The 288358-nt window shown below is 41.6% G+C and overlaps 1 protein-coding gene across 6 annotated transcripts; it reads right to left on the reverse strand.

Annotated features, from left to right (window-relative positions):
* Positions 1 to 13433: 13433 nt before the first annotated feature.
* Positions 13434 to 227162, reverse strand: robo1 (roundabout, axon guidance receptor, homolog 1 (Drosophila)). Of its 6 annotated transcripts, XM_069707317.1 has the most exons (31): positions 226863 to 227162; positions 206880 to 207004; positions 152168 to 152257; positions 120676 to 121002; positions 55059 to 55216; positions 50234 to 50354; positions 49057 to 49195; positions 48802 to 48929; positions 43244 to 43368; positions 42863 to 43034; positions 41010 to 41215; positions 38996 to 39077; positions 38637 to 38805; positions 38374 to 38540; positions 38148 to 38269; positions 36250 to 36481; positions 35225 to 35346; positions 33484 to 33655; positions 31178 to 31378; positions 28764 to 28790; positions 27146 to 27188; positions 25258 to 25412; positions 22974 to 23366; positions 22093 to 22209; positions 20808 to 20952; positions 20292 to 20522; positions 19099 to 19601; positions 18850 to 19011; positions 15612 to 15887; positions 15329 to 15522; positions 13434 to 14502 (listed from the first exon to the last, which is right to left on the reverse strand). In XM_069707317.1, the coding sequence occupies exons 2-31, from the start codon at positions 206965 to 206967 to the stop codon at positions 14488 to 14490; spliced, it is 5082 nt and encodes a 1693-aa protein (XP_069563418.1). In that variant the 5' UTR covers positions 206968 to 207004; positions 226863 to 227162; the 3' UTR covers positions 13434 to 14487. The 6 variants fall into 6 exon arrangements, with proteins under 6 accessions (XP_069563418.1, XP_069563421.1, XP_069563423.1 ...); XM_069707320.1 differs by lacking the exon at positions 152168 to 152257; XM_069707322.1 differs by lacking the exon at positions 22974 to 23366.
* Positions 227163 to 288358: the final 61196 nt, after the last annotated feature.

The following is a 288358-nucleotide window of genomic DNA, read 5'->3' on the forward strand; positions in this document are numbered from 1 at the left end:
TCGTCCGAAATATGACAAAAAAGTCATACTATAGCATGTCGTCTGAAATATGACAAAAAAGTCATACTATAGCATGTCGTCTAAAATATGACAAAAAAGTCATACTATAGCATGTCGTCCAAAATACGACAAAAAAGTCATACTATAGCATGTCGTTCCAAATATTAAAAAAGCCATACTATAGCATGTTGTCCTCAAAAGCACAAAAAAACATCAAAGTATCACAGGCACGATGGTGTAGTGATTAGGGCTGGTGCCTCTCAGTAAGAAGGTCGTTGGTTTGATTCCTACGTGAACTTTAGGACCATAAAATAACATTTTGTAAAAAATTGTCATTTTGTCGGAAATATGAAAAAAAAGTCATTTTTTTCATCGTTGAAAGTCATTGAAATGTGAAAAAAAAGTCATAATATATATAGCATGTCGTCTGAATTGTGAAAAAAAGTGATACTATAGCAAGTCGTTCAAATTATTAAAGAAAAGTCATACTACAGCAAGTTGTTGAAATGTGGAAAAAAAGTCATACTATAGCAAGTTGTTGAAATATGAAAAAAAAAAAAAAAAGTCATACTACAACATTTCCTCAAAAGCACAAAAAAAGCCCAAGTATCACAGGCACGATGGTGTAGTGGTTAGTGCTGTTGCCTCTCAGTCAGAAGGTTGTTGGTTTGATTCCTACTTAAATGTTAGGAGCATAAAGTAACGTAAAAAATAGTCTTTTTGTCGGAATTATGAAAAAAAAGTCATACTATAGCATGTCGTCCGAAATATGACAAAAAAGTCATACTATAGCATGTCGTCCGAAATATGACAAAAAAGTCATACTATAGCATGTCGTCCGAAATACGACAAAAAAGTCATACTATAGCATGTCGTCCGAAATACGACAAAAAAGTCATACTATAGCATGTCGTCCGAAATATGACAAAAAAGTCATACTATAGCATGTCGTCCGAAATACGACAAAAAAGTCATACTATAGCATGTCGTCCGAAATACGACAAAAAAGTCATACTATAGCATGTCGTCCGAAATATGACAAAAAAGTCATACTATAGCATGTCGTCCGAAATATGACAAAAAAGTCATACTATAGCATGTCGTCCGAAATACGACAAAAAAGTCATACTATAGCATGTCGTCCGAAATATGACAAAAAAGTCATACTATAGCATGTCGTCCGAAATACGACAAAAAAGTCATACTATAGCATGTCGTCCGAAATATGACAAAAAAGTCATACTATAGCATGTCGTCCGAAATACGACAAAAAAGTCATACTATAGCATGTCGTCCGAAATATGACAAAAAAGTCATACTATAGCATGTCGTCCGAAATATGACAAAAAAGTCATACTATAGCATGTCGTCTAAAATATGACAAAAAAGTCATACTATAGCATGTCGTCCGAAATATGACAAAAAAGTCATACTATAGCATGTCGTCCGAAATATGACAAAAAAGTCATACTATAGCATGTCGTCCGAAATATGACAAAAAAGTCATACTATAGCATGTCGTCCGAAATATGACAAAAAAGTCATACTATAGCATGTCGTCCGAAATATGACAAAAAAGTCATACTATAGCATGTCGTCTAAAATATGACAAAAAAGTCATACTATAGCATGTCGTCTAAAATATGACAAAAAAGTCATACTATAGCATGTCGTCCGAATATGATGACAAAAAAGTCATACTATAGCATGTCGTCTAAAATATGACAAAAAAGTCATACTATAGCATGTCGTCCGAAATATGACAAAAAAGTCATACTATAGCATGTCGTCTGAAATATGACAAAAAAGTCATACTATAGCATGTCGTCCGAAATATGACAAAAAAGTCATACTATAGCATGTCGTCCGAAATATGACAAAAAAGTCATACTATAGCATGTCGTCCGAAATATGACAAAAAAGTCATACTATAGCATGTCGTCCGAAATATGACAAAAAAGTCATACTATAGCATGTCGTCCGAAATATGACAAAAAAGTCATACTATAGCATGTCGTCCGAAATATGACAAAAAAGTCATACTATAGCATGTCGTCCGAAATATGACAAAAAAGTCATACTATAGCATGTCGTCTGAAATATGACAAAAAAGTCATACTATAGCATGTCGTCCGAAATATGACAAAAAAGTCATACTATAGCATGTCGTCTGAAATATGATAAAAAAAGTCATACTATAGCATGTCGTCCGAAATATGACAAAAAAAGTCATACTATAGCATGTCGTCTGAAATATGACAAAAAAGTCATACTATAGCATGTCGTCCGAAATATGACAAAAAAGTCATACTATAGCATGTCGTCTAAATTACGACAAAAAAGTCATACTATAGCATGTCGTCTAAAATATGACAAAAAAGTCATACTATAGCATGTCGTCCGAAATATGACAAAAAAAGTCATACTATAGCATGTCGTCTGAAATACGACAAAAAAGTCATGCCAGAGCATGTCGTTCCAAATATTAAAAAAGCCATACTATAGCATGTTGTCCTCAAAAGCACAAAAAAACATCAAAGTATCACAGGCACGATGGTGTAGTGATTAGGGCTGGTGCCTCTCAGTAAGAAGGTGGTTGGTTTGATTCCTACGTGAACTTTAGGACCATAAAATAACATTTTGTAAAAAATTGTCATTTTGTCGGAAATATGAAAAAAAAGTCATTTTTTTCATCGTTGAAAGTCATTGAAATGTGAAAAAAAAGTCATAATATATATAGCATGTCGTCTGAATTGTGAAAAAAAGTGATACTATAGCAAGTCGTTCAAATTATTAAAGAAAAGTCATACTACAGCAAGTTGTTGAAATTTGGAAAAAAAGTCATACTATAGCAAGTTGTTGAAATATGAAAAAAAAAAAAAAAAAGTCATACTACAACATTTCCTCAAAAGCACAAAAAAAGCCCAAGTATCACAGGCACGATGGTGTAGTGGTTAGTGCTGTTGCCTCTCAGTCAGAAGGTTGTTGGTTTGATTCCTACTTAAATGTTAGGAGCATAAAGTAACGTAAAAAATAGTCTTTTTGTCGGAATTATGAAAAAAAAAGTCACACTATAGCATGTCGTCCGAAATACGACAAAAAAGTCAAACTATAGCATGTCGTCCGAAATACGACAAAAAAGTCATACTATAGCATGTCGTCCGAAATACGACAAAAAAGTCATACTATAGCATGTCGTCCGAAATACGACAAAAAAGTCATACTATAGCATGTCGTCCGAAATATGACAAAAAAGTCATACTATAGCATGTCGTCCGAAATATGACAAAAAAGTCATACTATAGCATGTCGTCCGAAATATGACAAAAAAGTCATACTATAGCATGTCGTCCGAAATACGACAAAAAAGTCATACTATAGCATGTCGTCCGAAATACGACAAAAAAGTCATACTATAGCATGTCGTCCGAAATATGATAAAAAAGTCAAACTATAGCATGTCGTCTAAAATATGACAAAAAAGTCATACTATAGCATGTCGTCCGAAATACGACAAAAAAGTCATACTATAGCATGTCGTCCGAAATATGACAAAAAAGTCATACTATAGCATGTCGTCCGAAATACGACAAAAAAGTCATACTATAGCATGTCGTCCGAAATATGAAAAAAAAGTCATACTATAGCATGTCGTCCGAAATACGACAAAAAAGTCATACTATAGCATGTCGTCCGAAATACGACAAAAAAGTCATACTATAGCATGTCGTCCGAAATACGACAAAAAAGTCATACTATAGCATGTCGTCCGAAATATGACAAAAAAGTCATACTATAGCATGTCGTCCGAAATACGACAAAAAAGTCATACTATAGCATGTCGTCTGAAATATGAAAAAAAAGTCATACTATAGCATGTCGTCTGAAATATGAAAAAAAAGTCATACTATAGCATGTCATCCGAAATATGAAAAAAAAGTCATACTATAGCATGTCGTCTAAAATATGATAAAAAAGTCATACTATAGCATGTCGTCCGAAATATGACAAAAAAGTCATACTAAAGCATGTCATCTGAAATATGACAAAAAAGTCATACTATAGCATGTCGTCTGAAATATGAAAAAAAAGTCATACTATAGCATGTCATCCGAAATATGAAAAAAAGTCATACTATAGCATGTCGTCCGAAATATGACAAAAAAGTCATACTATAGCATGTCGTCCGAAATATGACAAAAAAGTCATACTATAGCATGTCGTCCGAAATACGACAAAAAAGTCATACTATAGCATGTCGTCTGAAATATGATAAAAAAGTCAAACTATAGCATGTCATCCGAAATATGAAAAGAAAGTCATACTATAGCATGTCGTCTAAAATATGAAAAAAAAGTCATACTATAGCATGTCGTCCGAAATATGAAAAAAAAGTCATACTATAGCATGTCGTCCGAAATATGAAAAAAAAGTCATACTATAGCATGTCGTCTGAAATATGAAAAAAAAGTCATACTATAGCATGTCGTCTGAAATATGAAAAAAAGTCATACTATAGCATGTCGTCTGAAATATGACAAAAAAGTCATACTATAGCATGTCGTCTGAAATATGACAAAAAAGTCATACTATAGCATGTCGTCTAAAATATGACAAAAAAGTCATACTATAGCATGTCGTCTGAAATATGACAAAAAAGTCATACTATAGCATGTCGTCTGAAATATGACAAAAAAGTCATACTATAGCATGTCGTCTGAAATATGACAAAAAAGTCATACTATAGCATGTCGTCTGAAATATGACCAAAAAGTCATACTATAGCATGTCGTCCGAAATATGAAAAAAAGTCATACTATAGCATGTCGTCCGAAATATGACAAAAAAGTCATACTATAGCATGTCGTCCGAAATATGACAAAAAAGTCATACTATAGCATGTCGTCTGAAATATGACAAAAAAGTCATACTATAGCATGTCGTCTGAAATATGACAAAAAAGTCATACTATAGCATGTCGTCCGAAATATGACAAAAAAGTCATACTATAGCATGTCGTCTGAAATATGACAAAAAAGTCATACTATAGCATGTCGTCCGAAATATGACAAAAAAGTCATACTATAGCATGTCGTCTAAAATATGACAAAAAAGTCATACTATAGCATGTCGTCTGAAATACGAAAAAAAAAGTCATACTATAGCATGTCGTCTAAAATATGAAAAAAAGTCATACTATAGCATGTCCTAAAATATGACAAAAAAGTCATACTATAGCATGTCGTCTGAAATATGACAAAAAAGTCATACTATAGCATGTCGTCGGAAATATGAAAAAAAAGTCATACTATAGCAATGAAATGAAAAAAAGTCATACTATAGCATGTCGTCCGAAATATGAAAAAAAGTCATAATATGAAATATGACAAAAAAGTCATACTATAGCATGTCGTCCGAAATATGAAAAAAAGTCATACTATAGCATGTCGTTGAAATATGACAAAAAAGTCATACTATAGCATGTCGTCTGAAATATGAAAAAAAGTCAAACTATAGCATGTCAATGGTATATTGAGTGCTGCTGCCTCTCAAAAAGTCATACTATAGCATAGTCTTTTCCGAAATATGAAAAAAAAGTCATACTATAGCATGTCGTCCGAAATATGAAAAAAAAGTCATACTATAGCATGTCGTCCGAAATATGAAAAAAAGTCATACTATAGCATGTCGTCTGAAATACGACAAAAAAGTCATACTATAGCATGTCGTCTAAAATATGACAAAAAAGTCAAACTATAGCATGTCGTCTAAAATATGACAAAAAAGTCATACTATAGCATGTCGTCTGAAATACGACAAAAAAGTCATACTATAGCATGTCGTCTAAAATATGAAAAAAAAGTCATACTATAGCATGTCGTCTAAAATATGACAAAAAAGTCATACTATAGCATGTCGTCTGAAATACGACAAAAAAAGTCATACTATAGCATGTCGAGAATGATAGGGAAGAAGAATTTTTGAAGAACAATAAGGCTTTTTCACCATTCAGTCCTCGGGCCCTAATGAGAGAGACGTGGGCCTCGGATCGGACCTACAGCTGGGCTGCCAATGATGGTATCAAAGGAGCAATGCCAGGAATTGTGAACAGAGGAGAGCTGTAGTGGTTCCATTGCCATTTCTGTTCAGATGCCGGAAGTCATATTCAGCCGTTTTGGAGAATCACCTTGTATAGACAGAAGATAAAATAGCAACCCTGTAATTGCCCGAACCTTCATCCTGGAGGGAGGAAGTGATCACATGACCCTGGGAGGTCTAATGTTTGGCCTCGATCATAGAACAGCATCAGCTATTGACATACTGCAGTAATGACCTACCTTTGGGCTGGCAGCTTCACGCAGAGTAATGATGACCCATGCTTGCCTGCAAGCCACTGCTTTTCCTCTCATCGATGCAATTACTGCACTGAGGCATGGCTGGCCAGAAGCCCCTGTAGCAGAGGAAGATCACACTCCCCTCTTACCACCAGCCTTGAAGCCAAAAATACCATCAAGACCAAGAGTGGGCATATAAAACCCGTAACCAATTGGTTAACGTGTAATAACAAAATGGATATAGGAGATGCTCAGCACACAGGTGGTCATGTGCATTAATTATTGTTGATGCTCATGTGCATGTTTAGTCCCCACCAGTGAAAAATGAGATGACAAAGGAGGTAATTTCCTCTTTCTCTCAAGATGGTGTGTAATTGTTTGAGCTACCGCACAGAGGGGGGGGCATGAGGGAAGGGCCTGTGTGAGGCTTCTTGCTCCCCATTCCTTCTGACAAAGACTTTAATTCACCGTAATTATACAGATGGATTGAAATATACAGCAAGACAGGGAATCACTCCAATTATGCAGAGTTGATTAAAACTTGGACCCCATGCCAGGGTATGGCAGGAGCATGGGTGGAGTCAAGATGTGCACCACAGAAACGCTGAGCCGGTGCAGAACGACCAGTTCCACATCCACCGCAAGGAACCTCAACACAGAGGAGGAGGTGTTTCACTTTCTAAAGCTACGCTGAATAGAGACAATACACAGTCTGATGGTCTGGTGCAAAAGCACACGAGTCTCTTTTCCCGACAAAAGGGAAACTCCTTGTGTTGAAATCTCACCGGCGCCTAATGAAGATGGATCAATGCTATTCATCTACTGACAACCGCACACAGTGTACAGCACAGCCCATCTCCTGCACAACGTCACTGCATACAGCAACAGCACTGGCGCACAGTAGTGGAGATAAGTCCTTGGCATCTGGAGACCATGGTCATCGGAGGAGAACGAGGAAGAGACAAAGGGAGGGGAGGGGGGGGGGAAGGGGAGGTGGAAAATGGGGAACGGAAAATAAAAGAGAAGCAGACACGGAGACAAAGACAGTGAGAGGGAAAGAGAGAGAGATCACAAATAGGGAGGAACAGAGTGAAAAGGGCAAGACATTTGTCACCCTTTCCTACCGCTCCAGAGGAAGAAAGAACAATGTCATTAATCTCCTGACATTTCAATATTGTATTAACCTTTCTAGTGGAATTCTGTTGGCTCATTAGTCTTTTTTGAGAGGGAGAACAATAATAATCAATACAACAATGCTCTGGACATGATCTGGAAATACACTGCAGTCAAATAACATATAACCTTAAGCCAGTCACAGGATGCTGCCCTGTCTTTGATAACCATTGCATTCATCTACCTCAAATTAATTGGTTAAAATACAAACATTTCTAATAAAAAGATAGACGGAGGTGAAAGGGCGTGTCTGTCGCCGTCATGAAAGAGAGAAATGGCCGGGCCGTAAAACAACAGCTTAAGATGGCAACACAAGCACGTCAGCCATCTTTCGTGAAAAGAAAAAAAAAAAAGAAGCCCCAAGGCCACACAAAGCGTGATGAACCCATGTCTCATCTCCAGCACAGAGTCAGTCAGCAGCCTGTCAACGATGGAAGGAGACAGAGAGTAAAATATAGGCTGAACCCAGAGGTGCCTAAACCCTTTAAACTCCACCAACATGATCGTCCCCTCTCTGTACCTCCTCCTCAGCCCACTCATCCCTGTCCTCACCTTCCATCTATCAACGCCTGAAGAACCCCCGCCATTCAAATCACCAGCACTCCCCAGGTCGTTTGACTAACAAAACACCCCCAATTTATTCCCATTATGTGCTCTCACTGAACATGAAACACCGCCGGGCCTTTTGTCTATTATCATTTACATTTGGCCCTTATAATTGGTCTTGTCGGCGTTTAGTTTTTCCGTTTTGTTTTATTTAGTTCGGTGACGTTGTTATGAAAACATGTAGCATTTTGAGTGATGTGATTACATGTTCGCATTGGGCATTCCTAACCTTGAGGAGGAGTCGCGCGGGTTCATGGGTTATTTCAACAGTGTCACTATTGGCCTAACAGACACCTCGGCCAAGACGAGAGCGGTTTCATCGGACTCTTGGAATTCGCGGAGAGATGATGGCGTGGAGGACTCACACACCTACTCAATGTCTCTGGTTGTGAGAGGAGAGCTTTTAATCAGTGTTCTCTTTTCTAATTTAGCTCAATCGTGTTTCTAATAGAAGTATTGTATTGGGCAGGAGCCTGATTTAGAATCCATCGCACAATAACATAAACACTTATTAAAAAGGGACTCTGAAGTAAGGTAGGACTTGGATAATATTTTCTGTTGGTGATGGGCGTAGATTTGTACAGTACTGTCTGACGTATCGATCTCTTTTAATATCTCTCGATGTATTCAGTCATTGGAAATCAAGGAGGCGGACTGCCGAACGGCAAAATGGGATTCATAGGATTGTTGCATCAATGTGATGAAGTACTTTGTCAGGTATTTCATTTACTGCATTAGCTCCAAATCAGACATTATAATCTGATGTTTGATCATAATGATAATAAAATATTATGTTTCAAATCAATTTCCACAAATATCGTCCAAAATGTGAAAGTAATTTCCCACTATAGTATGTCATCGGAAATTGCATAAAAATGTCATAGTCTTGTATGTCGTCAAAAATGTCATGTCATACACAATTACATAAAAATGTCTTGGTATAGCAATGTGGTCCGAAATGATCACAGTGTAGTATGTTGTGTTAACGTGCGAACAAAGGCGGACCCAAGAACAGACACAGAAGCGGGAATAAAGAATAAAAAACAGTTGTATTGAATATAATGATGTGGAGTTGTTGGCGTCTGGGGACAATAAGTTGCGTGTGTGCAGGCAAAGTCCAGCTTGTTTCACTGAAACTGTGTCTGGAACATATTTCTTACACGTTGTTAACAGAGCTGTTCCTCCTGGCCCACCGTATAATTATGCATTCTTCTCTGACTGATGCACCTGCAGTTAGTTGGCGTAGCCTCGTCTTCTCTCTGGAGTCTCATGTTGCTTTTTTTTTTTAGGGATATCACACTGCTTATTAAAAGGCATCTCGTACAGCTGACAAACGCTGCCAGTTGGCATTCAATCTAACATAACCCATTTCTGCAGCAGTGTTTGTTGCTTTGATGAAGTTTGAAGCCCCTATTTGTTAAAGAGTTCCCTTATCTGTGGCATGTATGTACAGTAATTAACGTACTGAATTTGGTTAATTAGTTAATCATTCATCAAGAAAAAAATTCTAAACATGAACCTTTTTTTTTGCCTGACACCTCTTCCTGCACAAACACACAGTTTGGTAACATCTGAATTAATTTACTAATCACTAGGCTTATAACAGCATTTATTATGATCATAAGCAGTTTGATATAGACCATGGTTCATTGGTAATATTAAACGTGAGGTGGTGAGATCAGCTTACAGAGCTGAGGGAAAAAGCTGAGGGAGGGAAGATTCCTGGGGACGGCACGAGGAGGCTATATTCCTCTGGGTTAATTGCGCAGACCCCATCCGCACTAAATAAGGATGGATAGAATGACTGGCTAAGTGACAAATGGATGTACAAATCATCCAGATTACTTCTCGGGTATTAAAAAAACTTGGATTTGGCAGGCTTCCACACTCCCTCTCTCATTACGTCTGGCAGTCTCACCACTGACGGCTATCTTTTACAATAACTCTTTCCAGCTCAGTTTTCACAAGTTGAAATGAGCCTAAGTGTTTAACATTGATTAAAAACAACTTTTTTTTTTTTTTTTTTTTTTTATAATGACGTGATATTGTGATGAGCTGTTTGGGGGGGATTGTTGAACCTAAATGAGTTTTGATTGATTGTCTGGAGAGGTGGCGTTTGACCTGCAGCTGTACTGTAAATGGCTGTGGAGAGGTGCTGGTAAACTGTCTAAACACTGTGCACCTGTGATGGCGCCTTCCACGCTGGCGTTCTCGCTGAGGGCTGCGACAGTAAGATGAGTTGTCAGACAGTGCACAGCTGTTCACTTAATTACCTCCTAGTATGGGAAGGAGGTTAATGAAGCAGTTTGGCGATCAGAGATGAGAGACAGCCTGAATGTGCACAAAAGAAATTAGTTTTTGGCTGCTGAGGCACAGTTGAAAGCAACAGCAGTTTAAATTATTGATTGCAAAAAAACAATGAAGGCACAAGGAAAGAGGAAGTTAAAAGAGGTGAAGAGGTTAGTGTGCTTTACAGATTGATACATGTTTAGCATATTTCCATACAGAGTAATTAGGCCTCATCCTGACTTTGGCACATTAGTGAGTCTTCGGTCTTTGAATGTAATTCCTTCTGAGAAATTACTCATTCATTCACTTCAAACTTAATTTCCTCTATTAGTAAGATTAAAAGACGGTGAAGCTGATGGGTGGTATATATATATTTTTTCATTCCTCAGAATTTGGAAAAACTTCTAGGAAAAATATGTATTCAGCCTTTTTCAGTGCAGTCAGTGTGGACTAAGTCGTTTACTAAGTAAAAGAGTAGATCTTTCCTCATAATTACACATGGATTATTATCTCTCTCTCTCTCTATATATATATATATATATATATATATATACATACTATTATATATACTATATAAAACAGAAATGTTCATGCAACTCAATTCAATTATAGAGGCTTAAAACGTAGCAGTTTTATTGGCAAAAATGCAACTTTTTAACAAACGTTACTGAAACAGTTGTGAAATAACCGGCTAGTGCTGCAACAATTTAGCAATTGTATATCATTTTTAATTATTTTTTATCTTTTACTAATCTGCTAGTTACCTTCTCTATTAATTGATCATTGTGCAGTCGATAAAACGTTATAACAGTTACAAAATATATTAAGTTTACTATCACATAAGACAAAAAAGCAGCAGCATTCATAAATATAATATTATATATACGCATATATACTGTTGGTTTTTTTGTTTTATATCCCACCCCCCCCAATTTCATTATAACCACTACACCACAGAGCCTTTTCCTTAAGCCCACAGGTAGAGAAACTGTAAGGACCAGACCAAAGACAGTCCAGCCTCATTGTGCATATTCATTCCATTACGCGGTGAATAACCCTGGCTGCCAGAGTATCCACTAAATATCCTTAATCGTCTGCATCTCATTGTGGGGCCAGAACCCACCTCCACTCATTAAAATGATGGATGCAGGCATAAGGGGATGGTCTCCACTGTTCCAAATTTGTTCTTGTTTAGAAAGGTGCTTATTAGAGAACACCTGGGGGGAAGGAGAGGGAAGGGAGCTCCACAAGTTGAGAGAGAGAGAGCAGAAGAAATTGGTGGTGGGTATTCAGAGACTGCAGCTGTCATCATAAAAACATGACCGAATTATACCGATATGCTCCTGATTTTATTTTGTATAAGGGTAACGCTGGAAAGAAGGTTGTTTAACTTTTGATTAGATTTCTTTGGTAAGTCATTATATTTCCCATTTAAAAATGATGATAAAAACATAAATTACAAATCCTTCAAATGTCCAAAAACATCCACCAATTGTTGCAATATGAGAAGAGTCTCTCATGGCTATCATGGCTTTCAGTGTTGGGTCTCTTGAGGTTGTTGAGGTGGGCAGCACTTCACATTAACAGGACTTCCATTCCAGTTCTTTGGGGCTCAGGAGGGAGCATAAAGGAGGAGGAACTATCTCTCTTTCTTCATCTCTGATGTTTGAATAAGCCAGACAGACAGTGTTTGACATTAAAGACTCCCACAGGCCAGGTTACTGCCTCTGTGAGAACAAGCAGTCGGCAGGTTAGATGTAATAAACTGGAACAAATGTATTTCGGTCTCCAATTAGGATAAGTCGCCGTCTAGAGTCACTGCGGCGACAATGTCATCTGCCGATTTTATGGACATTTTGTTTTGCCATGTCAGCAGCTGCCCTGCCAACAAGTGAGCGATGAGAAATAAGATGAGTAGTGCATTGGCTCTCTTCTGTAACCTCATTGGAGCCTCCTTACGCTTAATTGGCAGCAATCTAAGCCTGTCAAATTGAATATAATCCCTTCACTGTTGGTTTTAGCCTCCCTCTACTCTCTTACTGGATGACATGGCATACTGATATTGTGAGTAATGGAGAACACTAATGGAATTGGCATTAGGTAATATATTTGAATAACTACAGTACAAAACAGAAATGGCTGGATAGCGACGGAGCCAAGGATATTGATAGCACCCTCCTTGACAGTGTTAAAGTACACGGTGTCCCTTTGGGTGAGGCTGGCTCATATTATTTCCCATTAAAATGCAATAGGTACAATGACATTGCGGTTTATTATGATACTTTTCAATTATAGCTATAATAAATATCAATAAAATAAATTTATTCCTTTTTGAATAATGTCATATCTCCACCAATGTTAGTTTTGCGTACATGAAAAATACATCTTTAGGAATCACTAAAATCAATCAAAGCTGTTTTCATGTTTAAGATTCAAAAAATGATGCTATCATTAAAGATAAGGATGTTAAGTTGCCTGTATTTCTAGAATTTCCGACAAATCCCAGTAAAACAAAATACAATACAATCAATGCCAAAAGCTGATATACGGTGTGTCTGTTTTTTTTGGAGGTTAGCCCCAGAACACTGTGGAGAGATGATGTATTTCATCAGGTCTGGGAATGCTTCAGGAACCCCCAGGAGGAGTGTGGACTCCCTGTTTACCTTGCTGCCAGACTCTTGGTAAGTGGCAGGAAATGGATGGAGAGATTTGTGTTTTCAGAAGGAATGAATGAGCTTGGCCATAGACAGGATAGAAAAGTGGTGTTGAGTGACAGAAGTACACACTGTTTTGTTTGTTGAAGAATATAGGCTTGTTCTTTCATAAAACGTTGACACACGATCAAAGAAACATGCATAGTTTGAACTTTTTTATTCATCATTTTTTTGTGTGTTCTTTTTACTTTTTTGCTTTACGAAACAAATGTTTGCAGATGTCCTATGAATAAACAACAGCACCCTTTCTTCTTAAAACAGGGCCCCATCAGCCCTTTCATATCAAGAAAAGAGACTCTTCTTGTCCAATTACGACCTCTCCAGATTCCCAAAGTGACTTATTTCCTGTATTTGACATTCATTTAAGTGCATTCGTAGACAACATTACCATTTCGATTAATGTGCAATAGCCGAGTTCATGGTCAATGTGAAAAGATATTTACATTGCAGCTATGACTCACATTAACTGTCTTTTTTCATCACTTGAGTTAGCGTCAGAACTGGAGAGGAAGACAATTACAACGCAAGGAGTCTCCTTTCAAGCACAGCCTTCGTAAACAGCAACCTTTACCTACATCATCAGGATTAACTAGACTCTTTTGTCATACCTGTTTTCCTCCAGTAAGACAAAAAGGTTAATAGATAGAATGGTTTAAAATAAAGTTTAGTGATTGTGCTTTTAAAACCAAAGTAAAACAAATAACAAACATGATGACAACACGAAACATAACAGTGCATTACAAAAAAAAAAAAAAAAAAAAAAAAAAAATCCCAAAGTGGCACCTTCTTGGGGCAGCTAAATAATATAGCAATTTACAACATGGATGGAAATGATAAAATAATTATATTTACTGGCATAATAAAATTAGAATTCGCAAAATAAAACAAGGGAGACAATTTTGAGGTACCACAATGAGTAAAACAAGGAGACATCATGTATACACGTATATTTACAGACAGTCCACCTCTCTCTGCTTGCAGCTTTTTATAACAGTAACATCTCACTGTACGGGCTCGCCAAAAGTTCTTGTCAAGGCAAGCGGAGTCATGTCAATGTCTGGAGCAGGATTTCACTCCATATTGCATTGGAATTAAACATAAATATACTACTGCGTATTTTGTTTCGAATGCAACATTCTTTTATATTCAGACACTCTTTCCTTTTTTTTTTTTTTTAATGGACATAGAAAATGATAAGTTAGAAAAAAAACATTGGTCTGTCTTCCAGATGTAAAGAAACACTACTGATGTACAGTATGATGGCAGCCAACATGATGGTGAAATACTGAGATATTTAAAATTGTAAGAGAAACAATGGTGCTCCACGCTTGGAAAAAATTGAACAGTTCCTCCTTTTCCTCCTCTGTTCTTCAGCTTTCTACCATCTGGGTAAAAAAACAACAACAACATTTTGTTAGAGTCCTTCCGAGCTTCTATTAGCTTATTGCACGTAGATCGGTGTGTGTATCTATGTTGGCCACTAAGTAATAAGAAACTGAAGTACATAAGTGGGTAGACACTAGATTCCAGTCCAGCAGGAGGCACGACAAAATCAAGTTTTCTTTTTTTTTTTCCTTCATAGTCTTTCGGTTACATTGCTAAACTTTGGATCTGAAAATATAATCACACTTTGCTGTCATTTGACAGTCAGTCATCTAGTTTGTGATCTGAAAAAGATTACATTATGCAACTTTGAGGAATGTTTCCTTCGCCTTATTTCTGTTGTCCTTCTAATCATAATTTTTTACCTTATTATCTTCAATGAGCTGCCTTTATGTGAATCATTGAGTTAAAATAACAGACATTGCAGCAATTAGTCCAGGCACATTTACACTGGGATATTTCTTAGATCAGCTCATCACTTTATTGATTTGATTTTCAGATTCTAAAATGGGATGTTGAGTCTCTGGCTCTGCCAGTAGGCAAGCAAACTGTGGTCATTACATACAGTGCTTATTCCTGAGGACTGGAAACGACTAACGTGTACCAGCAAATGTCAAAATAGATTTGAGGTTGGTTAGGACAAAAGTAACTATTACATTGCCTGTCCACTGACAAGTTTACTTCTACTCAGTAAAATACCTCTGCCAAGTACTGTCTTGTATCTCGCCAACAATTCCTTAAAAACTTGTATTTAGCGATCATTTGGGTAAATCTGCAGCATTAAGGTCTGTTTTGAGGCCAGCCTGTGTAATTAACATCAGTTTGTACCTCTAATTCTTCATCTCCTGGTTGGAAGGCTCCAGAGGCGTTGAGGCCCAAGTCTGCAGGGTTCCTGCGACCTCCTTCTCCTCTCCGCCGGCCCCCTGAGCCCCTGGAGGACATTGAGCTGGAAGAGCTTGGGTCTCGGGGGTTGTTGACTGTGGGGAACTGTGGTCGGCAATAGGGCATAATGTCCTCTGAACCTAGAGACGGAGAACAATTGTAGGAGTTTAGACTCAAAATACTGTCCATGGCACTGAAGGATTCCTTCACGACGTAATTGTTGTAGTACCTGCGTGTTGGCGAGCCTTGTTGGCAGTGCTACTCTCGTGTTTATTCCCTTTCCCTCCATGAGCAGTCCTTTGTCTGTCCTGAGCGTCTTTGCGTTCAGATGAGCTGGTTCTGGGGTCCGAGCCGTCCCGGTGCCGATACCCACTTGTTCCTCCTCTCTTGTCTCGATTCTCTCCTGCTTTGGGGGAAATGACTCCCCGGCCCTCCAGGGTTGTCTTGGAGGGGTGTGTAGGGGATTTAAGCACTGCTGGAGGTGGAATGGGTGGAGGAGGGAGATCTGAAGGATAAACACAGGAAGAATGAGCACATTAACCACAGACATCAGAAAATGAGTGTTTAGGTAATTGCACAAGACTCAGGAACAACCTATTCAACTTTAGTATGTATCAACTGTCACTCAGTTGCTTCACACCTGCAAGGTGATGCACAAACACAGCTGTGGTGTGTGTGTGTGTGTGTGTGTACGTACACCCGGAGCTGTACACAGAGCAGTGCTGAACGCAAACTCCTTCAAACAGAGAGTAAACAGAACGGATGACATTAGCGAGGGCGAATGTGGCCAGAGAGTTATGAGATTTGAGTGAGAAGGGGGAGTGTGACGGTCAGCGGCTGGCTCTCCGGCCTCCTCGACTTCCTCTGTCGATGAATCAACCCTGCTTGTCCTTGAGCCATTATTCATATAAGGCTAGCCTCCAGGCCGCCTGGCCTCTCACACATCATACGGCCATCTAAACAAAACGGCAAGCGAAAAGCCTGGTCAGCTCACGATCGATGGCTTTTCATCTTCTAATCAGCTTCCAACGTCAAAGATGGTTTTGTTGGCAGCCAGACCCATAATCCGCAGGATTAGAAAGTTAATAAACATAGTGGGTGCCAGCTCTTACACATTTTTTGTGTATCCTAATGTTTACCTTACAGACTTTAAAGATTGTACAAAACTGGACTTGTGAAGAATCAAAGCTTGTATTCCTTTTTATTTTTATTTTTTAACACAGAAAAGGCTAATAGGGCAGGTGATATCTTTGCTGTGTCTTGTTGGCAGAATCATGCAGCTTCAATACACTTTTCTGATGATCCTCCACCTCCATCCAATCCCCCTGAATACATAAGGGGGATGGTCAATATCATACAGCAGAGAGGCGTCTGCAGTTTTTTAATATCTGCCTTGCCTCCTGAGTTCTGCTTCAGTCAGAGTCCGATCAATGCCACAGTCTGTGAGCCAGAGCTCACTACAAGGGAGGAGCAGAGAGCCTGTTAGATTTATGAGGACGCACCAGCGAGGACAGAGCTCAGGTCTGAAAAGTGTCTCCGAGCTTGCCAGGGAGGATGAATCAGAGGGCCGGGTGGTTAATTAGACAGACAAGGCTGAGACAGATCAGGAGAGACAGGAAAGGGTTAAGTTCAGAGAGGAGGCAGACAAAGGCATTAAAGTCAAACACAATATGAATCATGGGGGGAATATAACTTGGGTGTTTCCACATCCACTGTGCAAACAGGAGTGAAATGACGAGGTCAAAGAGGGGTAAGCAGTAGGGAAATAAGCCTGCTGGTGCGTCGGGGTCGGGGGGATGCCTCCCTTGCTCATTCACTTGTTTATCTGCCTTTTTTTACTGCCTCCTTGACTGTTGGTATTTATGTGTATTTATAGTGATGCTTCCAGGATGGTAGGCTCTGTCTGAAGTAATTGGTAAGGCACACAAGCATAAAACCAGAGATAAATATATATCGGAATGCACATTATATTTGATTACGTGTCTTTGTTTTCTTTGTTTTCTGTTCTTTGTTCTACATGTCATTAAATCACCTTCCCTCAACTACCACCTCAGAACCAGCGCTCCAGACCACAGACAGGGTAAGGAGGGTGTGTGGGGGAAGGGGAGGCAATAACCTCCAAATGAAAAACAATCCATTCAGATCAAATGCAATCAGCAGGAGGACTGATAGACAGACAGAACTGCAGAGCTGTCAGTCCCCCCCCCTCCCACCCTCCTGCCAAACACACCCACCCCACCCTCCTCATGCTCAAACAAAGACGGAGGGGAGCACGAGAGGAGAGCAGAGTGGAGTGGGATGGAGAGATCACTCCAGAGGGAGGGGCAGCGGATGGGGATGGAAGCCAGGATATAAGGATGATGGCAGGAGGCGAAGGTTTGGGCGGGGGGTGTGGTGTGGTGTGGGGTTGGATTTTCTGCAGTGATATAGCTGGTCCGGCTCCCAGTGAGCTGGATATTAAATCTCCCTGTCAAGTGCTTCCAACACTCAAGGACACCTGACACTAAAAGGGGAGCCAGCTCTGGGACAGCACATACAGTACACACCAGGGTGAGTGTGCACACACACAGATATATTTAAAAAAACAAACAAAAAAAACCCCGATATTTCCACAAGATGAAAGCAGAGAGGAAACAGGGAAAAGGGGCTTTCCATCATTGGGCTTGTGTGTTCTAAAAATGACGCCATAAAAAGTCAATTGCTCTTTTACTTAACGAGGTTACAACTTTTCCTTCTGTGTACAGCTGTTCCAGTATTTAGTTTCTGTTTGGTTTATGTTTGGCCCCTGCTGAGTGAAAGGTGTCTCTTAGGCGTGAGCCAGAGCATCTGGATCAATTTCATTAGTGGCGAGAGTGGGGAGACATCCTAGTGTCAGCATCGCCAAGCTGGGCTGAGCTCCCCTGAGACAACCCACCTCCGCCCTCCTCCATTCCTTCCCACCATGTCCCTGGCCTCCAGCCCATCACTCGCCCGATCTGTTCAGCACTGCCGCAGATCAGGAGTACGCATGTGCATAAACACACGAGAGGAGATGATTAAAACTCTGGCATATGGCGCGCACGTCCTCGGCCATCTACGGACACTATGTCACAGTAAACTGCACTTTCCCCTTCCACATCTTTACAGGGAATAGAGGGAGGGCCGTCGATACAAACTGGCCATCTGTGTGCTTGTTGGATGCAGCTAACCTGCTAATGCTGCTACTTATTGGTGTCTCTGTCAGAGTGTTACCTTTTACAGAGTGCCAACCTAGAGTAACTAAGTATTTCCAGTTTTTGATCGTGTATTATTTTCAGAAAAAAAACATTTTACCGTACATTATCTACATTACATTTCACTATTCGTATAAATACAGTTATTTTGTTGTTGTCGCATCCTCCCTGAACAAATTACACATTTCATTAAAAAAAGAGAGATTACCATCCCGGCAGCAAACACATTAGGATGAGCCATATAATCATGTGTACCTTCATTGAAGGCGTCACGTCGCTGACTCCCTGGATGAACTGCAGGATGCTGTTTTTGCTTTTTAGGAGGCCTCCTGTGTACAGCTGCCATACTCATATTACTGTCGGAAGACACCGGGCTGCCTGGGCGGTGGCCTGACGGGTTTATTTGGTATTTTCGTGCTGAGAAAAGAAACAGAAAGACAGTTTGCTTATTCCATTCCTCAAAATTTGTGCAATAACATTTCTCGTGGATGTGGTCCACTTTACCTGAAGCTCCTCCCACTTCCTGGCCCTGTGAATTGGGGTACTTTGCCACTCTGAGGCCTGAATACTCTGCAGCTGCCGCGACCGCTTGAGCAAAGTCGGCATCTGTGAAGAAGGATCCGTCAGATGAGCTGACCGCGCTGGACCTCCCTGAAGAGACATTATCCTCTTCAGAAGCTGACCCCCATCCATTGATCATGGAGCCGGTCACCGAGCTCTCCAGGTCGCCCATGCTGGACGCGGGCGTCTGTTCAAGCCCTCGTAGCAGCAACCGCCGCGGATGCATCTGGGGATGGTGAGGGTGTGTGTGGGGGTGGGTGTGGTGGTAGTGCATCTTGGCCACCTCTGCGTCCGTCTCATCACCGTCGTCCTCCTCCTCCTCCTCCAAGATATCCTCCTCCTCCTCCATACCGTCAGTATCCAAGGCCAACGGGCTGCTGATGTAGCCGTATGTGTGTGAAGGAGAGAGGGGCATCGGAGGGGGTGGAGGGCTCACAGCATGGCGCCTGCAAGAGGTGAGAAACACATGCAATCAGTATCTCATCAAATAGTTTTGTTTCCAATACATTAGGCATAAAAAGTAAACCTTATTAGCCAGTTCTCATGGGACAATAACGCTGCTTTTTGCATGGTTTTGCTTGTCAACTACAAAGAATATGTACTTGACATTAACGCAGAGCATTTTATGTGGTACTCCTGAACACATCTGAAGGTTAATACGTTTGGTAGTTTATTTAAAAGTAGCCTTTGTTTGGAAGTTGAATTTGATGTTTGTTGTTACTTCAGGCACAATACAAGTTCTGGTTGTTCACAGCTGGATTAACACAGAATTTGTATATCACGTTGACAAAAAAATAAACTGCACTAAATTTCGCCTGATGTATTACTTATTTCAAACAACATTAAAACCATTATTCATGCTGTACTGAACTGAACTGTAAAAAATGACTCCCTGGAAGGTAAGAAATCAGTCTTAACAGTGAAGATATGCTTTTGAAAAATGGGTGACAGCGCAGTACAATATATAGAATTGGGAGTTAATGGGCTCAGTCAAGGAACACAGCTATGAATTTCAAATGCTTGCAAAATCACTTTTGTCTCTGAGGCTTTAAAACATAGTTGAACATCTCTACACAGGCAGACTACTCCTTTTGCTTCTCATTATGCTTGTAGACACTGATGTCATGTGAGTGTACCTGCGTTCGTGGCTGTCTGGTGCATCCTGGAGCATCGGCTGCATCTCCTCCTGAGGTGAGGGGGTGAGAGTGGCTGTGGATTGGTGACTGTAGGATACAGCTGCAGGGGAAGAGGCGGCCCCACGGATGGGAGGAGTGGGCCCTCTCTCCATCTCCTCTTCCTCCTCCAGCTCATGAGGCTGCAGGTACATGTGAGAGGGGGGCATGGGGCACTGCATGTCTGGATCACAGCTGACAGCGGAGAGAAACAAGCCTCGTTACCTTCACATCACTCATGGAAAAACATTCCTGTTTTTTATACACTGAAGCCAGAAAAACATTCACTAAATATTCATGCCATCCTTCTATCAAGGTTTGACATGAACTCAGTACTAATAGACAGAAAACCCTTCCGGGCAAATGCTTGGAATGAATGTGAGAAACAGAAGAAAAGACAAGGGGAATGAACTAGTATTTAAATACAGCGTGTGCATGCCTATTAGATTGTGTGTGTGTGTCTGTGCAGACATGTCCCACCTTTCTACCATCGACAGAGAGTACTCCTCTGTTGTCCGACTTGGGGGTGGGTTTGCAGGAGGAGGGGGCAGAAGGTCAGCCCAGTTCATTGTGCTTTGTTTGGGTAGTTTGGGAGTGCGCATTCCCTTCTTCTGACCCTGACTCCCTGCTCAAAAAAAAAAGTAAAAAGAAAAGACTCAGTCAGAAGACATCTACAGATACGCATAGTTAGATCCTCCCAGTCTCTGAAAAACACGTGAATTATTGATGCTGAAGAAATCAAGGTAGAGACAGAAATTGACAGCAGATAAGATAAACAATAACAGGGGCTGACTGACAAAGAAAAGATGATTTTATATTGTGAGAGTGCAAAGGCTAATGCAACCCTCTGCCTCATGTAAGTGTACACAGGCCTCTAATTTACTGAATGGTTCAAAGTATTATAAAGAACAGTTATTCCCTTCATGAATATAACCCAGTATCAAGAGAAAAGGTGGAAAAAAACAGCAGAAAAGGCTCCAATTAATACCACACTATTAAAATCGTGAACCAATGAGCTGTGATGTGGAGTGAGCACCAAAAGGCTTCTCCTTAATGGCTTGAACTTCAAATGCAATATCAGAATGGATACATGGCATTAAGGTGGCAGTGTTGCATGCCGTCTGGAATGTGTTATCATTTGTCCTTGTCCACAGTCAAACAATGAAGCCCTGATGAAATTAGGCTGCTCCATACTGGAATTAAAGTAAAGCCAATTAACGGAAGTAATGTAAAATTTACAAGGACAAACAGAGAAATATAAAGCAGGAAAACAAAACAAAAAAGAGAAATAAAAAAAACAAAAAAATATATCCTTTTGTCTAATTTGCCTTAAATATCCTTGAACAGCAGTGGTTCCAGAAAACAAAGGACACGAGCGCTCATGTCTTTGTTTTGAAGGTATTGTTGTCACTTCTGTGTTTTACACAATTTTCCCCTTTCTGAAGGTTTCTCCTCGAGATAGGCTGACATGAAAATTAATCAAATTACCATTTAAGAATACTTTATTCATGTTTCAAAGTGATTTATTGCCTTTTAGGTAATGCGGCATTTCAAACTGGAGCTGGAGGGTGTGTGTGATTAAAGGGTTCATAACAATAATAAGCTGGGAATAATACTTTGACAGTTCAGTTAAAAAGGGAAAAATAACAAGAGTCAAACGTCTTATGGTAAATAAGGAAGAGTCCTCTGATAGGATGATCTTTTTTATAACCTCTGATTGCCCATCCTGGAACTACTCCTGTTCTTTACACCCGAACCATCTTACCAGAGGTACTACTGCTGCCTCGGTCGGAGCTGTTATAGGAGCCCCCAGTGTGGGTGTCATGGGTCTGGTTGTAAGGGATGGTGGCCGGCATGGGACTGTCACCTCCTCTGTAGCGGTCTGGTAGTGGGCAGAAAGGAGGGTAAAGTTAGTGCAGCCCCAGGCAGACATCTTGGCCAGTGAGAGAGGCTAAAGCAAAAACATCTACTTTGTAATGAACAAGAAAATGAAGGAAAACTATTTATCACCACCTCAGAGAAAATGTGAAATTATGTATACGTTGTAATGACATTACAATAAGCAGGTTGTACAGAGGTACACATGACAAGAAGCATGCGGTTCATTCTTTATCATTTTCAGGTGAGTTTGTGAATGCATGCAAGATCTGCACGGAAAATCTCCAAACTATCACACCAGATGTGGTTCCTTTCTGCAGGTACAACAAGGTGGTGATAGCTTCTTTCAAAGCATCTAAAGTTCTTTGAGTTATCTTTGTCTTCCCTTTGGAAATGTGACACCAAAGATAAACCCTCACACCTGCCTTCATCACAAAAACGACATCCCAGATCCCATAAGATGACAGCAATTCAAGCCTGGCCACACATTTAGCGGCAGAGATTGTGCGTGATTGCATGGAGGGTGATGAGGGGTTATATGGATGCCATATAGACAGGCAGAAAGACAGAGTGATGAGGCCTATGTTGACTGAAAGAGGATTGAGACAGAGCCGAGGGATATACGAGGCTAGAACTCTTCTACAGGCATCCACAGTGAGGCTGAAAGAGCCGGAAGAGGAGAGAAGAGGGAAAAGCTGAGTGGAGGAGGAAGATGATGGCTCATGTCGGCCTCTCAAATCATGGCTGCTGGGAATTCCACACACTCACCCTTGTTTAGCTTGTTTTGCTCCATGATGTTGTACTGCAGCTGGGAGCCCATGTCCTGTTTCTGCTGCTGGACCGAGGTGGGCTTCCAGCAGTGTTTCTCATTCACCTCCCCTCCACCCCCGAGTCCGCCTCCGCCTCCGCTCCCTGCCGTCCCTCTGTCTGAGTTTATGTTGTTGCCCATGATGGAGGACTGGATGAGCTGGGTGGTGGCGTAAGGCGTCGGCTGGCCCCCCGGACCAACAAAGCGGCCATCTTTTAGGTTGGGGCTGTTGAAGGTCTTCATCTCATTGATCTTGTTGGACAGGTCTACATCTCCATAGACTCCTGACTCTGTCACCATGAGGTTGGTCTGCTTGTTTTCCATCTGGTTGTTATAATTGGCGATACAGTCGGCTAGAGAACATGAGGAGGGTATTTAGTCAGTCTTTTCTACCGCTGAACAGCTTAGCAGCAGTATGCCAGTTTGGTAAAAAGATTTCAAACAATAAGTCTGCAGAGCTGAAAGGATTTCATTTGAGAAAAAAACTACTTCAAGCTTTCGGAGAAAAGCCGCCCACCAGAGAGACGTTTCTGTGTCTGTTTAAAGTCTTGGTCTTGTTTGCCAATGATGTTCTACTTTAGGTGAGTGGCACAGGTGGTGCCTTTCTCACTTCATCTCTTTTTCAGTCTCACCCATGACTCAGTGTGGGTGTCAGTGTTCTCTTCCATCTGACGCTGGGAACGTCTTTGCTCATTGAGAGGGACAGCGAGACATGTCTGTATCAAAGACCTGGAATGAGGCGTGCAGTAAAAGCACAGCTCCACTGACAGATCCAATTTTCCCTGGCTCATAAAATATTCAAATCCTCCAGCAGATCTGAGAGCCAGCCTTGCGGTAAACACCAAGGATGGCCATAGGTGCACGCGGCTCGTGCTTCACATTTCAGCTGCATGAAACAGCTCAACACTTCAAAGGTTGATGTGTGAAAGCGCCCCTATGGCTGAGATAAAGGGACATTAACTGCTATTTCTTTGCTCTGTCACCCAGTCAGTGATCCTCTTAATGCTCAGAGTTTAGGTTTGGCACACACACAAAGCATGCATCTGGCAAGCTCCTTAGTGTCATACAGCGGCGTGTCATGCGAGGAGTGAGGGCTGCCTTTAGCCTGTTATTCCCTGTTAAACATCTCACATCATGTTAAGGTAGAGTTAAACACTTCAACCTCAGAGGGGTGATTAGCACAAAGAAAAACTGAACTTGACTAAAGTCTACAAAATGAATTATTAATCCTCATTGGGAAGGGTTTGAAGTCGGGAGAAACTATTGAGTCGCCGAATGGATATTAGGTTGAACAGCTGCACAGGAATTATGTACTGCCCTTAAAGGCATCGTCCCAAAGTGCAACAATTTACAACATAAAGCATTTCCTTGCAGTCCATGTTTCCAAGGATAGGGTTATTGGTCATGGCTGGCAATTAATAACGTTAATGTCATCCAGACCGACGTTTCAGGCTGAACATTTCAGGTAGGTCACTGTGTGTATACAATAGTGTATATGGTAGCGTGTAAGCTTCTGAGGCCAAGTGTGCCAACTGGACTAGTGCTGAATAAACTAAAAGGCCACCTGGTGGTGTTGCGTGCGTCTCTTTCTGTTTTTTTCCTCTCCACCTACCCTACTTAAATTCATCTCATTCACCGTCTGTACGACGAATGTGTTTTAACATATACTTATTCTTCATCACCCCCCCCCCCTCACACACACACTTCCATCTGCTCTTCCAGGTGCACTCTTCTCCCTCTATCACTCTCTCCTTCTCTGCTCCCAGCCACCGTCTGCAGTCCAGCCTTGACCTCTTCGCCCGCTGCACATTTCTTAAATAACTGAGCACTTAGGGGAAATTACATTACTGGCTATAACAACTGTATGGAAATCAGCAGAGCAATTCGATTAGCAACAGAGTAGACCTATAAGCCCCGCTCAGCGTGCTCCTTTTATTTCCTGCCTAAAACAGCTCTGCTTTAACCTCAGATAAATCACACAAGCACACAGCCTCTCTTAATCCTAATATTTCTACAGGTTTTTTTCTCGTGGAGACCTACAGAAGGGAGAGATACACACTACAGAACAACTCTCCAGGGAGGTAACCTAGATATCAGATTTTACCTCCTTTCGCACTGTAGATTCCCCCAGCTACTGCACTTCTTATCTTTACAGTTGTTTTGTCAACGGCTGCATCATTTCCTTTGAGGGGCGTGTTTATTTGTGTTGTTGCCTGCACATGGCAGGAAACGGCACATACGTACCTGGTCGGCTGTACGTTGCCAGGTTGCTGTCGCTGTTGCCGTTGCCTGCAGTGCAGCAGTTGATGCTGCAGTCATTGTGGTTGGAGCAGGAGTTGGGCCACGTGTCGGCCAGCCAAGGTTGAGTGGCCGAGTCCCCAATGTTTAGCAAACCGGGCCTGTAAAAAAAAGAAAAGAAAATTGTACCAAATGTTTAACAATAGTAAGAGACTCAGCCAAAACCACAATGCTATTTATGTGAATGAACTGAAGCACCCACAGTAAAATAATGTTTGCAAGAGAATATTATGTGGATTTATTTATCCAGCTGAGAAAAGGAAAGCTAGAAATCCGGCTTTAGTAGTTTTTGCCTTTTGGCTACTAACAGGCGCAGGACGTATTTTAGAAGAAAAAAAAAAAGGCAGGCTAAATAGATTGTGTGTGCTTGACTTGCCCACAGCCGATGACACTTTCCCTGAGCCCCCGTGAGCATTAGCGATCCGCCTGGATTAGACAGCCACATAAAATTCACTCCCGATGTTGCAAAATGCACATCCTGAACAGTCAGTGAACCACAAACACTCCCTGAGTAGATTCCAGGATGTCATCCAATATCTCTATCATTTGAAGTTTTTTTTTTTTTATTTTTTATTTTTTACCTTTACAGAAGGAAGGAAGACCAACCCCAGCACCAGAAGGGAAAAACCCACGAGGACCAGTCCTTCACATCATTGTCCAGCCATCCAACTCTATTCATTCCATGTATTGGCTCCTTTTTCTTCAGCTTTAATCCCATACAATACAGGATCGCTTGTTCAACAGGATTCTACTTTACTACCAGACCTCAGGCCAGATACTGGGTGCAGGAAGAGAAGACGATAAACTGTCGCCTAGTGCTCGTGAAATGAATCAATCTAGCACACAAAGAGAAAGCACGCTACTCTATCAGGGCCATACATTGTTTCAGTATTCAAATCTCCAAAGAACGACTCCCAGTTTGCATATCCCAACACTGAATTACCATTGGATTACATTTCCCCATTCCCTCTTAAACAACTCATTTCTTGAATTCATTTTGGGTAATGAACACATTTGTCTTGTACAGCCAAATACAATCTCACAATAGCTCCTCGATCACCCCGGCAGTTGTATGTTACTATTGAACAACCATTGTCTTTGTGCGGAGCTGACACAGCCATGGTGCATACGGGATTCAATCATACAGCTGGATAATATAATGAATATGGATTTACAGTTGATGGCTTCAAGCTAACTATTCATTAACACACACACACACACACACACACACACACACACACACACACACACACACACACACACACACACACACACACACACACACACACACACACACACACACACACACACGGTGCAGTATTAAGTACACTCTGAGTAAAGTGAGGGGAATAAATTAATCCATATTTTCTCTTTTTTCTGCCACAAATGACTTTTGCTGAGCCTAATTCTGCACAGCATCACTCTTTATGCACAATGCACCATTCCACAGCATGAGGAGGTGTGCATGCGTGTATCTCCATTCATGTTTTATGGTGATGCTATGGCACAGCCTTGTGGTTGGATGTGACACTCCAATGGGATGGGGAAGGGCTCCTGGCAGACTACATGGAGCTTTATTCCTGTAGTAGTATTACATACTTAATGCACCTCCTTACCCCTCCTCTGCTCTGTGCAACTTTAGAAAGGCAAAGCACTCCCCCTAGTGTTTGTCAAAGAAAGGTACACATGCCCAACCCCACTCATCTATTCAGGAGGTTTCAACATCCTTTTGGACTGATATTGAATTCTAATCATCATTTGATTTCCAAAAATGTGGTTGATATATGGAATACTATCATGCGAATGCTTCTAAAATAACTAAATGAACTCTTACCTTCCAGCACTGCTGACTCCTTCTCCACCTCTCTGATATGCTACTAAAAGGAGACAAAACAAGGATACATGATTTCACCCGTTGTTACTACTGTCGTCACTAAAATTTGCCATCGTCATTAAAGATAAACACAAAATTATTCCTGTGATTCTGAATTGTCAGTGTTGTGAGCGATGATGTTTTCAAGTGTGTGTGTGTGTGTGTGTGTGTGTGTGTGTGTGTGTGTGTGTGTGTGTGTGTGTGTGTGTGTGTGTGTGTGTGTGTGTGTGTGTGTGTGTGTGTGTGTGTGTGTGTGTGTGTGTGTGTGTGTTATTGTATCACTTTAAGTGAGCATTTGAACAAACGTGTGTGGCATAATTGAAGCTGAGTCACACACACACAAGGCAACAGGAGCAGGAGGAAGAAGTGTAAGAGGCTTAAGAAGAACAAAGATGCAGCGCTCTTTGGTTGTCTGGCTCGGGTTCAGTGTGTTTGAAGCTCCGTGCTCTAAAAGTTGGACTCTTTCAAGGAGCTCTAAGCTGCCGGTGTGCGAGGGAGAGATAAACTTCCAACTTTAATTACAATCTCCTCCCTGAGAGGAGAGGAGGTGGAAGAGGGGTACGCAGGGCCTGAGCCGTGTTGATTCCCTGTCTCTTTTTCAAAACAGGAAGTGCGGTTTGGCCTCTGCATGTAGCCCGAGGGGATCTTGTGCAAAGTATCACAGTGGAGTTCATAATTTACTGTATAGTCCTGCTTTTACACTCTGTACCAGTGCACGGATTATTTTTTTTTCCTGAAGACACATCCCTAACCACACAATCAAGGAGTATGTTTCACCTGATGGGTTCTCCCAACAGATTATCCAACAATCATGCGACTGCAAAATTATCCAAACAGATTGCAGTGCCTCAAGGCAGACAGAAACAGCACTGCTCCTGTTTTGATACGATCTCCGCACATACAGGACCAACCAGTGTATCCACAAACACACACACACTGTACAGTATTGTCTCTCTTTCTCCAGCTCTCACTGTCATTTCTTCTCATCTATTCGGTTTTACATTTGCCATTGCACTAAGCGCTGCCAACACCTTTCAGATGGATTAAAGTCCACAAGTGAGAGAAACGGGGGGGTATTTACACACTGACACAGACAGAAAGATAGTGACACAGACAGAGCTTTTCTTTTATCTAGTTTACGCTCTGTCACTTCAATTCACTGATAACCTCCTTAACTCCACTGCCACTTGCCTATCTAATTGGTGTGTTGGAGTGCTGGTGATGTGTCATTCTTTTAAATCCGGTCTGATGTTGCGAGCATCCCTTTGATCAAGTTACCACTAGTTTTAACAGCTTCTCAGTAGTGTGGCCTCTTCCTCTTTGAGCATGCAGTCCTGACACAACACAAACTTTTGGCAGAACATTTCTTTCTCAAAATGTGCCAAAGATTGGCTCCTTTTGTTTAGATCACATCAAATCCCTCACTTACCTCTGCAGTTAAAGACGCCCACAAATGAATATATTAGGACAGTTAAGACGATGTCGTAGAGATGTAAAGAAAAGGCTGGGGTACAAATAATAGATACAACCAGACATTGCTTCCAGAATCTAGTGTTAAAAAAAAAAAAGAAGTTATTACCTGTTGGTGTGAAAGTAAAGGATGGCACTGTTGGGACGGAAAAAAGGGAAATCATTTTTTAAAACCACAAAATTTAAGTTTACAACGACATGTACAACACTTCCATAATATGTATTTTAGCCTGTATTCACACGCCTCTTGCTGCTCCCCAAAGTCTTTGATCCCCTCAGACATCCCTGGGGGAAAATGAATGTTGAGCCAGCTGCTGGTTCAAATCCCGGCCAGACTGTCAGAATCCTGCTGGTCGGGGGTCACACACCAGGGACATAACTCTGGCTATCTCTAACACTCACATCATTACCCTCCCAGCTTAGTTACTCACACTCAGGGGTGGAAGGGACCCTCTTACAGAACATTGATCTACTGTAGGAAGAGTTACCTTATTTAAAATGTACTTGGATTGTTGTTACAGTAAGCATCGCAGCTGATGCAACACTGCACCATGCTGGTAGTCATTCAGCACACTGCCTTAAATATGTCCATTTTAGAAATGCTGCCGTCTGCCTTCAGCCTAAAATTGCATCAAAGAGGAGATAGATATGGCTGCTGTCACATTTTTATTTCCTCAAACAATTATTGCACACAGTTGCCTACCTGTGCCAAAAAAATGTCCTCTAAATGCCACAATCATCTTATCATGTTTGAATCTCTCCCCTTGATGCTCAAACAAGTCTAAAGACATCAGCAGTTGGACAGCTTTCATCTGTCTGATGGATGCCTTTGATGAGGAGACATAACCAAAACTGTTTGTTGGAACTGTAATCATGACTAGAATTCATAAATCAGGTATACATTGTCTGACTGTCACCGGTCTTCATTCCCAGGCTAGATGAACCTGCATCTAAGCAATGACTCTTTGTTTAGTAGCTTCCAATAAATCAATCCATCAATAAAAATATTCCATGAGGTTTGCATCATTGGCACAAACATATTTGACTGGCAACACTGGCATGCACTGTAGCACACAGCCGCACACTAGTACCATTTCAACCTTTTTTCTCCCCAAGTGCAGATTGTTGATTCATGTGGTTGCAATTATACTCTTTTCAAAACATTCTTTGTAACCAGTTCCAACAAAGACCGTGGCCTCTTGTGGTCTGAGTGCACTGGGAGAAGGAGTGGAGCATGTCTGCCAACTGTGCCCTTTTAGTTTTATTTCAGTAAACATCAACAGATAGACTCACAGAGGGACAAAGTGGTAAACCTATCCTACATGGTATCCTCTGCTCCCGCCTGACCACAGATCATAAAATATTCTTCTTCAGAGTGTTTTCTTTGTAATCTGAGACATAACAAAAAAAAAAAATGCAATCATTCTAACCATTACAGACCACACAGGTGTTTGTAAAGGTGAACCGAGCTTCAGGAAAAGCTCAGCTGAGGACTTTCTGACTTTCACATAACTCACAATTCCCATTAATAACATGGCTGCAGAAGATTCAGAACATGGACAGCCTGTGTTTTCTGAGTGACAGCCACAGATTAACAGCCAAGCCAGTCTCTTGTTGCTGTGTGTATCAAGGTTGACGGGTGGATCTCCTCTAACCCTGGCAGTCAGTAGCGAACCTGAGCCTGGGAGTGGGGATGGAGCAGGTAGCGCTCACATGCAGCAGCTGCACAGCCCACGGCCACACATTAAGCCACCCAACACATTATGAGACTCACAAAGAAAGACTAATGGGTCTCTTTATATTCTAACTATTGTGGTCAGAGGCTGGGCATGTCGTGAACCTTGTCACTTTAATTTAAGTCAGGTAAAAAGCCACTGGGTTACGCTGTGGCTAATCTTTGAAAACATATAGTCGGCAGAGTTGATGAACGGGATTGCTAAATGGTCAACTCGTCCATATCTGAAGGCTTTTTTTCTAAAGGACCAGCAGGAGCCCTTCAAGCATGTGAAAATGTCAACGTGTCCTTGATAAAGAGGGATTATGGCAAGACATTCTCTCTTTCCCAGCACAGTTAGATGGGAGTTGCTAAAAGGGGAGTTGTTGGACCTCAAAATGTACTTTTCTCTAAAAACACTCTTTAAGCCCCCCTTTGCAGAATCAGCGTGACAGAAGTATGAAAAAGAAATAAAAGACGTCTTCATGCAGCACTCTCAGTGGGAGCTCACACGGCATCTTAAAGCACACTTCTGGTATCCTATCAGTTCGACTTCACCTCGAGCGCTTTACAAAGAACATTTCTGAAAGTGACAGCGATGATGTGAGGTCGGCTGGCAGCAATTGAGATGAAGAAGATTGATGGGACTGGATTTAATAAGAAACTAACACAGTACCACACTAATACATATTTCAATGCTTTTCTCATCACATTTTACAAGTGAGAGGATCTCCTCAAACTCCAAACCAGCACTGCAATTAGAGGTTCCAGTTGACATTCCTCTGAGTGTTAAGTTTGCACTGTCGTACCTTTTCGGATGCCTGCATAGCTGCTGGAAAGGCCATTCCTTTTCTTCCTGTGTCTGTACAACCAGATGCTGAAGACCATGAGGATAATCCAACAAGCGGCTCCTATGCCTGCAATAAAGGCCGGCTGTTTGACGACGTCAGAGATCTGCTGGGACAGAGGGTTCTCCTGACTCACGCTCTCCGTCATTCGTCCAGATGAATCTAAGGGTTGGGAATGATTGGATGAGAGGAGAGAAGGGGATTAGAAATGGTGAAACTAGACAAGGTTCAAACCTTGTATATGGCTAGACCACAGGCGTTTTCATTTTTCTTGAAATTCATGTATATATTTTACCGGTTTGAAGATCCAAAGCTTGTTTTATTCAAGAGGGCCAATAAAAACAAATTGAATGGTCAAATTGCTCCTAATTACATTTAAGATGTATTTACTAATTCACAAAATCAACTTGAAGCTTCATTACGATCGGTTATCATTTGCACTGTCAGTTACTGAATCACGTGTTTATACAAACTCATCATTTCCTGTATTATTTCAAATTAAAAGCCATGTAGCGTTTTATTCGAAAGAAACCGCTCAGAGAGATTCTTCATCTCAGCAGGTGAGTATGAGGCTGGGTTATGGAAATGGAACTGCTTCTCTCTATAATTTACAAGGCTTTCCTCAAAAACCCCAGTCAACAATGGCAGGTGAGCAGACAAAAGCAACCAAAGACATGCAAAAAAGAGCCTGCGCACCACACCAGCCTGGTGGAACCGGATGGGACGACAGAGAGAGGCATCAACTCCACCAAACAATGGTGGTTTCATAATCATATCAATAAATCCAGCGAGATCATCATCAAACACAGACACCACAGCAATTAGCAAACTGAGGCACATCTGTGAAAAACGGAGGTGTAAATGCCTCGAAGCTGCTGTGAAATGCACTGTAAAGATGCTGTGAGCATGGCTGCTCACAACAACCTGCTCTCGGTCTGTTTTTCTCATCTGTCTATTCGCTCTGAGCTTCTCCCTCATGCGTGCTACATGAAAGGCTTCTCTGACTCGCCCCACCCCCTGCCATCCTGAAATTTCTTCATGTTTCTTGTTACTTTGTCTTCAACTCTTTTTCTCAAGTCTTTCATGTTGTAGCCACTCATCTCTACGCCAGAAGCAAAAAACACTTCCCCACAGAAAGCAGCTCCCTGCCTCTGCCCCTCCATATATTCCTGTTGTCTTTGTCTCAGTCACTCAGTCTGTGTCTCCATTTGGCTGCCTCTCATCTCACTTCTCTGTCTTCTCAATTTGTGGCTCTGTCTGGCCGAGGGAGCGGAGCATGCCAATGTGACTAAGCAGCCCACAAGGGACTGTACAGGTATCTAGGCTGGGGATGACGCATACAAGCTCGCAGTGTGACAAATGCATTTGGGTGAGGCGCTGGTCCCCGAGGCACATTGTTCCACTCCAGTGTTGGAACATGGCAACAATCACCACAGGAACTCTTCAAGTGAGATAAATTGTATCAGTCACAGCCAATGCTTCTTCATGCCCATCCCAGCCCACTCAATCACACATTTAAAACCAGATGGAGCTCTTTCTCTCTCTGCTTCGTCCCGCTATTAATGTATTTTCCATTTCTCTCCTGACTAGGCCAGCCCAGAGCTTTGGGGAATAAAAACTGACAAAATATCTCAAAATATTTGTTCATCTGGACTCAGAGGACAAACATACAAGAAGTACATGACGACAACCTTCCCCGATCCAGGCAGCATTGTGTTTCTTAGCTTTAATTATGTCCTGTCTGAGCCCAGAGTGCAGGATTCATTATTCACTTTGTTGTTTGAAGCTGAGCAGTGGCAGGAAACGTTGCATCCTCGACTGGAGAATGTAACAGGGTGCGGCAGTCATCTCAACAGCTCTGCCACACAGGAATTCCATGTGCCTGTGCTGATCACATTGCCAGCTACTGCAACTTAAGCTGTTTCAGACCGCACAAAAAACTGCAAAAGCTCCCTGTCATTCAAAACTATCACACTCTTCTGTGGCAAGTTGGATGATGTTTGCATAACAGTAATCACTCCAATTGTAGTTTAAAAACATCACTGTTGATAATAAAGAGGAAAACAGGCAGAGACTTGAACATGTCTGTTACTACTAGGAAAGGACTTACATAATTGTCCATTTACTTGGCAGAAAATAATATTACTGAAAAGCTCTTCATTTGAAATGGCTGGATTAGTGACATAATTATTTGTAAAAAGATCAGGCTTCCTTCAGTGGAATGGTTTGGCAGAGGACAAAGTAATGCATCGGTTGTTTCTACTCACCAATCTGGAAGAAGGTGATATCACTCTTGACCCCAGGACCCGCCCCGGTGCTGGCTGCTACCTCCACACTGTAGCGGATCCCCGGGGCCAGACTGGGAATCAGCACGGATAAGGTTGTGCCGTCGACTGTACGGTTGATGTGGTACCTGCTCTCGTTCCCCAAGCACCAAATCTGCCATAACAAGAGATACAGATAAAGTGGAGGTCAAGGTAATGTTATGAGAGTTTCCTGACAACATTCAGCCTGGTAGTTGCCACCAGGCTATGTCCTTATAATAGGCTGGTACTGTTATTACAGCATTTTAGCACACAGTGGGTATTGTGTTACATCTCTGCGGCAGGAAACGTGACTTTATGTTTTACAGGCTGTGCTCAACACAGGGTCAGTATTACCTGAGGTAGCCATAACACATCTTGGAGTAGCCTTAAACCAATAAAAAAAAAAACAAGCGGGGATCAGTAATCACCCCCCATAACCCAATTTGAGCAGAAGCTAAGAGCTGTCACTCCCAGGAAGGAGAGGCATCTCGCAGGCTGACTCAAACCATGGACACAAAGAAAAGTATACATTCACCTCAGCATGAGGCCAGGAGACCTCCACATCCTGAACCTCTGACAGTCTGCTGACTTTACCCCACACCTCCTCCCACCAGTTAATATCCTCACTTCCTTCAGTGGGTATCATACGTGTGCACGTGTTATTGCCCTTGTGATGGAGCAACAAATTCTTAAAACTGTCTGTGTGTCTTAAAAATTGCGGTGAGTAGCAGCGCCGCTAGGGACCGAGCTCAGTAATGAGAAGGGAGCGCTCTCAAACTGGACTTAAAAACCATGAAATTACTCCAAAGTCTATCACCAGAAAACATGTACCTGGAAAATTAACAGTGGCTTAACTTTTTCACAGGCTGTGCCTCATCTCCCTTTCTGCCGCGCGCCTATACTCCCCGTGACTCAAAAAGGGCTTTCCAATTAAAATATAGGACTTCCACAGCATAATGTATGAGAGGAAAGTAGTGTCAAGGGTGAGGCCATTATATAAAGGCATACATTATCAAGTGGGGAGGGGGAGGGGGAGGGGGACGGGGGCTCACAGAGGTGCTTTAGAAAAAGGTTGCATTGGCACAGCCCAGACCAAAGAAATTACTGGATTTATTACAGATATGTCTCTTTATTCTTATGCCCTCAACTCTGCTACTGTACATCCTCATATTACCTGTCTCTAAATAGATGTTCTTATCTACAGTGTTTAAAAAAGGAAATTCTTTTCATTTTCATTAGTATCAGTACAAATAGTAAAATTACACTATCTGTAATGGACACATTACTAAAGACTAAAGGTTTTATCTGCACTAAACACACAGGGGTCTGTAATCAGCACTTCAGGCCCGACTACAATGGGAAGAAGAAACACTGGTATCACAGGGGGAAAAAAGAAAATACCACAAAAATTCTTAGACTCAACATTATTATTCACAAGATGTGTGAGTCTACCATCTCCACCAGATGGCACTGTTTCACAACTGTTTCCACTAGCTTCCCAGCTTCTGACTTCTTCCCTGTGTTTGAGCCTGTGACTGCAAAGGTACGCCTCAACCAGGAATTCATTATCCTTCCATGTCTGTGCATTGTCTTTCTCTTTTATCTGCTCCGTCTGCGCTGCTGTTTGTGTCTCCCTCATGTCTGCAGTACGAGTCCCACTTGCTCAGACCCGAGGTAGCTAGTGGCTGCTTTTTTGTGTTACCTTGTACTCCTGGACCACCCCATTCTGCTCCTCCTCTGGAGGGGGTTGCCAGGAGACCACGATAGCAGTCCCATTGTCCCCACTCTCCATCACTGTAACCTTACGAGGAGGGGCACTGGGGGCTGGGGACAAAAGAAAAAAACAACATATGTACAGACATGACAGATTTTTAAAAAAAAAAAATTTTCATAACTGTTGTGCAATTTGGTTGATAAATGTGGTGTTTTATCTCTGTGTGAGACTGAAGCAGATGTGAGAACAAATAACTAATCATCAAAATTGCGATGCTTTTATCTGAAGGCTGAGATTCTTAAATATAAATGCTAGTAAATAAAAGCAAATTAATGTTTACTCAAAATAGACAGGGAGTTATGATGGTGCTGTATATGGTGGTGTGTGAACACCAACCTGTGGTCCAATGGTAATAAAATGGAAATAATTAAGAATGCAACATGAAAAAAAACATCCTTAATGTGTAAGTGAGTGTTAACAGACATTTTTCTGGTCATAAGAGAACAAACATTATGTTTAGAGCTGAGAAAACAATTATTCACAAAAATGGGAACAAAGGAGAATCCAGCAGAAAAACATCAACCCTGCCCCCCCCCACCCGCCACACACACACACACACACACACACACACACACACACACACACACACACACACACACAGTACAAACAGTACACACGCTGCACTCACATTTCTCTTAACTGTTTGCTACAAAATAAAATTTGCAGTTGGGTTTGAAGAAAACCTTACGAGACTGCCACAACCACACCCTGAGAGATTAGTAGAACACTTGCACTAGAGTGTAGTATATAGGCCTCTATACCCAAGCATGCTTCAATACACCACACTTGAGCATAACATAATCCTGCCCACACTGCCTGCTGTGAACAGCTGTTGTATGCTCTCACACATGCATGCTGTGCATATAAAATTGTGTAAACATGAAAACATGCGTGCACACATGCAAGCACTAAAGCACACTGGCACACAGCCGTGCGCAGTCACATCCCCCCACCTTCCTCCAGCGTCTTGCCAATTTTGACATCACTGTCGGTTCCCTGGAATTCGTTGAAGAAGGGGCGGACTTTGAACTCATACGTGACGCCCTTCCGAAGCTGCGGCACAACAGCGCTGTCTTCCCCGGGGGTCCGCACCTCGAACACGGTCCATTCGCTCCTCTGCAGCCCCTCTGGCGAGGGCCTGTACATCACCTTGTAGCCCTGGATGTACTGGGACTGCTGCTCCACCTAGTGAGTGGCACGGGAACACGGACAAGTTGCTGTCATCTTGACTTGATTACGTGCTTCGCAGCCCACAGTTGATAAGGATACAGCAAAGTAATAGACGGTGGCATCACTGGACGACCGTGGATTTGTGCAACTGATACACTAGGTGCTAACTCATCACATCACCCCTCTGTCTATCCATCCACATCCTCATCTCTCTTTTCGACAGTCTATCTATGCGCCATTTGGAGCAGCAGTGATTTGTGCAAACCACACTATGAGGTCATTGGCAAAAGGTTCCTCCAAGTCTGGAGCTGGTTAAATAGGGCCCAGACTCCCAGAACAGCCTGTCTCATCCTGCCCTGCTCTCCACTGGCTGCTCAAGTCAGGGGGAAAAGTGGATCTTTACACAGCATACAGGAAGTGAGAGCACAAAGAGTTAAATGGCCTGCGACGTAGTTAAATAAAGAGGATAAATGTAATTAGAAGGAGTTTATCTGTTAGTTTAATCTAGGGGTGAATTATGTTGCTTTGTGATCCAGCGTGGTTCAAGAAAAGAACAACCGCTAACCAGGATGCTAATATCGCTACGAGTCCCTGTGGAAGGCAAACAGCACTGGCTTATAAAGATTTTAGTGATTTCTTTATCCCTCCCCCATAAAATATGCTGCTGGCTCAGGTGGTCTTCATTAGGCTGCAAACTGTGCAACCATTTACCACAACACAAAGGAAAATGTAAAACCATGAAACTCCACATTGGGAATAGATTGAACACCACAAAACAAGGAAAACCGTGGCGCTCGTCTACGATGTCAGTCGCCCTCGCGTCGTGCGCTTCACTGGAACATTCCAGTGAGACGGAGTAACTGGGCAGTGATGTTTTTAAATCAGTCTTGACATGTCAGTATCCTTTTCACGTTTCCTCAGACACATTCATCACTCACTGTGGCACTTCATAATACCTGGGAATGTAGGCAAAACTGGAATTGTTTTTCTCCTTCAGTGACCCATGCAACAGACTAATATCTACTATCCAAGGAGGAGAGCCATAATGTGTAGCTGTGTTTTCTCCCCAAAAAAATACATTAACCAGATCAGTTACAGGAGGATATCAGTCCTTCATACTCCAGTAAAAGAACCATGAGCTCCACGTTCTACTTCTTCCTCACCCAGCTATCCGTTTTAACATCTGTAAGCCATTTCCACTTAAGAGCATGAGTTGGCCGTCTCTTCCTTCTCACTTGTGTTATTTTAACAGCAGTCAAATGTTTTCAATCTGAGAGGGCACAGGCTGGCACGCCACACACTGCTATACAGCGCTACATGGCTTAGTGCAGAAGACTGGGCTGGGTAGTCTTAACTTTTGGATGGATGAGTGATGTGCGGCAGACAAAGCTGCCGTTTTTTGGTCTCTGGCCAGCTGACCAGTTCAGGCTCCTGCCAGATGGACACTAAGAACACTTGGACTGAGTTCCAGGCTGCTCTCTGCAGTGTCCTTCCTCTGGAGGGTGCGAGGACATTAGTGCATTAGCTCAGCTGAGCGCTCTGACAAGTTGACCGTACACGCTTCACTAAACTAACCTTGGAGCCTTTGTGATCAGCTATACCAATGATCCACATGGCAATCAGCAGCTGGCTGCAGATGTTCCCAAGAAAAAGAAACGACAACAGTACAATTTACACTCACCGTCCACTGCACCCTGACAGATGAGGAGGAGAGAATGGTGGGGTTGTGCAGGTGAATGAGCACTTCTCCCAGCTCCCTCTGGATCTGCCGATGGTCCACACCCTGACTGGTGGGGGGGATATCTGTGTGCAGGTGTACAGAGATAGAAAGAAATCTTGTGTTAAACTACAAAGAAAACATAAACCACTGTACTATATATATATATCAGTAAGAGGGCAGCTCTCACCTTGTGTTTTCACAGCATCAGTGATAGGACTGGGATCACTCAGCCCATAGGCATTGGCGGCCCGTACTAAGAAGAGGTAGACTGCACTGGGCTTCAAGCCCTTCAGCACGAATGACTCAGTTTTCACATGCTCTGCCAAGGTCTGCCAGCTGCTCCCTGATGCATGACTGTGGACACAAAACAGAGGGAGTTCAAGTTTAAAAGGTTTAAATAGGGCCATGAAATTAAATTAGTTTATTGATGGTCAAGTTGATTAGTTTTACCTGAATGCTTCTATTATATAGGAGGTGGGTGTGGCTCCAGCATTAAGGTTGGGTTTCCAGGAAAGAGTGATGGAGGTACGGGTGACATCAGTGACGTCAGGCTTGGAAGGGGCACTGGGGATCAGGTTTGGGTCAGTCGGTCTGTTTGGCTGGACTGGGGCTCCGAATTCTAAATGTAGATGACAGAGAAGAACATTGTGATAAAAAATTAGATTATTGATATTTTCCAAAACCCAAAGGCATATGAAACATTTTCAACTCTCATTTTTCTTAAATTAAAACATATCCACAAATGTAAGTAAATGTCCCACTGATGGACAAGAATGTCTCTATTAGACACAGTATTGGGTGAGGCTTACCTTGGACTTCTAAATAGGCTTTCCATGAGGCCTCTCCACTGGGTGTGGAGGCGATGCAGGTGTAGATGCCAGTGTCACCGAGCTGGAGGACGACAGACGAGCATATTTGGTTACATGGAAATTATTCAAACGTGTGCCACACTTTCCCAACCTGGTAGTCATCTATTTCTCTCTCTCTGCCTCTCACCATCACAGCTCTGCTTATTGACATTCTGACGGTGTCTGTAGCAGGCAGCTGTCATTGCCTGATAATCTCAATATCATCTCTTTCATAGCAGAAACTGGAGGGAACCAGCTGGAAAGGCCAAGTGGCACACCATTTCTAGTTAAATGGAAAATATTTTCACAGGATCATACACTCATTGGAGACCTTTTCTCTCTCTGCCATCCCCCTGAGTACCAAACATGGAAGTCACTGCGCTGTGCAACAGATGTGTTGATAAATGTGAGAAATAAAAATGGTTGAACCTTGATTTTTTTTTTTTCAGTACATATAGTTTGTTGAATAAACTGTTTTTTTTTTTTTTTTGGTCACTCTCAGGTGCAACAGTTTAATATTAATTTGTATTTTAGAACTTTAATACACTGTTAAACATCTCTCTCTCTCTCTCTCTCTCTACTGAGGAAGAAGTTAGTTTGTATTATTATTCTAATAGAATATAATCTGCATTAGATCTGGGTCTGCATTAAAATATGCATGTACATGGGAGACAAACGTTTGGTTCTTTTCCTGCCACGTGAAGCAAATCATGAAAAAACACAGAGCTTTAAGAAATACCTTTTCACTCAAAAAAATGATTGGGCAGACACTTAAATGACACGAGACCAAAACCGAATAATCGTATCTTGGCTCATGGCCTAAATCTAATATAAAAGTAATAGAAATTGGTGGAAAAGAAACGTTCAACTCACCAACAGGCAAATAATCCACACACAAAACATGACTTTGTTCTGCACACTGCTTCATTTATAAAATGTCTGCTCTGTCAACTGCAGTCAAACCCGTTGTGTAAGACTAATAATTCAGTTTTTTGGTGATGCATGTACTGATGCAAGGCTGAAAAAGCACACACAAAAAAAACAACAGAAAACTAGAGAAAGATAAATTGTTTGAATAATGGAGTATAAGCATCTCCTGCTAACAAACCTCAAGGTGTAAATGCTTTTTGTCAAGTAGGAAAAAAAATTCATTAAAACCTGATAACAATAACAGTCACAAAATCATATTTTTGAAATAAATTACCCAACGAATCACAAACATCTTCATTAAAATGGAGTCTGGGAGAAATGACAAGTTCATTAATGTAAAGTGCCCGCAGAGTTTACTGAGCTGCAGCAGGAGAAGGGTTCAGACGCATCCCCTCCTGCCTGTCTCGCACCGGCGGCCCAATCACACCGCAATCCTGTCACCACATGACACGCCAGCATTCATCAGAACACCGCAAACTGACGCGAACTCTGACCCTGTGACGCCTCCATCTGGAAGACACGTCAGCACCCCCTACTTGTCTCTTCCTAAGAGTGTGTTCAGCATCACACAGCTTGCCATCTCACACACACACACACACACACACACACACACACACACACACACACACACACACACACACACACACACACACACACACACACACACACACACACACACACACACACACACGACACAAAACCCACTGTGCTTGCTGACTGACAGGAACTACAGACTGTTCGACTTCACAGACTCCATTTGAAACCTGCGACATCTGACTGACAGCCCACCGAGGGCAGGAACACATGCTTTATTTACCAACCAGCGGGGGTTTGCCAAGCACATTAAGGATGTGATATTGACAACTTTGAAGCTTATGTGAATAAGTTTAGACATTAACAGCAGCCTAATAGAAAATCCAATATGTTTTATATAATAGAGATACAAGGAGAGTTAACTCATTAATTACAAACACAGACAAGTTTGCTTTGCTTGATGTTAAAAAGGGATCAGAGCGTGTTTGAACATGTGTCCAGGTGTTTTTACCTTCGCATAGCGTATCTGCAGTGCACCTGTGTCCAACTGTTTGACCCGGGAGTCATGTGTGGACACTAAGACACCATCCTTCCTCCACAGGATGGTCGGGGTGGGGTTACCAGATGTCACACAGTTGAGGACCAGCGTTCCATCCACAGCCACCGTCTGATTGGTCGGGCCTTGTCGGATAACTGGTGGCGGGCGGTCTGAGACAACTGTGGAAGGAGAATCGGCAATTATGTGAAGAAGTGAAAGGGGCATAGCTGTGAAGGTGTTCACGTGGTGCAGCAGGACGAGAAGAAACACAGGATTCCCACAATTGCACCCAGCTTGTGAGAGAAAACACATAAAAGGTGTAGAATGGTGAGAATTGGACAAACAGCGTGTAACAATGTAAGAATGCAAAAACTGCAAGGATAGCAAGATAGGAATTAAAACCCAGTTTTAAGAACTGGAAGCAATTTTCTAATCATTCAGCAGCAGGAGTCAAATGTAGCCAAATAAAAAAAAATGGCGTAATTAGAATGAAACGGCCTCAGATACTCCAGTCCTCTCTGCAGATCTACCAGACGCCTAGCAGTATACATGAGAACGTTTGCAGCCAACAACTCTCTGGCCCATCCCCCAGCCAAAAAACACCAAACAAGGAAAACAAAAAAAAAAAAACAAAAAAAAAGGCTCAAAAAACATCTAACCAGAACAGAATGTTATTAGCGTGAGGACATTTTTAACTCCTCCCTGCCTCACGGTCGGTGGACCCTGGGTTCACAGAAAAACAAAGACACGGAGAGAAAGCATGGATCCGACAGGAAGAGAAAGCTTGTAATGCAGATGAAACAGCAGAAGAAGAAGCAAACAGAAATAATTAAATACGATGTAAGAGAAACCTTTTTATTTCTAATACCTCTCTACTGAGTATGATTCATCATGTTCCTACTAAATATTGTCTGCCTCCTTCTGATTGTTATTATTATTCATAGCACCATTGATGACCATTGCTGTCAGCCCCTGTGACATAGTAGCAATTTACAGTCAGTGAGGACAAGTCAGATTAATATCTAATGCACGGTAAAACCAGCACATAATGTACATATGTGTGCATATATCTTCAGAATCATGCTGCGGTGTAATCTGCGGGCTGTTTTGTCTTTGCTTTTGTGCCGGGGATAGTGCAATTACTAAAACATTGTCAGCATGACCTGTCATTACCAGATCTGCCTGTGGAGAAGTGGTGGCCTCTGAACTGCCTGTTCACTTTAATAACTGTTATTATTATCCAGAGAGCACGAAAGAATGAGAGAGAGAAGAGGGAGAGATGGAGCAAACCATTGTAAGGCCTAAAATGAGGAAGGACATTTGATAAATGAAGGGAAGAATCTAGGTGTAATAGCTGCCCAGATCACTGTGGCAATGGTAGAAATTAAGCCAAGGTTAGTCCACCAGGCTGACAGGGATTGGCTGGCAGGGTAATTAGAGGACCCAATCCAGACCTCACCACACGGCCACAGTCTTCCAACGGTAGACAGCATCAAGCCAGCCATGGAATACCAAAGCAGACATTAGCCAGTGTGAAGCCAGCAAAGCCCAATACTGAGCCACGGTCTGGGTGCACAGGCACCAGAGAGTCTCTACGCCTGACAGGAACACATCGAACCGGCCAGACCAAACCTCGCAAACCTCAGTTCGGATATTAATACGCTCTACAGCACGACCGCAGCATTACAGATGAACAGCATTATCCTTGTGAGCCAAAGATGATCTGAAATACCAATATTTATCCACTCAAGTTTTCTTTCATGGTCCTGAATCTCTTTGAGACTTTGTTTTATGCAGAAACTGTGTTTAAAAAGAAGGTTGCCTACCATCGGTGACCTCTAGCAGAGCCTTGGTGATTACGCTGCCAGCAATGTTGAGGGCCTGGCAGCTGTAGTATCCCACGTCTGAGCGTTCAGCATCAGTGATGGTCAGGTCACCGGTCTGAGACACAGAGAATCGGCTGGAGGGTTGAGGAGGCTGGTAGGAGAACAGCAAGTTCTACGGAGGATGATAGCAGAGCACATGAAGTCACTCTTGTATTACTGGCTTAGAATAAATTAATTACAGTTAGAAGATTTCATGTGAAAATGGCATATACATGCAAGCTATCAAGTAAACTACGCCTACAAAGACTTCTTTCCAATGTTTTCCAAATTCATCAAGAGTATTTTGAAATGAAAACCTTTAATGTAGTTTATTTTATTTACCTGACTGCCTTCCCGCTGCCAGAAAATGGCTGGTTGTGGGTTTCCAGTGGCCTCGCACTGGAAGGTGACGGTTCTGCCAACTCCAACCACCTGGTTCCTTGGTCTCACCACAAAGGCTGGGGGCACTGGAGGACAGCCATGACAAGCGTTAGCCATTGACTGGACAATTATACCATTGTATATTATTATATTCATCATAATATAGCATGACAAGTGTTCAGTGTTGTTTGAATGAATGAAAAAAATGGACTGCGGCTTGTATTCAAATCTATTCACAAGGAATCAGGCTGTCTTTGAAAACTTTTCATGGCGTGGCCATTTAACATTCAACAGTACACTGATCGAATTCAAAACACAGTCGTATTATAGATGTAATGAATAGAAAAAACAAGGGTTACTCCCAAGCTCCCTGATTTGCATGGGCAAGGGCGCGGACCATTAAAATTTACATGGAAATGGGAAATAAATTTGAGCCATCTGTCCATGCTGACACTTTCCAATAGTGCAGGCCTCAACCAGTATGCAGTGTCTATGCATCTTAATGACAAATTTAATCTCAAACAAAGTGTAGCAACACAGCCCAATGTCATCCATGCCGCTCTGTGGTGACACTGGTCAAGTAGTCCTCTCTGTCAGGCCAGTTTACGCCTTCAATTCAAAAGCACTCTAGATACAAATATTATAATTCTGCAAACGTTTTAATCTTTTTTTTTTTTTACACAGGGCCTGTATAATGCATAAAGAAAGGCAATCTGAAAACTGTCACCTGAAACACAGATGCAATTTGTCCATGAATAAGATGGTGGTTTTGGTGATGCATAAAAAAGGGGAAAATAAGAGAATGAAATGATGCAGCTTTACCTTGGAGGCTCAAGCTGAGCTTTTTTGTTTTTTTTACCCATTAATGTCCTTTTGTCACTGTTGCCCTTGACAACAGAAACATGAGTTGCTGATTGGAGGGTGGAGAAGTGATGGGAGGAGGATGGAGGGGGGTTGTGACAGCTTCCTGTTTCTGTCAGGGCGGTGAATAGGTGACGGGTGACATTTCAACTTACCAGACACGACTAAAAAGGAAACAAAAACACAACACCAAAAACCCAAGGATGAATAAATAAATAATAAACAGCATGACACAAATGGGGAGAGATAAGGAAAATAACAGTGTGATGTCCATGGGTACAAATAATGTTATTATCATTCTATGAATAAAAGACGCGTCATATTGTACCTGTGACTCAAACCCTAAGGACAACATGACACATACAGAAAATAATATTTATTATGAGTGATTAGGAAAGCATTAAAAATGCATAGACACAACATCCGATTTAACATTCTCTCTTAGTTTTGGGACATGTTCAAGGACAGGAAAACATAATGACAAAAAGGCACACAGATAATAACATGAAACACGCAGGACAGATGTTTTATGCTGAGGAAACATCATGCATTGTTTATCTCGCTCCTCTCTTTCCAGGTGTTGCGTGAAGGTGAACACCCCCGTACCCTTAATGAGGTTTAGAGCACCCAGAGGAGGAGCAGCTACATCCCACTGCCTTCAGACGCAGCCCTGCAAATGTAAGCCGGCTCCATAAAAACACAAGGTGAATGTTAAATCTCACTCTCTGCTCATAAATCTCCCCCGGCCAATCACTCGCCTTATCTAATCTGTCTGCTTCAACGGCTCCCTCGGAAACATAAACGCTGTCAGTCAGAATAATGACCAGGCCCTTCCTCATCCCCCTGCCTATCACCGGCCTTTAAAATGCAGATAAGAGCTACAACAAACACTCCCGAGGAGAAGACGCTCACCGCTATCCGTAGGTGAGAGGCTCTAGATACACACGATCATGAGAACATACCACAAACACACAACCCCTCCTCCCCCCAACAAACACTTCCACACATCCATTCATGTGTGTCTAAGCCTTTAATTAGGTAACCCTACCTCTCCCACGCTGCTGTGATCACAGTGGTGGACCAGGAGGGAGAGGTGAGCTTTAAATCTGACCTGGCTACTTTGTTGTGGGCTTTCTGGTGGCTTACAGCGCAGAGGGGAGCCTCTATCAATACGGTGATCAGAGCCGCCGAGGAAAAGACAGGGAGCATTGTGGCCTCCAGCCCAATAGGAGGCAGGCTATGTACCACATACTGCGGCTGAGATTTGAACCGTGCTGCTGCTGTTCAGCGGGCCCGTCGTCAACATGAGAGTGGAGCTTCATGCAGTTGATTTGGCATGATTAATAACAGCTCCCATTGGGAGGTCTGTAGAATACTTTAAATCCTCTGCTACTCTCTGAGATTCTTTTTATACTGAATTTCTGACTTTGTGTGACAGTGAGTAATACACAGTGAGAGTCCATTTCACGGTTAAGACAAACGAATTCAGAGATGCAGAGATAGAGCGACACAAAAACATCAGTTCTATATTTGGCACTCAACCAAATTTTGGTATTTATCATCACTGCAGCAGCACACAGACTGCTGACGAGAAAGTTCCTCTCATTCACTCTGTTTTTGGCTCTAGTTCCAAGTCTCCTTCCAGACCCTTTACATGGGCTATTAGCAACGCTGCTTCGGGGACCTCCGTTCCATTCAAGACTTTACTGCACATAAATCACTGCTAATGGCAAACTTAACCAGCTGAGGAAAAATAACATGTTGATTTTCTGAATTCAGTCCAATGTTCCTCTGGCTTCCACTGGTTAAGTTTAATTAACAAAATACTATGTAAACACTATCTAACCACACCAGACCCAGATACAAATGCCTTTGTCTAATTGTTAAAGCTTACAGACATACTCATACTCTATCTAACAGCTGAACAACCCATCTCACTTCAACATTCTCATGTGGCTTAGATTAGCATTTTTACAATGAAACTATAAATAGGACTCATGACTTGGCCAATTATGTGTTTCTTCCATCAATCAATTAAATATTTTACTTGACATATTTATGAGTCCAGAGGAGGTGTAGTAGACTGACAAACACACATGTAAGACAATAATTCACTGATTAAGTTAGTAACGAGAGCAGAGCACACAGAAAGAAAAACAGCCTGGGGCGCCACCTTCACAATGTCGACATTGTTCACTGACAATCTGACTGTGGAAGGAGTGAAAATCCCCCCCGTCCACATAACACACAGTTCTTCTCATTTACTGCCCAGATTTTAGAGGAGGTTTGAAGCTTTGAAGGCTGAGATCTTTAATATTAATATCATTTAAAAACATTTTTTTTATCAAGTTTCCTAATGACACTGTAGGAAAGGACTTCTATATTCAACCCGTTCGATAAAAATCCAGTTTTAATTGATTTGGTTTTATCGTCCATTTACACATCACAGCAGGTTTAGAAGAAAAACTAGAGATGCACGTTTATTTATATTATTTCCATTTTGGGTTCATATGTAAGATTACTCATTCTGTAATGTAGTTCTTTCTGCCAGTAGTTCTTTACCACTGAAATGATTTAATTCAGCTGCTCAGTTATTCGTATGCAGCGGTTCAGGAGTCTTGCCCTACTTTGACTCTTGATTTAAGACAGCAGTGATGCCCACGAAACCCACAGTCTAATCTTCTACCCCCCACATTACCGTTGTCTTCACTACTACAGCGCCGTCTTCCTACCTATACATCGTTTCTTCTACTTTGGCCCGTTTAGACCTACAATTACCCAGCTTTTCTTTCCCTTCCTATGCCAGCATCTGTAATTAGAAGCATGTCATTTCCGGGCGTGGGACTGCGGCCGGCTTGCCTTTAATTAGCTGGACTACTCAGTACCCACAACCTCGCTGGCCTCATGTCCCGGTCTGGATGAAGCTCAGGGATCTGACGAGTGGATGGAAATGCTTCTAGGAACTTTGAAAGCTCTGTGGGTCAAGCATCAGTCATGATCCCATTTAACCATGCCAACAGGACAAGGATATGATTTATGCATTATGCTTTTCACCTGAGTTTTCCTTTAAATTTGAGTTTTTTTTTTTTTTTTTTTTTTTGCTGTGTTGTCATTTAAGTGTTCCTGCTACAATTTTCATGCATTTCTAACCTATATCACATGGAGGGTTGAACAGTATCATGCATGAAAAGAGGGTCAATGCCTTGCTTCTGGATGCAGGCAGCAGAGAATTGGCCTGAGGTTAAGACATTTAATTTCCACTGAGGACAGGGGAGGTTTAAAAAATGATTCTGAGTCAGGAGAAGGGCTCTCTCTCTCTCTCTCTCTCTCTCTCTCTCTCTCTCTCTCTCTCTCTCTCTCTCTCTCTCTCTCTCTCTCTCTCTCTCTCTCTCTCTCTCTCTCTCTCTCTCTCTCTCTCTCTCTCTCTCTCTCTCTCTCTCTCTCTCTCTCTCTCTCTCTCTCTCTCTCTCTCTCTCTCTCTCTCTCTCTCTCTCTCTCTCTCTCTCTCTCTCTCTCTCTCTCTCTCTCTCTCTCTCTCTCTCTCTCTCTCTCTCTCTCTCTCTCTCTCTCTCTCTTATTGAACCAGTGCATCAATGCTGTTACCTTTCATTAACTAAGCTTTCATCAGGGAGAGAAAGAATGCAAAAAGGCTTTAAAAAATTAGATATATTGATGGGTACATTGGCAGGTGTGTCTAATCTTTCTACTCAAACCAATTTAACGATTACTGTCTAGTGGAGAAAAGCAAGACGTAATTGTAAAGGGTAGCCATGTGAAGATGAAGTATCTGTGTTTTCAGGTGGGGGTTGGCAGAGGAATAAAATTGCCTTGTCTCTTTAAATCTCTGCTGTGCAACTGCCGGTAAGTGACATTAATATGACTGACCTCACTGCAGAAATCTCTCTCCCCCTCTGTCACCCTCTCTCCTATACCCCACCATCATCCCAAACCCAATTCCCAACCTGCTATGCATCAGTGGTGAGCCACCTCCACGACCAACACACTCACCATCTCCTCCATCTAATCCCCATCCTCCGTGCACCAACCTTCCTCCTCTTTCCCTCCCCTCTGGTCTCACCCGACTCCCAACATTCCCATTAGTGTGCCGTTAAATGGCCCCTGTGTTCCTCTGATTCTCCGGAGGGTTTCGGGGTAATCCCAGCCCCCAGCTGCTCTGAATAGTTTCTTTCTGAAAGTTCACACTCTGTGACCGGCTGCTTTATATTCCAACTGTGTTAATAAGACCTCCAATGAAGATGGCCGCTGGAGACACACAGATATTTCATAGGTTCACAAATGTGTCTTAAAACATGAACGAGGACGGGCCTCTGGAGAAATGCCACTTGTGTAGGGCGAATGAAATCGATTGCCGTTGAGTTCCCATGTGCACAACTCTGCAGCTGTTATAGATTTCTGCATTTTCTTTTTATTAGGAATCAATCAGCTAATTGAGAGACAATAGTTGAAAGTGATGACCATGTATTACTAAAGCTGAAAGCTATTATTGCACTGTGGCTGGGCTAAATTTAATTTAAAACAAGCTCCACAATAACATGAAATGGAAATGAATTTAGAATAGGTGTCCAAGGAGCCTTAAATAATATATTTGGTCAGAAAAATAGTGTGAAACTCAGACTTGCAGCAGTTGTCTCTCTTACCGTGGACGGTGAGCGTGGCCGACGCCTCTGCCTTGCCCACCATGTTTTCTGCCACACAGGTGTAGGAGCCTACATCGGCTGAGGCCAGGCGACGGATCTTCAGGGTGTGGTCCTCACGAATCTCATATCTGGATCAAAAACAGGTAAACAGCTGAAGGCACTGACAAAAGCAAACGGTGAATCAGACAAACAAAAGGAAGCAGTTGAGTAAAGAAGGTATTGTGTGATGAAAGGAGAACAGTTGATAAGTCATACCTTCCTTTCGGTAGGTCACCGTCATCTTTCCTCCAGCGCACAGTGGGAACTGGGTCGCCACGGGCCTCACATCTGAACTCGACACTTTGGTCCACTAACACCACCTGGCTGCCCGGGCGACGTACGAAGCTGGGACGTTCTTCAGAGATGAAACGACACACAAATTAAAAATCACCGAGCCGAGCACAGCTGTCCTACAGGCATGTTTTGATTCAGTTTTGAGTCAGGGTTAAAACTGGTTAAAAATCTCATTTGAAACTAAAATTAAAACTCAGAAGGAAAAGCCGTCTTGGAACTAAGCCTGAGTTAAACATTTTTGTTTCAGGTCCTGTGAGGGGTCCTAAAATTAAAACAATTAAAATAATGTGAAATAATCATTGTATTTTTAAACATGACATGACCTGGTACAATTTACATACAAGACAAAAACACAGTCTGGAATATAAACAACACAGTTTAGTCACGAGATAAAACACAGGCCAACAAACGCAGACTACTTTGTGGTACATTGTATGGATTTAATTAGTTTAATTATACATGATAAAACATTGGATTAATTGAAGACAGCACAAGACCTGACATGGTCTTCTGTCATCTTGTTAAAAAATATAATCGCTCCAAGCTGCTCTGACCACAGCCCATCAGATGGGATGTCAGTTTTACAAATAAAAAAAGGTGACTCATAATTAACCAGTGTTTCTAGGGTATGACACTCACTCTGAAGTTAGGAGCTGAACTTGTTTAGTTCTTAATCTATTTCAGAGTAATTATTTATTTTAACGAGTTTTGTTGTCATATTGTTTCACATGTTATAAGGTCCCTGAGGAGAGAGATGAAGAAAGATGTCAGAACATGCTTTCTGCTTGTGACATTGGAGAGTATTGGGGTCAGAGGTCACTCATGGTGAAATATGGTGCAGGTGATTACAGAAGTGATGCTGTGGGGGCCAAACTGAGATTCATAGTTAAGTCTGCTATTCAAGGTTGTACCCCACTATCTGATAAAGGTCAGCAACATCATTTAGTAACCAGGGAAATAGTCAATCAAAGCTTAACATCTGGATTTGCTTTTTTTACTGGAGACAAACACAAAACTAACGTGAGATGTGTGTGTGCATGTGAGAGAGTAAAGCAGCCAACAGACTGAAGTACTCTAATATAGAAAAAGTGATAATTACCAAGCACTGTAAGTTCAGCTATTTCACTTTCACGTTCTCCAACCATGTTCGTGCCGACGCACACGTACTTCCCAGCATCGCTCTTCCGGGCGTTTGTGATCATTAGCTTCCCTCCGCGTATCTACGAGAAAAGAGGAGGAGGTGAGAGGCTAAACATGGAGATGAAAAACAGCAATACTACAATCAGAAAGACACGTGAGGCATGTGGTTGACACAGGAAAAACAGCACAACTCAAACATAACAAAACATTTCCTGATTGCTCTCGAGAAAGCCTGTGAGCATGAACATACCAAAAGACCATTACAACACTGATATAATGTCCTCACAAACACACAACGGCTTAATGCTAAAGAGTGTTTTCATTGTGTTTTTGCTCTGAGCTTCCAAAGACAGAGACCAACTGCAAAGCTTGATGCAGCCATTTTGCGCAGTCAGTCGGCCGGTTACTCCTCAGAGCGAGTGGAGCCAAAGAACACTTTCCCAATTCAACAGGACCGCAGGTCCCTGCGGTAACACCTGAGGCACTGCAGGACTACAAGCACTTCTCCAGTCATCTGAAAGAGACTCAGGACAGCACTGTTGTCTATCGCTGTGTGTGTGGAATGTTTTAAAGAATAGGTTTCTGTGTGTGGACAAAACTACAAGTGAGAGCAAGTGAACATACGTTGGAGCACACACACACACACACACACACACACACACACACACACACACACACACACACACACACACACACACACACACACACACACACACACACACACACACACACACACACACACACACACACACACACAGCACTAACGGTGTGTTTGTCCAGGTGAATGTCATGTCTGTTATTTCCCAGGGCTTTGATTACAGGCTAGTAGAGATGCTTTGTTCTCAGGCAGTCAGAAAAGCAGCTCCGGCCCCAGCTCCGGCCCCTCGGCCCTGCTCTCAGCTGACAGCCGTGCCAGTCAGCACAGACACAGACAATAGCGTGGTGCACCAGTGATCTCTGTGCCTCGATAGAGCTCCAGCTTTTAAATGGACACATCAGCCTGCAAAGACCGGGACCACCGCCTGCAAGCATGTAATCGATACCCTCATTAGAGAAGCACCGAGAGAGAACTTGACACACAATATTGCAAAAATGTGCTCTAACCATGACTGCCATGTTAAGCCTCCTTACACGTGCGTTCACTTGCATGCCATGTATGAATGTGACTCAGTTAATCTTCATCACGCCACTTCACATACCCATACAGAATGTGTTCATCGTGAAGTAGCCAGGGTCCGCGTAAGGTTCTTAAAAGACAACTTTGGACAATGAACACATTCTTCTGGTTGTGAGGCATTCCTCGGCCCTTCACCCCTATTTAATATTCATGGTAAAGCAGGAAGCAGAGGGACTTGAAGAGGCTGTGGAAGGCTCACTTATTTCGGACATCCCGTGGTGCTGGAGGGGTTTGAAGTATCATTATGTTACTGTTTGTTTGAGGAAAGGCTTAACAGCTAAAACACTGTGACACTCACAGAGGCCCAAGGTCAGGGCATACCATGCAGCAGAGAAAGAGAGAGGGGTGTGCTGTTGGTTCCACAGGGCTTTGACATGAGGATCCACTTAAGGCCCCGTCCACTCTGTCCATATTCTTGCCCCTGTGTGTCTGTAGCCGTTTCCCATTCTACACGGGCATATTTGGAGTGCCAGAGCAGCAGGGACTCCGAGTGCCGGCTAAAGTAAATGAATGCAGCAGCGCTCCTCTTTTTCTCTGCATGCATATCCTCTCAGCACAACACAGTGTATCACACAGGCTGCTGAAAGCTCCCACAATATGACCATTATCCCTGCATTACAGGGAGATGGCTCTATCCTGTTGCCTTTTGTCTCATGTCATTTGGCACTGCTGATAATGCAAAAGCCCCCATTCAGCAGCAACTCTGCTAGTATTCACACAGCAGTTCATTTTCCCGGCTGATAATTAGCCACAACTATTGCACAAAAGGAGACGGACAATACGCTGCGTTTTAGTCATTTCTGATGCTGCCGACAGACTCCTGCTCTAAACAGACAATGGTCTCAGCTTAAATACTAGAAATTTGGACTTTTCTGTTTATTTATCCTTCCCTCTGTGTTTCTGGAAGACAAGTTGAAAGGACCGTGGCCAGCTGCTGCTTGTGGCACAGCAGCATTACTGGCTAATAATCCGACCTCACTTTTTGTGGCTCAGTGGGAAACCTTTCACAACTACCCCACATGGAGTCACAAATATATGTGACATGGCACACAGCATGTCACCGCTGTTTACACATGGCTGACTAAAGCAGACAGAAAAACAGAGTTCCTTTTGATATTTCTTCCTCTCTGAAGATCACTCCCTCCTTTAAATGCTGAATCTCATCCCAGTGAAGTGCAGTGCCGAGAGAAAATCCCCACTGCAGGTGGTGGGACGTTGCTGTGATCACCGGAGATCACCAAGGAGACCGCACGCTTCAGCATGTTGCATGGTTCGAGGAATGGACTGAACCAAACATAACAATGCAGGCTGGATGCAGACTGGATGGAGGGGTTGGGGTGGGGGTGGGGGGATTGACGAGCTCAGCTGTTCATCATATGAAAAAAATGTTAACCCCTGCTTCCCTCTCTACAGTCGCTCTGACCAAATTTACCATACAATAAATAAACTCTGGACATCACCTCTTTCTTGTCCTACTTCTAATACAACTGGATACATCAGTTTACAGGGGAGTCCACTGGACACTGTCCAGACTCTCATCCGTCACCACAGTTGATTACACATATTTAGATGGTCATACATGATGTCTAGCGCTACTTTTAAAGTGGCCATTTGGGAACACTTAGTCTGCAAGGTTTTGTGCTTGACAGGAAGTTTACAGTGAGCAACACCAGCTGGTTCAGACCCTGTTTTCAGTTCCACAGATGGCCCCAACACTGCTGCAGGCCACAAGGACACAACTCTGAGTCATTTGGCCTGTCTTACTGCAGCAGTGTTCACAAGGTTTCCGGAAAGGATTTCACCCACCACTGCACAAAATCACATATACAGAAGTGAGAACGAGTCCTCACTTCCACTGTGCTGGGGGTTGGATAAGTGTTATTCTGGAAATGCTTTATATACAACAGAGAGTCTGTTGCATTTAGAGGGGGAAAACCTGATTACATTAAAGGACATGCATGTGTGAGACATGCATAACAATTAAATGAAAAAAGGCCTGCTTTGTCTTCAAAGTACTCTGCCTTTAATACTTTACTGTTAAGAGCTTGAGGTCATTTTCCATTTGGTAATGAACAAAACTGAAGAGATAAATGATGAAATAGATTTTTTTTTCTTTTATTTCATAGAGGATCAAATATCTGACGTGAAGAGTTTTGATGTCAGTGTCGGAGAGGATGGGATATTTCATTTTGCTCAGAAAAACCATCTATGATGCAGGAGTGGGCGCAGTCAGGTCGGCTGTGCATTCATGCTATGAATGAGTAAATATCACGAGAGAGAGGGTAAATTCCTCCAATCAACAACAGTTCACTGACTTAAAGTTTCCGTGCTTATCAGTGACTACTGACCAAACTCAGGGACAGATATGACTTAGTTCTTCTATAAATTAGATTATCCGCTTGTTTCTTTCAATTATGCTGCTCGGTGGCCAGACACGGACACTTAATCTTGTGCCTACGCAGCTTCGAAAAAGAGACAGAACAGTGGCACTGTCTCAGAGTTTGCATCGCCATCAGGGCTCAGTGTGGCCCTCGCTGTGCCAGACTGTGTTCAGGCCTTTGCAGTCCTCTGCTAAAGACAGCCAGCAGCGATAAATTACTGCTTTGACTTGCCCAGCAATGAAATTTATTGGGCACAACTCGCTTAGGCTGGTTTACAGCACTATGCTACAGGCGTACAGAGTGGAACATCTTTATTACTCCCTTGTATTTATTATCTAGGCAAGATTGGATTTTCCATGACTGTATTTGGAATCTGTTTTAAGTTGGTACATCATCCCAACTTGGGAGACTAAACTATTTGACTGTTCAACAATCGCACAATATGCAACCGGAGCCTTAAAACCTTGCTAGTCAGACTGTTAAAATGTGATCCAGACCCACTGCTAACTACCTCCTGCTCACTAGCCGAGTGCTGAGTCAGAGGGTTTTTTTCTTCCCTCAAGCCTGTCTCTTCCTCCTCATGGAAAACTACTGTAGACAAAGTTGTGTTCGGTTGAAACTGTTTGAGCTGAGATTATGCTTAACGGAGCTTTAGTAGGCGAGCATGTGGAGCTGATTGATACTGTAGTGCTGGCCTTGCTGTTGTTTTAATTAAAGCTAAATAATTGGTTGATGGGATGTAAATCAAAGGCAGATAGTTGTTTAGATTCTGCTGCCGCTGCTGAGTGCAACTTTCTCGTCTTTCATTCTGGTCAGCTCATTTCTCCCTCTTGATCTGCTTCTCCTGGTTGATTTCATCAGCAGGCCATCCCTAATCAATGCACTGCTGCTGACTAGTGGAGGAATACTGATTATATGCCTCAGTTATTAAAGGTTGTAGCCAGCAAAATTAGGTTATTTGAGTTTTGGAATTGCTACATGTGAATAATGAGCCAAACAAATCAATCTTTTAACAAACCCTGAAGCGGTAGTAATGGACTTCATGACTTCACTGCATCATTGGGTCATTCTATCTCGGGTTTAAAAATATCATGCTTCGATACTAAGCCGTCTTTAGGCATCACATCCTTTTCTCAAATAGTACAAACTCTAACTTTAAACTCTGAACATGTATATATGTAATTTATTATAATCAATAACAAGGCTGGGAAAAAAATAATACTTACAGTGATTCTCTCGTCCCGGTCATCAATATTTATTCCATCTTTTTTCCATGATATGGTGGGCTCAGGATGTCCACGAGGAGGCTGACACTCCAGAACGGCCGGCTCTCCCGCTGCCACAATCACATCTGCAGGGTTTTGTCTGAAGTCATCACGTAGAACTACACGGAAACAGAAGAAGGAATAATTAACGAAATATAAATGTGTCCCCCTTTTACGACAAGTACAGAAACACGTGATTGCTGTTACACAAAAATAAAAAGAAGCATAACACGCAAAGCTGCAGATTAATTTTTAACCCTGAAGGCAGCTAGTAAAACAGCAGTAAAGGTGTTTTAACGCACATACTTAGTTCTGCATAGATGACTAAATGTTCGGCACATATTTCTGGTTGATTTACTGCATGTAGCACTGACTAAATAAAATAAGATGTATGGTGTAGACCACTGTATATTTTACACTTATACAGCTTCTATTTGTAATAGCCTGCTTTCTTCCATATGACCTTATTGTCAATAAGCTCTACAACAGCAATTATGAACACATCATTGACCTTGCTGTTGTTGACTGAACCACACAGACGTACATATAATCACGCACACACACACACACACACACACACACACACACACACACACACACACACACACACACACACACACACACACACACACACACACACACACACACACACCTGTCCATCATCGCTCCTTCATCTCTCTCTGACTCTCCATATTTGCATCCTCTCCACTCAGAGCCATTCTATCTAGAGATGGTTGGAAATCTACATTAGATCCAATCTACCATCCCTGTCTTGGTAACAACTTTGGTAGGATATGATTCTTATTTGCATTGATTTGCTCTGTTGGAAGTGCTTAAAAAAAAAAAAAAAAAAAAAAAAAAAAAAAAAAGACGCAGCAATGGAATTTCATTATTTGGATTAAAGAGGTCTACAGCTTCTCATTCTCGGGTCTAATTTGTTGATGTCAACTCAGCAATTCAGATTTTCATTTGGAGCTAAATGCAAAATTACAAATCTTGCATTTGCAAAGGTCATTAGTTTTTCTTTGCCTGTCAGAATATCACATTAATATCAAACTTGTAGATGCAACAAAGCAGATCAATACACATCCACCTGGGCAGAGGAACAGCGTATCGCTGAGTTCCACATCTGCAGTGTGAAAGATAAACTGGAGGGTTATGGAGAGGGGAGAAAGTAATGAAAGAGCAACAAGCTCCTGGACAGTGTGCCAGTAATCATTCTCCCAGCTCCAATGCATATACATAGAAAACACATGAAAATAGTCCTTGTACTCAGGCCACACACAGAGTGCACAGATCAGCGCAGTGAGTGCATATGGACAGCGATCTCTTTGTATGGATGAAAACGTAATTTGAATATATGCTTGTGAGTGATTTTATCTGTGTTTTGGGGATAAAAAGAAGCTTTTGCCACCTATTGTCTCACGCTCCTCAGCTTGCTCCAAAGTCATCTCAGTCACAGATCAAAGTGAGGCTCACCGAAGGACCCCTCACCTCCTGACAGCCTACAAATTCCTCACTAAACCCCTTAAGCACTTAATTGGTCATTGCCAAAGCCTAGATACTGCTCTCTGCTCCTAGTTACATCACATTTTCAATCCAAAAATAGGAACCTTGTTTCAGAGGAAGATGTGCTGTAATAGCTTGAGTCCTTTGGTGCATAATCACACTAGTGCCACCCGTTAAGCACAGCTTTTTCTTAAGTGTAGGACAGTATCTTTGAGAAACAAAGCACAAGGACTTATCGGATATTTTGTGACTCATCGGCTGTTGCCACCGTTGAGGAGGAGGCATGCATCCACACATATATGTATGTGCTGTATACGGATAAAACGCAATTAGGTGATTGACCCGCAAAATTTTCTGCACTCACTCTGATCCATTTCATTCTCAGCAGTGCAGCTGTGTCATGACTTCATTTCGTATGGTTAAAAGCAAATCGAGTCACCCAGGAATGCAAATGTAAACAGTAAGCATCCGATCCATTAGAGCACCGGCTCCGTATAAAGAAACAGTGTCTCTATTTGTATCAGCAAATCCAGCTTGCTCTGAAGAGGGTTAATGTAGAAGTCAGCCATGAGTATCCGGATGAGTCAGACACTGAAGATGGTGTTGCCAGCCCCGACTCAGAAAATGTCAAAAATGGCTTTTTTTTCATGTTTTATTTCTTTTTTTACACGCCTTTTACAAGTGTTTAAACTCGGCATCAAAGTTGCTTAACCAGATGGAGATTGAAGGACATCATAATAGTAAAGAATGAATGTGTAAGAAGTCTAAAGTAAAGGGTGTGTGAGAAAATTTGTGGTTTTCTTTATTGGCTATAGTGCAGACCTATAATAAATGCTTGCATGAGTGACCTCACTAACTTTAACCAGGACATCATTTGCACATCATCTCAGTGGGTCTCTACCTCCCCTGCTGACCCCACTCTACCTCTTTTAGCTAACATTCAAATGCATTTGTCCCTCTGGAAAATAAAAAAGGGATGTGTGGGGAGGAAATGAAGAAAAAAAAAAAAAGAAAAAAAAAAAAGAGATGCTGTATTGACTTGTTGGAGGCCTGAAGGAGAGCTGGCATCATTCAGTGTTTACACCAACAGCGTAGTGACCTCCACCCCTCCTCAACAGCACTCACTCCCCCACCTCGCTGCCCTCTCTCCTCCTCCAAACCAACACCTCTTTGTTATAAACACAGCTGAGTGCAGCGCAGCAGACAGCCCCGAACATCTGCGGAGTGGAAAACAAAATCCTCTGGGATGAAGGCAGAGTGAGACAGAGGCAGCCAGACAGTCTGTGAGACAAACGGACGGACGGACGGACGGACGGACAGAGATCTGGATGGGGTACAAAGCCCCAACTTCCGCCAGCAGCCCCGTCAGATCCGGATCTGTGGTGGAAGCGGCTGCGTCTGGCCCCACTGGTTTAAATGAGCATCTACCATTGCTCCTTCCTGTGTTCATACTGAAAAAGAGCCTGCTCGCCAGGACTGTTCCTGTTCTGGGACCCGAATTGCATAAAAAAGTGATAGCGAGGCGGCTGTGTCTCGGAGCGTGTGTGTGTGTGTGTGTGTGTGTGTGTGTGTGTGTGTGTGTGTGTGTGTGTGTGTGTGTGTGTGTGTGTGTGTGTGTGTGTGTGGGGTGCTGTCTGTATCTGTGTTTGGGATAATGAGCCTACTCTACCATTCTGTCTCTCTCGTGAGCCTGCAGCTGTCCCCTAGCAGATAATATTTCCTGGGCTATTAACAGGGAGGCCAAACTCAGTGTGCGTGTGTGCGTTTGTGTGTGTACAGAGAGATTTGCAGTTTGTAGCTTAATATGTGGAAATGGGCCAAAGTCACAGGTCCCAGCATGAAGACGCCTCTTTGTCCGTCCTGGATTTGCTCAAATATGCTGCTGATGGAATGGAATAGAGTGCATATCCGGACCTGGACAGATATCAATACGCTTTGTATAGGTAAAGACATCTATTCTGCGTTGCATTTCCTCCTTTCAGTGAGAACGAAACACATTCTATTTCATTTGGCTGACGTACCTCGCTGCAAGACAAACAGCTGACAAAACAACCATATATCTATCAAAGCAGAGGTTTTAGTTTGCAGTGGCAAATGTCTGTTGGGCACTTCCAATTCCAGTCCTACCACACGGTACTGTATAATACATTTCTCCCAAGGTCCACAGTAGCCAATCGGAGCTCTGCAGACGCTAACACCATTAGCTGCGATCATTTCTTACATCTGAACCTCCCTTTAAAGGTCAGCTGAGATGGCTGCAGTCAGGTCTGAAAAAACACAGGTTCAACACCCACACCAACTATCCGCTGTCCACCCTCGCATTCACACCCACACACACACACACACACACACACACACTCTTTTTCTCAGGAAATTGAAAACAGATGCTTAAATGTCAAATTAAAATGAGATTCCCGTGCTGCCCCTCCAACATTAATGAAAATGAAGACTTAATGCCACACACAAGTCTGGGTGGGAAGATCATATGAGCTTTGTTCTGAGGAAATTAAACCAAGTGAAACAAGCTCCCCACAAATCTTTGGAAGGATACAAAAACAGAGCCACCAGGGAATTAAAGGTTTATCAGAAGGCACCCGGAGTCAATCCTGCAGAGAGACAGAGCACAGCATGGGTCTCGCCTTTGGCTTTGGAGTTTTCCTTAAAACCAGAATGGGCATGGCTCGCCCCCAGAAGGCAAGAAAGAATGATAACAGCTGAGAGCATGAACTAAAGACGGGAAGAAAAAAAAAAAGAGAGGGAATCTGCTAAATAACTAACAGAAGGTAATCTGTGGTTTCCTTTGAACAACAAAATAAATACAAAATAAACATATAATAAATTGTACATCATATTTCTTCGGCCCCCTTTGTGAGCATTGCTTATGCCATAAGCAAAAGCCTGCATTGTTTACAGTGCAGCTATGCTGTATACTTCCATACCGATGCTTCTGACACGTGCCTTCCGGCCTGGCCTTTTAGACAAACAACTCTCATTCTCTCCCTCGATGTATATCCCACTTTGTCTTTAGACCTGTCTCTCCCCTCTCAGCATTTGACCCCCTTATCATACCTCTGTCAGCTCACACACATCGAGGAGCCTACATCAAAGACAGGCTCATGGCTATGGCGTGTTAACCCATGGCACTCTATTGCAAAATGCTGTTGCAGGTGGATAATTTGCCAGAGGCATGCGTAAAGTGTGCGTGTCTGTTTGCACTGCATAAATCTGGAACTTTGCTGGTGGGTGTGAAGATATAACAGGACTCCGGCTGTACGCTGGGGAACCACTGCCCCCCCCCTCCTCCCACGCCCCCACAAACACACACCTTCCTCCTCCTCCTTCCTCCCTGACCCCACCACCAGAGAGATGAGATTGGACACAGCAGACTCCTCTCTCGTTCTCGATCTGGCTCTTGTTCCTCCACTCCGAGATTCTGCCCTCCTGCCAACCCTGCAGATACTCCATCCCATCCAGCAACCCAACAGCATCCAAGCTGCCCTGCCTATGATACTGTCTGAGGTAGATACATATAGATATGAACTTCACCGTTATATATACATACACAAAAACAGAGATAAAACTGACGAGCAGAGAAGTTGTACATGATAATTGACAACAGAATAATGACATCATTTTTTCTTAAGAATGTTTTGATCTTTTGGTGCCTAATTTATAGATTTAACATTTATGTTCAAATTCTGCACTTATAAATCATTTAGGAAACAATAGAAGTTCTCCAGACAACCGTGACATTCAATTTGAGGTCACATCTGCGGAGCCCCATCGGTTAAAAACGCTTGACAGCCCGAGTGCCTGGTTGACTGCGAGATATCTTGTGGACACCCGTAAATATGTCAACAAGAACAGGCTGACAATGACCCCGCTGGTCTGTAGGGTCTGCACCTGCAAATGTCATGAGGTCATCTTCCAGACTCAAATGTGATGTCATAGACTAACTCTTAAAAACACAGAGAGCCTGACAAGAGTGGAAGAAGTAGGAAGTAAATATACCAGTGAAGCAATGTAATAACACTCCATGACAAGCAACAGCTCTGCATGATAAATCTTACTGAAGTAAAAGAACAGGAAAATGAACCAAACCACTTCCTTGACTTTAATACTCTAGTTGCTAGAGTATTAAAGTATCAAAGTCTAGTTGCTAGAGTATTAAAGTCAAGGAAGTGGTTTGGTCCTTCTGACTCATAGATTATTACATATGGCATCATTAGATTATAAATATTGAAGCCTCAGTGTGCAAACAGCACTGTGGACAAGGTGTGCTTATCAACATGTCATTTCCAACTTGTTTTACTTGCCATGTTATACAAAAATAAATCATTTAAAGACATCACAGCAGTTGGAACATGACTGTGTTTATATTAACATCAAATAATGAGTGCATGAGCTACTAACTACACAGATACACACATGCAAACCAAATGTAAGCTACACCATGTGAGTCAGGCAGGCCCTGTTATGTGTGTGTGATAAGTGAAGTAGGGGTGAAGGCATTTACACTGCGCTCTGCCAGCTGATTACAAACTCTACCTGGCACTTGCAGCCCGGGCATATAGCTTTGTGGACCTTTTCAGTGGGACAGCAGAGCGCATGTCTGCCCTTGCACTGGCCCAGACAGGCTGCAGAAGGTTCAATCTCAGTGCTTCATCCTCTGCGTTACACACTTCAACACACACATGCAGACCTCATGTGTGTTAGGATCCAACAGCAATTATATCTGCACATAAAGAATCACAAACATGTGCACACACACAGGCACACACGGGCACACACACACCACATAAAGGAAATTCTGCCCCACAGCCGCTCAGACAGAGAGGCCATTGAGCGCCTGTGTTTGTTTAAATGGTCATAAGTCTTCTCGTCAGGCTCGGAGAGAGAGAGATGCCATTTGGCGAACACGGCGAAAGGCACAGAGGGCAGCGGGGAGGCAGGTTTATGTGAGTGACAGAGTGAGTGAGTGACTTGGCACCTCATAGTTCAATAAACAGTGCCTGTTTGATTTGAGTGCAGGGCGAGCAGGAGTTGGACGGAAATAAAGTGTTTCGAGTGCTGGAGCTGCACAGGCAGGAAGGTCGTAGAAAAAGCACAGCTGAAGAACCAGCTACATTGTCCAAAAACGTTATAAAAAGCAGAAAAAAATACAAGTCCCATAAAGTTCTGATAGGAACACCACCACAATGCAAACTGTGTAATAAACATCTGCATGGGATTATCACATTTAAATTTAATGATTGAAAAACATCAACGAGCCATTTGTGGATTTGTGAGCTTCTGACAAATCCACCCGTACACTTTGTCGGCATAAGAAAGCGATTTCAAGGCTGTTTTGGTTCTCTAGAAGAGCCTGTTACCTGTTGTGGAAACACATTATTAAATAGTGTGGTTACTAAATGCACTCAGATAGGTATAGTTTTCTCATTAAATGCAGTCCAAGTTAAATAAATAAATAAAAAATCCACATTACACAACATAAACCTGATGCCAATGGAATTCATTTAGTTTCCATTCTAAGTGCTTTGGGAGTTTCACAATGCAATAAAATAATAATGAGGGAGGAAAAGGTGGGAGAAGCAGGTAAATAAACAGACTTTACGAGTAGAGAATTACCTTCATTTGCAGCAAAAGATGACTTAATGACATAGCAACAAACTATCTGCACCGAAAGAGGCTTGTTCCTATGAAAACACTTGGCAGGTTGGACTGGGCTCTGCTTTTAAATACAAAAGCGTAAGATGTATTAGAAAAACCTCTCTTTAGTTTAAATGTTGTCTGCAGGTGGAGCTCCGCTGCCTGCTCCCTGAGGAAGAGGAGGAACTGAGAACCTCAGTAACTGAGCTCTCACCACTCAGCATATAGCCTCCAGCTTGTAGCTCGCTGCATACACATACAAAAGAGCAGATGTAACACTACCGCACACACAAACCAGAACACCTGTACAGTATGCTCGCTCATTCTCTGACTCTTTCTCTCTCTCAAACGCAACCGAGACAGCGGCGAAGCGGCTCTGTTCGTTTCTGACATCTGTGAACTGTAACCAGCCTATAAAACACAATTCATGTGTAACATACACAGTGAATTGTGATCGTGGAATCCAGTAACACAGTAATAATTATATATTGTGTTATAATTTTGTATAATGTAGTTAAGTACATGATACATCTCCACATTCCATGCAACATGATAATCTATGGGAAATTAAAAAGGGCTCATAATGTCTCAGAATTTGCCTTCTATAGCATGTCTATATTACAACTGTCTCTCGGCATGGTTTATACATGTTATAATGTTTAAGTCTGAAATGCCTCAGAGAAAGATTTGAGTGTTTCTACTAAAGAAAGTTCCAATGAAAACTGCTGCTTGCAGATCATGTGGATTGTCCAGAGTAATGGTGGATAATGCTGTTGAATTTTTTTCAAATGTAATTTGTCAGCACTATGCGCACCGTAAACCAAATTCGCTTCTTTTGTATAGGGGTAGAGGACCCTAAAATCTGCAGGGATATATATGATGTAAGGTACTTGAGAAAATATAAAAACCTGACCTTTAATGAACTGTTACCTCTTATATTTGTCCCTCTTTATTCACTGCTGTACTCTCTCTCTCCTCTCTGCCTGTGTTAAGTCTAGACTGTGCTAGTCTGTCTGCATCTTCACAGAGTAATAGGATTTTACACAGAAGCGGTGAGGCTATGCATATTGCACATTTGTCACCATAGAATGCTCATTACAGTAAATCCCTTTACCTCCAGAAAAGCAGGCGTAAACACGCCAAGAGCCACAGAATATCTTTATCCACTTGTGCCTAAATCCCGTGATGTGTTTTACACAGCTCAGTTCACATTGCGTCAGTTATGTTCGTTGACAACATCTCACTGTGAGCTGCCCTCCCGTCTGTGTGGCCCCACCAGCTATAGCCCTCTCCCAGCATCTGCAAAGATGAGGACCTTATTAAAACAATCTTCCCAATTAACATTCCTGGCCTGTGGAGCCCCAATCGGCCCTCCCCCTGCACCTCCTCCAGATCTCAGCCCTCCTCATCTCCGTGATGACAAAGAAGCTGTGTAGGACCCAGAACAGTCACGGCACCCTTGAATTTGAGGGCTGAGAAAGGGGGATGTGAGGTAACTTGTTTTCCTTCCTGCGGAACTGAGATCCGTCTGGTTGTCTGTTTTTACATGTTAGTTTGTGTGTTCATCTGTGTACCGTGTGTGTGCGCGCGAGGTAAAGACAGGAAAGATACAGTAATGGTTAAATGAATTAGTCGCAGTCGAGGCAACACAGTCATTTCAAATGCTCCTTATTTACTGTGACGTGCGATGATGTGGACTCAGGGTGCACAACTCATGACACCGTAACAAGATCCTGTCTGCTAGCTAACTCACACCATCAGAAAAATGACATCCATAATCAAAGCACGCTTTCCTGCCGAGTGCCATTTGACCCACTACTCGGCCTCATCAGAGCAGATTGGAACACAAACATCTGCTGCAAATCTTTTCACTTCTCTATTATCCTGAGATCTCACAACCAGATAACAGTACACTCCCCAATCTCTCGCTTGTCTTCCCAAAACAAAAGTATATTATCAACAAACAGTGGAGACTGATACTGCGGTTTTCTATAGCGGCGCTGTGCAAACAGGGCCGTGCATGGCAGGGGGGTTTGTGTGTGTGTGTGTGTGTGTGTGTGTGTGTGTGTGTGTGTGTGTGTGTGTGTGTGTGTGTGTGTGTGTGTGTGTGTGTGTGTGTGGTGGGGAGGGAGGGGGGTGTGAAGCGAGAGATGAGAGGTTTATAATAACTGAGCGCCTGGCTATGCTTCATGTCTGAGTTAATGGAAATCAGTAACATTACACAGCTCCGGCTCACCACCGGTCAGAGGGACTCTTCATGGGTTAATAACAACTTGCACGTCAACAGCGCAGTATGGCAGAATCTAGTCTGTTTGTGTAGGAACTTATGTGCAGGTAGGGGTGTTTGCTTGTGTTTTAGTTCTCCAACTGACTATGCTGCCTGTCTGTTCGGACGAGGCCAAACAGACTTATTAATGAAAGCTTAATGAGATCCAGTGGACATGCGGTGCGCGGATGTCTCTGTAGAACATGTCAAACAAACTAATTCAAAACAGAGAATGGAGAGCGCTCCCTTTCATCTTAAATCGGTGTAATGGAAATCTTAGCCTAATACACTTAGTTTCCAATGAAAATCTAATTTGATAGTGGTTTCGGAAACAGTAGGAGTGAGCGATTGTTGCAGAAAAACAGCGTGCCTCGGTCGGGACCGGACCATAAACTAGGATTACATCAGCGGCTGTTGCGGAGATGCCTGTGAGAGAGTAATATGATAGCGGCTGTGTGGAGGGAAGCAGGCAGGCGCAGAGGAAAATGGGGAAGGAAAAAACGCAAGGGGATCCAATGTAATGTTACAGCAGATCCCTCAGCCTTTCGTCATGGCCACTTTCATTTCCACCATCCTGATCCCTCTCCAATCACTTTACCAGGCACAGGGGAGAGAGCGGAGGAAGGAGGAAGAGGGACAAAGAGAGGAAGAGGTTGTAGAGGTTAAGTAAAAGTAGGGAGGTGGGGGGTCCTCCAGAGATATAGGGCATAGGAATGTTAAAGAGGGTGAGACAAAAGCAAATAAGGGTACTGGTAACCACACATGTGCTGCAGCTCCAGAGGGGCACATCTTTCTCTGATCAGTTGCCGTCCCCATTTCAATGGCTTCCACATGGACCCTAAACTCTCCCATATGGACCCTGAGAAGATGAAAAGATGTCCATAGCCCTATCTAAGAGGGGATCTGTTACAATGGAAAGTGGTACTGAAAGAAAATGGAACGAGGGAATGCTGTCAGATATAGTGTGTCAGAAAAAAATATAGAGTTGAAACATTATCTTCAGCACTTGCCTACCAAGTGAGAGTTTACTCCTGTGTAATCATTGCCAAACACTTTGGTGCTATAGCTTTTCACTGCACTTGTCAACTTGTCCAACATGCAATGTCCAGCATTGCTGATGCCACAGAGACGGTTTTGTAAATGTGCCAGAAATTACCCTGATCCCTGTGAAATTGACACTGTGTAAGGTTTCAGGACTCATGTTAAGTCCTGGATTTTCCATCTTAAAAGTTTCATTAGATAGGGCAAAGACAAAGAAATTTTGTGTCATGTTTTTTTTTGCTCATTTTGTTTTATGGGATACTTTGCTACTGTTAACATGCCTGAAACATCCTGGTGAGCTGATTTATGATACCTCTCCCCAGGGTACAAAGCCAACCCTGGAGGACGGGAAATTTAAGGCTACAGCATCAACCCTGCTCACAGAGGACTCGGAAATATCTGCGAGATTTATAGAGGTGGGAGAGAAATCCTTTCCTTTTCCGAGGAGCTGCGTGCCTCTTTCGTAGACTCCCTGAATTCAAGCTTGGCAGCCTGATGAAGAGAGAGGAGAGTCGAGGTGGATTCCGACGAAACATGATTTGTGTGCTGATTTTGGTTTCTTAACTGTATTTCTGCTTTAGAAATCTGCTTCATCAACTCCCATTCCTGCTTATAGAAAGTCTTCTCCATCTTTTTATCCCGAGGCAGATAAAGCATCAAAGATCAAGAAAACCAAGAAAATATATATATTTTTTTATTCCTATCCCCAAATTAAGAAATGTTTGCCTGTTGGAAAAACAACTAACTCATATAGCTGTCCATTAATTTGTTAATTAATCATATTTACATTAGTCATGTAAAGCTGTCTGTATATCTGATGGCATGTAGCAAGACAATTTCAAAATACAAAATGGAAAATTGCATAAGACTTGATGGACACTAACTGGGCTTTACTGGGTGACATTAAAAGAGAATATGAAATACTGGTGTCGTGTCTTTTCATTCCCACGCCTTGCGGGCTCTCTCCACAATAAAGTTGGTCTTCAAAACTTCAACATCTGAAATATTAATATCTGAACATCTAATCACAATGAAGAACTTTGCTTTGGCAGCTAATCCTTTGGGGAAGAAGAAAAGCCCTGGCAGGGATGATAATAAAGCCAACAAATGTACAGTGTTATAAATTTAGTAAAGATCAGCCATTGGCCTGTCTCAATTATATTGTAATACGGGCGACGTATCCTCCTGGTTCTACTTCCTGTTCTATTCTTCTCATTTTCATTTTCCTGTTGCCCAGCATGTGTGTAAAATTGTAGGAATGTTTTTTTTAATTTTTTTTATAGGAATGTTTTATTGTTAATTCATCTTTAAATCCTAAGTGTTGGGCTTCTTTTCTGAATTATTTTATTGAGCAGGTGTCTACAAAGACAACCACCGGAAACGGCAACCTCTAGTTTACCCTTGAAAAAAGAAAAAAAGAAAACTCGGATACCATTTGCAACATCCAAAGGCATGTGGTCAGCTGGAAGCCCCTGTGCATCATAGAGGAATTATTCTGAAAGGAGAAAGAGGAGCCCATCTGGTCCAGGGGAGAAGGGGCAAGGATCGAGGGAAAAGGAAATTTAAGAAATGGAGGAGAAAGAACTGGCTGAATGATTAGAAGGTTAAAAGAAAGCAGGGCAGAAAGGCAAAGAAGTATTGGGGTGCTGGTAGATGTTTGATGTTTTTCTGTCAAAGGCTGGACTGCTTGAGGACCAGCTTGGGTGTGCTGTTCAACATAGGTTATGAAAGAGGCAAGGCGAGGTAAAAGCTCTTTTGAAGGCCTGCTTAAACCTCAGTCTGGCAGTCTGGATAATTTAAGGAAAAATAATCGCTCAACCACAATTTAACTATAATCCAATAAGAGTTTCAGGAAGATGACACAATCTTGTTTAGAACTTAGTTGCTGGATGGAAAGTTGAGTGTGTGTGTGTGTTTGGTTTTAGCAGCCATGCGTGCACAGACAGCATTGTGTTAAGAGCTGCCAGGTTGTGTGGTCAGTGGTACATCTCATTAGCACCTGCTGGTTCAGTGTAGTCACAGAGCAACAGAGCTGGATTGTAGAACAATCAAGTGTGCAAGCAAACATGAAATACTCTCTGAAACTGTCCCCTGGCAGGAAGAGTGAATGAGATCAATGATTATGGGAAGAAGCCCTCACAACCATAATCCTCTCCCTCAGTATCTCTTCAAGAAACTGAGCATCCTCAGTTTCAGGTCAGGACTCAACAAACAGATACTCTCTCCCTCTGCTCCCTGGAGATAAGACATGTCCAACGTGCTTCACGTGTGGAGAGAATTCATCACAAAATGTTGCCACCGCCTCCCCTCACAGCAAATCATCAAATAAATCCATGTTTAGTTTCTGCCAGGCCCAAATATGCCGACAGACTCATGATAAGAGAACAGGCAGCTAAAAAGCTACATTGTGCTCAACAAAGGATCAAAAAATAATCAGGGCCAGGATGCGACAGGGCTTGTTGCCCTCTGGAGCAACAGATGAGGGCGTTCAGTTTGTTGTGGAGATGGGCCAAATAATTCAGAGCAGCATGTGGGTGAGACCTGCCTGAAAGCACAGACCATATGGGTGACATCAATAAAAATGTTCCTCCATTTTTTTCCGTTGAGCATAGTGTTTGTTCGGTAAGTTTGATTGCAGGGACTGGATGTAACCCAGGATTCACTCAACAGGTGTGCTGTCCGTCAAAAGTGTAACGCTGAAGTCACACTACACAATGTCAGCCTGACGAAGGTGGACAGTTGCTCATTGGTAGCGTGTTCTATTGGAGCAGCATTTGAGAAACAGAAGCACATGATAGTCTCCAACCCAGTATCACGGTAAAACATTTTTTTCCTTTCTTACGTTTTGCTGTAGTGGACCGGCGTGTCTATTTCACATTTTGCCGTGGTACAGGGTTGCAGTCTCTCAAACATGCCGATACAAGAGAAACATGATATGTATATGGTTGAAGTTGGTCCCAGGGCACCTTCTCATTGATCACCAAGTTGTATAAGATGACAAACTGTTAGCCAGTCAAAAATACTTTGTAGTTTGATACAGCAACAATGTTAAAAAAAAAAAAAAAAAAAAATCACGAGTCTTCCTTCAACCTGATTTGCATCTTTTTGGAATGCGGGCTGCAGCTGGCACACCCGGGTCACGTTATGCGAGGAGGAAAACTCTGCTAAACACTGAACATATTTCAACTAAAATGAAAACATGACATTCCCCTGAAAACAATTCGATCCGCCCGCAAGGTTTAACGCTGATTGCTAACACACACGCGCACACACACACACACACACACACACACACACACACACACACACACACACACACACACACACACACACACACACACACACACACACACACACACACACACACACACACACACACACACGCTGCAGTACCAGAGTCCACATGCCTTCTATTGTCTGAGTCCCCACCATGTTGTCTGTATGTGGGAGAGATAGCATCTCAGCAAGCCTTCTGTGGAGAGCTCTGTGGCTTTCTGAGACCTCCACAGCCTTTGGGAGGCAGCACACCTGCACAGCAGACAATGGAGAACGCTCCTATAGATTGTGCTGGTCTTTGAAGTGGCGATGGATGTGAGCCCAATACCCGAGGCTCTCTTTTATCGCAAGCATCACTCTGCGGTTTCAGTGCAGAGCCTTTGTGACAAGAGACGGCTTTGAGATGAGTCGACCAGAGTTTTTAAGGACATTCAAGTGTTTGGTTGACCAGCCGTCCCACATCAGACATGGTGTTCACGTGGGACATACACAAAGCCAAAATCACGAGGACGTCTGAAAGGGGGTACATGCCGCAGGGCGCATCCCCTGCAGTCGGATCTGCCAAAGTTCGTAGCACAGTTAATTGGCATGGGGTCAGGTATCAAAACAGAGACAGTGAAAATACACATGCGAGGTAGAAACAAATGGTGGAATATGACCCGAGAGCTACAGTATGTTTAGGTTTGGGAGGGAAAACACCACACAGACATTCCACACAGCCACATCTAATATGTCTTCATTCAGTCTGTGGTGTTAGTCCACTGTCGAACAGCATAAACTAGCTGTGAAATATGACATCATAAAAAGCAGTGGGTTTCTCGATTATGAAGAATCTATAAATTATTCAGAAGGCAACTGATGGCAATATTTTTTTTCTCCTTCTATGTAGCCGCTTCAATTTCAGTCTCTTAGCTCTTTCTGTCTGCTTTTTATCTCTCACTGCTGCTCTCTTTTACTTGTCAATTTTGGTCTGATTTGTTCACCCCTCTCCCTCTTTCTCTCGTTTCCGTCTGGTGGCAGGACTGGCATAAGCGCGGAGTAAAGATGACAGAAGAAAAATGGAGCAGCGTCTGGAAAGTGTGCAGCACTGTGAATGACTGGTGTTAAAGTGGACACCTCGTCCCCTGACAGGACTACAACAAAGTCAAGTGAGTGGAAACCCCGACTAGTAAACAGAGACATCTCGAGCGTGCCAGACGATGTTCCAGTGTCAGCTCTGTCATCATATGGCTAAAAACCCAGCCAGTGTTGTCCTTACAATTCCAGGATCTGACCCTCTATCTGTCACCGTCTATTTTACCACCCCTCACACACTATCAGCACACGGCCTTTAAGGTAACTCTCCAACTGTACATCACAGTGCTTTACTGTGCTTGCCTGAGCGTGATACTGTAGACTTCACCGGGGAATAAAGCAGTCACAGAACATCTTGTCTCGGCGGGGACAGACAGGGGCCGTACAGTTCGTCTCTGCACAGTCATGAGTAATGATCTCTCTGAGGCTCTCGTACTCTGTAGGTTCTGCTTTCTATCCATACGACTCCACATAAAGAGATCAAAATAAAGACACTTCCTGTTGAACATTCAGCGTTGTGGTTTACTGGTGATATGACTAATTAAAACCATTAGTACCTCCAAACGTTTCAAATTAAGGGTGCTTGGGGTCAAGGGTCAGATATTTAGACTGACTGTTGCCCACTTGTAGACAATACAGGCACATTATTTGTTCTCACTGGCTGGCACTGGGTATTAGGTATATTTACATTGTAAGCAAAATGACTAATGAAAGAAAAAAGTCTGATTAAAATGCAAAAGTAATCCAAATCCAAATTGGGATTCTTACTCAATTCTCAAATCATGTATTAGATGCATGAACAGAATGTAGACAAGGATAATGTTTTGGTCCAAACCTTCATAAGGACGTTTACTGCGCAAACAAAAGGTTTTATTTTGGGCAACCGTATGCAAATAACAAGTTCATTTGAGGTCAGTGTAGATTATGACACAGCCTCCACACCAGCTTGAACTCTGGACTGAAATTAATATTTATCATATTTACTTGGCCAACCTCCAGTTACACATTTTTGGTTGCAGTTGAGGTCAACCAGGAAATGTGTATTTTTCAAACATTTATGTTTCCGAGTTTTCATTAATTACTACAACAATGTTTTATGAAAGTAATTATTGGGGCAGATTTTGAGTATTTATGTGACTATAAAGATATGATTTTGTGTAAGGCATTTAACCAGGCAGCTCTTCTCTCCTTTAGCCTCACTATGTTTTTTTATAATTCCTGAAAATAGGACTGGAGCGTGCCATTCCCATACACACAGGCACAAAGCCAGACACACTGGAAAACACAACTTTCTGATGCAAAAAACGTTTGTTTTCTGTAAGAAAATGAAATGACTTTTAGGAATAGATGAAGCACAACATGCGTTGACCAATTAATGCTCTAACTTTTGATCCGTTTCATTGAAGCCTTGACATGCATAAGCCAAACACATCTCACTAATGTCCTCCAAATTATGTGCTTGAAAGAGTCACTAGCTCTAACAAAAAACATTATTTAGAATGGCTGAAGTAAGGAGCGGCAGTGATCAACTTGAATGGTGTTGTGAGAGCAATCCATGGCCACTCCACCTGATATAGAAGAGCAATGCCCAGACTGAAGAGGCCCTCCACCTTCTCATCTGTCCACTAAAAGCCCTCCATCACTGCTTCATGCATGAATCCTCATCCACCCACGGCCTGTAGAAGCCCATAATGAGCCCTGGGCTAATGCATAGAACAACACAATTAAAGTCAAAATGGACGATTCCCCACTCCAGTCCGTGCATGAACATGCAAGAGAGCACTCACTGTGCTCACGTGTTTGTGTGCCCCTTGATGTGAGCTTGACCACTCGTGCCTGTATATTGTGCACGTTTCTATGTGTTTGCTGTAAGAAGCAGAGCAGAGCTGACAGCTCCAGCCAGTAGCCCTTTGACCCGTGGCCTTAAGGCCCAGCACAAGACAGCATTGCTGCCTTGCAGTCAGTTGCTCCCTCTGGCACTTGGCAGGTCACCATAAAACACAAAGGCCACAAGCACATGGACCTGATCCAGTATGCCACGCTTGGTTTGAACTCTTTCTTCACAAAGACAAAAAAAAAATGTCCATCTAGAAAACCCTTGAAGGGAACTGAGGAAGAAACCGGCAGTCTGTAGCAGTACAGTTAAAAGAAATCTAACATTTCCACTCTACAAGCCAACCTCAGCTCGCAGTAATAGTTTCACAGAAGCACTATTTGCTTCCAAGTACACTGGACGTGAGGTAAATTGTCTACGCAATGGTGCATTTAATATAGCCCTGATATATTTGTCTTCATCTGCCTCTTTTTGTTTGAGCCAAGAAGAAAATGATTCTTGGTTTCTGCACTGCGTTGCCTTTCCCCCATTTCTGACACAGCTATTATTTCATGAAATCTGACTCCTGGTATTCTGTTTCTTTTCAATTTCCTTTTCACCAAAGCCCAAACGTTCCCTCCTCCCATGTCAACCGCATCTTAGTGTACAGCACAATGTGCCAAAAATATCTCTGTACCAATAAACAACTTAAAAAACCTACATTGAATATAATTTGCCATTCCATTCAAAAAATAAAACAGGAATGAGCTTTTCATTTTCACAAAAATACAAAAAGCCCTCATCTGAGGATTTTAGCGTGCCTTTTGTTCCACAGCTGTTTATTTACTCCTCGGAGAATATTTGTGTTTGAGCACTTGTTTTGGATGGACGACATGAGCGCAACAGACTTCCGACGAGTCCCTGACAGCCATCCCATGATTTCCTTTTCCCAGAGAAAATATGCACTCCGATGTAGAAGAAGAAAGCAACTAATTGACCAGAAATCAAAGCTAATTGCTTTCTGTTTAGCCTCTTCCTGTCCTACAGTATGGACACTGGGGAAATACTCCCAGCCCCGAATCACAGGATACCACCAACACTTAGGGAGTAATCACCAGTGGGTAGCAAGATAATGGACTGTATTAATATCTATTGGGTGTGTTGGCCCACGGCTGAGCTACTGGGTGCTTCTGACCTGACTTATATGTTAGATTGATATAGTTTCAGTTTAAAAAAAATAAAAAAATGTTTATCGTTCTTTTTGCTATTTATTTTTGGTTAAAGAACCTGAGTGTATTTGCCAGTATGCACTCTATTGTTTTAGGGATAAGCATGCGTGGTTTGCCCAGATACAGATGTGATGTGATTTTATCTGAGCTCTGTGGGTGAAGCGAAATAGAATAAACAAGGTGGAGAAAGATCCTCAATTTAATCTATGAAGTGCAAGGGCAGACAATTCACAGTACATAGTGATGGTTAATAAAGCAAATGAAGCAAGTCTCAAATGCTGCTTGCACCACTGTGGCTACATGACCTACATCTGTAAAGTGGAGGAATGCTGATCCTTATCTAATGTAGGATATGGCCTCAAGACAAGAAAAGTCATCTTGGCACACAAACCTCACTGATATTCACAGTGAACATCTAATTCACCGTGTTTTCAACTACAGGAGCAGGCTTTGCAGTTGGTGAGTGTACTTTGATTGATGTGATAGAGTTTGATTCACGTTACGTTCTACATGGAGAGCCATGAAGTATTCGATGAGAGCTCAGGCAGGGTTACATTAAAGGCATTCCAGTGAACTCTCAGCACTCCACAGCACAAGATCCCAGTTTCTGTTTCTCCCTTCCAGACAGATGCCAAAGTCATTGTTTTTCCGGGCCTGCTTTTCAGAAGGATAACTCGATCCTACTGACTGCCAGTGTCACCAGTGGCCCCCTGTCCTCCCCTGTCATTCAATCCCATCTCTCCTCCTTTCAGGAATGCACTCCAGTCATTCTTTTGTACTCTCCCTCCCTCTTTTCCTCCGGACCGCGGTGCCCTGGGCAGTCTGGGGGGTCAGTGCGTGTTTGGTTGTCCCAGATCTATTCATGCTCCGTGGTGAAATGGGATACAGTGACCTCCTCTGTGTCCGGCGGTCTCCATCCCAGGCTCCTGTCCGCTAAGTGTCAGAGATCAGGAACATGCGAGAGGAGCGGGAGGTAACTCAGTGGTTGGTCGGGAGACGAGCCAAGAACACAAGCCTGTTGGGCATCACAGGGAGATGAAACTGGATCAGAGAGAACGGGCGAACAGTAATATTCTCCAGTTAGTTTATGTTAACTGTGCTGGAATGTTCTGGACCAAATTTCTCCGAGCCATCTGTTGTGCTGTCATCGTTTGACTCCTTCAAACAAAGCGGCATGGCTAGGTTTGAAAACCATGACTAATAAATGATGCAGAATGGTGAAGCATGCCATACTGTACCTCAGCAGGGGACGTACGCACATAAATGTGTCCATGTCTATGCTTTTTCAACACACTGTGACATACTTCAACACTACAAGCAAACCCCTCGCTTCCCATTTGGGACTAAAGTGGGGGCAATTACAGGAAGGGTTCCTCCATTATACAAGGGAAAATATGACACCCCTTACCGCATGAGACATGACAACCTCTCTGCACCTTGCATTAGCATAATATATGTTTACCACGTGAGCTGCAATTTGTCTGGAAAATCTTTCCCCCCACAGGTTCATTATTGAGAGCGTGTCCATTAAAAACAACTGAATTACCATCACAATTGGTTCACCATACAGTGTTGGCAGTCTTTGAAAGAGTAATTGGATCCATTAAGGACAGAAAAAACTGCGAGAGACTGTAAGATGCATGTTCATTTGTGTGCAGCCTGTGTAAATGTGTGCGTCAGTGGATATCTGTGTGAATGCCAGTACATGTCGGCTCTTCTCGACTTTATTCTTCTTTGACTGGAATGTTCAATTAGGACCAATTAAAATAAAGTTTTATAATCTAATTTAGTATTCTTTAGCGCACATAATGTCATACGCAAGAAATGTATTTGACAAGAGCAGCACTGCGCAGACAACTGAATGTCTCTCCGCCAGTCCCGCAAATGCTCCTGGCAGTATAAACTGTCAGGTAGTAGAATCTCTCCGATTTTTATTCAAAATCACTTTAAATATTCGTAGTTTTTGTTTGTACTTGTACGATGCCAATCTTCTATAATGACATTGTTATATACGATCAGCAGCAGCTTCATTTTTTTATAAAGACAGTTGTACAGTTGCTCCCACACTAACGCACTTGTGTTATTTGCTAAATTGCGGAAGTAAAAGTGGAAAAACCAGAGCAGGCAACACGGATGATCCATGAGTCGACTGGTCACCTGTGTATAGCAGCTCGGTGATGTGAATCCATTTGCAGTTTAGCCTTAATAAAAGGCCTTTTAACTTTGCAGCACCTGGAGCTCCGGACAGCTCATCCAGCGAATGTTAACAAGCCGAACAGGAGTTGTGCTCTGTGATAAATCTGACCGCATGCTAGAGAAAAAGCTCCTCTAAACAGCCTTTCCCCTAGTGATGAATGGAAAAGCCAGCAATAGTCCTTGAAACATGGGGGTAACTAGGAAATGCCACAAACCAATCTGTCTCAATTGTGTTCAGTGGTCTGTGATTTCTATGGGTCCATGCAGGAATGTGTGTGTCTCTGTGTGTGTATGTCCTAAAAAATAATGCTGTAAAGTCATTACCTTTCTGAAATGGTGGCCCAATTATGACAGTCCCCTTCAGCATGCAGCCTTGCAAAACCAAAGTCCATGAAATTGATTACCTGCACACCTGGATCTCATTTGAGACTCCTATTTTTCTCACTCTCCCCCTGTCAGTGACTCTCTGCTGGGCCCTGTTTCCCACACCAGGAACAAATAATTGCTCCAAGGATGCATGCATACAAAGTACATGGACATTACATCCTAGACACAGAGGCAACTATTATTTTGGGAGACTAAAATGCAAAGGGAATACATTTTTGCTAAGATGTGAGAAAATCCCACTCAATATTTCTCAAGCTCATTTGAGACAAAGCGAGAGCAAATGAGAGAGCAGGAGAAAGAGAAGGCAGGGGAAGAATTTCCAGATATTGAATAATCACCTGGCTCCCAGCGTTGCCCTCCTCGCTGTTATCATTAGCAACACTGAGTCTTTTATTCCCTCATTCTATTCTGTACCCCTCCTTTTAAAAGACTGCCCTTCCGCTTCGGATTGACCTCCTCCATTAGACTCAAGGTCATGGGGGGAGGGGAGGGGCACAAGGACGCTCCTTTGAGAGAAGCAGCAATGCTCAGCTGCCACTAAATAAACCAAGACGTTTTATGGGTAGTGGTGGCAGTAAAGTGATTGAGATGAGAAATCTGCCAGTTGTGTTATTCTGAAAATGTGATTTATTGTTGAAGTAAAGATGCATACTGAGAGGTTTTACAACAGTTAATCATCTCTCAAAAATTCCCCGTGTATCATGTTATTCATTGAGAGATGAATAGCAATGGCTCAAATGAATATCTGCCTAACAAGAAATAAATTCAGTGGCAGCCAGCAGGAAGGCAGTGATGGCATTTGGTTGGCACAGCTTTTCTTTCCCGTCTGGCCCCTTTCTTTGGTGCTTGCACCTCTACTGTGCTTCTCTGTGGTCTCTTATAATGAGTTCTCAGTGACTGATCAGGCAGGGAGGTGGAGGTGAAAAGGGTGTGTGTGGGGGGGGGGGGGGGGGGGGAGTATAGGGACTCACTCCCTCACAGCTCCTGAAAAAAAGAAGCCTATTCGTGTTCTGCTGTTGACCTCAGTCTCAGTAGGAAAACCTCGAGGGACTCCCTCCCGTCTCCATCCCGCCACCTCTCGCCCGATCCATTCCTCCCTTCATCACTGACTGCCCAGTAGCTATGCATATCTGCTGATAATGTTACAAGGCTTTTCCCCTCACAGGGATGCCTTCTGGGGAAGTGGGCTGACAACGCAGTCAAATTGCACACAGATGGCTTCTATCACCGGCTGTTTCCAGGGAACCGCCGATGTTGAGTCACTTTCCTCTGGGTCCAAGTTTCTGACTTGATCTCCGTGTTTCCGTCGATGAATTGCAGGGACTGTGTGAACTCTCTCTCAGCCAGCTCCAATGTGGGTGGATTTTGCTCTTGCCTGCTGGCTGCGCTCAGAACAACGCTTGGCTGTGCAGCGCTATAACTGCAATACAGGGCTGTCACATTTGTGCAGCGGTTATGTTGATACTTTACACCTCGGAAAACAAAGCAGAGCTAAAAACTCACAAGAATGACAGCCGGTGGCCAGCATAGATATAATGGGGGTAAAAACTGCTGCACTACACCGCTCAGGCAGGGGATGTGTCAGATCTGTATGATTATGTGTGTATAAGGTCAGCCAAGCAGTCACGCCGTGGTGGGTCCCACATAACAGTAGTTGGTGAGTAAGCCTGGCGTACTGCTGACTGCGAGGCGACCTCTCCTGTCTCTCCTGACTGTTGTTTTGCATTCTTCATAATTAGAAGCGCCCAAGCATGCCAGGCATTCCTAATTGAGGTGTTTTACACTAGCGGCTGACACCATCACTCAATCTGAAGCCAGTGGTCCTTTCCCAAAGGGCAACAGCTCAGCCTTCTCCTTCTTGGAGCCACCTCCTTCCCAGAGATGGGGGGGCCCACTCGTCAGAGTGACAAAGCCACACGCCTTCCTTCTTTTGTTCCCTCCCTCCTGCTCTACCTCTGTGAACCCTGAAAACCAACACCAGGGCTGGGTACTAGTTAAACCCAGGCTCCCTATAGTGACGGATGACTCCTCCGCGCTCTATACCAATGAAGACGAATGCTAACCATGAATTATTAAGGGGCAGAGCAGAGCAGAATATTTTGATATTGAACCCCTCATGAATAATTCCAGCAGGGCTACCCCAAAATGAATTACCTTGTTCTCTACGTGCTGCAGAAGGACAGGCTACACTTTGTCTCCGGGGGTTCAGGTAGTGAGAAGGAGATGTTGGATGCAATATATTGGACATAAAAATGTATTTCATACAGATATTTGGTATTGTGAGCCTGAGCTGTGATGTGTTAGGACAGTGCAGTATTGCATATTCCCTTTGATCCAGTGGTCAAAGATGGGTCCACAGAGAGACTCACACTGGGATGAGAGGTATACGGATATAGGAGGGGGCTGGAGAGAAGCAATGATTGGGAGGCGAGGGCTGGGGTTGCATGTCCAATTATCTAGCAGGCTAGGAGTGAGGGAAGATGGCCAATTAGAGGAGAAGGGGAGAGACCTCTGCCAAAGATCTAGCGTATACCCCCACAGAGGAGAGAGAGACAAGCAGACAGAAATGCAGTCTATTGAGACATAAGCAGAAACTGAAGAGTGTGAAACTAAAATAAAAAATAAAAACTCAAGTCAAGAAAAAGAGTGAAGGATAGATAGAATATACAATATTCCTCTAACATCTTATTGGGAGGTGAAGGAAAAGAAAGGTGCAGATGTTTTCTTTTCTTTTCTTGTAAGAAAGTATTGTTGCGTGGTTAAAATATGTCCTGGATTTGTAAAGCAGCATATTACTGAATACTTTATTATGATACAGTTGACTAGTTTTGATAAAACAGCTTTTTTTGTATGACTTTAGTGAATCTGGGTTGAGTCATACATTTTTATCTGGTTCTTATTGTCTGGAAACATTTGAGGGCTTTGCTGTGTATGTTGCCACTGTTAAGGAAATGCATGGTTAAGGCTGGAAAATAATTATCATTTAGTACGCTGCACTGTCAACGGTCAGCTCAAGAGACAATATGATTATAAACCTCAGAGAAACTCCAGTCAGGCAAATCCCTGAATAATAGGGTTATTACTTGATAAATAATGCCATGTATCCACTCTCACAAAAGCTCTCTGTGGCACTGCACGTGTTCAGGAGGTTTTCTGTAATTTACAGTCAGGTTGACTATAATTATCCTCTCTCTTTCTCAAAGTAACTTGTCAAAGTGACTGGGGATGAAATCCAGGGGTAAACAAAGGAGAAGACAAAGCGTGCTTTCCACTAAGACAGTGGCATCCTGTCTTTCTAGAGATTCCATTTCCCTGTCAAGTGGAGAAATTCTGTTTGAACACAAAACCAATATGTGGAGCATAGATGAATGAACCTATTAAGAATCATACATTATCACTTTGTAATAAAGGAGGTCATTGAGTTATTGACTTTCAGAGCATAACTAATTGTTCAGGTTAACGACACTTAAACTGAAGGTCTTCCAGTTTGAGATGATTTGATGTGTTTCCTGTGAGGAGATTTAGTTGTTAGACTTGTAGTAGGAATTGAATTTCAAAGCACATGCTGAATTCTCAAGATAATCACTTTTAAAGTCTGCAGGCAAAGGCATAAAAAGAGGTATCAAATATGGCTTAAACAGCCACTCACCCACAACAAGTAGGTTGGAAACCCACAAACCTTCGCACTCTCAGAACTTGCACAAACTCTTTCAATTTTATGATTACTTTCGTCTCTCATCTCTACGCCCTGACAATAGAAAGTGATTGCTCACTCTCTCCAGGAATGTCTGGTGCCTACTCCATGTCTCATTTAAGTCAAAGCAAATTGAGGGGTTTTGAGTTAAACAGCGCCGCACTCTGTGGCCAAGTCAAGTCCAAACAGCGGATCCTGTCGTTTCAGACCAACTGTATAATTTCTGAACACCACAGGAATGGAGCCACAACTCTAAACTGAGACAATGCTTTGAAAGAAGTGCAATGATGCCCAGAAATCTGACTGCTGTTCTACTATCACACTCTATGATAACAGGAAATGGTCTTCACCGCAATCAAGAGCGCAGCATTCTCTCTCCAGGCACCTGCATGGCAGATTATCATCTGCTTCCAAGGCTAAAGGACATGCCCAATCATCATCAAAGCAGCAGCCTCCATTGCTGTCCTGCAGGAATGCTCGTCTCTGATACGGAGAAACATTTAAGGGCAGCAAACAGGATATTAAAGACGTTAGTCTTCTAGTCTTACAGCTGGCTCTCAGTACAAAGGTTTTCGTAAGCCAATAATTAGCCACAGGTCCACTTCACACGCTCGCCTCAACCCTTGACCTTTTTTACTCACCACTACTTCCTGTGAGCATATTTGAGGTCCTGTTGTAAATGGCCCTTTGATCAAGGAGCAGGACAGATGGTTAATACATGCAAAGCCATTAGTAGTGTTTTGTGTTTTAATACATCATAATTTGGAGCTAAGCAGACAAAGGTCAAAAGAGCACTGTGGCCTGACCTGGGAAAGCCCTTGGTGCTTGATCAGTGGTCAGTCTTTAACAAGCCTCCTCAAGGAGAGCGTGTGCCAGCTGAGAGGGGAGGCCAGGGGGCTGTGTGGCGACGTGCGAAGCAACACAATTTACATCAAATCAGAACAGACATTAGAAGTAAATGGGAAAAGGAGCGGGTCATCAGTCTTTCAGCCCTCAAGCCCACTCCCCCTTCTTGCATAGCCACTTCTATGTGGCTTGCAGGTAATTGTGCTAAATAGAAAGAATGCAGGAAATAAAATATCCTGTCAGTTTGTCCTTGTAATGTATGAAGAAGAAAACAATCATGAAGGTGAATTTGAGTTAAGAAAATGTGCATTTGTTAAAAGTTTTGTGAAAAAGTTTTGGGGAAAACTGCAGCCGTTATATATGAGTACACCTCACAGAGCAGACACAAAAAGACACAAACAGACCAAACTAGGGAATCGTAGCTGCTCCACCAAAGCCACAGCCATTTTCTTTGAAAATGTTAAGTTCTCTCCACATTCTGTCAGTCTTTTTCTCACACTCATCTATTTCTCACGTCTATGTTGTGGCTCTCAAAACCACATACATTGTATTTTACAAACCAAAATCTATAGTACGGGAAATATTTCCTAATAATATAGGGAATACTGTAGTAAAAAAACAACACATAATGGTCGCTTTCTATTTTAGGTCACCTGCGTAAAGAGTTGAATTACTGGAGACAGACAGATGGGCTCAGTGTGAATTATTATAGGAGCAGCAGTTTATTCGATGTGCTGATGTAGATATCAAACGCAGGCATCAATAACATTTGGTACAAAGTCTGAAAGCGCATCATGAACTATGCTTTTAATAAATCAATCTAATTCTATACACTTTGGCAAAATAGCTCTCTCTCTCTGTCAGCAATTACAAAACTGCATGTAGCATTCACTCAGAATCATGTATCATCAAATACTGTTTGATTTATAGAGAACCAACTAGCTCTAATAATTCCAGCCCCCTTCCCCAGCACTCAAAGCACTATAAAAACTTGTGACAGATAAATAAGATGTATTAGCAGAGGACGTGGGGTGAAAGAAGACTGCAGGGTGGCATCTGGACAGATTAAGAGGCAGAGCATTTGCAGCCCAGTGTCTGTTTTTTGTGTCCTCGAGCTAAAAGAAGACCTCGGCCTGTGTATCCTTCTGATTGTAATCTGTGGGTGACCACAATCAATGAAGTCCTCTGTTTGCCAGATCAATGGAGGACAACAGTAGGTGATAGGAATTCATCATGCTGGAGTGGTTTTATATATATATATGTGCGTGTGTGTGTGTTACATAATCACTATACCCCCCCCCCCCCATACACACACACACATACACACACACATTGCCACTGATCCCACTCAATAGGAGAAATTATGGATGATTGGCAATTGGCAAAATTGGCAAACCCCAGGAGCTGCACACACTCACACAAGCTTAAGTATAACATACAGATCAAATGCTTTTGTCACACCATATGTCCATGCAAACATTGAATCCAAACCTCAAATACCCAGAACTACAAGCATCTTAGATTTTAGGCAAATGTATGAATAACCAGAGCAACTATCTGGAACAAAATTAAAATGCAGGAAGTGATGAAGGGAGCGGTGTCCGTCCATAAAAGGCTGGCTTTGAAGAGATGAGGGGAGAGAATGTAGGTTACTAATCCTCACAAATTAAAGGCATAAAAGAGATTATGTGTATGAAAGCGCTCACTTCTAGGCCAGTGCACTGCTATCCCCTCAAGTCTCTTCACTTCCTTCCTGTGTTCTCAAACAATTTTTCTGTCCCAGTTAAGTTTAAGCAAGCGATGCAAAAAAACAGCTCAATCAGATGAGTGTCACAGTAATAAAAAAATGTAGCTCATTTTAATTTATATAACCCAAGTACTAAATCTTACATTTCCAAACGCAAAGCTGTAGACAAATACATTTTTACCCAGTGCACAACGTGTGCACAGACATTATACACACCTACCCAACACCACCATGAACGCACTGTAATAAGAACAATAAACTGTGTGGAAAAGGCCATGAGAAAGACATGGTTGATGATTTACCACAGTAATACAGCCCCGGGAAATACGGTGGGTTCATTTGAATATATGCATAAACACTACTTAGACACACTCACGTCCCTTTTAAACACCTGTCTAAATAAAGAACACCATTCAAACGTGCATTTACGCTCAAGTGCAATGCCTTGCTTTTATCTTTGGGAGAATTTTAAAATAGAAACCTTCAACCAGTTTGTGCATATGTTTAACATGCATGCTTTATTGACCGAGCGTCAAAGGCAAGCACATTTTGGAAGCAGCTATTTAAGAGGAGCTTCAGCGGCAAAGTGTGAAAAAAGAACACCCCGCGCTGACCTGGCTATTTTAAGTCGTGAACTTTCACCTTTTGACAGCGATGTCAGACTTAGAACAAAAACAAACACAGACTGCCCGAGCTCATTTTCACAACAAACTGCAAAAGTACAACATTTGATCCACTCTGTGATTAATAAAACAGTCATTAATCACATAGTAATTACCTCCGACTGGTCCATATGGAGACTAACCATGGCTGCATCGTATGTGGACCATATTTAAGTGAGCCAGAGAATCCCCTTCCAGTCTAAAGAGCGTTGGCTGCTTCTTTTCATGTAATGAGGCTATGCTATGCAACTGGTCATGGAGAACAGCACACAGATGGGTGTAAATCCCATTCACTCCCAGCTGCGTCTGTTTGCCTCACTGAAGAAGCAGCAGAGAGAAAAAGAGAACGCTAACAGAAGACCAGAGAGCAGATAATGTGAAGCGCTGCCCGTCGAGGCCGATGGTTATTTGCATGCGAGGCAAACAGGAGAGGAAGGAGAGAAAACTACACACTGCAAAACACACAATGAACCCACCTCGGTCCCAGGTAATGACAGATCAGAGCTTCAAAATGAGAAGGCGCACCGAAGTGTGTGGAAAGAGAAATGAGTTAAATGGGGAGAGAAGGAAGGAGGAAGGAATAACTTGCAGACAGACATCTTGTCATTAATTGCTTTACTGACTTTTTATCTCAAGAGGAAAAGTTACCCAAAGTTTTCTCTTGAAAATAAATGTTTAAAAGGAGGAGGATATCCTAAAATGTCTGCTGCTCTTTTAATGTCAGCCTCATTATCACTAACATATCTGACAAAGAGTGAGGCATCAAAGAGGTGTTTTGTCAGAGAAAATATATAAAAAATGAAAAGAATGGGGACTAGAGGAAATATTCACTTTGATGAGAACACATATGTGGTGGTTATGGACGTCTCGGCCCACGTTGTATTTTCATTACCCTCCATCGTGTTTGGTGAGATTTTTAAGTTCTTCTGGAATCTCCCGAATCTCTGTTGGCAGGAGGGCTGCTTTCAGAGCAGCCGTATCCCGAGGGAGATGTACGATGTGAATACTTTCATCCTTCAGAAAACTCTCTTTGTACGACATATATCATAACAACTGCTACCTACCGAGATCCTGCCACTGCAGAGCTATAACAGGGTTCGATGCAGAGAGTTCAGAACTAAATGGATGAATTGGAATCCAAGAGGTGCCCGTTTACAGCAGTAGACATAAATAAAAGCTTTGACTTTCTGTGGGAGTCATTACTGCTGATAGGACCATGGGACTCATTAACAGCTGGAGGATCATAAGATATCTATTGTGATCATCTCTGCTCGTCTCATCACCCCCCCTCCCTCCCTCCTGCTGTTCTGAAAGGTTAAGAGAGAAGTGGTTTGTTAAGAGGATTAATACTGGTGTCCAACTACCACTTGGCTGCTGGACAGCCAAGTGACAGCAGGTGCTTTTGTGCACAAAGTTGATATAGACAAATAACAGAGGTAGATTCAGGAAGGAGAGAAGCATTGCTACACACATTCCTCTTGAGGCCGAAAATGTTCATACAATACCCAAAAACAGGCAAATACCCTACTACTGCCTCAGTGCTGCTGCATAGCTCTACTCACAGCTCAAAAACGATGACAGAGAATGTGTTGACTATCTCCCTTTATATGATAATTCGACATGGTTGACATGCTGGACCAGAGATAAGCCACATCAGGCTGAGAAGATGAATGCGACAGGGCTTGCAGGGGACCACTGCAAACATATAGACAGTTTATTTGGGGATCGTCTGGCGTGAAAGTGGGGATATGGCCCAGTGAGCTTCCTTGTTCCAGGTGAGGGCTTTGGCTATTACATTTAGTTTCATTACAGCAGCAGCTGACAGGCTCCCCTCAGGGAGTGAGAGTAAAGATCAGAACCCAACACCCCTCCCACCCACCCACCCACCCACCCACCCACACACACACACACACACACACAGGTGATGGAGAGAGAACAGCTCTTAAACCCTTGGTTTACCGCTTGAGAATAATCTCACAACCCGAGGACCTTTGTTTATCTAAGAACAGTAGCACACATGCTCATGTTGAGCAATGATTCATATCTACACCCCGGACCCAGCAACAGTCTGCGACAATTGGCCGCTGACCAGCTCTACGAATGTAGCTGGCAGTGAAGCACACCTCAACAGCAGCTGTTGAGAAAGCATAGAGCATGAAGGTGGCGGAAATAGTACTGAAATTAGCATTGCATTGGTTAGCCCGGCAAAAAAGCTTGTTTCTCCTTGGAAAAGGGAAAAGATTGCAGAGATCAACCCGGGTTAAAGCGAGCCACAGACACATAGCCTGATGGTGATGGGTCAGCAATTCCCCCTGCCTCTCTGGCAGCCAACCTTGTTAATGGAACTTGCGTGACTGAAACTGTGCAGCAGGTCACCTACTGTAGTAAGCGTGAATTATAACCCATTATGGATAACGGATTCTCTTACGCTGCTCGAGTAAGATAGGTCAGGTCACGAGGCCAACCTTGCCAACCGATTTCACTGCTATATACCATATCAGTAAATACAACTTAGTGATGGAATAGAGGAGAGGCGGGGATAAAGGGTTAGGCTATTCCCCGGCATTCGGGAGCCTGTATTTACTCCCATCAGTGTGGGTTTTTTTCTTTTCTTGTCCCAGGGAGCGTGATTTCACTGAAGATAAGACATTAGAGTCAAGAATAATCACGTGACAGCAGGCAGGCAGGGAAGCTCAAATATCTTCTGCTGATAGATGAAGAGGCAGACAAGTGGCGGAGAACACCGCAGATCTGCAGCAAACTGCAACCAACGGGGACCAATTCGTTATTAGGAGCTACAATCATTCACACTTACCTGAAGATAGCGATTAAGTATCTTTCAACACACCCTGGTTAATCTCAGACTGTGTGTGTGTGTGTGTGTGTGTGTGTGTGTGTGTGTGTGTGTGTGTGTGTGTGTGTGTGTGTGTGTGTGTGTGTGTGTGTGTGTGTGTGTGTGTGTGTGAGAGGAGAGACAGATGTGGGAAAGGGGAGAGGTGCCACACACATCCCATCAGACTTTGAGGTATGGTGATGAAGTGTGGCAAACATCTCCATCTAAACACAACACAACAAACAGGGTGACCCTGCTTTAACCCCAGCTCTGTCCATCCATCACCCGGGCAGCACACACCACTGCAGCCCATATCTCTGTGTCGTCGACATTAAGCCGACCCCGTGGAGAGATTCATGCTGCTTCACTCCATTAAGAGTTCAAGCTCACACACACAGTTCACACCACGAATCAGTCTAACAGACGTATTGCACAGCAAACTGTTTAATTTAAAGATAATTATTGCAGGTTTAATGGCCTTCCATCTGCTCATTAATAGAGCTGGAACAGAAAATGTGTGCTGTGCCTAAAAATACAATTCTCAAAGACATCTTCCTTATTTCCTGGAACATATTTTTACAGTGAAATAGTCCTTTTTAAAATTAACCAGACAAAATTTGTGAAAACCGTTTGACCACCAGTATTACAGCCAATGTTTTTACTGATCTGTTTATCAGTTTTTGTTTACTACATTTATAAACTATGGGTATGAGGCAGGGTAGTTAGATAGCACTACTATTCCTCCAGACCCCAGACAGACAGATAGAAGATAAGAGCTTAGACAGTCAGAGGTGGTTCGAAAGGCAGAGGAAATCCCTATCATTTGTCTAAGGCCCTGCAGAGGTATGTTCAAGCTCAAGTCTCAACCCCCGTATCTCTCTCTCTCTTTTCTCTCAATAGTTTAAGGTTCATGTGGAGGTGAGGGTTCCTACCTCCCCCTCCCTCCCTAGTGACCCCTTGCTCCTTACGTGTCCCAGTGCAACAGACCCCCTCGGGGATCGACCTCTTCCCTACAAAACACACACACACACACACACACACACACACACACACACACACACACACACACACACACACACACACACACACACACACACACACACACACACACACACACACACACACACACACACACACGTTGCTTTTACGTGCTCTGCAGGTGTTGTAACACACAGCGAAGCTTACAAATTCCCAGTGCATGCACACGAACACATGCACTAAGAAAACCAACAAAGGGCCAGAGGGAAAGCACTGTGATGGTGCAGGCATTGTTCTTTTTCCACCAACAGAAACAGACAGATATTGTTCTCACTCTGCATGTTGTTTGTAAGCTGGTGAGACCCCACTTGACAATACCTATAGTGTGCCTGAGTGAAGAAATGATGGCAAAGAGCTTTGGATTTTAATGGAAGGTACGGTCTGTGCCTTATTGTTCACAACTGGAGTGAGAGGATGTAGACAGCGCTGTGTGTGCCAAAACATTTCAGAGCAGGTAATTATTGATATTTGATCTTGAACAACAGAAGAGAAACTAGTATTACTGCTCGGTGGGAGGGCATTTCAGGGTAAGAGGGCAGAGACCTAGCATGACCCTGCGATTGACTGAGACAACTATCGGTCAAAATATGAGTAACTTTAAATAGGCAAACATTTCACTGTCAAACACATGTGATGGAGGGTGTTTCACAGTTGCCAGGCCACACAGGTATCCCCACACAAATTTCTTATGGTCTTTGTTTATCCCCTCACAGGGAACAGGCTGCCGCTGATGAACTGATAAATGTGTGTATCCATAGTTGATCACAGCCAACAAGTCTTGAAACAGGAGTGCACACATTGTAGCTGCACATGATTGCAGTTACATTGCATAACCACAGATAATGTTATGCAGGTCAGAGAACTTCAATCAATTCCCATCATCCATAATCAATAGCAGACAGCGTTACGTTTGCTCGTCCACGGAAGTGTGATGTGCGATTTCCAGCCGTATGCCTGGGTGTTATGCAGGCAGAGACAGCATCGCGCCCTGACCCAGATGTCTCACCTCTCAGATCCTTGGCAGCACCCCTGGGCCTGCAGCGGTAATGAGAGGGCAAGGGGACAGGCGGCCGGGGTTCACCCATGGAGCAGGGGGCAAGGGGCAGGCAACAGAGGCCAAAGGATCAAAGGAGATACAGGACTGAGATGCATGCTAAAAAGGCATCAATTACAAATTCCATTGCCAGCAATCTTTGTCAGTCCCATCAAGGCTAATAAAAGTGCCCTGTGATCCAAAAACCTGCATAGCACAGAAAATCTAGAGAGAGTTGCGAATCCCTCCGTCAAAGGCAAAACATCTCAACATTAACTGCTCTTGTCACCTTTGGTGGGGGAAGGTTGATAGGAGGAGGGATTTTTTTTTTCCATCATAGCAGCGAAGACGAGATGAGAAGACCCTCCTTGGAATATTTTAACATAACACAATTAATTGAAATCTAGATTGACATTTAACCCTAACGTTCGGAGGTTTGAGATTGAGAGAAAGACGGTGTGTGCTGTACCCTTTATTTCCACAAGAGCAATTCATTCCCTCGCAGGACCGTGGGGTGACAGCTTGGACCCATCACTAAGAAGATGAATGGTTCTGTCCTACAGAAGGCCTTTTAATTAGCTCCACAAGCTGCCTCTTATAAAGAGCACAGGAAAGCACCCCACACCCACGTCATGTTATGCACATGTTCACAAACATAAACCCAAAACACATGCAAAAAAACATCCATCAAAATTACAATTTTAGAATTGGGGATGTTAAAGTTGATCAATATTTTTGTATATGTTTTATACACACATGCACAAGAACAGACAACACATATCTTTGATTTGATGAACCCCAGACCTCATCTACATCTATGTATAAGCAAAAAATATGGGCAGTAAAAAGTAATTTCTGCTGGGTGAGATCAGTCCATCATCACTTTAGTGGCTAAAAAGAGGGAGGGGGGGGGGTAGCAGTCATGGATTGGGTATGGCACTGAAGGGGTGAGAAGCCTGGAAACCAGACGGGTACCATAAAGACCCGGACCGGAAGCAGAAGCTCACACTCCTCCTCCTCCTCCTCCTCCTCCTCCTCCGGCTCCCCTTTCATTCCCTCCTTTTTTCCCCCTTTCTACTCAGAGAACCTTCCTCCACACATGGTTGAGAATGTAGAGCCCCATCCGCTATTAGAGCATGGGTGGGGTTAGATCAGGGCCTGGGAAGGCTGCACTGAACCACCAGCACTGTTCCAATTACAGAGCGACTGATACCAGATGATGAAGCTTGCGGCATCTCACATTAACATCCACAATAGCTACAGCATCTGCTCAGATAAAGGGCTACGGCGGGACACCGAGCTCCAAGCACACACAGTACCATCCAATTAGTGGAATTGCCAGCTATCCAGCATGTTGGTGGGAGGAATAAAAAGAAGAGTGCATGAGTGGGACTCAAACCAGGGCGGGTGAGCAAAGACGCTGTAATTGTGCTACACACTCTCATTAGCTAAGGGTCCTCTGTTTGGCTGCAGGACACCGGCTGCCTTTGAGTGTGTGTTCAAGTGTAAGAAAAAGAAACACGTTTTTTTATTTTTTATTTGACAGAACCAAAGATGGTCAGTGAGGTGCACAAAACGACTTGATCTGCAAAGCTCTTCCTACGATGTTCCGCTTTTACTCCTCATCACCGGACTCGAAGTGCTCGGACACACAAACGTAGACACAAAACATGTGGACAACAAAAGCTGCAAAAGGAGGTTTACAGTACATCCGTCACACTGCTGGAGTAAAAAAACACACTGTAAGGACTCACTGCCCCCCCACAGCTGTTCTGGAGCCCTGACTCAAGCTTTGTTTACCACTCGTTGTTTTTCCCCTCTGCTCTGTCTTTCACTCCTCAATTTCAATTTACTCAGATACATGCCAACACAAAGGAGGGCAGTGTGTCAACGCCCACGGGCCTTTGAAGTGCAGACTGAGTGTTAGTTTAGACAAGGGAGCAGCTTTAGGGTGAACAAGCTCTCCGGACTGCTCGCAATGCACCCATTCATTGCACCCATGTTGCAATATATGGGACACTCAGAGTATGAGGAAAGGAATGGAAAACAATTCACTGCTTGCTGCTTTGCTTGCTGACCCTCAGTTAACCTGGGCTGTATCATTCCTACAGATATGGAGCTGGTGAGGAGAACAAGGACTGAAAATATGATCTATTTCAACCAATTTGGAGCTGCAAAAGCTGCAAAAGAGACTATATAGATAGATATATCTTCTATATTGAACACCTTGGAGTTGTCTTGCGATTCTACCATTCATTTTTAATCCTGCTTCAGTGGAAATAAAATAATTTGTCATCAAACTTACTTTAAATGCTGGCAGTCTTATGAATCTGTCAAGTGCCCCGTGAGTTACTGCATTCCATTCATTCAATCCTGATATTCTCTGTCTGCGTGGAAAATGGTCGTAGCTGCCAGGCAAGTCAAACAGATTTGATTTCACTCATATCTAGTAACAGTGCGTTTTTCTTTCTCCCGCACTGCCTGTAACAGGATATGCCTTGTTCCCCCTTGGCCTCAAGAGAAATCTTCTGCCTAGCAGGGCTAGAGATGGACGGAGAGAACCCTGACTGACTGTGGCTGGCGGCGGGTCTGTGGGGAGGCAGGCTCATCAGCAGTCTATTGGAGAGGGAAAGAGGGATGGATGGATGGATGGATGGATGGATGGATGGATGGAGGGATGGACGGAGGAAAGGAAAGGAAAGGCGAGAGAAGTAGGGGAAGGGGGGAAATCAATAAGCCGGCCAAAGGTATCTTTTTTCTGGTATGAGCTGGTCCAAATTTCCCTTTTCTCCTTCTTGTATAAAGGAATGGTCCACAGCACTCCAATCACAGAACCACTCAGAAAAAAAAAGATATAGAAACAGATATTACCGTCAATCTTGGGAGGACAAAGAATCCAATCATACATCCAGCGTGTAGAAAACTTTTTCAGACATCTACCCCAAACTTATTATTGTGAAAAGGTTATAGAGCTAGATATATCTACAGGCACAAACATACACCGAAACCAATATCCCTGAAAGAGCCACGGGGTCCATCTACGAACACATGCAGTATTCTCCTAAAGGGGATTTTTGGATTTCATTAAACACACAGACCTTTTCTCTTTTCTTTTGTTTCCTCACTTGTAATCCCGCAGTCTCTGAGTTGCCAGTATGTGAGAAATATAAAGTCCTGTTTATGATGAAATATAAAGATGTCGGACCCCCGGGAGGATGACGGTAAAAGACAGCGTCCCCTGACGAGTGCCTTGACACCTCATTGGAACCAACTCAGAAAGAAGAGTTCTTTCTGCAACTAGAAAAAAGTTTTTCTGTATTTGACGCTGGAGGCTAAAATATGTCACGCAGCCATGTCAGAAGAATCCTACATTGTAAATCCAACTTGTTAGTCACGTGTTCAAAGGGCATCTCTGTTCTTCATTAAGGGAATTCATTAGTCAAGCAAACATTAGGACGTTTAACCTCTCCCCCACTGAGTCAGCGTGGGCAAATCGGTTCCTCCAGATCAGTAAAGAATGACAAACAATGGCCAAGAATCACCATGAGCTCAGCGTTGAGGGCAAGACCGCAGGCCTCTCCCGCAAGGTCAATAGTAGAGTCACTCGACCCTGATAAGGAGCCAATGGGTGATACAAAAAAAAAAGAAAAAAAAAAAGAAGGGCAGACGCAGTCAAAAGTTGACAGTGCGGTACTCTTCAGTTCATAAAGAAGATGACCTCATATCCTGTTTATGGTTGTCCATCTAGCAAAGTCCAAAGCCCTAAATCCTTGCGGACAGGTAGATGGTTCAACTCAAGCAGAAAGAGACTCCACTTCTATTCGATTAAAGTAGAGGAGATCACAAGAGACCCCGAAGCTGACTGGTATAACCCAGAGCTCTAACGTGGCAGCTAAAATCATTCATCCTAAATATTGTCAACAAAGCTATGTCACTGTTATTCAGGCTTCATCTATCTGAAAGGGCCATGTTTGATGAAAGGACAGCTGTCATAGTGGGGGACCAGCATAAGTACTGTGATGACAGAGGGATACTGAGAGAAAAGAGGTCATGTAGCTGAAAGGCACTTATAGGAGCCATAGACCAGGGGGGCCAGGATATTGTTCGTCAACACGACTAACCCCAAGGGGCTCACAGAAAACAGTCTGGCACTCATTCAGTGTCCCCCGGTCTCTCCAAGTGGAGCCGTAGTACAACAAACATACCAGCACTTAAATATTGATATTCAAAATAGAGATGTGTTGATACGGTGCGTGTTTTTCACTCAAAACATATATCGTCATTAGAGCAAGAGCATGTTGATTAATCCTGGATTATTCAAGCGTGTAGAAATGAAACCCAAATAGTCTCTGAGGAGAAATTTCTTAATACATGGAAGTTTACTCAGCAGACCTAAATTATTATATAATTATTATATTGGAGTATAAAGTAGGTTAAAGGCAACATCTGTCTGACATGACAACCTACTATGTGAGTTATTCTGTAAAATAAGAGGACTTCCCATTCCAGCTAATTACTGGAAGTCTAATCTGTTTATTAAAATAAAAATGAATGTGTGAAATATCTGTTTTAAAGAGGTGGCTAATAAAAAAAAAACGGTTTTTAAAAAAAAACAAGCATTGAGCACGCTGTCCAAAAGCAGCCACACTCCCCAGATCCTGATAGCACCAGAGTGGCCGAGCTGTTCAGCATAAGCATGCAATCTACATTTCACTGACATTTTCTTGGCAATATGTTTTAATTTTCCACTTTTTCCACTCGCTGCTATTTGAAGCCACCAATGTGTGAGTTGGCCCTCATATCCCAAAGTCTATAAATAAAGGAAATGTTCAACAAGCCAAGACATTTAAATTAAACCTCGACAGTAGCAGAAGAAAACTGAGAAAACATTGGCATGTGTCTGCTTGGTTTAAAGTAACATGCAATCGACTTGCTTTTCTTCCTTTTAACTTTTTTTTTTCCCCGACAAGGGGCTTGCAAACAAAACCGCCTTGTTTGAACAATAGAGGCATGATTCTTATGGGCATAAAGTGAAATTTATCTGTTATGTGGCCCCGTTCGAACATGCGGCACTGAGGCTTCAAGAAGGAAAAGAAAAGCCCAAAATGTTTCCTCAAGTACAATGGTGGCCTTTGTGAAATTGCAGTCTGATACAAATAAAATGGTAAATGTTTGAGCGATGAAACTAAATCCCCGCTCACTGTTCAAAGCAGGGCCTATCCTGCTCAACTGTTTGACAGGCTATTGCTGTGTCTGGAGAGAGAAAGGTGGTATAAAACACAAAAAGCACTTTCAATTCTCTTACAGTTTAAACTCTTTCTCCATCTTTCAACACTCTCCCTCGTATTTAGTCTGAGGCTTTGTTTGCTGACCAGAATAACCTACAGTATTTCCACATTTGTTCCTCCGGTGACAATCTTATGTTTGACTTTTTGGTTCGGGTCATGTACTCTGTTTGAATTTGAGCCCCTGATCTTAGACTGCCAACACATGCAGTGAAAATCCAGAAGTCACTCATCTGGCTCATTAAAGGAGCCAAGCCAAAGGTATTGAGTGTTTCTTTAGCCTACAAGAAGAAAAAGCTGAGATGATGGAGACAGTTGATGATTACTTTTTTTGCTTGTTGAATTTAAAGGTCATCTAGATGTGGATCAGTGCTCTCAAACCAAAATGGACTTTGATATTCACATGAGAGATGCCAGGCCATTCCTCTTGTCTCAAGGGGAAATGATTTGGTACCAGTCTTTGACATACGTGTCATTCATTCAGAGCTGTGACCGTGTTCACTCACGCACTGAGAATTTCCAGATTTATTTTCTTTCACAAAATCACAGGCCAGGATACAAATTGCATGTGACATCACATTGTACAGACACTGAGCAGAGCTGCAACATGGAAGGAGGCGGGCACAGGAGGAAGGAGAAGATGAAAGGAGTCACCAGGATGTCACTGAGTCCTTTGTGAATGTTTTCAAGACTCGACGTGTCCTTTTGTAGAGGGGAATCAAGCATGCCTTCCTGTGCATGACTGGTAATGAGGGTGTCCAACCAAGCCAACAATTATCAACAGCTAAAAAAAACATGCAAGAAATATTGTACAGAAAGAAGCGTTGCTTAGTCTACCTATTTACATTGTGCCGTCTAGGTCCATAAATAGATGCAGCCAAATGGTAAAACATAAACTTCAGACTGACTTGTGTCCCTTAGCAGCATCTGCCATGAAGTAAATCTGCCCACAGCCTGCAGCTGTCAACAGGAAGCCCAGAATGACCTCCACAGACACACACACAGACAGACAGACAGACACACACATGCTCAAAGAGTCAAACACACACACTCAGAATTACACACACACACACACACACACACACACACACACACACACACACACACACACACACACACACACACACACACACACACACACACACACACACACACACACGCGCACCAGTCTTGCATCTGTCAATGATTGGCTCAAGTCCAGTAGTGTATATCTGTTCCCCTCTCTTTCAATAAAACGTAATATTCAGCCTTGTTCAAGCAGACTGTGTTTATATTATAGAAACGTGGAATTAGTGGAGCAAATTCTTTCAATGCACTGTTAGAAATAAGCATGTAAAAACAGCGCTTATGGGACGTTTTGTAAACACATGCTATATTTAACTGCAGTGCCAACCCCGGAGCAGAGTGCCAACAAAACCATGTTCTCGAAGGAGGGAAGGGTTTCTGTTTTTTGTCAGTGCAATAGCTCCCAGCACCTCAAGTGGTGTGCCTCCATTGACAGTTTGCTCATATTTTCCTCAGCCTCTTGGCAGAAAATTTACAAGAACGTTTTTAACAGTTTGTTATTTCATTGGCTGGCAGAGTCAGTTTTGCTGAGAGCCTTGTAAATGTCTTTTAGGACCTCCGGTAATCAGGGGGACTACAGAGAGGGAAGAGCCCAGGAAAGTAGCAAAGTAGAATGCTTTCTGCGTGCAGAAAGCATCATGTCATTATTTATTTTTTTTCATTTCTCATAGCATGTCATGAAGATTAGATGGGTTGCTGCTGCTTTACTGTACAGATGGGTTTTAGAAAAATTGTCAGGAGTGACAGCTGAAGCGACTGTCCTGTGCACGTCCCGTCTGTCATTAGTCTTCATTAAACAGATAACTGAAATGAACAACACCCTAGATTAAAAAACAGGGGAGGAAACATGCACACATACACACATGCAGAGCCTCATGTGCACTCCCAGCACCCATGTGTACGGTGAGACAGACCAACAGCAATCCATTAACAGTAATGAGCATATACTAGTCAGGGGGATCTCGTGGTGTGCCAGTGGTAGCGAGACAGAGGGGGGGGTCTGCACCCTGTTTCAATGCCAACCTGCCATCTGTGCCCAGTACCGGCTGAGTTAATGAGAGGATTAAGCCCACATGCACAGCACAGGGACAGGGCCCCTACCCTGCCAGCAGCAGGACCCCACCGCACCGGCACTTTAATATGGAAAACATGACAGAGGCAAGGTGGGCTACCGTAGACATGCTGAGCAGAAACCCCACTGACTGCCGACGTGCAAGGGCATGCGGGTTGTCTGTTTGGCCATTCCTTTATTGGATGAGAGTGTGTGTGTGTGTGTGTGTGTGTGTGTGTGTACGTGTGTGCAAAGATGCCAGTGTGTATTTGTGTGAGAACGTCTCACTGATATAATAAAGGACTGAAAATCTGCACAAGCAGGCTACAGTAAAGCCCTGTGCACCGGGTCACAGCAGGAATCACAGGGACTCCTCTCCTCATCTGGCACATACAAAAGAGCTGCTTGATTCAATAAAACCAGGGAGCAAAATAAATATGTTCACCTAGAAAAAATTAGTATGAGGAGAAAGGAACAATCGGATGAACAAAGCATGAGTAATGTTAGCAGCTCAGTGAGGCAGTGACCCCAGCCAGCACCAGGAGCACACCACTGTTTACACCAAACATGCCATCAGCACCCCCTAAACCACCACGAGAGACAGCATGTCCCGAGGCGGCCGGGCCTCTTTACACGGGCCCATAAGGAGCACAAGGTCCCTCAGGCCTTCCCAGCTCGTAGCGACACCTTTATGAGTCACTGGCTTCCTCCTCACGGCCATCGCCACCTCCACTCAACATGCAAGCCCGAGGTAGAGACGAGTGGAGTTCCAAAGACTTAAATGGCAGAAATAGAGATATAACTACCTTTAAAAAGGCTGATTACCAAATAAATGAACAGCTAAATGCAAAAATCCACTGACCTTGGGTGCAATTAGTCCTTAATTACTGCACACTTTGTGCCCGGGGAGATACATTAATTAAAAGAGGATAATGGAAGGCAACAAGGGAGGCTTTGTGTGAAAATAGCTGCCAGCGAGGAAGATCCACCACCAGCATCCAAAATGAAAAATGCTGTGTGAAGAATGCAGTTCATCTGTACTACATGATATAGTATTCCGAAGTTTTCTGTTATGGTAAAAATCACAAACAAATGAGCACATACACCGCGAGAAAAAAACAAACAAAGTGGTTGGCATTGTAAACCAACCCTCAGACCTCACGAAGCTCACAAACTGATGTTATGGTTTTGGGAAGTAATGAAATGTGAAATCACAAAAAATACTCATGCCACAAAAAATAACTGCCATAGAGAATGTCTGCCATTATATGCACAAACATCTACCAGCATTCATGTCGTACGTTTGAATTCAAACCTTTCACATCCAATAATGCCTCCTGACCACAGCGCGAGGAAACTTTAACGACTAGTCAAATTCGGCCTTGGCAAAAACACAAATTTGCCCTGTCCCCCCTTTTACTCCGTTTGTGTCTGAGCTTGTTTCAGTTAATAGACGTGCTGCTGGTTATGTTTCCACAACTAAGATGGACGTTCTTTTTCTTTATGGCTGTGGAAACCATCATGATCCTGCCCACCACCCACGCTACTGTGAGTACTCCTGTGAGGGCCGCCGAGAACTGAGACCAAATCCAGTTCGTAGACACATCCAAGGGTCAAACAAAACCGTAACCTTCATCAAGTGCACCGCAATCTTTCTCAGACTCTGTGCAATGTAAAGCAACAGCTGTAAGGATTAAGTACCGAACAACAATTATGTTTGTCTCTTCCCCTCACACGCCCCCCCTCCGGTTTGCCCGGCTGATCAAGTCCCTGGGAGTCCTGTAATAACAGTGTGTTTAGACACTCATCACTGATTGTCAATTAGGGCTTCTGTCTCTTGTGACCCCCAAACACAGACAGGCCCTTTAAAGACTTGTTGACAGGCTCAGTCATCTCTACCGGGTTAGTCACCCTTGCTATTGAAGGACTACGTCACCTCCAAACATCCACAAACTGCTGAGTGTCTCCAGCATGTCTGAGACAAACGGCCACGTTTCAAACAGTGTTAGCTGTATAAAGCCAGAGCCTAATGACTGAGTGTAGTACGAGTTAAAAAAAAAAAAAAAAAAAAACTGGCACTCTCAGCAATGGAATGAGTCATCACTGTTTCACTAAAGCCTAATAAAGAGAAACAGAACCTAGAATCGACTCCAATGGAATGAATGGCATGGCTCTTCTGGGCCTCGCACACAGCCCATCACAGCACTGGCAGCTCCGGCAGAACATTGTCCAGTGGTGGAGTTTTATTGGAGGCTTGTATTTGTTAATGTGTCTGGGCTCCTGCACTGTTGAGAAGGAGAGACAGCCTGACAGAGAGGCTGTTGTGCATGGGCCTGGCTGAGCTCCACTGTCCCCTCCAGCCAAACGACCATATTCACACTTTTTTAGAAAGCCATATGAACTGGGGGCACTCTGTGTGGGTGAATAGTCACTCCGCCTCTTCACACACAGAGCACTTTTTTTTTTTTTTTTTAAGAGTTCACAGTGTCAGCTGGGCTGAGAGCAATCATTCCAATGAGAGTGTTTTTTGCTTTATTTCCATCACTTCTACTTGTCCGGCCTTCCTCTGTGCCTTTCCGGGCTGCTGAATGGTGGCCTACACCCTCTCTTTCATGGTGCCCTCTCTGCTGCTGGAACAGTGACGCCGAGGCAGGGCCTGGGTCTTAAATAAGGGCTTGATGCCTGACACATGTGGCCTGTGAACTGACAGCAGCTTTGTGGCAGAGGCAAGAGGGGTGGGAAGTTGAGGAGGGTGGAGGATGGGGGGGGGGGGTTGCAGCGGCCAGGGACACTCAGGGAGGAGAGACAAGCTGAAGGAGCCCCTTGAGAAACAGCTCGGGCCAACAACCACAACAACACCTCAACAAGGGCTCCAGTCATCCAGCGGGGTCGAGCTGGAAGGAAAGTAAGAAACCGTACCACTGCTGGATGCCAGCAAGAATCAAGAAATCCAGTGTCGGAGGGAGAAGAGGAAAACCTAAAAGACAGTGTACAGATGATAGACAGAGGGTTGGACAAGTGGAGAACGAAAGTGAGGAGAGACTGAAAGGAAAGCAGACTATATTGGTGCGCAAAGAAACCTTTCTGTTTGCCACAGTGGAAGCTGGAACGAATTTTGAGGAAAACAACTTGGATAAAGGCTGAGTAAAAGCCATGTTGTTAAGAAATAGGAACAGACAGGTGAGAGAGGAGGAGACAGCAGCTTGAAAGTGTGTTGTGTGTCACACTGTGGGACCTGTGAAAAGGCCACCAGGGAGATAAACAACTCCAGAAGATAATAAAAGAGCAACCAGGGACAGTTAAATGTGACAGCAGGGCTACACCACAACAACAAAGAAAAAAAAAAAAAAAAAAAGTACTGTCAGAGTTTTTTTTCCTTTTTTGAGTTATACAGGGAAGAGCAGAATGAGCACAAAAAAAGTAATACTTAGTATTAATAGTTATCACCACAAAGCTGTAAGATCTTCAACGGGAGGGAAAAAGAGAAACGAAAAACAACAAAGAGCAGGTGGTTTTCCAGGACAGCAGACAAAGACAAAGAAAAATACAATTGCAGAGGCTCTACAAAAAATCTATTCAGTGCATTTTGCTGGGAACAATTACTCCCGCCAGTCACTGTGCACTCCTCTGGCCTGTTCCCAGCCTAATCCTGCACTTTATCTCCATCTCAGATGATTTCACAGTTGAATTTTTTTTTTTTTTTTCCTTTTCACAAATGTTAGCTGGGGTACATGCCAAGATGGCGCAGAGATAGTGAACTGGCTAGAGGGGAGGGGAGGTGGGATACGTGTCTCTCAAACTGGCAAACATCGCCCTCGTGGTTGTTAACATTCTCCACAACAGCGAGTTAAAACACTTGACTGTCGTTTAGCAGGTGAAAACATCCAGACTGGAGCCGCTGTCTTTAGACTTGAGAGCCTGAAGAGTGTCACACCAGTGAGTGTCCTTCACTTAACATCAGAGCCATCAACATTTCACTAACGAGACAGGAGACCCTCTGTGAAGTTAGAGATCCAAGGCAAAGGACTCCCAGGCACAGATAGGCGCGCGCGCGCACACACACACACACACACACACACACACACACACACACACACACACACACACACACACACACACACACACACACACACACACACACACACACACACACGCTCTCTCTCTCTCTGAAGGCCAAGATGTTATCCTCACCTGTCCCTAAACAATCAACTGATGTCCACACATCATAATGGAAGTCGTGTCTGTGGCCGGTCTTCGAGGCTGTGAGCTGGAGCGGGCTCCCTGTCCCCTGTCTAATTACAGTTACAGAGGTCACTGTCCTTCCTGCAGCAAATTTGGATTTACTGACACTAAATCCTGCCTTAACAAGCCGTGGAATCTGTCTGACACAAAGAAAAAAAAACCATACAGCTGTGCAACACGGAGTTTGGATAGCAACACAAGAGACAATAGCTAATGGTTTAAAATGCCATTGAAAATTAAATCCCCTCTGTCCACAATTGTTCCAATTGATGCCCCCCTACAGCTGCAACCCTCTTGTTTTCTACACTTTAGATCTGTTGAGCCTCATGCCATGAAGCTATGTCTCTGGTATGCGAATGCTCCTGGGAGTGGAGTGAATTAGGTTTGAAACGGGGTCAGAATAACGACACTGGGGCAATGTTCTTGGCATTGACAGCAGCATGTGTTACCCTGGCTGGTTACCAGTACACAGAGAGAAGTGAGGTGTGGTAACAGTAAACAGCCCAGACATAGGAATGCACGGGGCAGTAAAGAGCTATACAGCACCATTCATCACAGTACCCAGAGCTCAGCAGGGGCACAAATAATATCCTCCTCCCCATCCCCCCGGCCCCACACACACACACACACACACACACACACACACACACACACACACACACACACACACACACACACACACACACACACACACACACACACACACACACACACACACACACACACTCTTCTCCACAAACAGATTTGAGCATACTTTCAGTCTCCCTCTGTCTATAACTCTCCCCCATGTGCCTGACTGTCTAAAACCGACTGACTGGCATGCTTGCTGTCTGTTACTGATGTGCTTGTCATTGAAGTTTTTATTAATAGCTCTGCGAGTAAACCATTTGAGGTTTAGCGTAATGCCACATAGGCGGTGGTGGTGGATGCCAGAGGGGTCACCTCTGGAACAGAACGTTAGAAAATGGCTGCGGAGCGGAGGGGCACAGCAGCTGAGGATTGAGAGTGTAAGGTTGGGAAACAAATAATTTTTTTAGTAAGAGCTGGAAGACAAGAGTTGGCACATGAAATGACACTGCAGTAAATTGCATTGCAATGATAGGCTTTGGTGATAATATACGAGTCAACATTTGCGCGGACTAACGGGGTAGATTCAATAAAGACCAAGTGTCTGTGACCAATGAGAGGAAGTGCAGTCCATATACACAGCTATGGATCATTTAGTCCACCATCAACAGAGTGGGGCGGCAGAAGTGAAAGTGTGTGTGACATTCAGGAGTTGGAGGTGTCTTTCTGTGAGAGAGAGAGAGAGTGTGTGTGTGTGTGTGTGTGTGTGTGTGTGTGTGTGTGTGTGTGTGTGTGTGTGTGTGTGTGTGTGTGTATGCGCAAATGTTGAGTGTATAAGCTCCTCCGAAGCCTCTGGTGATAAATCCAAACATTTCTGGCCAACTTAAACACAACATAAATCTGTCCTCGGAGCCAGTCAGCAACAAACAGCCTCAGGGACAGATGTATAAAGACGAAAATCTAAGAATGACAGCCAGCAATCTGTTCTCCGCTCAACGTTTCCTTCCCCACGCTGAACACAATCAGGGTTTATCTCACTGAAGCTTTTAAAGTCTCCACCTTCTCTAGTTTCCATTTGTACTGTTAAAAGTGAGAGATCCAGATATTAATAATATGTATCCACACTTATTCTGCTCTTCCTATTATTTTATAGGTTCCCAGGGGTATTGGACGGGCAAAATGATTTAACAAAGAGCGTGGATTAGAACAGCGCCGAACAAGGTGCTCGGAGCAAAAACAAAAATAAAGGAAACAATGAGCGATAAGGACGACTGTGCAGGGAAGATAATTAATGAATGGCTGCGTCAAATAATACAAGCTGTAACAGTGGGACCTCTTGTCCTACTTCTGCTGTGTGTAACGCACACACAAAGGACTCCCAGACACACACACGAGGAAATGACTTGAGGGAGGAGGAGGAGAAGGAGGAGGTATTAAGAAGTGGCTCCGGAAGGAATTTAAGTGATTTACCAACAGACTTTCCCATAAAAATGTCTTATGGAAATAAAATATGAAACAGCATGGGTCATTGAGAAACACGATGAAAATAGACAAAAAGCTGGCAGACAGGGATGTCCACGCAATAAAGACACTGAGACCCCAGTGCATTTAAAAAAAAAAAATAATACTGGTCAAATAATTGTAAAATCCGCTATGTTGGTAGAAGCAGGGTCAGTGGGGGTTGCGGGATTTTGTCCTGCAGAGGGGGTTTTGGAGTTCACTTTTCTTTGTTAGGCTGTGTCAGCTAGTCAGGGCCACAGGAGAAACAGACATGCCCCCCAAAAAACTGGACCGAGCCAAACGATCTGGAGAATGGAGAACTATTTTATATGGAAATCCTGACACTGCATTAAACATGCGAGTCAGACCAGGAGAAAAATATATGTATACACTGGGCAGATAATGAAATTGGTTTCCAGAGGTGGATATTTACTATAACATGTGACTTGTAAATCAATATTCAAAGGGATTCAGTTCATGGGCTCTGCTTTGAATTAGGTGAGGTAATTTTGCCAGTGTCGAGAAAGTGTCTTATTTCCGTGGCAGGTAATTGAGAGCAGTGATGTGAATAGAGAGTTGGATACGGTGAAGTCCTGACTCTCCCTTCAGCGTCAATGTCTCTCTGAGGCCCAGGAAAGAACCATTGTTCCATCAAGGGACACAAAAAAGGGATTAATTTGAATTTGGTTTACAATGCCATGCCTTTCAAGTTAATCCATCTGGCCTGTGCCCTGGAGTTGCCAGCTATACTCCCTTCACTTCCCCATTCACTCTGCCAGTGGTCTTTGTCTACAGGAGGGGGAAATGTCAACTCTACCGCTGTTTGGAGACACAGAGGCCTGAGAGATGCTGAGACGGACACACAGAATGAAGACGGAGAGAAAACAGCTTGCATTCACGGAAAAATTGTGTTTTCTACTTCTTAAAGATGACAATATAGAAACGGTCTTCCCTTTTAACATTCAGCCCTGATATACTCATTTAAAATCTCTCTAAACACAGAGGAATTATGCACAGCATTGAGGTTAACAAATGTGAGATGTGGCATGCAGATTCAGTATGTTAAAAAAAAAAAAATAAATAATAAAATTGTCATGTCCTGTGTAGATACTAAGTGGCCCGCATTATCTGGCACCCCTGCTGAGAGTGTTAAAATGAGTCTCCTCACACATCCATCATGTCCGTTTCCTCCCTCCCCCACAAATCCAGATCCCACTAAAGCACTAACGGATTGCTCAGTGTTTGTTTGTTTGTTTAATTTTTTTCATTAAAAATATATTTTTGTTTTTCCTCCCTCTACATCTTCAACATTTCTCAAATTCTATGGCACTATTTAAATTATTATTATATTAAATTATACCTCCTTAAATGGAACAAACATTTTTCAAAAAAATCATGCTGCCATTTCTAAACTTGGTTTTGAAACACTTTGATGGTCTCAATAGAAGTATCCAAAATGTTGTATATAACCCTGCTATAGAGAAGCTGCAATGACCTCAAATCATAAAATCTAATTTCACTGCACAGTGGTTTGGAGAACAGAGTGAGAGGGTGACTGAGGCTGCAATGGGAGAAGCATCTATACAGGGAAAATGTACGGAGCCCCGGGGCGCAAAATGAACGATGATTTAAAAACATTCTGCTCCCATCACAGGCTGAGATTTTACGCTGGCTCTCCTTCACTGTCTCACTCGGCCGGTGCCAGAGGGACGGTCAGATTACTGACCTGTGCTTTTGCTGCACAACTCCCAAAGCACCACTGAAGGACACACACACCAGCAGATCAACGTAGGACAAAAGTAAGCACTTGCAGCAGACATCTGCAGGGCGAATACGATGTGGCGGATCAACTAAGGGAAATATACAGATGGTGTTTTTGAAGTCTCTTGGCTTTTACCTCGTTAACAAGCCTTTCAATTAGGAGGCAGAGCAGTGTACTGCACAGCATCCCTAAACATAGAAAAAGGATTCATTTGGAGCTGAACTTAATTAATGCAATTTATCTTTTTTTCCCCAAGAGAGCCAAGTAAAATACAGATAACACAGACAGAAAACATCGAAGAGGAAACAGTGATTTTAATTAGAGATATTTTGTCAAGCAACTTTTCTCAGCTGATGTACTTGTGGCACCACTTCAATTTTCATCTGCATTTATCAGGCAGCTCACTGGAGAGTAGATTATGCACAGAAAATGTTAGTACAACTCTATAACATGCTTTTTCTTCACTTAAAATTGACTCCAAAACTGGCATTTCCAACTTTCCTTTCCTTATTACAGTGAAGGGATCTCCAAAAAGTAGCACAGAATGCAGGCCAGAAAAACAAATGAACAAAAGCGCCTCTGATATTTTATTTATACATGTTTATATGTCGTGCTCAGAGCTTTTCAAACAGTAAGAGCTAATGATGGCACATAATCTCCACACTGCAATCAGATTCATCCCACTTAAAAAGGGGTTGTGACTTTAAAAAAGAAAAAGGCCAATCTAAACAACCAATTACAAAAATACATTTAAAATCATTGCTCAGCTGTATGTTTGTTCCCAGAGCGAGACTCCAGGTGATAACGGACTGAAATACTTTAAAAAAAAAAGTTTGACAATCTAATTAAATTAAGATAAATACAATAGTAGAAGGCCGACTGTGACGCCTAAGGGGGGCACTGTACTTCAATTACAGATTTGGTTTTTTTAGGTCAACTCTCAGTAGTATGGCTAGGATTTAACTAATATTCAATTACACAGTGGCTTAGTTCTAATATAAGCCAGCAGATTTAGCTGTCACTCAGTGTATGGCAGCACGCAGCATGTAGAAGTGGAAACAAATGGACACAGCGTTGTGGCCGTGTCAGATGTGTTTAACCTACAAAGATCCTGCATCCCGCTGGCACTTCCTGGAGCACAAGCATCATGTCAACGTTGTTTACAAGAGCTCTTTTTCAACGTCTGTTTTTCTGCCATGTGTCAAAAGTCAGATTCATAATGCACACTGCATAAACTGCCCTGCGATCTCTACAATGCTGCCATTCTTCAGTGATAAATTTGAAACTCTATACTCAAGTTTAGAAGTGCAAAATATTGTGCAGTTGATGATTGGAGAAATACAGAATGTACAGCCCACCCCCCCCCCCTACCCCATACAGAAAAGAGGTGTATTGAGGTAGACATCTCATCCCACCCCCCTCTCACACACCATTAGTCCGCACCGCGTGTTGCACATTCCACCCACCCCGAGTGTGGCGGGGAAGTTGGGGCCCCTCGACTGTGGATCCATCTAAAGAGTGCTAATCCACCACTGGGCCATGCAAAGCAGGGGACGACCAAACATAAATAAATAAGAATGAGTTGAATCTCTGTCTACTTTTCCCATTTCAAATCAAGTGTGCGGATGGAAACCAGACGGCTCAGTCACATTCAGGGGTCAGTCCAGGCTCAATTAGAAAGCCCTTCACTGAAAACAGCAGTGATTATTTTTAAGCCCTTAAAGTGTCTCTCCCTGTGGGCAGAGAAGTGGAAGAGCGGGGCTCAAGAAGAATACTTTTTTTTTTTTTTTAAAGTACCTTTGCCCCCAAACTCACCTTTTTCTACCCACACCAGCCGTCAAAATGCATGAAGTTTATAAACAGAGACAGACGGGATTAAAGGTGCAAGGAGGGAGGTCCAAGAGAAAGGAACGGGAGATTGAGGACCTCCAAGTCTCTCACTGACAGATACCAGTTGACCACCAAGACCATACAGCTGTGGAAAAACACACTGCATTGACTAGTGATGTCTGGAAAATGGAAGCCACCCTGTTTATTCTCATCACCCATTGAGCATTGAGTTATAATGATAGGCACCATAGTGAGGGGGAGAAAGAAGTGGAACAGTGGAATATGGTTGTGTTAGTGGTTTATACCCGGGGAGCATTATCATGTAAATGGTAGTTACTGTACAGTGAAAACCCTGCTTTTACAAATGATAGAAGCTGGGCCTCAGAGAGCGGGGAGTGTATCCTGAGCATAAGTGCTCTTTAGGGATGCTATTCCTGCATTTTGTCTCCTACATCAAAGAGATGCAGCTAAAGAGCTTCCATTTCCATTCCTCAACATTATGTACTTTGTCTGTGAAACTTCCATATCAGTTTTCGCCCTGCCAGTGGCCGTGTGTGTGTGTGTGTGTGTGTGTTATGTGTTTGACAGGTGCTCCTGTTTGTGAAAATGAATAATCCCATAACTGGCTGTTTCATATTTCCTATGATTTCTGACACTAAGTCCTTCCCAGCATGCATTTGGCTTCCATAAATAAGTGAAGAGTCTCGTAAAGTGCAACTCCATTTGTGAACTCTGAATCATTTGGAGTATTTCATTAAAAGTAGTTGATAGCGTAGTTCGTTTGATTACCTTGATGACATCCAGCTAGTTTTATGCTCTACAGCTGATCACTATTAACGCACTAACTCCATCACCTTTCACTCAGCACCCAAAGTGTAATTCCACCCTGAGCAGCGCACACAGCACACCATTTTTTATTTTTTTTATTCCAATGCCAATCCCTATAATTTTTATAAATATGTGATGACATTTCTTTGGATCCGGATGAAAGGACAGCTGGGGGCAACTGTTGCCATTCGGCTCTGCAGCATGCAGGGTGGGTGAAATGGCCTTTTTTTTTTTTTTTGCTAAGTTAACAACTGTGTGAGGAGCACTGTGTTTCTGACCGAGAGGTAACATCGTACAACTTTCCGTTTTGGACGGAGCGCCTCTTCTATTTGTCTCATCCAGAAACATTTAACTCTGTCAGCCAATTACAGGCCGGCGCTGTCAGTGGGACAGAGTGATGCTGAAGCTCCCTGATGAATACAGGCATGTCGGGGGAGAAATAAATCGGTTTCATCTGGAGTCTGCCCATACATCCAAAGTGCACATACGAATACACACATGTGCACACTTCCACGCCCATACACACACATCGCCGCTGAAAGATTTTCCCTTGGGTCTCATACATCTCACTTTGTTCCACAAACTCACTCGTGATTGCTCGCAGAAAAACCTCAGTGAGCATCTGTTTAACATAGTTCTGCAGGAGTGCAGACCAACAGTCTTTTAACTTGACATCAAAGTTGACCGATGAATATAGTCCCCGTAGTACGTAGCAACTACGAGGACTCACTAAAAGATCAACTGGAGATTTAGAACTAACAGTTGTACCGGAAAAAAAAAAAAAAAAAACAGGCAATAAGGCACTTGTGTTGTGTATAACAAAACTAGGTTCCCACCACAGATTGGAAGTAATATTCCATGAGATTTATAGCTGGGATGAAGAATGTGTATAACCTAAAAACAGTTTTCTATCCTGCTTTGTAGAAGCTGTAGCTCCGAAACAGGATAATTAGTCTCATTATAAATTCATGCTTGCTCAGAAATAATGCAAACTACTATCTCATAGGAAGAAGTTGGAAATTAAAAAAAAAAAACATATGTTCTATTAAAGAAATTGATCAAATCCCTTGGCCTTCACTATCTCCTTATTAAAGACCTGTTAAGATACGATATTTTCCTTTAGCCCAAGTAGATAGTGAAGATGATACAGGTGTGTATTTGATGTCAGGTCTACAATTTCCATCCAGCAAACCTTTTGTCTACAAGCCAGATTGATGCCCATTCTCCATCTGTGGCTGAGAGGATTACCAGACGGACTGAGGGGGAGTCTTATCTCACCTTGCAGAGATAAATCAGACAGGGAAACAGCTCTGCTCGTGTACTGCTCTGGGAGAGCAGCAGAGGGGGAGACGGAACAGAAAAGCCACACACACAGCCTCCTCACCAGACTGTTTGTTTAAAACCTGCTTTAAGGGTTTACGGTCGGCTCTGCCTACCCTCAGGAGTGAGTGGCCAATGGCTCTGGGCTCCAAGGTTGTTTTGGAATGGACAGGATGGTCACCTTGATCTCTTCTCCTGTGATAGTTTCCAGACGGCATGAGACAAAAAAGCTGTCTGCCTGCAACTTGGCCTAGTTTTTCTGTAGCTGACCAGCTTCATATATTCTGTCTCTCTCGGGAACAACGGGACAGCCACTCACACTCACTTTTAATCGCCATAAACAAAATCAGAATCATGCCGTTTTAACCAAACAACAATCTGACCTGTGAATCTTACCGGTCAGAGTCACACTAAACATCAGACAACTCTGGCTTTACATGCTCTGCAGCGTTACATTAATGTGTGCCAGGCAATCAGTATTTCTAAAACTATGACACTGCCATATGACTGTACACTCGCCAAAACTTAAATGTATGCTTCGGCATCACAGAAAAGGGACTGGTGACATTCCTCATGCGTACTACATACCAAAGTGAATGTTATAGGAGTCCTTACAACTTTAATGGTCAAAAGAAATAACAGTTGATGTTCAGAATGAATATATTTATAGTTATATGAGGATAGCTACAATAACATCTGTGTGTCTGGAGGACAAAGATGGCTCTATGTGGCTTTGCCTGCAGGGAAAATAGCTGGAATATTGTGCCGGATGAAAGGAAACCGTATTTTTTTTTGTTACAGTTCGAGTTTAAGCAGTGCAGCAGAAATTATTTTCGTGGTAAAGTGAATGTAAAAAAGTGACCAAGTCTGAATGTAAGTAGTTTCTGATCTAGTCATTGAAAAGGGTGTGTGTGTGTGTGTGTGTGTGTGTGTGTGTGTGTGTGTGTGTGTGTGTGTGTGTGTGTGTGTGTGTGTGTGTGTGTGTGTGTGTGTGAGATGTAACACGCATTTACAAATGATTGATCTGCAGAATTGTCTCAATTGTTAATTCCAAAGAGTTTCAGTCTAAATGATTACCTGATGAGTTGCACATTTCAGATACAAAAAGCTAACAGGAATTTTGATAGAGTCCATGTGTGTAAATGATTAAGTGCGTGTGCCCAATAGGTTGAAGGTAAGTGTAATTATGGTCTTGGCAGGATATTCAATGTCATTATGGTAGTAGTTTAACAGCTGATTAGATCAGGAATACACTCCCATCACCATGATTCATGTGAGGTGGAGTCTATAGCTTATAATCAAGACTGATAGGGAATAATATATTTAGAGAAAAATGGAGGGTGGATACAGATGGTGCTGGGGAAGAGAGTTCTTTCATCTTGAAATACTATCATTAATTTTTGCATATGAAAAAGTTCCCTGCCATAAAGAAGGTGAACAAGGTGACCTCTGGGGCGTGAAACATCAATGAATCAGGTGCAGGCCAACTGCTCTATTGAAGGTGGTAAGTTGAAAGGCATCGTAGAAACTTCAAAGAAACACTGGCAAAACAGAGAAAAAAGAGAACGCTTATAACAGTTGACATCAATCAATAGTAGTCTTGGAAATGGATTCCAATTCTGTTGACCAAAAGCAGCGCTGCAGGGGGATCTTTACTCTTAGCCTCCACTGGGGTGCGATGGCCAGGCAGAGCATTATTACATTTAAGAGCAACTTGCAAAGTGAGCAAACTCCGCTGTGTTTAGGGATGAAAGCCAGCTGTCAGGCCGCAGCGGCAACTGACTGCTTCACCGCTGAGGACAGTGTCTGTTTGCCAACAGCAAATAACCGCCTCTGGACCATTTAGTATCACCTCTTTTTCTTTTCTGCAAACAAAAGCAGTCTGCCACTGAGATGACACAAGCTCTTCTCAGTGGCCACTACACGGCCAGATCAAACACAGTGCTGTATGTGGAGCGAGCCCAAAGCCAACATAGTAAAGAACTCCGAACTAACCAGAGTACACGAACACTATATAATGCCAGGCCGACACAGAGGAATTTTAAATCCCTTCTGTTTTGGCTCATTTGTTATCCCGGCATCTACTTTGCATGGAAAAGTGTTCATTGGTCATGAAATCAAGTTTATGAGGCTTTAGTGCAACGCAAGATAGTTGGTACTATATTGATGCTGAATCCTGCTCACTGTCATCCCCATCAAGCCTTTAGTATACAGTATAGTTCAGCTTTATATTCACCAATAATTACTTCATGAATTTAGCGGTTATTTACTTCCTTCATAGCCAAAGTCAACATAATATAAAACCTCTTGTCAAGTTGGATTTAGAGCATCCTCAGTAAATTCCACTCTTTTTTAGAAACCTGACAAGATCTAAATTGTTCCTGGAGTTTCCAAAAGTAAAATGGGAGGCAGAACCTTCAGCTTCCAGGCCCCTCTCCTGTGGAACCAGCTCCCAGTTTGGGTTTGGTGGGCAAACACCTTCTCTAGCTTTAAGATTAAACTAAAAATAAAAAAGTTCCTTTTTAATAAAGCTTATAGTACTTGGAAAAAAAACCAAATGATTTTATTGTGGTTTTCGTGATTGTATTTCATTGCTGTGTATTGTTTTGTTATTGTAAAGTGTTTTGAGACCATGTTGCATGGTGATTTTAAATCTGAGAATGTTTAAGTTGCAGATACAGAAGTTTTTGTTTATCCACTTTTGCAATCTTCAGAATAGTGAGCCAGTGGACCGAGTTAGATGGAGGATGGTGGAGGGATAAGTGCAGGATTTGTAAACATCATTTTTTTTTTTTTTTAAATGTGTACCTTCCATTGCATTTCCACTTTTACAAACAAAAATAATCACCTTATTGTGACACATAATTCTAGTTAAACAGTGTGGCATTAAATGGTCCAATGTCATGGAGCGGTCAGTGAGCAGACAAACAACACAAGACAACTATGAAAAAAAGAAAGAGTTCAGAGTCTTCATAGAGATATCTTAGTTGGCCAGTGCTCAAACAAACACCAAATGCAGACGCATGTATCTATAAACACACACGTGCAAACAAAAAAATGTCACACAAACATGCATGCACACACTTTGAGGGACACGCACACACATTCTATGGCAGCGTGCTTATAGCGAGAGAGTTGCCAGCTGTCGGAGATCTTTGAGAGAACAGAACACCACCTGTCCCCTTTATCTTCCCCTCGCGAGCCATGTGAGACTCTCTGTCCAAATGAAGCCGCCTCCTTCCACTCTTCATCCCATGCTTCGTGGCAGCTTGTCTGCTATTTTCTCCTGGACAATTTATCCCCGTCTTTGTTGTTCCGTCCTATCTCTCCTTCTGCATGTTTGATCTCAAAGCACCAGATTCTGTGCAATTATTTTAAATCACATCAAGGCTTTTTGGTTTTACTTGAAAGTAATTAAAATGTTGTACCTGGAGTCCTGCTGGAGATGGAACCTGGTGAAGTTTAGATTTGGGTTGAGTTGGGACAGTTATGCCAGATGTTTCTGTTGATGCCAGATAGGAATTTGGCCATCAGGTCAGTGACTGTGTGTATGTGTGTGTGTGTGTGTGTGTGTGTGTGTGTGTGTGTGTGTGTGTGTGTGTGTGTGTGTGTGTGTGTGTGTGTGTGTGTGTGTGTGTGTGTGTGTGTGTGTGTGTGTGTGTGTGTGTGTGTGTGTGTGCGTGTGTGTTTGATGGGGTGTGAGGTCAACATGTGTCTGTCTCTGTGTTTACATGATCTCACTCCTTCACCTCTCTCCTCTCTGTGCCATTGTTTTGCTTTTGCTTAGCTGAGTATTTGGGTGCGGACAGATTGATAGAAGCCAGGCTGAAGCATGGGCAAAGTCCAACCACAGCTAAACCCGGTTTTCTGTGTAAACACCGGCCAGCATGATACCCTCACAGATCCCTGAGGGTAAGAAGTTGTTGGTCCTAAAAGAAAGCATAATCAGTCTTGATTGGTGAAGAGGGGGTTAAAAAAAAAAAAAAAAAAAGGAGCCGTGGTACTCTGCTGCAGTCTGTGCACTGATGTAGAGGAACATGTTAATAACAGGTTTAAATAAAGGAATTAATCTGTGCAGGCAGCTAGAGGGCTGCCACTTCAATAAAAGCAACATGTGCTGTTTCCAGATAACCAGCCGCGGGGAGAATGTATATATGATGGCAGTGCTAATGGGCCAAAGTTCCTCTGAGACTGACGCACACACAGATAGAGAGAACTTCCTGCTCATACTGTACACACATATACTGCACATTACTTCAGCCTGGGAAACACCGGTGAAAGAAATGAGTGATGGTCCAACCAGCTGTCTGGAAGTATAAATGGTCTGAATCGTTGAGGCAAGACTGATGCTTTTCAGACAACCTGAGCAGCACTTTAGCAGATGGAGGTCACCACTGGGTAGCATAGCTAAAATTAACCCAACAGCTTAGCATGAATTAAACTGGGCCCCTGGGCAGGGAGCCTACATCCCACAGGATTGCCGTGGGTGCTGGGCAGAGAGTAGCAGACCGACAGGAACCAGACCGCAGCTGAGGGAAGGTTTCACAAAAATCAGCAAGGTCCCGTCTGTCTCAGAGCAGCTACTCCGACTCCTTTGAGGCTGGAAGTGAATTTACATGGCAATGGTGAACCTTGGGTAATGTGATTAAATCCTGGCAACACACTGAGCGATGATTAACTTATTCTCTCCCCTTTCTGTGCCCTTCTATGTTGCTTCTTGCATCTCTGTCAGGCAATCAATAAGCTATTATAGCTCCAAACAGTCGGCTAAATTAACTTAAGCCTCCACCTGCAAAGTCGGCATTCTCCACTAATCCCATTGACAGGGTAAAACGCGACTGGACGCGAAAGCCAAGTCCCGATATCATCTGCTACCACGCAATCGTTATTGGTACGATGCTCACAGAGAAACCAAAAGAGGTTCTAAAGCCCAAACAGCCAAGGAGTTGTACAGTGCCTTTTAAAAGTGAGTAACACTACACTGCAACTACAAGACAGTAATACTAGTTAAACAAGTGTTGAAAACAGGCATTAGTGAGTGTCAAACCCGCAGCTATTTTTAGGCAAGTGAAGAACTCTGGGAAATAGACTAGCCATATCCTGCCTGGTCACTGCAGGGCTTTCTATCGCATCCATCAGATGTGAGGCAATCTGCTAAATAGAGCTGAGGCACCACTGACAGATTCGAATCTGATACTGGTGTAAAATTGAGAGAGAGAGGTCTGGAAGGGAGAAAAGAAATGTCACCCCCGAGCCTAACAACAGCACGATGGTCATACAATACCGGGCCTCACTGAGTCAGATGTCAGCTATTTCAAACGTACCCACAGTGACACTGACTACTGTTTGAATTTTCAATGGATCCTCTTTACTTTTCTCCTTTTACACATGACGTCCCCCCGTCTGTCTTTTATCCGGCTCTCTGCCAGTATATGGTTACATGGGGATCCTTTTGTGTCCGTGCCACACCCTGTTCAGAGAGGTCAAGGAGGGATAATGAAGAGGTGAGGGTGTTTCTGTTCTATTCTCTCCTCAGCCAACCTGCCCTTCTCCTTATGGTCCTAATTATACTATTGTATATGTGTACATACCCTCCATTGAGGATGATTATGTTCACCACACATGCAGTTAAGCCTGAGGTGCATAAACAACATTCTGTAAGTTAATAAGGTGCGACAGATGTTTAAACATGTCAAACAAAAGCTTTCAGAATTGGCATGCGTACTCTGACTTCTGCCCTGTGTTGACTTGTTGCTTTTCCTGTCCATCCATTTCTTTATCATTAGTCCACAATCACTGCATTAATGGGAGTCAATCCCTTCATTTGTAACGTGACCTAGCATGGTAAATATCTGGGGCTTAGAAATGAACTGTTTGCATTAAATAAAGGTCAGGATGACGGAAAGCTTGCACAAGAACTACACTGTGATAATGAGCATCGACCTTCAGTCATCACGGCCTTTTTTTGGGACACATTCTTATATCTCTGACACGACAAGGAGAGAGTAATTTCCTCCAAATTGGTGCTTTGATGATCAGATTAGCTACCACAGCAACCAAGGACAATTAGATGGCAATTGAATGCCATCATGTATCCCCTGTTTGCGTTTGTCATTGACTGATGGCACGGCTGCAGCTATCCACTGTCAGCGGCGAGCAGCCTGCATATCACTTGTTGTCAGATAGCACTATGCAGATCATTATCAGTGTTTGGGTCTGCTTACCTCACCACCTCTTCCTGCCTGTCACGCTCCAGGCTCAGCAATATGCTACAACTCTGATAAAATATCAGATGTTTTTCTTCTTCTTTTTTTTCCCTCTCCCCTTTTAACCTCCCTTCTCCTTCACACAGGTCTTGGAAATACAACCTCCATGCTTCAATCTTTCTCTCTTTATCAAGCAACAGAAGACAGAGTGAGAGAAAGCAAAACAGTGAGAAAAAGGTGGAGGGAGAGTGGACAGGAAGAGGGGGGACAGCATGACAGAAGGGTACAAGTGTGGCACTGACATGGTTTTCTGTGTTATTAATAGAATGAATCTGAGCAGAATCAGACTGCCTGTGGCTACTGTTGGGCAACCACAACACCCCCCAACAAACCCTACAACAACCCTATATTACACCTCATTAACTTCATGCATTCGCTCTCCCATAGTTTTTTGGCTTATTGTTCGTTCCTTCGTTTCCTCTCCATCCCTCACGCTCGTAGTTTTTGTGCTTTCTTTTGCCGATATCTCTGATATCTCGGTTCTGCACAGAGTACGCCCCATGACGACACTTTTTTTTTTTTTTTAACTTTACCAAAACGCTGGCAGAAAATCCCTGAAGTTCTCTTCTCCAAACCCCTTAATCCTCCCTAACTCCATCGTCTCGGATCGAGGAGCATGATAGGAGGTTTCAAGGGAGGGCTTAACCCAGGTTTAATAAATAGAGCATGTCCGCGGAGCAGAACGCCTCGTCATATGACCAGACACCAGAATGCTAGCACACTATGCGCGCACAGGCCTCACAGACACATAAACACACATACGCGCTAGCTTCTCTGGCCACAGGAGGGGCTCAGACCAAGAGGAGATTACACCTCACAACAAGAGTAATACCCAGGTCTCTGCAAAAGAAGTGGAGATTAGAGTTAGCAGCATACATCCATCTGGTTCTCACAAGCACTGACACACAGCTTACCACCAAAAGCATTTGTCACATATGGAGCAGAGCCAAAGACACAACTGGAGTAAATATGGACACATTTTGATAAAAAGACACTGAAACTACACACTTAAACACCCACAACCAGCAGAGATCATTTTGAAGAGGAGGGGAAGTGACGGTACTCTGCTATCAGCGGTCCTCCTGAGTGGTGGTGCAGGATCACTGGACTCAAGAGCTCACATACTCTATCTTATCTGCTCTAGACTAGTGCTTCGTAATGTTAATATCATTCTTCACTATCCTGGGACCGAGTACCCGTCCCACACATGCTCCTGTTCTGCTCTATAGCCAGAGGCAGGGATTACATCGAGATGAATAAGCAGTCACTGTGGCGACTAGAAAGGGGAAGGAAAAAAAAAAAAAAAAATCTCTACACCAAAGTTTAGAGAAGAGCTCTGACACAGAGCTGTACAGTAGCTCTACTTTTTCAAAGACATTCTGAGATATCTGGCCAATGTCATCGTTTACAAATGGCTGCACTTCAAAAAACCTCCACAGAAACAGAAGAAAAGTGCTTAAAGTGGACTCTGTAAGTCAGCATTCCCTTCCATGTTAACGGAGGCGAGCTGTTTCGTATTAAGGCGCCCAGAGGAGATCTGGACGGTAAAAAGAAGATATTAGTGTGAAACAGCTGTGTTTAGCACATATAATGTATGAGTTACATTCTCTATTTTTATGGCGAGTGATCAAACGGGCACATACTGTATCCTCTGTACTAAAGAGACTGACTCAAGCTGGGCCTTTGTTAAAAAAGTACCTTATTCTCTGATCACTGTTTCATGGTGGAATTCCTCCCAAAATTCACTTCAAAATCTGACTATGCAGATGATAAGATACAGAGTTTGAATTACATTAAATTCCTTATTTCTTCTTCTCAAACAGTGCCCAGCTTCATCTCCCGTTTTCTCTCGTAAGAAATCAGACAGAAGGGGAGACGAAGGGGGCTCTGGTGTACTTTTGGACGACGTGTCTCCCCTGTCTCCCCGGCCCGGTGGGCTGTCGGGGACAAGTGGAGCATGGAGAGATTGACGTGACTTTGAGTGGGCTCCTTTTACCCACGTCCGCACACCGGCCTCCTTTAGCTCATGTACAGTTTCTTTCACACAACACTCCACCAGACATTGTTCAATAGACCAATGTACACACGCTGACAGATTGATGGAATCAAACACGAACACAGACACACACTCGTGAACTCCCCAAACACAGAAAGTCTTGCCTCACCGAATCTTAGTCCTATCGCAAGTTTCATTCTTATGCAAACCGATCCATTCATACTTTAGTCTCTCTCACTCTGCAGTTTGTGCGTAATCTTTGGGTTTGGTGCCTGTGTTAGCTGTAAAACAACACAAAGCGGCTAAAACTGTGTTGAAAAGCTGCCCTGCTTCTCAGCTCTGGCTCGTATCTGGTGCTACTCCACTCTTTTCCCTTGGTGAGCATTTTCAGCGCTTGGCCTCCCATCTTGCCAGCAGTATTAGTGTGTGTGTGTGTGTGTGTGTGTGTGTGTGTGTGTGTGTGTGTGTGTGTGTGTGTGTGTGTGTGTGTGTGCGTGCGTGTGTGTGTGCGTGCGTGCATGTGTGTGTGAGTGCGCGTGGGCGAGGTAATGCTTGCATGTTTGTGAAAACCATGTTAGAAAAATCCCCAAATCAGTGTGACATTTGACACTTTTACATGACTGACAGACGTGAATTTCTTTGTGTTTGTTTTCTTCACTCCAGGCGGCTGTCCATTTCAGCTACAGTTTGGGTCGATTATGTCAGCCAATATCTGCCAGGATTCGTCTTACGCATATTTAGTCAACATGGTCAAAGTTGTAAGGTGCATATTCAGGTCAGGAACAAGAGCAGCACGCTATAAGAAGCAGAAGTGTTTGCCTTGTTTCTTTATCACAGAATTTCTCCTCTCAAAATGGCATTTAGGTATCGATCACACGCAGCAAATGGATACTCCAGCTTTAATTACATGGACTTCATTGATTTATGCAAACAGCCCGGAGTGCTTAAGATGCAGGGTTCAACAGACCACACATAGCATGCATGATAAAATGTGCTCCCTGCACATAAAAATAAACATCAGACTAATTGAAATGCATGTGTTGGACACATCTTCCCTGTAGAGGTTTCACAAAGACTGAGATGACAATTATGTGCTGTGGGGAGTGTGATTAGACAGCAGCCAGTTGTTCCCCATGTAGTGTAATTTTAAGATCAGCAGCAGTGGAGAAAAAGAGCCTTGAACAGCAACACACACTACACACACAGCCAGGCAACTATTCAAAACAAGATATTAAAAATAAAACATGATTTATGAAGTTACTATGAAGGAATTAGTTTCATATACAATATGCATGCCAAACTTGTTTGAAACGCAGACCTTTTTTAAGCTTTGACAACCACACATGCACACACCATGGGCTCTGAGATTGTGGAAGGGGTCTGCATTCCAACATGAAACAGACTGAAGCTTAGGCCAAGCAGTGTCTGTGGTTTGGAGCCCACGCCTCAGCTGCATGTTGACTCATGAAGCAGACCCTGGCTGTGCCGTTTGCACCAATTTGCTCTGAACCTCCCTGAGACAAATAACTGCCACAGAGCAGTATCACACTCTGCCTCCAGCCCCCCTGGCAGCTTGCCAGCACACTCACTGCAGCTTCTGCCGGGGTTTAGCGGTCCTGAATTTTTGTTGTTGTTGTTGTTGTTGTTGTTGTTGTTGTTGTTGTTGTTGTTTTTTATCAGTCTGCTCTTGCTCTCTTATTCTCTGCTGCTTCTCTTTTCTTTTTTTTTTTTTTTAACTTTCTCTTCACTTCATAATCTCATTTTACATTTGGAATTTCTACATTTTTGCTAAGATTAAAAAAGGGAGGTTAAAAGGAGCTGGATACTCTCCAAGAAAAAAAAACAGAGATAAATGTAAGCAGGATGTTGAGGAAACAGACAGCATCTGCATTATATTGCTGCTTATATAATAAGTTAAATGAAAGATGAACAGCACAACAAATATTAGACCATCAGGACAGCAGGGAAGACAGAAATGTGAGATAAAGTAAACTCAAATGTTAAGAGGTGGGGTTTAGTTTGCTAGGGACTGTGCTGAAGGGTGCAACAATAAGACTGTGACTCTTTGAAAGTCGACAGATGTACAAAGGATGTCCTCACATCAGTGGGTGGTGGCTGCGTTGCCTTCAGCCTGGCGCATGCCAACCAACTGTCGTCCACTCTGCAGATGACCCTTAGGCATGGCCCAAAGTCTGTCAGGATCAACCCTGCCGCCTTCAACACATCTGACACACCGACCTTCCCCCACTGATCAGAAGCCAGCTGGCTGCACATGGTGACAGAGATTTCACAGCAGTATGGAGATCAATGAGATTCAGAGATAAACATGGCTGAAGAGAGTTCTATGCAATTGACCGAATTCAAGTAAACATCTCATTGCTTCTCTTGTTAGTGGCTGTAAAAAGTAAACCCTGCCTATGGAGAGAGCATTCTGTGTGTGGATGTGAGGCCCACAGCCAACCCTGTGCGGTCAGCACTGTGCAGTCAGCCAGGCCACTAGACAGCAGGCCCTGAGGTTATCGCCTGCACAAGTGGAGCAGTGTGCCGTCCATTACCTCACTTTACTATCTCCACGGCCAGAGAAAGGAAAGCAGGCTATTCATAGAGCCTCTCAGGGCCTCATGCAGAGCTGTGGGTAAAGGAATCCACTGTGCTACATCACAGAGAGTACACAATACTGCACACATATTTTTCTGTGTCTGACAGTAATTTCTAAATAAAAGTAAGCGTATTTCTTTTTTTCTAAGAATGTATCATGTTTGTATTCACAGAACAGATAAATATCAGTTAATTAAGTGCTGTATTTATCTCCATCTTCATGAAAAATTGGTCACAGGTCTCCATCATTAATTAATCATCAAGAGCAACAAATTAATTTTCAGGTAAAAAAACAAAACATCTAAAACATTTACTTAGCTAATATGTCCTGCTTTCAAGCTTGAGAAAGTTTAAACCATGTCATATAGTATTAAAAAAAAAAAAAAAAATCTGCATGCCCAATAAACCATTTTCTGTTCCAAAGACATTTTCTTCTTTTTTCTATTACTTATAAATTGACGTCTTGACTTTCCTGTCATCTTATCCATTGCTTGGCAACAACATGAATAGCATTTGAAGATCTTCATTCTTTGTCAACTGGCTGTCCTCAAGCACGAAGGAAGTTCATTGTTTGAAGTCAACATCTCTAATGCAGAGAAAACAATAACATCATAGGAAAAGAACCCAGTCCAAAACTTGTTTGAATACACAAGCCAAACAGAATTCATGGTAAATGCATGAGCCCTGGCTTTGGGTTAAGAGGTTGAGCTAGATAGAGAGTGTCAGCTGCACTGTACATGTGGTTAATGATAAACCAAACAATCTGGGTTAGCTCTCCATGCCTGGCAAAACAGGACTTGTTGAAACTTGGATTATGTTAAAAATCGCTGGTGAGTAAAGGAAACTGTAAAAGCCAGGCTCATAAAATAACATCTCCAAAAAGTTGTGTTTTTAGCTTTAAAAATGTAATTGTTTGAGGTGGAGAGCGAGGCAAAGCAAACAATTCAAACCGCCACTTCCTTCTTTGGAGTTTCATTGGAAATTAAAATCCTCGCTGTTCCGTCTGCTCACTTTGAGTCTCAGTAAAACACTGTCTACAGAATCGGTACGACAAGCACCTTTAAAGAAAACGAGCAATCCAAAATGCTTTAAAACTCTCCTTGTACTCTCATGAGTCAGATTTACGGCTTGTAGTTCCTTCACGTTGGAATTGAAATGTAGCCTTGTAAAGAAATCTCAGGGTTTCTGGGCTTTTTTCTTTCTCTTCTGCCTTTTTTCGTCAGCAGAGTTCCATCCCGGTTGCTCCAACAACATAATTATATGTAGTTAAGCGTGAGCTACAGAGTTGGGTGAGTGAGAGACACCAGCTAAGCGAGAAGGAGAGAGAGGGCTGGAGTGCTTTGGCTTGTCATTATGGGTCTGTTTGAACCATATACAGAATAAGCAGCCCGAACTTGAGATGGAGCCAACGCTAGTCCTCTGTTTTCCTGCCAAGTGTCTTGCTTTTATACTTGACGAACCCACCTCTGAAATAAACACTGTATATCGTCTACAACAGAGGAAAATATTTTCAGCATTTTCACCTATGGAAGCTTGTAAACGCGCAAAACCTGGATGCTCTTGTGTTTTTATTCAATTCTGCAGAATTGCCATTTTTCTGTTGAAGAGCCCGGCTGGGGGAATATATTGCAGGATACACAAAGACAAGACACCATGTTGACCACCACTCTGTACTGAGTTTCTGCAGCTCATCCTCTCTCAGCATCTGAAGCAAGACTATTCAAAAGAAGTGCTAATGGAATACTCCATAAAAACCCAATGTCTGATCAGGAGGCCTCAAAAGGTCTCTGATCTTCTTACTTCAAAGTAAATTTCACTTAACTGGCCGTGAAACTGAAGAATAGTTAAAAATGTAATCACAGTTAAGTCTTGCCTCATCTGTGTACACCATAAATCCCAATAATACAGCTGAAATACCAAAACTAGAAAGCAAGCATCTGGCTGATACCTCGTATACCCAAGACCGTCACCCTTCGTAAGCCAGCATCCTATACCCTGCCCGGTAGCCCCTCACATACTACATTCATCCACACATCTACCCATTCTCTCTCACACACACACACACACACACACACACACACACACACACACACACACACACACACACACACACACACACACACACACACACACACACACACACACACACACACTATTGTTTCTTTCTCTCCCCATCTTGATTAGATTACAGTGAGCGGGTTGGTGACAGCCTCCGGGCATGCTAGAGGAGCGGCTGATATCCGAGCTCTCCTTCTCAACCTTCAATCTCAGCAAGAGCAAAGAGATAATATATCTGAAGAGCTGACCTCACCAACCAAAGCAGCCTTTACAGAATCATGGGAACAAATTTGTCAACACAGGTCACAACTCACAAAAAAGACTGAAGGGCTTAGAAATATTATTTACCTCTCCTACGTTGCATACCTGCTGGCTGCCAAATATTATCATAGCTAATATGTCTGGAAGCCTGCTTGTTGACCCCGGAGATGCTTAAATCCACTTTACATCAAAGCTAGCCTAACATTGCATGAGTGTAGCAGACATTCCCGGTGCTTCAATTAAATGACAGGGAGAGCTCTTCATTGAGAGATGACTAAACACAGACGCAATGATTGCATTCCTTTCGATATAAAACCTCATATCTATCTCTCCGACAAAAAGCAGAAGCAGAGCCAAAACAGAAAGGACTTTGTTCCCATTGTGGCTCCTGACCACCTACCAGGGGCTCTTTAGAGAAGCACTCACCCTGGAATGATCAGGCCACTTCTCCCCCAAGGCTCCACAGGCCTACAGAGACTGCTGGGCCAAACACATCCTGCCCATCTCCTGAGAGATTATCCAACTCAATGAACACATTGAGCACAGAAACACTGGAAGAAACTGGAGCCTGCTATTCAGCTGCATCTAAACCCAAACTCTTCCAAACACACTCACAGGAAAGACGAAGAAGAAATAGGAAGACATGCCGCACTTACTGGCTACTTCCAGCGAAGCGTTGTGGCTAACTGCCTCTCCCAGGTAGTTGCGAGCGACGCACACGTAAGAACCTTCATCCGGTTTGCTCCGTCGACCGTGTACGATGCGAAGAAAGAAGAGGGAGCCGCTGGGCAGCAGCATGCGTTGAGAACGGGGATTGTCCCTGTCCGTTTCCACCCGCTCTCCATCCTTGTACCACTCCACTGTCGGGGTCGGCCGCCCCTCTGCTTTACAGTTGAGAGTGGCAGGCTCCCCTTTGGAAACAATCAGGTCCGATGGGTGCTCCACAATCCGGGGCGGGGTGTCCTCTTGGCGCAGACGGGATCCTGAGAAGAAATGGCAAAAGTGAAAATGTACATCTGCAAGGATTTAAAGCCCTTGATTTAACTCTTAGTAAAATATAGCACATCAGGCCTGCAGCCAAGTGGTTGTGAACTTTGTCTTGCTCAGTAGCCCAAATTTAAACACAACTGTACCTCCTCTGGAGATGTGTCATTAGGAACTGTTAGCAGGCATCTTTAAAACCCCTCAGAATAATTTTACCATATAGTGTTGGTAATCAATTATACCTTTAATACCTGTACACCTTTTTGTGCTTTTTGCTTTCAGCTCAAGGGATAACACTCAACACGTTCATGTGTACTATACATGCATAATGCATGTTGACTTTAACCAAATATGTACATTTCATTTACAGTACAAACAGGAATCATGTTTACGTACTAAAATGCATTTCTTTGAAGTAAAATAAGAAGTACTGCTGATGCAAGTAGTGAAGACCAAATAAACTAACAATCTGTGAACAAAGTCACCTTTAATTACAGTAATGGCTGCTTCAGTAAACGTTAGCACGGCTGCAGCTTTGGGACTCTGTCATTTCTCAGATCAAAGTGCAGAGAAGAAGAAACAGAAACCAACAGTAAACAAGAACATGGCACACCTTAAAGGAAAAAGGAAATTAGGAGATAAAAGATAAGATAAAGGTACACTGCTAGTTAACAACAAAGAAGGAGCAAGAGGAGCGATGACACTGTTGAAGAAAGACAACAGCCAAAGCAGTGCCGAGAGCAGTGCCATGGGCTGAAGCCGGCCGTGCTATCTCTGGTCATTACTGCTGCTCTCCGACCAGTCAGCTGTGGCTATCAAACCTGCTTTACATGCAAATTAGCTTCCTGTTGTTAATTCCTGAAGGCTAGGACTGTAAGGCTGTGAAAGCATTGTCTGCCTACGCACGCCAACACACACCTACACACACACACACACACACACACACACACACACACACGCTACAGAGAGATAGGAAGAGCGAGAGAGAGAGAGAGAGAGCTCTTCCCTCCTCGCCGTTTCTCCCAGCATAGGCCTTTGGAGCCCATTCAGCGCCAATTAAAGAGAGTCCGGCCTAATTGGAGGCACAGGCCTGCAATTAATTTACCCAGCATCCCGTGGACTTGCCACACGGCCTCATTTGTGTGCCATCCACCCATCCCCCCGTTACCCTCCAAGACTAGTGCTGAGGAGGCATCTTCTCATGATCCCCACACATTTTCAGTAAAGTCAGCATAATTAGTGGACAGCTCTGTGGAAAGATTAATCACTTCGACTCAGATATGTGGTGTGGTCAATGAAATATAATTAATCCAGTACCTCAATGAAGGGCATCCTGATCCCGAGTATTTTCACATCGTTCCTAAACTAACGATCACGACAGGCCGTGCTGACTTTTTGAAAATGATTTGATTGATGCTAATCTTCAGAAAGAAACTGTTATCGGAGGTGGAGTTTTTACTGTCAGAGGGTTATCACGGGGCATGCATCCTATACACCTGTTGTTGTCACACAAATCTTACACAAACACTTTGTTTTCCCTTGAGATTGTATTTTCTAAAGCTACTGGTCACAAATTATAATGCTGGTGTATGGCTGCAATGATTGTGGGGAAAAATACTCTGAATAGGCTGCAATAGAAAAGGCTATTGGCTTTCAACTCAATTTCAATTCTATATGCAACCAAATCATGTCATCTCAAGGCACGTTCCCGCATGAACAAGCACTTGGTGACACTTTACAGGCATTTATTTTCAGATTATAGTTGAATATAATAAATGAAACCCTGTGCTTCCGATAGTGGAATATTATTCATTCAGAGCAATCCTTTTATGCCACAGAACATTGCATTCTCAATTTGCTAGTCACAACTTCTCTATTTGGAGCAATTACACTTCAAATTAATCAGCTGATGATTCATCATTTTGTGGGAATGTGGCCAATGAGATAAAGTCAGGCATAGAAATACAAGTAACTCTGAAACTGTTTTGGTCCTGCAGATACTCAGACACTGTGTGGGTATAAAAATGTATCTGTAGATTAAAGCATTAATGAGAGACAGACAGAAACAGATGGAGAATTTTGGGGGCGACATATTAATAAGTCTTTAGCAATAATTAATTAGTCTACTATCTGGCATTAAATAAAGTTTATAAAAAAAATACATTTATGTGCTTACTGGCTATTGAAGCTGTCTGAACAACTACTAGGCTAATTAACCTCCATTTGTAACCCGTGCTCATCACAGACTTTTGAACCTACAGATCATATGCTACCAAGGCCCAGCCCTTCAGTTGGGCAGCATTGAGCTGAGTTAACACTCCTCCCTCTGCCAGCACACACGGGCCCATTACCACCGCAGCAACTGCACCCCTTCCACCTCCGCCCTTCACCAGACACAGCATGCTAATATGTTTTATTTAAGAGGACTTTGAAGCCCTCCGCCGCTATCTTCTCTGCCCATTCCCTTCCTGATTTAGATAGCTCCTCTCTAATTTGAAACGGTCTGAAGTTTGGGGTTTTTTGGGGGGGGGACCATTAACTATTTAGATGTGGCCCACTGTGAGAGGAGCAGTGCAGCGGGTGGCGCTGTGTTTGATCAGAGACTGTTTACTGTAGATGATTACACCGGATCTGCATGATTAAGATGCAGACTGAGAATACAATATGCAGTGGGGAACAGTATCTTCTTGCAGAGAGGCTGGTAAGAATAAGCTGGTGAATAAATATTCAGCAGTTCATAGAACACGAAAAAGTGTTTTGTGTGTGATTCCCGAGAGGGTGTGTGTGTTTTGAACGATGAGTAGGTGCATGCATGTATCAGTTACACAATACTATTATCCTTTCCTTGTCCCCGATTTAATTATTTGTGTGCACACTGTATGTGTGAGTGCAGGCTTTGCAGTGCTGATCCCCACAGACACTTTGAGTGACCTCTGTTACTTGAGCTCCATTACTCCTCACCAGGGGGAAAAACAAAAAAGACACAGGCGGGGTAAAGGATTATTCTGTCATTGTACAAACACTCCCACGCCCCTCTCTACAGGTGCATACTTTCAGAAGATGGCCAGGGAACTCATTCTCCTCCTTCCCTGCAGCCCGCTCAGAAGACCAAATCTGAGACAGAAACAAGAGATGAGCAGAGTGCACACTTCACGAAACTGAACCAAGCAGTTCACTGCTTCACTTTGAGCCGTCTAACCCTCCCTTTATTTCAAAGCGCTGCCCTTCCTTCTTCTCTGCTGCTTTCAACCACCCTCTCTCCTATCCTCCCCCCACCCCCCACCCTCCACCACCACCACCTTTACGCACGGACGCGCACGCACACACACACACACACACGCGCACACGCACACACACACACACACACACACACACCACCCCCTGTGCTTACAGAGAGAGAATGTGAGATGAGCTAATGCAATACACAGCCTCACCAAAGGGAAGCTGGGACTTCTACTGCAAGGATCTGATCGATTGGTGCCCGAGGCGAGATTCTCCTTCTCCCTTAACCCTCTCACTTGCTAGAGCACTCTGTGTTTCTTTTTCTTCTTTTTTTTTGCCTCTCATTTACTCAATTCTCTGTGACTTCTCTCACTTCTAAAAGCAATCTCAGTAATGAACAGCACAGCCCAACAGCAACAACGAGAGCAGTGAAAAGCCTCAGACACAAAGTATGCAGCCACAACAAGGGTCCAGACCTCAAAACTGACCCGTAGACTGTAAGCATGCAAGGATTCATGAGGACCACCAGGCATTTGCTCATTCTGAAATCCAGACTCTTTCCTCAAATTCAATCGTTGACATGCATGCGGTGGTGATGAGATTTGTGATGGCTATCAAGAAGCCAAAGTCATTCTGCTGGCCATTAAATCACCAGGCATACATTTTGTATCAAGATTATGGCTACCAGCTTCATATCGATTCATCTGTGTCTTGGGGGTGAACTTGATTACCACCCTGCAACATAAGTTGTATTCCCACTGTTCATCTATATTCCACAAGATAGGCATACTTCCTGAATCTGATAACAAATAATATGCATAAAAGACATTGCTACTTATCATGCGAACAACATGATTTGACCTACTGCACAGAGGAACGATTTTGCATCAGTAAGCAATCAAATCTATTCGAATGACAAGAGATGCACCATTAATAGTGTACAATTACCAGCAGCAGAATATAATTGACAATATTTACTGTTAGTGTAAATAGCCGAGATGTTAACCACGAGAAAAAAAAACAGCTTTGTGGTGCTACAAAACTACATGTCTGGGAGGTAGCAATCAGGATTACTATTCTGACTAATGCAGAGAAGAAGGCCGTGTTACAACTTTAACTCTGAGCAGCCTCAGGACAAGAAAGATGCAACTTGGCTCAAACAGAGACAGGGTCCTTCCTTAAACACATCACTTATGCCCTTTGCAATTAAAAGCTTATGAACCCCTACAGGCAACATCATGTGCACAGCATTTCTTCTTACTAATCACTCTCTGCTGAACACCTCTATATGAAGGACATGCATACAGATGGGGAGAAGCAGAAGGCCAAAAAAAACAATCACCTTGCTGCAGTAATCAGTTCAGGTCCAGTGATTTCCTTAACTTGAAAAATAAATGTGCCTCTTGTCTCTCACAGCTCTTTTCCATGGTTACTATCTTGGCAGAGTGTGAGGAAGAGGAAGGCAGCCAGGGACGTGCCCTTTAGCCCAGAGAACTGGCAGGGGAGAAGGACAGTGAAGCAATTTAGACCTGTTGTCCCCGTGGTCCCCTGAGGCAGAGAGATGGGATACTGTGTCTAGTTCCTCGAATGATAAACAACTTCACAATGCACTCCAATTATTGCCATTTCATTTGATTATACGAGTGAAATTGTGGTAAAGTTGAATTTCCCCAATAAAAAATGCTCAAGGTCAATGAATCTCGAAGACAGAAACTAAAATGAAAAGGTGTTGCAGGAGGGTGAGCCATGTCATCACACCCCATATCAGAAGTCCGGCTGAGCAATGGCAGAGATATGGAATATGGATACGATAAGGAAGGCCAAGCACAGTGGGGCACTCCCTATCTACAGTCCCATTAATCTGTGATTAGGGGATTTAAGAGGGATTTATGGCAGAGATAAGAGCACAGGGTGGGTCCCTCGGGGTAGTCAGGCGGAGACTGGAGCCACGCCTGCTCGGGAATGGGCCCGGCCAATAAATGACTGGAGAAAAGGCACCCTTTTCTGTTGAATTAGAGAAGATAACAGAGACAGAGAGGGCAGAGATAAGAGGGAGAGACGGAAACAGAGAGAAAAGGCGAGGTAGTGTACTGCTGCTGATCAGATGACATTAACAGAAAAGTGAAACTGAATCTTTTACCGTTTCAACCTCTGAATCCCACCCTGGAATGAGGTGCATGAATGACTTTGCCAGTTGCATCAGATCAGACCTGTTTTTAAATGTTACACAAGGCTATCGCTTACACTCCTAAGAGGCAGGATTAGAGCCCTGTGCGCGAGTGTGTATGGAGATCCAGAGGTGGGGTGGTGTAGGGGGATGATGGATATCTTTATGGCCTCTTTCTCTCCTCATCTCTTTGTCTCCATTTACCAAACAGAGCGGGGTACGGTTACCTCGCTAATACTACAGCAGCACTTGAGAATATATATCGGTTTCCCAAAAATAGTACCTATGTCCAAATTTGTGCTTTAAAAAAAAAAAAAATCCCAGCACACCTGAAGCGCATAACGTTAATAATGTTTATACACAACACTACAACCCAAAACTACACCATGGGATTGTTCATCTGCATGTGTTGTCATAGAAACGAAACAACACTCTCACAGACTATCACAATGCTCCCATTGATATTATAATAAAATATGGCTTGTAAAAACTGTAAAGCACACATAACACAAGGGTCCTTTGTTATTATAAATGCTAAGACAAGGCAAGGTTGAGGACATAATGAAAACAATTATTAGCAGTCTGCCTACTGTGGTGTCTTTACAGGATCCCACCATTATTTATACAATTAATATAATTGTATTTAAAATAATAGAAAGGTTAAATAAATAGGAAAGATAGAATACCATTTAATAAAAGTAAGACGTCACTTAAACTTGCTCAGGTTTTCAAGTTTTGTAAAAGGCACCTATTAAAGTCAGAATCCCTTTATTACTGTTGTTACCTTTGATCATTGTGTTGATCATTCATCATCTGCAATAAAGAGGTAACGAATCTGCTGATGATGCCATAAACAAGCTGCTCTCCTTCCTTCGCTTAGGGCCAAGGGTTACAAACATAACCTCTGAGTCTCTGGAATATTCACAGTGATCGCTGTACAGGACGTGAACCAGCGGAGGACTCGAGGCCCGAAGCACCAGCCCCCAGTTCCTGGCTGTGTCAGCTGGGAAACACATCCCTGGTTCTCTCCCGGCAAGGCGGGCCAGGTTGGGAGTCAGACAGCGCAGCAGAGTACTCCTTTGGGAGACTGGGGCCCATCCTGCTCTGCGGTCCCCATGCGAGTCGAAGACAATAGGAGCAGTATTTCCACTTCTGCTCCAGGCTTTTCCCAAACGGACACCAGGGCCTGATAGTAAGTCTGATAAAGGACCATTGATGCTCATTAAACACCTCGCAAGTCAATTGAGGACAACAAGGAAAGCTTTGTTTTTTTACTTGTCTTGAACGGAAACAGAAAATAATAGATGAATGGGTTAATTTCATTCATTGATATTACAAACTCAGCTTTGCTCCCATAACTTAAATATTAATAGAAATTTCACATTTACTGCCAGCAACTAAACAGTGTGGAGAAAATGTGACAAAAAAAGACATGACAAGGGGAAAATATAGTATACAATAATGGTAACAGAGACCCAGGAGACACAATTGTGGATGAGTTGTAGTTCCTCTTGTTGCCAATCTGCTCCAGTGAGTGTCATTCGACACAAACAAAAAGCTGTCAAACTCTGCAGAAAGCCACGAAGTCAGAATTCCTTCCTATACAAAATCAAAGCGATTCTTATTCTTTATTGAGTGAATTCACTGGGACAAGGAGGGAATCTGGAGTAGAAAAGGCTGGAATGCTCGTTAGTATGCTCCCTGTCAACTTGGCTCTGGAGACCAGGCAGATGGGCTGAACAGAGCAGCGTGGATGCAAGTAAAGAGTCGGTCTGTCTGTCTGTCTGTGTGTGTGTGTGTGTGTGTGTGTGTGTGTGTGTGTGTGTGTGTGTGTGTGTGTGTGTGTGTGTGTGTGTGTGTGTGTGTGTGTGTGTGTGTGTGTGTGTGTGTGTGTGTGTGTGTGTGTGTGTGTGTGTGTGTGTCAATCTGTTGGGTATTTGTCCATCAATCTATTTACAATGTGTGTGGCTATGAGCAGACTCACAGTCTCTTCAAGTTGACCCTGTGCATTGACAGTGATGACCTGAGAAGAAAACCCAGCTCATACTTCTCATGAACACTGGTGTTAAGTATGTCAGTCCTTCAGCAGAGCAGGAACCCCAGGAAAAAGGGCTGTTATTAATTTGGAAACCCAGACGCCAGGCTCAGACCTTCTATTAGGGAAGCTTCTGTATGTAGCACGGTCAAGGTTTGGAGAATGCAGGGGGATTACAGAAAAGAAGCACAAGGAAGTGAGAATGGGCAATTACTTCTTGTTTATGTTTTCCATTGTTGCCAGTTTTTAATGAGGTTTGACCAGTGTGATCTGAGTGACACATCAAAGCACCAAACAATATAGCAGAATTGGAGAAGCCGAGGTAATTGAATACACTAATACATTTAGTTCCCAACAGGGGACGGTAAGCGTCGCACTGCTGACTTCTTCTTCCATTAGCCTCGAGACCTTTCTCTCTCTTCTACAGATTAAGAAAACTATATTTCACCGTAACAATTTGTTTAGTATTTTGAAAAACAAACAGTTAAATGAATGCATGATAAATAGTTGGATGGGAATAGCAGCACAGGTCAAGGTAAATAAAACATTAGTTGAATTTAGCAAACTGCTGTTTCTTCAGTTTTGTGTCCATAACAATGTTATGAGGTGGTCTTGTCTTTCCAAGGTCTCTGGACTGGCTACAGTGTTTCTGTTCCTGTGATAGGTGGCAGGGAGCTAAGGGAAGGCAGGGGGGAGCAGTGAGGAGGAAACAGGACCACCACACTCAGCTGGCACAGCTTGGCCACGGAGAGTATGGCATGTGGGCTGGGTGCCAAGAACAAGAAACAGCTCTGAGGGGATGCCAAAGTGAACCAGGGCAGGCATGGCCAAAAAGCACCTAATGCTTTTTAAATGTTGTTTAAGTGATTGCAGCAGCGATACAGGACCACTGTTGGACCAGTGTTATATTACAGTCCTTGAGAGCAGAGCTGATGACCTTAACTGCTTATGTGGGCTATTCTAAATGCTCGGCCAAACACATTCTAAAGCAAACCTCAGACAGCTGGGTGCTGAAAGGGAATTTCATTTACAGCATTTAGTCCAGGGTACAATGGTAATATCTGAGGGCAGAAACTTGGCACATTTCCTTCTGGTGCCCTTTAGGTTAAAAGGGTAAGCACAGAGCACACAGCATTAGAGTGTCAATGTGTGCCCGCTTGCGTATGTGCATATTTGCAACATTGGTTCACATACTGTAGCTGTGGAGGTATTATTAAAGTGAAACATGGCTCCCATAGCATAGGTTAAGACTCTGTGGAGCCATGTGGCCAAATCCCAGGGACACCAGCATGAGCCCTGCTGAGCGGGACATGGCCCGAGTCCAGCCAAATGGAACACAAATTGCCCCAAACAGTTCAAAACCTGGCCTGGAAAACTGAAAGTGGGATGTGAGGCCTGCCATGTGATGCACAGTAAATATTTGGTCAAAATTAATGAAGGGGCAAAGTCTGCCAAGAAGCCTTTTTCTAGACATCCACAGAGGGGAGATTGTGCCCAGTCTGGCATTAAAAAAAAATGTTTCCTTCTGCAGACAACTGCTCAGAAGCCCGTCTGCGTTCCAGCACCCACTTACCACGTCCTCCCCTCAAAACACACACAAACTGTCCAGGTACACAGTGTATCTAACAAAATACTACATCCCAGTTCCTTCATTCCCATCTGACAGTTTTCGACGTCTCACAGCAGAAACACTGTTAAACATCTGAGTAAATGTCTTAGTAAACCGGTGTTCTTCCAGAGTTCGAGACAGTGATGGAGGGGAACTCAGATCTGTGCGAAGCAGCTGTGATGACAAATTAAAGAGAGGAAACACCTCCATCACAAACAGCCTAACACACCGTTTCAGAAGTGGGAAAAAAACACCCTGAGGACATCTCGTCTTCTTTCCACTGATACTGAATTCCACAGATTTTCCCAAACGTCTCCCTTGGAAAGTGAGGCGGCTGATAAAGAGAGCTTTTTCAGACTCAACTTTACAGTATCATCATTAAAAAAAAAAAAAAAAATTTTTTTAAAAAAGACAAACTCAACGTAAGAACAAAAATCTAACAATTTTGTCAATACAATTTTTTAAATCAAACGCAAAGAAAGGAGTCATGAACTCAGCTTAATCCAAGTCAAAGGGTAAAGAAAAAGCTTTGACTGACTTTGGCTACGGCAACCTGGAAAGTCAAATGCACCTCAAGATGTAGAGAGGATGCCAATCCTTTTCAGTAAAGCACTGAGCAGAGGTGGAGTCGGAAGTGAATACTATGCTCTCATCAGAGGACATAATGACGTGGGATAAACACCGGCTGCCAAGATTGAATGTTACATGGAAGGACAGAATTTATTAAAGAGCACCTTTAGGTATTTTGCAACAATGTCTTCTGAGCAAAGAAAGGTGTGATTACTGAAGTGCATGTAGGGAAATAGGGGCGAGGCTCTAAAGCTAAAGTGAGCTGTTAATAGTTTGAAGTATGAAGCTTACGATTAAGACTTGCTGACAGACACAGCCAAATGCAAAAGCAATCTGGTGCTAAAAGCCTGCGGAACCTGTCTTTCACCACAATTGTTATTCAATTAGAGCTTTCATTGTGAAATCAAGAAGAAGGGATGTCGGAGGAAGAGAGTGACTGCAGAGGAGGGAAGGTTGTTGAAGCAGACTGAAATGTTGAAAGGCTGATAAACAGCTCCGGAAGTACTCCGACACTGAAAAGTGTATGCTAAAAGCTGTTTGAAAAGGTGAAAATCCAAAAGGCTTTCCATAATAATAATTCAAAAGTGTTGCACTTGTTTAAAAGGTTCAATAGCCTTTGCACTTTTTGTGGCACCATAAACACCACTAAAGTAGTGGCTTTTTGTGTTCATTTTAACAGTGACGTCAGATTTAAGGAAAATGGCACCAGCTTGCAGAAAGTAGGTAAACCTGATAATGGTCTGGGATTAAAGTTAATCTCCAGAACCCAGAGCTACTGCGTATTTACATGTTGGAAAATCAGATGGTTATTTGAAGCCTCCTCACCATGGTTACAGCTGAACGATGGGGCCCGGCTCCAAATACCGTCCTATAATAGTGAATTTCAAGGTCACCTTCTCATTAATTATGTTTTTCAGCGCTTCCCCTCAAATAGAGTGCACCCCTCCTACTTTTATGCGACAGAATTAGCCCCAAGGATGTGATAGATAAAGGTGCTGATGCAACTCTGGTTGAGCGTAGCTTTTGAACATAAATCTCCTCACACATCTGCATGTAATAAAAACACATTTTCAAAATGGAAAATAAACAGGAAATAATGCCTGATAGGGAAGGAGAGTCTTGTCACCAGAGGGAATCTACGACAGTATGGCTGAGAGGGGGAAGACCCAAAAACATGAATCAACTAATTAGCAGTCTCTCTTTTAACTGCTAATTTAATCTATTCCTCTCAGCCTCTTTAATGGTATTTCCCCCCTGTCAGTTATGACCAAAGAGAGGTTTAGCATTTCAAAAGTGTATCCAGGCCTTGAAATGAGAGGGTAATAGAATGGTCACAGAGGCTGGGAGGAGGCCTGAGCTCAGGGAGGGAGAAAGAAAAGAAGGATACAGGGTAAGGCTGTCCTCAATGCCATCTCTCAGTCTCCCCAGTGGAGGAAATGAAAGGGAGGGAGGTCTGAGCCTTTTTAAAATGCACAAGGCAGGCAGAGCACCCCACGGTAGCATAGCTTCACCGCCAAAGCCCAGGGGCAAGTCTACTGGGAGTTCCTGAGCATGCAAAATTTAGATACATGAGGCATGTTGGCCATATGATTCCAAACCAAACCCTCAATGCCACACTTGAAGCTTTGTACCAGCACTTCTAAAAAATCAACCTCACCTCTCCCCAGATGTCCACCTTTAAAAATAAAATAAAAACACCAGCGCTCTTGCCTCTGAGTTTTTCCACCACTATCACCCTAATCAGCACATTCAGTGCCATGAGGGACCAGCAGGAATATGCAATGTGAGCAGGGGGAGCCAGATCAAGAGTATTCCCAGAGCTGGTGTATCATGGTATATTTGACTGCTCCGTCCTCCCCTCCGTCCTCCGTCCTCTATTCTCCCCCCTCCACCATCCCCCATCCCACACGCTGGGGTAGCCTTTGTGTAGCTGCACTCCTCCCCTCTACACTCCTCACACACCCACAGTCTCTCGCAAACCTTTCTCCTCCCCTCCTCCATTGCCTTACAATCGCCCCGTTAAGGCAACACAATGCTGCCTCCCCGTCCCCATCCCCACAGGCTTTTTACTGCGTGTCGGCCCTCTTTATTTAAGAAAGACTCTGCAATGACCAGTCACAAAAAAGGCAAGTCTTAAAAAAATTGGGGCACAACAAAACAAAACAAAACAAAAAAAGAGTGGGGGATGGGTAAGAGGATGAAGAGATTCCTTAAGCCCCCTTTCGCCACCGCACACAAACACAAGCCCCATGTTGCAGTCTTTTCTTCTCACTCACATCTATATTACTGGACTCATGGGGAAACTAAATATTACTCTGAGGCTAGATCTTCTAAGTAGGAAGAGTGTAGAATCAAATCATTTTCTTGTGCATTAATGTGTCACAAAAAACACAAGCTCTTTGGGTTTTTCACGACAGGATGTAAAGCTGTGGGAATTCTAAGCGTGCCGTTTGTGAACCGGGACAGAAACCAGACAACACCTTTCATCCTATAAGGACACGCCATTCATCATTTCTAGACCAAGTGGCAATAGGGAATGTTTGTCCTCCACGTCCACTGTCAGAGAAAGATGCATTAACTATGGAGTCTAAACTCCTGGACACGCCTACTGTCTTCTAAAATCAGCCAGCTCCGGACTGAGACGCTCCTATGAAGTTATGTTCCGGAGTATTCTTAGGGGAGACGGATTAACTTCCGTCTGGCTATACGTTTTTGGAGCTTAGACTGACAGACAACCTGTCAGACAAAGTAATGACAACATTATCAGCAAGCAGTGAGCAATACTCTCCTAAACAGACACTGTATAATCTGAATCCTCACAGTTAATTCCTGAGGTATCTGAAATACCAAGCAGCTGACAAAAAGGACATTGAGACATCATCCGCTGATTCTCCTTGCAGACATGCGTATCATTTGCACTGGAGCCATGGCAAATTACAAACTATTGACGTCAAATGGATTTGTTAATTAATCCAATTAAGCAGTGCTTTTGGGTCATTGGTGGAAGAGCAGTTGGGGGAGAAAGCAGATCATTAGCAGACACCGCCTAATTATCTGCCCTCAAACAAACTGTTTTGAAATGTTTAACTTGCCTGTCATTACTGACTTAGCCACATTTCTCAGCAGGAAAAGAAGGACACAGACTGAAACTCTCGCATTCCTCCATTTGGTTTCACTAAACCAAAATCTGCCTAATCCCGGATTTTAGGGTGTAAAACCCAGTTTGATTCGGATTAGGATCAGATTAATGTGTATTAGTGAAGTTATGGAGATGCAGCTGTATGGACACTGTCACCTAAAACAGGTGTGAGAGTTTTCAACTCAGGGAGAAAATGTGACTTCTCATCAGATTTTTCAAAACACCCTCTGAGCTTACTGAACATCAGTTCAAAAGGGTAAACACTCAGAAACAAAATGGTTCCGGGGGCTGTTTGGAAAACCATACCACTATTTCACAAGGCTGATAAATTTTTTTTACAAAAAGTGGGTAGCTGAGAGAGATGGTGAAGGAAAGAGGCTGGCTTTAATGAGGGTGTTTTCAGGCTAAGCCCGGCGACAGAGATGGGTCTCACCCCTGCTCTCCGGTCATTAATTGGCCGTGCAGCCTGCTGTGCCGTGTCATATCGTTATAATGTAGGCGGTAGAAGGGCTCAGCAATTTATCAGCACTTATGAGTCAATTTGTCAAGATCTCAGCAGCTTGGTGCTGCTCCAGCCGGTGGCTGATTACCGGGGAACCACTCCCACTGCTCGTATTTTTATCAGCACGAGGATGCGCTCACCCTTACACACTCTGTTGTGCTGGATATAATCACCCAGAGTCTAGAGCAACATGGATGTACATTTTAAGCGACGACTTCGACACATTTGCATGGAAGTTATATCCTCCCTGTTAATAGGCTATATATCATTCCGACAACTCTTATCTACTCAAAGTAATTTCGAGAATCCTACTGAGTGTGAGAGGTAAAGCCACCTCTGGCCCACATGTGACTGGTACCTCTGAGGTGAGCGTAAGGTCTGACGAGCACTTTGAGGAGAGATAACGACCATTTAGTGTGGAGCAGGAGGACAGATCACCTGATAACAGGGTGCAACATGACAGATGGAGGTATCAATTTACAACCTTCAGACGGAGTAAAGTGGCAATAAGCAAGTCATCACAAGTTGCACAGGGCAAAGGCCATCTTATCCGTCTCTCTCTATTTTCCAGACACAAATAGTATGAGAATATGTTCTTACAACAGGGCCAGCAATGTGAAAATATCTTGGTATAATCCACAGAGATGTAACTAAGCACTATTAAGACTTGACTGAGGAGATTTGATACCTTCCCTACACCAGAATGAAGTTGTTAACCCTCCAATTAGCAGCAAATATGAAATATTTTCCTGGCAAGTGGCGTGAAATCCAATTTTCCTGACACTAGTGTCTAATCCAAGACCAATCCTTTGAGTATCTGCTGTCCTGTCCATCCCTTTTAGCAGGCCCTTATTCTCACGCCTCTCCCTGGAAAACATCCCCAGACATCTCCACAGCCAGGCGTAATTGGAAACCCTAGTGTCTGTCGGTGTTTCTCACAGGACGGGACCATTGCTGGCTCAGGAACCCACTCAGGGTGTAGAGAACATGGAGCCATCACCTAGTTCCCATTGCTAACTTCTGACCTCACTTCCTGTTTAGGTGCTACACCGTTTCCTCAAAGTAGTGTGGTGTCACAGACTTTCTGCCTTTTTACAGAAAACAAAGATCCAATTCACAAAACCAATCAGAAAGCACAATTTACATCTGAATGTAGATCATGAAAGTCTGACTCCGACTCCAAACATGGAGGAACATGGCTCATCAAACACAGAATTAAAACCTTAAATAGTAGAAACCTCATATTTTATTGGAAATGGGGTATTGTGAAATGTTCTCCATGCAGAAATTAAAGCCATTACAGCTTGAGCAGGATTGAAACGATTTACATTCAAATACACTTTTAGGGAAATATGGATACAGACTAAGTATTTGGACTGGTAAGCCAGAATGGCTTTTCATGTTTAAACTTGAAATCAATTACGCTGACTATTACTGAGGTAATTATATAGGTTTGCTGAAGCTACAATAAACAGTAGCAGAGGGCCTGGACATCACTACTGTTTCTCTGGTAGAGTACATTGTGAGTATATAAACCACCTTACATTATAGATAATATGATGACTAAATTGTTTTATCCAATACTTTTTTTTATTTTTTAAACTAGTTGGGTACAACCTTTCCTTTGTTAAATATCCACCATTTTCCCACATTCATGATGCACTTCTCCTAATGTCTTACAATGGGGTGGGAAGCATTCACCGCTTAACTCTGAAGCAACTGACCTGGAAAACCTCAGCTAGCACGGTCCAGAAACTCTATAAAGACATCCATGTGATGGGTGAGGAGCAAAAATGTGTACGATAATACCGGGAAAAAAATACAAGCACCATCAGACGACAAAGAAAGCTAAAAGCATGCAAGCAAGCAAGTTGTAGTTCCACATAATAAATAGCACAAGGCTCAATTAAGAGTTTCTGGGAAAGGACAAATGAAAATTAAGAATCATTATGAAATGTCATATGCTGCAGGTTTTTATTCTAACAAAATATAAACAAAAACGTTGCAGTCAGCAATAAAAGTCATCCAAGGGAAGAATGGTGACATACACGGAAACATGTTTCCCATAAGGGAACATGCTGTCTGTATGACCGATGATAGCTGCTCTCTCCACTGCTCCCATATGGCCTCAGCACTTTATGTGGGACTTTATGTGTGCTCAGCTTTTAAAAGTTAGACAACTCCTTCACCCTCAATGTTGACTTTCTCTGGTCAACAGAGAACATTTCTGTCACATTTCGCAAGGCCTGAAACAGTCATTGTTTGACAAAAGTCCAATGTTCAAAATGAGTTTTTACGGTTGGAAAAGTTTGTGTCCACATTTACCCTGCAGCAACCATTTTTCACTGAGGAGGCATATATTTGATTACATTTTGAAACTTAATTGAATTATATTAAATATGTGGTGTGTACTGTCTCGGTAAATAATTCTATAAAGCCTGCAGCATCACAAGAAATAACAAAAGAAGAAGTGATTTTTGTGCACTTTTTGACTCTTTTTTTTTTTATTCAACTGGTATAACCCCAATAAAAGGCTTCTAGGTTACTTTGCATAGTGTTCACTGACTTACCTGAGCACACATGGAGAATTCCTAACAGAAATACAAATCCAATTGAAGTTGGAGACATCATTCAACGTTTCTCTTATGAGAAATGTTCTTGTGTAATCCAAATTATTCAAAAAACAGCTTGGGCATCCGCTCCTTCATGTCAAACGGCAAAACAAAACCTCAGAATCCAGAGATTGAAGGCGCAACACGGAGATTTTGGTTTGTGAGCAAAAGATGCAAAATATAACACACGAGTGCTTTTTGGCTTCTTGAAACGGGTAAAAAAAAAGATGGAAAAATGAGACAGGAACAGTTCCAAACAGCCCGAAATTTCAACACATATTCTGCTCCAGTAGTTCAGACCAACTGAATGAAAGCATGTGAAAACTATGCTGGAATATCTGAGCAGAGTAGCACAGCTTTATCCTTTCTTTGACTTCATCCCGTTGCTGCGCTCACTGATCAGCCAGGCGATCTCACTCAAATCATTTAATTCCTCCGTGTCAAAAAAAAAAAAAAAAAAAAAAAAAAAAAAAAGAGTCACAATAATAAATCCGTTGCAAAGTTAAAGATAAGTCCAAAGTGAGTGAAATAACGCGAGCGGTCGCTGTAGTCCACGTTGAAGACGCTTGCAGTTACATTATTTCAGTCCGGCTTTGAATCTGTCACTGGCGATCGGAAAGTTTGCGAGTTAGTCCTGTCTTCCCTCATCCACCGGATCCGGACACAAGATCAGTGCAACTTTTCCATCACTTTTCCTCCGTTTCTCCTCTGCTGCAACTCCGACGGATCCGCGTGCGCGTCGCAGACACGGAACTTCAGGCGAGAGGGGGGGGATACGGATTCATATTCACAGCATTTCATTCAAGGAAAGCAGAAAGCCTCGCCAATTGGTATGTGCCTTTCTACCCCCTCCATAGACCCGACAATGTTTCCCAGAGAATAAATTTAACCTCTTCCCGCCTGGATCCCACTGAGCAGCGCAGTTCCTCGGTGCACACTGGCAGACTACTGTATTTTCCTTAAGTGTGTCCAATAATAAGAGAAACCTTATGAAACTATGTTTTTTATTCTTTCTGCGGTTCCTGCTGCAAAAAATATCAGTCAATAATTCTGCTGATATTCCAGAAGGGACATATCCCTATGTTTTTAGAACTCAATAGTTAGTGGTTCTAACATACTTTAGGGTTTTATTTTGTCTCCTGTGGTTTCATACCCCATTAATATTTCAACATTGCAAACTACTTTTCCTATAAAATGCTATCTTTAGTAGCTATTCTCAAATTAAGCCAATAAAAGTCATTAAACTAACCAAAAATGACAAGTTCTTGTTGCATAAATGTACCATTTTGTATTAAAAACACGTTTTGTTTTACATAGAAAGTCATGTGCCTTTAGCAGCATGTAGGCCTATATTGTCTATGTTAGACTGGGAGCTTAAATCATAACCCTTTTTTAGATAGCTATTGGCAGTTTGAGATCCACAGTATGAATCCATTTGAATATAAATGCAAAGAAAACAACCCAGAGTTATTGCCCATTGGTGCTCAGTATGGTTAATTCAAAATTGGTCTGACCAGTTATGTGGGGATTTTGTTAATATTGTTATTATTGTGAAATTAACTTTGGATTTGCCCATATAAAGTCTGTTTCTCTGGGGGGCCGGGGGTGGGTGTGGGGGGGGGGGGTCACCTCAAAATGGGGTTTCTCTGCAGTGGTGCAATCAGTTTATCCTGAGGGTCAAACATAACTACTTGAAACAAAGTAGTTATTTTTGGATCTGCCGAGTATAAATTATAATTCTGCAGGTATAAATTTATATATTTATAGATGATATTAAAAGATCCTTATTGTGGAAAAAAAAAATCACGAGGGACTGAAAAAAAGAGCAGTTGAAATACTTCCACATTTCCTCAGCTCAGCTCAAAGCTCTGTCCGCTCCACCGGGCATTTGTTACCGAACAGCGCCCTCCAGTGAAAGCTGCCTGAACTAATCCAACAAGAACTGTTCTTTTAACCAGAAAATACAATTGTGCACGTCTGCTATAGTGCTTATAGTGTCACGTTACTCACCAGGTACGGGGGATCTTAAACTATGTCATATATCAAACATAGATACAATTTATGAATGGTATGAACATAACTGAATGGTAAAACAACATGAAAAATAAGTATGTTCATTTACAATATTTACTGATTCACATTGTTCACATGAATAAAAAAGTTGAATTAAACGAATCCGCATTGAAAGAAAGTGCAGTATCCTTGACTCTAAGTCATGTAAAACGACAAATTCAATGTACAACTCAGTCCATATTTGGAAACCTACATGTTTTTTTTTGTTTTTTTACTTCATAGCTACACCACAATGTGCATCATCATCAGAATAAAAGAAAAAAAAAAGCAAGACTATAAATAGCCCTTATGAGCATATCTGCTTGAACATGAACATTAAAAAAAAATCACTTTGAACAGTAAAAATGCAAATACAAGTACTTTAAATAGAATTAAAGAAGTAGATATTATCATAAAAAAAACCTAAATGAAAATCAATTCGCAGTTCAATAATATGCTGTTCATCAAATTAATAGTCAGCACAGCACCTTGTTGTATGCTCTGGTTAAAACAAATTACCTAGATCTACTTTAAGCCCTCACTACTTTAACTTTATCCACATCAGTGGCGTTTGTCTGTGCACCAGTTTCCCCTCCTTCTGATGACTGGCATACTCACAGAGATGTCTGTCTTTCAACTCTGAGCATGTTTATATTTCTCATTCATCCATGTATGCATTATATTACAGTTTAACACACCATTCACACTGGACCATGAGTACCATCATGGTTTTCCTGAAAGCTTTTACAGCCCTGGATCTGTAAAGTGGCTGTTCAGTCGAATACCACCAATTCAATAATAAAGTGTCCCCTAGCCAGCAGCAGAGAAATGCAACATAGAAGCAATTATCAGCAACTGTCTAGACCCATCAGCAGAGGAGGGTGGATGGAAATTGACTGAGTGCTACATAAGGACTTGAGCATTTTAAATGTATGATCTCGCAGCAAAGGATAAAATACAGAAATAAAACTGCATGACACAAAGCAGACATAGTTGTCATATGAATAAGGCTTAAATATCTATACTCACATTAGTTGCAAGACTAGATAAAGGAAAACAAATGTTTAAAATGGTGAGAAAAGAGATTAGCAAATTCTTATTTTACCAGTCTTGTTCTTTTGATAAATGTCAGACAGTAAAAACAGTATTCCCTGCACGGCCACACCTCTATCACCACAATTTCACATTTTCCTGTCACATCAAACTCTTTTGGTTTGACCCTTCTTCTATAGTTGTCAAACAAAGAAAAGAAAATGAAAAACCCCAGTATGTACACAAGTTATGACAACTGAGCTCTGCAAACAGAGAGTGTCTCTGTCCTCCAGCTTCCCCTGCAACCTCCATCAGACCAGAAGAGGCAAGAAAATGGAGAGCTTTTAACACCACAGCCGAGTTGTTTTCACACAAAGCAACTTGCAAGAATATACAAGGTACCAAAGGATGAAGAAAAAAAAAAAAAAAGTTCCCTTCCCTGACTGTAAAATGCTCCAAGTACTGCTTCAACAGCAACAAAGCAAAGCACATTTGTTTTCTTGGATGACATCTATGTAATATAGCACTTCTGTACTTACTGTGCGAGACCTGGCTACATTTATGGGAGTGCCTCAGAGTCTGGTGGTTTTGGTGAAGTCCGAGATAATTAGGCCGCCGTTTGCACCAGTGAGACTTCCCAGCGAGGCGATGGGCCCCGTGTGGACCCTGATGGTCTTTCGGCACTCCCAGCATGACCAGCACCGCAAACAACACCACCAGCAAACACACGAACTGCATGGCGATGTGTGTGAACAGCACAGACGCAGAGCAGTGGAGGGGTGCATATAAAAAACACACCTTACTCAAAGAAATGTCAAGCAAATTCCACAATTCGCCGGTGCCCTAAACACACCACCAATATTCCTTGAAAAGTGGCAAATTGTAAAAATCCAGTTCAAAAATCTTCTTGAAAAATGAATAAAGCAGCAATCTGCAAACATTGCTGCACTTCCCACCAGTCCTTCATGCTGCTACTCTTGAGATGTGCCAAATACATAAACCCCTGCAGTCTTGGCTGGCCTCCTAAATCCAGTGACAATGTTTCCCCCCCAGAGTACGATGGGATCCTAATGAGGGCAACTCTGTACACAATATGCATGGTGAAGTTCACTCCCCTCTCCATCTCACCATCCCATTGCTCAATGGGGAGACTGTTTCTCATCTTCCCGGCCTTTTTAGATCTGATAATTCTCTTTTTAATATTCAAAACAAGTTTGTGGACGTTCTGTCTTCTCTTATGATGTTTCTATGCGCGGAGCAGGACGGGGGTTCCTGTAGACTCCATGCTGGGTCTCTTTTCAGATGGTTTGGCCCCTCACAAAACCGAGGCCCCCTCAGCATAGAGGTGATAGGGTGACACAGAGGCGGGGTGAGGCTAAGGAGCCCACAGTCCCTTTTTTTCTGACTAAGAATATTTAATGGCTTTCATTCCCATCTCGCCAGCACACCAAACAAGATGGCATAAAACAAAAACCTCCCCCCTCAAATAGACACTCCCTGTAGAGAGGCAAAGATAGCAGTCTTTCCCAGTAGACAGAAAAGTAAGAACAAGTTTCCATCGTCAGAAAAGGGTTGCACTTTAGGACTTCACACTCCACAGGCCAATAAATTGGAGCATATACAGACACTTGTCAAAGTTGAAGTCAGAGTCACCTTGGACAGAATGAGGCAGCTACTAATACAGCATTTTTGAGTTCTATTCACAGGCACTTCATGGTTACCATACTTCACTACAGCCTTTTATCATTCTTGTCCTGTCCTTGAGGAGCCCATCCTTCTATATATTAATTGTGCTACTTTTCTTCCTATAAGACAGCATTTAAAATGTATAGTCTTTGTGGGTTGGCAACAGGCAGCAACAACTCCAAGGTGTTTCAAAAAGATAAACACAAATACAATGAGGTCATATGACTTGTTTGAATGAGCTCTTTTTGGCTTCTTCCAAGACAATCACTTAATAGCTATAGGGTAACTTTGTCCTGCTTCTGTTTTTTTGGGCTGTGATCCATTTTACAAATGCACAAGCAGCGCATCACAAATCAGAAGCAATGTCAAAGCGGACTGAATGAACCGGTCAGGGGTGCAGAATCCTCTGACAAACAAGGTGAAGGCTGTCACGGCTGTTCTATGCTCATAAACAAACTTAAACCTGCAGGGAATAGAGCTTAGAAGAAGATTAAACTCCTTCATCATTTCAAAGTACTGTCTTCCTCTTCTCACCAACCAAGAGAGAGCCAGAGGCTTATAATAGATGAGTGTAAACATGTGGAATAGCACTTACTCAACCAACAATTATCCATCTCTTCCAACATATGGAAGTCTGTTCTTTCTAGAACTTCCTGTAGGAAGTAACTGTTGCCTGATATATGTGTGCTAGGTTGAATCTGCAGCATATCTCATGGTAAATAAAACGACTTTGTCATGCGATGGGTTTACAATGTGAACTCTTCGTCGTCATGACACTCTTCAGAATGAGATGGTTTTCAGGTGGCATGACGGATTGTTAATGTGGGACAGACGAACATAAGGAAGAGGTGGGAGACCACAAATTATGTGAGGGTGGAGAGGAGTGATGACCCAGAGTCCTGAGGGAGTAAGATCATATTGGTATTAGTATGTCAGCGCTGAGAGAGGCAACAAATCTTCTGTGATTAGTTACTGAAGGAGGAGTGAAGCTCCAAGAGCACAACCCATGCCACAACCAATGCCATCACGTGAAATGAACAAGGTTTGACTTGAAGTGACTTTCTGTCGTGTTTCTAACAACAGAACTGTCAAACATGTCAATGTATCAATGACGTGGTTAAGGTTGATCAGTATAAGCCAATGTGTTATCAATAGTCGGCCATTAGCCTCACACAAAGCCATGGACCAAAAGACTGACTTGAATTCAAAAGATCGCTGTAGCTGCCGTAAGACTAAAACCAACCATATTTAGATCTTGACACATTTCAGCAAGCACTAAGTGCAGTCTTGTCATATTTCTGGAACATCTATGACAGAAATCTCAGCAACTGTTAGGCCATTTCACGCTGTCTGTCCACTGTGGATGATTACTCTGGCCCTTCAGCTCTGCACGAGAGCCCAAGAATGCATCGCTCTGGGCTCTATACCAGAATAAATACAGTTAACCCACTCAGATGAACCCGAGAAACAAGCCAAAAAGTATTTTAAATGCCTGATAAGATGAAGAATGTTTTTGTCACTGTTGTAAAGAGAGTATGCCAAAGAGGAGAGAAAGAAAGAGGTGATAAAAAAGCAAGTGAGATGCAAAGCAGTGAGTGACAAAACATAAATAGAAGAGTGAGAGCATTCTTCTTCTGCTCACTATAGCCACTCTGTTCAGCTTTCAGGCGTGATACAAAAAAAAAAAAAAATAGACAGGGATTCAGTGAAAGAAAATGACAGTGAACCAAACAAATCTGTTCCTGTTCAGGGAATGCCCCCATGCATGACGCTGCTGCAAGAAATGTGTGTGTGTGTGTGTGTGTGTGTGTGTGTGTGTGTGTGTGTGTGTGTGTGTGTGTGTGTGTGTGTGTGTGTGTGTGTGTGTGTGTGTGTGTGTGTGTGTGTGTGTGTGTGTGTTTGGGGTAGGGGGGCACTGAGGAAAAAGAAAGAGGGGGAGCTTAGCAGGATGCCGCAACGAGGTTTGCAGCACAAAGCAGGATGAGGCGATAAACAGGCTGTTGCTTTTCCGCTTGCCTGCGCACACTGAATCCCTCTTTCCCTGTGTCTTTTAATGGGCCCCACATTAGCATCTGTTTAGCGTCAGCCTCGACATGGCCTGTGGAGGCTGATTAAAATAACCCAGCTATCACGTAACATCCTGGCAGCAACATCAAAATACAGTCAGACGTTGGAATATGTGCAGCAACAGACGTTTAGGAAGTTAGCATGAGTGTTCTCCACTTCTGTTGTCAGAAAAATATTCATTAGTTGCTTCTGTTGAAATTCTCACTCAAAATCTCCTAAGAAATAACATCACTTATGGAAAATGGAAAGTTTATTATGAACAAGAATTCAACATTCAGTGCTAAAGTATTCCAATTGGTTTTATACATGACTGCACTCGTCAAACATGGAGACAAAATCTGAAATAATGATATGACATTCTTTTAATTGAATGCATCTTGTTAAGTGACCCAAGCCTCACTCTTTCCCTCATAGAAACGCACAATGGAAGAATCAAGCAGCATTGTGTTTCATGCTTAATTGGCTTAATTAGTTTAGAGACAGGGGAGCTTTAATGACTGACAGCGGGGCTCAGGGTATCTGAGCCAAGAGATTCTTTTGTTCTTATCGCTGCTGGACCTCAGCCAATCACATGGCAGCGAGATTCAAGACGAGATCCTGACCAAGAGCAGAGCCCAATCAGACCAACACATGGACTTCTACTGAGGTGGAACCACAGGCCGTCATTTCCTGGTTAAATATTGTCATTATAAACAAGTTCAACATTGCAAATGCATTATACAGTATATGTGAGCTTTACTTGTTAATGTTTAAAAAAAGTTCCAGTCATTTGTTTACTATACACCAGTGACAGTACTGAGAGTGAAACAACTCAAAATTATTAATTCAGGATATTGTCATAAGTGTTCTATATGATTGACCTACTGATGTGGCAACAAGGGACAAAAGAGGAAAACGTGTCATTAAAGACAATCAGATATTCACAATTTGATGTTTGTGTTCAGACCAATTGCTCAATTTCTCCACTTCCAGGCAGTTCTCTTTTCATCAAAAACCCATTTTGTATTTTGAGACTACAGCAGATTGGAGAAAAATATGAAGACAATCCCCCCCCCCCCCCACACACACACACACACTAGCAGCTCTCTGAGGCTGTACTTACAGGCACGGTGTGGCTTCAAGCTAAATCTGACAGCATATCAATCCTAACCTGTTGATGTTTGGCAGATAGCAGTTTGTAGTTTAGGATGTCAGCATACTAATGTGTGCTAATTAACACTAAACACAAGACAACTAAAGCTGATGGGAAATTCTTTAGTTTTGCAGTCAGTGAATCAACAATCATGACAGTTCATCCTGATGAATGTATGGACCAAAATCATGACAATCAATCTAATAGTCGTTTACACACTCAAAACGACAAAGTCAGGGTGGTGCTGAATATAAAGTCAGTGGAAGCTAAAGTCGTTAGCATTCATCCTCGTTAACCAAGAATGTCTATAAATAATTAAATGGCATCCATCCAGCAGTTCACTTAGTCGCAATGAGAAATACTTCCAGACTGACCAACCTACAGAACAACACTGACTTCTCCGCTACTGGGGCAAAAAAGCAAGTTAGTGTCCAAATAAAACTACTTTCTGTAGTTTTTTTGTAAGATACACATTGCTAACTCAACTAATTATTTTGTTGTTTTTTTACATTTTCCTTTTACATTACTAAAAATAAATCAAAGTAGTAAAAGCTCAAATAGTTTTTTTTTTTTTAGTATTCTAGACAAACCTCAACTGCAAACCCGACGTTCATTTTTTTTTTTCTGCAAGATATTTCTCTCAGAAACTTTCCAAAGCGGTACTTAGAATATCATTCTTCAGTAGTTGTGGTTTCAATCAAGGCTTTAGAGTCAACATCAGTGACTGATCTCCCTCCGAAGACCTCGAGGAGAGAAAAATTCAAAGACACAGCTCATGCTAAAAGTATTCCCCGTCTCTCAAATAAAAAGCCTATTCTTTATTTTTCTTACCATGGTGCGATCAGCTGCCAAAACAAACGGCCGCTGTGATGAATGTAATAAATATGATCGATGGGATATCTGGTGCTGCTGACCTCACACCACGCGCTAGTGTCGAGGGAGCAGGTGCTGCTCAGATTTGCCCCCCCCCCCATGATATTCTCCTCTCTCACACAGGCGCTGAGTCCTGCTGAGACACTGTCACACTGTTGAGTCTCCACAGCCCCCTACAGCTCACACCGACTCTCAGAGAAACAGCCTTAATACTGGCTCCAGCTGAACTGCTTGTGCAACATAACTATGCATGAATCATATCACTACTAATAAAACCAGCAATGACTTTACAGGTCATCGCGTTGTCAGTCAGGGCTGACAGTTATTACAGTGATTTCTACAAGGGAGAGTACGCTGGGTTGTCAATGAGGCAGCCCTGGAAATGAACATAAAGTGTTTTGCCAGAAATAATAGCAAATACTATGTTTTGAAAATGTCCTTTAAAACTAAATTGGGATTTACAAGGGACATACAGTGGCTCCAAAAGTGTTACCAGCAACTATAATAAATGACTTGTATAAGTTCTTATATGTATAGGTTCAAATATCAGTCAATACAGAGCAGTCAGAAGACTAGGAAGCAGAAGTTAGAGAACTTTAACACTTGAAGAGATTAGAAAACATGATCTTTGGCTGATAAAGTTTGAGCTAAAGTTTGACAATAGTTTGGTTTGAATGAAAAACTCTCCATGATATCCAAACTGCAGTACAGCTTAATATATAATATCAGGCTCGTCGCTAACAATTTTACTGTTACACTGTGCTGTATGTGATGGAGCATGATGTAGTTGCTTTTAACATAGTTCTACTCAGTTAATACAACATTTTCCAAGGTAGTTTGCCATATCGATCTGACAAGAAATCCTGCAACATTTCAATACAGCAACCACAATCATTCATCATATCATGTGGTTGAGCCTGTTGACTTCATGAGTCCCTGCTCACGAGAGTATTTTACTAACATAGGTCTTCTAGACTTACAGAACTCTTTTGAGCTATATGGATCAAATTCTGACTTTGGAAAGAGTCATTCTGTTTGTTCTGTTTGAGTTTGTTTTCCACGTGTCTCTGTTGTAAAGACTGTGTATGGCCACTATGCCACGCAATATCATGCCAAAGCATGTAATACAACCATGAGTCCACTACAGGATACCTCTGTTTCCCATTTTGCCTTGCTCAAGTGTAAAAAGTACAGTGCCTTAGGTTTGGACACAAACCACTTGGTGAGGTTTCAGAAAAGATCGTGTTTTAGGTTGAAAAAAGTCATTTTAACGTTACGTAGTTTACTTTGTGTACACAATTTAAGTTAAATATGTTACGTTATAACTTAAAGAAATCCACTTTTTTCTCTCACAAACTCAAACACACTGGCCATGTGCGTAAAAGTCCTGCTTGTTCCATTCAACCACCCCGACTTCTTCTCTATACAGACTTTATCATACTTTGTATTTTGTCACATGACCTCGCTGTTGGACCTTTGTAATACATACGCAAACTTTTCAAGCCTAGATGAGGCAAAACGCGACACTGCCACGGTATCCTCTTGTGGACTGACAGTTGTATTACACGCTTTGCCCTGATACCAGGCTGGAAACATACAATACCTAGTGTGACCACTACGCTGAAAAACTACATAATTGCAGAGATTTATTCTTGATATAATTTACCAGTAATATATTGAAGCATCCTGAATCTGATGTTCTATCTGAAAGGAATATATTTATCATCTTTTCAGTGCAGACTTGCCTGTACTGTTTGGGAGTAACAGAAAATAAGGGTTATATAGCCATATATGTAAAACTGTGAATACAAAATCATTGTTATAGAAGCTGTGTGAACCACCATCTACTGTAAAATTTGATGAGCCAAACCATTTCCTTCACTCCCCATTGAGATGGCCAAGAATTTGACCCATTTACATCCTAAGAAAACACATATTATCCTTTCACTGGGAAATCAAGTGTGTTTGATGGGACAAGAGCAGATGATTGTTAGCACTTACCAAAACCCTATCCAATCTTCTTCCCAATTATCATGAGGACACTAGAAACACGAATCTGAATATTCTAATTTAATTCTCACCTCACAGTCTTTGTGCTTTCGACCCCGGTACACTCGTGCTAACTCCCATCTCAAATCTAACCCCCCGCTCCAGTGCCTCTTGACCACATTACCCCACTTGCTATCCTGACAAGAATTGCTAATAGACCCATTTCCTTGGCCAGAGCTAAACTAAGCCAAGCAGATCAGGGAGATGAAAAGAGATTGGATGGGGAACAAAAAACCTTTACCGGCCTCAGCAGCTCAGAGGCTGTGGGGAAGCTGCATGTAGGGCATTAGTGCACGGTTATAACTAATTATATCTCAAGTGAATCACTCCTCCAGGCGTGGCCAGGGATCTGTCTCTATTGTTGCAGTGGTAGGCAATGAGTGATGTTGCTGTACTGGGTATAATGTGTAAGAGTGCAGCTTGCTGAGTATGTACCACTCTCTTTGCTTCCAGGATCACGATTTTCAGGTTACTAAGACTGATGAACATAAACGGGTGTCACGGCGATGTGACACGACGATGCTGTGGTGACTCCTCGGTAATATATGAGGATGAAGGTAACACTGTCAAGGAAATTGGTTTTCAGGGTGGGGACTCAAGGCCAGTGCAAGAGCTCGGTAATAAGACCAGAGGATGAATAGAGAGCAGAGCACTCCATCTCTGTCACGGTAAAGCTGTCAGTGTCATGTATCCAGACAGAGAGCCCCCTCCACCTCCACATCAAGAAGAAGAAAACAGACACACTATCTCCACCTACTGAGGCCATGAAGACAATCAGTGAGCAGCAACCCCATTCTGAAGCTACACTCATGGCCTGTTCAGACTACAGTTAGGTAATGGTGTAATTTCTTATTGCAGAATTAAATCAAGCTCCTGTATAGTTTGGAATGTGAGCAGCAACTTGTTCTGCTAACAAAGAGGAAGCCTTTTCTGTTCTGTTTTTTTGTTTTGTATTAACCGTATGAGCTCATATACAACTAGTTGTCAAAGTGTGCAAAGCTCACAAAGTTGTATTCCTCTTAAATACAATGGCAGTGTCACAGTTTTCATTTGAAGTGTTAAGACAAAACTTCATGTAAATTTGATGTAAATAGTAAAAGGTGTATTCATCGAACAAGCAACACGCAGTTCCATGTGAAATGTCCATGTCGAATGATTTATTTTGCTGCCCACTGAAGACTTGTAGACAGTTATTTTACAGCGTGTTTTGGCCTCTATTGTCATAATACACTTGTGCAATAAGTTCAGTAAGTTTCAATGAGTTAAAATGAGTCATGACAAAATGTTAGCTGACAGAATTGTGTCACACTTCACTTTAAATTCATAGTTCAGTGATGGTAAGTGTTGTAACTATAGTAGAGGTCAAGCTCAACTGGGTCTGTATTTTTAAAGAGAAACGGTACCATGCTTGGATGTTTGACATTTTGAAACAAAGGGGGTTTTATATTTAATGTTTGCAGGAAGGAGGAAGATCACCTTTAGTAGGACTAAGGAGAAATACCTTACAGTGTATACTCATTATTTTTCTGGTCTGGCAGTTCCTCCAATCAATCTGTGCATCAAATTACCATGGTACTGTATATGCACTAGTCTTGCAGGTGTTTTTAAGGTATTTGCAGTTACCCTCTGTCAGGTAAGATAAATACCCCTACATCAAACGGCAGCTGTAACGTGTAGAATACAGTATTTGTGTGATGAATTCAAAACTGAATGCAGTGTCTAATAATTTATATCCTGTCTTCACCTTTGTCACACAGAAAATGTGGAATATGAGCCTGTATTGCACTGTGTGTGTGCTGATGGACATTTTATATTCTATCTATCAAATCTTTGTGATTGTTCAGCAATATAAACCTGAGTGCCGACACAGCTCTCAATTAGATTTTGTTCTCACATCACCTGTCTGCCCATCCATCAGCGGGCTGAATGGTTTGATGTTGATGTTCAGGGACGACTGCTTTGAGAGAAGATAAAATGTGGTAATACGGCTACATGGACACCTTTATTCTGTAGCCAATAAGTGGTGACAGCATGGAAACCTTCAGTTCTGTCTCTTTCTCCCTATTTTTGTATTCCTTAACCTGACAAAACAGAGCAGCTCTCTGAAGTTGCCGTCCTTTGTGATCTGTGACAAACACAATAGTAGCTGTCAGTGGAGGGGCAGGATATGAGTGCCGATGTGCTCTCTGAAGTAACGCTCAGCCTTTCATGTCGAGGCAGAAGAACCAAAGACCCGTCTCCTCTGTGTGTCTGCCTGCCGAGCAGTAGCTTGCGAAGTGTGAATGCGAGAGTTTTAGTGTGCCTCTCTAGTCCACTGGCTTCACACAGGTCAGTCTCATTTATTATGAATGTGTAGCTCTGTGCAAAGCTCTTTGATATCAGGAAACAATTTAAAGCTGGCTGAGAGTCAATGTCTTGGGGGACCAATAAAAAACAATTTTAATGTATTGCAAACTTCAAGTCAGCATGTGGTCCCTTATAAAATTCACAGTAGGCTGTATTAGTCCCAGGTGACTGCCATGCAAGACATTAGCATGCCATTGCCAGAACTGCGCCAGCTGTTTGTAGTTTTATAATAACTAAAGGTCAGGATAAAGCAGTAATGGCATTGGCATTTATTTCAGATATGCTACAACAGGTCATGAATGACAAGGACATACCACTCCCTTTACCATTTCCCTAAATGTCAAGTATAGAGTGTGATCGGATAATCAGTGAAACTTATTGATAAATCAATGAACCTCCTTCCCCATGAAGGTCACTGAGATCACACTACAAAAACAAGCAGGCACCTCAACGATTCTTTATTGTCTTCTTTTCACTTTGGCTCTAATTGGCAGCTGTCAAGATTATCCTCACGTTCCGTCCGGCGAGTCACGCTCCTTGAAAATGGATTCTTTGGCAGCCGCCCACTTTGTTCTATCAGGGGCAGGCGGAGGTATTAGAGCACATTAGTCTAATTTCCAATTCACTGACTGAGCCAGATCGATTTCCTTCATTTTCATGCACAGATGGGATTAAATGGCCAGATTAAACATGAACTCCTGGCACTGTCCACCAGGCAGATTTATCTCTCTAAAGTTGAACACAAATGCAGTGAGGCAGATATGACATGATTTTACGCTTTAAACCAAAGCCTGCAAAGTTGTTTAAAAACCAACAACTAATATGATAACTCAGATTAAATTGAAACATGCCTGTACTAATGGACGTTTGGGTTTAAATGTATGAATTGTCTTGGCATTACTGATGAAGGTCGCAGCATGATGCTCATGATAATTGTACAGTTATTTTCTGAATCTCAAACAAAATAAAATTTTGAGCTGCCAACCTACCGCACAGAGTGATGCAGCTACCTCATAAAGGTTTTGGCAGTTCATTTGGATTTCCTTTTTCGTTTCTAGTGTTCCTGAAGCTGTGTGAGGTCCAGTAAATCACCTAGTGAGGTAGGTCTCCTCGCTGCGACTGCACACTGTGAACACTTTTCCATTCACTCTGGGGAAAGAGCCCCAAAAAAACAGCAACCAGAACACATGCGTCATCAGTAATTTTCTCCAGACCTGACTCCTTTGTGAGTGAGTTAGTCCCTCAGGTGAGGACCCCATTTCCGGCTCTTCATTTCCCCACAGAGCTCTGTTGTCTGTGGAGATACCGGCTACAACAAATGAGTGTTATTTTTGTGCCTCATTTTCCCACAATTCTCCTCTTTCAAAACACAAAACTGAGAAACTTTGGCAACAGCCACAACATGGAGATCATGAAGCAAATACTCCACATTTGCCATTAATACACACGTAAAAGGTGGTGTCACACACTAATATTTATTATTTCAAAAGACTTCACAGCTTCTGATTGAAAAATCTAAACAACTAGTCTCCTTGAATGTATTTTGTAATCCCGTCGACTGCTATTCTTAATAAGGGTTTATATAAATTAGATTTGCTGTGGCAGACAACACAAGCTTTCTGATTTCATATAAAAAAAATTATCCTGAAGATTTAAAGAAATGTATATTTATATCCTGTGATAGGGAACGAGTTTGATCTACTGTTCATCTCTTCATTGTGGATCAATTTAACAGTGGCACGCGTATGAAATGTATAAAAATACTCTGTTTGCAACTAAAATGTCCATAACGATGAATATGCAAACATATTTGTTATTTCAAACATTTATGCCTGGGCACAGGATGTTTCCTACTTTACTAAAAAGCCCTCATCTACTTAAGCTGTACATGAGACCATAATTGACCTCAACACGTGATGTCAAAAAAATCAGATTGAAGGTGAGCACAGTGAGACACTTTCTCCCCTCAGCACACGAATGTGAACACAGCCTTCTAGTGTCAAACACTTAAATGAAGTCACAAAGAAATGTAAGGAGTGTGTAAGCATCATGGGAAATGAAGCAGCAGTACCTGTGTAGCCCAAAGAGTTGTCATCCTCACGCTCGGAGGTAGGAGCTGGTGTTGCCCCTTCGCTGGCAGCATCCTGAGCGACTCCCGTCTCTGTCAACAATAACACCACAGGGACTGAGAAACTAGAAGCATTCAGCCTGCTTTCCACACCTACGGTCCAAACCTCCTGCCCTCTGCATCCTTGACACAGGAAGACAGCAAACACGCTGAGAAGCGCCGGGGTCCATCCTCGTGAACTCCGGCGGAGGAGTCCAAACACCCACATCACAGTAAACAACCAAACAATCCGATGTATGTGCCTTGGACGAGTCAAAGGATAGTTTTGGAAGTGTCAAGCAGTCAATGGGTATAGATCCATCAAATTGGTGTGTTGATGCAATCTTCAGTTTTTCTCTGGGCTCAGCAGGAGGTCGCTCTGCTGTCCTGTGTTGGGCTTGAATACGATTGTGTGGGAGTAAAGCAGAGTCATCTCGACCATATCAATAGCGATAAGTAGCTGCACCCCTAAAAGAGCACATGGGCAGGACAGAGGAGGGAGGGCCGGGTCACCCACTCTGCATGATTGACAGCGCCACTCTGTATGCACACACACACACTGGACACACAGTCCTGATGCAAATACAATGATGCCCCATTAATTGCTAATCAGTTCCTTTTGATTCGGGCTCGTCTTTGTGCTTGTGTCTTCTTTGGAGTGACAGGTTGAGTGTGTGCGACAGGCGGCGTGAGGGCGGGGCAGTTGGCGGGGGAGGAGAGAAAAAGAAAGGCCAAGAGGGCCGGGGTGTATATCGCTTATAGGGGAGACAGGAGGCCAACTGTGTCCTTATGATGACTCTTGGTGAAATAAATCAGACTCAGCCATGCCCATTCTCTTTGTATGTCACTGACAGGGGGTTAATTTGGGCCGGGCGGCTGGGGTGGGGAGAAGAGGAATCTTAATTATCCAGCCCCTTTAGCTGAGTGAGTTGCAGTCTGTCGGAAGTATCTGTTTCCTCAATGAGATCTGGCATCACTTCAGATAAATAGCGGACGGGTAGACAGAATCGTTCATTGGAGAGTACTTTAGATCAGCAGAGTGTGAAGCAGAAGGTGACCCATCATTTAATCTGTCCCTCCCACCAATAGAAAATTGACAGTAAGATTTATCCAGACATTTAGTGTCGACCTGAAATCACAATTTACAACAGCACTGAACACATGAATAAATGTATACACAAAGAAGACATTGGAAATGCAGCGATCATGCCGTCTGACTGTGCCTGTAGTGTTGCAATTAATGTGACAGTAAAAGGGCTTCACGCTGAGCCAAACTTATTATCTGACACAGCAGCATTTGACTGACCACACTACAGGACAGCAGAGGCTCTGAGTCGCATAGAAACCCCCCATGTTGGTTACTCAAAATCATGCACATGAATGACGTGTGGTGATACACAGGACACATGAGATGATCATGTGCCTGACATGAAGCAACAAAGACATCAACAGCAGACCGGATGTTCTGTCTGACACTCATAGCATGACACCAGCCCGACACACATGTTCAGTATGTAGTGATTTCACTTGTTTCCAACCAACCAGCTGTAACCGACAGTGACGTCACTCATTTGTTTTTTCATGGCCGTTATGAAGCCTGAAGTTCAGATATTGGCCGGCGGCAGTTTGCTAGTTCGGAGGAGTTTGGAGTCAGAAGTGACCATATTTGGGCGAGCTGGGGAGGAGCGAGTTGTGGATCTGACTCGATCTGATTTCACCCCCCGACGCTACTATGTCCCTCCCACAGATAGCCGCAAACTGACTTCACCACGGGCCTGTCAATCAAACAGACACTCCCCCAAAAACATGTTGGTTTTTTTTAGGCTTATTTTCTAATTAATTATGGAATTATTTTCAGATGGACCGACAGAAAACTAACAGGACTTCAGCTAACAACATCAAAATAACTAGTGAAAAAAATGTATTGACTTTGAATTTTATGAGACTAGTTGAATGGGAGTCTATGGAGGCGGAGGCTTTTTGGAGCCAACCTCTAGCAGCCCTCGGTGGTATTGCAGTTTAAGGCACTTCTGCTCCTGCATCATTTTTCAGACCTGGAAGCTATGTCCACTTCTATATACAGTCTATGGTTTATTCAGACAAAAAAAAGCATTTTGGCACTGACGGCAATCATAGACTGGAACAAGTACCTAAATACAAATATTTTTTTTATTCCTGCAAACAGTGTACATACTACCACTAACAACCACGTACAACAAATACTCCTGTGTTAAGATAATAGTCTAATACACTGACTGACTGAACATAGCCCACTTAAAAAAAAACTACAACAGCAATATGATGCAGAAATATTTAAGGCTATAAATTGAGCATGAAAGTTTCTTGACACTGGAAATGAATAATAATAACCTGAACTTGCCACTATTCTGATAATATATTCTGACATATTTGTGTTGCTTCCACCTTTTGTGAGACTTTTTTTTTTTTTGTATCTACTCCAATGAGTGTTTAAATGATTTTTGTTTTTATCTTGAGTGGAAGCAGAATTTTCGCAAACCTTGAAGAAACCGTTAATCATATGAAACATTAGACATTTCCAGAATCTTTAGACAATGACAACTTATTATCTATTATCTATTCCAGAGCTTTCAACCACATCCCTTTTTTCATCTGTGGATGACGTTTGGTCAGTTTTCATGGAGGCAGCCTTCACCTACTGTGATGTGACTGACAACTCATAAAAAATATAGTAAATGGCCTTTGAGTTATGATCATTTTGTCAACGCATTAATAAATTGTTGAGTCCTCATCAAAACTAACATTTTATTAAAACAAATATTACTATGAAGTTAAAATTCCTGACAAAAAGGATTTGATCTGTTGTGCCCTCAAGCTTTGTCTGCTGTGTGACCTTTATGTCTTCATGTGGAGTCTTCCTCTGTCTGATTCTCTGGGTGGTCCACAGTCAGAGGTCCAATTTAGAGACCACTTCAGAGTTCATTAACAGGTGGCGTACCCAGCTGCCCGTGGGACATCAGGATAGAACCAGGACTTCAATGTTCCCTTACTATTCTCTTTTAGCCTTCACACTGCAGCCAACACCAGATCCCCTGCTGGCTAATTAATGTGGCACATGTGCAGATAACTGACTACTTTCCGAAAAATACAAAGGCAGGCCTGCCCCGCCTTGCCCCCCTTCCTTAATATTCCTACGGTCCCCAGACTCCAGGTCGTGGCCCCCCGAGTCCTCCCAAAACATTAGAGCGTGCCCTTTTTTCTCTGTCATGGACTGATTCACAGGGCGCCATGCAGGCTTTTGGCTCTGTTTTCATTCTGTTTTCATAAATCACGAGGTCGACTCTAACCCATATTAGACTTGAATGTTTGTTTGCAAAACTGCGGTTATGTGGACCCAAACAGCACCTTAGCCCCCCTACGACCTGACATGACAAAAACCTAATGTTCAACTCATTTCCCTTGTCTTTAAAGTTGTTGAGTTTGACAAATGCTGGGAGCTCTCAATAGATGAGAATAAAGAAGCTGGGGAGGGTAGCTGTTGTCTCATTGTTATGTTGTCAAGTATTGGCAGCAGCTCTCCGGCCCTAGCAGCCTGTGGAAGTGATGGATGGGCTAAAATGATGAGTTTGGGGAGTTTGGACTCTGGGGCTTGTTAACAGGACTGACTGATTATTTGCTGTAGGACAAGTTCCTTCACAAAGGCGCATCAGAGAGGCAGCATCTTTCCGAAAAAGATCCCAAGCAGTTTCAATTATTAAATTGGTTTCTTGGAAAATTTTCCCCGCTAACATGTTTACTTTTTGTCTGATGACAGAAAGAAAATATGAACAAGAATGGTAATTATGAGGCACAGCCAACATGATGTAATTCCTCTTATTTGTCGCTTTTATCCTCAAAGCTGAACATTCAAATGAGGTCTTTGTTCCTGAGAATCAAACGCACATCACCATTTTAGGAGTATCTTCATGTTTTTAGCTGGATTCAATAGTCTTCACCATTTTTAAAGACAGACAAAGGAAGAAAAAGTGCTAAAAGGCTCTTTCAAAAAGCCTCTTTCAGCAGAAGCTAGTCTGTCTGCTACACCTGTCTCCTCAGCGACATTACACTCATTTCCATTTTGATTACACTTTTCTTGTTTTCTGCATGACTAATTGAGTTTTAATCAGGCCTTGAGACAGTACACCGTGAACACAAACTGCTAGAGACCAAAAAAAGTACAAAGTCAAAGTGGAGAAGATGTTTATGTCTGAAACTCTTAAAATAACTAAATCTTGAGCCTTTAGAGCTGCACTCGCCTTTCAGATTGAAATAATCTGTATGTGAGTATGTAAAATGTGTTTCTGTCTGTAAAAAACAACAACAACTCAATTATCAATAAGTAATGCTAGCATATGGAGGCATCTTCTGACTAGTTGTTGTTGTGATAAGAAGAAAGACCAGTGGCGGAAAGTTATTACACACCATAACTGTATTGATGTCGCTCTCATGTCAATCGCATGTATTTTAAGTAAGTAGCCCGGGTTAGCAGACAGTTAGCTTCACACAAAGACAGCAATATCTGCCCACTATTGCTCTCTAATTTAACAGTGATTTTCAGAACTCCACCGATAGCCGAGAGGTAGTGCATAATTTACAGTCAAGTGACAAATTGTCATTTTTACACAATGGTTTTCGTAGAGATGAAACAAATGAGATATAAGGAGGGCGCCACACTAGAGGATAATTGGGCCGATTTTGGGTCCGATTCACCCCTCCTGACAATTGCTGACGCGATTCAGATCCAAATGGTCCTGAGGTGGAGAGGTTTATGGTCATAATCCTAATATTACCGACCGACAAGACTTCTCTATTTCGAATCATAAAAATGTTTTTGATATTTAGGACCTGGAAATCTCGAGTGTGAAAGGAACAACGAGGGAATACTGAGCAGAGACCTGAAAAAGCCAATGAGAGCAAGCTGACGGGGAAGCACAGAGCATGGTGTTATTAATATGGAACAACATCTCTGTGTCAGTGGAAGGTCAGAGAATGTATAAAAAATGACTACATTTCCAATGAGCACAGGTTTCACTCTCCTCTCCACCCATGTACAAGTATATTCATTTGTAAATTTAAGAGGTGCTGGTAGGCAGATTATATTACCTTTGTAAAGAGCCAGACTATTTCCCCATCATTTTGTTGAGCTAAAACAACACGCCTGCAAACCTTAAAGACATCGAAATTTGATCAGTTTTCTCATCTAACAAAAGTAAGTGTATTTCACAAAAATGGCAAACTACTGTTTAAAGGCAAGAAAAAGCTAGATTCACAGTTTAAAAAGCCAAGTCACAAATCACAAGCTTGTACAACAGCTGTCGTGAGAAATGAAAGCAAATGACTTCCACTCATACACACTTGGCATGAGCTCTGCAGACCGAATGGCTCTCAGCATTCATCATGTATGAAACTACCGCCATAAACATTGTAAAGTACATTAATAGCTAATTAATAATACCTTAAACTCCAAACATGAAATCACTGCTTGGCCAGAGTTGTGTACTTTTTTATGAATCCCACAAGAAGAAAAAAAATTACATAATGATTTATATCTTTACTGTATATATAATTCTGGTCACACTGCCAAGCTCTGCGCACACACAGGCTATAAAAAAAAAAGTCATTTTTATGTTTGCATGATAGTTTCCTATACCCTCATCTATTACTGTACAATTTATGAACCAGTTAAAACATAAAGACTGGCCTATTAGTACGTCATAAGTACGTTGTATAAGTATGACGTCCATACTGGACAATTCCAGACTCATTTTATGTGTTTTTCCGTAATTCATGTGTGTTTTACTGAACAGAATCATGAAAAGATGATAAAGAAAGGGAGGATTTGATTATGTCCAAGACTCACTTTTAAATTATCACACTGCTATTACATTTTCAACAGCTAGTCAAAATGCTGGCCATGATGACAGCAACAAACTGCTATAACTAGGATTATATTAGGCCCCGTGGGTGAACGTCGATGAAAAGCAAATGTTCAGCGAATGTTAACATCAACTTAGTTTGCAGATATTTTCCACAAAGCCCTCTGATGTTTTTAACAGTCACAGCTTCGTTGCTCCAGCTGGAGGAAACATCAGAGCAATGACAAACAGATAACTATTTGGATTTGACATGCCAGATTGTGAGTGAATGGATGCACACAGGCTAATGCTGTTGACAGCTACACTGCAGTTGTGTGTATTGTATCTTGTCACACGCTCGGTCTCGTTGGTTACAAAACCAACAGTAAATACATGTACGTCAATCCTCAGAGCTGGAATGTGACTCATCTCTGAATGCCTGATTCGGTTGATTGTTGTTAGTGCAAAATGTCAAAGAAGAAATATGTGCTAATTCCTTTACTGACTGACTTGCTTGGAGGGCATCAGCAGCCAACCACAAAAAGAAAAACAGAGACAGCTCCAGGACAAATAGTAGTGATTGGCTTGAAGGGTGTTAAATATTACATGGTCATTTGACTGAACTGTGCATTCTCCGAGTGCCAAGCAGAGTCACAGCGAGTTAGTTGTTCTGCCACAGCTGCTTTCAGGGCAGGTTTATCCCTGGTAAGCATGTTAAATTGAAGGAAGGAGCTTTGTGAAACACTTTCTCTGGATATCTTATTTCCACACCTTCACATTACGTAACTCCTCTCTTGAAACTTTGCATCTAAGGTTTGTTCAACAACACGAAAGTCAAATCAGTTCAAAGCCGATGAGGAGTCTGAACTTGCTCTGAAATCCCGGCGGAGCTGAGGCAAGCATACACTCCAAGCTGCCAAAAGCCCAGACGTCCATCTCTGTGACAGCGGAAGAGTTTTTCTAGCCAGAAAGAGACAAGACTGGAGGACAGAGAGAGATGGAGTAAGAGGCTTCTTTTAGGTGAGAGAAATAAGATCTTTCAAGATTTGAAAGTGCTGTAAACCAAGGTGAACAGCGTCTGAATGCTTGTTATGTATTCGTCTGTTCTGCCGTCTGTAGTTGGAGGTCATGACTCCGAAGAGGCTCATCAACATCCACTGCACCACAGACGACAGACGAGTGCCCTTCTTCTCACAGTAATATCTGCTTCTTGCAACTGCACTCTACTCGAACACCAGGAGATTTCTCTGCATGTGGGGGTGATTTGCATGAGTAATGACAGTTACAGCTTGTCATATATCTTTTAAACAATTCATCATCCTTTTTTCACCACCCTAAAGTAGTCTACAAAAACGACAGGAGATAAAAAGCAATCTATAAGAGAAACTTGAGGCTTATGTCTCCAGCAAATGAGTTCAGACGGTAGTGGAGCAGATAATTTAGACCTCATTTCAAGGCTGCGGCAAATTAATGGCAAGCTACACAATGATGCTACCTTTCCCTGCACTTTGATTCGCTTAATCAGGCACACGTGCTCGAAAAACAAACACACACACACACACACACACACACACACACACACACACACACACACACACACACACACACACACACACACACACACACACACACACACACACACACACACACACACACACACACACACACACACACACACACACACAAATTCAAGGAGAGAAAGAGCCCTCAAACTCAATTCACATATGTTTTTGGTATAATCTCTGAAAAATTCCATCAATATGTTAATGTGAACAATTCTTTCCCCAAACCTAGAGACCAAAAAAGCAAGCCCTCTAATCTGTCATCCCTCCCAGCTACATTTTCTGGAGCTGCTCCGTTGACGAAGTCGAGGCTTTGAAAGGCACAAGGAAAATTTCTGCAGTTTTCACATTTCAATGAGATCTGGTTTCAATTAGAAGATGTGACCATAATGCTTGACATGTGACTCCAAGACTTTGTTGTGTATCTAACATGTAACCATCTTGATTAGCATGTCAAATTGGTGACTAAAATTCAAAGACTTAAAGGTTGTTTATCATTCCCATTTCACCTGTGCCCTCCGTGCCTGGTAAATGCCCTCAGGCTGCTTGTGCCGTTAACGTGAGTCAAGGGGAATTCTGTAACTTTTTAATTAAAGATCCAAAGAGAAGAAAAGATCCACCGGTGATGTATAACCTTGTCAGCCTTTGATGTTATGACACCCGGCTTTCAGTTTACACTTAACACACCAATAATATCTCTTTCTTCTCTCAAGCTGTGTTATGGACAAAACAAATGAGCAAATGCATTTTGGTTTGACGATCTTTTGCTGAATTGCTCCACTGACATGCAATTATTTCTTCACATTACGCCTTTTCCTGACCTATACTTTAAAAAAAACAAAAAAAACAATAGACAATAGAGCAGCTGGTGGGAAAAAATTATACTTGCAGTGTATATATTGGAATTTTTTTTTCCTCCAGGCTCTTTGTATGTATTTTTTGGAGAGGGCTCAAGTATCTCTATGTATATTTAACACATGTCCAACTTGTATGCGTGCAATATACAGCATAAAGAATTTGATGATTGAATAAAAGCAGGGGCAACCAAACTACTGGAAAAAATACACCAATGAAAACATTGATAGTTAAAAAAAGAAGCAAGACAATATGAGGTAGGAATTTTGTACATTGAAGCTATGTTTACATCACACAGGCTCTGCTCTAAATTTAATCCACATAGATGTGACTATTGTTATGACAGGCACTTTTATGCACCTAAATGAACTATACAGCCACACCAGCACCTTTGTGACACTACACTTTCTTACATGTACTTTGAGGTGCAAATCCTTTTGCACGTAGCAGTTTCGTAATAACTTCAAGGTAATGATTCTGTTCATTTTTCTGTGGCTGCACGTGTCACAGTTCAGTCAACATCTGATCTGAAGTCAAGCAAACTGAACAAACAGCAGGCACTATCTCGCTCTCCCAGCCACTCGCTGCCTCTGTCTACACAAACACTCTCATTCCACCACGGACTGGTGCTTGTCAGGGAGAAACATGTGTATGCTAATTTACTGGAGCACGCACTAACCATTCACAGTCCAATGACAGAGTGCCGATAAACCAATTTATGCTCTCAATATGTCTACTTGTGATTAGAAAAGATCAAAATGAGGCCCTGAGAAGATGTGTGGTGAGGATGCTGCAGGCATGCAGACAGTTTCTCAACACTCCTGAAACTAACAATCTCCGTGGACAGCCGGATCGATACTGCCGGCTTCAGTAGCAGAGGCTGTGTCAGGATCTCTCTGTTTTTGTTCACAGATTTGTAAAATAGTTGGTGATACCACAAGGGAACTGTAAAGATGATCCAAATGTGCAGGTTAACATGAAAAATCTCATTTTTGTTTGTTGTTGAAGTTCCATGAGTTTAGAGCTGGGAACACAAGCCTGTGGTATGGCTTTGATTTTGGTCTACGTTACACTGGATCAAGAAACCCAGGCACTTGTCAAGTGTGTTAAACAGTCTTGGACATTTGTGATGTCATTTTTAGTCCAGAAAACCCAGAGATTAGTGTTTCAAACAACCACTAAGTCACTAGAAAAGAAAGTAGGAGACATCACTGGGAAGCCAGCTCAGATTAAACCCATTCGTGGTCCTGACTGTAGTTACAAAAAGGCCTTGGGCATTGTCACAATAATCGTGTTGTGCCATAAGAAAGACAAATTATGTGTTAAAACGTATAGAGATGAAATTCATTAGGTTGTCAAATGAAACGGAGGCCAAGGATGAAGGAAATGTAGTGTCTCTCACCTAAGGCAAGTTTTGAGTAAGAATTCTTATGGATGAAGGCTGGATCAAGATTTATAACGTGTGAACTCACTGTCTGCCTTCTCTGACCCGTTAAGTCGTACATTTCCCAATGGAATCCAAAGAAACACTCGTAAAGCCATCAAGTAAAATTCTTTAAAAATGTCCAGAGGATTTCAGACAAAGATATCAACAACTCACGCCCCACAAGTAAGAAAATAACTAATATTGAGCAACATATGGCTGCTGACAATTTGACCTCAAATACACCTTTAAAAAATATCCTTCCATGAAATTCTTCAAACTGGCACCTCATTAAATCAAAGCTAGTCCCCACCTGATATCCTGCCACGGGGGTGTTCAGATGACGACATAATTATAGGCTGTAAAACAATTCATGATATTTTATTACACATTCGGCATTAATCATTTCAGTACAAAATCCCGTCAGACGGATTTACGCAGTTAGATCTCAATGATATATTTATCTAAACATATCTATTAACCTCTTCCTTTATATGTCTTTTAATATCATCATCATCATCAATATCGGGTAATATAACATCTGGCTTGTAAATGAAGTGTCTAATGCAAGTGAATATATGGAAATGGTTGGATATCAGCTACAATTTATATGGAAATTACATCAAGACTGGCCTCATATGGAGTTTTGTTTGTTGTCTTGCTTCACCCTAAATATCACGGTCCCCAGAAAGACAGGGAAATTCAACATTGTCTTTGATGAACTTTAAGAAAAGCTAATAGTCATTGTTAAATATTCCCTGCAAGAGGCTTCTCAGACATTGTTTCTGATGGTTTTTCTCTGGCTATAAAGCTGCGGTGTCACATGACACATGGGAGTGCCGAGGCACCCTGGGGCCAGAGGCTGTGAGAAAGCACATCGTAAATCCAGAAAAGGCAAGAAATGCAACAAAGGACAAAGTGCAACTCTCCACACCTCCTGTCAAGGCACACAGCCCTCCCTTCTGTCACCCCTTCACCACACAAAATCAGCCAAATTTATTAGTGGCAGGTGACTTTCTGCATTGCAGATAGATTACAGTGATGTGCTACAGGCAGTGTATTACATTACCATCTGCTAGTGTTAAGCTACACATAAAAAAAACCACGTTTTTATTCCAAAGAAAGAAACTAGGCTTTCTGTCCTTGAATGTTGAGAATGTAAAAGGTGGTTTCACACAATAATCTAACTGTCTGGGATTTTTTTTTTTTTTTTCATGATTGCATGTAAATCATGAAAGACACCAACAACACTTTTGTTACATTCAAGAGGGCTACAGAGGGAGAAAGGACTCGCATGGTGTCAGACATCTGGTGGTAATATGTCCAATAGTGCCTTCATGTGGTTTGGGACTATTTCTGTTCTCTTTCACTTCCATCCAACTATATCCTAAGTCTGTAAAACATACAGCAAAGTTTTAATGTTACTCACTGTGAGAGGAACAGAAATTCGATGGCCGAATTATATAATGTATGCTAGTCATCATTAAACCCCCCGAGGTCTTTTTGAAATAAAGAAACAAAAATACTATCCAGTATAAGAATACCGATCTTGTCTTGTTCCAGATTTCCAATTAGCAAAGTAATAAGAGAGGTTCATTTTCGTTTTTATGGTGTGGGGATCCTCTGCCAGTTTCATTAGTGCCAATTAGTGTCACTGCCACAGCGGGACTCTCACTAACAGGTTGGGGGTGATTCTCTATTGTTACATTCTTCACACTGCACAAAAAGTCGGTAATATATTGCTATCTTGGCCTCACAGAGTCCAGAGATGATATTACACCAAGACATCAATATTTGATTTATCCAGTAATGTAGAATCATTAAAAATGCTGGAAGCATAAAAGCTAAATGCTTGATGGAAATGAAATAACTGCAGGTATATGAGATATTACTACATACGGTGATAATGAAGTTCAATACAACAACAGGGATTTAACCTACACTCAGCCTTGGATTCGGTTTTCCGTCTGTGATGCCGCTTGAGAAAAATCTCCTTTTTGTCTGTGTTGTGAAAACACATGGCTTGAATGTCTCCATATAGATGCAAAACACGAGCCCACAGTTACCCAGCGTCTGAGGAATGGTTTTCCATCATGACAGTGCTGATGCTGTGAGACAGAGCTGGGGATTGTTGCGAGGAAATGATGTGTGTGAATGCTGCGTCAGCGACGAAGGGATGCTGATGCACAGACCCTCTCCCGCCGCGGACGACCAACCACTTTCACAGCTGGATTGGGCTCACACTGGTGCGTGTCTGCCTCTCTGGCAGCCACACAGACAGCAGAAATGGAATAGTTATTTGGTGGGAGGAAATAAATTGTTGTCCATTCAGTGTTGTTTGAAGAGGTTCTACAAAAAAACAAAATCAGTCAAATGAAATGAAAATTTTTCTTTACGGCTAGATGCTAAGTTCTGATGCTAATGGGTTTTTAAAAGAAACGTGTGTATAATTGCTGTATGTTGACATCTTAAACCCTATGTGAACACCAGCACCAAAGCCCATTACTGCCAGTGTAGCTCATAAACCTCCAAGTTGGTCAAAAAGGCAACCTAAATGTATTCGAGACAGGCATAACCAGAGAGTGGCTTGAGAGTACATTTGTGCTGCTCACCGGAGGTGTGAGGCCTCTCCTATAATTACCACTTCATCAGTGAAGGGAAAACAGAGGCCACAGCACATTTTAGTCTGGGACGGAAAACAGTTTGTCCTGTCTTTGCTGTGGTTGCACAGTAGACTTTGCTGCTGTATTGGACAGACAGACTGCCTGTCTACTATATGTGTATTTATGTCTCAGTATGTATTGTAAAAAACCAAAGGTAAGGGTGTCTCATCAGCAAAAATGATAATGAAAGAGTCGACACGTGATACTTTTAAAATTGAACTCATTCTGTCAAACGTGAATATTTGATGTGTTTGCAGAAATCTGCAGTCTCCGGTATTTCTCTTAAACAATAGCAGGAAGTGACCCCTTAATTAACTTTAAGATTACTTTTTGCACCACCAGGAGGGCAAACACATAGCGTCTGCCCTCATTTTAAAATCCGTTCCCCTTGATTCACCCCCATTTGAACTTTTTCCCTGTTTTCTTCATCGTTTTTCTCTTTTGTTTTCTATTTCTATGCACTGCAGACCTTAACGCTGTTGTTCTGGTGAGGGAGTAGTTATAACTATGTTCGTCCTCACCGTATATGGTATTAGCAGCCTTCCTATCAATTTCGAATGAAAAGCTTTACCAAGTAGGTATAACATCACTAAAGATTCACATTCTCCTGCACACATTTGGTTCCTTAAGAGTGGACAACCACCCAGAATTACCAGCATCACCAAACAGGAGGGTGTGGTGAAGAAAGCCCAGCAGAGGCGGTTCTTCTCAGAAAAAAGCCAGACCCAATCCACACACACACACACACACACACACACACACACACACACACACACACACACACACACACACACACACACACACACACACACACACACACACACACACACACACACACACACACACACACACCTGACAAGAGTGCAATATTGATTTTACACTGTGAAGTTCTGAATTACCATGAATTACTGATTTTGCAGAAGCAGCTACTGCCGCCTTTTATCTATTTATTGTACAGCTGCACTTTATTGCTGGCTGTCCCTGTCACATCTTGTTATTTTTTTATCTGTTTTTTATACAGTATTGGTCTTGTTTTATATTATCTTTGCCACTGCTGCAGGTCTCTGGGAGTACCAGCCTGAATAACAAATAAAGTGTCAGGCCTGTGTGTGCATGCCACAGTATACAGTAAATTCAACATATTATTTGTATCTTCTGTTCTTTACTTATTTAAACTTAGCTACATCTGCTCTGATGTGGTACCACATGAAGCAGCATATAAGACATTTAGAAGATAATGTATAAATAAAACGTTATATTTCAATGTAAAAAATGTTGTGCAAAAGTTTTGTTTTAATAAAACATGACTTATCAGCTACCAAAACTTTTTAACTTCAAATTTTTAGGATGTACAATATCAGTGACACTCAATATTCAAACAGCTTTCTCACCTCAAGAACACCTCATTATGACCCTAACCAATTTGTAAGTCCTAACTTCTGTTAGGTCCATTATTCTTTTGATTAGCAGCCAATCTGGACAAATAAATAAATGAAACAGCTGCCGCCTACAAAACATCATATACACGATCCATAGTTTCAATTGTTTATGAATGTGCTCTAATTCTATTATGCAAATATGATCGCAATGTGATACAGTTTCTCAGTGTGGAAGCTGACATAGATGCCCAGAATGTCTACTCTGGGAATGGCATCAAAGTAATAGGTGTCAAGACAAAAGCTGAATACAAATGAGTGGAACCATGTTTTGTTTTTTTCTCCCCATTTTATTTGACATTTCATATGTCTCATATCCAGATGTGGAAACCAGCGCTTTTGTGTGTGCAAACAATTGACTATAAAAGGCTGAAATGAAAGTGGCGTGGAAGAGGAGGAATAAAACATCAAGGAGTGGTACCATTTGATTTTTAACCTCTAAAGACCGGCCTCAGCACTTAATGACCTTTGACCCTGCATATCCTCAAAATCCCGGATCCCTGTGCTTTCAGTCTGGCCCACGCTTGTCGGAGCCTCATATTTATGGCCCACGTCTGATCACAGTGTCCACCTGTTTTTTCACTTCTCTCCTAAAAAAGTTTCAATTTTTGTCATAATTCAAAGCATACAAGGTTGTTTTACTCTTTTCAGTGAGAACAAAAAGACTGTGACTCTTGAATAAATAATGATGTATAAATAAATTAAACTTAATACTGTGACTGGTTGTGTAAGATTGTACAAAGGACAAAACAGTACCACAAACCGTGCGTGAAAGTGACACAAAATATCCCACCATCTAATCTGTTTTTCACATACTGAGCAAGTCAGCTACCTCGCATCGAAGGCCCTGCAACATGTTAAATATATTCAGATATTACTGAGGTCCCTCCTGACCACATTCTCACCTCCTCCCTTTTCCTATCCCACCACACCACTAACTGATCTTCCACAGCCTTGCTCTTAACCTTCTGTGTGACATACGGTAATTGAGTCTGAGCTCATGGTTACTTAATTGAAAAATGTCTGTGCCTCCAAGAAGTGTGGACAGAGAAAGAAATAGGAAAGATGTTGTGAAGCTTCGACTGTATAGAATGACATTAAAAATAAAAGAAAAAGGAAGGAGGAAATTGGCTTAAATTACAGTAGTCAGAAAGATCTGGACCTGATGCATCGGGATCCATCTTTAATATTATGCATTCCTTATAAACAGTGAGGCATCCACAATAATTGTTCTGCATGCTTGCAAGCATCTACTGGTTTGGCCCATGTTTCTGATGACTGTGAGTCTGTGGTTCAGACTGTCTAAACACCGTCTGGCCTCTGACCCAAACCACATGATTCAGTCCAGTTCTCATTAGCACTTATTTCTTCCCTCAAATTGTACCGGGTTCGCATGTCACTGTTGCCATCTATTGGATCCACAAGTTCATATCCGTGCATGTGTAAATAATTTACGCTAGACACAACTAAAACAGATATTCACAATGTATTTACAAAGCACACATTTTCTCATGTAGGCCAAAACCCACAGTTTGTATGCAAAAAAAAAAACCCCTTTAAACTACACACTGCCAGATAGTTTGTCATGACAAGCACTGCTGTTTTCCTAAGACCTTCTACCAAAGTCCTTAGAAAATATGGCAATATATCAGTCAGTTCATTTACTTTTCCTGCAGAATAAACAAGAACTATTCCAAACTCATTACGTGGAAAACTTGTGGTAGATAAATACTACTTCTGAGAGGCAGCCAGTCATATTTCTGTAGATTCTGTTAGTATCCAGAGCAGACTAAATCAGCCATAAATCCTCTAATCTGCTTCATCCATCACAAGGATGAGACGATGTCAGAGGGGGAACCAGAACCTCAGCAAACAGCACCGGGCTGGTGGTCCGTTCTGTGGGCCTGTGAGTACGGGCTGACCAAAGCTCATCTTCATGCATGAATACTGTAAATATACTGCACCAATTATGGATTGCCATGTCATAAAAAAAAAAAAAAGAAGATCAGTGCATCTGCTGGAAGCAACACAGTCAACCCACTCCTCTTGTGGAGTTGTCCTCTTGACAAAACAAATTATTGTAAAAACTGTGGTGGAGGAGGAGTAGGAAGAGGAAGAGGAGGAGCAGTAGGAGGAGAAAGAGGAAGAGGAGGAGGGGGAAGAAGGGACGTAAAAAGTTACAAAGTTACAGACGTTGAGGAAAACACTTCACAAGAGGAAATATCTAAGCCATGTGGACACGAGGAGACAACTGGTCGCTAAAAATAGAAAAAGTGATGTTTTATTTATCGTGTTCGCACACGCACACAGATACACATACACACATCCAGTTTTATGGCTTTAGTCCTGCGTGGGGTTCATGTACTGGCCAGTGTGTGTGTGTGTGTGTGTGTGTGTGTGTGTGTGTGTGTGTGTGTGTGTGTGTGTGTGTGTGTGTGTGTGTGTGTGTGTGTGTGTGTGTGTGTGTGTGTGTGTGTGTGTCATATGTAGACACAGAAAAATAGAGATTGTGTGCCAACATGAACTATGAAAGTGCACATCTTGTGCCAGAGAGACAGGAACTCTGCATTGCACACTCTTGGAAGAGATTTAGTGTCAGGTAGCGTATAATAGCTGGTGACATTATCACTTATATCAGCAGGCTGCCCTCATGCATATCACTGTACTCTTTGTGTGCTGGCAAATTGAATTTTTGTGTGCAGTTTGCAGGATGACAGAGTCAGTATCTCAGAGATGAGTCAGATAAACCCATACACATTTTATGGGGAACATTTTCCCATTTTAGTGCTTATCACAGATAAAGGATTTTTTTTTTTCAATAGACTCGATAAGGTGACACGATTAGGCAACACTAACATGACACTGCCTTAAGAGAAAGGCTACGACAATTTTAAACCTACATATACCAGGATGCAAGGCAAAGGAATATTGCGCAATATGTTAAACTGTCTTTGACTCCACTTTGATAAGAACTGGAGCAGCAGCTTCCAAAATAAATATGCTCCTATTAGAAGTTATACACCCAGCAGTGTTGATGTTCCTAGTGACATCATGAAAAGAGTTACCAAGGCACCAAATACTGTGGGAACGTTAAAGCTGATAGATTTATAGGTTATTTTGGGGCAGCAGAAACAAGCTGTGGATGCATTATTAACAGCAAACTTGTGAGCTGTGTGTATTACCGAGCAGATTTTGAGCATCAGAACTCATTTGAATTGTTAAGTCAAATATTCACAGTCCTTTTAGTGACACAGAAACACAAGGAATATGTCAATGCAGTAACTAATGAGAAGTATATTCAGTGCTCAGAGCAATGGACATGAAAATAGATCCACCAAGAATACAATTACTCAAATACATATACTGAAACACTTATATCACAGTGATGAGGTTACATTGACAGTAGGAGTAGTCCTAGAAACTTGGTCACTGTGGTGTCTTCTTGTCATACTTTAAAGTGACATTACTGCTGGAATCACCACTCATCCTATTAAATAGAGGATGCTTCACTCAAGAACAAATTAACTACTTCAACTTGCATTATTGATAAGTAGGCCAGGCCTTTTCAGAAAACTGAAATAACAGAGTAACTGCACATTGATGCTCATGAGTGTGAATCTCTCTCTCCAGGTTCACAGAGTGGTGCCAGTTGCAGTAATAAAGGATGGCATATGTTTAAAGCTCCTATAACCTCCCACTGAATTTATTATTCCTGCTGTACAAATACACATGGTATCAATAAAGCTGATTGACAGGGATACCGTAGAGCAGATTTTATGTGAAGAACTGTAGAATCAGTTTCTCTGATACAAGTGAGGTGGAGATAAAACAACTCTGAAATACGAAGAACAAAGCATCAGCCTGTAAGTTGTAAATTTAGTAAAAAAAAACAACCTTTCCTATCAGTAGGTAAAAGATTTGTTTAAGTTTTACTCTAAGGAGTGTGCAGTGAGCTTTTGTAGATGTGCCTTTGGATGTGGTGCCGGTTTTTTATAATGATAATAATAAAGTAATAAACTTTATACAGCATTTTTCAAAAACAAACTTACAAAGTGCTTCGCATGTTATTTCCAGGATTAAAACATTACAAGGCTGAGGCAAATAAAACCAGACAGAAATATAACAACTGTAACAATTAACAATAAAATAGGTAAGAAGTGTTAGAGGCAAGAGAAAAGTAAAAAATATGTGTGGAATTAATTAAAAGCTTTCTTAAAGACATAAGTTTTGAAGTGATGTAAAAGATGTCACTGTCTTGCAAGCCCCAGATTCTCATATTGTTTTATAGTCACATATTACTTCCAATGTATAGTCTCATGAAGATATTCTGCTGGTGGACTGGTTAAGCAGCCTGGAATTATTTTCTCACTGGGTAAAAGTCTTATTATTTACAGACACTTTATTTTGCTTTAACAGCAAATCGTGCACCACCAACCAAAATGTTCTGTTACAGCAAGTGCCAATACATTACATGTTGAGCCATGATTGGTAGATTGCATACAAGCCCCAGAATAAAGAAAATTAAAAACCTGGTCGAAGTAGACAAAACTTGAATCCAAAGTAAAGTCTGATTCATAACATCCACAAATACACAATCAAGGACATCCTCCCAACATGTCCTCCCAGGTCATTAGGACTTCCCTTATACTGTGATCTCATAAGAAACTGTGATTGAGATCACCATTGCACTTTACAGAATTTGCAATCGTACCTTTCAGCAACTAAATATAAGACCAAACGCAGGACTTCCAGTGTATTTGTCATTTGGGACTGTAAACGGTATCACTTTCCATGCCACCCTGAGACCAGCTTGTGTCTCCTTGGGGAGGCAAGTGACCTGCTCTAAGTTGACTTAGTGCCTTTTCCATCCCATTCCAGTCATTTAATCTTGGAACAGTATCAAGATAGCGATCTCCCTTTAACCTCTACTGAGGGGACAGACACAAAGGAACATTCCCCCCACTTCATCACTCAGCGTCAAGTGGTGGTGGCATGCCAAACAATCCCATTAGCCAGCAGCCAAAAGAGAGAGGACAAGCAGCAATGTCCTGAAACAACCGCAGCTCTCTGCTCATCTGAACATCCTCTCTCCTCCAAACATCCATGCACTCATGTGTCAGCATATATAATGAAGTCAGCTTTTATTCTGAGGAAATAAGCAGCACCATCACTCTGAGTAGCTTTTTACAACTCAACACTGATCAATTAATGACTGCGAATGAGACCGTGAGAGATATTCATACAGCGGTATTAGAGCGTTGCTGAGAGAAAGAAGAGCACTGGGAGCAGAATAATAAACTATGAATTGCAACTCACAGCAAATACAAAAGCAGAGAGGCACTTCTGCAGTCATATTGATACCTCTTAAAGCTGGCAACACATGCCAAGGTCGCTGGCCTCATATAGAAGATGTATTTCACTCTCATATCCAGGTGCCTGTCACAGAGAAATGAACTGATTCAAACAGCAACTGGAGTAATCAAATTGGCACACAGTGGATCATATTTCTTGAGTCTAGGGCATGGAAAGCAACAGCAAAACGCAAAAGAGTAAGAAAAAGATGTCTGATCCTGCTGGTCTTTTTTACAAGCTGGAATACTGCAAGAGAAGAGAAGGAAATAAGTAAGAGAGCAAATCAAGTGCAGCACAGGGAGGAGGAGTTACTCACGGCTCCTGTCACCTTTCCACCTCCAGCTCCCCTTGAACTTCCCCGAGCCATCCCCTGAGACACACACTCCGCTCAGCACAACCACCAGCACCACCAGCAACAGCAGGGGCATCCTCCCATCGGCCATGCCCGTCTCTGAAGCTTGCATAGGGGTTACAGCAAAGAGTCAAAGACCATGTGGACGGCTGTCCCACGCTCAGTCATGTCTCACACAGCTGTATGGTGTGATCCAAAACAGAACAACACGTCCTCCTCGGCTTCCCCTGGAGTGTTAACCCTGGGTCACGACACCGAAGCCCCAGAGTGTGTCACACATTCACTGCAGACACTCCTCCTCCTCCTCCTCCTCCTCCGCCTGGGGGATTGGAATGATCCGTCTGAAGGCTTCACACACTGACTGTAATTCCAGCATTGGTGGAAAGGAAAAGTAAGCCTGGGTTTTTGGAAGTCTGAGGTATTGATCTTTTTCCTCTCCTTGCACTCTTCATCTCAGTGCCTCTTGGAGTCAGGGATGTATTTATTGCCGTCTTGATCAAGCCCTCAAACTGAGCTCAGTAGTAACAGTTCCCATAAAGAGGCATAGCGCAGGAAGAAGAAAATAGTTTTCCCTCTTGAACAGCCGAAGTTGTTTGGGTCACGATGTGGAACAGTCACACTGATGCTGACATGTCACTTATCCAGCAGCAACCAGCTCGCACCAGGCAATGACTGAAGGAGTGAGTTTGTCCAGGAGTGGCTGTAAATGCATGTGTGTAGTCCTGTCTCTCTCTCTCTCTCTTTCTCTCTCTCGCTCTCTCTCTCTCTCTCTCTCTCTCTCTCTCTCTCTCTCTCTCCCTCTCCCTCTCCCTTCATCCACCTTCAGATCACGAGGCAGTGTTGATATGAAAAATAAGGTAGAAATATCAGAGATAGCTCACATCAGAGCAGCCTTGACTTTGTCAACAGAGCGTCTGAGAGTGGGAGAGAGAGGAAGAGGGACAGAGAGAGAGTGTGTCTAGAAAGCGGGCGATGAGGGAGGGAGGGAGGGAGATACTGAGGAGAGAGACTGAGTGAGACAAGTGTGTGGGGGGTGTGAAGAGCAATTTCTCAAACGCAAAGGCTCTTGCACGTTTGAACATCCATGATGCTAGTCAATGAGTATGATGTCAGTGTGGATACTTCCATAGCCTGACTGAGCTCACTGGCTGCAACGTGTGATCACAGTAATCTAATGCCCTCACAGATTTAAGACAAAACAAACTGTTGCACCTGCATGGGAAAAAAAAATAACCGACCTGCCGTGTATAGACACGTATGCAAACCAGTTTGACTAGGAGTTTATGTGTGTGACAACAAATTGCTGCCAGTTCATACCTGCAACAGTTTACAAAGGATGTCAGAACAATATCCGCTTTGCAAAAACAGCTGCGTTTCCCAGCGAAAGATGACTTCTGAGTCTCAAAGTCAAGAGTCATACAGCCAAGTTGTGATAAAAATCTGTCAATAAAAAAACAACAGCTTCAGTGAACTTGATGTTTTACCAAATCAGGTGCAATACAATATCACAGTTAACAAAAGGATAAAACTCATTGAGAAGATCTATTGTTATCATTATTCAATATGCATAAGCTACAATTGTTTCTTCAGTAAAATGGATAATTTCCCATCACTACGTCAAACTTTGATGAAGAATTTAACAACTTTAGGCTGATCTACGTCCACTTAAATTGAAGGGAATGTTTAAGCACTACCTCAAAATCAGCTACAGTGTATGAATATTCTCTGTTACATAAGGGAATCACGTAGTAAACGCTTAACCTGTAAAACAAGATTGCAAGTGTGGCCACACACATGAGCGTGTTTATTCACATAAAGTGTCTGACTATAGATTATATGTTCTGTTTAAAATATATATATATATATGTAATGCACAGATATATAGTATGCCCACAAAGACTCTGAGGTGTGTCACACACACACACACACACACACACACACACACACACACACACACACACACACACACACACACACACACACACACACACACACACACACTACAAAGACTATTTTTGTAAAAAACAAGCTCAGCAAGTCCGGGTTTCGAGTTACACCGCTCGTTTCCTCCAGCTGCCCGGCTGTCAGGAGGCAGGTGAGTGCAGGTTAACGTGGGAAAGCAGAGGTGTCAGCAGCCCCTCCCCCTCTGCCCGTCCCCAACGTTTCTTTCATATGCCCTTCATTACTGCTGTGTAAAACGCCATTACCAAGTCTAAAATGTTCCCGAACAAACACAGTGTTGTCCAAACACATGAATATTTATGGTGTGTAAGGTCACGGTGAGGATTAAGGAAATATAAATGTGTATGCTGACTTGTTTACTGAATGCTTTATAGCAGCTATTATAAAATACAGTATGTGAGTTTTCCTCTATACAAGTAGTGTTTTCAAATTAAATGTGGTCACCTGCTATTCTAATTTGATTGAATAGCCTTGACAACACTTTACAGACGTGTCCCTCTCGGTCAGCCATGTAATCCTGATGCAGTGGTCCTGAAGGAGCATGCTCCTGGAGGTGTAATTAATCGTGTTACATTAGCCACTGATGGAAGTCTGATTAAAACTGCACTCTAATGATTAGGCCTCTGGAATAATTACCATTGCAGTGAGGACAGGCCAGTTCAACCCCTCGGGACGCCAATCTAACACTCCTACTACCTTACGAAATGTCACTGCTAATGCCAGCTGCATGGAGACTTGGACAATGCAGTGTGAATTCTGTGCAGGGGGAATTAATGGCGAGGCAAGTTAGAACAGAGGGAGCATTTACACAATGCCAATACGTAGCCTAATATGTGTGTTTTTAGGGTGAGGTGTATCTTTGTTAATATGCAGCCTGAGAAATAGATTAGCCTCATGTTTACTGAGAGCCAAAAGGTTTATCAGGTGGATAACTTACCCTGCAAAACCATATAAATAACTTTCTCTGACAGGTTACAGAGATATATATATATTGATAAGATTATCACCCAAATTATCAACACAGTTTTTATGGAGTCAAGAAGATTTTTTTGTTGTTGTGAGCTTCCAAAGTGAGACAAGGATCGACATGACATGCTGCTGTCACTAAGAAACTGGTGCATTATTTCACTGGATCACAGCTGAGCTGCAAATATAGCTACAGTATGAAATTAATGTGACAAAGTATTTCCCATCTCTTACTGCTTTCTAACTGAAATGGGAGCAATTCATGTTGTTCCCATTTAGTAATTTCTCTGCAAAGGTTTCTGACACCATGCCTTGTATTATTTATACATCAATCTATGTAGGTCACTATTAATGATAGTGTTATACGTACTGTGCCTACAAAATATCATATTAATTTACATGGCAGCTGTGTGTTTAACATACACCACATAGATGTTTCACTGAAAAAATGAAAAAGATGCACAAATAAATCACACCTCATGAACAGCTTTTAAATGTTTGGTAGTTAACAATACAATTGATCTTAATCTCACAGTTAAACCACCAATCTAAAAGGAAATGTGAAACTATGAAGTTAAAGATTTATTGTCTTTGGTAGCCACATCGGCAGATATCGCTCCTCCAGATCTCTAACTAAATGGCGTATCATACAGAACAGCTTCCCTCATGTCCCTCTGTTGAGCTCTATTTGCATCTAGCAGAATTTCCTTTCACTGCCTTTTTTGGGGATCAGAGGTTCAAACGTATCACATATATCTTGTCAGCTATGGTGTCGCACAGGGTCAACCCTCCGCCTTATCTTGACATTCTCTACATACTCCTAGCTGCCTCACACGAACCGTATGTTGTCTCAGAAACGGCCCCGAAGGGATGGAAGCCCAACATCCGGTCCGACACTGACATGTAACATCTCATTTTCTGGTTAGATATTCCTTTTTCCACCTGAGTCTTAAGTTTTGACGTAAGATTTGATGCATAATTACCCTTTCAGAAATACTGTACATGAAAAACCTGAGATTCTCAGAAATATTTCCAGATTCAACCTAAACTTGACCTCAGATGCAGAAAAGAAGAGAAGGGCCCTCGAGTCATTTAGCCTGAAGGCTAGAACTCTATAACAAACTCTTCACCGGGATCCTTGACAGGAGCCTCCAGAGACTTCATTCACTGTAGCTCTACTAACCAGAGAGTGAAAGCACGATCAAACCACTCCCTTTGTGTACCAGCTATACAGAATTGACCTGCCCACTCAATACAGCCATAGACTTGCATCACCCTGCCTGAAAGAAGTGCTCACCCCAGCAATCCTCAAACCTCAGATCAAATGGCGCCCCCCGGGACGAGGCATAATAAAATGCTTATGCAAGAAAAAAAAGTACTGAAATGCTTAGTTTTATTATTAAATCCCTGCACTTGTGTTTAAGTGTTGAGTTAAGATAAGGAACAGTGAGCTACATGTTCTTTCTCGCTGACAATTGTTGCCCAGCGCTGTTGAATATTAAAGCACATGTTTCTTCAACATGCCGAGCATATATTATCTTAGTGACCTTGTGCATGAAAATTGTCGAACAACTGTTGATCTGCTGCATGTAATGAACCATGATTGAGGTGATGACAAAGTGACCCATGTATTTTCTGCGTGAACTTTAAATTTAACAATAGGAACTCTTGAGTTTTACTGCAGAAAGCTCGCACCGAGAAAATTGAAGATTATTGCGTGTTTGGAGTCTGCATCTTGCACAGCTCAGCCACTGCAGAGGATAGTACTGAAAATTAGATGTCCTTCTGTTCCTCATGTCAGTATGGTGTTTTCGATGCCCCCATTCCGGCCCCTATTGGTTCTTCCGGTGTGATGCGACAGCAGGGTTGATGGGTGGTACAGAGACATCCAGCAGAGATGAGCAGGCGAAGGGCTGGACATTAGCACACAGCTTGAGGCACAGCAGGAGATCTTAGGAGGCAATCTGGCACCCACGTTCTGCCACTCACAAACAGACGGCACAAATGCAGGAGAAAGGGAAGAAGAAGGTGTGCCATGGGAACATGAACTACAGTAGAGTCAGAAATGTAATTTTGAAAACGTTCTGTTGTTTCACTTCACAATACTTCACACAACTAACAAAAACAGCAGTGATAATGATGTGGTCAGTACCACAAATAGCAGGCCACATCTCACCCAACAACCAAAACAAAGTCCAGTATAACTGCTCAAGGTTTAATTGAAAGTGGTATTCAGCTTGTCAGAATAGCTGTAGTAGCTTTTTTTTTTTTCTATGCTGAACTTCACAGCATTAGTACACTGCAAAGTAAGTCGAACTGCATTCAGGTGTACTTAAAAGATATTTTGAAAACTGTGCTTATTTTCAGTCCTGCTGAGATTTAGATGAGCAGATTGACACCACTGTCATTTCTGTATGAGGTACAGTCAGCTTATTTGAGCACAGAGACTTAAAACAGTGAAAAACTCACTTCCTCCAAACCAGACACAGTACCATGTGTTTGTATCATAGACTGTACGTAAAAGTGGACGTAGCTTCTCGGTCTGAAAAATAAGGCCAATGCAGAAATACCAAAAATACGTCCAAAAAGCCTCTGGCTCCGTAGACTCCCATTCAACTTCAAATTCAAAGTCAATACATTTATTCCACAAGTTATTTCGGCGTTGCTCCTTCTTATTAGTTTTCTGACGGTCCATCTGAAAATTAGTCTTGTCAGGTTTCCAATCAGATCAGTCACATCCACCGCTCACTCCCTCCGAGTTCGTCTAAATATGGTCACTTCCTGCTCCAAACCGTTGGGAACTGGCCAAAATTTGAACTGGAGGCTTCATAACAGCCGTTCACTAACTAATGAGTGTCGTCACTGCTGGTTGCCGCTTGGTTTGAATGGATTATTTTTCCTTTAAACAGAGCCAGACTATCTGCTTTACCTGCCTTAAGATTTTGAGCAAAGCTAAATTAATCGGTGTTGGCAGAAGTTTCATATTAACACGTTGTGTGTGAGAGTGATATGAATCTTCTCACCTAACGCCGGGCAACAAAGCAAACAAGTGAATTTCCCAAAATGTCAAACAATTACTCCACTTTAGACCAGATTTTCCACCGACCCCAGCGTCCAGTGTGAAATCAGTGCTTCATCTGGAGCGGTATAAACTCAACTGCTAATCTGTTACAGTAATAACAGATAACAACAATAATGTATTGAATCAAGAAGGATAACTCTTAAGGTGAATATTTTTAAGGAATATGTGTTTTGTAAGATTATAATACAATAACTTACAGTATGCCACCTTTCAGTGATAAGAATTTTAATTATAGTGCTTTGGAGGAAGACAGATGCAGCATAAATTAGCCATCAGCACCCTGGCTGAGTCAAACTGGGTGATGACAGATTTGTTTTCAACTAACATACCAGAGTTCCAAGAGATTCCCATTTCATTACCGCCTCAACCCCAAGAATGCAAAGACAAATCCGTGTCCATCCACATTAATAGAGACGGGGGGTGTCGACTCGAAGCAACAGTTACAGCACAGCAGTGACATCTAATCTACAGGTTGTAAATACAGCTCAGGACTGGATGTGATCTGGTGGCCCGCTGTGTGCACGCTCTTTGAAGGAGGCCAGTAACACTGTGCCGCACTTGGAAACACATATTAGTGCGTCTTCTAACTGTTTCTGAGTGAGTTATGTTCAGTATGTACAGAGGATGATAAACAGGACCACACCCAGCATTCCCTGCATGGCCAGGTTACGATGGCCCACTCAATCAACACCACCGTCTCACCCATCACCTCCAGCCTTTCTATCTGTCTTCCCCAATACTCTCACACACACACACACACACACACACACACACACACACACACACACACACACACACACACACACACACACACACACACACACACACACACACACACACACACACACACACACACAGTCTCCCCCTCCGAGGCGACTCTCCAATCAATGAGGAGTCACAGGAGGAGCACGGCTGAAGGTTAATGTGTGCAGGGAAAAAAACACGTGATCACTTACAGAGATATGGAGGGAAAGAAACAACCTGCACACGTACGCTGTCGTTAAAAACGTTCAGTCTTGATTCAAAATATTAACCTGAAATGAGTTTGTTTATGTCCACTCACATGCTCGTCTTGACCACAGAGAAATAATATAGTTAGTACATTGGAAGGGGTTGCTCTGTGTGAGTTACTATTAATAATGTCTCTATATGTTTCTTAGAGGTTGTCATGAGAAAGTGGGATTTTGCATTTAAGGAAACGTGTACATGTTCTCAAATTGTAATTTAACATACAAACTAAAGCTTGTTGGCCAGAACAAGTGAATGCTATCACTACTCTGATAAAATACTGATCTTTCATGAAATCTACAGTTTTTTAACTGTCACACTAAAATTGACATTGAAGAGAAAATCAGAATGACTGAATACAACAGACTGATGTCAGATGACTTTATGACAAACTGTTACAGTAATATGAACATCTGCTCTTTTATAGAGAAAAAACAGAGTGGATGTCATTTGCCCCCCCCACACCCTCCACGCCGAAGCCCTGGTTTCATTCTCTTTAGTGGCTGCCGTCAGCGGTCTCACCTTGCAGAGAGATTCCAGCCTGCAGCACTATCGTCCAGATAGCACAACGTGCTGTGATTTACAGCTGCTGTGGTTGCATGGCCATCTGGACCGTAACCACTCGTGAACACTCAGCATTCGGCTCTACATCTCTCTCATTTACTCTCTCTCAGGACGAGCCTTATGTTTTCAGGGTAAATCTTCTGCATGAATACATATTCCCACATCCGCGTGTAAACTCTCCTTCTGGATCTTCTTTTCTCTCTCGTCTCTCATCTTCGCATTCATACATGTAAATGTGCTCTATCAAAAACAATCAGTCTAGCTTTTTTTTTTATGTTATCAAAGCGTAATTGTACTCGGATGGATTAATAGTGAGGTAATGTTGAAACTTATACAAATTGGAGAATCTGCTGCAGAAAAGATACATATACAAATACATTTAAACAGTTTTCACAAACTGTGGCACAAAAGTAGACTTGTAAAAGTAGAAATATAAAAGTGTTTTTTTTTTCGCTATATTTTTTCACATTTTCCCGACTGTTCTGTAACTACTGATTTCCATAAATAGAGAATAGAAAGTAGCTGAAGTGACTGACGGTATTGTGCATAATGCCAGTACAGTACAATGCAATCTATTTCCGTCTCTCTCTCCTGCAAACATGCTCACAGGAACAGGTTCACACTCACAGCAAGGGTGACTTTTCACATCCTCCTTAAAGGCTGAGGTCGTGCTTACATAAAATCAGCTGCCAGAAGTGCCTGAGTTGTAAATTATGTTTGATACTGCCTAGAAAAAAAGCCCCCACTGTTATCAGTGCAGAGGTTTCTTTGAGTGTTGTTGCACTTAAGACACCTGCACCCTGTACTGTGTGGAGTCTTTTGCAGAGTCCACATAAAACCCATGGGAACACGCCACCGGAACACAGACACACTGCCGCTGGATTTCCCCCAAGTATAGGTGATAATCACATAATCCTCAGTGTAAATGTGCCTCATTCATGATTATGGCAGTGTCATAAATGAGGATCTGCATCCTTTAATTCCATGTGCTGCTGACTCAGTGTGTCTCTAAAGAGCCTTCTGCTGCAGTATGTGTTCACTGGACTGTGTGATGGAAACCAGGTGAAACATCTGGTGTCACATAAAAAAGTGTGAGAGCACGAGCACAAGCTTCAAAATAGCTGCAGATGTTAGAGGGTGCTGCTGAGGTCAGCTTCTGCAATATGACTGCCATCCAGCAGGAGGCAGTGTTGGGTTCGGTCAATATCAAGTTGAGCTACCTCTGCCACTAATTCCACCCCAGGGAGGTCAGGGACACCGGAGGGAAATTAGTGTTTAGGTGTTGTAGTGACACTTGGCAGCCTGGTCCTGAATTAGACCCTTTAGATTAGATTTGTAAATCAGCCACTCATGATCCTCAAGATCACTTACACCCCAGATTGATTGGAATGAATTATTTACAGTTCATATAGATGTCCACCACCCTATATCCTTAGTTTCAAGGACGAGCACTTTCTTGGGTCGATCAACCCCAGAAGCAGTGCAAGTGAGATGCACATTCTCAGTGAAAAGCAGCGTCACTAACAGAGCAGTGATCTGATTAATTGTAACTAACACAAGCTATAACAGTCAGCATCCAATACAGAGCACAAAAAAGTGATGTTAATGTTATATTTAATCTATTTGGTCTGCACAAACCATCTGAAAATACTATGTTTGAAACGGATGTCTACTTAAGAAATCAAATAAAAGTCAAAAGTTTTTTTGTATACAGTGTGTATTATTCTTCTGTTTTTGGAGAGCTGTAGGCAGGCAGGGCGATTACATTTATCTCTTTGTTGCCTGAAGTTTACTTCTCAACTCTCAATCTCAGCAGAAGATATCTGAAAGTACACAATACTAAACATCCAGTATACACATACATATACAACATCTTACATGTGTGTGTGTGCACATATTTCCTATTAATTTTTGTCTTGCACAAAGGGACACTTAAAAAAAATGCATCTCACCAGCTTTTGTACTGCAACTACTACAGTACATTCCTTAAAGAACATCTCTCAAGGGCTGCAGGATGTGTCCTCCTAAAACATTGACATCATACAAATGTAAGGAATCATGTTACATGTCACATAAAACAAAAAGATTGAATCTACATGTATTTGTATATCACCTTTTAGTACCTGATGCTGTGTGAAACAAAAGATTACCTTGGCAAAGAAATGAGAAATACACTCTCTGGCCAGAAGGTGGCAGTCTACATCAAGCTATCGAAGGCTGGCTGGCTGGCTACTCATCCTTAGGAGGTGTTTCTTAGATCACAGCATCATTTGTGGACAGAAGTATAATTTTAATATTTTACTTTATTACAAAGTGCTGAGGAAAACAGTCTGCTCTCTATAAAAGGACAGTATATGGAAAGAACAAGTATCGGGGGGAGGAAATTAAAGTTACCATTGTCTTTTTACTTATTTAAAATGGTTGCAGAGAGCATATGCATTATTTAACACACCTTTAATTCATACCACTGCTACATAATTTCATGTTTTTGCTAGTTTTTTTTTTCTTAGCAAAACTTTCTGTTTATCATTGCTTCCATTAAAACTCTGCAGCCCTCCAGTTTACATTTTAATTGTCGTGATCTGATGTTCTCTCCTCGTTCAAAAGAGGGCAGTAGAGTCTCATGTCGTGAGACTGACGGGTTCGCTGCTTCCTCTCAGCTCGAACTCTTCATGCTTTTATTTCCTTGAGCTTATGCTCCTCTTGCTGTTTCATTGGGACTAATTATGGTGTCCTTCGTCAAAAGCAAAATGTTAATGATTGATCTGCTTTGTTCCCAAATTGATTCCAAAGTGTTCACTAATTGGTTAAAGTAAACACACAAAAACTAAAGTATACGCTGACATAATGCTCACGTTAAATACCCAAGCCTCTCTCCTGTTTCTTGTCTCCCTTCAGACCCCACTATCTACTTTATTTTTCAACTCACACTGCTTCCTTTTTCTCTCTCGGTGAATTGACAGACCAATAAGCCTTTAATCCCTCTAATACAAACTTTCATCTGAATCATTTTTTTAATTGCATAAAATAAACAGTGAATGCGTAACCAGATCTCCTCTCAGGATATATTTAGTTCGGCTGCAGACAGCGGATTAAGTTGAAAAGTAAGCCTGCAAGTTGTTTTGGAAAAAAAGAAAAAAAAATCAAAAAGATGAAAGAGTGGAGAACAGGCCAGGATGTCACAATAATTCCTGTGCAGCAAGGAGTTAGCCAACACATGAGGGGAATAATCATATGGAGATGATGGTGGTGGCTCTGTGATTAATGGGCCCATTTTCTTTGCACAGCTTGGTTGGTGGGTCTACTTGGCCCCATTAGGAAGAAGCCTAAAGCCACCCGGTTCTGCTGGATGCCATTCATCAGGCAAATATGAGCAACAGAAACAGTGTGAACAGCCAGGAGACACACAGAAATACATTCCTGTATTTCTTTAATGCTATGTCTATATATATGAGCCTAAATACCTGTGTCAAAAAAGGCATCAGTCTTTTGTAGTCAGAGTGAGAAACGTGGTCTCATAACTCCCTCAACCATACTGTGCATAATTAGAGGTAGAAACTTGTGCTTGTGTGTTTCCTTTCTTATTTGATGGACTACAGGGAGCAAGAGCGACTAACGCTGGCCAGACAGCCACAGAGACACACCAGTCCCCCTTTTAGAGCAATATGCAAATCCACTGTTAAATTTCATTTTTCTAATCCCTTTAATCAGAAACGGGGGAATAAAGCCAGCTGGTAGGAACCCATGTTAAGATGTAATTAAGCATCTGATTGAATTTCAGTGCATACCAAAGTGTGTGTGTGCCAAGCCGAGAGCAGGAGTAGGAGGAGGGGGTAGAAGATAGAGGAGGGGGAGGGATGGGCAGTTGTACACCAGATTGAGCATTGGGTTTGGGGGGGGGGGGGGGCACTGCCCGGCGACGGGGGAGCTGGAGCTCGCGGCGGGCTTGGTATTTTCCAGCATGCTCCACTGCATGAGTGAACAGCGATCAGAGGCACATTTTTATACATTACTACGAAGGCTCCCATGTCAATCACCTCCCTGCTGGCACTGGAATAGTTTTCTCCCACTTGAATCTTAACATAAGGTCCCAAAAAACAGACACAAACCACATCTATCAGCAAATGTGTGAAGATCAGCAGTGCACAGGTTGTTGTGGTGCGTTGTTTGCCTGTTAAGGGAATTCTGACGCAGCCTTTTACTCTTCCATCTCATTCGATGTAGGTTTGCTATCACCACACGCCACACCTTGGGGCTCAGTGCTGACAGTAATACCGCATGCACACCTGGGCCACATATGTAACCTAATCCGTGTGCAGTTGACAAAGGCGCATGAGGGAGAAACACACACACACACACACACACACACACACACACACACACACACACACACACACACACACACACACACACACACACACACACACACACACACACACACACACACACACACACACACACACACACACAAAGGAATCTGTAATGAAATTCATTCACTCCAAATGTATTCACTCTCAGACAGAGACAATATAAAGCCTGGTCGGGGGAGAGAGAAGAGCTGTCACACCAGTTTAGGTGAGTACAGATATAGAAAAGATCCATTACTGAGGCTTTTCATCACCAAACGATGCATGATACCTGTGGGGCTCCGAAGCCGACTGTGAGGGGGTTAGGTGGTGGGGGTGGTGGGGGTGGACCAGAGGCGGACAAAGACAGGTGACAGAAGTTGACGGGTCATCATGCGTGTGCCCTCCCAGCGTCCTTTCCCCGTCATCCTTCACCCTTGCTCCGCGTTATGGCTGTCAGCGTCCACAGCCCATCTGCTGAACAAGCTGCCTGGAGACAAAGTTAAAGGAGACCCAGACTGCACCGTCCTGACCTCAACTGCCCTAAATGCACACTTTTACTCACAACTAGTCAAAATATTATGCATCATTAACCCTATACCTAATCTTAACAAGCCCAAAACATCTAGTCTAAAGTGGCTACATGGTTAAAAGCATCTAAAACTGCATTTGCAGTGTTTGTCCAGATCCTCCACATCACAATATCTGCCCCCATCTTTTATGGACTCCATCAAATAAACAAGTTTCATTGTGCAATCTCTTATACTGTCTTACAGTTGCATTTTCCACAGCAGTTCAACCACTTTTCAAAGCAATTTGCTTGGTGGTAATAATGTGCAAGAAGACTGAGTGTAACACCGACAGCAGACAGGAAAGACGTTTTTTTTTTTCTTCTTCCTTTGTCTCCATGCTGACAGGTTTAATAACACCTTTTCACAACCATTTAGTGGAGCGCATGTGTACACAACTCCAGATAACACTTTGTCCACAGTGCACAGAGAGAAGTGGAACTGTTATGTGCCTGTTTACGATTCATTGTAAGAGAGCCACAGCCTCTCTCAGGGAGACAAAAGGACAAAGGTAAGCAGTAGTTCAGTGAAAGGTGATGTATGATCAAACGTGAAAGCAGTATTGATTTCTCTCAATCGTGTTTGCTCCGTTTGGCACTATTAAATATGGATTCTGTGTGACTGCCATCTTGACTTTGTCTTGAAATTGACACTCTCTCTATAAAGGGCTATAGCTTTTTCAATAAAGCCCTGTGTCAAGAGAGAGATCGGCCCGAAACAGCCGGAGACTCCACGTTTGATTTGCTTCAGAGGCAGCACATCAATGCCACACAGCGGCAGTCAGGTTGAACCGTGTCTCGACGACTGGCACAAAGAGAGCAGGAATGTCAAAAACCCAGTGATAGAAAGTGTCCTTTACAAGGACAATGGCTGAGATTAATAATGCACGGTGCCCAGGTGTTCATGTGCATGCACAGGTTCATGGTATTTAATGTCGAAGAGGTTGTTAAAGTAATGACTATGCTAAGTACTCCTCCTCCAAAATTGTGCTCCAAAAATAAACATACAAGGTTCAGTGAGTGAAGGAGATTAATCTTTGTTAAGAATTGCTATGACTTTGCTCCAGTGGTCCTTAAGCTGTGTCTCTGTTTCCCACCAAATTCTTAGTTTATGTAGCTCAACATTAGCATTCAAGAAGGTTAACTGTTGCAGATGGAGAGCAACAAAATTTTAATTTTGCAACCATATTCTTCACTTCATACAAGTGAAAATAACTTTTTATGGACATAAATGAAACAATACCTTTAGCAAAATAATAGTTTGTCATAAAACTCTGTTAGAACAAAAGCCAATAACACATAAACCAGTGACGTGACTATTAAGTCAGACACATTTGTTTAAAAACTGTACCCTGAAGTTAAATTATCTCTGACTGATTCCTCTAAAGGAGGAGGATCTCTGTGAATTGTGGCAGTGACCACACGACACACATTCTGTGCAGCATCGATAACAGTCAAACGTCCCATTCAGTGCCGTCCCTGCTTTTGTCTGGAGGTGAATAAATCCAGCCTGATGCCCATCCAATGCACTCTTTAAAGCCGTTTCCTGTGACAAATTGTACATTACCTTGGATGCCATGTCCTTGTGAAGCTGTCCCTGCATTGTAGCCCCTATTAGACACGTTTGTTTGATGAGAGCTTTCCCTAACCATTAAAATCCATTTCAAAAACTGATGAAGCACAGCGAAGGACTAAATAGAGGGAGAAGGAGGTTTGTATCATTTTAGGTTTGATAATTCATAAAAGTCACAAGCCGATGAAGCTACGAATAATTGTATCAGTGAAAAGGTAGTCCTGCCACTAGATAGATAAACACATGCAGACACAGAGGTCCATTTTGAGTACTTCAGGTCTGGGGCTATGTTTTTAATGGTTTGTGCTGGGTCATTTAGTTTTACTAAGTTGAAGGAAAACGTATTGCTACAGCAGACAATGGAGCAGAGTTGGAAGTGTGGGGTGAAACGTGTTTTGCAATTACATATGGTTAGAATTTGAATGTCATTTTATTTATGTCAAATCTCTTAACATAATTGTTGATGCTCTTTGTGCAAAGCAAATTTCTCGAGGCGCAAGGTTTCATCCATTCCTTCATCTAAAACACAAGCGATGCTAATATAATTACACAGTTTAAAGTAAAACCCGACAAAAGAAGATGAATATCAATGAATGACAAAGGATATACAAGGAATAGAAACAAAAGGCATTTAAAAAGGATGTGTTTGTACCTTCAAATTCTTGATCTGTCTACATGCTTTTGGCCTTTTAGTGTGTTGACAAGCCTACACTAATTTATTGTTATTAGCAGTTATAGTTATAAACCAAGAGTAAAATAGAACTTTGTAGTTGTTTTTATTATAATTATAAATTGTATTGAGTTATATGAGTGAATAAAGAAGTTGTGTATGATGTAAGCTCATTTAAAAACCATCAGGCGGTGTGTTAGGAGGCAACATGCTAGATGCACATTAAAGACCACAAGTTATGACCTTCAGACTAGTATACATAGACTCACAGATGTGTCCATGCTGAGATATGCCGACACACAATGGCAAGTACATACAGGTATGTTTTCCCCACAAAGCCGGCCTCATTATTCCGTGTCCCCTGACATTTCAGCACCGCGGAGAGCTCCCATATTAATCTTGAACTGTGCGTCTTCTGTTCCCTGCACATTCTGGCCCCTAATGACAGTTTTATCATAACTTATTATTGCTGCTCCACCCTGAACTGAAATTATGTAAATGCTGCGTTTTTGGTGTGGAAAACATCTTTATGTTTTGCTCAGTGGTCGCTGAAGCGGGAATCTAATTCTGCTCACCGACAACCTAAATGAATCGGCTTGTTACGGTTTGAATAATGGTCTGAGCAGTGGGAGACGGGGTCGGCTACCTGAAGGTTGAGAAGCAGAGACCCACTTAGTTAGATGCCGCCTTATCGGATTGTACACCCGCCTCATTCATTACCTTCCATCACTTCCCTCATTTGCAATAAGCAATATCATTACAGGATGATTTGCCTCAAACGTGGGGTTTAAGTAACATCTCGAGGTTGGAATAACTGCTCCAAGATTTGTAATTTGGCTCACAAAATAGGCTGGTAATAAAGCTTCAAATTCTCACCCACACGCCCACCCTGCTCTCTTTGTTTGGCCTCCGTCTCTTTTTCCACACACACATTGGGGCAGGCAATAACACAGAGAACAACACAACACATTGGCTTTAATAGGATTTCCTTGGATGCAAAACCTCCTAAAAAGCTTTACAGGTGTCCAAAATCACTGTTTCTATCTGTATCGCTTACTCTGAAGGTGTCTTTGTCGTTCTGTCGCTGAGTCTCTCGTCTCTTAGTGTCTCTCTTAAATTATCCCACCTCCTCAAAGGCGTAGTTGTAGTTAGTGACACCAGACTCTGTAGCCATCCTATTCATTTAGGTAGTTAAGTGAGCAGTGACAAAAGCAGCCGGCCTGATTTCCAATTACACTCCATTGTTCTGCCTCTGGGACCGTCTTTGGCTTTAAGAAGTCAGTGTCGCTGTTGCAACCCAATCTCAACGTGTGAGAGTCCACAATTTTAAAAGGCTGTACTGTGATTTTGTGTGCAACATGATTGATCTTCATGGATCCATACATTAAAAGATTTATTCTCTGCCACTTATCCTTCCATCCAATGTACACTTGACGGTCAAGAAAGTCTCAAAATAGACTGGGATTACACTAAGTACGCCGGGTTCCTGAGAGCAGTTAATTCAGCCTTATTTTGACAACTTAGACTGGATTAGTCAGAGCATTTGAATCTTCCAACTACTCCTGCCACCATGTGGTAAACCACTGGTGGGCACGTCTAGCGTCTTATCGGTATCCCACGTGATGGAATCCCACCCTCTGTAATTAGATAAATGTCCCCTAACCACCATTTCAGTGCACACTAAGTATATGAATCCTAATAAATTAGCAGCTTGTGATGAAATTAAAAGGATCATGAACCTATTTTGGAAACTAAGCCTACACCCTTATCATCCATCACTCACAGAGCATGAATTAAATACACTCAGGGAGTGACATAAACTCAGAGAAAAATTCAAAGTATGACTTATATTATGCCTTCATGGTTGACATTTTGAACCTAACACTTAATTTTCTGTTTGAAAATGTCACTCTCAGAAAATAAAAGTTCCTTTATCTCTGCAAAGCAGATTCTAAAAACACAAGTGTGATGGGGAGGAAGTTAGTCCAGTGAAACTGAGAAGAAAACCGCCTGATCATAATCAGTGGGTAACAATTATACCATAGATCACTGAACTTGTACCAGTGATCATAAACAGATCTGCAAAGAAAATGCAGATCGTTTGGTTGCTTCCTTGTCTGCCAGAGGTGTGTGTTTGGAGATGCTGAGTGGATGGTGTTGGATATGGGCTACAAACAACTAACAGAGGGTTGTGAAGAGCAAGACAGGTTGCTAGACAGTAAAACGCCCCACACCTGCAGAATTGTCAGAGCTGGAGGTGGATAGACATTAATTTCTCCCCTCCGTCTGCATGGTCATTGATTGGGAGACAGCTGAGGATCGACACAACAGCCTACAGGCAGGGACAGATGGTCCGGTGCCGCTGGAGCACACCGGCAGCATCAACTCTTCCTCCACTGTTGGGGCCAGCCAATCCCAGATGGTTGGGATGACAGTGGACAATGAATTATGAGTGATGTAAAACCACTGGGTAAGCATGCCGTAGCATTTATCATGGTTTAGGTTAGATACATAGCTAAGGGAATGACTTTTCAATGCAAGGCAGAACACTGACAAAGTAATAGAAAATAAACAAGTAAATATGTATCCAGTGTGACTTTGAGGTTAATTTTTATACGTGCTCACTGAGATGCTCACAACAAGACTGGAAGACAAAGCAAGTCCATTGAGAGAAATTTTCAAGTTCTGTTTGAGCTTTTTCAGTTTGAAGGGTTGCTTGTTACATTTTAGTCGTCTCCCTGTTTTCAAGGTCTGTCTCAAACTCACTGTTCTATAAAAATAAACAAGGAATGGCCTCTCACCTTTCTTGGCGCACACACACACACACACACACACACACACACACACACACACACACACCCTCTTCTTTCCACCTCTTCTTCTTTAGTCACGTCTGTATATTTAGGTGAGCGGAGCTGGAGTGATTCTCCTTGGCTCTAGGTCAGGGCTTTTGTCCGCCAGGGACTTTGACTTCTACAGGCTTCTCAGTGCTCTAATGGGGCACTGAGGGAGAGGAGGTTTCAGCTGGGACCATCTACCTCCTGTGGCAAGCTTAATTGGGTATAAAGAGATGTAGCCCTCCCTGCGCCCTCCACCTCAGGGTACCGTATGATAAGTTTAAGTACAGGCTCTAGACGTGGTGTGCAGGTTAAAGCTTGCTCTGCCTAGAAGGGAAGGACAGCGTCTGCCTGTGCTTTTGTATTCTTAGAAGTGTGCAGGACAGACATCGCCCTCAGATGAACAGTTTTCAGATTTTTCCTGATGACCATTGTGGTGCACTTAGAGCTCTGTTGGAATTACGTCTGTTTCAAGGGGAAACCGGCCTTTATAATGATGAATTTGACTGGAATGTCACTTCTCTCCTTCTCTCTTCAATTCCTTACTTAAACTGATAAATCAAGTCAGAAGCCATTGGACCTGGTGGTACTATGAAACCTCCACACTCAAAGTAAAAACAATCCCAATAAAAAGGTGAATAAATCATGTTGAATCTGCAGGTCAACAGTATTGAACAATAAACGTCTTTTTCGGCATTCCTTCAACAGAAAGGCTGGCAGGAAAGGTTTGGTGGGGGTTGGTTCAGCATGGAGGGAAGTGTTAATATGTGTTAATACACTAAAAGCCATAGGACCTTCTATAGGTGATGGATTGTCACTACTAAATTAGTGTGACAGCGCTAGTGCTGCTCTATAGGTCAGGGAAGAGCTATCATACATAGAAGGTAAAGAAGGCGAGGTGGAGGTCTACGAGAAAAACTGAGCAGGCAAAAAGAATCGAGTTGTATTATTCATAGATAAACAGAAATGATAGGCTATCCAGAACATAAGGCTGCAGTGTCTTTATATGAACAAGTTGCCTGGCATACTCCAATAAAAGCATTATACTGTGACGTGTAAACACGTCATCCATGTTTCTAATCATTGTGTCATACAGATGCTTCCTCATTTCTACTTGTTACCTTAGTAAGAGGTTATAAAAACAAAAGACATGAGGATTAAAGAAAAAAAATATAACAGCAAATTGTGTAATAAATAAAAGTGAAGTTTGGAATTAGCATGGAGAAAGAAAATTGTTGTTGCTCTTGCATTACTGCTGAAGTAATTTACTGCACTGAATGCACTACATATTTGATTCATTACATAATCTAGAGAATTAGCAATGTTATTAATTTGACAGATATTTGGACATAGACTATTGTATTAGACAAATTAAAAGTTTTGAATGCTGACAGCATTAGACAAAAAGTTAAGGGAATTACAATTTACCCTGATGGGGACATTGAGTGTCTATCCAAAACTTTGTGGCAATACATCCTATAAGAGAGAGATTTCAGTCTGGGCCAAAATGGTGGATTGACTATCCCAAGAGCCTCACTGCTACAGTGGGTAAAAATACAAACAAGAGAGTAGCTGCAGAAATATAAAGCAAAGACAGCAGCTCAGGAAAAATGCATAGTTGCATTGTTTGAATGCTACTTTTACACATACTGTACATGTCTTAGAAAGACACTTTCCATTTGCCCTTTATCTATCAATCTGAGTTCTACACATGCAGTGTATTGGTCAGAGATGGACCCAGCATAACCACGTGACTGATGGCAAATCAATACTAAGCGGCCCTGCAGTTATCGTTGGAAATATAGCAAGAGAACAAGAAACATCTGGAAATGTCAAGCTTTCCCAAAGCTTCTATAGTGGAAGACACCAGCACATACACCAGCAAATCGAATACATGTGTGCAGTAAACGTGTATATGATTGTAAAAACCTGACCTGTCATGATCGCGACAAAGAAAGCAATGGGATGGAATTAAACCAATATAAATCTTTACTGTGGATGTATGTGCAGGAGTGCTGCTGTGGTGAGGGGTCGGTGTTTGACAGCACGTTTCAGATGTGCTGAGGACATGTCAGGCAGGAGTGATGTGAGCCCTGTCAGCTCCTCACTCACACTCCATCCCAGAGCGCTGCGTCAGCTCCCTCGCTATTGATTGTTCGGCTTCTTTAGGGAATTTGGCTTGATCCGTTGTCACAAGAGGAGCAAAACCAATTGAATAGAGAAATCACATGTATAAATAAGCAATGTTCTGCATGAGGGCGCCCAGGAATGACACACTGAACTAGTCACCTTGACATAACCCTGTGGTTCAATCCCAGAGCAATCAGTGCTGACCAATGCTGTAAAGCCCTTATACAATAACACAGTCACATCCCTAATGACTGTCTATGTGCTTTTAAATAGATAGAGTGTCAATGTCTCTCACTGGGCTCAGTTAAAGGCTTTTTTTTTTCTTTCAAAATGGCAGGAGATTTCTTCATCGATTTATATTGCTACTATAAAATTATAAGACAAGTGTTAAATCTGCTGTTAAAGGGCTCATTAAATTCTGTAACTGTCACACTGGATACTGTCCTGTCATTCATTATTATTACTGTCACAGGGTATCTAAGAGTAGCACTGGGCCACAAGGCCGGATACTGACCTGCTTCTTCTAAAAAAAAAGGTCAGAGGAAATCTTCTTAAAGAGAAGCCCGATTTGATCTGTGAGAACGAGAATGATTTGAGAAGGAAATCTGAGCTCATGCTTTATCTGCATACTTTCAGGTTTCTTTAGAAATTTAAGATGACAATACATCTTTAATTAATTAATTTTATAGGTGGGAATATGCACTTCGAGGAGATTTAAACAGATTGAGCATCAAGTGTAGGAAAACATCTACATTTTTTGAGTCATTTCACTCCATTACTAAATCATACTTTATCAACTTTCATATATAGCTCTCCTTTTCATTTCTATAAATCCTTTCTCTGCTATGATAAGCACAGGACTCTTTCCTCAGAGCAGCCACACTGACAAAAGCACACAAATGAAAGATAAAGGCCATTGTCTAAAATTGGCCTTTTCCTCAGTTCAAACTGCTACTTTAGCTGAGTTGAGTGGGAGTTGAGTGGTTCTGTTCTCATCACGATGCTCTGCTCACTGCCATAGCTGCTTGCTGGGTCAGGAAACATGAGCTCAGCACCTTGGCCTCTCCCCCAGACATGCACAGAACGGCCGTGTCAGCACACACAGAGGGCAGATTCTACCTTGGTCCACATGTTCAGCATGCTAAAATGTTTACCATACTTTGCTGTAGCTGTACAGAAATTTAACACCATCTTTAACACCATCGGCATACTTTGAATGCCAAAAGAAAAGACAAGAAGGTCCGTGTGCAACATGTAACAGCTGTGTTGTTCGAATGTCTCATAGTTGTACTTTCAAACAGCAGTAGGTAAAGATGAACACACACACACACACACACACACACACACACACACACACACACACACACACACACACACACACACACACACACACACACACACACACACACACACACACACACACACACACACACACACACACACACACACACACACGCACAACCCCCCGCGACTCCCAGCCAACCTCCACTCTGCACTCATCATCAAATACAGTTCTGATCAAGTGATTACACGAGTGGTGTATGGGTGGAAGTCTTTGCACTAACAACCCCGGGCAGTCAGGACTAACAAAAGAGGAGAGTGAAGACAAAGCAGAAGATACTTCGTGACAATTCACTGACAGCAAGATTAACGATCCAACACACAAAGGTCCGGGGCAGTGAAGCCATTTGATAAGACCCTGACCCCCTCCACCACTTGGCCACAATAATCCATATATATCGAAGTCTTGTGGATTTTAGCAAACCTTAATGAGCAGATCTGGCAAATGATACTGCCCCCCCCCACCAATATCTAATCTAGATAATCTGATACTGCATCACAGACAGAAAGAGAAAAGACTTATTGGAGATCGTGAAGAGCAGTTATCTGTTGTAATATGTTAGTTTCAGTCTGCGGGGAGTGGAATGGAAAGTGCACGTAACTCTCTCTGCATGTGCTGTCATTGTGCAATTTATGAGCAGAGTAGAATAAGTGGGCAGGTTGAAGGCCTCTTCAACGCTGTTGTTGATATGGAAATGAGCGATAAAGAAGTCCGCACTGTCAACTTCACATCTCCCTGCATTGTCGTAGTGATGAAGGGCACTAAAAGTAATTAATTACAGCCAAAATAGTGAATACAGAAGGCCAGAGACATGGTGTCAAAGACACTGAAGAGGCTGTACTGTGCTGTTCTCAAGTTACTTCTCTCAACTCTCTCACAATGCTCACATAATTTTACAACAGAAGTCTTTAAACATTAATAACTGTCCATGTTGTGCATTAATTTAAGCAAATGGAAATTTCCAAATCTCTCAGGCTAGATGTAAAAATGTACTTAAGATGCCAGCTAACGTGTTTATTCTTTGATTATGCTGTCTTTGCAAAACAAAAAACAAAAAAGTGAAATCCCCCTGAATTGTTGCTCCTCTCATTATAGTATACATCTCACTCATCATGTAACTCACTCTGTCCTTCATCTGGCACAGCAACGTCCTTTAAAAGCAACAAAGCAGCCATGTGTTGTTACAGCTCTGACACATCAGCATGTTGTGAGCCACAACAGTCCATCGATTGATGACACATGAGTAGGTTACATTTATGACCTAATGTGCATCATTATCTGATAAATAACTGTGACCACCTGCCTGACACCATCTAAACCTATTAAACTGTGCTTAAATGAAATAATGATCGATATAAAAAGGACTTTATAATGATTTTAAAACACCTAAAAGATTCCCAATAAATGACAGAATACATTATCCTCCTCTTTACCATATTGGTACATTTCTATCACTTCAGTTCATATAAGTCTGCATTCATGGTGTACTTTTATGGTGTTTGATTTTCAGTCTTGATATCAATAATACATATCTTTTTGTGGTTTGAAATACCAAAAAACAATATTTCTTCTCTTGAGCATTTGTTTGGAGCTCTCCCAAAAACAGACTGTTTTTAAGGCAAATAGCCTTAAGGTGTCTTTAGGACATTTGATAGCAATGCTCCTCTCTTCTGATTGGATGATTTTTGTCTAAATGAAGAACGCCCTGGTTAACTAAAGGTTTTTTCAGCTCTTGTAATGTTCTACCTCCACGATTGAATAACTGACTGTGTTTTCTTTCACATAAAAGGTTGGACAGTGGACAGTGCTGAGGTCAGACGTACGACATCATCGGTAGTTTGTGACATCACAAACTTAGAGATGTTCAAATGGACTGAGCATCTTGACACTTTCACTGTATTTATGTAGCATATACACCTGCTCAATAACCTACAACGAAATGGAAATCTAAATTTATAGAATATGGGACCTTTAAAACAGTACAGAAGGCACATACAGTATGGACATTAGCACTGTTTGAGTTCATCAAAACAAGTGGTTATTTAAGCTATTTGTTTCAGTACAAAATTCCTTCTTTGTGTTACTGCAACTCAGCAAGTACACTAAGTTCAGAGAAACACAAAAGGGAACTTGTGATGAAAACACCAACATTGCAAGATACTTTGGCAAGAATATGTATCTATAGCCAAACTTAACAATGTATTTTTTTTCACAGCAGTGGCTGTAGATTTTATCACCCACCTCTTACATTGGAATCAATCTTTTCACAGCCAGTAAAGACAGGAGGAACAACTACACTGAGCATTATCTCTTTCAATGTACATGTAGGTATGTGAGTATTGTACTAATATAGAATTGAAAAAAAGATTGTACGAGTAATTTCAGAACTTGCAAAAACCTTGTAAACACTTTACATGTGAGATGTATTTAATATTTATCATCTTCTTCAACATTTAAACACGTTAGGCTGAAATTGCTTGTACGTGTATTTTTACAGGACTTATGACAGGCTGCGTCTTAACCAACCCCAGGTAGATGTATTAAACTGGGCAAAAATTCGCAAACATTGGGCATCAATTTACCATCAAAGCATTTCAGGCATAAAAAACTGTGACCAACACTAATGTTATAGCAATAAAATGGGTTGTGAAGGATATATCAATATATCGTTTTGAATGGCTGCTGGTCACCGGGCGCTGTAACCTTCAAGCTACGCCTCGTGCAATCAAATCTACAGTGCTGATAAAAGTGAATGCAGAGTACACAGCTGCACTTGTGCAGCAAAGCCTGAAGGTGTGACAGACACAGGTAATAAAACTAGGCAAAGAACAGCAAGTCGGGGGAGGCAGCCTTTTTCCCTCTCACCTTTCTTTCAGAAACATGACATGAATATGAGAAAAGGGAGATGGAGTGAGTGGGATAGGGAGGGGGGTGGGGAGGGGAATGCACCATATGGATTCAAAGGGAAGGGAGGGAAAGACAAGGGACAGAGCAGAAAAGCTGACACTTGACATAAGTCACCTGGATGCAGTCAGTTTTCTACAAGCATCAACGCCATCATCATCATCACCATCAACCTGTCCATACAAAATAAGGTGTGCTGAATGTGTGCGTGCAGGCGTGTGAGCGTAGATACTGTACATATATCCTGACCCTTGTGTCTGACTGAGTGCATCAGGGGTTCCCTTTTCTTCAATGTTGTGGCCCAGCTGTGTACGTTTAACCCCCCACACTTGGCCATGCCATAGGTCTTCTCATCCAACCATATGACAGAGGCCAACGTCCTCTCAGCACCCTTGAGCGTCTGAGATGGGCACGCAGCCAGTGACTGATCACCCGCTCGTTCCCTCCTGTCAGCACTTTCGCTCATCCAGCTCGTCATCAATGTTCCACGGTAATAAAACCAATGTCAACCTGCTCCTTGTGAAGTTCACATGGAGAGATAAGGGACGTAAACCTTCCTCTGGCTTTTTGTTCCAAATTAATTTTCCACTCTCTTTGTGTCTGGGTGCCATTTAGTGCTGACAGCAAGCTAATCCTATGTTTCCTTGCCTGATCTTCAGCCTTCATTAGGACATTTTGCTGCTTAACAGTCATTTTCCATTTGACTTTTATCATCATTTGTTTTTCTAAATGGAAATAATTGATCAGATGAGGTTGTTCTGGACCAACAGGAGCACCTTTTTCGTTAATTAAAACTGCATGTGGCTGCTGTAAACATTAGGAAAATGGGGTTGTATATCAGGCTTATTACCTGGACGTGATCATTAGTGCAAGGACTTTGTCCAGGAAATCTCTTATAACCTACCAAAAATAGGCTCTTCTGTTTCCCTAATGTTATACAGGAGAGGGAAGTATGAGGTTGTGATGCCCATATGATGGTTTGGGGAGAGATTGTAGTTAAACAGAAGAGCAAACACTGAGGGAAATGGAAAGCAAGTTTTGTTAGGATCAGGTCATAACTCAAATGTGGGCTGAGACAGGCCTATTTCCTATTTTTCTTTTTTTATCTTTCTGCTTGCTTACTTACCATTATATCAAAACAGGAAAATTCTTCAAGTCTAGGGAGTAATTCTATCTCCCCATGTCCTCTAACATTTCTTATCCAAATCATTACGTGTGCAATAGACAGCAGTATGTCGGCACTAAGAGGCCCCGTAGAGATTGTGAAGGTGCAGGTGGGACAACATTAAAACGAGATAAGGGAAACTCATAAACCAGCAGTATTTCATTTCCTAAAACCACAATAGCTCCCTGACGGACCGCTATCGGTTCTTCTGGAGAATTGTAGGTTGGTTATCGTTTCTGTGAATAGGTAGTCCAGGACCACAGAGGCAGCTTTGACTGGAATGTTAAAGCTTGGCATATAGGCAAACTTCTATAATATGTTATATTGTAAAATGATGTAAAATGCTGCTGATTAGTGAGTAATTCCTTCCAAAAAAGACCTAACGACCTAAAAATGCAACCACACCAATACGTGTAATACACCCGTCAGTCCATTGGACGATACCGTGTTAGTGTCGCGTTTTGCCTTCGGTGAGAAATGTAAGGTTCCTTTTCTTGGTTGGGTTTAGGAAAAGATCATGGGTTCAGGAAAATGTGACACGGTTACAATGATGCGTGTATTACACGCTTTGACGTGATACCCGGCAGACACTCTTGTATATGGAATGAAATTACACTCTTTGCACCTGACCTCCTGCTTTAGAGGCCCAATGGACAGTAAAATGTGAAAAATTCAATTATAAACGTTGTACTTTCATAGACAATTTAAAAAGAGCCAGCCAGTCTATTGTATCTCTGTAACCATGAACACATAATTTACAAACTGAGCTCTTGCTGCGAGGTAAATTTCTCACATTGTCACTGTACAATGCAACAAACATCGTACAGTGGGACCAATGTGCTCCCAACCATTGATTTTCTTACTCGCATCCTGGTAGCTCATTAAAGTTATAAAGAAGTGGTAGTTGACTGTGATAAAGCACTTTTACGTAGCTAAGTGGGAAATAACTGAGCTTCAGTTGTCGGAGGAGTTTGAAACAAAAATATTGGTCATTGCCAGATGTTTGCTGCTGTAATAGTACAAAGGGAAAATATCCAGTTGTGTCCCCAGTGTTTAAGTCTGTAAAAAATAAAATATATTTGTTTTCATCTTTATAGTTGGGCATTCTACAGGTTGATCAAATTCCCCAGATATTGCAGTTTTCACTTAGAAAGGACCCTTCTTCCTCCTCTCCTCTTCCTCAACGATTGTCTGTCTCAAAGCAGCAGAAGCCAAAGTGACGGAGACAAAAGGCGGTTTGAGTATTAATTCAGCACTCACGTCTTCTTTCAGAATCCTTTCACATGCAAAACACCAGGCTGCGCAATGGGCAGAGTGGGACGCTGACAATTACAGCCTCACATTGAGCCACCGTTGGAGACTCACTCTTCAGCCTGATTGACAAATGAAAGAGATGAAATAGCTTCCATTTAAAATGGCCACTTGCCAGAATAGGGGGATCATCTCCGATATCTTGTCTCAAATGGGAAAGGGAAAAGATGAGCGTGCATGGGAAATTGAGCCCACAATTCAGTACTTGACAAAAGCCATTTGGACTACATGCGCAGAATACCCAGTGGTACTGTGGATGCTTTAGAGCCCAAATTCAATAGAACATCAAGATAAAGCAACGACTTTCAGGGGATCTTTGCAACCAACTGTTCTTTCATATCAATCGAAAAACTTCCCATACTGCACTAACAAATCAACAACTCCCCTCCACATACACAGATGAACATAAAAAGGGGGGCATGAAGGCACACAAACATACACTGATTAGCCAAAATTGCTTTCTCCATGAAAACAAAATAAATCAACAAATATGTCTGTAAATCTCTGTGTTTGATTTCCAGAGACAAAGGAGATGTTAATTTCCCTGCTAAGCACGTAGACACGTAGATATCCCACCATTAATGTTACCCGATTTGTTTGCCAGTCCTTCAGTATATTCCAATCTACGCGACTGAGTGCAGAATCCAAATCAACAGTTTGTGGAGGCGGATACCTGTTGAGCGCCTCATCACACACGAATCCAAAATGACAAGTATCCTGTGTGTGTGGACAATGTGCCAAGACGAAGGGTGTGGTATTTTAGCTCCTTTAAAAACTTTAATTTCCAGTTCCGATGTGACTGAATAAAAGTAGGCAAGACCAATAGGAATTAAACAACAAAGCAGAGCGGTGTTTTAGTTGCATAAAATTTCCCGTAGGCAAGGATGCAGAGCTACACTTCAATTTACAGAGTCAAAGAACCGGCAAAAGAACAAACTACACATCAAAAAGTATTTAAAAAAAAGACTATGGCTATGGTTTTATTAAGGGATAAAGATCAGTTATTACTGCAGTTCGGATTTGTGTGAAGATTACTGTGGCCCTCAGGATCTGTAGCCTGAAGAGCACCCCCTGAAAACAAGAGGAATGAAATCACCTCACACTGACTTAACAAAGTCAATTATCTTGAGGGCAACAACTAGTAAAACAATTGGAATTACACATTAACATGCATGAACAAAAGTGCATCAAATAAAGGAACGTTGCAAGAAATGTTCATGTTGTGTGCATGATGTGCAGGTAGCCAGAGTAGACCGGTGTATAAATAACAAGTACTTGTATCTGAGAGCACAAACAGCTGCAGGGGAGTGCTGCGTGCTGCTGGAGGAGCACAAACAGGTTATTTAATGGAGAGAGGGATGTGAGGGGAAATTCATTTGTGAGATGACACTCTCCCATAGCCCCACAGCACAAACCCCATGAGAGGGATGTTGTGGCTGGTGGTGGTGGTAAGGTGTGTGTGTGTGTGTGTGTGTGTGTGTGTGTGTGTGTGTGTGTGTGTGTGTGTGTGTGTGTGTGTGTGTGTGTGTGTGTGTGTGTGTGTGTGTGTGTGTGTGTGTGTGTGAGCAGGACAGATTGAGGAATGAGGTGTAAAGATGCAGAGGTGCCCGTGTCATGTCTCAATGGAAATCAATAAACTCTGCAGCATGCACTGCACATCATATCACACTTGCAGACATGTGTACACACACTGACACTCACAACAACAAAAAAAAAAAAAAAAAAAGAGGTATAAAGGAGCTGCATATAGAAAAAATGTGAAGCTAAACTGTTGTTATCCTGTCGGCTCCTGTGCTATTTGATTAAAAAAGTAACATAAGAGCCTGAGGACGGACGACTACATCATTGTGCTGTTCTTCTTTCAAATGTCACATTTGAAAGCACCAAAGGAATGTTCATGAATAGAATCCTTATTAAAACCACCAGCTGAAATATGCTGTATGAATATTCAAAATGGAAATCATATTACATATTACTCCTTGAAGGATGTTCAGATTGACAAATTCCTTAAAGGATGTTTCCAAACTTGAAGTTAGTATACCCACAAAGTTGTACAGTAATGTTGAGGTCATCATTACTAAGTTAGTCAGCATATTTGTGATGACATTACAGCTTCCGTCATTTCATTTTATTTTGCTTGAACTATCAGTAATGACTTGCACACGCTTCACAAAGCATCTGGTGTTATCAACAAATATTTTTGTCGTCTCATTTCATTATACTGCTTTTCTTTTCTTTTTAGGTGTGGTGTATTATCTGTTGGTTAGAGGAGGTGCAACCTAACCTAAATCTAACCTTCACCTTGAACTAACTTTGTTACAGCGTCAACCTTAACCGCAGTGAGCTGAGGTACAAGGTTAAGTCACGCTGCAACCGAAGGTGTGAAATAAAGAAACAGCACACAGAAGCTGGGGACATCAAATTTTAAGCCTGAGAGCAAAATATGTAAAAAAAAAATTTTTTTTAAAAAGTAAAAGCTGTGCTGGCTCTGTATAAATACCCCCTCCTTACACACACCAACTCACATCCTCAGTGACAAAAAGAGAAAATACCAGAACAAAAAAAGGAGGAGAATAATAATAAAACAAATGCCCAGACCTCCTGGAGCAGATTTTTCATCATTAAATGATGGCCTGAGGGTGGAGGGAGCATGATGAGGAAACACTGGCTGGTGCCCTGCTCTGTAATTAAATGGTGCCCGGACGGAGTGAGAGGCAGGGAGATTATAAGCACCAGGCTCGGTGCCCCAGGAAACAGGAACAGCATCAGACGCTTCCAACAATATGGTTATCTTTGACCAAACTTGCTTTTCCTTTTTGCAAAAACAAAGATGGCAGACAGATTGACATTGTCTCCGAATGGAATCACTGCAGGCTCTCATACAGAAATGCAAAATACATGAAAACACACAGCACAATATAGGAAAAAGGTCATTAAAAACAAAAAAATATGGTAGACTATACAATCTGAAATAAGACAAGTAATAATGGAGATCAAATGGAATATGGACTGAACATGATCAATATTCACAAGAGGGGGGAGGGGGAGGGGACTATCCCAGCTCACTTTGGGCAAAGGCAGGGTGCGCCCTGGACAGGTCGCCAGTCTATCACAGGGGATGATGGGAGGGAGCCAGAGTACCCAGAGAGAAACCACGCAGGCACAGAGAGAACATGCAAACTCCGCACAGATAGGCCCAGGCCCAGATTCGAACCCAGAACCTTTTCGCTGTGAGGCGACAATGCTAACCACTGCACCGCCTCATTGTGAGAAAAGCAAAGTTTGTTTCCTGAACACAAATACTGCAGTATGTATCATAGTTTGTGGTGTTAAAGCAGAATAAACCTCACACAACAAACATATTGTTGAAGAAAGAAAACAGTGTAGAGAAGGAAAACAGAAATTAAATAATGTACAGAGTGAAAACTGCTATGATCGCGAATCCACAATTTCAGTCTAATAAAGATTGGTTCGCTTTGAGAAATCAGTACGGACAGCGCTGAGAGAAAAGGCTTAGTGCTGGTCTCTTTGACAAAGCTCTTTAATATGTCTTAATTAAATGAATGGTGTTGCTAAAAAATATTCTGTCACAGAAATGTCATTAAATAAAATGCCAAGCCTTCAATCCCTTCCATTCTTCAATAACGCCACACTAGTAAGTAAAACACACAGTGGTGAAATGAGGATTTTTCACCAAAATACAATTACTAGGCCTTTAGCAAAGTGCTGTATAAAGCAATCAGGAATCACTCCTGCAAGTTGGCAAAGAGAGAAATAGACACAGTATATAATGGCTGGGTATTTTATTTAGAATTTGTCATTGGTAAAAAGCTTTTTCTGCCCTTTGCCAAGTAAAGATTGTTGTATTGCTGCCAGTCAGGTTTTGAAATCTCTCAATGGGGATTGAGGGCGAGTAAAGTCCTCCCTGAAAAATGCCCGTGACTCCACAGAGTCATGCGACTGATGCTGAAGCGGTGCTTCATTTTTCTGGCTTTAGCATCAAATTAAATCAGACATCAGAAACGACCTTCAGATATCAGCACAGCCAATATGCTGACGAGGATGCATCTGAGAAAAAGGCCAGTGATCAAGATTTATGGGGTGAGGCTACACTGTGTGTCAAGAGTGATACGTGTCTCATCAACGGTGAAATGAAATGTCAAATTAGTTTGTGTGTGTGAGAGGGGTGTTTCAGCTCATCTATGCAAAGGCTCTAATGGCTGTTTGTACACAAAGGTCCAGAGACAAAGAGACACAAAACTGCAGTCAAATGAGACCCGGAGTGAGAGAATGAAAGGGAGGCGTGAGTGTCAAACAGGGTGCTTATAGTGCAGAACACTAATAAGAAGAGCGTCAGCAGGACAGCGGCAGCAGATCCATTCTCCTCTGGGCTCCATCTTGGCAGTACCTGTTATAAACTTCCCCTGCCGTCTTGCACAATTGGTTCTGTAATTTAAAAAGGTCAGCACAGCTCCTGTGTAATTCAATACTCTCATGGTGCTGTATTAACCACATATTTAATCACCCTCAGGGTGGTGTGCAAGCTGAATACTGAATCTAAAGGGAAGAAGTAGGACCCACAGTACAAGGCAGCACCTGGCTTTCCCACATGACAGACGTATGACTAACAGTTTATCCGTGAAAACAGCTTTAAATTTCCACTTAAGTGGAAAAACATATGTGAAACTGAATGTTTTAAATGGGGCATTCAAAATAAAAATCATAAAGTAAAACCGGACTGTGGGAAAGAGTTTGTTTTAAGATGTTTTTACCATTGAATATGTCTGAGATGCACTGTGGGTATGACAGATTCTAACAAACCAGTGCACTCTCCTCTTGAAGACCAACAGGTCACTTTAAACTGACTGTCCAGAAAACACCAGACACACCGACAAAATGGTTCCACAACTGCAGTGGAGAGCAAAAAAGTCAAAGTAGTTTATTCCCTCGTTCAGCCCAATTCAACAGAAGGACACTACAGGGAACGTTACAGTTGAAGTCCCATAGGCTGAAAGCTGGCTGTTACTGCTGATCCGACTGTCTTTCTTCCAACACTGGTTGCTGTGAGTAATATTTTCCCCATTTTGTTTCCCAAAACAATAAATAAGACTGTTCTGATTGTTGGAGTCATATAGTTAAATGTTTTCCCTCTAAGGTGACTTAATGTTTTAATGTTCTTAATATTTTCCTCAAATCTGCAAATGACTCTCTGGGATTGACATATTTGAATTGAGGTTTTTTTTCCTTCCTTCTTTTTCTGTTTTTTAAAGAGTCCTCCATTTTTCTTCAAGGACTGTGTTTTTGCAGTTTGTTTGTTTAAAAAACGTTTATAGCTTTTTCATTTTTTTATAACCAACACTATTTTTGAACTGAACTCTTCATACTTCTGTCTTTGTGTTGATATATTTTCTAATAAAGGAAAAACAAGTTGTGGCAATGACTTTTTCTTTGTTCTTGTTTATACCCAATCTCTCCCTTACATTGAGGTTTTATGGGCATTTAATTCACATTTAAAGCGAACATCCTTTGTGTTGGCTGACTTCTTTTGGGTTTCTGTGTGTGACCAAAACTGTATTTGTCAGGATATTACCTGGCCGTCCTACCAGAAAATAGAAATACAAAATAAGTTAACAACAGAAGCCGTCACAAGAAGCAACATCTTGTGTGATGGAGTTTGATTTACTGGGCAATCCAATTGAAGGGCAGATTAACCAATGAAAGACCATCAGTAATATGAAGAAAACTCAACTCTCTTTAATGGAGACATAATTATTGAATGTTTCCTGCAGTATAACTCTCAACACACAATCAAAGTCTGCAAAAACTGTTGAGTTAAATAATAACAATTACCCCAACAAAGATTTGAAATTCTAACTTGAAAATATGAAGCACCTATTGCAACGAGGCTGGCGGAGCATTGAGGAAAATGAATGGAGCTTCAATCAACAAAACCAAGAAAATCAAAGTGAAACTGCTGAAATATTTGAGATTGGGGAATATCCGACACGCTACACACTTATCCACCACCTCGACGTCCTCATCATTAAACATCCACAGTGCTACAAATGAGTACTTTCTGCACTGGCACTGAACAAAAAGTATTATCTGCAGAATCATCCAGTATGGACATAAATGCCAGCGCACTCGTCTGGTATCCCATATTTACCAGAGTGAGACAGTGTACAGGGATACTGGCTCATTACTCATGAATCTAAGAGAGTTAACAAAGTGGTTCAGAAAACCCTGAGGATGAAAGTGCCTTTTAAAAAAGGAAGCAGGGCGTCATTGCTTTTGGGAACTGACGGTATTTACTTTATGGCAAAGAAATTAAAAGAGCTGTCAGTCATGGAGTATGCAAAGAAATACAAATCAAAGGGATACCTTGACATTTCTCTATCATTGAGAGACAATACGAGGAAGCCACAAGGTCCAGGTGGAATTCAGCTTTGTCACATCTACACTAGATATTTACGACAGTTTCCTTGCTATGCTGACACATGTGAAGGAGGTACAATCCAGGATTTAGATCTGACATCCCTCTCTGATTTGGGTGAATTGTCACTGACGCTGAACACCTTGCTTGAGGCACCAAGTGCCTTACATAAGAAAGCATGTCTATTTTTAAATATTTGTTCCTAACACCGATACACTCACAGACACGTCATTCTGCACTTTAAACTATTTTGTGTGTCACCTTGTATCTCTCCAGTCATTAGCTGTAGAGATAAGAAAAGCACTTAATTAGGGCACTGCGATGCAATCCGTGTGAAGCAGAGGTGTTAACTCACCTCATGCAGAATTTAATGCTAATAACTCTGACTGCTGTCAGCAATAGATCGTGCACCAAGGATGTGATTGAAAGGAGTTTTGCCAAGGTAGTGATTCCTCACCTATGCACACACACGCACACACCTACATACACCCACATACACACAAACGCACACCCTCAAATCAGAGTAGAGGGAGTCACACATTGCCCTCTGCGTGACAAGTAAATTGCTTCCTAGATAGTGTTGGCAAAGGAAAATACAGAGAAAGAAGGTGGTGGTATGAACATGGTTAAGAAAGTGAATGGAAGGTGAAAGGCAATAGAAAGAAGCAGAGGAGCCAAAATCAATCCGTAACAGAAAGCGGCGAATGTGAAATGCTCCACTAAGCAGCACTTCATGGACCTGTCTAAAGAGAAGTGGGTGGGAAAAGGGAGACATCAAGATGGTGTAATTGAGATGACTGTCAACTGTAGAGACAATCTAAGCATATGGAGTGTGTGCTTCTCTAACCTCAGACATTTAAATGATATGACTCTGGTCAGGACCTGAGCCATGTAAAAATAAGTATATTTAAATATGTAAAAACAATCTTACAAGACATGGAAAAGTTTAAATTAGAATATATTGAAAAAATAAAATCAATATCTGGCAAAAGTCAACAGAAAAACAGTGATAAGTTCAGATTTCATGTACAGAGTTCCACCTTGATGACAGAAAACAATGATGTGTTGCTCATACAGCTTGAGTCAGGAACTTCCACCATGAACACTTAAAAAAAAGTGTTTCTTAACTTGTTGGGAAGACTCTGAAATTATTCGGTGACCTTGAGAACTTTTTGACAGAAACCAAAGAGCATTCAATAATACATTTCAAACTCAATGCCTCAACCAAACCAGGCTCAGAACTGCTGACTAGTAGATCACATATCCACTGCATTCAGAAGACCTGCTGTCAGGGAGCTACTTTAAAAACAGTGGAATACAACATATATGTGGCTACAACCACAGTCGGTAAAAATAACAAACATGAAGTGCGAAGTTGTAGTTCAAATTGTATAATATTTTGGACACTTCTGATTAACATTATTAGGTAGAGATAGAATTGTATGGTTCTCTTTTACCTCTGTTCTTCACATTCAAAATTAAGATAAAGGAAAAGTGTTCAGAAGAGGAACAGCGGTAAACATTAGGATATCAGAGTTATACTGCCCATGTAAGCTTCTGGTAGAGCTGACACTGTAAACCCACAAAGCGCTTGAGTTCCCAAATCAGTGTCATACATGCAATTCAGGATGTATCAGAGCTGTTGGTGGGGATTGGGTAAAAAGGGAGATCTGTATGTATTTGTGAATATTCTTATTAAGAACATGGCTGAGGTTGTAAACTAGTTTCCTAAATACAAGTAAAACTGGTTTGAATGTTGTTAGCTTGTTAAAGCCACACAGGGCTCACAGAAGTTTTTCACAATAACAAATATTGAATGTACTCCGTTCATTCTATTCTTTATTTTCTTATCTGGATAGTCAGGAGTTTATCTCCGCACGCCACCGGGATAGGTTTCTTCTAGTGAATCAGGTGTAGTAGAGAAACTAGGTTGAGCTTCACAGCTGCAAGTCTTTTCACTTGTCTAAAATCTCACCTGAAGAAATGTTCATACGTTTCCTAAGAAAGGTGAGCTGTCTCCAAAAATCCAAAAGAAAAGTTTCAGCTCCGCCCCGAAGAAAACTGCTGTAATCTTTGTGCCGAGTGAGTGAGTCCTCAGACTTTTAAGAGTTACAGTTACATGTTGACAGTGAATCACTGGAGCGAGAACAATAGTGTCAAGCCAACAAGAGTCAGACAAACACACAGACTGACAGACACTGACGATGACAATGACAAATTGTGATGATGGAGCCAGACCGTGATGTTTTCATCACTGATGAGAGGACATGCCAGGGCAGAGAAACATCAAATGTCTTACCTGGGACTAAAGGAACCTCTTGGGCCTGAGCCAGTCTGAGCAGAACAATGATGAAGAGGGGCGTGGCCCCGGACCATGTGCCACGCATTATGGTGCTTACTGTCCTGGCATCACTTGATGTCAAACTGGGGAAAGAGAGAAAAATATAACAGTTTAGGACTGGTTTTGTGGCTGGGATATCTCTCTTTTTACTGGGTTACAAAGGAAAAGTTGACATTGAATTTAACGTGCAGATTACAATCAATTAAACACCAGTTTTAAGGCGAAAATAAGAAGTTGCGCAATAGCATGACAGCAATACAAAAACCTCCCATTTCTGACTTGTGTTTCTCTGGCGACTTACGTTACGTTGCAACTGTATGACATTGGAATCCATAATATGGCATTTTAAGAGAGTTAAGAGAGTCTTAAGAAGATGAGAAGATTGGAAATCGACCGTCTGTGTTGCTAAACACTGACCTAGTCTAATTTTGTTCACACTAACACGCACAACCAATGTTTGTGTCAAATGGATTTCAGACAGGGGAGACAAAAGCGTCAGAGTTTAGTGGTGTGTGCGAGACAATGCCACTGAGCTGACATCACCTGCGCATAGAGACAGCGACCGTCTGCAGCATGGAAATAAATCAGAGTATTCTCCGGATCAGCCATCTGTGGAACAACCAGTTCACCCTTGTTTCATTACATGCAGCAGGCCAGGCAGTCTCCTGGTCTTCCTCCGTATCTCTCGCTCTTTCAGACTTCCCTCCATGCACCGCTATGCACTATGATTTTCTCCTCGCAGCCCTTCTTCCCAGGCATGGCATACTCCTTCAATTGGACATGCTTCGACTGAAATATGATGGACTGGCTTTATCATGAATTCCAAAGCACCGAAGGAGCATCTGAGTCTCTACAAACCTTGCATCTTTTGAGATGATGAAGAGCATTTAACATCGCCTATCCACAGTGAAAAGGTAAAAGCGCACAATAATGAAAAAGGGTAAAAATGCTCATTTTGCAAAGCTTAAAATGTTCAGAAAGATTTTGCACACCAGACCACATATTTCCTACTATTGTATTGTATTCTCCTTCCTTCTTGCGTGTTAAATGTGACTTAATTCTTCAAAACGTTCATGTCTTATTAATTCTTGCAGCGCCAAATAGACCAACTATTTGCCATTTATTACTGGAAGCACCCTCTTTTTATGTCATCCTTTCTTACTGCCTCTCTCTCTCTCTCTCTCTCTCCATTCTGTAATAGGGTTGCAGGAGAAAGAAGGCCCAAGCATACCAATTTGCTCTATTGGCTTTTTTCTTTCACTAATCTTATCTTTGAATACTCAATGGACACTCTTGCGCCCCTTTATATGCATTTCCTGGTTTCAGAATTAGAAGAGCCTCTGAAAAGGCCATCTATCAGATCTCAACTGGGGAGCTCGCTGCTGCAACGCGTGTTATCATCACCTCATTCCTCCAGTGTCACAGCACAGCCAAAGAATTATGTGTTGGATTTTCACAATTGCTCCATTTGCATGTGATGATGACAAGCGTACACCCTGCTAAATGTCTGATAAAGCAATCCCAGTTGTCAGACTGAGAGTAAATTCAGTCCGCCTGGCCACCTGAACCCACAGCAACCCGCTATCCTGGAAGGGAAGCGGACCGAGTTCCCCAATTTACCTTGATAATTGCATCAGATAAACACAGCATCATTCTCTTACAGGCAATCTGATAAATTCCCAATTACCAGTCGGGAGATGGCTGTGATGAGTGGGCGCCAGCGGTCCTCGGGTTTGGTATTGTGAGGTACAAGGCAGTGAAACGGCCTCTTCAACCCCCAGAAGGAAGTGGGGAGTCGGACTTCAACTCATCACGTCCATCATGTTCCATTTGATTAATGAATGGACACATTAGAGATAAAGAAAGATTTATACGAGCCCTCCCTCCAGGAAACCACAAACACGTATGCGAAGATACATCTCAGTCCAATCAATGACTATTCTTCTGCACTCATGATCAAACCTGCTGCCACGAAAGGAAATGAGCATGTTTTACAAGGCTTGTTTTAGTGGCTTCCTCCGCGTTGCCCACCAATTGAGTTGGAGAGGAACGAGACGCCTTTCTTTATCTGACTCAATGACTACTGAATGGATTCAAGCCAATTAATCAGGCAGTGACAAGAAGCATTGCTGCTGCCTCGGTGACCAACTCCCACAAAAGACAGGAACCATCAGCAGAACAGTCACTGGCCACAAATTGATTTCCGAACGCCCACTAAACCAAAGCAACGTAATTCAAAACCTGCGGTTCCTCAGTGGGACACGTCCACATGACCCAAGAGATTGGACAACTGTGGATAACGTACCATGGATGAACAAATATATACTTCTCAGCATATTTTCTCAACCTGCATTTCCTGGTGAAGTTATGAGATGCAGTGCACATGTGCTACATCCTCAAACCTGGACAACACACTAAATGGAGGGTTTAAACGGAGGCTATGAGGAGAACTTTGAGAATAAGAATAAACTTCATATTACCTCTGACAGAGGCCTCTATCTGTTACTGCTAGCTACTTCTCTTTCATCCTCTGCTTCTGAAGCACACATTCTTACTTTGACAAGCAAAAAAGTAAGTCAGAGTAGGAGGCAAAATCACAGCGAAAACTGCAAATAGGATGAGAAAACAAATTCTGCAAGTACAAACGTTAGTATTTGTGAATTACTATGACATGCAAATACATCACATCCTATTGCAATAATAACCAGTTGGAAAACAAACTAGCAAACTCTTCGTGTACAAAATCAAAACAGGTGCAGCTCTTGTCGATCTAAGATTATTTTACATTCACATATTCTCAGACACTTGCTGATAATGTGGTGGAGTTTGGTGAGTCTAACCAGCCTCATATTAGCCAAAGCAAAGTATCAGCAGTGTGCGTTAGCCAGATCAATGTAGTATTGTCTAATGTTAAGGAATTTTCAGTGTGAAACTCCTCTGTGTTTCTTTCAACAGGGTTTTCTTGATTAGCTGCAGCAGATAGCAGACTTGAAATAATCCAAATCTATATTTAAATTTGCATTTGTGTATTAATTATTATTCTGCTTGTTTTCTCAACATATTCAGAAACACCAAGAATTCTGTTGTGCATGTAGGACGATTATAAAAATGAGTTTTAATTTCTATGTCAGCCCTTTATACTGCACTTTACTTCGCAGAATAATAACTAAGTAACTTCTTTAGAGGTTTAATGCCAATACATAAATATACTTTTTTTTTTTTTTTTTTTTTTTACTTTTCTGCACTGTTAGCATTTACCCACCCACAGGACAGTCAACAATATTGTGTGATTAAAGTTTAATACAAGTTTAGGAGTTCAGAAATAATGCCTCCACATATCTCCATAAGACTTGTAAAACACTCATGGAGTAGCAGATACAGCAATGAAACACAAACAAAAGGCCAAAAGAATAACACATTAAATTTGCTGAAGCATCAGCTGCAAGTTCACAGTCCATTTTGATTCAGTGAGATATAAATATCCAACTTAACACTTATGTAATTAATAACTAGGTCAACTGTGGTGCCACAGGCTTCCACGAGCTTGTCAACAACAACACATTAACAAGTGCACAATACATCAACACAATCAAGGGGAGTTTGTCTTGGTGCGCAGGCAGACCTGCAAATCTCATTAGGCGTGGTTCGTTGTGTTGTGCAATGTCAGCGTCATGTTTTGATGGATAGTTCCTCGAGCACTCTGTTCTCTCCATCACCATGGCTACTCCTTCCTCATAAAAATGCCAACACTGGATTAAGCATCTCACATTCACATCATGCACCTTCACTTCATTACAATAAAAGGATTAACCTTCCAGGGATCAGTAAAGTGATCTGTGGGGAGGGTGGACGACATGTGGCTGAACTGTCCTTCCCCCCTTTGCGTAAATCACGTCTCTTCCAGTGCTTCAAGTCCTGTTGCTAATAATCTACACTCCTGCAGGGACCACAGGACAGACTGTAACAAGGCTGAGGGACGACAAACAAATCTGAAGCTATTAGGACACCCTGCAGTTGACTTACATAATAGCACATGCCCCATGCAATCCACAGGGAAAGACCCTGCTTCCCTGTCCCACTTTCTGACCATTGCTAAAGTATGTCGTGCAGCGACTGGTCACTAGAAATGTAGAAAACTATTTCTACTATTTCAGGTAGGCACAGTTTGAAGCTTTATTTTCTGGGATAGATTGGCTAGAAAATTGCTATAATCTAACAAAAGTTAAGGGTCTCTTCATTCAAAACTGGCAAAATGATGGAGACGTAAGAAAAATCCAAATTAGAATAAATTAGATTAGGTGAAAGCGCTCCAGTGTGACGGGGGAGATGAGCCTGGTCACTGTCACCTCCCTGCAGTCATCTGTCTTCTCATGAATGTGATCTGTACATGAATGTGATAAATTAAAAGCTGATTATTTCCTGGAGGGAGAAGCCAAGCGCGTGGCCCTCAGCCCCTGTGCTATAGCAGTGATGGATTAGCCTGTAGTCTGCACTATGGACCTGTCCCCACTAACTGCACAGCCACGGACACCACAGGCCTAAGTGCCACCAATCGAGATGCCATCTCTGACAACTCTTAATTTATTTGAATAAATGCTTCAGGGTCTCTTTAAAGGACAACTCCATTCTTTCAGGGGACAGTTGAATTGTTCTTAGATTTTTTTTTTTTTATAATTAGTACCATAAAAACATCCATCCCTATTTAGCACTGATAAATTCTACGGGCATATTTTTAAAAGCTTCGCAATGTGTTATTTTAAATTATTTTATCTATTAAACAGACCCTTCAATATAAACTTCCCTTTATTCCTTTGGAGTGACTTGAGCTGATGAATGTAGGGTCTCATGAGAAAAAAAGACAGAAAAACCTGTATGTTTTGAGGTTGCGTTCATAATTTTCACGAAGAGGAGCATGAATAGCAGAACTGTTACCCAGTGAGAAATGCCTCTCTAAGAATCAGTATTATTGCAGTCAGAGAGCAGTGTTAAGATAAAAGTTGTGTGTCTACAAGCTCAAGTGCTCTGTCCATGAGCTTCCACACTGAGGAGGTTTTTACATTATGGGCCCATTCTCATGTGTCTGAATCATTTTCCCTGGGTCGGCATCATTTGGAAGGCCTACAGCGCAATTTGTCTGCAGTGATTGGGTCTGCCTGGGTGGGAACAAAGGCGGTCAGCCTGGCCATTGTGTCCTTTTGTGTCCCATATGTCAGAAGTCCGCGATACAAACAATGCAGCAACTGCCAAGAGCACAACAGTCATTATCTCCTGTAGAATCACTGTCATTATCCCTGCAGCAATCATAACTCTAATTACAAAAGTTGCATTGTAAGCAGGTAGATTATGCAATGTTAATTACGTGTGCACAATGTGGCAAACGCATGTTCAAATGCTACTCGCTATTGTGTACCGCACAAAAGCAGCACAAGGTGTACCTTCTGCCATATGCAGAACAACGCATAGTCCCTTGGTGGCTGGTTTAATCCCTCATGGTGCAATCGCACAACTCCTGTCATTAATAACATCTGGTTTTGATGCTTGTAATGAATCACCCTTAAACAGATTATCTGACAGAAACCAATATGTCAGTGTGTTGATTTTTAATTGATGAACCTCATCCTATAAACTGCTCCATTACATTATTTGATCACACCATCAGCTGGAGGAAGCTGAGCTGCAGGTATTTTCCAAGATTTTAGACTCAATCGTTTGAGTTCTTTTTCATTTTCAAGGCACCACTTCCCACGTTCCTGCAGAAAGATACTTCATTGATCTCTCTCCTAATACACTCAGCTTTAAAATCGGTATGAGCCACCGTGTAACAGGAACAGGAACAGAAACATTGTGTGGTAATGTAGGTTTGAAAATGTACAGGTGCCAGGCTAATGATCTCTGGTAATCCAGTTGCTAAAATTTGCTTTGTGTTCCCACATACTTGCACTGAAAGATGTGTGTTCATAAAATCCCAAAGATTTTAAAAACAAAAGCGAGCCGAGTGCAGTACAGCAGGTTTTTTTGTATTAATCATCATTAGGGTTCACTTTACCAATCCACTCTGGTAAATTAAAACCTCAGAATAATATCTCCATCATTGCTGTATTTCTGTGCTCTGACAAAGGCATATATCTGGCCGGAAAGCAGCGCAGCAGAGCCTGCCAACTCGGAAAAGACCTGAAACCACCGGGCAATAAAAAGTGACATCAGCAATGGGAAAGTTAATAGTGTGTTTCAGATGCACTTTCTGGAGGACAGGAGAAGCAGAGGTTTCATTCACTGTAAGTGACAGTGTCTGGCATTCTCCCTCTGCCTCCCATATGCCCTCATGAATTTCAACCCGCTCTGTGTGATAACTTATAAATAGTTGAGGCTTCCAGCGGGGCTGACGTGACAGAGTGCAACGTCTGGGCTTCCGCTGCGTTTACAGTCTGCGCATACAGACAGCTTGTTCTCCTTATTCATCTGTTCAACGTGATGTCTGATTGCAGGCACACTGCAGTTCGCCGCTGTTGTGTGTGGTAAGAAGTGTCACGCTGGTGGTTGTGTAAGTCTGTTTTCGACTTCACAAGCCTATTTCTAACTTAGCAGAGCTCATTTCAGCACAGCTGTCAGAAAGCGCCTCAAGCTGAATAAACAGAATACAGAACCACGTAGACTGAAGACAACATGACTGCAGGCATCTGTTTCAAATTGGGCTACGGGCACATTTTCCTCTGTTTCTTGCACACTACAGGTTCTCTTGCTCGTTTATAATCTGACATGCTTCTTATTGCCTCTGTGGTGAATTATATTGTATCATTTATCTTTACAGGTAAAGTTAACACGGTTGTCATCAGAGCAGTGCGATGTGAGACAGCTAATTCTGCAAAGCGGGAAATAAAAGACCCTTTACACAACGTTCTACTCTACAACACAACACTTTCACCTCTAATACAACACTGTAAAGCTACTTTTTTCAATACTAATCATGGGCCTGGGTTCTTTGAAGAATTACATTTAAAAAATGCTGGTCTGAGAAACGTTATCTCTCCGTGACTAACACCAAAGTGTAGGAGAAGCAGTTCTCCTGTAATCACATGATCATTCACATGTGTTTTGTGCCTGGGAGTAAAATGTATTTGTTTTATACTTGTATCTGCCACTTAAGTAAAAATTGAACTTTCAGCAATTTGATAAATACGGCCCATGGTCTCAAAGAGGCTCGACTGTACGTCCGTCTCTTAGGAAATGGACCAGTTGAGATCAGAGCTGTGAAATTGACACAGTTCTTCCTTCCACTTGCAGCATTCAAACCACTGGCCCATAGTGGTAGACTTTCACGCTTCAGCAAACAACAGACCAAGATCAAATGTGTGATATGAGACCTGAAAACTACGCAGGGATAAACCGCAGCAGCTGCAACAGTCTCCACCGAGCGGGAAAGAGAGTGAGAGAGAGTGTGTGTGTGTGTGTGTGTGTGTGTGTGTGTGTGTGTGTGTGTGTGTGTGTGTGTGTGTGTGTGTGTGTGTGTGTGTGTGTGTGTGTGTGTGTGTGGGGGGGGGGGGTAGATAATGAGAACACAGAGGGGTTAGCACTGTCTTATTGCTGACAGACAGGAGCGGTGGACCTGAACATGTACGTGGTTCAACAACCCTCTGACATGGTGAGCTCTTCTCTTTGGGACTGTCAGCCTTCAGCAGAACACATCATCTCTCCATGAGGATTTCATCACATTAGCCTAAGCCGGGTGCACAGATAGCAGCAGCAGCAACAGTGTATCCTCCACATGCAGACGCACAATCACCAATTAGAGTGATCACACACACTGTAATTAGCAAGACTGACTGATTTGAGCTTGTGTAAAATGTATTCATATTATCCAGATTACAAATAAGCACATTCATCTAATTAGCATGCACAGCTCACAAGCTTAATTAAAGTTAATACATTATGATACCCCAAAATCCAGAGATTACAATGCTCCAAGGTTCTAGTTAATTAGAGTATTCACGCATTGACAGGCAGGGAACCAGCCTCATTCTCCCTGAGCCAATTAAAACTCGGGGTCAAAGTGGACAAAAACTTAGTTTCTTCTCTTTTTTACATTTTTCTACAAGCACCTGTGAATGTGAACGTGCTTGGGGAAACGTTATTCCTTCGACACTGTTGTTCTTTTTTTTGCCAAAATGTCTTTTTTTTCCTCTTCCAATTCTTCCTGTCTTGCATGAAATGATACTACCAGCCAAATCAAATTGGCAATTACAGAGCCTGTCATCCAAAAAGCTCCACCTTACTAGTTTGTTTACAAAAAAAGCTTACAAAGACTCCGTTTTTCAGATTTCTCTTTCTGCACTTATCTTTTCTTTGGCAGGCAAACACAGAGAACATTGAGCTGAATATTCAACATTTTTTACACTACGTAGAGTTAACTTAGCTCTCACATGCTTCGCAAACCTGCCTTAAGATAAGGTGCCTTGTAACAGTACTGAACAGTTACCAGGCCAACTTTATCATTAATAGTAGGTTGTATCTGACAGAAAAGCAGCGGCATTCATTTGTTGTTAGGGTGTCTATCAGAAAGAGCAGAATACAGCCCCCCAGGATTTTGCCCTGGTTACTGTTTGTCTTCTCTTCTCAACTGAAGGTAACGATCACTCTCTGCTGATACAGAGACACACACACACACACACACACACACACACACACACACACACACACACACACACACACACACACACACACACACACACACACACACACACACACACACACACACACACACACACACACACACACACACACACACACACACACACACACTGTGTTTGATAATTGGAGAGCATACGAGGACAGAGACATCAAAAGGATGAAAATATACTGTATCTCCACCTCAGTTAATGGGATGTCAAGAGACAATTATTACATAGACGTGATTTTAAAGTTACAAAACGTTTCCTTTGTCAGCTTCTACACCTAAGAGGACAGTTCATCATTCTTTATTGGCTTTCTGGCTAAGTGAGATGATGAGCATAACCTCACATCTTGGCTGGTTTGACGAACACAACTGACAGTGACTTAAATCTAACTGACTTAAGCTGTAAAGTCTGATGTTTAAATGTATCTGTCACACACGCTGTTTGGCTCTTGAGTGTCTTCAGTGGGATTCTTTTGCAATTAAAAAAAATGAAATAAGGCTTTTCTCCAACTGAAAACTGCAGCAAACTTTTCAGCTGCCTTCCGTCCAGCAGAAAACACGCGCCTCCTTAAGGGTTAAAAATGTTTTGAGGTTATTTTACCAAAACATTTCAGCAAAAAAAATTGTCCTGATTTAAAAAATAATTGTGAAAAAAAAGTTAGGTTGTAACAGGTTACAGCAATGACAAAAACTATTCCCCTCCTCATGGTGCCATATTACCAGCAAACCACAATTTATGAGCCATGTTAACCTCTTTCTTGTCATCAGGTGTCACTGACTGTTGACCATGGAAACATAAATCTTAGTTTTAAGTTGGAGGTTCAGCAAACTTTTTAGGCTTAAAATAATGAAGTCTCTTCTTTGAGCGACTGTCTGACTTGCATTAGACGAATTTCAGAACAAATTGTCATCATAAAACTGGCCTTTATAATATGTAGCTGCTACTGGCAGCTGGTAAACTTAGCATAAAGACTAAAAACTGGGGTAAACTGCGAGCCTTTCTCTGTCTGATGGTGTCAAACTCCACCTACTAGCACCTTAACAGCTCACTAGTCAATGTGTTAGATCTTATTTGTTTCATCTGTTAAAGGATTTGAAGAGCAAAAATTTGTATTTGTCATTTTGGGAGATCTTTAAGCAGCGGGTTCGGTACCTTTGGGCAGAACAAGACCAGCTGCTTCCCTCCTAGCATGAAGGGTGTTTGAAAAAACATCAAACCATTAATTTAAGATTAATGATCTTATCTTTGTAAGATCAAGCAAGAAACAGTTTTGAGTGTTGAACTGGAGATTTAAAGACAGCGGGCCTGGGGTTGAGAGGTCTGATTCAGTGCTTTATCTTTTTTATTCTTATCTTCTGTACGAACAATGCACATATATCAACATCGCTGTAAATCTGCCAGTGTTAGCCAGGTGGAAAATGTGTACATGTTGCCCCTCTGTCAGATGCCCAGGATAGACAAATGATACACACACATATATATATATATCCAACAGAAAACTGTAAACAGTGCAAGCAAGTCAAACTATAGTTTTCATCCAGATGAACTGCCTGGGATGAATTTGGGAAAACATAAGGTGATTAACTTGTACTATGCCACAATACTACTTTACAATTATGGCTATTTAATAAAGAAAAAAAAAAAACTTAAAATATATCTAACAAAGAACCTTCACTGATTTTTGTAACATGTGTCTATTTAAATGTCAGGCAATACAGTTATAGATGAGGAGCTCAATGCTGCACTATCATTATAGCATTATAATCTTAAAAGCTTCTCTGACTGTCTTTTAATACCTGGGGGTCATGAAGTGATAATTTCAGTCTGTTAAAGTGATGAGAAAGAGCCATCCATAGCACCCACAGAAGACAGAGTGATCAGGGGACTGCAGCTGTTTCTATTTATGGATTATATACAAGAAGTAGGATTTTTGCCACATAGAAAAAAACAACTTCATCTGTGGAGGTCGAACATGCTCCAGTGAGGGTAAACAGGAGAAATACAATAAGTAGAGTGGAAACACGTTTTAACGGGTCAATAATGTAGATTAACATCGATTTTCTGATATCTAGTGCAGTTTTTTCTTAGAAATTTTGGTTAGAAATCAGTTTTGCCTCTGCGAGAGACACCAAAAACCATCATCATCATTCGCACAGAACACGACCGAACTACAGTAAGTTCTCCTCAGTCTCTCTCTGAATGGCGGACATTTGAGAAATCATTCTGCTAACCTGTTGAATAGTTAGCAGTGGAAGTAAAACAGCAGCTAATTGATTGTGTTGAAATCGACCTCTACGAAACAAGCCTATTGAATTCAGGCATTTAGGTTTACTTAACAGCTGACCATTAGCTGCACAGTACAATCAATATCTACATTGCATGTAAGAATGGATAAAAAAAAAAAAAAAAAGTTTGTCATTAAAAAACACCTGATATTGGCTCAGTGTTGAATTCAGCTGCAGAAAATTTGAGCAAAGAAAAATATGAGAATTTGACTTGAATATTAAAGAATTAGCTCAGAATTGTTTTGTGTAAATGCATGCTAATTAGAGTGGAATTATGTAAATATGTATGCTAATCAAAAGGTGCTAACAGCCCGAGGCTTGTCTGAAAAGTGACACGCTCCACATTGAAACTTTAATTACATTTAAGAGCTGTTTATAGATTATTATAATAGTACTGTATACTGAGGTCTCATCAAGTCCCTAAACTGAGGGGCTTTTGAAGAGGTTGTGGTAAAGGTCATTTAGAATAATTGAATAAAAAGTGTTCGTTTACTCACAGTTGAAGCATTTCTAGTGTTTTTAATAGACATGTAAATATCTTGTTTTGATCGACCGTTGAAGCATAAAGGAAGCTTTGTGAAAAAACGGTTAAATGCACAGACTGTACATATAAGTGGGCGTGGCTCCTGGGTTCGAAAAATGAAGCTGATGCGGAAGTGCCTTTAAGCTGCGATACCACCGAGTGCCACTAGAGGTTGGCTCCAAAAAGCCTCCGGCTCCATAGACTCCCATTCAACTAGTCTTGTGAAATTTGAAGTCAACAAATTGTTTCCACAAGTTATTTTGTTGTTGTTAGCCAAAATCCTCCTTATTAGTTTTCTGGCAGTCCAACTGAAAACATTCTCGTCATTAAAAAGAAAATAATCCTGAAAAATATGTGTTTTTTGGGGGCGTGTCTTTTTGATTAACAGGCCTGTGGTGCAGTCAGGTAACAGCTACAGGTGGGCGGGATGCAGTATCATCGCTTTTTCAACCAAATCAATAACATCCACCGCTCGCTCCTTCCCAGCTCGTCCAAATATGGTCACTTCCTCCTCCAAACTGCTCTGAACTAGCGAGATGGCAATGGCCAATATCCGAACTCGAGGCTTCATAATGGCGGTTCACAAACCAGAGGGTGATGTCATTGTTGGTTGCCGCTTAGTTCAATGATAAAAATATGAAATGACTGTAAAAAAATCAGCATTGCACCATTTTTATGGTTACTGCATAAAACAATTTGCTCATTTTTAGTTCTTTATACATGTAGTCTTTAGTGACTTTTCTCGGCTTGTACAAGTGTTCCTGCACACCCACTCCTATAAACAGACACAAACGAACACATATGAACACACAGACACCCAAACTAGTCGACAGACTCAGAGGGTATTCCTGTCTCCTCCACCCTGATGTAGATGGATGACCCCGGCTGCTAGTCCTGAATCTACATTAGGTCATTACAATAAGCAGCGAGGCCCCAACGAAAACCCGCAAAGTGGAGGGAGCAGAGCAGCTTGGGAGCAAACCTACTCTCCCAGCCCTGTGGGGAAACAACCTTGACACAGTCATCTGTCTTAGTTACACAGGAGTTAGACCTACTGACACACACACAGAGGAGCCGTGCTGGCCCATGCAATCTCTGCAAGGTTGTTATGATGTTGCATTAAAGGAACTAATAGAGTGCATCTAGAAATATTGAAAACATCACAGGGGGGAAAAACAGGTTTACCCGAATGTTACAGATGGCAGAAGTATTAGGCTATTGGCTGTGGTTGTTTCTTGGTCAGCTGGTGGCAAGGGTGCAGCAGGGTTAGAAATAACCCCACCTCCACTTCTGACCCTGGGCGTCAGGTGAAAGTAATCTTGCCGAGGTTGGACCGGGTCACGATGGAGAGGCACAGAGATGAGAAGTCTGGAGAGAGAAAGGGGAGGAGGGGGAGGAAGGGGGAGGAGGAGAAGGGTGTGGAGGATAGAGGAAAGGTGGGACAAGGGCGTCACTGCGGTGAGCTCTCACTCAGTCACCCCGGGGCTGGCTGTGTTTACGGAGCTGTCAGTCACGTGGTGACGCCTCTCCCGAGGGACACGGGCCACCGGGGCGATGAGAAAATAATAGCTCCTTCTGTCAGAGCTTCGAGGGACAGGGGTCTGATGGACACCAGTGGGAATTAGAGACAGCCTTTGGGACACATCCCACCCGACACTTAAATACAGGCGGGATGGACGACTCTCACACGGGACGAGGAGGAAGAAAAACATATAAGCCTTGTGAATCAATATTCATCTTAAGAGCCCATCAATATTTGTGATGTGTTGGTGATATTATTGAGATTATGAGGTAAGGTGATTGTGTGAAGTTTTAGGAAGTCTTTGCATTTTTAGAAATGCCTGGCCATCCTTGAACGCGTGAACAATGAGAGTTCTCGAAGTACAATTGAGTCTAACAATGGGAAATGGTGTACGGGGGAAAAATGTGATTGATTACCTATCTTAAGTCTATTTTCAAGTCTATGCAAGTTCATTTTTATTTCGCAGTGAAATGAATAGCGATCAGTGGCTGCCTGGCAGGAAGGAGATCAATTTAAGAACATTGTTCTGTGTTGTTGGGTTTACACAGTTTACAGTTAACAGGACAAAACTACTGGTTTGCTTCGGAAGCAAGCAGTGCCAAATTTGACATAAAGCTGTCTTCCCTTCGACTCCACAAGGACCAGGTAGTGTAAAGAAATATAGTCTCACTGTATAAAGGAGATCCAGTATGGCCCTTGGTGAGGAGCAGGATTGGAAACAACTGCTCCATCCATAAAATCAGACTTTAAATCAGTCCGAACCTCCATTAAAGGGCTGAAAGATAGCCTAGTGGAGCTCATCATTAGTACAAACACTCAGAAATCATGGGGTAGCATCTGTTTTCTGCACATCCTCCCACATCAATGCTCAGAGCAGTAGGCCTCAGGGAAAGGGGGGTAGGGGCAGGGGGTGCGGCGGGGGGTTGGGGGGGGGGGCGTACAGACGACTATTCCCCTGTCCCTTACCATGAATAACAATCTCTACCTCCAGGTAATTACAGGGGACAAACGATGTCCACGGGGCCACGCCAGCCCATCATTAAGCAAAGCAACTATTGCACAGAGGATGTGTACACACATGAGGAGATAGAGACTCTTCACACAACCGTCTGGGAAACACAGTGGTCATTGATTTTGAGAGAGCCCATTTCAATATATCTACTGCAAAGATTAATCCATGTATCTTTTTGTGTTTATCGATCAACATTAATGCAACGCTGCACATTTCATGCTTTGTTCTCAGCTGCCTCCGAGGGAGCGTCTCCTCGCCTTTGTCTCTGCCGGGAGTCGAGACAAGATGATGTGCTTATTCCTGATGACCTGGACTATGTAGTGTGTCGCCACTGATACACTTCACGAAACACACAACAAAGAATACCACGTGTGTGTATTTTCACTGCCAACACATTATCCACATCCATGTATAGAAGTAGATTTCTACAAACACCTCGTGCAAATGAATGTGAAACCAAACACATACACAGTGTGAGTTTGACTTTGTTGCTGAATTAGAGCAGCGCAGACATCTGAGACACAGACAGACAATAAACACCAGCCCACTGTGTACTCTTCTTCATCCCATTTGGAGTTGGGTATTGACATCAAACACTGAACCACTGCTGAGCATGCACAAACTTTGCCACTGATGTTTAAAGATACTGCACGAGACAAACATGCAAACACAAGCCCACAATCTGAATCCAAGCTAACACGGACACACTGCAGAAGTGACCTTGCCTTGGTTTTTGTGTTTTGGACAGATTACTTCTCCGGCCTCGTCGATGTGGCACAATAAAAGGCACAATATGCATGATATTGTGTGTCACAGGTAACATGGAGAGCATGTCACTGGAGATCTCTGATCCCAACAAGTAGTGGAGGAGTTACCGCAGCAAGTCATCAGTGATACCAGAGGGAGCTGAAAGGAAAAAGGTAGAGCTGCAGGAGGAGGCAGAGGGACAAACAGAATGATAAGAAAAATGTGGCCTTCAGTAGCCCTTTGCTGCCTCAGCCTCATATTTCAAACTGTGTCCAAGTACGGGACAATCCAAAATCAAAAGACACTTAAAAAAATCTCAGCAGTGGAAAAAAAAAAAAAACACCCCAAGTACAGCTCAGTGCCTCCCACTGGGATCCAAGCTGTTTTGTGACTTTATAACTTCTAAATAATACAGTGCCTTACAGCAAGAAGAAACACAAAATAAAAGACCACAGACATCCTGCCAAATGCCGGGGAGTGTGGGTGCCACTGATATAAGGAATGTCCAGACTCTAATATGGAGTTTTATCACAGTGTGGAAGTTGCAGCAAGCTGTGGATAAAGAAAACAATATTATAGGCATGGTAGAGAATAGTGCAAGAAGCTGTATTTTTATTCTTGCCTAATCAAAATATACTTAGTAACTGCAACTTAGTAATAAGGAATTTTTTTTTTTTTTTTTTTTTTTTTTTTAGTAGTCCCTATAATCTCAATAGGGCTTCAAAAGGACATTATGACTAAGAATGTCAAAGAACATTCAAGTCTTTTCTCATATATTTGTGATTTTTATTTATTAAAAAAGTTTTATTTGTACTTTTTTAAGAACATTTGAGTATTTAATTAATCCTAGAAATTACACCCTTCCCATTGCTATGTAATTCATATATTATTTCCCCTACAATGGCCCTAACACGCCATCATAAAGGATATACATAAATTAAAAAAAATTCCTGTCAGCATGAGTGAATTTTGATTTAAATATGACTTTAACCTTTGGCCTATTTTAAAACAAAAAGTTGTCTGTGTTGCCCAGAATCTTGAGGTCGACAGTGAACAGTAAAGGCTTTTTGCATCCACAGAAAGGTTTTCTGAGCATTTACATTCATCTATAAGCTTCTTGATGTAAGAAAGCGTTGTTCCTGTTGAGGAGGCTGACAGACCAGGCGCTTATCGCCTGATGCAGAGGTGTGAAGCTGCTTACGGCAGGTGTACAACACAAACAGCAGTCCATCACACAGGCTTACTGACAATGCATTTGCTTTAATACTGAGTGGCCTGCAACCAAGGAATGACTCCCCTTTTTAAATTTGTTTTATTACAGTCAGGCATGGAAGTGAGCGTTTTAAGGCCAACTGCTGCTGATGGACACCATGCGCTGTGTGGGTTACACTACTGTGAGTTTTAGAGCCGTTAATGTACAGTTATCCTGAGAGAAATCATAGAAAATACTCTCAGACACAGTTTCTATCTCTTCCATTTCACACTTTATGGAGCTGCACATCGGTATGAGATTACAGATTTGGGGACAGAACAAATTCCTCTTCCATGACAGTATGTTCACAAAGTATATACAAACCAAACTGGTGCTAGCAAAACAGGAAAATATGAAAGCAGAAAATCAGTAATAGCCATCATTAATAAAACTAAAAACACAGTCCGATTAGTATCCTCACAGTTTGAGATACATGGATTTGTGACATGAGCAAAACTGCACACGTACACACACAGGCGCACGCGCATGCACGGGCACAGAAGGGGGGAGTTTATTATGACGGATTTTTGTAAAGTAATCTTCCAGGTACTTAACAGCATTAATCTCCATGTGGTGCTGCAGATTGTCTGTTTGATTTACACAACAGTGAATCTCCTTGAGAGGCAACCAGAGATATCTTAATCCACGCCTTTGATCATGATCTCCTCTATCCCATTTCTCAATCCTCTCCACGGCATGGAGCAGCGTTCTCCTTTCCCAAGTGTTGTTCAAGTCACTTATTCCTAACTCGCACAATATAGTACATAAAGGAAACCTACTAATTCAAAGACTCCTCAAAATCATATTCAAGACATGTTTTACATATCATTTGAGGACTAATTGCTGAATTCAGATGAACAAATAAAGCCTGCTATCTGGGCCCTTAATTGGCATTCAGCAAGTTTATAAAAAGTGATTAGAAATTGTAATGTGCTTCCAGAGTGTCCCCACCTGCAGATGAAAGACAAACCTCGACCAGCAGACATACCCTATCTCCTTCCAGACATGACTAATTGACTTGCCACCATGGGTGACTGACATGCCATCCAGAGGGCACCATAATGGCCGTGTCACGAGGGAATGATGAGACCTGCTGACAGCTAGCAGCACTCGACCTTTTGCATGTGAGGTCGGGTGTCAGAGGGAACAGGAACCCCCCGTTGTTGGGCCCACAGCCTCGGGGCTCTGCAGGGGATGAGCCACAGACAACGGGGAACTGGAGTTTTTCAATCGGGCAGTCTTGCAGGGCGGTGATGTCATTCGGTGTGGCAGTGGAATGAAAAATAAAAACAATAAAATAGGAATCAATCGTCAGCAGCCTCAGGGCATTCAAACATCTTGAGGGTGGAGGGAAGATGAAAGAGGAGTGATGGTAACTTCCTTTATCATTTTCACCTAACAAAGGGTTAGTATTATGTTGTTGTTGTTTTAGTTTCTATAGCAGAAAGATTTTCTGTACTGGAAATTTCTCCGCTTTTGTGTGCAGATTTGTTGTTTTCTTGAGTTACCTGTTAATCCTCTTTACCACTGAATAGGAATACGAGAGAATGAGTCTTTTTACAAACAGGAAAAGTGACAGCAGACACAATTATTATTCTGCAGTGAAGTTCTGGGGAGTTTGTGAAAGGAAATCCTGTGTGCCTTCCAAGGAATCTCTATTCACACATTCGTTAGTGTTGTTGGTTTTGCTCACTGGGTATTAATGTCTTATTATTTTTCTGCCTCCTGTCTTATTTCCAAATATCACTAATCCTGTTAGATGAAATCAATTAATGTTCTGCTTTGGCTGCCACACACCAAATTCCAACTCTGCCGATAAGCCCCAAATTTGCCATGAAGGCATATCTAGTCCACCTCTCTGGATTAGAGAGATTTATTGAGGCAGCCACAGACGCATGACCAGCAGTTAACATCAGGCAAAGTCATCCATTCCACAAACAAAAGCAAGAATAAGCTGCAAATAAAGTGATTTTTATCTCTGCTTTTATTCTCTATGAATATGTCCCTAATTTCTCTTTCACTCCTGCATTATATCTAATCTGTTTTTTTTTTTTTACTTAATTAGCACAATTTTAAATCCAGTCTAATGTGTGATATTCAGCATGTGGCCATGACAAAGAAAATGATAACAAAGTGACATGTGGGCCAGATGTGCAGTGAAAAGAAGGCAGATAAGATTACAGCCAAAGGACCAAACGATTCCTCCGAAGGATTTTTACAAAATGCATTAAATGCAAAACAAACACAAAAGAAGAATTGATGACCAAACTGAATTTTTACACGACACCAAGACCGTTGTTTAAGGATATTTATAAAACAAATTATTTAAAAAAACATGCGGGTCTTGCATTAATGGTACCTAATCGTATCACATAAAAAAAGTCTTAAGTAAAGCTCCAAAAATAATTCGACACAATGATTACTTGTAGAAACGTTTTCCTTACAAAATGGGCAGAAATGGATGCTCGTTACATTAAGTAAAAGCAATGCATTGATTTCCAAATCCAACCGCCTCCGTCATCTCCTCCGTCACCACAACTGAAGAAGAGAGCTAAAAGACAAAAAGGAAAATGCTCTACAGATCTCCGGAAAAGTGAATCAGCCTGTAAGCACTGTGCCAAACGCTGCCAAGACTGCTAAGACTCACACAATATCACAAAGGGCTGACTGCATCACAGTCTGGAGCATTAGCAGGGAGAGAGAGGAGGAAGCAACGCCACAGCAGCAATAACTGCAGCAGCGTGGACGGCACTCCACCTGTCTATAGGAATCCTCACATCCATGGTGTAAATCTCAGAGAAGTGAAGAGCGTAAGACAAAATTACAGATGGGAAGTGACTCACTGGGTGACAGGGACAAATACACAACACTGTGTAGTTATTTTAGACAACACAAAAAGACCCCATTCTAGCCAAGTTCTAGGTGACATAAAACACACAGACAGGCAGATTCGTTCACTTAAGTTCATATAACTGTCACCACGTAGCAAAGTCCCTGCAAATATTTTAAAAAGGGTTTCACTATGACAGTGAATTTAATGCATTATTAACACAACAGCACCCAGTGCTGTATACTGTTTATTAAACAGATTGAGACCTTTGTTGTTCAATGAAAGGACCCCGTTTCTTTTTATTACTTCTGTGCTCATTCAGATTTGATTCACTCCTCTCCCCTCACTGTCCGGTGCAATCCCTGCTGAGATTCTGCCTTCAGTGCGACAACTCACTGCTGGCTGAGTAGTAAGCATCCCTCCTCCACAAAATGCAGATCATGCATTGATTTAAAAAAAAAAAAAAAAAAACACTGGTAAACTTAGCCTTAAAAACATGCATGTCTCTGTTCAGACAAAGCAAATGTGCATGCAGCCTAATTCCTGTGTTTCCTCGTATGTCATGCACAAGCCATGTGGCCAGCTGGGAAAACTTTCAGCACCACACAGAAGGGACAGCTCCACCAGAGCAGCACGAGCGTCCTGTCAGTCTGTCAGTCAACAGGCTGCCTTGACAGGTAACAGACACTCCTGTCAAATCACAACACAACACTACAGCAGCTGCAGAAATGCCTTGACAATAAACTGCTGATTTTACAGCACCTTGTTATAGAAGCAGTGACATACAAGATGTGCTGGAGAAGTACACTGTCTTGTCTTGTGCTCTATGAGGACAGAGGTCTGCCTTTACTTTGCGTAAAGGCACCATGCATTACGCAAAGGCTAACGCGAGCTTGTGTGTCAATGCAGTATCTAGTCAGAGCAACTGCAGCCAGGCTTGTATGAATCATACAGACAACACTGCACAGCTTGCCGGCAGAAAGAGCAACACACACACACACACACACACACACACACACACACACACACACACACACTAGACTGCGCTTATCACAGCACTGGCAACACTCTTTACACACACAAGTGAATTAAACTCACCTCTCCAAAATGATGCGGAGGATCCTGCACGCGTTCGTCACTTATAAGCAGAAGTGATCCATACCGGCTTGGCCGTAAAACTTTTATTTGCTGCGCACGTTGTTGAAAACGGAAGCCGGGGACATGTACGGGCTACAACTACCAAGCGACTGGTTATCCTTCTTTCTAGAAACAAACCATGGTAAACTCGAACCAAAGCACACTCCTTTGTTAACGCTTATCCTTCAGGGTGAAAAAAGAATATCCTGTGCCGTTATGTACAGCGCGGTTAGTGCAGCGGTGGAGAGCCAGCGCATACAAATGTGTCCATGCTTCTCCTGCAGGGAGCAGCCGCGTCAGCCTCCCCGGGTCCTAAAGCTGCGCTAACATAATGACACCGGTAACAACCTCCGTCCCTGTCAGGAGACTGCAACCAGGAAGCCTCCTCAAATCACGTTTTCAAGTGACAAGATTGAAAATGTTTTCAATGCTTCAGGCCACATCTTGTAAACGTTCATGGAAACAACATTCATTCAAGACAGTTTGGAATGATGTGTTGAATGATCTTTCTGTTTCAAAAGATCAGTTATTTGTTTAGGATTTCCAGCACAAACCACTGGAAACAAGTCCACCTTACTGCCCTTCTACCTTGTCTAAAAATTAAATTGAGTGTTTGACTGTGACTTGTTCAGATGAATCTTTTGCAGTTGATGCGTTTAAATCTGACATTCCACAAGCACTTTTTGGGGTCAATAATTGGCTCATCATAAATTGCAAGAAACAGCAAGGAAAGTTCTGGATAAGCACTTCCACTTGAATAATCAGGCGGGTCATCAATCAACTTCTAAAGAACCGGCATGGGTTTAGTTTGGAGGCCTGCAGTCAAACACCCTCACCTTGATGTTTGATGTGGATCTGGATCACTCCCTCATCCACCTCATCCATCAGCATCCCTAAAACACAACGGCCACTGCACTGGGGTAGGATTGGGATGACTGATCAATGGTGGTGCTTATTTCACGTGCTAAAGTATTAATCTGTTGTGCTTTGCTGGTTCCACGTATGTGCAACTGGACAATACGAACACGCCTCATTCATACACGCACAGTGTCATATGGGCAAAGGCGTTGGGTAAACGAGGATATAAATAGGAGGGAGGGACGATTAATTCCTCATTACTCACCTCATACATTTTAAACAGCTTGAAAAACACAGTGGCGCATGACGAAAATAGATCACCAAATTAAAAATGAGTTCACACCAGATTCTTCTCTATCTAGAACTGGTATTTTGGCAGATTCATAAATTTTGAATAGTTTAAATATACAATAAAATGTTGTTAAATATGAATCAATGGATGCAGTAACCCCTTACTTATCTTGTATTTAGCTAATAAGTGGTGGGTAACCAGTAGATGTCTTTGTTCATGATCCAAAAGTTTTATTTCAAAGTGTGCCAGAGCCGCAAAGTAAAAATGCAACACATTGGAAGTTTAGTACACAAAACCGCATCCAACAATCTTCAGACTTAATGCATATATCTGTTTGTAATTGCTCATGCTTAAAGAAGAAGTTTATTCTCCCCCCCGCCCCCCCCCCCTCCCTTCAGGAAAAGAAGAATCTTTCAAGGACAAAAGATTATATTTGGCTTCAAAATTGAATTTCTATAGTGATGCATTTATGTATTCCATCATCCTCTGGAATCAGTCCATCAATTTATGCACTTCCCATTTCTTTTTTTTTCCTGTTTGGCTATTCACTAGCCAAACCACTTTGCACTTTGCTGTATTAATATTTATTTTATTTTATTTTTACAATCTCATGTATTTCTATAAGGGTAAATATGGACATAACCTCTCCTCCTGTCAATCACTGCAGCAGCTGGATTTTTTAAATGGATTGAAAAAAACATTCAGGCTGCTGCTCTTCTCACGCTGCATCCTAACAGGTCTACCTGTGTATCCAGAGAGGGAGAGGGGTCCAGAGGGCATGAAGAACACCAGTCGGATTTCTACGCACAAACTCATAATCCAACAAACGTGACCTTGCAGAGAACCTCATCTTCTGATAACTGTTAGGCAGGAATGGCAAATGGGTTGGAGTTCCATGGTTAAATTGATCTAAAGGCATCCAAAACTGAAGATGTGCTGTCTGTTCAGTAGTTTAATAACAATTATGCTTCATTATATTTCAGACTAATTAATTTCAAGGTCCTTGTATGGAGGTTAACATGACAAATGGCTGTCAGTATTAAATTGGACAACTGCATACTGCTGCAGTAAAGTGGTTTAATATCAGCCTCTCATCAATGAACTCTATTGAGGTCTACTGAGACAAAATCCAGAGTTGTATAATAATAATAATAATAATAATAACGATGATAATAACAACAGGGCTTTTGCACCATTTGGTGCTTGGGCCCTAATGATAACCAAGTGTTGTTACTCTGCGAAGTGATTTAGTTCACTTATTTCCTCTGGTTTTACTGCCGCTTGGTTGTGATGCGTTACTCCCGTCAGAAGGTGGCGGTAATGCACCTAAAAGCTGTCCGCCAACTGCTATAAGGAGAAGAAGATGAAGACATTGCTACCCCCAGGGGCTCGGGAGCTTTGTCAGGAGAACTTGTGTGACGCTGTAAGATTAGACGCAATCAGGAGGTGGTGAATAATTGATTATTAGTCGATTAGTTTAGAGCGATTGTGGATTAGTAGTTTTGCTTGAAACACGCATCCCAACTTGGCAGTGTAACAAGCTGAAGAAACGACTTGTTTTCACCTTATAAATGCACTATGCTGCTAATATTTGAAACTACTTTCTAGCCACTTGATGAATCATAGTCTAATATTCACGCTCCTTTTAGCTCTGTTTTTGGTCTCCACCAACTTCTCAGGGAAACATCGGGATCTTTATGTTCACCAACTAGCTGCTAACCTTGTCTGCAGTTTAGGGTTGAGAATAACTTACAGAAGAAAAAACATTCAATGGCATCAAGGTGCGTTTGTCACTACAAATGTTTTTGTCACTACAAATTCCTCCTTTCACAGTAATTTGATCCATTATATGAATTGACTAATGAAGTTAAATACTAAAGGTATAAAGTCGGTGGGAGAAAATATACTTTACAAAACACCATCCACATGAAGGCTTAGAGTCATGTATCTTAAGACTACAAATAACTTCACTGCAGTGAAAATTATTTCTTGAGCCAGTGACATGACATTGAAGGTCGTGCAATATGTCAGAATGTGAAGCTGAAAGGCAGCTAAAGTTCAAATCCATTTACATTCACTTGGTGCATCTGAATGGAGAAGAAAACTGAGGAGTCAGCTGCTAAAGCGTTCTTGATATGCAGGATAAGCGCCTGCATCTGCAACTTGTTAATCATATAAAAACAAGAAAGCAATGACACTCAATGAGGTCAGCACCAATCTTGAATAAGAGAATGATACTCCATAATCTTTTATTCATTATTTGCACAAGCACACAGGTGCTGCTGCAGAGAAAAGCCGTGTATGATTCAGGTATTTACACTGCATATATATGAACAGATTGCAGATCAAATACATTAATGTGCTCATATATCTGTTCATGAGATCGAGAAAAGAGCCGCAGTAGTTAGTTATGCAAACCACTGTCTCTCACACTGCCCTGAGCTGGGGCGGGGGGGGGGGGGGGCAGCTGATAAGTGGGAGAGAGTGTGAGATTGGACTTTTCACTGATTCTAAAAGGACTTTCACCCGAAATCTGATCGAGCATCTATTCTTTTATGTTGTTTGAAGACGATGCTCCATCAACCACAACCGCCACCAGCACATTCAGGTCTAATTTTCACAGCTACTTGATGGAGTGATGAATACAGAATTGTATGCTTCTCTGGTTGGTTACCTTGCTGCAATACTTCTTAAGATTTGTGTGTGTGTGTGTGTGTGTGTGTGTGTGTGTGTGTGTGTGTGTGTGTGTGTGTGTGTGTGTGTGTGTGTGTGTGTGTGTGTGTGTGTGTGTGTGTGTGTGTGTGTGTGTGTGTGTGTGTGTGTGTGTGTGTGTGTGTGTGTATGGCAGTGAGAAGAACAGATGGAGAGAAAACAGAAGCAGTTTGCAGATGGGCATTGCTAAACATTAACTTGTAGACAGACAGACAGACAGGTCAGCTTCCCAGGAAGACGACCACATGTTCAGCATAACCAGCCAAAAGTATCACGCTGCTTCTCAGACACAAAACTACTTCAATCTGCACGCACACACTGAACAATGAGAGCATATCACACGTACACCATGTTGCTATACTAGTACAACACTGTTACTTTGATACTTGGCACAGTGATTAATATATATCTCTCCAAAAAAGTACAAATGCAGTTACAGTTGCAATACATGTTGGGCGAAGGGCGCTAAAATAGAAGAGTCAGACAAGGCAGACTTTGGAAATAAAAACTAACTCTAAATACTTCAAATGTGATCTCTCTGAAGAGGAAGGAGCCAAAGCTGATGGATTTGAAAAGTACCGCATAGGTAGTTGAAACCCTTTTTTTTTTTAAGGGGAGTGAATAAGACTGACATGTCACCGTAATTAACACAACAGGAAATAGAAATGTTGAGGAAGGACCCGAAGTGAGCAGTTCATGTGAGGGAGCCCACCACTGTCTCAAAGTTGAAGCTGTGTACGGAGGAATGGGCTAAAAATGCAAGCAGACGTGCAGGACTGATCAACAATTACCTGAAATGTACTGAGAGTAAAGGTTCACATACTTTCACCCCTCACTGACATATAATATTGGATTATTTCCCTCAATAAATAAATGATCAAATGTAATATTTTGTCTCTTCTGTTAAACTGGATTCTCTTTCAAACAATTCTAAAGGGTTCACAAACTGCCAGCAATCACTGTATTCATGATACTGTTAGAAATAGTTAGGATTAGTGAATGACAGCAAAGATTCATAAAGATTCCTTCATGTTCATGACAGGTGTCATGTCCGCACACCCCTTCAACATCAGTGTTACTGTTTTTTGATCGGCTCACATCAAGCAGCGGTCTCTCTCTCTCTGGTTATTGAGGGATGTTTTGGACAAATTTGGCACCACTGAAGGTGTTTCTAGCTGTGGTGAAACTGGCACAATTGCAGATGATGATGTGGAAGTCACTATTGAACCATCAGCTCAACCGGCCTCCTCAAAAAGGGACGAAGACACATTATAAAGACGTCATCTTAACTTCTCTGCTTCTCCTGGATACTGTGTGGTCGTTATTCATAAGATCGCTCGAGGTTGCCTTATTTAAGAATCCAGCTGTGGGTTGTTATGAACTGGTAGCACAAAAGATCTATGGGATCATTTTTGGGTGGACAGTCTCGACTTTAATTACCGTCACTAGAGAATTTAAAAGAAGCAAAAAAAGTCAACGAAAAATCCAACAAGAAGTGACAAAACGCACACGAACACCTCTTGTGTACTTAATAATGTTGGAATTTGCTTCTGTTCTCTGACCTTGGAATCATGTAAAGAGCCTCCGCAAGCATGCACTCTGCAAAACAGACAAAGACAGCTACAATTACTGCAGAAGAAAAGCAGGAATTCCTGGCACGTGGTCAAATACTTTCATGGAGGACGGAAAGTCTGGTGGAGTCCAAACTTCAGGAACATGTGTCGTATACACAGGAAAATTAATAAAGAACTGCTTGCCTCAATAATTTCTGACATTTTTCAAATGTTTTCCAAAGACATTTCACTTGGCAGATATTTTGTCTCTCCAAACACAGGTGTAGCGAATAACACTAATAATGACTGGAGGGCCACACTGTGGTGCATGCTGACTCAGTGGCATGGCTTCCAGTGAATCATCGTTAATGTTTTCCTGTTAAGAAAAATAAAAAATGTCTGCCGCTGAAAAGGTTTGTTTAGTTCAGAAACTGTTTTGTTTTGTTTAGAACTAGCTACAATGAAGTCACACTCTGAAGTACTTTGCTGTCCTCACCATTGGCAGCAAAGGCAGAAAAGCCCAAGATATGACAGGAGAGGGAATTGTACTCCATCTTGTTTTGATAGATTCTCTCCAAAAGTCTAGATTGCCTTTTTATTATGGTTTCCACAGTGCACAAAATACACAGGCTTTGGGTATTTTATAGCAGAGCATCAAAGTTTTACTATTCACTCGGGACACTGTACCGATCACCATCTCCCCCACTAACAGCATCTTGTATTGGAAGTTAATTCTGCCGTGGAATTAAATTATAAACCATGTCCAAACAAATTAACGTCAAGCCACAAGCAGGTGCATTTTTTTTTTTTTTTGACAGGTTGAGGGCATTAGTAATCTAACGCATGAGCCCTCTCTCCACTTAGCTCCGGGGCCCCAGCTTCCAAGTAATACACCTGCTGCCCTTCCACTCTCCCCTCCAATTCCCATTTCAGAGGCCAACGGTATACATGGGAAGGAGGGAGGTGTGTGGGTGTGTGTGTGTGGGGGGGCGGGGGGTGGAGGGGAGTGTGGGGGTGTGTACTACACAGAAAAAGGATAGATTAATGTGCCAGTTGAATGTGGATCTATAAGAGAGTGGGTTTCATCCCTGTCCCAAAAGTCAAAGCGAAAAATGTTATCAAGCACATCTCGCTGCAGGATTCACCTGTTAAAACATTTATTCTTACTTTCAATTACAATTTGGTTTCTCATCGCAGAGAAGAAAATTACCATGTATGATACTGCCATGGGATATAGAGATAAATTGAGCCTGATATCCAGTTTGATATTGCCAAGCAAATAATCCTGAAATGAGTATAAATGTTCAGAGCGCTTTCCCCCCCAGTTTTACAGTATTGAGTTTAAGCTTAATGCGGTGAAGGCTACCAGGCAAATGCAGATTGATGGCGAGGCTTTTTTCTACAGTTCAGAGGGAGACAGACAGACCGCCGGTCCCCGTGTCTGCTCCTCTGGGACAACGAGCTCCCTGGATGCCAACTATCGATCGAGCAGGTTGAAATCAAGAGGAATAAGTGTTTAACTGATAGTCAATGGAACAAGATGCCAGGGGACTCATACTGTATGTAAAGTTGTAATCACACACAGGTCGAATTTGATGATAATTACATTTACAGTAAACATGATTTTGAAAAGTCTGCTTCCGTTATGGACTTTTAGAACATTTTGTTCATCAGGACCAAACTGACCCTAAACACAAATAACTTCTAGGACTCTATTGTTGGCTGTAATTCAATTTTGGGCAAAACAAAAGGGATACATATTTGTTGAAATATTGATATGATAACAGTCCTTTGTGGACATTACCAGATTGTTACTTCTATCAAATGTACAAACCCAGTTTGTGACAAAAGACAGGATTATTGTTTCACAACAAATTGGGTTTTAATAAGGTCAGAAGAAAGAAAAAAACAATGATTACCTAAACAACTGTTATTATATTTTACTCCGGTAAAGAGTATCATACGGTAGCCAGGTTACTACAGGATATTGTCAGTGTTACAGGAAAAAACTACGTGGTTGTACACAACAGTTGGTTAATTTGGGTTTGAAAAATATTTATTAAAAAAAAATCCACTTGTCAGGATATCATTTCAGTGTCACATTTTTCCTAGCCTAGGCATGAAAAGAATATCCATACATATGATTACAGTCAAAGATGGAGGTCCTGTTACAAAGAAGAAAAGCAGTGAAGTCCAAGGTAGGTGAGGGTAATTGGGTGATCAAACACAAAACTTAAACCCAGGAGACAAGGGTTGGAGTTCGTGAAAAAGCGACATCGCTTAAAAATAAGGCACCGACTTCTCATGCTCAGGCAAGGCGAAACGTGACAATGAGAGTATTACACTATTTGGCTTGATACCGGGTTGTATATTTAAAAATACAGCATTACAGTTTGTGGGATCACAAACAAATAACCAGCCAAAGCCAATGTCAACAAAACATGGGTTAAATACCTCCTTATATGTGGTGCCTGTCATCTGCGCTATAACAGAAGATCTGGAGTCTCACATTACTTCACTAATGAGTCATCTCCTTGCAGAGGAATATTCTAAAAATACTCAGGTCATGGGGGATTTCATGGGAAAAAGCAACCATGGCTTCACTTTTCATGTTGCAAAGTGGAGTGACAGTTACTGAATTTTTTCCAATTCTATCCAGACTTTTCATTAAAAAGCAAAAGGACAAGTGTGAAGAGCCCCATGAATGTTGAAAGTAGCTATTGTTCAAACAGTACTTCAAGGGAGGGAAAAGGTCAGATAAGGCTTTTTAATTATGATGAGCAAAGCTCAGCTTGTTAGGTAAATAAAACATAATGAACATGGAAACAGCCTTGAATTATCTCTTGCTCTGCTCTTAACGACTGTCAGACTTATTAGTCTTTTTGTTTTTTTGTAAAAGTTGTCAGGCAAAATGCGTCAGCAGGGAACAGCCATGAGTGAAGGAGGTGAAATTTAACATCGCTCTTGTCATTCCAAACATGTTTTATTTGGGTTTTTTTCCCCTGCTCAGTCCCACCTTCTTCAAACAAAAGCGACATGTTTGCTCTGCCTCACTGTGATCTTCCATGTAAATATCTTTGTCAGCTAAGCTCAAGTACATTTGCATTCTCACATCCCTCTTGCACACACCGAGCACAAGAACCCTGCGTAGACTTTGAACTTCACACAGATGCAGACATACAGTTGCAGGAGACAGAAAGAGAAGAGAGGAGCAGAGAGTGCATAATAAACATGAACCCTGTGCACTCCACCAGTTGAGTAGCTGGCAGATATAATGTACAGTCAGAGGCTTTTAGCAGCAATACTTGCACCCAGCGAGGAGAGGGGAAGATTAAACCAGTTGGGGCTTGAACAGGTGGTTATCAGAGGCAGAATCACTCGTGAAAGCAGCTTTTGCCCTTTGATAGAGAGAAGATGAAGGGTGAGGATAAGAAACGGTTATTGATCGATAGTCGCTTTATCTGCCTCAACCCTGATGACCAGACAATGCAATCTAACTTTGTCCAGAAAGGTGCAAAGGTGCTGATGGGTTTTCAGACCACGTTATTCTCATTTGCAGAGTTTATACCGTTTCAATTTTGCTGTCTTGCATTGGAGGAATTACATCTAATTTGATTTCTATCTTTGTAGCTGGACTTGAAAATCAAACACTGTTTATATAAAATGGATTTACTTTTTCAATTTCCTTGTGATCATAAAAGCTTTGATTAATGTTTTAAGATTGCAATAGAAAAAAATCATCATGTTTGAGTCTGTGCTCTTAGTTACAGAGGCACAGAGTTATTACTTGACATTAATTAATCTCACCTCCATGGAGCACCACGTCTTTTGTCTCGTTCTTTTTCGCGTAATAACCAGCACTTGTTTTGATTCACTCGCATCAATGTCATTTCTACACAGCAGGCAGCCTGTTTTTGTAAAAAAAAAACTAAAAACTAAAAAAAAAAACTTGATAAACCCACCTTACACTACCTGTGGAGCACCCAAACTCAGACAGAAAGCTATGACTGGCTAATTAAGCATTTAGCAGATAAATGAAATACATTTCAGTTGGTAGAGACCAGACAACGGCAAAGAGGAAAGTAAATACTGGACTTACATTCACCTGCTGGAAAGAAGTATGCCTCCAAATGAGCAGTAAATGGTCACCAGTTTGATAATCATCCTCAAGGTAATAACTTTATACGGCCACATTATGTTAATTTTTTACAGCTCATTGTGTTGCTTGAAAGTGACCAAAAATAACCCAATAAAGATATTTTTCTAGCCACTTATTGCAACAGAAACAAGCTGTAAACACAAGCAAATATTGGAGTCAAGTCCAATATTCCCTCTCGTTTTAGTTCTGGTCTGGTGCACATTAACTCCTGAAGAAAATATCTAATAGAATCTCCACTATGTTCACCGGCTAGTTGCTAATTGTGCCTGTCTATTGTATGGTGCTGTGCAGGTAGTGTGAAATTTGAATTTATATTGTTTTTCACTGAAAACAGCTTCCTGCTGCAGCAAAAGATGATGCTGTCAGTGATGAGAATGAACCAAAACATTAAAACTATACAGCCCATAAAAATGAAACAATGAGCTACAAGACGCTAAAATGTTCTGCAGAGCTGAGGCGAACCACGGAGTCGTGATAATTCCACTTCGAACAACTTTCACATACAAGTAGTAACACTGTATGATGTATTATTACCGTAAAAAATAGTAATGAGAGCTGCTTTAAAATCCTATAATTTGTGCAATTTGTTCCTTTTTAGCAGCACTCTGAACATTGATATATTCAGTGCACTCACATTTTCTGTTTCAGGAATGTACTTTTGCTTCACTGATCAAATCTGCATCAAAAAAATTCATATTTCCTGGCTGCACTCAGCTATAGCTTATTAAGTGTGATTGCTTGAACAAAATGCATGGGGCAGATTGCATTTGCATCCCCTAACACATTAGCATTCAATAAACAGAAAGCACTGGTATCATGGGAAATGTGTGGCTTATAATGAGGAGCCACACTGCTATTCTCAAATGTCCCACAGCTCACAAAATGCACAAATCCAGATATATACAATCAAAGAGAACAAACACACACACACACACACACACACACACACACACACACACACACACACACACACACACACACACACACACACACACACACACACACACACACACACACACACACACACACACACACACACACCATAAAGTCAATGAGTGCACACCAATAAAAAGGCTTCACTTCTCTCTACAAGCAAAGATCAGTTTGGGAACACTGATGGAATATGGTGAGCCCATGTGGCTCGAGGTGGATATCAATTAAAATGATATATGGCCCCAGTGTTTTCTAATTGGGACATGGTGATGTATTTAATAACACACATTAGAACCCTAATTAGAAGTAAATTGAGCTGCAGCACCATTGTCTACTAATCAACATAGTGAATTGGGTGGATAAATAACCTCGGTTGCATGGTCTCTTTGCTTTAGGACATCTACATTTCAAAAAAAGTATATTTGTTTACTATGGCTCAGTTTGTGCAGCTTGTGTTTCAGCAGCGCATGAATGAAGCTGTGTTTTGAGCAACTTGTTAGTCTCTGAATAATAATGTTCAATTCTGTGCTTCCAGAAAAAAACTTTAGATATAAATAATATTTTCTTAAACAGATGCTGAAAATTATTAATTAAAATGAATCACTACACTCTGCCACTAATGAAGCTGAAATACAGTTCTGTAATCATTCAACACACTGAAAGTATTTTGAAAAAAAAGAAAAGAAACAGAAACTCCATCTCGTCCCTGAAAAGCATCTGCCCTTATGTAAGTGGTAATTGCCAATTGTCACGTTATCTCAGAGTAAGAAACAAAGAAGTTAAATCAGTCATATTATTAGTCCCAAGAAAGCCATAACACCTTTTCTTCACTTGGCAGTAGATGCCTTCCATCAAAGATAATTGTGATATGCATACAAAAAGGATGTGAAGTGAAAAGGACCGCATAACCTTTTCCAGGGAATTATTAAGAACAATTCAACAAAGGCAGCGTTGTAGAATTAGGCAATACTGAAATTTGGACACAACCTTCACTATTTTGTTCACCCAATGTGCCCATAAATGATCATTTTGAGGAGGAAAATGTCCAACAAAAGTAACTATCTATATAGCAGGTATTGGTTTAAAAAATGTCTTTGTGCTGCTACAGTATGACTGTTTCACTGGGAGGTCAGCATACTGTAAATAGTATTCATACATCCATGCTGACTCCAGCGTAAAACCCCTCTGAGCACATTTTATGGATTGGAGAAACGTTTGACAAGCTCTCTGCAATCCGATGTGTCAGTATAAAGGATTATGTGTTTTATGGGGCCTGGTCTGAGCAGCAGATCTGCTCCTATAAACATGCACTACAATTTAGCCCAAGGTGTGCACCGGAAAGGTTATCCAATCACCCCTTTGAAAGTGCCTCTCAAAATGACTGAATGCCTCGGCCGATCCAACGCAGTCGCACTGTAGCGGTGTGAAACACACCGCGTTCTTCTATCAGCTGGCTGAAAGAGAGCAGCACTAAAAACGAATGCTGCTTCTGCTTTATATCAGTAAATCTGATCCTTCCTTAAATCCCTTTTCTTCTCCCACTTTTCTGTTTTTTTCCGTCCAAAATAAAACAACTCTCTCTGCACTTATTCACAAACGGGAGTAAACACATTTTTGTATTGATTGCAAACTCACTTGTACTGTATTGGTTATTTATATGGTAATGCAGGACTGCATGTCTCATTTTATTATTTCATCTGTTTCTGTTTCCTTATTACAACAGTTCAGAGCTGTGAACACCTCCTGTGTATCTAGATAAGGCTATTTAAATGGATAGCACATTCTCCTTTACATACAAAGGGTTATCTCTCAAAGAGCAAGCCCACCTGCTCCAACAAAGCCATTCATCATGGTAGCTCTGTATTCCTTGTCTTGGATAGTGTAATTAGCATAACTCTTCCAAAGATTTGCCTATTTAGGGTCAAAAGAATATACAGAATGATACTATCAGAAGGTCGAGTTATAATGTCAGAAACGGTACCATTGTTGGGTATGTTTAGAGAGCCACTGAAACACAGCACCACATAATGGGAGCCTTTTTGATTTTGGCACAGCATTCGATCCCATTTATACTGAATCGGAGGGTTTGCCATATATTGTGCTGACATATTGCAGCAGCAATTTTCACTACATGCTTTCTCCCACTTCTGATCACCTTCCAACTCCTCCCCATTGTTTTGTGCAAATGAATAAATCTCCAGGACATCGCAAACAAACAAAAAAAAAGCCTGAAGGGAGTTATAAGAGCCTCACAATGAACACATTTGCGAGTTGGAAAGATGGCTGTAAAAGTTTGGAGTTGCCTCTTTATGGAAGGCACAGACTGTGGTCAGCTAAGTGATTGCACAGTGAACTAAGCTATCGAAATGTTCTTAGAAACTTCACAAACAACTTCTGCAACATAGTCCACTTCCTCACTGCCATCTGTGTGCTCAGTATCTTCCAAACTGTCAAACTTTCTGATTAATTTCTTGGCTGAGTACAATGCTTCTGTCTCACTTCTCATTAAAGTAATGATCCAAACATTTTTTTTTTAAGGAATTACATTAATATGCATTGTGAAAAACATTATTATCATCACACATCTGTTTTAAATATATGGGCAAGTAGTTTAAAGTGTGATAAAGTCCACGTTAGGAGGAGGTCAGGGTGTGTTGAATGGTTCAAATACAGTGACAGCCCACCATGACTTCCCTCATTGATTTGTGAACTGATATTCTGAAGCTTTGAGTCTGGCATTTTCACTGTCGGCATCTTGATTTCTTTGGAGCCAGAAGTGGCCATATTTGCACGAGCTGGGTAGGACTGGAGGGGTAGGTCTGACGGAGAATCTAAGGACCTTACGCCCACCCATGATATAGCTCTCTCTGAGGCCTAATATCGAATTAACGAGGGAATTATATTCAGATGGTTCACCAGGAAACTGATCAGAAGGAGGGAGTTTAGCCAGTGATATGATGATTTTTTTTTTTTTTTTTTTTCGGAAAAAATTTTGTGACTTTGTATCTCATGAGAGAAGTTGACGCTTTTTGAATGGGAGTCTAATTGGAGCCCCTAGTGGCCCTCACTGGTATTGCACGTTAAGCCACTTCCACATTGGATTCAGTTTTCAGAACCAGCGATAGCTCGATATTTATAGACAGTCTTTGGTTCAAACACAGGACCCAAGAGACTGCTGTTAGCCGTTTGTTTCACATGTGAAAACAAACACCAATGTTGAACTTATTTTCAGTTACGAACGTTAACCAAAGTAACGTTAACTTCAGCAACGTACGACAGTATGGAAAGTAACTGTATGACAGTGTGTCACAGCGTTAACCATATGTTTATTATTGTTACCATGATGATGATGGTCTGGTGTGCCTCTCAGTGGTACTATCCTAAACCTACTAGTAGTTTAGTTGGCCCCGACTGGCTCACGTATTTAGGACAGATGTGTGATGGTAACTTCCTATTCAACAGTCTGCTAACAGTCAAACTGGGTGAATCCTCAGTGGTATTGACAACAGCAGCAGGGGATTTCAGTAGCAGTGCTACAGAGGGAAATATTCCAGTGGATAAAGAGAGAGCAGTGAACATCTGTTTATTTATGTATTTTGTGTTCAATCATGGTCACAGGATTGTAATGACGCGGCAGGTGTAATTATCGCGCAGTGACATAAGCAGTCCTTCTGTGCTCCAGGCCCTGTACTGGCGGCTGTAAATATAGCTAATTACATCTTCTGCTCGACAGCCTCTTTATCTAAACTCAGCAAGACAGAGACCTGCCCACCCAGCACTTCATTACTGTGCACCAACCCTAATAGGAACCTGATGTTTGAAACCACCCTCACAAATTACGTTTTAACAGTCAGCAGCAGGTTACAAAATGCACAAAGGACTGATTCACCCAAGTTCAGTCAGACTTATTCATGTCTCAGAAAGCTGAGGTACAAAGTAGAGAAACTGATCCAAGTCACATTACCTACCTCTCAAAGCGATCAGTGTGATTGCTACGAACATCTTCGTATGAGTATTATCGGAACCTCCACATTTATAAATTACGGTTTTGGTTATATTTGGCTTCTTTCATTTTTGCTTCTCAGGAAGGTTGAGGTTGCTACATGTCAGTGTAAAGGGCTGAATCACCCGCATGTTAAAAGAGAGGACGCCGGCGTTTTTCTGGTGAGGACAGTCCAAGCAAAAAGTAATCTGCACAAACACTCATGTACAATTGAAACGATCACTTGAAATATTTGAAAAAGTGAAAAAAAAATGCCAAATTGCTTCACTTAATCTAAATAACTGGATGTAAAACTGAGACGCAAACATTTAGTTTTGAACTGTGCTTCACAAAATTAACTCACCAATTCATTTTTTCAGTGCAACCATCCAAATTAAGCCTCACATATTCAAATGTATGCAGTTCAAACATTAAAACGAATGCTGTAAGTGGTTAAACTGTGATTACCTTCCTTCAAATTCAGTCCGACAATATACTCCACTAACATTTCTTTGCTTAATGAATGTTTCAGCTGACCTCGCTGGACTGAAGAAACAAGGGTAAAACAAAAAAAACTTGTTTGACAGGAAATAAGTGAAAAAGAAAAAAGTCAAGTCTGCCGTCAGCTCTTTTCCAGCCAGATTCAAGAAGGTCTCCAGCTCTTCACACGAGGGAGAGCGAGAGTGGGAGGCAGCTGAATTTCAAACAGGCCAACTTTTCCATTCTCGCTCACATTACACTGAATGGAAGAAGGATCATCAGGATGACATGGAATTCATTCCACATAATTCCTCTTGTCGTATCTGTGATAGAGTACATCTCATTTACAGTAGCTGTGAGCATTAATTTTCATCTCTATTCAAACCTAGCCAGTGCCTATTTCACACACTTGACATTTCACCTGAGCCTGAATCTACACACTCCACCATCTAATTAAATGGCCATCCAGAGCATATGAACCTGTAATGTATATTCAAATTAATCATAAAATTCCCACTTTACTTTCCTCATGTTGAGCCATAAACCATTAATCACATTATTACAGTAACATAATTACATGTGACGGAGGCGAGCAATGTGCAAATTCAGCAGCTGTGGGGTGTGGGTGTTTAAAGGTCAGGTGAAATCCAGCTCAGGCCCAAAATAAGAAGCATTACGAACTCAACGTGTGCAGAAGAGTACAATCCTTCTCCAACATGCACTCGTGTCATGTTAATGTCATCATGTTTGACAGATCTTAAGGAGATTATTGACCGTATTGTAGACACATCAGTGGTGAGAGGTCCACAGATGTGAAGATGTGAGGAGGCCTTTGGGAAGAAAACAGGTCCGATATACAAACGGTAGTTGGTGAGAAAATGGAAGGTGAACAATAATGAACGAACACATTTGCAGTCGTCGTGTGAAACATCTCAGCCAGTGTCATGCTCATTCACATTCCAGCACACACACACACACACACACACACATATATATATATATATATACCTGTGTCTCACACACCGCTGTATCCCTGCTCTTCTCTTTCTCATTTTCCCCCTCAGCCCTGCCTGATTCTCCGTGGAAACTGGAGGTCATTGGTGTTAGGAAGGGGAGCTGCAGGTTTCAGTACAGAAGGGAGGAGGAGGAGGAGAGAGAAAGAATAGAGGAGATACAGGTTCTAACCTCTCAGAATCGTATTTAGCCTCTGACTTCATAGCCATCACATCAGCATACGGCCTAGAAAGCAGCATTAGACATGTCGGCCTAAAATATAGTGGAAATGTCATTCATCATCAGGGAATGAACATGACTTAATTTCTGCCTCAAATATGTTCACAGAGCTTGTACTTTTGGTTACATATTGGTACACATCACTGCGTCCTGAGCCAAGCTTACATCTTTAACTGAAAACCATGAAAGGTTGGATCATGGTCCAAATCAAGATTCATTTCTTTGGTACATTGTATACATCTGATCCAGTTTTAGTATGAAAGTGCAATTTCGTGAATGCACAACAGAATTTAGCATGATGTCCTGTCATCATTCCACATGTGGGCTGTGTCTCCCTATACTTGACATTGGTTGGTTTTTAGATATGCATGGCTGTAAATTAATACAAATAATTAATGAAAAGAATCATTTAATTCACTGTATTATTATTATTATTATTAAGGCATGACTACCATAACTTATTCTCCTCTCAGAAAATACATTCTGAGAGGAGAAATAAGTTTTGGCATTTTTGTGTATTTTTATTCAAGTTGAGTTTTGATTTTGTTCAGCGGACCAAATTACAATGAAATACTTTCCTCTCATTTTCATGTGTTACCACGTCTCATTTGAACTTTTCTTGCTGTTTCTAGCTTCTGCTGTTTAATGGGTGATTATAACCTGCCTTAACTTCCTGTAATTGATCCAGAAAGTGTTTCCACACAACAAACAAATCGAACCATGGTTCAGTTTGATCTAGACTGCAACTCTTTTGAATCGGACCAAGTGTTGGTCTTAGGTTTGGGACCATGGTCCAAAGCAGCTTCCACACACTCTATTTTGGCTTTGTACCAAACTGATAAGTCCAGAGGTCCGCACCAAACAATTTAGGTGTGAGCTGTCCAAACAAAATAACAGCAAGATAGTTGCCAGGATATACTGTAGAGAAAACAAGTTTAATGCAGTAAATAGTCTCCACTTTGCAGTTAAGTTCATTATTAAGATTTTTAATAGAAGTCTGAAGCTAGATTTAAGCATTGAGTTGGTAAGCAATACACATCAATCAATCAAAATGTTCTCTAATGGATATTAGTGGAATATAAATATAGATTTTTGGAGACCACATTGACACATGGCTTATAAGATGTATGCCAAAAAAGTATACTTCCTGCAAAAACTGTGAACCTTCAGGAACTGCAGTACAGCACAAAGCAAAGAATTAAGTCTGTCAAGCCAATATCTAAAGTCGCTTCTAGTTCCACAGAAAAGTGGGAAAAAATGTTTAATATTGTGGTACTGACGAAATCAAAATCGTGTCTGATTTTACATACATAGATCTGCATCCTTTTATGCTGTGAAACTGCAACCAAGCAACACAATGAGTCTACTTTCCACTCAAGCAAACAGTTACCATTTATTAGGTTTTCACTCTGTATGCCCCACCCCTCCTCTCTATCTCTCCAGACAGTCGCAGTGGTCCTGCCTCATCTCCATTGGGATCTCTCTGTTTGGAAATAAATCACATTCATGCAACACCTGAGCTGCCGATGGGAGCCGGATGGGATCAGGGTCCCAGGTGGACCAATTCAAATAGCGTTCAGTTCTTGCAGTGGGAACACACACACACACACACACACACACACACACACACACACACACACACACACACACACACACACACACACACACACACACACACACACACACACACACACACACACACACACACACACACACACACACACACACACATAACACAAAGGTTATGGTCAATCAAACCTCCTGTGCCCATGGGTCACACATACATAGCATAGGGTCACTCAAGTATAGGCCACTGCACACACACACACATTTTCACTGTCTTTGTTTTGTTTTCTCTTTCGCTGTTTCTGATAGACACACACACACACACACACACACACACACACACACACACACACACACACACACACACACACACACACACACACACACACACACACACACACACACACACACACACACACACACACACACACACACTCTGCCATTCATTAACTGACAGCTCAAGACTCTCCCAGGTGGAATTGTTGGGAGGCAGAGGATTTGCATTTGTATTTTTCCAATATCTCCTCTGGACAGAGGATCATGGGATTACCATGGGAGAGAAAGGACTGCAGCAGCCTGACATTTGTTAAAGACATTCATCTCCTCTCATCTTGTTTTTTTTATAATGCAAGAGAGGACTCGTCAACCTGTTGTCAGTAGCTGCGAGGAAGGGCATTGTTATAGAGGGGATGATAGGTTTTTGCTCAAACTCAATGCATACTGGGAGGAGAAACACACAGTTCAAACCTGAGGTCACACAAAAGTGAATATCGCTGTCCTTGTTAACTGGTCCCCAGCAGAGACAAGGGGCTGCTGCTGTCAGTGTGTTACTGCCCATGACTAAACTAAGGTCGCATGGATGCTGGTATTTCTGGTTTGGGAATAAGACACTGAAATGAGCATGAACCTCTGTCTGCTGAGTCATATTCTGGAGAGAAAGTCAACCCCGAGCGAAACCAAAGTGAAAAGATAGATGTTTTTAACTGGAAGTGAATTTCTGGTTTTGATCTTCTCTTACCAACTTTCTGTAATAATTCTCCCCTCTGTAAAAGTCTCCTGGACGTTGATCAGAGTGGAACAGCATCCATTGCAAGTTATATATCAGTTATATACCCCCTGACTTTTGATAGTAGTCCATTTCTTGTACACTGGGTCTAATCCTTAGACAAGAACTGAGGCAGCAGCTGCAGACACTCAGGTTACAATGTGAAGAATACTATGTCAATTAATAAAGGGCACACTATGTACAGTATTTTTAGTTTGATTTTTTTTTTTTTTTTTTTTTTTAGATTCCCATTAGCCGCTGAATCACACCAGCTTTTCTTCCTGGAGTCTATATGAAAATATATAATACAACATACAACAGCCACACTCAAACCATTTTTTTTTTTTTTTATCTATTGCCACTGTTGATAGGATGACATCAGTGCCTCCAATAGCTATTATAAATCACTGCTCCCAAAAAAACAAAAAAATGGTATGCTCTGACAATGATATGACTTGGTTAACTTTTGGCCCAAAAAACATAGTTAAATTTGGGTAAAACTTGTGGTTTGGCCTGAAATTACTACTGCTATAAAGTTAGCGGATCTTCTCTATAATGGTTAGCCTGATAACCACTTGGTTATGGCTAGAGCACAATTGTGATCATGTTTTAGCCTGGCTCGACCCGCCTATTGCTCATAGCTTCGGTTTCCACTGCAAAACATAAAAACCGTGGAAACTCTGTACACATGAAGGTTCAATAGCTACTCTAAAGAGTGGACCAATCAGCGACCAGTAGGGTGGCTCAGTGCGATAACGTAGAAGTGTTTTTTTTAAATGTAGTTCCAAAAATGGCAGCAGCAATAAAGCAAGATGAAGTCATACAAGCAGTTGTAACACTACACACTGAAGAATTGAAGATGTAGAGTCTGCAAAGTCTGTAATGGTCATGTATCGACATGGCGTTACACTCTGCTCACATTGGGGGAGGCTTTCTGTTGTTTAAAGCTTGGTGAGTTTTAGTGCACAATAGTCCTCATATGATGGTCACTGTCAATTGATTAAAGGCTGCTCAAATTGTTTCAAAATTAACCCGAGATCTACACACATTAGGATGCAACGACTGGAAACAATCTCCAACGGAGTGTTGCCAGACCCATTTATTCATATAGTGAATTTGGGTCTTTTTTTTTTGTCATGGTTAGAAAACCTCCCTCAACCAATGCTGATTATCAGTAGGAAACGGAAAACAAACAGCAGTCTTCTATTTTGTGGACCCATCCATCCACCCTCACCTCCTCTCTCTCTCTGCTGACTTGTATGTGCATAAATGTTGTTTTTGGTCTGATATTAAGAGATTAGAACGACAACATATCCATCTCATGGCTTATAGATAGAATATGAAAAGATGTACATACAGATGAAAAAAATAAACAGTTCTGTTATATTCTGCTCTATAATAACAAAAACTAAGGACAAAAAGTGATTTCATTTGATGGAAGGAGAATTTATAACAAGACATTTTTATAGTACTCTATGGAGGGAGTTAATTGAATTGATTAAATCCCTCCTGCTGCTATTAAATCAGTTATGTGCATCAATGCTAAAGGTTTCAATTTTGAGTCTTTTTTATTTTGACTTTCCAAAGCAAAATGCAATAGAATATAAGGATGTACTATACTGCTCCATGTGAAAGAGGTTCTCAAGCTGCATCATTTATGTCTACACCTGCCAGGCTCTAAGGAATAAAATTATATTTTACAAGGCTTGGCGGGTAAATTTGTATTTGTTATGAGCGCATATTAAATAAAAATAATCAATGCTACAAATGGTATCTGTCTAACACAGTCCAGCTATGTGAAATAACTCATAACACGCCTCACTATTGCTCAGTCTTCCTCCACCGTGTGGCTAACAAATACCCTATGCATATGGATTCCTGACAGTCTAAATTAAAATACCCAAATATAAACAGAGTGATGTCAAGAACAAAGAACAAAAATGAGTTTGGATGTTAAGCATTCATAAAGTGCACATATATGTATATATTTTTAAAAGACATCGAAAATACACAAATCATAGCTTATGATATAACTTTTCATACTATATTACTTGAACTTTGGCAATACCCAAATTCACTGCATGAATATATGGGTCTATACAATCCACTGGATATATTTACAGTCGTTGCATCCTACTGAGTTTGGACCTCTGGTTAAAGGCTGCTCCAACACTTTAAAAATGAATTTATAAGCACTGACCATCATATGCGCCAAAACTCAACCACTGCTCCAACTACAATTAAAAGCATAAGAGAAAAAAATCACAGCAGAGAAAACTGAAGCTGTGGCCATTAAATACCAGTATTCACAATCGTAGTTGTTTTTTGTGCACAGAACAGAATGATGACGAGGGAAACAGCCTCTGGTCAAAAATTGTGCAAAGAGTAGCCAGGAGTTAAATAGGAATTTAGCAGTTTCGGGATCAACTTTGATTTTTACCTTGAGCTCAACTGAACAGCTATAATTTATCTGGCAGAAGTACAGAGGCTCAAACCTTCAGTGCCAGACAGTTCGGTTACAGCTGTACTTAAAGCTGACGTCCACTCCATTAAGTGCACTGTCAGTATAGTAAGATGGTTTATAATCCAGTTAGACCTCTCAGGGGTTGCATTGGGGGGTATAGATTAGTTAGTCAAATTGGGAGACATTCATTGTTCCACAGTCTGATTTCAGATTAATAGGAGCCATGTCCCATAGAGGGCTCTTGTCATTCAGATTAGCAACAATAAACAAACACAGAAATGATCAGAATAGACAAGCTGAACGAGCAGTGCGCTGAAAGATCAACTAACCTATTAAAGGGCGTACGTGTTTTAATAATGCAGTTTTATAATTTGTGTATTTTAAGACAAGTTTTCAAATATAGCTCAACTTTAAACCAAACTTCCAGACAAACGGTAAAGGAAAAGGCAAGATAAACAGCCGGTGCACTGCATTATTTTTTTTTTTAATCAAGTTAAGTAATTGTATGTAGATTTAAAATTTAGTTGGTCTTGATTTTAGTATAATTGAATCATTTAGTGCTTTCTCCGGCAAATCATTTGACTTAATTCACATAAATTCCATTTGTCTTTTCTGGATAACCATCTTTGTATTTGAGTTACTTTTAACTAGCTACAAGGGAACATGTCCGTAAAACATCTCGTTAAAGGCTGTAGAAGCCTTATTTTAAGCATTGTGTCAGTATCCATATTCGTTTCTATCTTTGAATTCATGACAACACAGTGACAGCACTTTCTGTGTTATCTGAGGCTCAGATGGTAGAGCAGGTTGCCCAGTAATTGAAAGGGTGAAGTTCAATCCCCTGATTCCCCTACTCCACAAGCTGAATATGCTGAATTCTAAGTTGGTCCTGATGGCAGGCAAAACTAAATCTTAAAGATAAAAGATCTAGTTTAAAATTAAATATAGGTTATCCCTATAATTTCCACTTAAATTAGTTATTTGTCCACCATTTTTCCATGTGTCAAAATCAAGAACTAGAAATGTACTCATATTTAGAGTTTTTCACTTATTGTTGTGCTATCTTAAGTCTGTGTTCAATGTTTTGTTCTTTTACTTTGGCCAAGTTTTTTATTGAGGTGTAGTACCGTATAAAAAGCAGTGGAGATATGACATTTTTCTTTTTTCTTTATCATTAATAGCTCCAAACAAATGTAATGTTTTCATGTGCTGCAGCTGAACCTTGAGTGGATGTTTAATGAATCATTTTGATTTCATTGACACACCGACACTTCCATTGTCCAATGTTCCAAAACTTTGTCCATCTTTAGTCAAATTGTTTTATGTGAAAATGTTCAGTTCACATGAAAACTAATGGATGAAAACACAATTAATGGTTTCCATAAATATTTCTAATCAAATGAGAATATTTCTAGCAACAGTTACAATAACATTCAAATTTGACCGACTACAGAACACACCCAAAAAGCATCTGCCATCTTGGTGCAAGATATGAGAGATGATATGAGACTAGATATTGTCTGGGATTTGGGTTATTACTGTAAATCCTCCCATACATCATGTTTATGTTGTTTTTCCCTACCTTTACGTTAGATTACAGCTTTGTGATACCCTTTTCTGAACTTAAAGTGAAATGAACAGTGAGTGTCTGCCTGCTTCTCTTTCATCCACATTTTTTCCACAGATACCATAACAACCATCCTGAATACTGAGTGAAAGCATCAAATAGCACCACCAAGAAACAGCATCACACTATTAACCTCAAGGTATTGAATCAAAGATATTTGATTCTGTCTTTATCACACTGCTCTCCGTGCTCAAATTAAAAACACTTTTGACATTCTCTTTCTTCACAGATTCCGACGTGATCTGGATTTTTAATAAGACATGAATGTCGTGAGTGTTTTCAGTTCAACTCATTAAGAGGATGCAGTTTCATCATTCATGCAATGCAATTATTTTCAGGATAAGAATATAAGAGAATAGGTGTTGCACGATGTATTTCAACACACAATCTTCAAAAGAAAATCAGTGCTGATGGCAAGCTTATTGGCAGTGGGAGGATAGTTTCCATCTGTATCAGTCGTACTGCCTTGTAGAAAGTTAAAGCCTATTGGAAGCATTACAGCCAATGCAAAGTTAGCCGTGAACAGTTGGGGAATCAAACAGAAATATGTTCTTAACAATATCTATTCTCATAGGCACTTTACAGGTCCACATTAAACTGTACAAACTTCTAAATATTGTCTGACAGTTTTAGAATATAGGTTTAGTTTCACTAGATTCAGGGTGCTTTCACACCTACCTGGGTGGACTCTTCAGTTTTGAGTAAAAGCTGCTTTAGACAATGATCCGGACCAAAGAGACAAGATTTGGTCTGACCAAAAGCTGGGGAGTCTTAGTTAGGATCAAACTGAACCATGACTCTGTTCCTTTGCAGTGTGATGGTTCAGACTTCCAGACCAATTACAAAAAGTTGAGGCAGGCTATTATCACCCATTAAACACTTGAAGAAGAAAAATAACCAAAAGAGAAGTGGCTCCAGATGGGGAGAGGAGAAGACAAAGTATTTCATCGTTCATTCGATTCATTACTATAATAATTGTAAAGTAGCCAAAATAAAATCTGTTTTTGGATTTATTTAGTTTTTCCATTTAAACGTAAAAGCTACAGACTGAATTTTCAACATGTTGACATCACATACACGGCGTCTACAAACCAATCAATGTCAAGTATCGGAAAACGAAAGTGAGGACGACACTCTTCCATTTAAATCTGTCTTTGAAAATGTCAATCAACACCTGCATTCCATTAGTACATACAGTAACAACCTGGGTACAACCTGTCCCGAAAAGGCTGACATGTTGATTCCCACATTGCTTTGAGCTCACATCAATAAAACAGCATCCTGCAGAAATAAAGTGCAGGATATCTGAGCCATGAATATATTTCAGTATTACCATACAAAAAGGATAATGTGAGTCCTCTTCGGTTTATTGGAATATTTTCTAATTTTGGGGAAGCTGTGAAGTGAACTCTCAGAGATGGATTTCTGGAGACAGAGAAAACAATCCACTTCAATCCATGTCCTTTTCTCCTCTATTTTTAGTTGTTGAGTTGAGTTGTAAAGGGGTGGAGGAACAGCCGTCCACATCGACATTGCCATCATGAAGAAGCCGGGAGGGGAGAAGCTATTGATTGTGTCACCTTTCCACAGGCCCGAGGCTGTGAGGGCTCTTTGTGGGTCCGCCTCTCAGTGGAGGACTCAGGCACTTGTACATAAAAAGATTCAGTGTATAAAGCAGCTGGGGCTGAAGGGGAAAGCTGCACGGTGCTACCAACTCCTCTTTTATATCCTGCTGTCTCCATCTCTTCATGTCTCACTCTCTCTGTCACTCTGTCTCTTCTGTCTCTTCTGGCTACTCTGGCTCCTCTGCTCACTCTCAGTTCTCTGTAGTTTGTATTAGGTTGGGCCAACAATATCTATGTTTCTACTCATGCATAGCTGATCAAGAAACAGGAGCGATTACATTTTGTTTTTGGCAGTAGTGCCTGTGGTTACTGTCTATATTCTTTCTGTGTTCAGATATGAAGGCAGTGGTTGGCGCTGGTTTCTGTGGCAACAACGGGGCAGCCGTTATTGGCCAGATGGCTTCAATGGAGCTATTTTACTGTGAACAGCGGTGCTTAAGTGGTGCACTCTCACTTTAATTTGCTTTAGCATTGGACATGTATTGGAAAAATAATTCCTTTTGTCTGTTTTCCTATTATGCTGTTGTCAGAGAGGCTAATTAGCTCTTGAAAATGTTTTACAGGAGGTAGGCAGGTGCTTTTCGAAAGAATGAGATGAAACCCGTGAGGGCCGTGTTTATCTCGCCGCGGCTCGGAGCATCTGCATTAAAGGCCAACAATCAGCCGGCAATTACAGAGTAACCTCAGCTAATGGTTCTGAAGAGTCCACTCAAATTCTTTTCACAGTGTGAACACACACTCAGTCAGGTGCTGGGACATTCAGGTCAAGCTCAGTTTTGATAGAGAAAAATATCTAAAAATACAACCAGACACTGCTCGGTAAACACTGCACAAGTGCTTTCACAAATCGCTATGCTGGCATGAAGTTAAAACAGCTTGAGATCAAACCCAGAATAAACCGTATAATCATTCCAATTTTCCAGACTAAATTGAACATTTTGATCAAAAATTATGACTTCTCGGACTGATCTGTGGGCGAGTCAATATCAAACATTAATATTTTTTTAAGTTATTATTATTATTTGTGTGGTGATCTTAAAGTTTCTCAAGTTATCAGATATGTCAGACTGAAATTTGGTGTAATATGTCTAAGATGATGCAAATGACATACAAATATTTTGTTATGACAGATGAAATTCTGTAGTAAGAGAAAACTGACATGAGTCTTGGGTGTTTTAACATGTTCACTCTATATAGTATAAGATCATATAACTTAAATTAAAGGCTGGAATACGTTGCTACAGAACATACCTGATACTGTAAGTTAAAGTGGAATAAGATGATTATTTTTTCATCCTGTTATCTGTTTGAATGGGAGATGACGGTAGAAGTAGAAATTCTTATTGTTTATGTGAAGGTCTCAAAGAGAAAAAGAAAACTGTATATACAACCAAAAAAGGAACAAAGCTAGAAAACAGTGGATCAGTGAGAAAAGCTGCCGAGCAAAAGATTAGGTCTGCTTGTTAAGGAAGGAGATACATGTTAATCCTGGTCTGCCTTTGTTTGAATTCTGATGAACTAATTAGAAATAACATCAGACACACATGATCAAGGCCATCCGCAGTGTTTATTCTGAGCATTACTGGAACCGCAGTTCAATTTCTAATCATCGTACAGTATTTACACCTTCTTTTCTTGTATCGCAGCTAAATCAGTCTCTTAATTGAACCATGTCTAAGCAGAGGATTCTCACTCCTACTCTGCTGATAAGGATTATATTTATCACTGCGATGGATTGCTCATTAATTTCTCTGGGAATACCATCTGGAGACAACATCAGATCGCAGCGCTAGTTGAACAAAGCCAACACGCCACAAACTTCGAGATCAGCCAAGAGTATATACTCCAGCAAAAAAATACAAAAACGGTGGTCTCGCTTCTCTCCCCGTTCGACTGACGCTGTAAACTCACAAAGCCACTTAAAGTCACAAAGGAAAAGGTCAAGCTGATTGAAGGGAAAACGACCTGGCTCAATGGTACGTGGCTGCAGTAACAAGAGCATTCGGTTGCCTCTTGAGCATGCTGAATTGTATTAGCCACCTTGTCAGGTTGGAGACACAGTCAGTCCACCCACTGACCTGTTGTGTGAGATGTAATTATCCGCTGCAGTTCTTCTCCTGCGTTACAGGTAATTGATGCTTATTTCCTCAGGAAAGGTTGAAATCTGTATTGATTGTCAACTTAAGTAGGCCAAGTTTATCACCTGGCTCTCTTCCTCCTCATTGAGGGATCAATACAAATTTCACCCAACAACCTCCTTCACCAATCTTCACCATCCTAAGAACTGAAGGTCCCTCTCATGCTTATCTCCTCTCTAATTCACACTGCCTTCATCGCATAGTGCTGCTCCACAGGGCTCTGCTTTAGCCTCTTAACTCCCAGCTCATGAAATCTAATTACAGCTGCACGCACTAATCTGGAATTAATTCACTTTAGATGAAGGTGATTGATAACGGCCCATGGAAAAGTCACCTAGGTCGCCGTCAACAGTCTGACTTCAGAGTGATTAAAAGAGTTGAAGTTGACAGATCAGGGCTTTTCAAGAGGACGGATTGATGCACTGGGGAATTAATGCTGTAAACATTACACTTTAGCAATGTAAGAGGCAGAGTTAGACATTTTTGGGAATACACTCATCTGCTTCTTTTTTTTTATGAGGGTTTTTGATGAAAATTGATAACACTCGTGGTATGCAGTGAAGATGAAACGAACACTCAAGGGCGGCCAACTTAGCTTGGTACACAGACTGGAAACGAGGTAACAGCTTGCTGAGTTGCTAGTTTACTGGAGATTCCAAGTTCCTGTTCGCAGCTAAGAAACAGTTTGGTACATAACGCCACGAAAAATCTTGAGCTTTTGTGTGGATTGGTTTTGATTGGTGAGGTATATAGGTTTTGATGCTTTTAGACAGAGCAATGCAAGCTGTTTTCATCTGTTTCAAGTCGTCATGCTAAGCTAAGTTAGCCAGCTACCAGCTGCAGCTTCATATTTATTCTACAACTCAATCTTCACATCTTACCCTTGATGAGAAGGCATATAAACATGTCTCCCAAATGTCAGACATTCCTCTTAAATCAGTGTAAAATACTGTTGATCTATTTTCAAAGTTCTTAGTGAGTCCAGCCTTCAGCTGGTTTTAGCCACTAAGCATTTCTTTCCAATCAGTGACTAATAGTGACAGAGATACGGTGGCACACACAATACGATGATATGGGCCATATCCTTCCACAGAGCTGACGACGATCTAAAATAGAGTCCCTGTCTGATGAACCACTCCTCCCCTCTAGAGTAATAACGTGCACTGAGCCAGAACCTCAGAGGGTTGAGCATCCCTGACTGTCTCCAGAGTGGAGCCCAACGGTTGGTGCTCCAGGGGACAGACGGAGAGATAAATTATGAGGTGAGGATAACCGAACTCTCCATTGCACTGTTCCCCAACATGTAATGCACCATTTCAAAATGGTGAGGTCATTTATATCTCAGACCTTTGCAAAAGATTGCTGCCTGTATCACACAAGCCACTGCTAAAGTCTGCATTTGTAAAACAATTCAACACCAGACACCTCTGTCCCCATTCTTCTGGGTCATAACAAAGCACACTGTGAACTGTATTTTTCACGTATTGGCAGGGCAACAGTACTTCGGAAATTTGCTCTCTGGTCTGACACATTATTTTTAAGGTTCGGTTAGATTTAGCCACAGAAGTAAATTGATTGCAGGGAGGCCTTTAAGGACTTTGTCATTCTGTAAGATCTCTGTAGAAACCTGACTTAGTATTCCAGTTATCTTCATCAGGCTTAAGGCAGAAATATCGATGATGAAACACAACACCTAAACAAAGAAAAACCAAAACCATCTGCATGGCAGTGTTGGAAGTTTTCATATCTACTTCTTAAATAAAAGTATTGATACCACACTGTGAAACCCATCCACTGCAAGTAGGACTGCCACATCTAAAACCTTATTTAAGTAAAAGTATGTAAGTACTATCAGCAAAATGTACTTAATGTATCAAAAGTAAAAATACACACTATGCAGTGTATGCTTTCTGTCAGTGGTTTACTGTTATAATAAGTGATTTTATGTATTAATATTAAGTTGTATTAATGTGTATTTTACTGCTATACTGCTACTTCATACTGTCTGTTAGTTTAATTTATAGTACTGCATTATTTTCAATGACATCATCCTATTTTTTAGCATCACTGTCCTGTAAGAACCACGAATCTCTAAAAAGTGAATGATCTCAGAAAAAACTGTCCTGTTAGCAGCTTAGTGATTATGTATTTTCCATTTAATTGAAGAGAGTTTTTTAAATCAAGGAGGACAATTTCCTCAGCACATAATAAAAGGGACATTTTATCCTTTGGATTATCACTAACATTCAAATCTAAAATCTCCAATTTTGTAGATAAAAGTTTTTCACTCCACAGGAAGGGTATGAAAAATTGTAATCTCAAAAGCAAGCAATTACTAAAGACAAATGTTGTGGAGCAGAAAGTAGTTACAATATTTCCCTCTGATATGTTTGGAATGGAAGTGTGAAGTAGCATTGAATAGAAATACTCAAGTCAAATACAAGCACTTTGAATTTGCACTTAAATGAAGTACTTGAGTAAATGTACATTCCATCACTGCAGCAAAGCCAGAGGCAATCAAGTAAATAAGTTGTGGGCTCTTTTTGAATTTGATTATTTCCCCTTAAAGTTCCTACATGCAGTAATTTGGTGATTTTGTAATGGCTTGAACTTTACTTCACCTCTGTCATTCAACAGGGACCTTGACGGCTGGAATGCAGGCTAGATTTCCACCTGGAGGCCAAAATCTCCCAAATTTGAACTCTGATACTCTCGTTTCATCCTTTACCTGTTTTAACCTTACGGACACACGCAACTTTTACACCATTCAGCTGCAAAAGAATGTCATATCCAGATGACCGACATGCTCTTCACTCAAGATCAGTTCAGGCATAAGAACAGAAAAAAGAAATTACGACGATAAGATAAAAAGATAATGGGCGGAAGGCAACGCGTCACACTCCAGATTTAATGGATTCTAATGACTCCATTTAGACACTTCATTTTGCCTCATTGAATGAATCCAACACAAACTATTTTGGTGAGGGCTTCCAATAAAGGAGACAAAGACCAATTATGGACCATAACAGAGCAGTAACTTCATGACAGTTGAATTACTTTAAATAGCGTAATGACAATAAAGCAGATGCTGGTGAGGCTAATATTACTGATGTCACTGAACAGAAGCTGTACAAGCATTTATTCCAATTTCCTGGATGAGTGTATTATTGTGTTTCAGTCAGGCTATTTAGTATAGTCTTTTGTTGTTATCAAGATGGTATGGATAATGGATTTAATAGTTTTAAGTATGTAATTCAACAAGACGAAACCTGTAATGTTGGCACACTTGTGTTACTTTCAGCTGTTCATTCTGGCCTGACATATATGTACTCTTCATGTCTGAAACAAAGCTTTACGTTTCATCGAAGGTGCCCTGGGTGAGAATGAGTCAGTATCACTTTCTGTCTACTATGGCAGTGGAAGAAAAGGCTCAAGGGAGGGAGAACAAAGGCAAGGGGCCAAGTTTTTCTTCCAAAGGAGTCATACATCTGTGAGATAACAGGGATGTTGAGGCATTTCGTGATTGACTCCGGGGGGTTTAAATTACCGTTATGTAACTTTGCCGAAAATGTATGAATTTAGAAGCATGCACACAAAGAAAAGCTCTTTGGCACTTCATGCTAAGCAGCACCGTCATGCCTTACATATCTCTCTATTCATGTGACTATGATGAATATGCCTCTTTTTTCCTTTATTCTCCTCAATAGTGTCGGAGTGATCTTTTTGTCATAAATAAATTGTGTCTATGTGATTATTCATCCATGAAACGTTTTGTTCTCAATCAGCAGACAGTCCATTGTCTGTTAACCCCCATTTGGCATGTATATATGTTGCTCTTTCTCAAGAAAATAACCAAATTTCAAACAAAGATTGGACATCAGAGTGGTTCTTACTGTCAGAGAGGAATTTCTGTTATCATCTTACAACCCCGCACAGTGTTTAAATAATGATGAAAAAAAGAGGACCACAGAAGTGCAAAGTGTCGTACTGCCTTGATATATTCTGCGCATCTAAATACATTGAACATTTTTGTTTTGGGGGGGTTTCTGTGCGAAAGGAAACTGACAGCACAGTACAAGGCAATGAGAAAAGAGTACATGGTATGCAGATATATAGTCATGGAAAGTTTTACATCATGTATTGTAACAACGGTGTTGATTCTGAAAGATATAAATGGAGATGATCAAGCTAATATAATCAAAATGCAAAACAACTACTGACTAACTATTGCTGACAATCAACCAAACTGCAGAAGTGAATCTTACTAAACTCCACAGGCAGCAGGAATAATTCCTCAAGTTAACTACAGTGACAGAGTGTACTGTCTGCAGATGAACAGCACACGAACAAGTCAACACTAGCTCTGTGGTGCAGTTAACATGTAAGAGAATGTGGAAAAAGAATCAACTTTATTGGTCTAAAAAAGAGAAAAAGAGTCTGGTTTTCCTTCGTCCTTGTAAACAACTCCAAGAAAACATTTCAGAAGACAGAAAGAAGTAAACATACAATTAAAAAAATAAAATAAGGACAAGGCTGACAAAAGATAAGTTAACATAAAAACAAAAAGTTCAGACTGCAGCAATTTTTTTTTTGTTTTCCAAGTTTTGTCACTTGATCAATATCGGCACTTTTTTTTTTTTTTGACAAGTGGTTCATGTACATTAGCAATGTCACCCTTGACTTGAGCAGAGCTCACATCAACATCAGGGAATTGGTAACAGAGACTCTTGAAATTCTTCAAAATGCCTACAGTAATGAAACAATGAGCCAGAGGAGGTGTTTTGATTGACAGGTGGGGCAGAACGTCACTGTTTGAAACCAAAGAAGTGTACGTCAAGTCCGGTGTGCAACCAGATGGACTTTCTTTCACATTCACAGCGTTTTGCACTGTGAATTCATCCTCCACAGTCAGACTGTCAACACTGAGTCTGGGGAAAACCTTCTGCACAAACCACCTGAACTGTGACACGATGGCACTTTAGTTCTCCAACATGACAACGTACCCGTTCACAGCACGTTGAAAAGGCACGATTTTGTCGCTTACAACACAACTGTCACTCCTCACCACTCCAAAGCAGACTTACTGAAGCTTCTTTTTGTTCTCCGAACATTGATCTTTCGGCTGAGGTTTCAATTCCATGGTGAAATTGCAAATGTGCCCAGACAACTGCTCACAAAAATGCATGTTACACAGGTGCTGATTGTTGATTAAGCAACGTGACTTGGAATACCTACAAAAGAAAATGAGAAACCATTTAAAAATGATGTCCCCTGCTAAAAGTGAATCACTGTGTGTGATATGTGTGGGTCAATATTGCAGTGACAGGTTAACTTTATCTTGTGCCTTTAGGTACCATTGGGTCATTAATCTAACCCGAGATAACGTGCAGGCTGATTTAACCCCGTGTTTGTTACTGCTGCTATGATACAGTATTGTGGCAAACTGTTATAATTTACTGTACATCTGTGACTGCTTTAATGTTTTAAGGTAAGGGAGATGCTAACTGGAGCCGGACACAAGTTCTGCTGCTCCGGATTTAAAGTTTTTCTGTTTAACTAGCTCTGCAAAGAATAAATCAACAAGCTTATGTTGAATTTACATGGTATTGTCTGTGTGAAAGGTAGAAACCTTGGGTGTTTGAGTGATTAAGGAGTTCTTCGATTTTGCCTCTCTTTTTTTGTCAGTAATGAGGCGAGGGACTCATTGAGCTGGCAGCCCACTTAGGGTGTGCTGGTGGGCAGGAACCCTTTGATGGCTGCTGATGAGTGGGGAGCATCACGAGCCACTGGGGTGAGAGTTGGCAGGATGTGGGGTCTGTCCAGATGGGGTCTCATCTGGCCCTTGTCTGTCACCCCCCCTCCCCTCTTTACAGATCGGCTACCCTCACACAATGGGACACCAGCAACAGATTTAGAATCTCAAGTGGCACCAAATGAGGATGAGAGGTAGGTGGAACATCAAAACTATCCCTGATTGCCAGGCATCTCAGAGAGAGATCCATCACTGACATTTAGAGTTCGTCTGATGGTCAGAGATGGAAAGGTTAGAGTTTAGATGTTTGAAGCCACACAGCAGGGCTGCGGCAGACATGGGAGGGAAGCAGAATATAAATTGGCGAATATCAATGGGCAAATAAGGGGAGCAAACAAAAATTGAATTAAAAAAGAGCAATGAAAAAGTTACATTGTAGGAGGACATTGAAATGCTAATAGATATTTCCTTTCCCTCGTGAGCACTGAATATGTCTGTATTCTTGTCACTACCACCTAAATCCTGGAGCTGAGGGTGGAGCTTAGATGTTGGATAGAGAAGTAGATGGAATTCCACAATTATAGCCAGCAGCGAGCAATTTTCCTCATCTGGCTGGAGAATAATAAATTGGAGAAAATAAATCTTCAAACCTCATTTGTAAAACTCTCATCTCTCTGAGCTCCTATTTTGCACTGGATAGCATCACCAAACAATGGCTGCAGCTAACTGTTCATCAAATTGAGTTTTCTTCACTCACAATGAAGGGAAAATGTCCTCTTCCTGTGGACACTAACACTTCAGAGTACATGGTTGGAGAAAAAAAAAAAAGAAGCAATTATTGATATGGAAATGCTTTGACCAGTTGCAGTAACTGAAATCACAGCTGTTGCTTTTCCCTGCATTATTTACAGTTTTAGACATACATTTAAGAATGTGAATCTTTGTTTTAACAGCTGAGCTTTAACAGAGACAAAAAACAAAGAACTTAGATTCTTTGGCTGTGATCAGTGTGTTCTCAACAGTTTCAACTACACTGCTTGGGGATTATATGTTTCAGGACGCAGTATGAAATGTAGAATTTATGTTTAATTGATGACCATCATGTCCCCAGTGAGCGAAGATAACACACAAAAGGTAACACAATAAATGCTAAAAGGACATTTTCAATGGAAATAAATCACAAAACAAATCTTTATGACCTCCTCCATCCATGTCCTTCCACATCCACTATGTTTACAAATCAGCACTGCTCCTGTCTACTGGGAACTGCTAGCAGCAATGATTTCCGATACATGGCAGATCCCTCTACCATCCTTCCTTTGAAAGCCCACACTAATTCCCCTTCCCCGTGCACACTGAACTAAGCAGGTCTCCCGGTGGACCAGGTCCGTGCACAGCGGGGTTACAGCTGAGCTGACTGGCTATGCACGGGAGTCAATTGATGCAATGAATAGTAGGGGAAATCCAATCAAGACAGCGGTATGCTTTTATGTTTTCCATTTAGTTTAAACAGTTCAGGACTCCAGAAACACACCACAAACCTCCAGTTTTACCACCGAGGTCACAGCATCAAAGATCATGAAATCAGCCGATGAATCCTTTAAAATCCTGAAATAATGAATGACATGTTTATAATGCACCATACTTGATGATGGTATGATTGTTAGCAAAGTGAACGGGACACTCTTGGATAACAGAACCTCATTACATTACTCACACAAGTAATGACACAAGTCCACAGTGTTGCGGAACTGAGCTCACACAATTAACCTGCTGCCAGAGAATGAAAGTAATCAACCCCAGTGCATCAAAATGTATAATTAAAATGCAAATCCTCAGGGCTCTCTACAAATCTAAATGGATTATTTCCAATTACCTGTCATAAAAAAAAAGTGGCATTAATATGTCCTTCACTTTTACAAGTTTTTAAACTCGGATAAAAGAATCTGGAGGAGAACTTTGGTTTTATGGGAGCCGTGTTTCTGTAACCATGTACTTATGGATTTCTGTCAATGTGGGCTGAATCGGCTATATTTAGAGTGACTTATAAATACTCCCTTATTGAGATGTCTACCAGTAGAAGTCAGAGTATTCAGCACTGAATAATATCAAATAACATGACACATATTTAGTAGGTGAGAGAAACTACAGGAAAATGTTTTACACACTTTATTAGATAATGAACCCGTGGACACAGTCGTTTTGCGTCTCATCGTTGCTTTGCTTTGCTTTGCTTTGTCATTGTGTTGCGTCTCTATGTAGTTCAGTCATGTCTCTTTTTTTGGTGCTTTGTTTTTCTTTGTGGCCGTTCTGTGTCTCTTTGTGGTCATTTTGCTTCACTTTGACGTTGTTTTGGATTTCGTTTAAGTCATTTTGTGTCTTTCAGTAGTCTCTTTGCATCTCCTTGGCATTGTTTTGCATCTCACTCCTCTCTGTAGTTGTTTTACGACTCTGTAGTTATCTTTTCTGTTGTTTTGCTTTTCTTTGTTGCTGCTTTGTGCCTCTTTACGAGTCTCTTTGGGGTCACTTTGCTTCTCTTTGTTGTCTTTTTGTGTCTCTTCTCAGTTTGTTTTGCTTCATAGATTATTTTTTTTTGTGCCTTTTTGTAATTATGTTATACTTGTAGTTGATTACTGCTCTTGCAGTTGTTTTGCATCTCTGTAGTTGAGTCACGTCTGTTTTTTTGATGTTCTGCTCCTCTTTGTGGTCATTTTTGTGTCTTTCATGATTTGTTTTGTGGTCATTTTGGATTTCTTTATAGCCATTGTTGGTCAATTTGAAGTCTTTCTGTGTTTCTTTTGAGTCTTTTCATGTTGCTTCACAGATGTTATGTGCCTTTTTGTAATACATTTTGCACTTTTTTTTCATGTTTCGTTATTTTGTGTCTCGTTCTGTCATTTCACGGACAAACCAAATAGAAATCTTAACTGCTACTTCAAACAGAGGCTCTAGGCTACGGGCCAGAGCTGGATAGGTCCTACAGTAATCCATTCATGTATTTACACTATGACATTTGAACAAAAATTGTTTTGCCCAGAAATGGTACCTTACCAAAAAAAAAAAAAAAAAGAAGATTAACCATCTAAAACATTGATCGTACCACGCTTTATGTCACTATAAAAGGAATAGCACATTAAGTCAGCGGTGGACTTCTCAGCCATCTGCTGGTGCTGAGAATAAATCAGTAGTTTAAACAGAGCAGCGTGGCAGAGCCCATGTGTCAGTTGTTTCTGTCTCATGGTGAGGATGGGGGAGGGCTGTCTCGTGTCTCATCACTGTCACCGCCGAATTGAAATGAAGCGTGTCTCGGCTTTTGGGGAGGTGGCAGAGAGATCGGGGCATTGCTCATTTTTCTTAGCAGATTACAGAGGAGGGGGGTGGGGGTATTGGATGGTATTATGAAGAGTGATGAGCAGGAGTAGGAGGATCACTAAGATGTAAAGTGCTTCATCTTGTGCCTCACTGAGCAGTGAAGAGATGAGGGCCAAACAGGTGGCAGGACTCTCCATCAGAGACTTCACACAGTTTAAGCATCTTGACTAGGGGCACTCAATTCAAACTGTGTGGGCAAGCGTGTATCTGCTGATTAGTTCCACTTGTTACGTCTGTACCAAACACGAGATCTCAGATAAATATTATTGATATTGCTCAAATAAATGTTTATATTACTTTGGCCAGAAAATATATTCTTTAGAGATAAAGATTTCACTGAAATGGGAGAATATTTTATTGAAATGTGTGATGAATACATTTTGTCAATGTTTATTCATTTAGTCTCAATTCATAAAACTTCTTCATCAGAAATGTTAAATGGTGTTTTATCAACAGAACTTGAACATTGTAAAAGAATGGCTTCAATTGGAAAGGTTAAGAGAAAAAAAATTAATTGGGCAAATGTCTAAAATTCATTGGAGGCTGAATGATACACTGTATGTAAATAATATATACATAACTTACCTCCAGATAGAAACTATTTTATATATACAATAATTTTTTTCCCTTTGTAACTCGCTTGTTGCTACTTCCCAAATACAACAGGAATGTAATACAGCACAGGTATTTTTCTGCTCTGATTAAGTTTGGGGCACAAAACAACTTGGTTAGTTTTTGGGAAACATCAGGGTCTGGTTAAAATAGACCATTGTTGTCATGGTTACAACAAAAACATGCAATTAAGGTTATGGATTGGTCATGATTTAAAGGAAAAGTGACTTTCTTGTTTGAACTGGGGAGTATCTTAATCGGACTCAAGTAATCTCAGTGTGCTAGTTGTCATATCTGAATTGTGTTAACAGACAACAGGAGTTCATTTAAAAAAAAGATTTTATCCAGATTTTAGAACCCTGAATAAATCTATAATTAACCGGTAGCTTGGCACTGCCAGCTCTTAAACCTTTAAAATTAAAAGAACCTGGCTTGTTGGTGTTGCAACTACAGAACTTTTGGTCTCCAACATGGGTGAAGCTCAATAAACAGTGGATTCTGAGATTCCCATAATGCAGCCTGATAGCATCTTTCATTAGACACTACCTGTCAATACCAATGTGTTTCTATCTCTTTGCCCTTTATAATAAAGGCTTGCTGTTCAGAAGTTGTATCCTCCCAGCCAAGATAACCCTAGTGCCATCATTGTTTTTATTTATTTCAATTTTAGAAAACTCCTCCGGAGACTCTTAAGACAATACATATATTAATAGAGCTGTTTCAGAGCAGTGCAACGATTTTAATTTGATGTGTAAAATTGGAAGACGATTCCTGTGTAATTCAAACAGATTTGTACAGTTATGACTTTGGAGACTCCTCGTGGTAGTACTAAGAAAAAGAAAGCCGCATATTCATGTACGCACGCAACACCACCATGGATTCAACTCGGGGACGATGAGATGATCTAAAGCAACACAAACACTGACACTGCATCAATTTGTTATTTTTCTACGAACACAAACTTATGCCATCATTATAATTTTCCAGATGCTATAATCCCAAAGACAATCAAAGAGCAGTTTGTTTCTAAGAAGTTGTGAGTGTTATCAGGATACATTTGTGGACTCTCACAGTCTCTGTGCAGAGTTGTCTCCTGATGTCTTCTTTCTGAGTCCCGTATAATAAGCTCCTGCCCTCTTTAATGAAGCACCTGTCAAGTACAGCAGCAGCCTAAAGAATTTCTCTCACCAATCATTGTTTCAACCTTAACCCACTGTTATTTTAGAAATGCCAGCAGCAATTGAAAGGAAATTAATAAATATAACTATTGTATAAGTCAACCTGTGAAAGGCTGACAGTGTGTGAAACTGTAACCAGTGGCAATCACTGATTGTTGAGTTCCACTAACACTTCAACATCCTCAAGCAAATTGGAATGACTGAGAGAGTGACTTATCGTTGTATGCGCTTGGCTCTCATACCTTAGGGAAGTGATTCTGCTCGTTGTGATTGAAAATAATGCAGTAGCTACAGGACACGAAACTGTGGACAGATCGGTTTTTCCTCACTAGTGGTTACAAACCACTGCCAAGAAAAGAAAAGGGACATTGAGCACCATTTGTCTTGCAATGTGTTGAATGCTGTGTGCTGAAACTCGTAAGGGGGAGGCAGACATGTGTACAAATAAACAGTCGGGCACAGGTACTAAAATTTGACTCCTCCAGGCTGTCTAGTATGGATTAAAAGTGTGGCTGTTATCTTCCTGATGTCTAGACAGGTGGCAAGCAAAGCCCAGGGTTACACAGCCGGCCATGTCTCAGCCTCTTGCCTGCTTTCTGTACTTCTACAGCCTGAGGCAGACTGGAGGACAACGGGCACTTAAGAACCTGACAGTAACCTGCAGCTCCATGTGAGGACAGCAACGGAGATTAACACACGCACAAAAGTAAGCAACAACATCAATGACAGTGGCCTTATCTGAGAGCAGAGCTGTCCATCGAAGTCCGGCTGGGACATTGTTTGTCAAGCTTTTACTCCTGCTCATGTTATACTGATGTCTGCATGTGTGTGTGTCATCAACTCCCCTCCCCCCCACACCTTCTTCTATCTGCCCACACTCCCCTCTGGGGCAAAGATACATAAAAGATGTGCATTGCTTATGTTGAAAGGTCTTCACATTGCTTTCACGGTTATGTTCTCTGCCTCACCGTTTTAGCTGCAACATTGAATTTGCTGCCTGAACAGACTGCCTGAACATCATTATTGAAACAGTCAACAGTTGGAGATTGCTTCAGCTTTTTTTTCGGGATTTTTAGCACCAAAATTAGTCTCCATGCTGTTACCTATTTCTGGTTCAAAATGGGCTTTAAACAGCAATAATGAAGGGTCCTGTGGGACAGTTGGAGGTTGACCGTCTGTGGGGGTAATGTATGCAGAGGATCAGCCAGCCAGACTAAAGCGAGGTAGGGGGGCAGCCAGTGTCTGCAGCGCATGTCTCCGTGTCCCACTGTTAAACTGGCCTCCAGCTGAAGCACTTCCATGGCACTGCTGACATGAAAGTGCTTGCTGCAGAGCTTGCGGTGAAGATTATGTTGTTACACCGTGTTGATCATTAGTAATGGTGAAGGAGGTGTAAGATAAATTGACTAAAGGCTGTAAAATAGATTTAGCATGCTGTTGCGTTGTGATATATGTGCAAGCTATTAATTAAATGGATTATTATAATGCATATGTTTTGTAATTTATGTTTTATTGAAGTTTGAACCAGAGTCACACAAACACAACAGCCCCAACAAATTAAGATGATTAAGAATGAGGGGAAAAACAGCTTCTCAAAATACAAATACGACAGTGCAACTGCCCTATTGGTATCATGTTTCAATAAAAAGTATGAGATCTTCTCAAACTGCTCCACTATAGCACAATAGAATCTCTCACAAAGTATTTATTTAAATGCCTTTCTAAATAAAAACTGTTCCTGCAGTTTACGATATTCTACTATTCCTCTAGCTTTCAAGGTAAATAAGTATTTACAGAAGAATTTGGTAGCAGATTTGGAAAACGTAATTATTTTAACAACATTAAACAAAGATTATTTTTGGAATAAAAAAAAAAAAAAACATAAAAAAATACTTGCATGAGAATTGACCGGTGTGTCAGCAAAACCACTTTAAAAAAAAAAAAAATATTTTTTCATTAGACATCCGTCACATCTAATGATGTTGTCTGCTGGGTATCGTTCACAAATTATTGACATCAGTACCAATACCTCGACTTCGATACTGATCCGTCAATAATACTTTATTCAATATTATTTTTATACAATCCATTTTAGGCAAAATAAACTTACATTACGGTATAAGTCTTTAGTTTTTAATGCAGTTTAGGGGGGAGAGTGTAACCCAGGTCGTATTCTGTACCGACAATGAACAGATGTCATTTTATCAGTGTAAGAGGACTAAAATGAACTCCCTCTTCTAAATGCCAGAGGTTTAAAACTCTGCAGTTCTTCTTAACCACAGAAAAAATAAGCTGCTGGATATACTATACTTGCACCAGTCAGGTAATTCTGGAAATGACCAGAGGTTACATCATATGGATTTTGATGCCTGTAAACCACTTCAGGCAACTTGAGCTGTGCTGCTATGGTAACACGACACACTCTACCCACAACGGCTGTGCATCTACCTGTGGGCTCTGCTCCCCACGTGGAGGAGTTTATTATTGTCACTTTGATGTCAAATAGTATCTCTGCGCATGAAGTGTATTCACTTCATATTAAATCAACTCACACTGAAGCAGTCCTCGGTATACAAAATGCGCATCTTTAATTTGTCTTAAGCCAAAACGTATATAAGTGATGTATGTCAAATAATTTACTTACAGTTAGAGGTTTTACTGAAACATTGCCTTTACAACTACATCTACATGAACATATAATGTGAAGCAAGAAAATTAAAAAAAAGACATCTGTATTTCATGCACCATTATAGCAACCTGCAGGGTGACTTTTTAATACCAGCACTCCTCTGCAGTGGATCAGAAGAGATCAAAGGGAAATCTATGAGAATGGGAGGCAAAGAGCTTCAGAAAGAGTCCCCGATCAGGACCTGGATCAGAATAATCTTTACCTGAAAAATATATTTGCACTGAAAAGTGTCCCCTTATCGCAGGGAATCAGCTTTATTCGTGGAGAATGTTAATTTGCTGCGTGCAGAGAGAAAGTGGGCCAGCACTCCCACTCTGGGAAACAAATGGTTACCAAACAATAAAAAGAAATGCTTAAATAATCACATCAAGGTTGCAGTGAGGATAATCGAGTAGAATCTTGGAACACAATGTGACCGCAGTGAATAGTTTGATTGCCGTCATTAATGTAACCACAGTGATGGCATCCGAGGTTGCTATTGCCAGAGGTGACAATATTTGGACGAGCAGAAACTTGACTGCACCACAGGCCTGTCAATCAAACAGACACCCCCCCAAACATACGGCTTTTTCAGGCCTAATATATAATTCAAACTTCTAGAAAACTAATAAGAAGGAGAAAATGTATTTACTATTTATTTCATGAGAGAAGTTGGGCGTCTGGAGCCAGACCCTTTTGTGAGCCAACCTCTGGCAGCCCTCGGTGGTGTAACTGAGAGAAGTCAGAGAGAAAAGGGTGAAAAAGTATTCAGTAAATAAATTGAGAGTTTTGTTGTTCACATTCTCTGATAGGATCTGATGCAGGTAGGATTGTGCGATATGGAGAAAATCAAATTAAATATTATTGACAGAATGACATTGTGACAATATTGTAGGGAAGCACTTGGTGCTTTCACTAAATATTTACACAGTGCGATTTTTGATCAATTTTCATCAGCAATGTGAATATATTGACAAAGTTGGTTAAGACAAATGATAGAACAGTTTTAACGTTCAGAAAATTACATCACTTTACTATTATACAGACTTTAAAACCAGGAAATGACAACAATTTTGCCATATCACGATATTACGACATTCAAAATCTGAGACGAGATCTAGTCTCATATCATGATAATAATGTGATGATGCTTTACATCAACAATATGGAGGATCAATGATGAAGTGTTAGTGCTGTAGAGACAAATATTTATAAAGTACTAATCAAACTGAAATAGATGCAGACTAAGTGTCTTGCTTACTAATGTTCATCACATAATTTGATTGATAAGTCGATAGTACATTTGATGTACAGTATTCCATATTTGTTGATAAAGAAAAAGACTGTGGGCCTTGTATACTTGTGGGAAACAGATTTAAAAAATGGTCAAAACTGAAGCAGCAGAGTTAAGAGTCAAGTATCCTAAAATCCCTGGATCTTTTGCTTCATTCCTTAATACAGCTGGATAACGACTTGCATTAAACCCTCTCTTCCTGAGAAACACTCACGATAGCAAGCCCTTTTAACATTCAGCAAGGTTCACTTGAGAATTTCTGATTACGCTGTCGACATCTACTGTATAAATTAATTTGGACTTGTCAGAATTATAATGTAACATTTGAAGTTATAGTTCAGGACATCTGCAAATGCATTTTTGCAAGTAAAAGTAAGAATTCAAGATCTCCTGATGAATTTTAACTGGTCCGAAAATATTTGAAAACAGATGTAATGTGATCTTTGCCACAAATCGAACAATCATTGGAGAAATCTCAGATTCTGTTTTGACTCATCAAAATTGTTCTTGTTATCTAAAAGAACTTTACAGAAGTCACAATATCATCACAGTAGTTTTGACTTCTCTCTCTGCAATTGAAATGATGACTCTCAGAACACAATATGCCTTTCTGTCGAGCAATTAACAGGTATTATAAAGGATCATGTGCTGACTGACGGTTGAGATGAAGCATCACTGTGAAGCATTCCAATGTGAAACAGTGCTTTAATTTTAAAACTTGACCTTTTTAATCACAGTCACTACTATATACAAACATATCAATCTGATGGATTTGTCAGAATCCCCGAGGTTATCTGTCATCTGCAAACTGCACTTAAAGATAGAATGATGAGACATATATAGGCCAATGCTCTACAGACTGTTCACTGAATCTTTTCTGTTCCGCTAGTTAGAGGAACATTTATTCTGTCTCTGTCCCCAAAGTTTATAGTATGTCTAAGAACAGATAGAATAACAGCAGAGCAGCAAAGCTTTAAACAGAATTTAGTTATTTTACAAACTGATAAAAGTGTTAATAAATCATAAGTTCTGTTTTGTACATATTGTATTATATAAGTGGCAATCAATCATAAACAAAAAAGGAACCAGAATATAGCTCCAGTCTGAACCACTGAATTCATCTACCAAAACATGATATCAAGCCCTACTTTTCCACATAAAAGGCGCAGAGAAACCTCAGAAGGCTGAAATGTGCAAAGAAAAACTAACAAAACTGCACAACAGATGGTTTATTCTTAAACTAATCACAGCTGTGTGTCCTCAGAGTGACATCCTAACGTTGTAAGAATAAACTGACACAACAGCGTTATTACTAACAATGTCGGGTATCAAACATGATTCAGCTCTGACAAAAATCACTGACTTTCTTTGTATTGTATTTAGTTGCTTTACTGTCAAACTGTTAGATTATTCCAGCCAAAATCTAAAAAAAATTAAAAATGTTCACATTTACAACACTTAAAGATCCCCTCTATGTATGTTTGAAGATGTATAAAAAATATCGTGTTTTTAAAATATTTTATGTTTGACATGATTTTTTTTTTCATTAAAAAAAATGGATAAATTACTTGGTTAAAGATGATATGTCATCCCCTCCCTTGTTGAAAAATCAAAAATCTGTGAATCTGTGAGTGTCCCATTTCACTCAGTCTATTCTGCATGTTTTATTCAGGCTTCAAATTTCCAAATGACACCTGTGTAATTGTTCCAGGATTTGCTTTTAAACTAGTTGTAATGTTATAAATCACGTTGGCAGAAGCTTTAGCTGAGCTCTTTCAGCAGAAAGACTGAAACACAACCTTCAGCTGTCTGAAAATGCGCTATCCTGTGCAGAGAAAGTCAAACATCCAAGAGAGGGAACAGTGACAAAAACACATTTCAGTGTGGAGGGAGAGTTTAGGTTCTTCACAATAGCACAAAACAACAATTGCGTACGTGCATAGCAAGCATGAGTAAAACACAGTGACCTTAAACTGAAAAAACACACAACCAAAGAAAATCCGACTTTGAGCAGCAGAGAGGTCTCATTAAGAGATTTATATACAAGTCGCAAAATGACTTAAAGTCCTTTCTGTCTTCATGTTCGGAGTAAGGATGGGTCATAGTTTTAGAATTGTTAAATGGTCATAATTATATTTAAAAATAAAAAAAGGTTATGTGACTAAGCTCTTGTCTTATTTCGGTTGTTTTTTGTTTTTTTTACCAGAGCCTGGTAGTCGTGTGTTACTACTGCCAGAGGGTGGCAATTTGACAAGGTTTTGGTTTTTTTGCTTGCATAATAAATACACAAAAATAGCTTCATAGTTTCATGTTATCGTCAGTGTAGCCATTATAATGTGACAACACAATATACTGTATTTAAAGTAAAACATAAAAGATTGAAGTGAAAGATGATTATTGATGTATTAAAGTTGTTTCAGTAATGTAATAGAGTGTGAATCGATCTGAATAATTTTGAGTGACAACTTTATTTACAACTCATAGAATAATAGTGGAGCTTCAATTGATTAGGTCCCATAAACAAAAGCTGTCATTATAATGGAGGGCTTCAGGTGCTAATTGTTATCAGGTTACTGATACGGCTGTTAGTTATGGGGGTATGGTAATGAATGGATGTTGCTCTTTGCAGGTTTAATTTAGCCCCCCTAAAACTAGAAGGGTCATTAAGTCTGAGATCAGGGCAGCGGTCATTAAAGTCGTGGGAGCCATTAAGGTAGAGGAAAAAAACAACCTTTATCAGAATCTCCTTCTCCGCCCTCCCTGCTCCTGCTGCATGCTCAATGCAGCATGAAGGGAAAACACTGCTTTATGTGAGCAGCAAGGGCAGCGTCGTGCATCCTTCCTTCCATGCACCTTTTACCGCAACTTCCCCAATTAACTTTAATGGTCAATAATATCATTTTATGCTTCTCGCTCTATTCTCTCTATTTGAACTTCTACATGAATCCATATTACACTCCTCCATGCCCTCGGCCTTCAGTAGCTGCTCCGCCTCCATTCTTCTCCTCCTTTTTCACCTCTCCAGACCTGCAGTGTCAACGGTTTAAACGGATTGCTCATGCAGCCAGTTAACCTTCTCATCCCATAAAAAGTATAATTGGTTTACTATAGAAAGGAGCCTTTTTCATGCTAGGGATAATCCCTCAGTTTGATTAATGCTTCTCTAATCAATTGGTGTCTGGGAGACCCACCTCTTCAGTCACATCCTATAAAGGGGAACAGCTGGCCTTTGTAAAGGTCAGGCAGCAGGGGGTCACCTGGGGTCAGAGGAGCTGATGGATCAAGCAGAGGGTGTCAAACCACTTATACACATTAACAAAACTCCTGCATTATTTTTAGGGAGACGTCAAAGAGTGTGTAAAAGCAATCACAGGGTTTATGTTGCATTTTTGTTTGTGTGTGGTCATGCATTGTTATGTTTCACCAGCTTTTATGACTCATTATGGCTCCATATAAAGCAATAATTTTGCCAAAGGATTATGACTGCAATGAAAACTGATATTTTTAAACTGCAGGGATTTAATAGGCTCAGAATTTTTTTTTAAAATTGGTTCATGCAGGTTAAAGGTTAAGTTTAGGTATAGCAACAAGGGTGAAGGTTAAGGTTGTGGGGGTCAAGGATGGTAATGGGATCTCCCCCTAAATGTGTATATTGCAAGCTTGCATTTATGTATGCATGTTTACCGTTCAGCTTCTCCCTTGTGAGTTCATGCACATTTATCAAGCTCCATGAATCTGCTCAAGCTATATCTGCTGCACAGAAAAAACAAAGGGACAAAAAACCCACAGCTTCATTTTGTTGAAATTGCTCTTAGATGTCTGTGCACTGACATCATGCAGAATGAGAAAAGATCCCAGAGTGTATTGCTCTTGTAATTTTCTTTCCAAACAGGAGCAGGCTATCATCCTCGCAGCCAACACTGCTGAAGGGTTTGTGCTCCATTCAGAGCAGATTTGAATAAGACTTGGAAATTGACACAGAGCCTGCTGTGGTGTATGAATATCAATGTCACCTCTGACAGCAGAGATTGGCAGACCGGGAAATATCAATTCCTTATGAGTTCTGGATTGGGACAAACTATTTCACTTTGAACATACCTGATGGGTTTTTTTCACCCCTGTGAGCATGATTGGTCTGCATATCCTCTGTGGAGCTATCCTTGTGACAATGAAGTCATCTTCACCAAACACTGTAATCAATACACTATAATGCCACAGACACTTAAGGATGACCACGCCGAACAAGATGTCACTCCGAGGACTTTGAATAGCAAATAATGAATCACTACATTAGTACAATGTCTGTTGTATACATTAGCATTCAAAGTGGACATCTAAATTACTTTGAATCTATAAATGTCACGCAGAGAAGATGGATGCTTTTGTCTCTGACATGATCCTCGCGACTTCCACGTGACATAAAAACCTGCCCTCGCTTACAGTAGTGAGCTTAGACAGACTGTTAGGTAAACCTGGATCTGAATGGTGCCTTAATCTCTGAGATATACGTTGATGCTAATAACTGGAGACTCCTGATCTTGCAGAGGAAGTGATGAATTATCTCAGCAGTCATTTGCTACAGATGTTTTGCAGCTATCACTTTACTGATGCTCTCTTCTTCTCTGTTTTTTCCTCGTTCTTTCAGCCTCTAAACTTTCCACGGGGTGTCACAACTGATCGGCTGGTGATTTAGTCAAACTTGTAAACAACAGCGGCCATCTGTCTCCATCAACTTTAATACCAGCTCAATGCTTATTCCCATATTTATAAGAATCCAGAGCGCAGGCAGCAGGCAGCAGGCAACAGGCAGCAGGCGCTCGGTGTTGGCAAAAAGGGGGGGGAATCGCAGCGCGGCCCGTGTTAGTATGCACATACATGCCTCTCCTATACACAGACTCACTGCGACAACACTGCAGTCAGACATGGGGGAGATGGTGGAAAGGGAGTGGGGGATGGCCAAAGGGGGAGGAAGGGGAAGGTAGATCTGTTTCTGAATACTCTCAGCATCTTCTTGAGGTCAGTGGTTTGGACTTACATACACAGAGAGAAGCCAGGAGGCATAAATAGAAACACAAGAGATCTTTAAATGAGGCGCAGCAAGGTTAGCTGAATTCATATTTCACACACACACACACACACACACACACACACACACACACACACACACACACACACACACACACACACACACACACACACACACACACACACACACACACACACACACACACACACACACACACACACACACACAAGAAAACATTTGATTTGTAATGGATCTGCAGTGAACTAGTAAGCGAGCCTCTCATTGTGTTGTTTTATTATTAATACTCATGAGCCAATGGGCTGTGGAATATGCATCGAGTGACCTGCCCTTCCCTCTTCTTATGCTAATCGTCATTGACATTTCCCGCACTCAGCACACCCGTTCTGGCCCCTCTGCCACGGACCAGAAAACCACCAGACATTAGAAAACAATAAAATCCTTCAAACGGTGCAATAATCCATCCCGACACATTACCATACTGGAACTACAGCCGTCCACATGTCGTAAGGGCGACCCCATATCTTTGAAGAGATTCTGTTGTCATCTTAAAGGTTTTGACCGTCAGGTATTCTTTGTATGTGAAAGGCTACAGCATTCATCGTTTGCCCATTTATCATTCCTGTCTACTTTTCTCCAGTCCTCCATTCATCTATCAGTCCATTCATCTTTCCATCCATCAGTTCATACAGCCTTTGTTCCACATTTGGACCCATCTGTCACGGCCTTCATGATGCCGTGCGCTTTTATATATAGACATCTCATTCCAACCGTTCAGCTTTCTCAAATTGCTTAAAACACACTATTTTGGTGCAGCTGTTGTGTTTCACAAAATGTCTGGGCAGAGACAAGCTCTGGACTGAATTGTCTTGGTAGACCACAATCTTTCCATCACTGACAAGACCCAAGTGGAGAGCAATTTATGCTGCGTAAGTCGCAACTCACTTAATTGTGTTATTTATATTCGCAGTTTGGTCCCATGAGTCGAGTTTGACGGAGGATTGTCTGTTGTTCTTGGAGCCAAATTATGATATAGCAGTATCGATACTGGTTTCTGAATTATATATTTTTTTAAATAACAATTTTAGAAAATCTATTTTACCAAGGAGAAAATTACATCACGGTTAAATCATTAGTTATCATGGGGGGTTTAGAGGAGGAGTGTGACCCAGGCTATTTTCTGTGACTACAGTTTACAGATGTCCCCCAAATACCTCGTGGAGTTTATAGCAAGATGCTACAAATTACCAATATTTTGCTTTTTGCTGAAAGCCTCCAGTTACCGCAGAGTATGCAACTCAGACAGATGTGTGGCCAAAAAAATTGTTTGACAACAATGCATCCGAATAAAAGATTTGCTTACCAAAGTTGAAACTGAGCGAAGTCATCTTCGGGTCGCCCAAGTAGAGGCCACGTATGGTAAATGCTGCGGCTCCCCGAGGCAGATGAGATGTACTCCTGTGTAAAGGGAGAATAGCTTTTAAGACAAAAGTGCCGTAGAGTGGATGAAGCCGAATGAGGAGGCATTTTTCGATAGTGGATATAAACAAAGCAATTCCAAGCAATTTAGTTTACTCTCATCACTGCCACTGTTGTTCATGTTTTCCAAATTTACTCCCAATTCAAGAGTCTTTTTCTTTAAACATTTAGCAGATTAGAATTGGTCTTCGTCTGAGATTTAAACACATTAGGAGGGAATTTAATCAAAAGTGCAAAAGCAACAAAATGTTAGCTTCTGCAACATCGAAGTTTGTCTGCACCAGGTAACGACGCTGCCGCAGTCACTATGTCTCCCTTGATCTAATTTGTAAAAACTATTATTTTGTGATCAAAACAAGGGGATCAATGAGTTGATGGAGACGGAATAACAACCGAGCTAATTGGATTTCCTGGCTCCAATACAAGCCAATTAACCTTACACTGAGGCAATAAACAGTGAATGGAGTGGTTCAATATCACAAAAAGTGAGGCCCCCCTGAAGTTATTTGCAGAATAGTTTATCTCTATTGAGCTGCATGGTGCCAGTCTTACAGCAGTTCCTCCACCCAGGCTACGCCGTAACTGCTTCTGCGCTAACTGGTAAATGTGACCCAGCGCCACGTCATCTTTTAATGATGATTCATGCCGGCTTTCTGCCCCTGCAGTTGGATGTTCGTAACCTCTCTGCATGTTAATGATGACTTTCCTTTCCACTGGGTGCTGTAGGTTCACCCAGGACAAAGAGCAGTGCAAGGATTTACACACGACTCACCAGAGACCCTCCACAGACCTCGCTGTGATAAACACATGATTAGGGAGACAAATGATATTAGGGCCAATCATCTCCCGCCCACTGCGGCCATTAAAACACCACACAGCAACAATAGATCAGTACTAATTGGATGCAGAATATGACCATAACAACACATTACTCAAATCAATCACTGAGTCTGTCTTTGAGGAGAACTTGAATTGACCTAATGATTTACATCACAGTTGTTGCGATTTTCTTCTTTTTTTTTTTTTTTTTTTTTACAACAACAGCAAATAAAAATCTGATGGTCGATAGTAAAGATTGCTTCTGTTGTGTTGATCTTGGTGTTTACACTGCATTAGGTTTGGATTAGCTCCACTGTCTGGTTCATGACATTATCACACTAAGTACTGTGTCAATGTAATATCCTGGCAGACTGTTATGTTGGAAAAATAATTAATGTGAAAGGACATAGGTTAAAGTTAAATTTATGATTTGAAATGTTGACTTTTTTCTTCTTTAACAACTTGATAAATTCTCTTGTTTCTTGGCCTCACATGTTTTTTTTACAACTTACTCACTCGATGTTTTCTGAAGAAGCTGTATCCACCATTTTTACATTTTGTGTAAATGCCAGACCAGGCCAGATGCTGTGAACCATTCAATTTTGGTTTTCAAAGTTTTCATTTGAAATATTGCCTAAATCTTTTGTGAAACTTCAGATGATTTATCATTTCTATTTCCATAATAGCAACTAATTTTATTGTCTTCATCTTATAAATAAGCGTATGATTTGTTTTGTTTCAAAAATACGTCATCATGTTCAAAATCAAAATATTGTGAAGATATCAAAATATTGTGAAGATATCCCCAGTTTCAAAATGAGGTTTGGACTGGTGAATGTCTAATCTACCTCACCAATCCCCTTTTAAAACTTGTATTGTTGCTAAAAATCAGAAATGCCTACCTAATTATCTATATTTTTCCTTCTATTTTTATACCATATAGATTCTGGCAGATTGTGTATTTCATTTTGTGGATGTTTCTATGAATTATTGTTGCGATAATTGCCCTAGTTGTTTGAGATCTGTCTCTCTATTTTGACAGGTTGTTACAGCCCTTGGGTTTGGCATCAAAATGTGTTGTTTCACATTGTGCATTTAATGACTGCAAGAGCTCATAAATGAGGTGTTGTGTGTCTCATAAACTCAGCGCTGACAGTGTGAACGGATTTCACCTTTTCTTTCTCTTGACATGAAAACCCTTAACACATTTAAAAATATACAATGCTGGCCTTTCCAAATAGGATCTGTGTGTGTGGGCACCTTTGGCAAACCCTGTAATCTCTTTCACAGTGTGCTACCTCTCATTAATAACACCTCTGTTCGTCATTATGGAGTGTATTCCTTTTGGACCCAGAGGAGAGTTTCAGTCAGCATTTTTTTAGGAGTCAATAAGCTACCTTCCTGGAAAATCAGTTTAGGCCTGCTTGTCATGAGCACAGGTGAAAATAGAAATAAGGATATTACATTAAAAGCTCTGTTTATAGTAGCCCGAGATCATAGGCGGTTAAACCCTCCAACCTTGTAATCAGTTATTATAGTTCCATACACCAGAGAAGGTATTCTTGGAAAGTAAACATCACACTTCTTTTGCATAAAAAAAAAAAAAAAAACACTTTCAGATATTTTGGGTAAAGATGGGACAGAAATTGCTTCCCAGGATGAATCAATAAGTGGGATAGGCGGTTTCAAATCCCAAAATGACCATGTAGCCCAACAGAGCGAGGGCTCTGCCTTCATATCTGCATCCATCTCCAGCCTCCTCCACAGACACTGTCAGGTCACAGGTGCCGACCAATCACCTGTCAAAGGGAATTGACCGGTGCCGAAAGTATGGGAATTCAATGGCAACACATTGTGATGATGCTTCCACTCCTCCGTCAAACACATGACAGTCGATTGGGCAGAATCCAATCGAGAGTGACTCAACGATGCAATAGCCGCATTGGTTCAGGGATCAAATAAGAAGTCAAGGGTCCAAGACAGAGGAATTAAAGCTCAGTGTGTGAAGTGGAAACAAATTGCCATCAGATTATTGACATGAAGACGATAGGCTCCCGTATGATTGCTTTGGTGATGGAAGACAGACAAGTCTGGGGGGAGGAAATTCCACTATTATCTTGACTAACAGCTATCGGTAGTTAAGTGATAAAACATGTCAGCTTCTGGTTTGATTGACATGACAGAATCCAACTCTTACTTCCCCTGCCTTGTTTTTAACATGTGACATGTAGTATTGTGCAATAGTGCTATATCAGCTGAATCTACAAGTGGTTCTATATGTATAAGACAACAACTTTTTCAATCGGTGCAAATCATAATGTATCTGCTCTGTATTTAATGATGTTACAATAATGGTCCCTATTATAAGACCCACAGATATATGATTTAATGGTTAGCATAGGCATGTTTACAGTATATAGAGCCCTTATGTGCATTTTGTGAAAACATGTTGTTTTCTTTGCCATTTATTACATACTGTGTATCTATCATTTGAGTAATGAGTCTGAATTATTAAATAGTTCTACGCTAACATAAACATTTAGTCCACCAAATGATTCATGCTTGATGAAACGATGCAATATGTAACATTTCTGACCCATCTTAAAATAAGAGGTGATAATGAGTCAATAGCATCCAAAAAGTCTGCCCTTGGCTCCCACTTTAAATTTTGCATATCCTCTAACTGATGATTGTAAAGTTAAATGCTGCTATTTCTTCACATTCTCTAGGTAACTTTACTTAATTTTTTATTTCATTAAATGCTTAAAATCTTACATAGTTCACTTTTTAAAAGTAGAAGCACTGTTTGAGGAGGAAGGAGTCACGCTGAAGGCATTGAGGTTGAAAAGCCAGCCTGCGGAACGGTTCTGAAGTGCAGGATCTGTGACGGTGTGAGCTGAAATTAGATTGGAAGTGTCCATTAATTTGTGTGACAGAGGGCTCCCCTGGATTGTCAGCGCGGTCTCACTTGTTAGATGACCCACATGAAAAAGCCCCGGCAGGAGCTGGCCCTCTCTCCCATTAATAACCGTGTCATGGTACCCTTGAGTATGTTTCACCGGTAAACACTGTACTGCTGGGATGCACGTTGTTACTCCACAAAGCTCATGAAATCTTATGTTCTTAATTTTTTTTTTAAAAAGTCTTCAAACATGTTTGCATTCAGAAGTGCAAATTTGTGTTTAGTGACGGCTGCCAAGCGCGTCTGTCACCGTGCCAAATTACAATTAAGCCCACAGACATACTGTATAAGCGAAAGGCAAACTAGAATATTATGCTCGGGTTTACTCGTTTTTGAGATGATCATCTATAAATCACCATTATCGCAACCCATTTTCTAAAACACAACAGCAGGTTTTATAGGTTTGAAATTTACCTTTCAGGCTGCTGCTGGTTTTCATTTATTTTAATATGCAAAAGTCAACATGCGGAGACTTTAGGTATATTAGAACTAACCATGCAGAGCCTTTTGGCACAGTAGCATAACAGTGCACATTTTATTGCCTCTACACGTTTGTCAAAGTTACATTTTTTGTTCTGAGCGTATCCAGTTGTGAGCTGGGATGTTTTGCAAGTCATCTGCCTCCCTGAAATGTGACACGACACTATTTTAAGGTCATTTATTTAAAGTATTTGGGCTTTTTGGCCTCAAGTGTTGGTTTGCTGGATGGTTTGCTGATATTTTTGGACTTTTTTTTCAAATGCATATACATTTGTATGCAAATCTTGCAAACTTAAATATGTTCTACCAAGTATGAATGTTACATTTGCATGAATTGCTGTATTATTTTTGCTGTATTATTTGTGTTTGCTATTCAGAGAAGGTATTGTTCACTAGCAGCCCTGTCCTTTGCACAGTATAATCTTTGAACTAGAAATAAGAAGAGGATGAGCTCAAGTCTTAAAGCGAGTTTCTAAAATCAAAAAATCCCAGCAGCAGGTAAAGTAGCTGAGTCACCGGTGACCACTTTATCAAATCTCTAATGATTTATTACAGCCATTTGTGCTATAGAACAGTAAAATTGTACTTAATGCACGTTTAAAGGTACAACTGAGCTGTAAAAACACCTTAGGGCAATGTTAAATCTTTGTGTGTGTGATTGGGGCACATCTAGCCTCGGCTTTTTCCATTTCTCCTTTTCAACCTCACCTTCTGCTGCTCACCGTTATTGAAGGGCACTCTGGATGAGTTTATTAAAAAGTATCATCAAATGGCACTCAGCTCCAACATCTGACAGCTCAGGTGCGTAACTCCCTTTAAAATAATAGTTTGTCCTTCAAAAACTAACAGCCAAGGCAGCGATATAGTGCATTATAGTCCGATGGCATAAAATGTTTTAGTACCCTTCATAAAACAGCACTTTCTTCTGTGTCCCTCTTTGAAACATCTATTTTTCTTTCGGATCTAATGGGTCTCATTGGAACTCCTAATTGGCAGTCACTGTACCCACTGTCCTTTGAGCTACAGTTGCTATGGGGGATTTAAATGTTCAAACCAGCTTTGAAGTTCTTAAAAGTGAATTCTCTCTTCATTGCTGTGGCAGCAGAAACAGCACCGACCAGATGGGATGGTAATTGAATGGAAGAGGTATAAATGGAGCCAGTGTCATAAGTCTACAACACTGCACTGAAAGTCCACGCACAAGGACCGGCTTGGCATTATTACCCTGGCTAAACTTGCACCAACAGCATTAAAAAAAAAAAAAAAAAAAAAAAAAAAAAGGCCGACCCGGTTTATTCAGTTCCTATTCCATATAGACCTTAATGCCTTTGTTAGAAGGTCAGAGCGCTTGATGTTCAGAGAGACGGAGAGAGAAGCCTTTTATGTCCTCCCTTCCCATTTACTTTAAACAAACTCAAATGACTAATTGCCTCCTTTTTAACATATCCATTGGGCCAACTACACAAGTCAAACAACACAATTCCTTTGACCTTTTAGATTCTCTTACTGTGCAGATCTCTAAACAATGTGATTACCCAGGGTTTAAGGCGAGAACCTTTTTTTTTTTTTTTTTTTAATTTCTAGTCAGGGGATAAAAACAATGGACGCTGGCAGAAACTGCAACAAATAATCCCTGTTGTTATTTAAGTAAACAAATGTTTACATGATGCAGTTTTCCAAAAGCTGCATTTCCAGCTGCAATCTGCATATGAACAGCACTGTACCTCCAGAAATCAACTAAGGAATACTGCCTTTCATTTTCATTTCTTATTCAGATCAAATATTGTAACTTCATAAGACATAGTGAAAGTTGTTCCTAACATGCTGCATAGATATTAATCATGTGTTTAATTATACACAAGACTGTCCTCCAAAAGAGCTCATAGTTAGTTTGTGCAAATGATTATTGTGACCCAAAGCTACATTTAGAAGCCCAGAGACCTCTAATATCCATTTAAATATCATCAATCTGGTGACCTGGAGAATCGACGAAGTTCAGATCACGTCTGTATAATGTAAGTTAGGAGGAGTAGGCTTGTCTGGTTGGTTCGATACAACAGCTCCAGGGGAGCGCTGTTCACCTCCCGTTTCCAAACGCGAGTTAGAACAGTTTTTTTAACGCCATTTTTACTGTTGCCATGACGACAAAGGTTGCAAAGTTTTAAGGAAGTAATAACTTTGACGGACAACAAGGTTCAAGTTATCATTTTAACCAAAATCATGATCTTTTCGTACCATAACAAAGTGATTTTTGAGCCTAAACCTAAGCAAGGGACCTCATTTAGTGACAAATTCCTGTGGGTCGATTCTAAGGGTAGAAACAAACGATCTGGTCGTGGGTCTGAGGTCTTGTTGGAATGAACTGATGCCAGGATCTAACTGTAGAAGTTGAAAATGTTTCGACTTCAGTGAAAACGTTGTGCGTGTCTCAGTGTTTTGTGAGTTTTTTTTCCATATACAGAAAGCAGGACAAAAGTGAGCGACACTGAAATGGAAATAACAAACAGATCGAGAGTTTCTACGAGTTCACGAAGACACACTTCCACCAACATGCTAGAAGTTACTAACTAACCTTCAGCAAACTTTCGTACATAGGTCACAAATGGTCCTGCAGTCCAAAATCCTGCGGCAAAAACTAGCTTTGCCTTCTGTCTCAGCACGTCTTTGAACTGCAATAGTTTTAGCCCAACGCACCTATAAACTGCCGGAGAGGATTACTTTCTTATAAGGATAACTCCGTTGCAACTAATTTATCCAAGGGAAAAATGCAGAGACCACACAGTGAAAGCTCATAGTGCTTGGTGTCCTTGATATATTTTTCAGAACATGAGCGAAAAAAGCTCAGGATCACTGCTATTATCAAGGGATAATGTGTAAACAAAGCACATTCAGCTGTACATGTTCTGTTTAATGCTATCACAAAAAGCCTTCACATTCCTCTGCACTCGACAAGACGAATCCGTTGACCCTCTCTGTTGCTCCTGCAGGAGTACGACTTACAGTCTGAGAAACAAAAGCTGAGGCGTAGATGGACAGTTCAGCCGATAGGATTAGGCTGTAAGTCTTCAAAGAGTTCCCTCTCCAGCAAAGCTGCTCACTTTAGTCATGCTAATACTGTTTGTTTTTTCCTATCCATTAATCGCCTCTCTCTCTCTCTCTCTCTCTCTTTCCATCTCTCCCTCGGTGGACGGATTTCAAGACTGAAAACACTGACAGGTGATATAATATAAATATATATATATATAAATAAATATATATATATATATATATATACAGTATATATGTATGTATATAACATTTACAGAGGTGGTGTTTAATGCTGTCGGAGAGTGCACGCAAGCTTTTAATGCAGCATCTTTGCCTGAGGCGAGGCCGAGGGACCCTCATACTGACAGTGGACCCCACCTCCTCCCCCGCTCTGCAATAAGAATTTTTTTTTTTTATTATTATTATTATTTTACTCCCATTTCATGTTGGCTTTTATGCTGAAAAACCCAACTCTCTCCCTCCCTCTCCTTTGCCATTTTACTGTCTTTAATATGAACACACATTCATACAGGACTCCAGGGAAAATAAACATTTAATCAAACCCTGTTTTAATGTGCTGCGTTTATGAATTGTTCAGGGAGCTGTTGTCATTCAGTCAGTTGTGCTCTATTACACTAAATCTAACAGCGGTTACACATGTACTATTTTTTCTGGCGTCTGTCTGAAGACCTGAAGAGTTTAAACCTGGTAGAAACTTACATCAATATGAATGTTATTGATTGTTGTTTGGATATGGAATTTTCTAGCACGTATTAGAAAATAATCAGCTGCAGTAAGTCACTGACTCTCTGCCAGTGCAGTTTGGGTGGTGAAGTTTTCAGTTTGTCCCCAGAGCAGTCAAGCATGAAGAATTGAATGCAAGGCAGCTGACAAGCAATTAATATCAATTACAGGAGGAAAGTGTGTGAATGTGACTTCACCAGGCGACTTTAACTCCCACGTCTATACATAAGAAAACTACACAGCCTCTCTGGGAAATGGAACCAGTATATAATCAAGCCCAATATGCTGTATTTCACACTCCACTAAAGTCGTTTAAAAGAAGGATTTAAGAGTTTCGAAATCGTGAGTCCAGCACAAAAAGCCATCACATGGTTACCACTGCTATTGGTCTCCTCATAATTGCACGAGTGGACCTTTCTCTTTCACAGCGAATGGTAAAAGTGACTGGTTTTGTGACCACCGCCTGATAGTGGCAACAAAGGAAGGCAAGGAGCTGAGTGAACAAAGCATTATGTAATCAATATTGCTGGTCAGTCGGAACAGAGAGAGGTGTTGATCTGTTGACTGTTTACATAGATTTCCCTTTCTCCTGCTGCAGACGTCGACGGAAAAACCGAGCCAGGAGGAAAATAAGAAGCACTCGCACATCGGCAAAAAAAACGAGAAGTATGGTCCAAAGAAAACCGAGTAGATTGAAGGCACCTTGGAAGGTGGAAGGGCAGCGATCCATGTCAGAGCGAAGCAAGGTCAAGGCCAAGCTTGCTTATCTGTGTAAATTAAAACTGTCGTCTTGAACAATGAAAGGATGATTTCAATTAAATTGTGCCGTGCAAGATCTCAGGAGTCACTGAGGAACAAACACTATAGCTTTATTGCTTTCACATTATTCCCTGCTGAGACTAAACCCTCTGCTGTCCCGACAGGTTCAGCTGAAGCCCTCTGGGCATCTGCAAATTACAAGACACTCGGATCAACCAAACACAGGGGACAGATTTTTAACGGCACTGAATAATAACATTATATCACTGTTATGGAAACATGTTCAGCTTAAGCAAAGAATTGCATTGGTGCATTTTTTTTAATAACCAGAGTAAAAGAACAAGCTGTGACCTAAAATTCTGCAATGTTTCTTAAATAGTAGGGGTCCATTTCAAACACAGTTTTCACTAAAGTAACAACTTTTTAAATATATATATATACAGCGTATATATATTATTATGAGTATTTCAGCAAGGAACAGGATGAAAATACTTAAAAAACGTAATATATTTTGCCATTATTTCAAATCTAAATCAACTTTTATTTCATTTCTATGCCTCTGGGCTGGTGACTTACGTGGCTAGAGGCCTTTTGTTGTCAGGTTGTCAGTCCGTCTGTCCCATCCTCAGGAACGTACTATTTCAAGGGGGCCTTAAGGGAATTTCTATAAATTTGACTGAACTGATACAAATCTGGCGCTTAAAGATAAAAGGTCAAGGTCACTGTGACCTCGCAAAACACATTTGTGGCCATAGTTCAAAAAAATCATAGACTTATTATGACAAAATTTCAAACAAATATTCAAGAGGATAACATCAGTCGAAGGTGAATAAAAGGTTTGGTTACTTGTAATTTGACTAGTGAAATGTTTGTATTCAAACAGAATTGAAAACAAAACTTGCATTATTACAATATAACCCAAGTATGTATATTTACTTAAAATAATGTATCCCTAATAATTAAAACTCAATATTGTCAGCTTTGGACTTCCATACAGGCCCCACACAGTGCTTTAGGTTTGGTGGTCAGATCGATAATAAAATCCATTATTTGACCATTAGAACTCTGAACCCTGATGTCACAACTATAGAAGAGCTGTCTTTAGACATTCAGCAGTCTTCACAGCAGCGGTCACACTTTGTTGACATTATGTTATTAATTTCCGTAACATTTCTGTCCTTTATGCTACGTGGGAGACATCCGTATTGACACACAGAGATACAGAAAAAGGTGTCAACAGCATTTCCTTCTTCATTTTGCCAGTAATGATTTGGTGTGCAAATATTTGGAGATGAAAGTGAACATTGGATTGCTGAATTTGACATTATGTGCACAAATCTGAGGAAAGAAATTAAAGTTTGATGAACAATATCAGAGAAGTAATGTCAGCTTTGGACGTGCGGTTAAGGTACAAATTTTCAGAAAAGAAAATTAAGCTGTCTCATTTTTTTTTTTTCATGGTAATCATTGTTACATAAAGCATGTCTCATAAATTTAACTCATTCTCACTCCAACTATTAAACTCTAACACAACTTGGCTTAATGGGCATTTCTGAAACTATGAGGTTTGAAACTTTTGGCGTGCAAACATGCATACCAACAGGGTTATTATTGGTGATATCTAAGGGCTTAGATCTGATGGTGTGATGTGATGGATTGACCTTTGTTCAAAAAGTGGCAGCTGTCACTCTGTCCAACCATCAGTAACAACCTGACCTTCACCAGATGTCTGTTGTATGTCTGTTGTTTTACCTCAAGCCCTCTGCTTCCTTTTATTTTGAAGGTACCCGCTAAGAAAAGTAAGAATATAAATAGATCCAGAGGAATTTCAGTTTTATATAATATTTCAGTCACATAAATGTAAAGGTCAACGGTTTGTTTTCATCACCATTACGGTCCAGAGTGTTTGGAGACAACCAGTGAATTGTCAGCTGGCCTAATTAAAGAGATTTCATGGTTGCCACACTTTGGGGGATTTTAATCCGAAATGCTCCAATGTGCTTATGCAAACATTCAAAATTAAAAGCATATCCCTTAAAATTAGCTTCATTCGTTTTTTGCTCCCCCAAGTTTGAAAGCCTCGCCTTAGGTAAACTGATGTGCCACCCTCTAGTGGAGCTGAACGTTAGCATTTATTCTTCATAATCACATTTGGTTAAAACCTAATTGGCGGAGGCAAGGAGGCAGAAATTGAGGGACAACAAAAGCCACAACAAATATAATTAGATCAATGCTGGCAAAATTAGCCTGATGTATCAGAAATGCATTTAAAATAGGGGGAAGAGAGTGAAGAAAACAGAGATAAACCAGTGGATAAAGAGAAAAGAGCTTCCAAGATGTCGCACCTTTACGTTGTGAATAGCTTTTACACCAAGACGAGACAAGCATTGCACTTCAGGCTCCTTTGCTCCCACCGCAATTAGAGAGTTGCACACCAGTTAACCTGCATACATATTCATGTCCAATCATGGGTCGGATCCATGACTGGGTGCAGCCCTGCAGTCTCTTTGCAGCACGAGAGACTGACTTCCTCCACGAGAGTGGCTTCACACCCTGCAGCCACCACCTGAACTGCAGAGAAAGAGAAGGAGGTGTTGGAGGTGCTTGAGGCCACGGCTCATTTAAAACCTCCCTGCCTCCTGACGGGTGTCACCCCCGTCTCCCTCCAACACCACCAGGGCCCGTTTTAATGAAACCGGACTGCTTGCTCTGCTTAGCAAGCCCTTTGATATTGTCCACCGGAGCCTCATACAATAGCTTGATGTTAATTGTGGCTAATAAATCCAACCCACCTCCTTCCCCTCCTCCTCCTCCATCCGCCATCTCGGGCAGACCTGATCGGTGACTGGACCACCTTGGATCGCTGCCAGGAAACAGAGTCGCAGCGATGTAATGAAAAAGCACAGTGGCAGACACGCACACACTCATGTTAATTATTTGTTTAATAAATATGCAATGCACTTCCCCGGGCAATAACAGATCCATCTCAGTGCTGCGTGTCTCCACAGCAGTCAGTCTGAGCGAGGGGGCTTTCAGTCATACTTCCCCCCGAAACTTCAGCAGTAGTTATAGTCTCACATCGGCTAGATGTTCCCATTTGTTCCAGACTCTCTATTTCTGTATTGTTTTGTGGACTACAGCCTAATCCTGATTATCCCCATATAGCACTGGGGACAAGACACACGCCCTCACTCCCTGTCTGTCTGCTCCACAAATGGCTCACTTTTTATCACTAAAGTCTTTAATCACCCACCACAGCTCAGATCAAGGGTTTAACAAGGGTGATTATTAAAGTTGGTGAGCAAAAGTACTCCGAAGATGACAGACATACATTTTATCCCTGATCCTCTATTATAGTGGTACAAGACTATTGAACTGACTTTCTGATCTCTGTTGGTGGATGACTCTCATAAGCAAATAAGAGCAAATAATTACATGAAACAATGTGTCACAGTCCATTATGATGTTGCCCCTCAGTGTTTTTTAGTTTGATTTTAAAGGTGGAGAGTGCACAAGTACTGCTGGACTGTTGGCTACTGATACTGACTCAAAATATTCGAATGGATAAACATTTGAGAATTAAATGTTGTGCTAAAAATCACTGCTGTAAAAGTTTGCTGCAAAGAAAGACATGACAGTAACCAGGTTAGCGTGTGCGACTATCAATAATGTCAGAACAGTTGTCACATTTGTAAATGAGCTCAAGCTTCGATAAGTCTGCCTTTTTTTTTTATATATATTTCACTTAGATTCTTGAAAGTTGATGAGCATCGCCTGTTTAATTTGTTTGAAAAGCATATATGACTGTACTTGAAGGTGAATCTGCCTTTTCATGTCATTGGGTTTTTAACCAGAGTTGCACTTTTTCTTTGCTTATTTTTTTACATTAACAGTTCATGAGAGCATTGTATAGATTTCAGTGGCTCAGAAATAAATTTAAAAAAAACATAGGTCGTGACTTATTGATTGTGGGTCCTGAGGCTAGACTAGTTGAGAACCACTGAAAACGATGATAAAAAAAATGAGCTGATGAAACGTTTATAAAGTTTATTGTCAGGATTTGCTAGTGCCACATCCTGAACCTAAAGTGTCTGATTGAGTGCTTTAAATTAAGTGCTGGTTTCAACGTTGGCAACAAGGCATTGCTATTTTATATCACTGCTGCCCAACAGCAGGGTATACAGGGTTCGAACCGGATCGGGCTTGTCTGTGTGGAGTTTGCATGTTCTCCCCGTGTCTGTGGGTGTTTCCTCCCGGTGCTCCGGTTACCTCCCACAGTCCAAAGACATTAGGTCAGATTGATTGGGGTTTGTAAATTGGCTAAATGTGAGCGTGAGAGGTTGTCTGCCTTCCTGTGTTGGCCCTGTGATGGACTGGGATAGGATCCAGCTCCCCCGTGACCCCATACAGCATAACGTGAATATACACAATGGATGGATGGATGGATTGTCAAGGATTTTTCTAAACATTTGTGTTGCTCTCTGAAGCTCACCATGACATCAGCAGTGATGTTGCTCTCTATGGCTCCAGCAGTGATTGGTAAGTGTACTTTGATGTAAAAGCAGGCGAGGCTCTGACGAGCTGAATTCTGACGAGGTGA

This window comes from Brachyistius frenatus, unplaced genomic scaffold (assembly GCF_029030835.1).
Source record: "Brachyistius frenatus isolate BFR_SWC_R1_liver_20210118 unplaced genomic scaffold, ASM2903083v1 Contig_68, whole genome shotgun sequence".
Taxonomy (NCBI): domain Eukaryota; kingdom Metazoa; phylum Chordata; class Actinopteri; family Embiotocidae; genus Brachyistius; species Brachyistius frenatus.

Bases quoted from the DNA above. Each gene is read 5' to 3' on its own strand.
- robo1 (XM_069707317.1), bottom strand. From the start codon at position 206,967: ATGCGTGGCACATGGTCCGGGGCCACGCCCCTCTTCATCATTGTTCTG. The intron at 121,003-152,167 runs GTACTGCTGCTT...ATTTCTTCTCAG, and splicing joins CAACTCTTTGGGCTACACAG to GATCCCGTCTGCGCCAAGAG. The intron at 38,541-38,636 runs GTAAAACTAATC...TTGTGTCCACAG, and splicing joins TATATAATAGAAGCATTCAG to TCATGCATCAGGGAGCAGCT.